Source organism: Chamaea fasciata, unplaced genomic scaffold (genome assembly GCF_029207755.1).
Source record: "Chamaea fasciata isolate MVZ Bird 193981 ecotype frontalis unplaced genomic scaffold, bChaFas1.0.hap1 SCAF_1, whole genome shotgun sequence".
Lineage (NCBI taxonomy): Eukaryota > Metazoa > Chordata > Aves > Passeriformes > Sylviidae > Chamaea > Chamaea fasciata.
The window spans coordinates 127,367,960-127,586,244 of NW_027094086.1; the positions used below are offsets into that span (position 1 = coordinate 127,367,960).

General features: G+C 38.4%; 1 protein-coding gene across 2 annotated transcripts; it reads right to left on the bottom strand.

Moving 5' to 3' along the window:
* Positions 1-27,298: 27,298 nt before the first annotated feature.
* Positions 27,299-165,792, bottom strand: NXPH1 (neurexophilin 1). 2 transcript variants are annotated; one of them, XM_066185212.1, is made up of 2 exons: positions 165,646-165,792; positions 27,299-29,335 (listed from the first exon to the last, which is right to left on the bottom strand). In XM_066185212.1, exons 1-2 carry the CDS (start codon positions 165,697-165,699, stop codon positions 28,574-28,576), a joined length of 816 nt encoding a protein of 271 aa, XP_066041309.1. In that variant the 5' UTR covers positions 165,700-165,792; the 3' UTR covers positions 27,299-28,573. The 2 variants fall into 2 exon arrangements, with proteins under 2 accessions (XP_066041309.1, XP_066041401.1); XM_066185304.1 differs by lacking the exon at positions 165,646-165,792 and adding an exon at positions 53,519-53,532.
* Positions 165,793-218,285: the final 52,493 nt, after the last annotated feature.

The following is a 218,285-nucleotide window of genomic DNA, read 5'->3' on the forward strand; positions in this document are numbered from 1 at the left end:
AGACATTATCAAAGTTCAGAAAAAGGGAACTACCCATGTCAAGCAGGAGACATAGGAGTCAATTTCTTCCTTTGCCACTAGCTCTGTTTATGTCCTTAGACATAACAATCAGCCTTTTTATTTTTCTGTGTTGGTCTTTCTTCAAGGGTTAATAATATGTCCTTATCTCAAAATATTTGGCAGATAATACACACAAAACTTTGAAGCATTTTGATACGAGGCTACCAGGACTGGTCTACAAAAGGGCATTCAATAGGGACTCAACACCAGACTCCTATTATGGGCTCCTCTTCAAAGCCTTCACTCACGGCTTTTCATTTCATTTCCATCAGCCCAATCCGCACCCTGCACAGCTGCACAAAGTGCAGCCACCCAAAGATCAAGATCAAGACCAGTTTCCACACTTCAGTTCATACAACCAGCTAGACCAGTGCTGAAGCCTTTTTAATTTTTTCTCTATTTTTTCTTATAGGTTTTCATTTCTTTTCTTTGCTGTTCCTCCTCCCACCTTTCTTTCCCATTTATGATCTTGAGTCACACTGAGTTACCTCTCGTAGCAAAAGTTTCTCAGTCCTTTCCTAATTGGCAAAACCCTCCCGAGAGGATGACTTTTTTAGCATTTCAACATCTCATATTATTGCTCTGATCTTTTGCATAAGAGCTGGCAGACAAAAATGATTCAGGTTCAGTTTTCCAAATGAGATGACTAATGGGAGTAGACAATGGATCTGCAGATGGACCTGTTTGTCTCATTCTACCCCATGAATGTGCAGATATATTGCCATTTAGATGACTGGCATTTGGGGAGTTTGCAGGAGTTATTTATAATATTTTTAAGCATTCAAACTAGAAAATAATCCTCCTATTTTCAAAACCATTATCTCTTAGAGATTACATAGCCTCAAAATCATATTAAATCCTAGTGTTGGATATAAAGACTTGTTCTAATTAATTCAATTTGGTTATGCAGATTTGGTTCTGTCTACATAATTTTTTCATATAGCATTTTAAATATTTCCTCTTTTACAAAGAGATTAGACTTCTGAAATTAAAATAAAAATCTATGTGAAAAATAGGATGACATTGGTCTGCCTTTAACCCTAGCATCTACTTCTTCTGTAAGATAATGGCTGCTGAGCCGACTAAAGTTCTTAAGTTGAAATGTGACTGCATAAATCATGCAAAACAATTCAAAGTTTCTAGACATCAAGAGGCTTGCAGACTTGAGGTGTGATTGAAGAGTAATAATGTGCGTTTGTCAGTGAGTTAGCCTGGATCTGAAAAATAGACTAGCTGATTGAAGGACTTGACCTAATGATCTCATTCTTCCATCTCTACTCTGTCCTTGTTTCCAGTCCACTCTAGATTTTTGTTCCCCATTTCTTAGTAGACGAAAATTTTCCCTCCATTCCACTTATGTAAATGAATTTCACTGTGTCTGTTAGTTTTGGTGAGATGACACTTTACAGTACCTTTACTCTTTTCAGCTGATCTTACAGACCTAGCAATAACAATAACTTTAGCACAGAAATTACAGACTTTTTTCACAGAAAATTCCACGTTACTTAGATACAAATCTATTTTACTAGAACAATAGCACTTTAGGAAAATAAAGGCAAGATTTTTAAAAAAAAAATGTTTGCAAAAATATCAAAAAGCATGAAAAAATATACCTACTTAAATATGACTATTTAGATTTACCTTGATTACATCTGTGCTTGTTTTGCATGGCCTGGTTTTTGGTAGCACAGTGGGCCACAGGGGTGGCTTGCGTGAGAAACTGCTGGAAGCTTTCACCATGTCTGGCAGAGTCAATCCCTGATGGCTCAGAAGATGGACATGCTGCTGGCCAAAACTGGGCCAATTAGAGATGTTGGTAATGCCTCTGTGATAACATGTCTAAGAAATAAAAACAAGGAATCCTTCATTATATTTTCTCCCCTGTTTGGTTACAATCGGGAGTGAGCGGGAGACTTTCATGGGTGCCTTGCATTTGGCCAGTCTCAAACCATGACAGCATCATTTGATATAAAGTCTTGTGTGCTTTATATTCTTAAATCATTCCCCATCTAGAAAAGATTATTATGGGTTTACCTGTACTTTTCCCAGACCACATCAATTATTTCACAAATAATGTCATTATGTAAAATCTGTGCTAAAGGACTACCTGAGATTTTTTTATGACCAACACCAGATTGTACTTACCTTGTTGCAGCACAGGAAAAAACCCACCAAGCTTGGTACCTGATATAAACTGTTGTCATGGGTTTTGTAAAGAGCATATTATTCTATTCCATCTGGGGGGGGCAGAATTGCTTATCTTTGCCCAAATGGGTCAGTGTCACATATCAGATGGCGGAGTGCTACTTATCTCTCTTCATTGTTTCACTACTTCCATGGGAATATCTTTTGCTAATGGACCATTAAGAGCTCATCAATGACATTACACATTACACTGCACTATTGTAAGCTGCTCCACACAGGGAGGAGAAGCCAAACCATTTTAACCTAGATAAAAAAGAGCCACAGTCCCCCTAGGTATCCAGTTTTCCCACCGGATCCCTGGAGGAAGACAGGACCCATCTCACCATTACTGGACCCTTTTTTCTTCAACGGGACCATCTCTACTCCAACACAACCACATCTGCCACTCCAGGAGGGCTTACTTTGGACTGCTTCCAACACCCTGACCAACAGGGTGTCAGGTTGAATTTCTGACTCTGTCAGGGTTTTCTAGGATTTCTTGTTTGTTTATTTGTTTGCTTATTCTTCTGTACTACAACATCTGTATTTTCATATCCCTACTAAAGAACTGCTATACCTATTCCCAAAATCTTTGCCTGACAGCCTTTTAATTGCAAATTTATGATAATTTGGAAATGGGGGGAGGGGCTTACATTTTAAGGGAGACTCCAACCCTCCCTGGCAGATACCTGTCTATCTAAACCAAGAAAACTGTTTTCTTAATTTCACAAAAAATTCTGTATATTTCCAATGCAGGAAAAAAATATTTAACATTCTAATAAACACGGGAAATAAAAGGTTGTTTAAGGCAGCAAAAATGCAAATTGCATTTCTTACACCTTTCATAAGTTACCTTATCCATAGCTGTCATCTTTGTCATCAGAGCAGAAGGATATTCAAATTTTAATAAAATTTATGTGGATGGCAGTTCAATAATTCACAGGTGATTTCAGATTTCAGTGTTCTTGAGGAAAAATGCAGGTTTAATTTTGAATGGTTAACAGGGAAATTAATGAAGATGTATGATTTAATTTAGATATAACTGAAAATGGCTGCTATTAGATTCTTTCCTTAAGAGCATTCCTTCTAAGCTGCCCTATCACAGAAAATAGAGATCACTTTAAGATATCTTTCTATTATCTTTATTATCAATCATTTACCACGTGCTTTGGCTGTTTAAAAATAAGAACAAAATCATTGAACTAGTCTTGCTAAAGATAATGCTGCTTGAAATTAACTGAATAATTTTCCTTTATGTTATCATTTTCAGAGTGCAATGAACAACTGATTTATTTCAATATGTAATCATAAAGTAGGGCTGCATATTTGTAAATGCTATTTCTCTGTCTTATGCCAATATTGCATCTATGCTACTTCCCACAGAAGAAGGCATCCATAAGGGAAAAAAAAAGGTTTTACTTTGCTTGTTTTTATAGCTGATTTATTGTTTCTACAGATTTAATCAAAGTTTCCCCTCAGAAGCCTAATTTTTGAAACCAATTTACATCTTACCAGCTATTCTAAAATGCAACTAATCATCAGAAGACCCATTTTTGTGTTTAATTCTTTAGCTGAGAGGGGGATTTATAAAGGGAAATTCATCCAGAACAAAAAGGTTTGCAAAAGTTTTTCACTCATTTATGCACTCCATTCAGGCTACATGTGAAACTCTCAGTGCTGTTCGCTCAGGAGACTTTAACCCAATTAAAAAGCCCTTGACAAAATAGGCTACTGCATTTCAGGCTCTGTTAGCCTCCGGAGAAAACATCAGGGATAGGGACATGACAACATGGTCAATTAACATGACTTCAGATATGTTAGCCCAGCTCTGCAATGCCATTAACTAAAATCAAGTGAACTAATACAATTAAACAGAAGAGCCTCTTTATCCTTTCAAATATACCCCAAAGACTAATAAAGATGACCCAATGCCTGCCACATCTTTTCAGGAAAGACACAGTTAAAGTTTCTTCTGGAGCATTGTTGCAACCTCAGGTACAACCATATATTCAAGTCAAACTAGAAATCAGTCACAAATTTTGCACTAATTCTCTGTTTCTCTTGCATGGACACCATTCAAATGCCTTTCAGGAGCAGTGAAGCATCATCCCTGTCCTTTTTTCCTTCTGTGATCCATCCACACTGCACATTCAACAGGCTAGCACTGGTACAGAACCCGCACAGCTTGGTTTGCCTTTCCTTTGCCTGTTATAATGACCCCTTCCAGGAAGGGCTTACTTGGAGTTTGTTCCAACATTTACTTCATCTATTTTCATTGTTTGGTGGTAGGACTATTCATCTCTTCTGATCAAATGCACGTTTTTAGCTTTCTGATAAAGGATGACATTGACATGCAAACCAAAAATACTATCACTCACTTTGGAAGTTTCTTTGACCATTACTGGTCATTCTACAAAAATTTCATTGAGATATAAAAGCAAAAGTGGAATATTATTTTTCAATGTATTGACTGAACAAAGATAAAAAACTAATTTATTGTATCTTGAGTGTAGAAGTCTCATAAATTGTATGGACCATAAAGAATAATTCCTAGCAAATTTTAAATACAAGAATAGAGACAAACCCAAGAACTGCATTGAGCTGTGACTTGATAGTGGGATACTGATTATGTTAAAAATAAAATTGTCCAATTTAACAGATGGCTAAAATAATGCAGATGGAAAGAGAGAAAAATGCAAATACTTTCATAGCACTACATAAATTCTCTAACTTATATTGGATGTTAACACTCAGAACCTTTGCAGGACTTCACTTAGAACTTTCATGGAAAAAAAAACCTGTAGTTGCACAGTGCATGGCAGGAAATACCTTTCTCACAGATGCAGTCCAGAGCCTCTGGATCAATATGTATCACTTTTACCTGCACCACTTTGTTTACATACTGACTTGAAATGAAGCTTCTAGTCAGGGACATAAAACAAGGCCAAACTTCCACATGATTTGTAACTACCAAGCTCTGTGCATATCAGTGTGGCAAGTCATGAAAGTATTACACATTTCTATCCCTAACCTTTCAATTTTTTCTTCTCTCTGCCTTGTTGTATATTGCATTCATTGTGACCCATTTTTGATTTGATCCTGACCTCTTCAAGGGAGAGGTTTTTTTCCTCTGGGTATTTTGTATGGTGATTTTTTTTCTTTTAATCAAGTAATTTGTTACAAATAATATTTGAAAGAACTATTAATTGGTTTGAATAATCAGTTTTATTTCTTTTGTTGTTGAATCAGAAAAAAAAACCATATTTGCTGAATAATCACTTTAAATTAGAATCTAAATATATTTGGAAAGTAATTTGATAAGCTTAAGTATTCTGAATTTTGTTTCAAAATTCTCCAGGTGTAGTGTCATAGACATAGTCTTTATAGACTGTGATAAATACTGTCTGTTGTATCTAAGATTTTTTTTTCCACCATGGAGACAGTAGGATTTTGCAGACCTGTAATGGCTTTCAACCGTTCAGGTATGGATTACACCTCTTTCCTTTAAAGATCCTTTTGTTGTTTCTGGATGGTAATCATTACTCTCAGTCATGATACTCTGTAATTTCATGGCTTTCATAACCACGAGAAACAATAAAACAATAGCTCTCCATTCTCACCATTCTAAATTTCTCCCTCAAGTCTCCTTGTAATTAAAAAAAAAAATAAGATAAATATTTATTTTAGCAGCATTTGACCTTCCAGTACATTGCATTGAATGAGAGTATGAACCACAAAGCAATCAGACAACACAGACTTAACAAAAACTGATTTTTCAGTCAAATAATATAAAATATATATTGGCTGTAGGGATTTGTACCAGATTGTCATGGCTATTCACAAAAATTTAGCTTACTGTCACAGAAGGAACTGGGTTTGCTCACCCTGGAGAAGAGATAACTTCACAGGGAACATGAATGCCAGAACCTACAGGGAGGGCATCAAGAATGATTCTTCACAGAGGTGCATGTTGGGAGGATAACATGGACATAAGTTGAAATAACAGAGGTTCAGACTAAATGTAAGGAAATTAATTTTTTACCATAAAAGGAGCTTGAATGAACCAGTGCACCCAGAGAGTTTAGGTAGTCTCTGTCCTTGGAGATTTTGAAGACTGGATAAAGCCATAAGCATCTTGTGCTGAACTCACAGTTAACCATCGACAGAGGACTCCTTCCATTCTGAATTTATCAATGATCCTTTAATCCTATCTCTAACAGAAATGCAGAGTATGATAATGAGTTATTTGTGTGGCTGCGTTGCACTTAGAATTGTAGGGAGGTACACTGAAAACAGCATCCTTCTTTTTATCCATGGAGAACCATTACTGTTGGTATACAGGCAGAAGAATCCAGCTGATGCAGTGGTTTGCACAATACTTACTTAATACAGTAGGGGACCAGACTGGGGGAGTTTAAGAGCTCAAGTAGCACAATTAGTGATATTAAGCATACAGTACCAGGTATTTAAGCATTATGACTTAATTGCAATAAGACATTTTAAATATACTAGTAATCAAAAGTGTTCCACTGTTTATTTACACATATTTCTGTATGTTCTTATATACCTACACATATATAGCATTATAACACATATATAACACACTGCATATTATAAAAAAATAAAATAATTGAAGTAACTACATACAACCCACAACATAGTCACAGGAATATCAACATACACATGGAAGCTAGAACTGCTTACAAATATAAATTTCAACCTTGACTTCACTGGAGAGAATTAGCATAAACAGCATTCACAGAAAGTGTCAGCACTGTTGAAAGCAATTTCATAAACCCAGTTATCATTTCTTTTCAGGCTGCAGAGGAAAACCTCTTCATCATCTTCCTCACATGCATTTATCCAGGTTTCCCTGTTCTGGTGAAAAAAAGGAATCACCCCTTCTCTTTGAGTGTGTGTGAATAATTTCTCTAGGTATCTGTGGGTACAGATACAGAAATAATAACTGGAAAAGAGCCGGCTGAAGAGATTAAAAGGACATGTTGAGACATAGCATGCGACAGTCTCCAAGGACCTGGTATGCTCCAGGGACTAGATATCCTACTGAATCTATAAGAAATTGTTCTGAGAAAGTCAAGAGTTGGACAAATCTGTGCAAGGGCAGTAGCACACAGGGGCACCAACAACAGATTTTGGATCTTGGACCACTTCCAGAAAGGTGATGACTGCAAAGACTAGAGAACTGTGTACATACCTCATAAAAGAAGGGACCTTGAGGGACTTTCCAAACACCTAACTACAAACCATTGGTCCAGCAGATTGCAAACATTTAAAATAGCTGGAATCTGGGATTCTAGCCTACTACCTTGCAGAAAATGCAGCAGGAAGCTAAAATTACTCAAGTTATCTCAAAAAAAGGCAGCAATGAGATTCAAGTATCTTGAATCCACTGTGATTGCTAATGCCTAAGAACATATTTTAAGGAATGTTACTTTTGTTCCAGATTCTCTTCATAGATTTATTAACTCTAATGGCACCCACAAAAAAAGGAAAGCGTTCTTTAATACCTTGATATTTAATGCACAGTTTTGTCTTGCCCTGGATGTCTTATTTTACTTATTGTTCCCATAAACAGGAGCTGACCTCTCCTGTCAGTTAGAGACAAGTTATAACTTTTAAGTGCCAAGATAGGCACAAATTGCTGTTTTGCTTTACTCTGATTTTATATTACTTCTGTGATTTGTAATGTACTGCAATTTCATTTGCAGTCTATACTGCCTTTCTAGGGAGATCAATTAAAGATAACAAGACAATTTCTTGATTATATTCAGGGAGTCAATTTTAATATTACTTGCAAGAGGGGATTGTAATCTTATCAAGGATGTAATCTCTCCAGTTTTGCTTTTGCTTACTGGGAGGTTTGAGTATAGTAATTCAAACCAATATGATATGGAATATAAGCAAGTCCAACTTAACAGTGTTCCATCATATAAGTTTAATAAATAACAGTGTAATGAAGAGAAATCAAAGCTAAAAAAAAGCTGCCCAGAAAGGTAGTGACATTTCTGATGGCATATTCTAAGAGCCAGTGAATCTCAAAGCCAGTGCAGAGTGTGAGGGAGGTATCAAATTGATACCAGTTTCAGAGAAATATACAACCTCTTACTGTATTCAGAATGACTTTAGAACATCTTTATATTTAAAAGATAGCAGAGTACCCTTGAAAGAGAACAATGAGGTAGTTTGACTTCACTAACTGCTGTCTTCAGTGAATATGGAAATGTCAGGTACTTCCTTTTCATACAGGATTTCATGAATTGTTAATAACAGAACACTGATTATGAGGTGGATGTAAGATCTTGTCTTATTGAAAATCAGAACTGATATCAGAATGTATCATTTTAGATATCTAACTTGGGACTTTTGTAAACAAACTTTTGAGATACATAGATTATATTGCTATCAAGCTTTCATTTTGCATGCATACCTGAGGCTCTGGAAGTACAAAGTGTTTGCTATTGAACAGATGGAGACTTTTTAGGTCTGCTGAAATGTAAAACACTTTTGCAAACTAATATATTGGTGTGAATAGGATTCAAATAATAATTCAAAAACTTTCAAAATACTTTGCTAATCATTTGCTCATAGGTCTAGGTAAAGAGGCCTGAGACAGGATGGAGTCATTTTGTGTGTTCTGGAGGCCTTATCCGTACATGGCTGATCCCACTTAAATTAACGGAACTACCCTGACACACAAAGGTGCACCAGAGTCTGTGCACCTTTTTACTGTCTCTGGTTCAACACAACTTTTGATTTCTGCTTGTTCTTCACTGTGCGAGACCTAGTTCAACTTATTTAGAATTCAAAAATAAATTTATGCACATCTATATTTAATTATTTGGGTTTGGAAGTTTAGGCAAGCAGTAAAAAACATAGCATTTTGTGTTGCGTTCATTACACTTTTGTAAGAATGTGACTGACATTAAACCAAAGAAGGCTAAGTGTCCTGAGCTTCATTAGGAGGTGTGTGGCCTCATGCAGGTCAAGAAATGTGATCCTTCCCCTCCTGATACAGGTTAGCACACAGCCAGAGTTTTATAAACTAGGTGCTAATGTATCAATCTCTGAGGGTCCAGCCTTTGCAGAGAAGTGGCTAAAATTAACAAGTGAGATTGATCTTTAGAGGTGTTTTTTAAAGCAAAAGATTTAATTAATAAAAGTATCAAAATAACAAACATTACAGAAAACAAATGATAAGACAAGAAATCTCTGTCACCTAGCTAAAAAACACCCCATAAAAGCCCTTTTTACTTCCTTAGTGCTCCTTCCTAAATACTGAATGTTCTAGGAGGGACAATTTGACTTGCAGCCAACAGAGAGAGATAGAGGGTTTGAAGAATGGTGACAAGGTCCGAGAGATGTTTATTTCTTGGCCCTGAGTCAATTACTGCCAGGAGGGTATGGAAGTTTCTGGCTTCTTTACCTTATAAGAAATACAAAGGGTGAGCCTTAAACTTCTGTCTGTATGGAAAAAACTTGCTGGGTGCGGGAAATGCATCCCTACACCCTCTGTTCAGCACTGGTGAGGCCATACCTGAACTACTGGGTCCAGTTCTGGTTTCCCCAGAACAAAAAGGCATGCTGGAGACAATCCACTGAAGGGCCACAGAGAAGATTTAGGGGCTGGAACATCCTTCATATGAATGGAGCTGTACTGAGCCTGAGTAGGGGGCAACCCCATCAAAGTGCATGAATATCTGAATGGAGGCAGTAGAGAAGACAAAGCCAGGCTATTTTTTGTGGTGATCTGTGACAGAACAGGAGTCAGTGGACACTGAATGTTTCATCTGAACTGTGAGGGCAATGGAGCACTGGCACAGGTTGCACACGTTACATCCTTGGAGATATTTAAAAGCCATCCAGGCCTGGTCCTGGAGTACCTGTTCTGGGTGACTCTGCTTGAACAGGGTTAGACAAGATGACTTTGTAGAGGTGTCTTTCAACCTCAATGATTTGGTGAATCTGATTCTGTGGTTCTTGTATCTCACATTCCTTTTGGAAAATATCAGAAATATTGTCTTTGGTTTGCTCCCACAGGAGTGGAGCCTAGAGCTTTGTGGATGTGGCTGAATTGCTGTTCTATACAACTCACTGCATTTTTCAGGGCATGGCTTTGAGGGAATTAAAAAACCGGACAGAAGTGCATTTTTTTGTTCCATTTCTTCCTTCCTGGAAGCTGCCGGGACTGCAGCACTGAGGACTCTGCACCTCTACTGCTGCTGTCCTTTCTGTCCCTTAGAGAATGCAGCTCCAGGCAGCCAACACATCTGATCCATGGCACAATTCCAAAAAGCAACAAACTCAGCCAAGACTTGGCTCCGAAGTGGCAGTGAGATGAGCCTGAGCTGAGCCCCAGTCCAGCAGAGCCAAGCAGACAGGTCCAAAGCAGCGGCACCACATAGACTTAAATCAGTGGAGTGGAGCAGTCTGGAGGCAGGCACTGCAGTGCTGTGTGGATGGTCCAGCTTTTGGGGGGTGTCCATCATCATTTTTCACTGTGTTGGGCATTGAGATGGGGAACACTGGCTATGGAGAGCCACAGCCAACTTGTCTTTGCCTTGGCAGCCACGTGGAATTGAGATGGTGAACATCATTTGGCTGTAAAGCACCTTTTCTTTTGTACACTTGTGCTATTAATATTGTTGCTGTTAATATATGTTTCTTGGAATCAGTGCTATTTGTTTTCAGTAAATTGTTATCTCAACCCATGGTTTCTGCCCTCTGTCTCTCTCTCGCACCAGAAGGGGACTGTGGGAAGTGGAGCAGCTTATTTTAATTCCCAGCTGGTTTTTTTTTAATCACCACAAGTTTATAAGGTCTTTCAAGACTAGTTTTGGCAAGTAGGGGTTTGTAAAACCAAGGGAGTGTGAGGTATAAAGAAACAGGAGACACAAGGAAATGAGCTCACAGTTCAGCACTACCATCCTTCCATGAGCCTGCAAACCCCAAATTCAGCTAAATCCCACCACAAAAGTGCAACCTGTCTTCTTAGGACTTCATGATTCTACAAAGTCTGCATTCACTGAGCACCACTTTTATGAGCTGGGCCAACCTGAAAGTCTAGGCCACAGGGAGCCTCACATATATCTGGAAAGACATCCACGGGGCCAGCTGGGGGCACGTGCATCTGCATCAGCACAATTTTTTATAAAAGTCTTTGGGCCCCATTTTTAGAAGTATTTAGGGGTCTTTTAGCTGATCAAACTCCCAGTGGTGCTTGCCAGATTTGAAGGAGCTGCTGTGTAGGCATCCAGGATCCACCACAGTGGAGAGTGAGAGAAGAACATGGAAGGACTAAGGAGCTGGATTTGATAGCACCAAGACTGATAACTTGTCCCACTGTGCATCTCACATGAAATTAGGCTTCTCAGTCTCTCTTCCCATTTACGGTTCCTCTTTCAGATACAGCTGGTGTCACTTGACTGTTTATGCAGATGTTCCAGCTGTTAAGGACTTTAATCTGGCCCTTCTGCTACAAGGTTTACAGGATAGAAAGCATTAGGCACTTTATCCGAATTATATATCATTCACAAACTAGATGATCCCAGCTTCTGTAATAGTCCATCTTCAAGGCCTCAAGGCTGGAGCTAGTGCTCCAAGCAGCTAATCAGTAGGGAAAGTTGCAGCAATGCTTTGGATGCTGTGAAGCTGCCAGTTGCAAGAGACTATACACGTAACTGAATTGGACACCTGGGAGGTTGTGCTGTAGTTATAGCTGTGAAAACAGCAGCCGTGCCAAAACCATGAATCTAAGCACCAATCTGTTGTTTTGGGAGCCTGAATTATTTTGAAAGACCTAGCAAATGACTGTCAAGGAGACTTAGAGCTACAGCTATAGCTTGTGATGGGATGTTTCACAGGTACTTTCTTAGGTCCTGAGGTAGCCACATCAGTCCAGGTCCACTCCAATATATGTATTTAATTTCTCAAAATGGGATGGTTGTTTGGACTAAGAACTCTGCAGAGACTGGTACAGTTGGTGACTGGGAGAAAATTCAACTAGGAAAGGGCTACCTTTTCTGCTCAGGGCAGTACAGAGTGGATATCCCAAACCTCCAGCACCTCTCTGGGACTTATGAAAACTGGACTTCAGGTTTCCAAGTTTTGTTATACTGGCATTTCACATCTCTTTCTGAATTTCTAGGGCAAAAATAATTGCTATTCCATCAGTGAGGAATAGAAAGTAATGGTGAATTTAAATATGGTACATTCAGGGTTTATGTTCCCATGAAACATCTGTCTCATGAATATGTCTCTCACTTTGCCAAGCAAAGACAGAAAGTCTTATTTAAAGCAATACTGTTGAAAAAACAGTTTTCTCGTAACATAGTGTTGACCATATACCTTCTAATACTTGCTTGTGTTCCTTCTAGTCTTACTAAACTAATTTTATAGTTGTAGCAGTATTTAATGAAAAAACAGTACAAAAATTTTCAAACACACAACAAAAAGAGTTCTGCCTACCTACTCACTCGTTCCATCTGATGTATTTTATACTAGCTTTGAGATAGCATTTAATGTTCTAAATACATTTGGCAATGTTAAATACAAATTACAAGTAAGCAGGGCTAGTTACAAAGCATAAGGCTTACTGACACTTTTTTTTCTTCATAAAATGAGACTTGTAATTCAATTATGTACTCATAGGGGGAGAAAATGGTGCATGTTCCAGCCAGCAGCTCTCATTGTCCACATGTGCATTCTCAGATCAAACAGATCTAATAATTCCATGTTAAAGTCATCATTTTCCATTAGATAAGCAACTGTGGCTGGTAAAAGGTAATGGTTACAGTGTGTTACACAATTAACACAGTGTGAAATGAACTGAAATATGTTTTCTAAAGAAGATTTTCAATGGAAATGGAGTATTTAGACTGCATATATCAAAAATGTGGATTGTACTGAATATCTTTACAAAACTGACAGTGTGTTCAGTCACAACAGCTCTCATACTATAAATAAAATTAGTATGCTGTCAAAAGCATAGGAAACATTTTTTAGGGCTATGAAAGAGAACTTGCACTAGAAGAAAATCACTTCAAGTTGTCTGGAAGTGCATAAATGATGGAAATATTTTCAGGCTTTGTAATAGTTTCTGCCACACAATGTTCTAAAAATTCAGATAATCAGAAGGACTGCAATAGATAATAGACAGCAAGCTCAGTGGAAGTAGAGTGAATTCAGAAAAGAAAATTATATAGGTCTGGTGATTAAAAAAAAAAGAAACCAGCAAACTCATAAGTGAGCAGTTTACTGTGTTGTCTACATGATATGTTTCTAACTACCTCAGAATAACTCATGTAGTCAGTGAATCACAATATCCAGCAGTTCTGAATTTCAGAAGGAGCTTATCAATTCATGCAGTTTCTGCCTATCAGTAAAGAGAGCAGGTTTTGTAGCAGATATCTCATCTGAATTTTAAAAAATAAAAATCCATACATCCTTTCATGTCATAGAGCATTTTTACTACCTGTAGGTTAAATGCAGTTCTGTGGAATTTAGCACAATGAAACCATTTTACATGTCACACTGCTGGAATTGGATAAAAGGTGCTCCAGAAGATAGTGATGTGAAATGTGTTCTACAAATGCATAAATCATTACCAAAACTAGCTGAGACTCTAGAGCCATTTAGACAGGTCTGTATGTGACTGTGTCCCTGCTAACAATTCTTGCTTCTCAAATGAATTTATTGGTATAAGGCAGTCTGACCAGGTTAGAGCACTGGGCAGGTTAATGCACAAGTGGCAGCCTCTGACCCTTTAGACAATTCCTGAGGTACTGTTGTGCTCAACAGAGAAAATATCTCTCAGGTAGCCCTTAGGAATCTTGGGTGTTAAGAATCTCCACAACAGAATTATAAAATCACAAAATGGGTTGGGCTAGAATAGAATCATAGAATCATAGAATCATAGAATCATAGAATCATAGAATCATAGAATCATAGAATCATAGAATCGTAGAATCATAGAATCATAGAATCATAGAATCGTAGAATCATAGAATCATAGAATCATAGAATCATAGAATCATAGAATCAATATGCTGAGATGGAAGAGATCTGTTGGGATCAACTCCTGGCCCTGTGCAGGACACTGCAAGGATCACACACAAGGATGTGCCTGAGAACTTTGTCCAAATCCTTCTTGGACTTAGACAGACTTGGTGCTTGTGACCATTTCCCTGAGGAGCCTGTTCAATCACTCTCTAGGTGAAAAACCTTTTCCTTATATTCAGCTATTTCCTGATTCAGCTTGATTACAAGAGTAGAACATCTCAAGACACACTCAGTAGTGCTGTTGTGGTGGAGACTCCTATCATAGAGTCATAGAATTATAAAATCATCATAGATCCATAGAATAGTTTGGGTTGGAAGTGACCCTAAAGAACAACTAGTTTCAAGCCCCCTGAAATGAGCAGGCACACCTTTCACCAGGCCAGTTTGCTAGGAGCCCCATCCAACTTGGCCTAGAACACTTCCAAGGATAGAGCATGCACAACTCTGGCCAATCTGTTCCAGTGGCCTTACCACCTTCACAGTGAAGAATTTCTTCCTAATATCTAATCTAAACGTACTCTTTTGACTTGAAGCCATTCCTCCTTGTTCTGTCACTCCATGCTCTTGTAAATAGTCTATTTCCATCTTTCTTGCAGGCTCCCTTCAGATGTTAGAAGACTGCAACTAGGTCACGTGAAGCCTTCTACTTCCAGGCTGAACAATCCTAATTCTCTCAGCCTTTCCTCTTAGAAGAGGTGCTCTACCACTCTAATTATCTTTGTGTTCCTCCTCTGAACTCTCTCCAACAGGTCTCTGTTCTCCCTGTGCTGGGACACCAGAGCTGGATGCAGCACTGAAGGTGGGGTCTCACCAGAGCAGAGCAGAGCAGAGCAGAGCAGAGCAGAGCAGAGCAAAGCAGAGCAGAGGGGCAGATTCTCTCCCTTGCCCTGCTGCCCATGCTGCTTTGGATGCAGCCCAGCATAAGGTTAACCAGGTGCAAAGATATGGCTAAGCATCTCAGAAAAGGATTTCAAAACCCTGATACATACTATATTAGACAAAATCTGGCTGAATCTCAGACACAGGCAATATTCTGCAGGTCCCTTATTGCAAAAATATGATGTTCAGCTTCCAGCCAGGATGAGATCAGGCCATTAGTAATTAAGCTACACACACACACACAGACACACACAGACACACACACACACACACACACAAAAAAAAAAAAAAATCAAAAAACCCAAAACAAAACAAAACAAAAACCCAGAAAAAAATAAACCACCTAATACAGTTATATGAATCTTTCTTTGGGTTTGGGTCAGGAGGGTCAGGAGTACCTCTCAGGTGAAGAGATATAGAAGCCAGATGTGGAAAATAAAAAGACTTAAAACCAAAGGTCTATCTATACTATATAATGGAGCGCAGTATAGTAATCCCACCTGTAACTATCGAAATAACATGGCAGTTTTTATTATCTATTTTTCCTGTGTTGCCCTCATACTAGATTTCTTTTACATAATTATTCTATTGCTCTTCTCACAAGTGTTGCTTTACTGTATACCACTATGCTTGTCCTTGAGGCTTTCATTTTACAAGCCTACCAGTTACCAGGTGTTTGATGAGACCTGTTCAGAGAATAATTAGGATATGCACATTTCATGCAATCAGTAGGATACAGTAGCACTGAGATAGTTTTGAAGCACCATGCAGTATCTCCTTTTCCTTGTCTTTATCCCTAACCTTCCTTTTTATCCTCCATAATGTACACCTTCAAACTCCCATCTCTGTTTAACTGGTTTTAGAGACAGGGACTGTCTGTTTCTCACTGCAAGTAGGATCATATATCCATTATGCAAATAGTAAGTAATAAATAATAAGCAATAAATAAATAACCACATGACAAACACAAAAAAACAGTAGTTCCATTCCTTAGCAATCCTTTGAAGGGAGACAACTTTTTTGTAGCATAGTTCCTTTTGCGGTATCAAGATCACACTCTGTTCCCTGAGAATGGGATGAAGAAGTGTTCAGTTTCAAAGATGAGGAAGAAAAGCCACCACTAAAACATTCACTGACTAGATCTTGTCTCTCAAATATAAGGAAAGGTTTATTCAGCTATCCTGTCTCATTGAGAATATCCAGTTATGTTAGTCTATGACACGATTACGACTTTTTATTTAGGCCTGATGCCTTTGGTTGTAGTAGTATTCATTAAAATTGTGGTAGAAAATCCAGAGGCTCCAAACTGACTCTTATCACAGATTTTGGTGGACTTGAAGTTGGATATCAGATAAACACTCTGATATGCATTTGAGACTGTTCCAAAGCTAAGTACTTCAAGTAATGTCAGTGTTTTTATATAAGCAAAGAACATCAGAAATTACAGACCAAAACTTGACCCAATATAAATATTCAGAAGACTTGATTCTGTCATAGTGTAAATTTGACCTTGTAACTATGCCCTCTGTGAAAATGGTGTCATGTTACTTGCCTGAACAATGAAATACTGGAGCATATCTTCTTCTATAGTTGAAAACACACACAAAAGAATATATCTGCTCTTAAATCAAACACACTGTACCCTTTTCCAGATGATGTCCAGATAGGTTACTTCAGATGAATGGCAGACAGTTTACAGCCAAATCTCTTAGAAACCAGCAATTTATTTTCACCCACAGATCTTTGAAACTACTCTTCATGACTCAAATCGTCCGAACACGATTTTTTCAATACAATAAGGACATTTGTTAGTCCAAACTTACAAAGAAAAAATTGGCAATAATGATGCTTTTCAATAGCTCTTTTCAGAAACTCCAAAACAATGACCTGTAATTGTAGATAAAAAAAATATTGTCATGTCTCAAGCAGAATAGCTTATCTTCAAGTGGAATATGTGCAATAAAAAGCACTTACATAATTGTCTAGAGTAGTGGTGAAGGAGATAGAGGGAAGTGCGAGGTCCTTCACACAGGTCATGCAGAAATTTTTTTGGGTAGGAAAAGGATGCAGATTTATCTTCTTACAGTGAACAGCAGGAAGCAGTATTAGTGAGGAGAGACCATATGGATACAAGAGCTGATGCAGTTCCACATGGGAATGCTGCTCCACAGTTGTTGCCTCCTCGTGGAAGCATAGTCCTTGGAAAGCACAGGTTCCACAGTCTCCTATTTAGCTTGATGTTATACAGAACTAATAACATCAGAAATATAACTAAGTGAAGAGTGGAAAGACCCTCTTCTGACAGAATTTCTGCAGGAAATGAGTTAATTTATGCCTATCAGGCTGTTAGGCAATTAACAACAACTGGTATTTTAGTTCCAATAGTGAACAACACTGCAAATAAATTCTGAGTATATTGATTAATCAGTGAACAAGTAAATAGAGAGAGACACTTTCCTCCACTAGAATGTAAATGGTCTTTCATTTGTTTTTTGATTAAGCTGTAGAGGTTAGATTCACAGAAGGACAAATGCACTTTGAAGCCCATCATGCTTGTCCTTGTGGTACTGAACCCAAAATTTCATGCTATTCTTTCCTAGATGACTGACTAAACAGTCCCCTTGAATAGCTAGATCTCCTTCCCCAAAAAATTCAGGCCACAATTGCCCTTGTTAAGTTGATGTCTATCAGGAAAGAAGGTAAAGCCTGCACTTCTTACAATTTCAAACAATAAAACTCCAGGATATTTGAAAGCTTCTATTTTACTTAACTGGTGAATGATGAATACCTAACATATGCCTAAGCCTTACATTTTTCTCTTCTTGAAACCTTAGAGGTGTTCAGAATGGTAGTTTTTTTCAGAGCACATAGAACAGAAAAGAAGATAAATCATACTCTTAGAGGATGCAGGTAGAGTGGATAATTTGGCAGAGTAGGGAACACTGAATTTTTAACTAGAATTCATGTCTTCCACTTTCTAGGCAAGTGATGTAGGCAGATGGTTTTCATAGAAATGGTGAGGATGAAACCTATATGTTTTAAAAGGGAAACCTATTTTCATTGCTTTGAAGGAAATATAGGACTAAGGACTGATTCAATCTGTACTGCAGGTGTCATGAGATCTGATTCAGAGAAAAAGACAAGTCTGGATATTTGGAGGCAACAGCCCAGGAGCAGAAGAAGCAGAAAATTTCTTTTACCAGCAAACTACAGAAATTAGACTGGTGTTAACTGAAGTCACTTCCTCAGTTCCAGTCCCGGATCCACAAATTTGTTCATGCACTTTTTTACAGCCAGGTGTGAGCTGACTTCACATATCCTACAAACTTACCTCCTTTCAGCCTGAAAGCTGGGCATATTTATTCCCTTAGTGATATTCTCACATTTAAACCAATCACAGAGGTCTATTAGCATAGGAGACTGTTAATACAGCTTCTTCATCACACCCATTTGATCAAAGCACTGGCAAAGTCTTTGCCTGCAAGTAATCAGAGACCTGAACCTTTGTTTTCACAATCTGTATGTTCTGATAACCACATTAGAACCAGAGGTAAACAGAGAGCTGATGGCTAATAGTAAAACAGTGTAAAGAGTAGACATAGGTGAGTTTTGTTTTACAAATATTTGTAGTTAATTTTTTATAAAGAAGGATCAAATTCAGATTAAAACTAAATGATGAAAATTTAATGATGAGAACACTGAAATAATATTTAGAGAGCTAAAGTCCTTGTTTTGATAAGAAGATAGCATTAACATTTCTTAGACATGTGATGTCCATTAAAATGTGGGAACTTGTCTTAGAGTTATATAAAAGTCATTTTCCCAAACTGCAACCTCTGATCTAGGCAGTTTTTTATTCGGAATACATAGTAACAGGCCATAGGTAACAGGTACTTCTAATATATTAAAAATGTCAGCATAAATCCCAAAGAAACTATGAACAGCATTCTCCAAGGAATTATTTCACTCATTAATATGAGAAGGAATTAGGCCCTTATTAATTGTCAGTAGTTCCAAGAGAAATACATTTCTGCCTTGACTTTACACGCAAGAATCTCCTTAAAGTTTCTGACCTTTCTTCCTTCCAAAAGCATATAAATTACAAAAGTAGCTCATTCTCTCAACACATTAAAAGTATCTCTCCTGGTGAATAATTTTTTCAGTCTCCTGTTTAGTCCTCAGTTAATCATTGCTTTAAACTTGTGTGATTGTAGTCTAAAAACTGTAATTGTAAAAATGCCATCTTGGTTACTCTCACAATGTTAAGACTCCACCTGTTCCATCTTGCAATGATTTACAATATCATTAAAGACTACAAAGACTATGAAGTGTTGATGTAACTTTGAAATGAAAAAAGGGGGAGGAGATAAGTGCTATATTGAATACCAACGTTATCTTGATAAATGGGGGGATTGGTCTGAAATCAATAAGAAATTCAATAGAAGTGCAGAGGAGGGTTCACTTGGGGCTACACTTGGGGCTTGTCTACACAAACAGATTAGTACAGCAAACTAAAGCATGAATTTACAGTATACTTGCTGCTGCATACCAACTTTTCATGCTGACACTTTGCTAAGCAGGAAGTATAGCTCTCTGTGATGTCTTCTACTTCACATTTTGCACAGAGACAGCATTAGTGTAGGCTACAAGAATCCACAGGGAAATCTGGCATGGAGAAGCTAGTGTTCTGTAAATTTACACCCTATCTTACTGAAATTTGGTAGTTTAAATTTTACCACAGGCAGAAAAGAACATAGAATGCAGAAATAGAAAATGTGGAATTACAGGTTAGACAACCTTACTGCATAAGCAGGTGGTATTCAATGATAAATGATGATAAATTACTATGATATTGGTATTACACAGTACACTGATACAAGTACATAGAAACTAAGAGAAAATAATTATTCACATTCTGCTTTTCTCACTGTTGGCAAGACATAAGCCAGAATAGTCTATTTTCTTTAGAGTTCCACTTGAAAGGGTAGGCAGGTTTTAGAGTAGTCAGAAAAAAGCAGTCAAACATGCTATAGAAACAAAAACTGCTAAATCCAGAAAAACTATGACTGATGGCTTAATATGGTAACAGTCTTCAAAGATATAAAAGAGTGCTACAAGAGAACTTCTTCCTTTTTTTCCAGTCCAAGAAGACTTGGAAGGAAATAATTGTTTCATTTGCAATTGTGATATTCCATACCAGCAGTTTGGAAGTGTTGATGCATACCATCCTGAGGGGTACAAGAGCAGGGTAACACTGGAAACAAGGGTAAATGGGTGCATTACTCTCATTTCTAACATCATGACATTCTAGGAGTGAGTGCAGAACAGCAGTAAGAAAGTGAAAGACTTCAAGATTAATGTTCTTTGAGGAAAGGGTACAAGAACATACAGTTTGAGAACTACTGAGTTTGGAGACAATTTACATAGAATGAACAAGTAATTAAGCACACTGGAGAGTCCTAAAAACTATTCATAGGCAAATACCTAAACTAATGTTCCAGAAATTTACAAATTCAAAAGTTCAAAGGGGAGATTACAGTTACAGAAAGTTAGTTGCCTTCTCTTGGCAACTAGCCATCAGATGGTCTAAGTCATATACGAGTAGCAAAAGGAATCAAGTGTAAAGCCTTTTTAAAATAATGTTAAGAATGTCTGGGGGAGAATAAGGCAAAGTGAAAGGAATTGAATAAGCCTACAGGCTGGCAATTCCAACTGGATATTAGCCTTCTACCTAAAAAGATAAAAGAAATAGTGGGAAACTAAATGGAAATGGTGTATATTTCCCAGGAATGATATGAAATTTTATTACTGATTTGTTCTACTACCAAGCTAATCACTTTGCCTTTAGTGATATTTAGACACAGGCAGCAACTTTTTTTACATTAGTTCCCAGTCCTATGAATAAAGTAACTACTTATTTTTTAATGGCATACCTAAATCTTTACCCGAGGATTAGTTGCAAGTACTTGTTACTTTGTATATCTAAATGAGTTTACATAATCACCTCATTAGATCAATTTTTAACAGAAAACGTAATTATATATTTCATCCCTTCCTATGTGTAAACACATCAGTAAGCACTACTCACATCTGATCTGAAGCAGACAAATGGACTTTGAAAAAGAAAAAAACACACCGAACAGGGAAGAAGGCAGACCAGAAATCAATCAGAAAAGAACAATAAAATATTTCCTATCTTTCTGACATCCCAGCAGTTAGCTGGAAGTCTAAGTAATGTGCTAATGAAGTTCATAGGCAATTCTTTAATCCATGAGGATAGAAATGTATTAAAAATGGGTCTAAGGAGGTAGACTTGCATAAAGTAATGGCAAAGGAAAGTAGCCGTGAATACATCTGAAGACTGCTACTTCAAAACTCAGATGAGAAGGAACACTGGAAAGCAGTATAGTTAAGACTCACTTCTAATAGAAATAATAGTGGAGATCTCATTAGCAGTAAAGTTTTTGCAGTTTGGGACCTGAGAGAAACCACTGTAACTATGAATATGAAGGAATTTCATTAGAGAAATGTGATGAGACCCTTTATCTTTGGAATTCCATGTAAAATATTGCATTCATTTTGCAGTCTTTAAGCGTATTAAAGACTGATGAAATGGGAGTAGTTCTGAAAAGACCAACACAGTTCTTTTGGAGTGGTTAATTAAAAGCAACTTTACAGGTAATACTTGTGCAATTAGCAAAAGGAAGTAAATTGGGCAAATTTGTGTGATTCCCATGAATAAATGAAAGGGATGCTTTTACCTCAGTAGGAGGAAAAGCCTTCTTTTGGGTGAGTAAATTCAGTAACAGCATAGTCTGCAGAGTAAAAAGTGGAAACTTCTGCAACATTTGTAAAATAATGGTACAAGAAGTTTTAGAAAAAAATACCTCACTGAAAAATGGGAGATTACTTGCTAAAACCTTTCTCAGAGTAATAGTTTTGATTAAAGAAATGATAAGTCTCTGATAGGCAGAGAAGATATTATAGTTTCATAAAATGGTATGGCACTGGAAAATCTTGGTGAGCTCTTGAGAAAAATACAGTTCAAGGTTTGCGAATATTACTCCTGTTTTCTGAAGCTAACTTACCAAAGTTCATCAGCTAAAGGTTTCAGTTATTTTTTTCTCAAGTCATGGAAGATTCATTTGGGAATTCATTTGCTTCACAAGCTGTGTTGTTAGTGTCTGTCCACCTTATTAGCTGGACATGACCTGCAGGTCATTAGCAAAATAAAGTCTAGTGCACCTAATGTCATACACTTATATATCAGTTTGTTTCATTGAGTTTATGAGTGAACTCCACACTTAGAGTGCTAAAGTGAATCATGGTTAAATAACTGCAGTTCTTATGCCTCTAGATTTACAAAAATGAAAACACAAAACCAGAAACACACAAACACAACAAAATTAACATACAATGAACCCAAGATCACCATGGTCCCTGCCATTCAAGTTCTATTATTTCTGGTTTGTTCACTATCAGCAATCACAGTTCTGGATTCCATAAGTAGCCAGTTGAAAGGAGTTCAGAGTATTTGCCTCTGGAAGGAGTATGTTGTAATTGTCGAAACTTCCTTGCAAAAAAAAAATCCATCCTTATTTCCACCCCATGACTAATCAAAATAATTTATTTTCACAAAAGAAATTTAAAAATACTTCAAAAATATGTCATAATAAATTTAGCAATTACAGCTATTGGATATTGGAAAAATTAATATGACTTTTTATTTACAATCCATAAGTGATCTCATTTTTCCTTAGGTTACCTGTTTCTAAGTAGGCTTTTGCATCTCATCCTAGATTTTTTGTGACCTAGACGAGGAACTAAACATTTCATGTTATTTATGCCTTTGCCAAATCTGGTTTCACTTATTTTCTGTGATGAACAGATCTGCAAGTGCATTGGGCTTTTCCCGGAAACTCAGTAGCCCTTCCATAAAGCCGTGATTTACTTTTTAAAATGGCTAATTGCCACATCCTCACTGATGTGTACAAACTGCTTTGAACTTATACATTTTCTTTTGGTGCCTCTAATTTCTTATTAACAACAGGCAGAAGTTAATTTCACACACCACTTAAGCCTTCCCTCATAGAAATATCCCTACTTGAGACGTGACTGAGGTACAATTTGAACTAGGAATGAATCCCAAACATGTTCTGTCTTCTCAAATTCCTTCTTTGACAACAGGACTATAACTCTTAGAATTAAAGTTCAACTGAGTCATTTGCTTGCTCCTGATCTAAAGCACCTACAAAACTACATTTCTTTCTTTATCCCAAAGGCCAACTAAGATAAAAGATTCAAAATTATCTTACACAAGACATCAGTCCAAGCTCAAGCAGAGATTTCACCACCTATATCCCTCAAACAGAATTAAAGAATTTTACAGATATTTTCTAATGAGAAATCTATATAAAAAAACAAGTAACCTGCTTGCTAATTTGGGTACATTAACTAATTAGCACAGAATACAGGAAACAATGAGAAAATTTAATTTTTAGCTGTAAGATGCATCAATGTTCTTGGAGAAATCATGCTACAAGTATTAGATCATACTGTCAGGTGTGTACTACTCAAGGAAATACAATATTCCCACAGTTCCACAATTTATTGCATCTCTACAAATGGCAGTTTATTTTTAATGAGTGTCTCTCCCAAGCAGCAAAAAGTGTTAACCATATCCATAGATACTTATTTTGTCAAATTGATCCAGAAAATTATTTAATCAGCCAATTTTATCATAATTTTAGTAAGACTTTGATCATTAAAAAAATTTTATTATAAAATACTCTGTTCTTCCACTGTCTAAATATTTTGAGAAATAGTATTTATAGTTATAAATTAAAGAGGTAACTGTAACTAATCAGAAGGGCCAAGAGTGCTTGTATTTCATTGTTGTATGTATGAGATTTTAAAAATAATTCTTTTTGTGGAACTGTGTATATTTAACAATAAAAATCATAACCAGTATGCTTCAAATTTTTAAGTACATGGTTCACAAGAACTCTACAGTACACTGTCTTTAAAATTAGGAGTTCTTGGCATCAAAACCATTCCCTATTTAGGTACTGGATGCATTATATATTATGCAGCTCTTAGCATAACAGATATTTGATGCAGCCATTTGAGGTCTCTGGCAGTCCTATGACATTCAGCTAAGTACAAATCACGAGAGAAAAGCCTTTCTTCCTTTACTAGATGCAGTCAGATACAATTTTACTAACTCTGCACAGAAGGACATAGAAGGACCCACAAGATGCCAAGACTGAGGTTGATTGTCTTCTGTTGAGGAATAATTCTTCAGAACAGTTGTCTACGCTTTAGGCTGGTTTTACTGTAAGCTTAGAAGATATTTTTTAATCCATTTTCTTCCACAATTCACTAACACATAATTTTCAGAGTGGCTTTTGATATTCTACTAGAATTGCAGTTTACAACACAGCATTCAGAACTCATGAGGATGTCATGATTTAATCATGGTAAAACCACCCTCTGACCAAATGACTTGAATAGTATTTAAATTTCTGTGCTAACATGTATCAGAACACTACAAGACTTTCATTCTGGTCTCCCATAAATGGAGTTTGAATATTTCTAAGTTACTATAAGTTACTATAGTAATTTTCAATGGTTTCTGACATCATTGCTTTTTAAGGGCAAACTTTGAAAAACAATGTCTGTGTTAAGCTGAATCTTTTAGTTCACTTCCTATCAGTGTAAGAGGGGAAAGGAAGAAAGGGATAAAAATTTACAAGAGATTTCAGAAGGAGAGAAGATAGTATATTTTCTGCCCCATGCTGAAATATTTTGATAAAATTAACAAGTAAAAGCCTTACAGGTTTCCTCCACTGTTTAGAACTTTGATCAGTGATTTCTGCAGGGTTTTTTTCAAACCGCCCATTTCCTTTATCTTGGATTCCTTTTTGCAAAAGCACAGGAACTGACACATAAATAATATCACTGATCCATGCAAGGCAAGTTTAATATTGATACTGATACTTTCTCAAGTGCATGATTCATGTATTTTTCCACCAAAAATAATTGGTTCCATTAAAATATCTCTATCTGTGTTTTCTCTATAGAGTGAAAATAAGAACCAAAGCATGATTTAAAAGTTAAAAAAAAAAAGTGAACAGAAACAGTCTCTTCACTTCTTAAGAATAAGTAACTTAATCTTCTTTAATCCTAAAAATATACCTTTAGAGATATACATCTTTATTACGTCTAGAATTAGTGAGTTTTAGTGTGGCAACATTTGCCTAGCCTAGCACTCCATTAAGGCATAGTTCATGTGCAAGACCCAGAGACTCATACATACATTGTTTAACTGACTTAACACATTCATGTTCATTAAAATCCTTTTTCAAATGACAGAACCAAAAACATTCTTTAACAAAGTTAGCAAACACAAAATATTTCCCAAATAGATTGAATGGAATGCAATGAACTAGCACCTAAGTAATACATTATCTATTCTGATATTAGATCACTGTTTCACAACTCAATCACCAAGAGAGCTCTTCCAAGTTCAAATTCAACAATGCTTATGAAGAATAGCAAATTCTTCAAAGGCTTAAGACTAATTAGTAGTATGAGTGACTGTGACAGAGGCAGATGAAATACCAACAACCACAATTAATAGGATCAAAACCATTGCATGATAAATAGTTACTTTTTGTATAGATGTTACCTGAAAAGTGGACAAATATTTATATATGAACAGAATGTATATATTTCATATATTTATGTGAAGTTTTAAAAAATATAGAAAATAAAGAAACTGTACCAGCAATAGTATTTTACATCCATTTTCCAGGAATATGAACAAACCATATAATGCTCAATTGTAATACAGATTTCTAAGATTGTTAACCATATTTAATACTGGAGTTCCACATACTATTAAATGGAAATTTATATTGAAATCAATAGCAAAGTTCCCATTGATTTAATAGACCCAAGATCTAACTATTGGCAACAACACAAATTACTTTATGGTCTATATTCATAACAATTACTTTTCATAGAGCACAAGGGATAAACATTACCAGTTTAATCATAATCCCTGTCAAAGGAAAAAAATTTGTGTGTCAGCATATTCCTGAATGAGATCAGAATAGGAACTACATGGCTTGGAAAATTTCTTTCTCCAAATCTACACACGGTCTGGGTTCACAAATTTGCCCTGGGAAATGTCATTCATAATGCAGAAATTTCCACAAGTATATCTATTCAAAGAAGCCAAAGCAATAATAATATGAATGTCTCCTCTCCTACTGGTACATCAGTGGGAAAACATTTACTTTCAATAATGTTATCCATTTGCTTTGTTCCATTCTTGATTAGGCTCTGCACATTTCAGCAAGACAGGTCCTCAACTGGTAGTTGTTTTGAACTTTTCAGTTCTTGAAACACTAGTGGAGTGTTTATTGAGATTTTGGAGAAGCTGTTCATAATGCTGCACATAGTTGAAAGCTGACCCATATTTGCATTTGCATCTGTGACCCAAGAGCACAGAACATGGGGGCAAGGGTTGAAAGGGAAAGAAAACATTTCCAGGAATGATAATTCTGAAAGACATGATATGAAATACTGAGTGCTTCTTTGGGCAGCCTTCTTTTAGGCATGGACTTCTTACAGTTGCTGGTCTTCTGGGTGTTGGGGATAAAGTATGCCACTTTCCACAAAATATAAATATATATAAAAGCTATGAGCTTTTTCTTACAGGAATAAAATTCCCTAGTACCATAAAAAGGGATCTCTTCATTCCATAGAGATCAGTACCTCACAGGAGGCTAGAATTAAGGCAAAGACAGGCCTTTGTACACAGAGAGTGGCTCTATGTTTTCCCACTTCTAAATTAAAATGACTCATTTTAAACAAAGCCCTGCCCCTGTAATTTCTTATCAGAGTGGGGGCTTCTGCTTGAACTAGCAAGACCTTTAGTAATAAGATCTGCTTGCTAGGAAAAGGGCTCAAGAAAGTTATATGTATTCAACATATTTATGTATTTGCACACACTCACACACACATGTACTGATACACGCACAAATATACACACGCACAAATTCATAAATAGATGTCTATATATGTACATATGCAAAGAGACAATATTGAAAATCATATTAGACTTGGAGTACTACCCACTTGTCAGAACTATTTAAACTACTATCTACACAGTACATATTGAAATTCAACTTTAAGATTTTTTTATTTTTATGTACAGTTCATTTTTTTCCTCTGGAAATAAAATATCTAAATACAGACAAACTGTAGTGTTGTATATGTATAGCTTTCAACAATACTTTAGCTGAATAAATGCTTTGTACATAGTTCTGTCTTTTAATGGAGTTTACAGCTACATTGATAAAATGAATTCCTCATTTCCTTGATTGTTTTAACCAATAACAAGCAGAGAGACAATTACAAGTTAATATTAATAAGCAGCTCAAATAACACTGGTTAAATTATGTACAATACAAACCATTCATACAAATGAAGACTAGGATATTGAATTTGTTACAATATTTTGTAATAAAGATAAGACAGCCACTTATAACTTACATGTTCTCCACCAGGCATTTTCCTTCTTAGAGATCAATTCCAGTTTTTAAGTAGTTTAGCTGGCCTAAACTCAAACAAGTTTAAAGAATCAGAGCTTAAAGAGTCAGAGAAAAATTAAACCAGAATGTCTGCTCACATGTAAATTCCAAATGTTTGCCCATCTTTACTAGAAACAGGCTTGCTCCATGGAAAAGAGCCACCAACACCACCTTGAATGTGCCTACTGTGTGCTGGGAAAAGTCATGACACTTTGCTGTGTTCATATAATATGGAATACTGAACTCTAAACACACTTTTTTCCCATTTTAACAAGTATTTATTCCTACAGTATTATTTACCAGTACAGCTACTCCAAGCAGTAGAATACATGAGTGGGGATTATTGATTGGCATGTACTCAAAGGACTTTCAAGGAGATCTCCATAACAGTCTGCGTTAGAAACCTTGTACTGTCTAGTTAATCCATTTTGCGTGATGATAGGTTATGCTGAATCGTTAGATATCAGACAATGAAAGATTTCTTAACAGGAATCTCAATAATGCGTGCTGAAAAGTGTGCATGTGTCTCTGTGTATGTGTATGGTTTTATTTCAAATCCATAGTGATTTACACCTAGATTGATACATGGAGCTGACTGGGCAAAAATTACATTAGATTGTTTTCCACTAACATATTTGCAGCCATTTGACATCAGCAGCAGCAGGTAGACACATTCCAGGCAATAAATGTGGCCTTCCTCCTTGAGGTTACAGCCCTGTCATTCGACCTCTTTTTTTCCCCAGGCTTCAGTCTCAGACACAAGTTGGTCCTCACCCTGAAGGGAAGTAGGGTGTGTCACTGTGGTAGTTGTAATCAGGACACACCTTCTGTACTAGTTTATAATCTGTACTATAAAAGGAAATGTAAATACAGATTACTTTAAAGGGCTTGGAGCAGAGCCATGACACGTGGCTCTGGGTTTGCTCCTGATAACATGTTTTTGAAGGGTCATAGTTGCAGAGTGTATTCTTGGTAGCCTTGTCAACCTTTTCATACTCGATTCGACAGTTAAAGGACTTGGAATCTTTGGCATCAATCACTGTCTGTTGTGCCAAGTCAAATTCCACTATTTTTGTAGGGGGCACTAGGCTCACAGATACATTCCCTTGACCAGTGGAGTTATGCCTGAAGTAAACACTAAACGTCCCATTGCCATGGTCAACGATTTTCCCTGTTATTAACAGATTTAGCTTCACAGTCTTGATGTTGGAATGAAAATCTCCCCAGCCAAACATCTTTTTAAATTTCCCAGTCTTGACGATGGGCCGTCTCTTTGCTCTGGGCCGAGGCTCTTGCAGATCTGTGGAGTTCCTCAGCCAGTCCCAGAGATCTTGCTCAGAATAAGTTTCTGGGGCATCGTATCGCAGGTCCAAATCTGTATCATTTTCCTTTCCACGAAAAGTCTGTGACAGCAGTCGGCTGATGGACAAGTCTTTGCTACTTTCTGTCCATATGTGCTTTAGTGTGGATTTGGAGCTTCCTGATTTTAGGAGTTCTGTTTTTCCTCCATTTGTTAAATTTGCACAGGTAACCTTAAAAAGAAGAGAAGAAAAACAATATATTGAGATATGTGATATAAAACCCATCATTTCCACCTGATAGCAAAATGATCAGATTTCCTAATCATAGAAAAATATTTATTTGAGACATTAATTTTTACCTCTACACTGTAAACCAAAAGAGAAATGTCTGTTTTCCTCCACTTTCTAAGTAGTTGTTACTTGATTCTCCTTTGCAGTTTTTTTAATTGGCCTTCAGATTTAATTACAGACACTCACATTATCCTTCTGTTATGATGTCTGTGAGTGATGAGTGTGTAATTAATTGCTGCAAAAACTGAGGTACACAGTTTTGTCATCCTTCAGGCTGTATGTGGCACCTCAGAGTGAAGCGTTCTTGCTTGAGTGTTTGCTCTGCAAAGTTGCTGTGTCTTCCACCATCAGATACACATTCATTTATTTTTGCTCCCCGGGCATCCACTGTCAGGGTGCTGCCTTGGTGGTGCCAGCCTGACCACGCTTGGAGTCCATGTCATTATGAATCTAATAATGATAATACAATTTCCCTGCTCCTTTTATGAATACTCAATGGTCTATGTTCTTGACTGGGACCTTCAGTCACAACTACGGTATAAGTAACAGAATAATGAAAATTTTAATGAGTTTTGAGTCGACAGCTGTACATACAGTGTACTCCACATCAGTTAATGCAGGAGAAGTCACAGCCTTTTCTAATAATTCCTTACAGACCAACTACAGATTTGCTTTGTCTGTATCTACTATGACAAGCATTTTTTCTTCCTCACTTCACTTCTTTTTTCACCATTTCCTCCCTAAATTAAATAGTGATCTGTGTAAGACAGAAAGCCTTTTGTATATTTATGAAAAAAGAGGCACCAATTTAAAAGCAGTAATAAAAAAATCCTGCAAAATCATATTTTAAAAGAAAAGAAAATCTTGCACCAAGTTCATGCAAAATCATATATTTCAGACAGTTTTTCACAACATTTACTGTCAGAGCAATTTGTCTTATTTATATTTTTTCTCTTTGCTTTAATTGAGCAGAAAACAGAGAACAGTTGCAGGCTCACAGCTGTCTAACATGCAGCACAGGCAGAGAGCTCTGACAGAGCATACCTGGGAGGGCTGGAATTCGTGCAGGGTGGATGGAAAGGGACTGACAATACATGTAGTCACACTCCCCCTAAAATTTGCACCACACACACACTGCCCAATTTTTTAACACTTGCACTGCTCTGAAGAGGCCATCAAGTTTCTTATTTCCCTTCTCATGGCTACATATGAGATTTCAAATATGCCTCTTTTATTCCCCTGTGTTCTGGCACTGATTTATGTGCTTCTATCATACTTGCAGTTATATCTTTCCTCTTCACTTAAAAATGAATTAAGTGCATTCCATACCCAGGAAACCCACTGCAAACCAGATAGTATTTAAATCATGTCCCCTCCCTACTGGTACAACTGGAGGTATATGTCACGGAGGATATCTATCACAGCATGGCCTTTTCATTTCTTAACAATCATGAAATTGAAACACACTTTCATTAACTTCAGTAGTTTTTCAAGGTCATTTGAAGGCACATACATAAAATCAGTCTAAATTGTCTTAATACACTGATCAGACAGGAGATATGCCCTTTAACAGCAAATAAATAGTTAAATAAATCTGTCACATCCCACACAATACCGCCCCAATCCATTTCATGTGGGGCCAGTAAGGATAATAGATAAAATGTGGATTTAATTCAGGATTTTACCAGAGACAACTTCCCCATCTTTTGAAGGGACAGAAGGATTAAAACACAGACTAGCACTTTGATAGCCAGTTCATAGCTGCATCTTAGCAATAACACAGTAGGCCAGGAGAGAAGCTGTAATAAAATGCACTGATGGTGCATTGGTTAATGAAGCAGCAATGAAGATGTCACAGGGAGAGTGAAAGAGACTCAGAATACATTTTTTTTTTTTTTTGCTATGGCGTACGGGGAAGGAGGGCAAAATAAGAAAAGAAATGTGGTTAAAAGGAAAAATGTGCCTGTCTAGAATGAATCTGTCAACCTACAATGAATCTAAGCAGTCAGCTAGCAGAGCTAGTAAACCAGCAATCTGTAGGTAGGATACAGACTGCTTACCACTCTCATTTTCTTTGTTTGGAGTTTGTTTCTCCTTTGTTTTCCTTTCTTCATCTAATGGTTTACATTTCATAGGATTAGACTACTAGTTCCAATGTAACAATATGTAAGAGTATAAAAAACCTTAAAATAGATCTCCTCTTTTTTTCAGATATATGAAACTGGAGACTCAGGAAAGGGAGGAGTTATTTTCTGAAACGATTGATGGCTGATCCAATACGTGGTTTTTTGAAAGCCAGTGTATTTCATGGAAATGGATGATTTAGGCTACATGCATTCTATACTGCTTCATACCCAATCTAACAGATACAACTGATTGTTACTGTCATCGATTTTGTAATACCTGAAATTTCTGGCTGTGCAGTTAGCCCTGAGACCCCTGTTTGTGATTTTCAGCGTGGGTAACTGGTTGCATTCATGAGTAAAGGCCTGAACCTGCCCTTCCAACTCAAGATTCTGTGTGAGCACTAAAAAAACAGCCCACAAGCATTAATAAAAAAGCTCTAGAATTCATTGTGCTTCCACTAACATTTTCCATCCAACTGCTTTTTCATACAGTGCTAGTATACTGTCTGCTATAGAAAGTATCCTCAGAGACTCACACACCCAATAACACAGAGCATTGCTGTGTAATAGAATTTCTGCAAATGCAGCAGTTCTTGCACATGAACTGAACTTCAGTTTTCTTCAATCTCACTTCTTCCCAAACACAAGATTGCAATAATACAAGAAAGAGCATGCAAAAGCATCAGGTTTTGCACTATTTTAGGGGTGCACGGAAAAAGAGCCAATTTCAAGTGGATAAGAAAACATGGAGCAGCCTAAATTCTATGGTGCTCTTTTGTCCTCTTCCTTAAGGACATCTACATACAATTCAGAAACTTACATATTCTACTTTATCGATTAGCTCACTAATTTTGCCTTCTTTTCCATAGCCAAGTGTCACTCCTGGATGAAACATTGAAACATTTGGCCCAGTTTTAATGGCTCTGTCTAGAATGGAGTCCATTTTCTTCATAGCAGCTCATCTGGTGCTGTGGTAAAACTCTTGACTGAAAAGTTGGTAACACACTAATGTTCTACTTGTGGCTGAACAGTGTACAGCACCAAGGCCTTCTCTGTTTCTCTCTCAGTCCCTCAAGTGAATAGACTGGGGAAGTGCACAATGTATTGGGAGTGGACACAACTGAGCAGAGAACCTGAATTCACCAGAGATATTCCATAAGATGTAGCATCATGCTTAGCAATTAAAAGGAAGAGTAGGAGGTTTAGAGGGGGTACCCATCTTTTGTTAAGGAACTGGTTGGTCATCATTCTACCCACTGGAGTTGGTTGTGTGTTGAGTGTTGCCTTTACATCACTTGTTCTGGTTTGTTTTCTTCTTTCTTCTTCTCTTTATCCTTCAGTTATTAAATTTTTCTTTTTCTTGACTCCCAAGTTTTCTTCCTTTTATTCTTCCTTTCCTCTTCCCCATCCCACTGGGGAAATGGGGAAAGTAAACAAAGAACTGTGAGGTGTTTAGCTGTTTACGAGTGCTAACCCAAAACATCACTACAGTGCAATAAATCCCCCTATTCAAAAGGGCTGAATAGGGGGATTTCCTTCATGACTGCATAGCCAGAGGTGGTTCTGAATGATGATGGCAGAAATTTTTGTATAGAAAAATAGAAAGGAGCAAAAAAATTTAGAAGTGCTTATCTAGTGCTACAAACGTCATTGGAAAAGCACATATTAGGCATGGCAGACTGATATTTGGTTCTGGTCTTGTACTTTTACTGGAAAGTATGGATTTGCACTACCTAGTAAAGTCTACTGATAATGAAAAGGAACCAAGAGCTTTTACTACTGCCTGGCAACTCTTTTCCAACAAATACTGACTAATTGTTCTTCCATTTCTTCTACTTCTTCTTTGAAGAAGGAAAGACAGTAGTGTCATTGGGCGCAATATCCAAAAGTATCATTAAAAAGACACAGGAATTGATCTGTAAGTAATTTTTTAGTCAATTAAAATAGAATACTTTCATTTTCTATCCTATATTTTGAGAATGATGGGGGTTTTAATGTTTATCTTCATTATACATATTTTAATTAATATATGTAATTCTTTTAGGACTTCCTAAAGGATAGGCAGCTTATTTGCCTCAGAAATTTTGGAGTTCTCTTTCAAGACACTGAAATTTCAATTCACTGAGCTGTGAATGCTTTGCCAAGTCAAACCTTAACATTTAGAGCAGAGAAAATGAAGATAAAAAGGAATTTAACATTTACAGCAGAGAAAATGAAGATAAAAAGGAATTTCAGGAAACCATGAAAGCCTCAAGTGGTGATCTAGGACCTCTTCTCAGTGTAAAATCAACCATAGGTATACTAACATTAATTTAAGACTGACCAATTTGAGATTTTAAAAAATAGTAATTCAAAAAGGTAAAGAATGCATCTTGATTTCTCACTCTTTTCCTTTTATTCTAGCTCTACTACAGTTCCTTACCTATAATTATTGTATTAGATTAGAAATTATGCATTTATTCCTCTGAATATATGACTACTTGAGAGCAAATGAAAACAGAAACAATCTAATAGTCAAGGTGGATAATCTCTCTCTTCAGGTAAATAACTAATCAAATATGAAGACTGTTTTTATTGGCATAGGACTGTAAGAATTTGGCAGCACTTTGTTTGCAAATGCTCTGTATAAAAGAATTCAGAATTTTCTTTCCTCGGTAAGGTATCTCAGATACAACATAGGTTGGAGAGTATTGATGGACATTACAATGAGCTGGACCATTATCAAGGCAGGGCAGCACACAGAAAATTGTCACTGAATCCATTGTCCTTATATTCATCCTGTTTATGCAATGAGTGGAGGGAAACAGGACTGAGTTTATTCTTCCATTTAGATCCATTTTTCTTCCTGCAGCTGTCTACACACTGTACAAAGTTACCAGTGGCATGGAAATATTTTATTCAGTGAATAATTTCCAGAAAAGCCGAAGTCAATATTCTACAGGCATTTGATAATAAGCAAAGAAACTGAGAATGGAAAATAATGGACATATGGTTTTAATAAGAGAGAGTAAAAAACACTGAAAGACTTGTACCTGTTAGAATGGACCCTTTGGAAAGGGAGGACAAACACAGAAAACCACATATATGAACATTTCACAGAAACGGGTCTCTGGTTTTAACGTCCAAAGATTTTTGCTGCATAACATGAAAAAAGAAAGAATGTGTGTTGGTCACTCAAAAAATCTGCAAACTCAGATGAGTATGAGTAAATCATGATTTACTATGTCAAATGAGAACTCAAAAGTGGCTATGGAGGGTCAAACCAAAGACTCATTTAGAAAAATCATCTTGTCTCCAATAGCAATTATAAGAGATGCCTGCAGAAGGGCAAGAACATGGCAAGCATATTATAGACCCCTAATTTCTTCCCAACTGTCCAATAATTCTAGTTTCCTCTGCTAGATGTTGTATATGTATATGTTTTCTGCTTCATCATTTCTCTTTCAATTTTAAGATATTATGCTATCACTTATAAAAGTCTGTGAACTGAAGGACCAAATGAGTTTTATGTTTCAGTAACTCGAAACAGACTGATCTGTGCATGAACCTTTGTAAACATTCACTAGATACTTCAGCAGTGAGTTCCACAGCTCTGTTTCCTCTTATGGTTTGTTTTGAACCCGGTTTCTGACATCTTCTTTGGAGAACCCTTCAGATGGAAAATTCTGTCTATCCAGATTTCCCATGCTCCTCCTTACTTTTCTTTGCTGCCATGCTTAAAGTATTTTTTCTAGAAATATCATTGAGTGGAAAATTTGATGATTCCTAGCTGCATGAGGAAGCCTCCTTCTAGCTTTCTAGTACATGCCTCAACTATATCCATTCATAATAGTAAACAGATATTGATCTCCTTTCCAGCCCTAACAGCCACCCGAATCATGCAAATAATCCTCGTACATAACTTATTCTATACCTATATCTTTGAATTTCCTTTTTGTCCTTCTCCACTCCCAGTTCTGTCTTTAAAATGGGGAGACCAGAATGGTACATGGTATTCAAGATACAGCAGAAGCTTTGTCCTGTGTCATGGCAAAAATGACCTTCCATTATTTGAAAAAAGTCTTTTTTCTCTTCTAATTCATAATATTTTATTTCGTTTTGGTCATTAAAGAGAACTGAATTGATTATTGACCATATAAAAAGAAGTATCTGAAGTTTTCAATAATATTTTCTAAAGTAATCACTTAGGATCATTCATTTAAGCATAAAAATGGTAATTTGTTGTCACACAGAAAACAGAGGGAATGTATTTTTTTTAAGCTATCTTTAGGTTAAGAAATTGAACTTAACATGCACTGATACCACAATTTTTGTATAGAACATCCTTAGGAGTCACAAAATTCAGACTACTTCTATTAACTGTGCTCAGCTCGGCTTTAAATTCTGCATTTTTCTGGTTTTAATCTATGAGCTATCATTCTTGCTTCAAATGGCCCTTGTTAAAACAAAAATGTGGCTACTTGAGCCTTTTTCATCATTCATACAACAGCAGTTATACAAGACAAGAAGCTGATATAAATTCAGCTGACAACAGCTGATATAAATTCAGGGAAATTTAACATCATTGAAATTACAGTGCCTGCATCAGTTGATATCTCTTTGAGATCTGACTAAGAATCAAAGTTTTATTAGGAAATTTGTACCCACAGAAAGATGAGGGTACTAATAAAAGACTAGCAACACAGCTTTGTTTAGGTGCATTATAATTCTTAACAGTTGTTACCATAAAGTATTAAGATATTGGAATGGCTGTTCTGCAAAAGAAACAAGCTAGCTCTCTACACAATGTACGTTGCCTGTTATAAATAAATCTAAAAACTAGCTACTCTCAAATAATTTTCAGGAAATGCAAAGATGGCAAAGCACCTTAAGTGCTTGGTCGCAATAAAAATCCTCAAGAATTAGAGTTTCACTTCCTCTCCCTTGCATTCCTGGACTGTGGGCTAAGCTGTGACACTGCCACAATCCCTGTGAATGGGTAACAGACTGATGAAAAAAAAGCTGGTGGTCTGCCAGCTGTTAGGTCCTGAATGATATTCTTTGCCAGTCCAGTCCATGATCTTGGGTGGGATTGACTCATCTATTCATTCACCTGGGATCCTAGGCCTATTCCATAACCAAGAGAGAAACAGAATGGTTTGTGTCCTCTATCGCCATGAGTTATTGATGAACTGTCCTAATTCCATAAATGCTCTTCACCTAGTCACCCAACAGTAACCAAGAATTATCTGACCTATGGTGCACAGCTTGCCCTGAAGACAATTCTATGGAGAGAGAACCCACAGGCTGTAGGCTGGAAGCAAGGCAATGAATGCTCTATATAAATGCCTTCTGAAACTCCCTTGTCCTGCTGTAGTGCATTTCTCCCTATACATCTGTAACCATGCTAAAGTTGATGAAGTGATGTGGTACTCATACAGCAAGGCATGCATGTTTGCTAGTATTGCTTCTCCTTTTAGATATAGGAAATTCCCTATCTGGAGGTTTCCTGTAAGAGACAGTGCAGATTTGTACTAATAGTTATCTTTTGAGTTTGATCTAATCACATGAAAAATTTTCACAAGTATTTAGAATCTGAAAAGTTAGTCTTCTTGATCCTGTTCTGTTCACTAGTGACTAAAAGAATTGTTCAGTAAGCAGGCTTTTAAAAAGTGTTTAGTCATCTAAGACATATTGGTACTTTAAATCAATCAGACTTAAGATTGTAATTACAGAGACATTTCTTCTAGTAGCAGTGCCCTAATGGTTATTTTTCTCTTTCTCCTTTTTTTTCCTCTGCTTCATTCTGTCAGTGCTGCCTTCTCCCCTGTGACAGTCAGACCCATAGAAAGTTTTCCTTTACTCTTTCACAGACTATCAGAGTGGAAATCAGACTCGGAATTAAAAATCCAGGCTCCTGTGTCTGCCTGGATAACACTGGGACCTTTGAACCAAGAACGAAAACCACAGAACCACAACAGGAAGTGATGAAAAGCCAGTCCTACAGTTTGTTCCACCCTTTTCCTGGAAAGCAGGAGAGAAGACAGGCACTGTTTTCACTGTTATTTTTCAAAGAAGAAAACTCATTGTTTTCTCTCCAAACATGTAGCTTTTAGAGGGGGAAAAAAAAAAAAAAAAAAAAAGAGAGAGAGAGATTATTATTGACATTGGAATAATTGCCAACAATTTAGGAGTTTCAAAGAATTACCAATATGGAAGTCCATCTGGTCCTGCACCATGCATTCAACAATGGCTAAATGTTGATTTTATCAAGAAATGCAAAATGAGTGGAAGAATATGCCATTTGTACCAGAAAATCTTTTTAATTTTCAAATCTTTGCAGATCAAAGACTTCTTAAGTTGGGGGTGTGAGTATGAATGTATTGATTTTCACTTAATACCGCTTACAAGCACTTGTCTGTTCCTGTGTGAATCTTCTACCATGTGGAACACCCTTCCACCTCCACTCTGCTTCAGACTCTCAGAACTCTCTCATCCTGTTGTTTTGAACAAGTCATCAGTCAGCTTTATCTGATGCCACCCAAAATCTGGTCCAGCATGACACAACAAAACCTAGCACGGAGGCAGAGTTTTTCCTCTGGGGTTCAGGCAGAAGTTAGGTGCCTGGCTACTGAGGGCAGGCAAAGCTATAAAAGTCTATGGCTGGTACTAGAGGAGCTTCCTGGTTAAAGAAAATAAAGTGTTGTCTGAGTTACAGCCACTTCCAGAACTAGGCAGCTCCGAAGATATAGTCAAGCAAGAGTCTAAAACTGTAGATTTCAAGTACATAGGAAGTGCATGAACTTTTCCCAATCAATTCGTGGGCCAAATTTTCACCCACAAATAAGGTCTACTGTAAAAATCCTAGAGGAGCAGAAGGATGAAGACAGTGTGGTATTATGTATCTTAATTTCATTTTCATGCCCAGTTACCAGTTTAGAAAACATTATGCCATCACATATAAAAGCCTGTGAACTGAAGGACCAAATGAGTTACAATACCCTGTGAAAACCTTCGCATTGGAACTTTACAGCTTTCTGGTTTTTGCCTTAAAAGAACAGAAATCAAGCCCAAGTATTTCTGATGGCAGAGATGCAAGTGAATGTATAAAGATTTGGAAAAGGATTGAAATATAACAGTATGAAATATCCTATTAACTCTTGCCCCAAGTTTTACATTTTTGGAAATATTTTAAGCTAAACTCTTGAAGCCTGCTGTCTATGTTGTCATTACAGATTTTTTACTTCAGTGGATTATGACTTTAGAAAATTCACCCCATCCCCGTTCGGCAGGGGATTAAACTACCATGGAATAAATTAAAGTGGGTTAAAAATGTCTAACAGAGTTTTAAGACCTCTGTATTATGCCAGTATCACAGAGTGCTGCTAACTTTGAAATGAAAGTCTAGCTAGGTAAATAAATTTTGACAAGGATCTATTGTTCTTGTTCCACATTCCTGTAAGCCTTCTTTTATTAATATTAGCTTGCCATTTTCTGCATACATGTAGAAAGCAATATTAAATAAAATTAGATTTTATATGAAAGGCCACAGAGCAATATTTTAATCAAAATTTGCACTATAGTTTGCTTTTTGTGTAACACACTGAAGAAAATATCCATTATCATATGAGTAGCCATATTTTCTGAAGAAAGTGAAAAAGACTGTAACTTAACATATCCTGGTACTATATAATAGACAAGGCCACTGTGCACTATTAACATACTCTATTAATGTCAATCATTTTCTTTCTGATGTTTTCAATCATATGCTGTCAATGCAAAATTTAAATAAAATTAAATCCGCCCAAATAGTTTATTTTTTCTGTGTCTGATGCTATATTTTTTCCAGAGAAAAGAATTACAATGTTGATACAGCTGAGTCACTTTCCATATAGGTATTCATGGGTGCATCCTAGAAATCTGAATTTGAACAAAGATGCCTTTTGAAGAGATTTAACTCCCACTGATGTTGGCAGAGTGCACACTGCCACACAAAGGAATTTTATATTTATATGAGATGCTTCTGGGAGAAAAAAAAGGACTCCCACAAGTACAAGAAATTCTATTGCAAAAATATAAATTTCTTCCACTAAAATTCCCAGTTCTTCACCATGAAGATCAATATTACAAACAGCTGAATACTTCAGGAGAGGCATTTTAAAAACATAGAGGAAGCTGTTCCAATGTTCAGAGTCTGGCATACCCCTGCTAACTTTTATGCCTTCATCTTCACCTTATGCCCTTGCTGGATACGCATACTAACTTCACAGAAGTCTTTTGTGATCTCAAAGAAGAAGGTTTTCTTCTCTTTGAATTTTAAGCAGATACAGCAATATACTGCCTTTCTAACTGTGTTTAATAGGCATTGACCATTCATTGTTTTGGTCAGTGGATATCAACATCTATTAAAATTCATTTCTGAGGAAAGAGGTGTATTTCTTTAAAGTCGTTCTGGTAAGGAAGGGAAGCATTGAGCAGCTATTCTATTGCAAGTGTATTCAATTAATTTTTATTGAGATTTTCTTGATGGTTTTGTCAAGGTCTGCTAATTCTTACAGGAGTATGCTCAGTGGTGAGCAGCATGTGGGCACCAGTTCTGCTAGGCAAGCCAAGTGCTGAACATTGTTTTCCTGGCTAGGACATACACAAATATGTCGCAACGTTCCCAAAGTGCAGAGATGTCAAAGAAATATGGATTGGCCTGCTGGAAATCAGGAGACACCACATGTTACCTTTACAAGATCCAGCAAAATTTAGTCTTGATCCAAATCTGAGCAGAACTCTACCATCAGTGTACATTTGCTCTGTCAGGATGCAGGGAAACCAAGTAGTCTCAGTAAAAGTCCTAGCCACACTTGCCTACAGAGCTGGTCTTTATCTGACTGGACACTGGATTACAAGAGACTTATGCCATTAAGAGGAATAGAGTTACTGAGTACCAGAAGAGGATACCATGAACCAATTTCTCTACATCCTATGAACTATTATTCTTCAATCTATATTGTGCTTCTTTGTTCTGACTACCACTGAGCTTGCACAGACCTGTTTAAAAGTCTATGGTACCTTTCTGAGCAGATCCAAACAGATGCTGTCAGGGAATTTACCACAGCAAACAAAACAGAATAGAATACTCAATAGGAAATCAACATTGTCACTCCCTGAGACTAGTCTTGTATTTCCTTCTGCAATAGTATCACACCTAATTAAAAGTGAAAATTGATAGCCAGCAGGATTAATCAAATTCCATATGCAAATAGTTGGCTCATGAGAGCCATGGTCCAATTGCTAATACTATCACTAAGGTCATTAATTTAAATTGAGATGAGTTAAGAGTCCTTTGGGCATTGACACATAAGTTGAAGAAGGTTATTCATTGCTAAGTTTTTCACACTGTAACAAAAAACTTGGGAAGAGAATATGTGAATATTGCTCCAGTGTGCCAGCTTCTAGGATGAGTAGCACCGTGAACTTGTCTATGGGGGCCATGAGTCTTCTCCTGAGTGGTTCTGTTACATTACTTTAAATTCTTATTAAGATGTACTGAAGCAAGTTAAATACAAGACAGTTCAAGGTCTAGCAAACTGACATCTTTGGGATTATTTTATGCCTGCCGACTTTTGCTAAACACCTTCAAATAACAGAAAGACTTCTATTTTTCAAACAAGACTTGAGTACCAGCTTCATAAACCCTTCAGACTTTCTCTGCCTTCAGCCTTTATAAACGGTCCAGACATTTCCAATTAGCAAGAAATATTAACTCAGCTCATAAAGATAAATACTGCAGCACTGGCTATTCTAATGCAAATACAGTGCATTCTCAGCTTACCAGCTCACCTCAAAACTAGTTCCAGCGATTTTATCTATCACTGCATTTCTAGAGAGTGGCTAGAAGAAATGTAGTCTTACAGGCAGATTATAATATACTGCTACACACCAATGAGCTTTCTCCAAATGCTGATGGTGAAAATACTTTAAATTGCATAGTAACATAATGACTGCAGAGTAATAAAGTAGTGATGTAATTATATAATTTATCCTACATAAAGAATAAAAATATAGCATTTATTACTCTTACCTTGTATCCCAAGAACTTCTCAGATATGTAAAAAAAAATTCAATTGGTCTTTCAAAACAGGCTTAGACTACAGTGAAACCTGCAAATCTTGGTTGCCAGAAGACTTTTTCTAAATTTAAAAAGAACACTGGAGTCTGGAAAATTAAGCTGGAATCCTTACAAGTTTGGGTTTCATTACTTACTCAAGATCCTATTTTCATATTCTTAGAGTACAAAAAATTCAGGTTTCAGGGACAATCCGACATTATTTGCCTAAATCTGCTCAAGTTAGGAAATGAAGTGGCATTAAAAAATGGATAGACAAACACAAACTTTTCACACCAAGTTTCAGAAAGCCTTCATTTTTCTGACTGATACGTGGAGTCGACTGTGCTTTGACCTCAGACAGTTCTGAACATCACCATCTTGACCACACTGAAATATTTGAGCCAATTCTATCTGCATTTCCACTCATGCACCCTTCTGCATGAACAAGATTTCAGTGGAGTGATTCAGACAGGAATTAAGTGCTTTGCCTTTCATAGAATAAACATTTCATCAAGGGCGGGTCAAGATCACTGTTACATTTATCTGTCTGCCCAGAAAAAGCAAATAACTTCTTTCCATTGTCTCATCCTTCTATATCTTTGTGGCTGAGCAGCAGTACAAAACAATTTAACATTAGCAAGCAAATTTCATTTGTTATGTGCCAAATGCTGATACAAAAGATAAATATAAAAAAGCAATAATATCCTCATTCTAAGGCAGAAGGTAACACATCTTTGCTATAACATACTTGCTAAATAACATTCAGTGAACTCATAAAAGCATTTAATTTAAATTTAAAGGCTTAGCAGTTGCATTTTTCAGGGAGTAAATGACAGTCCTGCTTGTATTTCTCTTAAATGTACTTTCAGAATAAACATCCTTTCATAACCTACAGTTAGTGTTATATATTATTACTATTACTGCAATGCTCACAGACCTTCGTGTGGTCAGGGTTAAGGTGTACTAGAAGCTAAACATATATAGTCACTGACCAAGAAAGATTTCTCACTGAAACAGATTTGACAAAGGCTAAGCTAAAAGAAGAAATATTAGTGATGTCCTAACTCAATTGCAGAGCTAAGACTTAGTACAAATCTCTGTACTTCTCTTTCCCATTTCACATCCAGTATGTACTGAATAAAAGGTCAATTCCAATAACTGCTTATACATAATGCCACTAGCTGTTTTAAAAAGGATGTGAACTCAAGGAAACAAAGTCAGCTTAGAAGTGAGTTGTGTCAACAAGAAGTCTGAAAACCACTTGTAGACAATTAGGTGGTCTCAGTTTTCTACAGGAGCAGGAAAAACTGCCCTTGTTTGTCACTAGTAGACACAAAAGAACTACACTCACTTGTCAGGTTGAGAAATAAGGAGAGAAAGAGGAAATTTATCATTATTTGGGGTTTTTATAGGGTTTGGAATTTGTTTAGGGATTGGGGACTGAGAGTAACACCTCTTTGACCCCAATGGTCAACTTAGAGGTTTATCAATTAGTCTTTCTTCCTGGAAGGAATGCGTATTTACAAAACATCAGTCTTTGTTTTTTGTTACAAGTGTGAGAAACTCTAAGAATGACAAACATTAGAAGGCTGAAAAATCAGGGCAACACTTGTTAATAGGAAATATTTGATGTGTTCCTCTGTCAAAGGATGATAGTGAAAAGAAACATACTCATGTCTAGTGTGAGTATTGTGTTGCAATGTCATTGTAAAAAACCACCATCCAAAAGAAATAAAATTGGATTCACAGTTTGGAAGACATTATAAATGTCTTTCAAAATGTGAATCTGTCTGGCCCCCCTTTATCTTTCAGCAGTCAGTCAACACCAATTCTGGGTAGTACATAAGCTACCTAGTGAATAACAAGAATATTTTTCCATTGTTTCAAATTTACTATATAGAAGTCTAATGATTTAATTTTTATAAACTTAGAGGAAATCAGAAGAATCTTACCTTGTTCAAGTTATTAGCTTTTTAGAGTGTTTCCTCTCTTAGTTTGCTCCACAGATAACTAAGACAAGAGACCATAAAACAGAAAGAAAAGTCCAGCTGGACTTTTTTATAAGAAGTCCATACTTCTTATGAGATACCTTGAGCATTTTATTCATCCATTGGAAATTTTTTCTGCTTATCTTATGTATTTTATTGCTAAAACATGGGAAAATTTTCATCTAGTGTAATCCAGCAGTATTCCAAGATGACTTAATAGGATAGATTTCCAAATAATTTCAGAACAGCTTTTCCATGGAGAACAGGATGTACACAGATTTGGTCTATAATATATCATATTTACAAGAAAGACATTCTATTACTCATGAGTTACTGGAGTATGAGAATACAAAGCTTTGGAATTTAAAGTTTTGCCATATCATGGACTACCATGATAACCTAGGCAAATGCCTGAATCCTAAGCCCCCATCCCCAAACCCTTACACATTCTAAGCCCTTAACATACAACCTCTCACCTAATTCTAAAATGGTTGATGACAAGAAAAAGAAGGGCAGGCCTTGTATGTATCATACACATAATTTTGCTATACTTTCTCCCAAACTATTTGTGCACTCTAAATACAATTGTGTACTTTGAGTAATGCAGAATCAGATCTTGTTCCAGGTTCACTGACAGCTACTTAACTAATTTTTCAGCAGATCCATGTCAGATTAATCCAGCTGAGGATAAACCACATATATTTAAAATTATCAAGAAAGCATTACAAAGTTAAAATGCAGCTGATTCTGCATTAAGAGACCTTCAAATAATTTTCAGCTTTATTTTAGGCCCAAAAGATGATTTGATATTACTTAGGGTGGAAGATTTCCTAACAGAATACAAAAATCTCAGACAGAAAGACTGAAACTTTCAGCTTGTCCTTGAGACTGAAAATTGAAGTAATTTTGGTTATGGGGAATTATTATTTGGAATTTGCTGCATGGCAATTCTCAGTGCCTGTTCAATTACTGTCCATTCTAATCAGATTGCTAACAAGGGATCATTAGGAGTTTGGTGTCTATGATGTAAAATATCTACTAGGAATTGGATTTTGATCATCACTTCATTTTACATCTGTTTCCCACTAACCAATGGAACAAAGATTGTTAATCACTCTTGACCTTTCCTGGACTCGAACTAGTAATTTAATTGCTAATCCTTACCAAGGGACTCTGAAGTACACTATAGACCCCCTGAGGCATGCGCCTTGACCCTCTCAGTTCAACACTGGTTTTAACCAACAACATCATCAAGAATATACTCAGATTTGACAATGTTAATTGCAGCTTTGGCCATAGTTTCCAGATGAAGTAAAAGAAACTGTCTAACTAGAAACATTAAAAATATCTGCTGAGCTCTAGGTGATTCTACATGAATCAAAAAAAGTCTCTTCAGCCAAGAAGACCTTGCAGCCAAGACAAATCTTGCAGACTCACACTACTGCACTGTCAATTTTCTCCACAGAAATGCCCAACTCCTGGCAATTAGAATTCTTAAGGGGCTGGAGAAAATCTGTTAGTTTTGGCTTGTTTCAAAATCTTCCCCCAGATGGTAATATAATTCCAAACCAGCTGAGATTCACTTTGTGTTTGAATTTCATTCTAAAAAAGGATCATACAGATAAAAAGAGGAACAAAAGCTTTTCCCCTCCTCAAATTTCAGTTGCAACATGGAGAATATTTTCTTTGATTCATTCTTCTGAGTAGGATTAGGTTATCCTAAATTCTGTATCTCCAAATCTAGACTTTCTCTTTGATTATTTTCAAATTTACATTCAATTATATTTCAGACTAACATTTGCTGAGAGAGAAGAAACATAGAGGCAGTATGGTCTATTGTTGCAAATCTTAAAATCAGAAGAACATAAGCTTCTACCTGCACATTTTCTCCCAGATTAATATCACATTAAACTGATAATTTTCCTGTAAATACCAGTGCCTAGTACTGTTACAGTTTCTCACACAGTTTCATGTTTCTTACATATGTTTGTCAATATATATTGGTTTTTTGCAGGATTTAGGGTCATATTTGTAACTAAGATTAGAAGCATATTTCTGGTTTAAACCTGACAGTTGAAGATTTCTGTACTGCATTATATTTACTTTTCTGTAATAATGGGAGCGCATTGCCATTGCAAACTGGAATGCAGTGTCTACTGCCCTGAGATTGTACTGATTAATATCTCAGACAGAAATACTAGCAAGGTCCCTCAAAGCAGACAGTCTGTGTGGACACGAAGTTGTGCAGCAGCTAATTATATCCACCTACTAGTAGACCTTAACTGGGGCACTGTACAGCTCTGTGCTTACTGGTTCAGAAAACAGCTTGCACAGAGGACTGCATTGAATTTTTTGTAATGTCAGAGCCCCATTCTCTTCATTTTTATCCATTGAAAAATGTAGATCTTCCAAAGTAAATAAAAATCACTGTAGCTGTTTACTGGAGGGAGCCATTTCCCATGTAAATTGAGCTCGGGCTTCACAGAGGAACACATTAAAGGTACCTCTCAGTTTGATGGGCTAACAGCCAGTTGGGTTGCACCTCAAGGGACAAAAAGAGAATGCTGGTTTTCTAGAATAAAAATAGAAGCATTGACTGCACTTTATGGGAGTTACTCCTGAACTGAGCTGTCATAAACAAAAATTCTAATCTGTTCCACAAGGTTACTGAATAGCCCAGTCTATAGCAACTTATTAAATGAGTCATTGATATTTGTCAGGATTGAGAACACTTCACATTTTCTACTGTCTTGATCATACTAAGACAGGCCTACACAGGTAACAAAAATTATTTTTAAATAAATATTTTGGGCAGTTTAAACCAAAAATTAGAAAACTCCCTCTGCCCTGAGATCTTGGCAAGTGAAACATGCAAGTCCTCGCAGAAAGCTGACTAAGAAAGTGTGTGGTGTCAAAAATATTTCTTTGACTAAGAATTTACAAACTTTCATTTAACAAATCACACACCAACTTTCTTAAGCATTTCTATGAACCAGCAAAACACAACAAGAGCCATGAAAAGACTCAGGACTTTTGAAGCCTTCCCAGCCCTCTTTCTGTTGCTGCAGCTCCTCCAGGAAGGCAGCTTGCCAGCTTCCACAAACAAATCCCCAGCACAAGGGTACTGAGGTATTGGATGGCTGCAGTCAACAGGAACTTGTGGCCAGTGTGCCAGGCCACCTGTTCTAGGGGGGAATCAAGCCATGGAGAAGGGTTGAATTCAATTTCCTTAGCAATTCTCTTTACACAGCTTCCCAGCATTTATCAAATCTCTGCGACCTGGAGAAACTCTCTTTATATCTGGCAGAGAGAGTGAACAATGAAACAGAATGTGCTTTCCCCATCCCCCTACCAGATTGACACTGGAAACCACTAAGTAACTAGTACAAATATTGCAATGGAAATACTCATTTTTCCTTTAAAGAATGAAGAAATTTCTGGCAAAGACAAAAAAAAATAGCAAAAAGTACTCATTAATTTCTGTGAAAATTAATTAAAACTTCAGGGGGCTGAATTAGTGAATCAGATGCAGCCCAGAGGAAAGTTTCTATCCATTGTTGTCTTATGTTATTTACCACACTAAAGCTCAAAAGTTTGCAGGAACTTAAAATTATTCACCACAAACTTAGTATTAATCTTCTTAGTACTATTTTAGTCCAAAGTCAATGATCTTGGCAACAAATCAACAGCAAATCATAAAACTGACAAATACATATGAAAATCACTTCTTTACTTCACAACATAGAGAACAATAAATATGTGTCTTGGTTTAGATTGTTATCCGTACTTGAGAAAAATATTTAAGTCATTCAATGCTAGTATTGACCATTTATAAAATGTTACAAAACTTATTATGTGAATCTTATTATCTGTGGGAACACAATATAAAAATAATATTCTTTTGAAATACTGACCTGTTGCTAAGGTTGTCTAAAAACTTTACAATAGAAGCAAAACTGTCAACTGCATCAGAATTATCAAAGTACTGCAAGTTACATAATTTTCTCATGGCAACCCAAAATTTTTCTGAATGTTGTTTTTACTGCAAAACTGTAGAATTGCCAAAAGAGTCCAAGAAGAATCAAGGACAGTTGTGCTGGATTTTCAGTGAGAGTAGTAATTCAAACATGGTCATGGCAGAAAAGAACAGGCAATAGAATTTTTTTTAAGTAGAATCAATTTGAAGTTAATAAGTTTCTGCTTCGATTAGAAATTCAGGAAGTAATTACAAGATTAAAAATAGAAAGTACATGTAAGTACTAGCATATTTTGAAAAGAAATGTGTACATTTAAATACAAATTGCTTTTTTGCCCCACTACTCTACTGAATTTGGCAAAATGAAAAACGAGACAAGACAGACAAGAATACAAAGCTTCCCAGTGCTAGTCCATCACTGGCAAAGTCACAGAGAGGAATGAAGGTTTATCCTTGGTGTGGACCCGTGTGACACTTTCTGGAGAAGCAAGCTTTTTATTCAGAAAAGGAACAGATGTTTTGGCAGATAGCATAGAAAGAATCCTGTCAGAGACTATAAACTAGGCTTGAAGGGGAAAAAAAGAGTCTGGAAAAAATGTGAAGTATAAAACAAAGAACCAAAATGACACGGATAAAATAGAAATGCAGGGAAAAAGACAAGCGCTTTGTTAAAATTGAAAAGAGAAAGTAAATGTGCTCAACTCTTTGTAACTTTGGAAGAAGTTTTAAAGCAAAAAAAATGAAACTTATCTCTCTTCCACTGACACAGCTCATTGCAGCATGACACTGGGAGATTAATTTTATAGCTCCAGACAGAAATCAAATAAAAGAAAGAGTCAATGCCCTTTTTAAGCATCAGTAGAGAAAGATCACAAGTACACAGCCAATATTAAAATGCAGCCAAGGTTTATGGCCAACATTTAAGTAGATTTGTACTGGAAGAACAAAAAATAACCAACTGTGTAAATGGAGATGGGCATACTACCACCTCACTTGCCCTGCACCCAGAAGTTTTCCTCTTTTATTTCTTGGCAGTAAAGGAGTTCCTTCTGAACCAAAAAAATATGTTTAAGAAGACTTGAAACTCAAATTCACCAAGCCATTTCCTGTCAATACCTTCAGTCTTCATAAAAAGTGCTTTGTCAGGAAATTCTCAGCCTACTCCATTCTGAAATCCGCAACTGCTGGACAGCATTTTTAAAAATCCTCTTTAACCTCCAAGAATAGGCTTTTCTGAAAAAATATACACTGTTATCAAGATATCCAAGCAAATTATGCACAGCTCTGTCCCACCATCTGCTGAGAATGAAATACCAGCCAAGGATACCACAGCATATCTTGGTACAGACATCCAAGTGGGAAAAAATGTGGTCATACATAAGTTGCGCTCCCAGTTAGCTGGGTATCTACTGTGATGACACTGATACCTGAACAAGTAATCACAAAAGATTTAGGTACTGTATGTCAGCTGTTTCATAGTTAGAGCTCACACACGTATCCTTACCATGATGGAAATTCAAGGCAGTTCAAGACCACTTGGGAATAAGCAACCAAAGAGTTATCATAGGAAGAAAAAACAAGAGCATAGATTTTTTAAATTAAACTCAAGTTTACATTTCAAATTCTATTCCAACAGGCTTCTAACATCCAAAAATTATACTACCTGGCCTTGAGGAATGCAGCTAAAAGTCCAGTCCCTGAAAATATCTTAAAGACTAAATTTAATGCTTAGATGTTGTCCCAAAACATCATAGATGTTTCTGTGTGGAAAGACCTGTAAAGTAACACAGACCAGAGTAAGAACTAGAAATTTAATATTGCAATAAAACTTACATACTTCTGTCTTTTGGATTGTGACCCCTATATTAAGTCATTAAAGTTTCTCACACAGCAAGACATAGAATATCTCTGTAAAAACAAGAAACCATGAAAAAAATTTACAGTTAGAAAGATATACAAGGAAAAACTGCAAGGAAATTTAATACAAAGTCCTAGTAAAACTGACAAGAAGAAATAAGAAGGTTCATCTGGATAGAAAATTGACCGTATAAACACTTCTTTGCATTCCATATATATTTCCATCAGAGGTTTCCATTTAAAGTGTTCTCAGTCTGCAGTCAAAACCAGATTTTCCTGTCTGATGGACATGAAAGCTCAAATTCACCTCTGCAAATTAACTATGTTCTTTCCGCTTCATACATCATCTATTATGTGCAACGTTATTTCTGGAATTGTATCTTAGCTTACAATTTGATGATTATGGTACATCAGGGAGAAGAGAATGCACCTTGCTCTGCCACAGATACATTTTTATTGACTCCAAAGTACTGAATTGGGAAATTTCTTTTTGTCAGCAAACTAAGCAGGTCTGACTTGGGAGATTTAAAGGCTGCAGATCTGGCATCTGTGATCAGTTGATACCTGCAATGACAATGGGATGGCAAAAAGAATCTGCTTAGTCTAGGAGACTACTGCAGCTATTTACAACTGAAACACTTAGGGATAACAGTGTACCAGACTTTTGCTATCATTTTCTCTAGGCAGAATGTGTTTCTTAGAAAAAGGGGAGACTTTCTGCACTCTCACCTCCAACCCACCTCATCATTTGCAACCTGATTTGGTTACTAACCAACAATACAAAGTATCTCCCCAATGGTTCCCAGTGAGTCCATGAGATTTTGGGTTTTGTGATATATGATCCATCCTCTTTGGTAGTCTCTAGCCTCCCTGTTTAGACCTCCAAACTGCAGAACCATGAAACATAATAAGATCTCTCAGCTTGCTTTCACTAATTCTCTGAGGCCTCTAGCAAGTTCTTTCCTCATTCACCCCTAGACTTCTCAAAATCTTCTTTGGCTCTGAAAACTGGGTTTTTCTCTCCTGAGAAACAAATTCTTTGCTGGTGAGGTCTGATTAAAAGTAAATCTCTTGTTCTGTAAAAAGGAAACAACAGAAAGCAGTTCTTACTGAAGGAAAAGCCACAAGTCCAAAATACCAGAGCACAGAGGGATTGATCAGAAGGACAATGAAGTCTTTCAATTAACTTTGATAGACTTTGGTCTTAGGTCATCAATCAGCACTGCTAAGAACTGTGGATCTCCTAAGAGGTATTGTACTGGAAAAACAGAGAGAAAAAATACAATCTTGACATTTCCACTAGACAAGAAAAACTCAGGGGATGTACTCACAGCCATACCACTGTTGCTAGATTATAATAACCAGCTTTATATTTAAATAGAGCAGGTCAATGACAAATTAAATATGGAACTAATGGCATTTTGTTCATCACTAAGTTTTATGACTGATTGTTGCTATAACTGGTGGCATACACATTTTTATTTTCATATTAGAAATAAGTGCCCTGGCTAAAATAAACACAGATTTCTATGTTTTCCTTTCCAGAATCATTAGCCCGTATATTTTTATATGGACATTCTCTGTATATCAAGATATAACTAAAAGATTTAAAATTACACAGATAATAGAAATTTTGGTATCACAGATATTGTGATTTTTATAGCTGGCTAAAATAATTTATATTCAATGCAGTATTTATTGAACTTTAAAGTTCCTTGGGGTTTTTGCTGTTATTACATAAATAAATAGTTATGTAAAATAAAGTTATATACTTGTAATTCCTTCATCTAGATCATCCTCCTGATTAATGCTAATTTGCATGTGACTTTGGGGTATTTTCTTTTTCTTGTTCCTCCTAAAATTCTCTTACATTTTTTCACCCAGTATGTACAAATGAGCTCACTGAACTTGCTTCCTGAGCCATCCCAAGTCAGTGTGAATTACTTTGCTTGCTTGTATCAAAATGCCAAATTCTACACAAAATCTACTTTTCACTGTTTTACCCGCTTATGGTCCCCATTAGCGTCACTCTAGTAAGTGAAAATTAGCATTATGCTGACCCTCAAAAAATGGCTGAAATAATTTGCTTTCATTTTTGTGGGATTTTTACCTGATAACTCCAGAACTCTTTCATCTCCCAAAGATTACCACCTTCCCTTATCCAAATAAGGTAGTTGCTGCAGCTGTGCCTGACCAATATTTAGCCCAAACCGGCACCAGCGCTGCTGTGGATCTCATGCATGCAGAGCCTTCTTGGTACCACTGAACCCTCAGAACATTGCAAGGAACCACCAGCTCTGAAAAGGAAGTCTCAGGAACATATACATGCAAAGAGATGCTGGCTGGCTAGAAAAGCTTTTGAAAATCTGGCCTTTTTGACTGTGCTATAGACAAAGGTTCTTAAAATCATCAGCACTTACATTCTTCTCTCCCTCTCCCTACTTAACTTTTAATGAGACCACTACTTAAAACAAATAAATGTCTTCCCTTTCTGAGTTCTGCCTGTAAACAAATACCTTTCTGAAAATGAATATTTATCTGACACTTTCCTCAAGAGCAGAAGTGATCCCTAAATATCATTAATTTCCTGTCTCTCAGTTTCCACTCACCACTTTTAAGTCTACCAATATTTTCTAATAAAACATGATGCTGCCTCTACTTGCATAGGTTCTTGGGTTTTTCATCTCTGGGACGGACTCCATCTGCCCTTGGGGTTTTGCTAATCTTTAGATATTCTAATATCCTGATCATCTGTTCAGGTATGGTCTTGATTTCCCTCAGCATTTCTTCTTCCTCTCACAGGAAATTTACAGCCATTTCCAGCATCTGTCACCCACTAACTTGTGAATGTTAAGGCAAATCATTAATTTAATGTTTAGAGGTTCTGTCCATTAATTTTAATGGCTTCTTACTCCAGCTACCTTTGTGAACTTCGCATGAAAAGTACTTAAAAATTCCTTCACAACACAGCTCAGCATGTCTTTTCTCATGTTGACTTTTCTATAGGGTTAGGCTTCCCACAAAGAATATGTATTTGCTTTCCTCTTCTATAAAAGCTAAAATATAAATCTATTGTGTGCACTAGGTTTTTTTTTCAAATCACCCATTAACTACCTGGTCTCAACTGTGGCATATACTAATTGCTTTGATCATCTGTATTAAACCCCTGATTTTCACAGAACCTAGCCTTTTTTTCTGCAAGCATTTTAATATAATCACTGCTGAAACTGAACTTTTAATTGTGATGATTATATTAAAAATCAAAGTAACCTTACATTTTGAAAAAATGTAAGGGGATGGTATAAGTATGTCTCCAAGAAAATCAAACAGAAGTTTCTGTTGCTATGACTGTTCATGCTGTATTTTTGTATGCATTTATTTTTTAACTATCTTTATTGCCCTCATTCAGACAAAAGATTTTTAGCTTTCCATACTAGAAAAGAGGAACAATCTACACACTGACACAACTTTCTTTCAACACCAGACAGGGCTTCCCTTTAAAATATATAACTTATCACATGTTCCTCTAGAAAGTTAGATCACATCATCTGCTTTGTAAACAAGTCAATGTCCAATGCAGTACTCTTGAGCCTAAATCTTTTTTGTTATTTCTGCATAGCACCTTTAATGAATGCCCACTGATGCTCACCCACAAAGGTTTTGTCCACACTGTTATAATCCACTTCAAAACTCTACTATCATAACATCTGTTCCTCTATTTAACTCTGATCCCCTCACACAGAATCTAATGGAATCAAATTGCCAGCCTTTTTGACCAATGCCTGCTTATGATTTTCTAAATAATCAGATATAAGCTATTCATCTTCAAGCCCTCATCTTCAAATTCTTCCTCATTTTCATCCTACCTATCATCTCCAATGAGCTCTGTCTCCAGTTAGACCATAATGTTGGCTTCCATTACCCATTTAGATATTTTTAAACAAGCTCCTCTGTGATTTTTTCCAAGCATCTGCCACACAATCTCATTATCTTCCTTCAAATCCCTCATTAAAACTCTCTTGCTGTGATGCCTACAAAAAAACATGAGAAAATGTTTTGCTAATAATGCACTGAGACGCTTCCTCTCATACTGACCAACATTGCCTCATTGTTTCCTTGTGCTCCTTCAGCTGTCTCAATACATGTGTTGTCTCTTACATTTGAATCATAACCTCCCCATGTGGTCCTGGTTTATGACTTAGAGCTCTTTGGTGTTGATAATATAAATAAGAATCAGAAGAAAAGGCTTTTCCCCTCATTATACTTTGCTAGCTCCTGCAAACATGTTCACGCTTCCCTTTTGTGTTAGTTTCTAGCAAGTAATTATGAAAAGCACCTCTAATATAGTCTCAAAGTCCTCTCTCCCTTTTCAGAGGGGGACACCCAACTGAAGGACTAATTCATTCTCTATTAAAAAAAAAATATTTGAAAAGGGGAACTATGGGTAAGAGGGAAAAGCTAGTATTTCAGCACACTTTTTTCCATAGAGAACAGAGAAGTACAACCCTGTTTTCTCTCCATCTTGTTCCTGCCCCTTAGAACAGTACAAAAAGGATTCACTTCAAGTGAAGGATGAGGACTTTCCTGGGGGTTAGCAATTTCCTTTCTTCCTTCCCTGACTGCCATTGTTTGCTGGGTATAGCCCAAGTTGTGCTGCTTTTGAAGGCACAGACTCCTGCTCTGGCACTTCTCATGGAAAGGTTTTTCCTTCAGGATGAGAAAGAATTATTTTTCCACAGATAATGGAGAACAGAATGAAAAGTGAGTGTTTTGCTCATTACAGATTTCACAATCTCTCAGTTCAGCAGTATTTCAATTCTCAGATCTTGAAGTTATTTGTAATCTTCCCTAATACATGTACCAAAGACAGCTCTGCATCTGCATTAGAAGGAGCTCTTCCCAAGAATTGAACCTCCTCTGTATGGACCTCAGAGTTACAGTGAGGGCTGATGTTTCCACTTTGGCTTTTAAGCCCTCTATGCATATCCTGTGTATCCTATGTCCTTAGCCACTGATTTTTTTTTTCCCTTTGCATCTTGTCTCTTTTTGTCCTTTTTACCAGATTAATATAAAACTCATAGGAATGACCCCTGTTCACAAGAAGGATAGTTATTTCCCTGGTCTGACACATTATCATTCCAAATGCTATGCAGAGGTGTAGAAATTTGTTTAGATAGATACAATTCATTAATGTGCTCACCAGATATCTATCAGCTGGAGAATTTTAGCACCTTTCTAACAAGAGATACACAGGCAAGAAAAATATATAAATTTATACACCTACCAAATTTCCCACAGACATCAGTAAATCATACAGCAATTGCTGATTTTGAGATGTAAGCAGTCAATTTTGACATCAGTATATTCTATAAACAAAACCATACAAAATCATGGTGTTTGTATTGCTCCAATGAATTAGGACTTTGGGAAAGCTTGATACTAAATTTTTCCTGTGTTTCCATTTTGTTTACAAAAACCACTAACAAGGCAAGCTATGAAATTATATCAGTTATGTTTGTGAATGACACAACTCTGCATCATATCCTTTTATTAAATCTGAGTTATGGGAAAATGATTTCATTATGAAAATTTAATCAGTCATAGAGTTCACTAATCCCATAGAATATCCACAGGAGATAAGCATGGAACTGCAGTGCAAGTACTGGGCAGAGCCAGAGGCTATTCTAGCACAGAAACAGTTTGGAGACAACGTGGAGCAGGTGTAATCTTCACCTCTTTGGAAAGCATTTCAGAATTGCAGCTGTGGAGTTTCTTTGTGCTCCTAGAGGACTGAGACAGCTCCATGCTGTTAGCATAATCTCACTCTACAAAGACAGCAAATGCAAATGTACTCTCCCCGCTTTGATTTCATGTTGACAACATTGTGTCATGGCTGATCAACCAGTCTCCATTTAATTGTAATTTCTTATCTCAAGAGAAATTCAACTCTTTATAACTTTCACATCAGAACCCTCTTGGAAAAATAATAATAAAAAATGCAGCTGAACAGGAAACTCTGTTTTGTATAGCTAGCACCTGCTAATGCCTTGCTAGCAGCTACACAACTCCAATGGACATTAAAGAATAGACTTTCTCTCCATGCAACAAATAGGTTTGCTCGTTATAAACACAGCAGAAGCTCAGCTTTGAGAACTCACAGTATAAGGACTTTTTCTTCCACATGAACATGACTAGAAAACTTCTTGTCTTAGCACAAGAGAAAGCTACTCAAAGCAAACAGTTTCATCTTAAAATGCTGAACCACTTTACGAAGAAACTCAAATACTTTCGGGGAAAAGAAATCTAAAAAACACCAAACCAGCAAAGAACAAAACAAAACCAAAACTAAACAAAACAAAACCAAAAACACACACAACAACAAAATAGCTAAGTACATAATCTTCCAGAACTTCTCTATTTTTTTCTGGTTTTCTTCAGTGGGTTTTGATCACTTTTCTACTATCACTTCCAACACATCTCATACCAATATCAACTTCAATCTGTCTACAACTTAAAGAAGACATCTTTACCTGAAATAGTGCTCTGATTTAGCAAGAAATGACCTTGAAAGACAGCACGATGGGCAATTGAAGTGAGCTGAGGAAATGTTAATTAATAAGAGATTAAGATATTAGAACCTGGTTTAGATTATTTGTGTAATGCTATGAATAATATAAAAAAAAACTTAATCAAAATGGAAAAGCAATAATGTGATCATGTAACAAATGAAATTAGGGAGGAGAATCAATTACCTGATCTACATTCTATGGATCCAATTTGAAGTTATGCACCATTTACAAAGATCTTCTGAATAATTCACCCAGGGGAAAAAAGTTCAAAAAGTGCTGTCCAATAAAGCACAGAGCTTTACAGTTCATTTAAGCTATGTTTCTTTATGCAGAAGTACCCATATCTCCATTATGCATCCAAGGGTGCACAATCACAAAACAAGGTGGACTGTGACAGAAAGGGACATGACCTGTTCCAGCACACAGTGCTCATTTAGTTGAGGAAAAGTAAAATAGGTAAAAAATGTCAAACTGCCTGATGTACCCTAACTTAAAATAAATGCTCATTACCTTTGATGATTTTATTGAGTTTTGCTGCAATAGAAATAAAGGATGAAAAGGATAAGAAAAAGTGTAACCACTTAGAGAAATTTCCCAAGAAAATATATTTATGCTGGAGCTGAGACATGCAATTTGCAGGTTTTGCAGCCCCACATATCTTACCAACATCTTTTACTGATCTGCAAGGTAACATAAATGATCACCAGTAAAGGCTTTTGATCACTTAGATTTCAAAGGAAGTATTAGCTAGCAAACCTATAGATAATTAGACAATACAAATCCAATAAGACAGTTTAGTAAGTTGGGAGAAGCATCAGAAGGTATTTTTTAAAGTCTCCCAAAATTTTATGAACAAGGAATTGTCAAAATCTTACATCACCCCATGATCTACACCACCTGAAAGCACTGGATAAAGAGGAGACTGAGTCAGCTGAAAGTTCCCATCAGCTTGGCATCTTTAGACATTTTTAGTAGAAGGAAAAATGCATGGAAAAATACAGTAAAATGTTATTTTGTATATTTGACAATGGCCTAAGGACTGCGAGAACATACTGTCTACAATTTCAAGAATAATGCTGATAAATTGTATTCAGTTGACAGAAGAACCTTCAGCATGCTTAGTGGATCAGAAGATCTGCTCATAGCTAAATAATCCAAGAGCTCAATACTTCTACAGAAGATTAAGGAATGATTTCATCTACAGCTTAAAAGAATGTATACGAGAAACAGTAATTTAATAATGGCTTCTTTGATCTACAGCAAAGAACAATTTTAAGGAGTCATCCCCAAAACTTAAAAAAAACCCCATGATTAACAATATGAATAAAAGCCATCAGCTTTGTTAAAAAATTAGGAATTAGAAATGCAGAGCATTAGATCTTACATAGGCCAAAAGTTCCCCAAACTCTTACAGCACAAGCAAAGCAGAATTCTGCACACATCACAGACTTCTTAGATATAAGATACATAGAAACAGAGAAGGATCTACATTCACGACGAAAGAAAGACTACAAGACATGAAATGGGAACAGTTATAATACATTATCAACAGAAATACCTCTGAAGCCATTAGTGGACATACATTCAATTAAGATTAAAAGAAGATAGCTCAGTATTGACTTCAGCAATATATCTACTTTCACTGAAGAAAAATAAAGATTATTAGATGATGAATGCACTGATTATCTTCAACAGCTGTAAGACAGCTTACAGTTTCTACAGTTTTAGTACCGGAAAGGAAGAAGTTAAAAACAAAATGGAAATAATATTAAGTGCTTTGTGATATTGAAACTAGATTACTTTGAGCAGATTTTTAGAGTGCCTTTACAGAGTACTGCATTTTTTGCTACAACTACTCACCAGCATTGGCGAAGAGCACAGATGGAGTTACTATTAGCTAGACTGATCTTGCACTTACTAAGTCAAGACAGAAATCTTTGCCTCTTGGCATCAAAAATCTAGAGGGAGGTAAGAGTAACTCATATGAATGTCTCGTAAGAGAGTCATAAGAAAAAAATTTACATAGTAGAGAAAATACAGAAGATATGAGCACATGTAGAAGACATTGTCTTTAGACAATCCAAATTATGCACACAAATGGGAAATATTGATTCAGGAAAATAATTCTGGAGTCTGCTATATTAAATTGCAGATCTGTTGATAGCAAAATGGAAGACCTTAGGAAAACAAAAAGTAGAGCTCCCAGAAATACATCCAAATGCAAATGAACAAGTTTGACCTAATATATAACATGGCCAGCATGCTAGTGTAATCAATATAATCAGAAACTACAGAATGTGAAAAGGCTGAAGAAGAAACTGCAAGTCTACAAAAACAATACAAAATTTCAATGAAAGAATGAATCAGAATAAATTTACTAAAAACATGAGTATCCTTCATGACTTCAGGACACATTTAACTGCAAAGAGAATACTATGTTCACTCTTGGATCCTTAGTACAGGGTCCAACCAATTAAGGGCAATCCTCTGGAGTGCCATGAAAAGGTCTAAGGTGCAGAGGCAGACGACATATGCAACCAAAGAAACTGGGTTCAGTCTAGAAAAGTGTGTAAGGGAGGACCTTATTGTCAGATTTCTACTACCTAAAAGGGAGACATAGAGAAGATAGAGACAGGCTTTTCTTGGAAATTTCGTATGAAAACAAGAAATAAAGAGAAATTCCTGTTGAATATGGTGAGAACATGAGTGTGATCAAACATGGTAACTGTTGCTTGAAAGACTGTAACACGTTTATTCACAACACTGGACTAAACACAGCCCTGATCAATCTGACTACCTTGAAACTTAGCTCTGCTACGAGAAACACATTGAGGTAAATTCTTTCCAGAAGCCAAAAACAAAATACAAAACTGGTTTATGTAAGCCCTCCCTCAGATCAAAATGAGTAACAAAATTCAAAGACAGACTGAAAACAATATTGAAAAATCAGTTCCAAAATCTGAGAAAGAAGAATTAATTGATAGTGAGAAGTAGGAGAATTTTAATAAGACTTTAGGTGAAAAATTGAGAGGCAAAGGTAATTATTAGCCAATCATTAGCAAAGAAATACAAGAAGGTTGGTGCTAGAAGACTGATCATTACTGTTCCCTGAAGTCTGTAGCTACAAGGCCTAGATTTTGGTATCCAGAAATTTTGCTTTCCAAGCTTTTCTTTTAAAGCTATTTCATACCTTTACTGCATAAGGCCTGAAGGTTCAGAGAAGGAAGGAATATTTTGTGAGAAGCATTCCCCCAATGGAAAATGAATTTTTAAAGCCATTGTTGCTTTTTAGTAGGGGTTCATTCTAGTGTGAATTTGTTGTTTAATTATACCAGCTCCTATCCCCAGTTTCCCTAATGGCTTTGGGTGTGTTAAGTGAAATACGTTATATTCTGGGAAATTCAAATACAAAATTCAGAGCTTTCAGTGGTTCCTTTGGAGGAGATACTTACTATGGTGTGATTGGGGGGGGGGGCTATTGGCAAGTTGTACATTTGTTCCTCAGGCAAGAGTGGACCTTTTCAAAGGATCATAGTTTGTAGAGAATTTGCTTCTGATTACTGAGTTTAAGGAGTCTGAGATGATTCAAAAATTTTACAGGGTATCAATGCATGAAGAAAAGAATATCAATAATAAGAAAGCCCGATAAAATATAAAAATAATCTAACTACAAGGAGAGGAAGTAGAGAAATATGGTAGGAGTGCTTAGGCAAGCCCGGTAAAGAAAATGAAAAGGCTAACAACAACTGGCCATCTTCTAGGCAGCTGAGCCAAATTTTAAAGAGATTCAAGAGGCAATCAGAACCCTTAGGAATAACAAGCACCAGGGGTCAACAGTGTTGCTGCTGAAACGTTAAAAAAAGAAGCTGTAATCTTAGAGACCTTATCTATTTTTTTTTAATATGGAGGTCTGTGTAAAAGCCAAGTGAACTGAAGAAAGCAGGCATATTTCTAATTTCAAAAGGGAAGACAAAATGTAAAGAGACAGTCTGCTTTCTCTACTTATTAAGATTAATAGAATTCTAGCTTTAACACTTTTATATATATTTTGCCCTTAGAGGCAAAAAACAATAGGAGAATACGAGTGTTTCCAGGCATATATAACATTTCATAAATCTCATCTCTGTGTATCAGACGTTTTCAATGCTTCAGTGGCAGAGAAAAATTGTAGTATGATCAGCATACATATTTAAATAGATTTTAAGGTCTGCATGATAGCATTCTCCAACATGGTCTTTGTACTGAAGTGAAAGAGACCTAATAAAATAATTAGGATACCCCAGTTGACTTTTCACGACTGAAATTTAGACTATGGCATAGGAAATTCCTATGAAATTTGTCAACAATATAGGATTATCAAAGGCAAAACAGTGTGGGAAAAATCTGGCATGAACCACTAGAAAGATTATCACACAGGGTAGAAAAAAAATGAGGTGTCAAGAAAATTCACTAGCAGATCATAAAGTCAGAATTCTGGGAAAATATTCCAGTTAAAAAGTTCAATATACTGTTCTTGTATCACTATTGGATAAACACATAAAATGCTGACCAAGGAGGAAGCATAAAAATATGACAAGCATTACTAAGAATCAGTAATGTCAAGGTGAAGAAAAAGAAGAAATGAGAATCTGAACTTAGTTCATCAAAGTGACATAACAGTTCACCTTCTTCACTGAAGTTGATAATTTCGTGAGTACAATTTCAAGAGACACTCAGGATGAGTATAAACTCAGCAGTGAGTTGTGATTATTTATTGAGCAAGAGCTTCCTTTGTCATAGTGGGTATTTATGGCCTGTCCTTGACCATAACTTGTTGAAGGTAAGTTTCTGAATTATTGTTAGACTTGACTTGATACTGTTACATTAAAATTTTCCTGATGCCCAATTTTAATATTCAAATGCAAGATACAACAGTTATTTTGTCCTTATTTTGTTTTAATTTAATAAAAGTTACCTACCTCAATCATTTCTGATCTTCCTTTTGCTTTCAATGACCATTTCATGCCCTTCTTTATCTAGTAATTATCACTCGAGGCAACTGCTAGATCCAGTTACAGTGAGTTCATTACTAGGTTTGATTTGAAGATTCACATTGTTTTTCAAAAGCATCAGCAGAAGAATGACCTCATATCTTATTGGAGATTAGCATGTCTTGCTACAGAATACATCTTATCCTTGTCCCCTTTTAACATGCAATTTCTAATGGGAATAAAGCTGCATATTGGCACCTCTGAGCCAAAAGAAGGATGAATAGGTCATTGACCTTGGAAAAGAATCACATGCAGAATTCAGGGCTATCATGTAGCATTTCATCATTATGAGATTTTATTCAAGAGGCAAAGTTTGTCCCTGCTCTCCTTTTATCGATCATTAATAGCTTTTTAATCAAGACAAATTAGCTGAAGTTAGTGCAATTTAGCTAGAACTATATAATGATATTTATAAATGTCTCCTGAATAGAGTGTCACAACCAAAAGATCTCCCCAATGGTTCTTTTATTTATTTGTTATTTCTGTCTACTTTTAATGTCTGGCTACTGTATTATGAAAATTAAAACTGACTATTACAGCTGAGGAAAGAATTGATATATCTTTTGAAATAACAGAATAGAACTCACCTTCTTCTAGTTCTTTCGTAAAACAAATACTGAATGTGTAGATCAACATATAGAATGCCATAAAATTCAACAAATCGTTTTTATTGGGCCAAAATGAAGAAATAAAATCAGAATCTAATTCTGTTGCCTATAACGTTTTTCTAATCCTTCAGCATTCAAATCAAAAATCATTCAATTAAATCTCTTCTTTTAAAACTATATACTTTCAGAAATTTTGTTTTAAATTCACGTCTAAAAGCATAAATTTTGTTACATTGACAAAACCAGACTGTAACTGCAAATGAAGAGGGCCATTTATGTACAAAGATTAAATGTATTTCTTGCAAAAAATCAACCCAGAGGCAACAGGATTTTCTATTTAAATTAGATATTTCTGAATAAAACTGTGATTTTGGGGGTATTTATTCAAATACCCAGCGTATCATAATGATGCTAGGACAGAAGGTGTTTAAAGCTTGAAACAAAATTCCTTTGTTCATCCAAACATTTGTTTGTTTTAATTTAGAGACTAAAATTTTCCCTCCACCCCAAATCTTGAAAATTCGAAGGTGTGATCCAAATTCATAAACAAACACAGTATAAATTATGCAGATGCACTGTTAGATCACCTAAATAAATAACATCATCACTGCACTATTAGTCTAATCTGAGTTTTAGGAAAGATTACCTAATTTTCACAGCATCTGCCACCGACTACTTGAATTTAAAAAAACAAACCATAGCTATACTATATTATATGTATAATTTTTACATATACATTTATGACAGGACCTTCTTTTGGTTGACGATGTAGCTTTGTAATTTCACTATATTGACAAATATTTGTGCTTTAGTAGTACCTCTAGTTGTACCTAGTAACAATTCTACCTGAACTGTGAAGAGTAACCACTTGTCTGTCAAAGTTTGATTTTTAAGAACCTCCAATATGCTTCACAGTAAGCTTCAGACTCTCTCTTAGTTGTTGCCTGTATTCTTTATTTATACCTATTATTTACTCATATCTCTACGTCTTAAGATCAGATCACCTGAAATTATGACTTCCCCAAAGACAGAGAAGATGTCATATTAATACACTTGCATAACAACATACACATACCTATTCATATGCCGACCAAATGAAATAAGTGTAATGAAGAGTATAATTTGGTAAGAAATATTGCGCCTAGCATCAAAAAAATACACCCAAGAAGAAATAATATCACTAGTTTGGTTACCACATGTAACAGGCTCTGCGTTTTAGGGAGATTGAGAAATTGGGAAAGGGTCACTTGCTGTGGAAAGTCTCCAAAGGCACTCTACTATGCAGTCGTTGATCAGGACACAACCATTCTCTACTTCTGAACCTGATATGGAAGTCCTGATACAGTGGTTAAATTTGTGGCATATCACACATGTGTGAAGTTATTCAGAGTTTATCTAGTACTGATTGCAACTAAACTCTACTATTCTAATGTGGGTGTCCCTCTGCACAGTGTAGAGAAACCAAAACCCTCTGTGCATTTATAGCCAGGAATGAAGGGACAAATTTTTGAGGCTATTGAGACATCTAAAGAGGTAGGTTCTAGCTAGGTAGTTCTAGAACTTTTCAAAAGGATCTGTTCACTAAGATATAACAAAGACGTGAATTTAGAAAGAAAGAAAATAGGCATCTACACATCTGATAATCCTGCTGTACTTAACCATATCACTAAGCACATGAAAGCCTATGTGCTTTTAATTCTAAGTCATTTGTTCAAGACTTCATGGAAAGAATTGACTACTAAGCAAAAGATACAATATGGGATATCTTGTATGACTAGTTGTTTTTCTTTTTCTGAGATAAGTTTGCCATTTGAAACTCTACATAAGCATCAAATCTACATTATGTGTTTAAACATAGCCATCTAGTGCAATTTTATATACACTAAGTTATCTCAGTTATCAGATAACCTAAGACAATCAGTATAAAACCAAATTTTAGAAAGAGGAATCTATCTCAGGGTGACTACCAATACAACAGTCTCCATTTATCCCCATGATGTGGTTCATCCGGTCATTTTGTAATCTCCTGGATTCTGCCTCAATTGTAAATCAATTGTAAATAGATTTCTATCAGTTTGTGGCACCAGACAGCAGCATACACTTCAACTTCCAGCTTGCAACTACACACTATACTTAGTAGAAATCATTTAGGGTAAAAAAAAAAAAAAAAAAAAAAAGAAAAAAAAAAAAAGAGTACTAGCAGACATCTGAATATATATCTACCAATAATGTATTTATGTTATGAACTCAAAAGGTTTCTCTAGATGATAGCAAGATCAAACTCCAGAGTGGAACATATAACAGCTAAAGGTAAATCACAGCAGTGTGTTGAACAAGAAGCAAACCCTAGAAAGTGCATGCTAGCCACTCTCCCCAAGAGGCCAGCTGTAGGGTTTCATCACATTCCTTGGGAATGTTTGGGTTTGCACAGAGACAGTGCACAAGTGTAGTATAAACAAAAGGCTCTAACCTTGGGATTAATGCTGTCATCACTTTGCTTTTTAACTCACCCTGAAGACACAGCGCAGAAAAGGCTTGAAGGTATCTTCTGCATGACTCAATTGGTGCACAGCTTTAAGTAACCCCCACAGACCTATTATAAAAGGTAAGCTGTTCTTTTCTGAAACAAGGAGAAGGCGTTTGAATTGCTGTCTAGATTAGAGAAGATCTTGGTCAATGGCAGCTCCCAGAAAGAATTCCCCACTAGCACAGCCTACCTTGGATCTCAGATGACATAAACAAAGATGGTACTTTAACTGAAGGGTCTCAGGTTTTAAAACTGGGGCCTATGTGAAAGGAAAGGCCTATTGTCATGGCAATAACTGGAGTAAAGATAGATTGAAATTTCACATCAATGTATAAACTAAGAGGAAATGACAGAGGAAATGCAGAAGATTCATGTTATGGCAGAGCCACTCTCCCCAGAATTCTCCCCCCACCACGTTTTACAGCTAAGTGACACTGGCCCAAGGAGAAGGGACCCCATGCAGAGCACTGCTCTCACTTGGGCAGACTCACTTGAATTCTCCATGCAGGCTTTCTGTGCCCACTTGCTTTTGCCCTAAAGCACTTCATTAGTTCAGATGCCTGTAGCAGTAATTTGTAAAATGCCTTTTGAGTTTGAAACATGCATAAGAAACAGATTGCTGAATACATTATCCAATACATGGATTTGTCTCCTTCTTAGGTGCATTAACTTGCTGGCTATTTCATGTCCCGTTCTGATCAGAAACTAAAGAAAATCAGCAACAACAATGACAAAAGAAAAAAAATAAATAATAAAAAAAAACACCCAGACAATGCAGCTTATTTTTCTATTCTTCTAATGGATTATCTACAGTGTATTTTCTGGAAAACATCAACAAATACCAAACTTACCTGACTCACTATTCCCCATGTACTTATACAGGATCAAGAATGGCTGGATAGATGGGCAATGATAAGAGTCTGCAGAAAACCAGGATGACAGCAAGATACAATGGCAAATTCAGTAGAAGAGGAAAGGTATAAAGAATGATCAAAATTAGTGAGAAATATCAGGAAATCTAAAGCAAACTTATTGTCTTATATAACAGTGCTTTCTGAGCGTCGCTAGAGGGACCGTCTCAAAGGAAATGAAGACTGCTGTCATATCTTTCACAGAGGAACAGTGTAAGGGCTTGATGGTGGGTGTCAGAGGTTGGTTGTTGTACTGAGAGGTGGATTGGAAGTCAAAAGGGTCAGATAAGAAGGGAGGATACTTGCTCCAGGTAAAGCTCCAGGGTGGCTTTGAAGAGACCTACCTGATCATAGACCTAACTCAGCTGCTAACTTTGTGCCCTCAGGCAATTAATTTCATTTCTTTGAGATTCTGGGCTTTTTCCTGTCTTCCCTGTCATCTATTTTGAACCGTATGTTGTTTAGGACAGCAGCTGTTCTTACACAGTTCCTTGAGTAATGGGGGTCTGATCTCACAGGAATCGTCTAGATGCTCCTAGAATACAAATAATAAGTAATCTTAATTTAGCAAATATTTATTGAGTTCTCTCAGGTATTTAAACTAATTACTGCCACTTTCCCTTAAAGAAATAATCCATCACTCTGCTGATGATAAAAGAGCTTTTTGAACAATGGATTTAAAATCTATTCAGATAAATAATTTGTCCTTATTTCTTTCCTATCACTTTATGCAAATTGTTTGCTTCCCTGTGGGACAACTCTAAACTCTCTAAATAGTGTGAACTAAACCAGTATTGAGCAGGTTCATATTCTGTACAATGTAAAGATGCAAAGAGATAATTTCTATTTCCAAAGAAATAAAGACTGTGTACATGCAAAATGTAAATTTTGTAAATAAGTAGCTACTTGTGAGTGCATAAGTAGTTAATAGAAGAGCTGAACTATGTGGGAGATGACTGCATAACCATCTGATTTGATAATTATATATTAAAAGTAGCATTTTTCTATTTATTAGATTTGTAATTACACTATAATAATTCTAAGTAATCCATTTCTACCCAGACAATCTTATAGTAGTAGACCATATGGCTTAACTACACCTGTGGTAGGCACATTTTCAGGAGTAGACATTTCTTTCAAAAGGATCAGTTTCAGAGCTTAAATTCAGGTATTCAAAGACTTCTTTTCATAATTAAATGAGACCTCACAGTCCACTCTCAAGAAAGAGACAGAAATTTCAAAAGTTTGACATCCTGCATGAAAGGTTTGCCTACCTGGAGATTGTTTACTCCTGCTATTTAGAAAGGGCTTGCTCTAGTTATTACTGGAAATATTTCCATGAATTTCAGCAGAACTCACCACAGGGAGATGGCTAAAAAGTTGAAAATCTCCTTACTAGTAGAACAAGCAAAAATTTTTTATATTTTGTCTATGTATGTCAAAAATGGAATGCATCAAAACAAAACCACAGAAATCCATCTTAAGTTTCAGCTCAACAAATGTAATGTGATGTGATATACCTGAAACAGAAATGCTGTAAATAATATTCTTTTATGTTTAATTAATAATTTTAATTTCTTTAATTAATTTTGTGGAGATTTGAAATCCCATTCTATCTATATGCAACAATTTGAATTGACATTAAGCTGCTGGTTTCCCTGTTGTAACTGGAATGAAAATTTTGGCTCATTTTCCTAAATTTTTTCCAGATAAAGGTTTAAGGAACAGCCTTACTATAAAAAAGGCTAATGACATTTCTAGCTGGTATTTTAGAATTTTATCTACCTTTGAAAGAGAACTCTATTATGATCCCAGATGGTAAACCAGATCAATCTAGAGAGGATGCTAAAAAGAGAAAGATATTGATAAGATAAATTAAGTAGTTATTCATGTACCCTATTCCATAGGTATCATAAGTCTCAGGGAGCAAAACTGGATACTAATCTAGTGACAGGAGATTTTAAAAACCCCATTACATGAGAGTGTGAGCCATGGGTCAGGTGATAAGATACATGGTTTCACTGAGTGTTTCAGTCCCTGGACTATCAAGCAACTGATGGTCCCTAAAGCTCTACCCATTCATCCCATCTAAGAGCATCCTGGTGTTCAAGGCACAGTCTAGGAGTGGACTGAATTTAGAGAATTAGAAGGCTAATTCAAATTTGGCTACTCTGAGGTGTATAACCTTCCTCATTTCATTGTGTGACTGACTTTTCCCTTTTGCCCCTATATTGTTTAAGCTTCAAGTTTTGTGTGACAGGTACTGTCTCTTACTATTTATGTACACAGCTCCTAGTACAAGATGGCCTCAACCTCATTCAAAATCCCTGGGTACTTCTAAAACTAAAAACAGAATCAGAAGCTCCATCAAAGCAGCTGACAATACCTCCAGAGGCGTAAACACACACAGACCTGGGGACCTCATTTGCTTCCCAAGTCCATAAGGAGGCAAAACCCCAAAAGAGTGTTTAAACTTCATCCAGTGCCTGGGAGAAGAATCTGGTTCAGTCACAACTTTTTCTCACCACTGATACAGACATGAAAAAGATTAAAGGAAGAAAAAAGAAACCAGAAAAAGAAAGACAATGGACACGGAGACTGGAGAGATCAGGCAATGGAGATCTTTCACTGTCCAGAACTATGAGCGCTGGAAGGATGGTACAAGATTTTTCTTGATAAATGAGTTTAAACATCACCACAAAACAGCAGGGCTACAATACTCCTCATGCAAGACTTTCTTTGGCTTCATGAAATATCTGACAGCCCAGACTTCTGCACTTTAATCATGCCTTAGGGAGATGATGTTCTTATGCACTGCCTCAGTATTAGTTTGCTTTCTGCTGATAAGTTTCTGAAATAAGCTCAAAATCAAATTGCATCAAATTAACCAGTTCCACAATGGTGCTCCAATCTCCTGAATGCCTGTTGATTATGGAGAGCCTGCAAGCATCAAACCAGGACTTGGACCTTTTAATCACCTCTGAGATTCCTCTCTATGAGTTTAACATGGCTCCCACATACTCACTGTGAAGATAAATTTAATTTTATCTTATTAAAAAGTACAAATTAAAAGAACAGAGACAGATTTTCACTTTCAGCCATTGGTTTCCAGTATCAGCACAATTACTTGTGCTTTTAATTTTGTGCCTGCTATTAGAGTAAGTAAACCTGCAATCATGTCAATCTATTAAAAATTAGAACCAAAGGTCAGCAAGTTTTCCATAATAATAGTAATACTAAACTTTGTATAGATTTAAAATTCATATGTATCTTTCCAAGTAGCACAAAAACATTCAGTTTTACAACAATAATAACTGATACCAATAGATAGATTCTTAGAAACCTAATGACAATTTTTAATTTATGTTAGACCTGTACAGTATAAAACTGTGTTTATAAATTCATGCAAGATTAGCAGAATATGAAATAAACAAACAAACAAAATAACTTCCACAAAAATAACCCCTGCCATTTGAGCAAGGAGTTTGCTTAAAACGTTCTTTTCTCTCATTTGTAAAAAAAGCTGTCACCAGATGGAATGCATTCTCGACTGCAATGCTCAAAGGTACTCATTAAGTCCAGAAAATAAATATATTTTAGATGAAATTCATACATAACCTTTGCCCACAACACTTTTGAGGTTCAGACCTATTCCAATATGTTGGGAGTAGTGGTTGTTTGAATGACTGGCTGGTGTTTTTGTGATTGCGCTGTGTCAGGTTGGTTGTCAGGATGGCTCTTAATTTAACACAAACCACAGTCCCTCAGTAGTCAAGCAGTTTGTAATCATTTGTTTGTCCTCAGAACATTTTAAAATTACAGGAGAGTCATTTAGGCTATTGCACAGCTAGAGGACAGAGGCAGACACAATTCAACTCTAACTTGTTTATGGTACAGACTTACAATTATTTGTTGCCACTGAGTGCAGGATCACAGAGCATCATCAATTGGCACCACCCAGACTGAGTAAATGTGGCAAAATTCCATCCAGATATTTAGATTAAAACTTGGAATGTAGATTTACACAGTATTTTAAGGGAAGAAAGAACCTTCCTCATAACCTTTAGTGAATGAACTGCTTCGAGTAAGCAGATGACAGCCACTCACTAAACCCCTTCAGACTTGGTCTAGTTGGGTCTTTGTACCTCTGTTCTGCAGCAGGTATACAAATTTTCCCATAAGCAAACTATTTCTCTGTTCACCCCTGAAGCAGACAGAGTGTTGGGCAGGGAAGCCAGTCTGTGCTTCCAGTGCACAGCATCTCATCTTGGATTGATGCAGGTAATTAAAATTATAATCTAGAACAAAATAAATTTTACCAGTGTACAAGGAACATCACAGAAACAAAACCTAAACCCCTGAGTCCCAATCCTGTACCTTTGGCTATGATATCATCTTTCCTAAGTGGCTGTAAATCAGTTTGAAAGGCTGGTATCAGATGTGTCCAGCTTAATTCTTCAGGCAGCTCAAAATCAAAGGAATCTGATCTAAGATGCACTGCAAACACTGGGAGTGATTTCCTAAAGATATCAGTGGCCTTGATATTGCAGATCAAGTATGCAAACACAGCCTACTTGCAAAAAATAGGGAATTCTTTCCAGGTCCATGTTCTCCATATGCCTTTCAAGGGTTCAGAGTTAAAAAAAAAAAAAAAAAAAAGCCAAAAAAAAAAAGCCAAAAAAAAAAAAAAAAAAAAAAAAAAAAAAAAAGCCAAAACACCAACCTCTCTCATTTTATTAGGACATTTGTAAAAGTCTTGTTATAATTTCAATTTCCCAGTCAGGTTGATTTACGAGTTTTCCCCCTTGTTTACGGCTTTTTCAATGCTCCATTTTATAGAAGCCATGAATACATCAGGATTTGCAACAAGGACCTCAAGTAAGTAGCTCAACATCAGCTGACAAAGCAGCAGACTGATTTAATAAGATTTTTTTCCTCCAGGTTCTCTCAATCTGCTTTGCACCAATTACAGGAGGTAGGGTCAGAAAGAAGGCTTAACCTAGAATTTTTTTCAGAGATTTTAGCAATGCCATGTTCAGAACTGTTTTCCTGATCCCTATTATGTTGTTAGCCCAGCAGAGGGAAGAAAGATGTCACAGTAGGAGCTGTCTTAATATTAAATATTAGATCACTGATGGTAGGTGTGAAATATTCTGGCTTTATTGTAGTGTGGGAAGGCTTGTACAGAATTGCTAAATAAAGAAACGTGATTTTACTTTCTTTTTCTTTTTTTAGAAAAATAACATGAAGAAATCACTGCATTACTCTGTTAATACAAATTGAGCCTGTGAATATATCATGACTATAGATGCTGTAATAAATAGCATTAAATAAAAATACGTAATAAAAAGACCTGCTTTGTTGGACTAGTTTAAAATTGGGTCAGAGTAGGTCACTCCTAAATCTCCTGGAAACCAAAAAGAACTATTTTTTGTCCCCCAAATGCAAAGTAGTTCTATGAACATTCAAATATGATCTAATTAATTTTCTAAAAGCCAGTGTTTTTTCTGCCAGAACATAGATTATCATAATTTTATCCTTCAAATTTGAGAAAGAAAAATCATAAAATTCTAAATAATTTTTAAAACCTTCAAATTATTATATGGAAGTTCCCTATGCACAGGATAATAACAAACAGTTCACGCCTTTCTTAAGCTGGAGGAAAAAAAATACCTCTAACCTTGTAAAATTTCAAGATATAATCATCTATTGCTTTTATTCACATAAATTGGTGTGATTTTTATCAGGACTAATCAGAAAAGCTTGTGATTTTTTAAATTCTTTAGGCTTCCATGGCAAACCATTTCTGGTTTTTCATGCTTTGATCTTCATGTTGAAAATTTTGAAAAATAATATATCACTATATATGTGATAATAATATACAGACATATCAGTAATATAGAATAATTTCCTTTCATACAAAAAATACCAATTTTTATGTTTTGTTCCTGGTTACTACAGAAGGGAAAATGCTAGCCTTACATATGACAGCAAGCAGGGTGACTTCCAGTCCTCAGCAATAAATATACCTGGAATATGGACAACAGTGGCATTCAGCCTGAACATCCATCACCATTTTAGGAGTTTGAAGTGCATCTGGTCCTTCGGAGTATATTTCCTGTGATTACCCAGTTCAAGTCTTTCCCCACTATTGTATGTGTCATCAAATGACAGTAATGAAAATAACTGCAGCCATTATTATAGGGTTTAGGACTTTGCCATCTGTTGAATATTAGCCTCTGGCTTCCCCCAACTGGCAGGCTGTTATGCCAAAATCAACACAAAATCAGCAGTGTCACCATAGTACATTTGTGTACATTTGTATACATAGCTCTTTTGTTTACACATATCCCACAGAATTCCACAAAGCACTGTTAATAGAGCCAGCAATCACCAATAAAAGAGGTCAGATAGAAGAAGGGTAGTTCAAGTACTAGCACCCAAATACCGTGGTGTGGAGAGGCAGGGTCTGCAGCTGAGACTCCCCATTGCAAGATATGCATGCTTAAGAAGCTAAGACAACTGTCTTAAGCATATATTAAGATCTAGTAGTGTCAAACCCTGACCTCAATAGATTTTTTTGCTTTGCAATCAGCACTTGTAAAGAGTCTTAGGTGGAAGGGAATATGAGGCACTAACATAATACCCTAGAGAACAATTTATATATTCACTGAGCTCTCCTGGCAGAGTTTGTTGTCATGTACAACAAAGCCTTGGAAGTGTCCTAGCAGATGAATGCCAGAAATGACTGTCCAGGCTTTAGGCCATAAAACTTTCTCTTGTTTTCTGAAGACTCAAGTCCTTCAAAAATAAAAATGGATATAAGTATTCTGATATCATAAACTCCCTGAGTTTAGAGAGTTCATCAGTCACGAGACTGCATCATCATTAACAGTATATACATTCATGCTGCACCTGCAAGAGATCATTCTAAACAAAATCCTCACAGTTGCATTCTCACTTGCTACATCATAGATGACTAATATGACTCATAAAATTCACATGCTACTTGCTGGCAAATGCTAGATTTTAATTGTGACTACTTCAAAGACAGTATGTCACCATCAGCCGGAGAAAAAAGGTAAAGATAAAGCAATGCACTGAATAATTTCAACAGGAAATACAGTCAGTGCAAAAGAACTATAGTAGATTTAGTAACACCTAAAACCCTGTGAGGATTCATTGTGTTGACTAGGGATGTAAATTAAGAAATAAAGACTGTTATATGAAGATGGAAAGTTCTTAGGGAACATTGATACTAATCATCCCCTTCATGTTTTTATGTCTGGAATGCACCATCTCCATTACATTTTTGTTCAGAGGTTATTATTTTGGAAAAGTTGTGACACTATGGTTTCATTCTCCAACCCATGGAAACAAGCTGAATAGAGGAAACTATCTCAACCTATTGTCTTCAGCCAAGGAAGACAAGGAAGTAAGAGTATGTCAATAGTGAATTTGACTGTAGAATGAACACAATCAACTGTGAAGGAGGTTCTCACAAAATTTTTAATAGCCAAATCTATTCTCACTTCTGAAAAGTCATGTGAGTCGTGTACATGTATATCAAAAAACTACTACCTACAACAACAACAAAAAAACCCACATAATTTTTTCATCTCCACAAAGACTGCAGGACAGAAAATGCTGCTGGTATTTCCTGACAAACTACCTCCAGTTCCATACTCATCTAATCAGAGTTGTTGGTATTAAAATAAAACTGTACTAGCTTAGAATTCACAGCTTTATCAAGAACCTACTAGCTTGGTACTTTGGCAACCAGTCTAATCATTAAACACTTAGTATTGCTCTTTCAGACACAAACCAAGGCTTACTATCAGTGCTGAATGAACTGTACAATGAACTGTAACTGCTGTCCCTGTTTCTGGGGATTGCTGATTTAGCAGCATGAGAGCAAAGAGATTTAGAGCAAGAAAAATCAGCTTCAGTAAATCTAATTAGGTTTGCTTAATTCAAGACACTAGATGACTCTCATATCATCTTTATAACCTTAAGTTCTTAAATTACGTAAACTGAGTAACAGAGGAAAGATGCATTAAAACATGTGGAACCATGGCCAGAATTTCCTTTTGATTTTCCTCCCACTTCCTTCTCAGCTTGCCAATATGTCTGTACAATTCACTAGTATTTTCCCTGCTATCAATTGCTAAATTTCTCATTTTTGAAATAGATTAAAAATGGAGAACATGGGAGAGAGTAACTTGCTTATTTCAGCCCCACCATTTTCGGAACACATGATTTTCGAAAATACTGAAGGTGATTCCTCTGTCAGAGAAGTTCTAAATGAAAATGAGTGAGTACAGAACATCCGGAAGAGTTGATATATTGAGGACTAAAGTGATCAGCCACCAATATGGAGAGGATTCATTTTTGGATCTTTTTCATACTCTCCCCACATTAATGCACTAAGAGATAGCAGCTCTCTTGGTTTTCAGCTCTCTCTCCACCTATCTCACTGTTTTAAATCAGAAGTTCAACTCTTAGAGGATAGAACCCTTTTAAATTAGGCTTACAGAAATGCTTACATTACTGTGAAAAAAATTTTGCTTAAGTAAATTGGTATATTTTTAAGACATACCATTTCATCAAAATATGCCTGAACAGTATAAGGCTTCAGAATCCACTGGATCAGAAAAAAAATGTAAGATAAAGTCAGACCCTGTAATAGAAACAGAGCTACATGCAAGTCACATTTCCCTATAGCTCTGTGGGAACTGTAATCAGGCTAAGTGCTGTAAAATGTAGCTGCAATTATTTGCAGATTAAAAATTCCAGCCATAGTTACTTCTTGATTCAAAACTGAGGATGAAGAATTAGAGGTCACTCTGTTAAAATAAGAACATTTTAGTGCAATGTTTGTCAAGGTTGTCTTGGTTAGGCTTTTGTAGTTGCTTTGAACCATAATGTAAAAATAAATCCTATAAATCTGCACACAAATTCTAAATATTCAAATGCAAAACCACGGACTATTCAAAATGCTGCCAAGCAAAATAATGCTACAGGCCATCTTCAGTAATAGAAGCACAGCTGTATTGAGAACCTTCACTGAGATCTCCACTAGAGCATGGGAGCAGAAAGATTGGAGAAATGGCCCTGTAAATGTGCAATGGGCAATCTGCTGTGATTTTTAAGGACACAAAATTGGACCAAATTAGAGAAAATTATAAATCCAGAATGTTTAGCCATCTCTGGAGTCAAAACGCAAAGTACTGGAGTAGACAAAAAGTCTAAGAGTTTCATTAGACTATGAAGCTGATTTACAGTTCACTATATCCCCAACCATCTGGGAATAACCTGGAGACAAAAGCCTTTGTATCATGTGGAAGGACACTAAGCTATATCATCCGCAACCCTAAGTACAGAGAGCATGTTAGGTGAAGAGGGAATGTGATACAAGCTATAAGGAAGATAAGAGAATCCAACTAGAGGGAAGTCTGTCTGGGGAATACTTGGGGGGGGGGGGGGGGGGGGGGAGGCTATTTATACTGCTGTGCTGAAAAGAAAAACATATTTCATGTTTTCAGGAGTACTGCATAAACATATACACAAAATTCAGCTTAGAGGTAGTTTCAACTCTCTGCTGGCTACTAGCTGAAAGACTAATCCCTTCTTACATATACAGACTTTCTGAAGAACGCAAAATAGCTCCTGTTAGCTGAGCCTGATTGACATCCAGCCTCTCATTCTGATGTGATACTGAAACATAAGTTTCTTATTTCATACCGAAACCAATTTTTAAAACAGAAAAAAGATTAAATTATTACTTAACTATTACTTTCTGAAACTGAAACTAAGCTTCTATCAAAAAGAATTTCTGTGATCCCCATGTGTTAAAGGTTAAGCAAAAGTCTGTAAAAGAAGTTACATCCAGCAAATATGCCATGCAGTAGGACTATGTGACACAAAAAAACCCTGAAAAGTATATAAACACAAATCCAGTGAAATTCATTCAAAACCAGGCATGCCTGCAGCAACAGTTGCAAAAATCAACTGGAATTTTTTAGTAAATGCTAAAAAATGTTTAAAATATTTTTAAAAAGAGGAGAATGTTGCTTTCTTAACTCTGTGAAAGATCCAGAGTCCCTAATAGACACACAGTGATTCAATCAATACCTCTATATAGTCAGGAGATATGGTAGTTATTACTCATTCATTATGTAGCATCCTCTAAAGCCACATTAAAAGGAGTGAGATATTAAGAAATGGCTTGCTAGTAGATTGACACATGCCATTGTGCTGTATTCGATCAATTAAACCATCCAGATAGTCCTTTGAGGATAAATGAGTATATGCTCAAAGAACATATCTGTGCAATCTGATGAAGACATTGAAACAGCAATTCATCATTGCTTCAACATGAATGGTAATAAAGACTAACCAAATGACAGATGTTCTATACAAAGTCAGACATTGCAGACAAATGCTACAGATAAGACACTTTAACTCTTTCCAGTAATGACTGAAAAAATGTCAAAAGCCAAAATTCCATGTTTATTGAAATATTCCACTAGAAAAAAATCTCTTGCTGTTGGAATAGACCATTTTGCTCTGCCAAACAGCTGTAAGCATGCACTCTTGACACAAATAGAGTGCAAATCAGGCTGCTTTGTACCAGCAACAGATCCTGTAGTAATTCATTAATACAAATCACCATTTGGTTGAAGAGTAATGTATTCAAGAACAAGAGATATAGCACCTCTAGAAAGTGGCTGGCAAGAGTGAGGAACACACGGAGCTGATCCACCAGCTTAGTTTAAAAGGTTGCTGGGAGTTAGTTTGCGGAAGTGAAAGTGGTCTCATGTTCACACTAAGTCTACATGTTAAAGAGACCTTAAACCACCAATGCATGCTGAACTACTCTTGCATTGTTTGTTTTTATCACATCACATTCATTCCTTTCTCTTCCCCAACTGCGCTCCAGAACTGTGCGTCTTTTGTCTGTTGAGAGCTTAGAAATTATTCATAAGGGATCAAAATGTCTGAAGGGCTCATTGGCTCATTTCATGATGGTTTAAGCCAATCCAAGGTTTCCCTGCTGTCAAAAAGAAGAATCCTCTTTCCCATGGCCTCAGATTGCAATTTCCTCCTTTTCATCAGCTCTAACAGTAAAAGGAGCCATGAAATGAGTCACATCAATTTACTGATATTTGATTTCTGGAGGGTTAGTTTCAGTGTAAGCCATCACACAATCAAAAATTGCCAGCATAACAAGCAGGCAAGACTGGGGGAAAGGGAACAACCAACCTTTTCTTCATGCTGGCCATGGGCTAGCATAACCTTAACATAGCACAACTGAGGAGGAGTGATATTTAGCAGCAGTTCCATTCTCTACAGGGCAGGAAAGTGAAAATCTGCTGCTAATTAGTAGCTGAAAGTGTCTACACTAGCCAGGGGACTACTAAATGCTCATAATTTCTGGCATAAGCTCAGATCCTCCAGGACCAAGAACATATTTACAGCATCAGCCAATAATTAGAATTGATTGCCATTCCCCAACCTCCAGGAACTGAGCTGCTGCCAAATGCCCAGATCAGACAGGTGCTGGGGACCCAAAAGGGTCTCAAAACTTCAGAAAGAGGTTCAAATATGGGTTCTTCCATCAGAAGAACAGCTCTTCTTTCCCCAGAAAAATGCAACTTCTCCACTAGGCTCTTGAATATTAGCAATATTCTGCTTGCAGATGGTTCTGGCAAAAGATGCTAACGGATTGCATGTAAAGGTTTGGTGATGTTTCAGCACTCAGTGCTACCTCAGAGAAAACTTAGACAGCCTTCAGTAACAACACTCAGAGCAATCAAAAGCATTCTGTAAGATAGGGACTATTTCACTTTCTGGCAGGGGAAAATGTGTCAACTCTGCAATGGGCAGATATTTACCTTGGCTCACCATAAGGCTTTCAACCTTTTCACACAGCTACAGACTGATTTTCCACATAATATTGGAGGGCTTAAAGGAATATGAATATCACAGGTGTGGCAAGCAATTAGATCTTTGCATGTTTCACTGAAGATGGCAAATTCCCAAGTCTCAACTATGGAAAAGATTGTTGGTACTAAGTAAGAGAAGAAATTGAACACAATATATAAAATCAGTGAACGGCTGTACACATTTGAACACCACCCAGCCATTGCCAAGGAAGCTTCCAGGGCATTGGTGTTGGGATTTTCTCATTTATGCAAAAAATTAGCATCTTCCAAACCCAACTTTCCTTTTACTCACAAAAGAACATGAAAATATTTTTCTCCCTTAATTAACCTAGTAATTAAAAGATAGAATAATGAAATAAACTAGAGAATATTTTGTGCTTTCTCTTTTTCCAAATATTTACTTGTTTCTCATTTGTTTAGCTCTTTTTTCTTTGACACGTAGGCTAATTCTTCAAAGGTACTCATCAGCAAAGACCATTTCAAGTGCCAAGGTTTTAGAAATTTTATTTCCCAGAAACTTGATAGGTTTGCATTATAACACTTGCCAGTATCATCTCATATGAGAATTTTTATAAAGATGGACCTTAATCAATATTTAAATGGAGTATTACACAGTAAAGGTGTTGATTTTAGTCTACAAAGCATTCTGCAACAGTTGGGTTTTCCCAGAGAGTAATTACATTTAATAGCCAAGTCAGCAGCTGACATTTCCATGTTCCAGATTTCTCCTAACTGTGAGCTGTGTTGGCAGGAGGACAGCCTAACTGTAGAAATATCATCAACATAGAATACAAAAGGACAGTCAGTTTGATATGCTAAAAAGACAACCAATGGAAAGAAATAAAAGCAATTAATTTTGGAGTGTTCTGTTGGTTAAATATAAAATTATTGTGCTTTTCTTCTTTTCAAAAACTGCTTAAGGAAGGTCTCTGTGACTGCTCTTAGTCTATTTATCTTTAGCATATATAACAGTGACAATGGGAATTTCAGAATTTTCATTAAATCTCATTGCACACGAAATTAATATCTTTGAAGTCATATTTTTGTTCAATTGGTCATCATTCCTATTATCCATCAGGAAGATTAAACCCCCTGGCCTGTCCTGCCTCTGTCCATGTATCATACCAGTATCATTCTGCATCCTCAGCCACAGGCAGTCCTTGAGCTGTAAATTGTTGGAGAGTGAAGACGCATGATGGAGCCCTGCTTTCCTGGACATTGCTGAATATCTGCCTGCCCAAAAAGTGATGAAGTGGTGAACTAATTCCCTGTATTACCCTGCTTGTGTGTGTAGCTTTTGCCTTACCTATTAAACTGTCTTTACCTCAACCCATGAGGTGTCTCAGTTAACCATTCCGATTCTCTGCCCATCCCGCCAGGGGAAGGGGTGTAAGGAAGTGGTTGTGTGGGGGTTGGTTAAACCAGGACAAAAAGGAAGGCTGTCCTGTGTCCCCAGTCTGAAGTGCTACATAGAATTCCTCCATAAAGCTTGCTTTCCTGTATTTTACATTGGGATAACTGACATTTATTTTTAATTCTGCTCACCATGAGTTGACTTCAAAGGTATTTCATAAATGAGAAGATTCTGACAGTCAAAACATCTATTCCTTTTATGATCTGTTTTTATTTGCTGGAAGATTTTCTTATGAAAACTCTATTTCAATATTTTCTTACATTCCCAGTTTTGTAAATGTGAAAAGGAAAGCATACACAGAATATTAATCAAGTCCTAATTCTGTCTTTACGGTCAAACAGAATTTTTGAAGTTGATATATCTGACAAAGGATTATGACTACAAGAGTCATATCTGCATCTTAAAAGTAGATTTGAGAAATGCCAAAAGATTCCAGTTCTAACTGCAAAGCCAAGAGAAAACACCTTTCCACAGAACATTTCAGCTGTTTTCACTAATTTACTCAAGTATTAGCTTTCCAGGGTAGATAGCAAATATACAATGGATATACCAGTTTCAACAATGTTGTCACAAATGTTGTTACCATAAATTAGGTCACCTACTAGTCAGCAACATCTGAGACCATACAGAAGATTACCAGGAAAGACTAACAAAGATTATTTTCTATCCTCCCTCAACACAATATATGAAATCAGCAACCTTTCTCACCTTCACGTGCCCTTCAGCAGCTTAGGAGTTATATCACAGTGCATTAGTATTTCACTATCTCTTTTTGGTTTCATGCAGGGTGATAGGAGTTAGGGGTGGAGGGTAGAGAGGCAGAAACATGCATGGGTTTACTATCCTGTATTTTATTACTACAGATGTACTTTGCATGACTGCACAGCATCAGGTTGCTCTCCTTCAGGGTAGGAGAGCCAGCTCATCAAAGCAGAATATCACTGAACAGCCTTTTAATCTTGCATGTTGAAGTCCCCTCATAAACAAGAGTGTCCAACAATAACTGGTATTTGGAACTATGAGTAAAGAATGTCTTTACACTATGTCTTCTCTAATGATCCCTAGAGAAACAGTTCAAAAAAATGTGGTGGCCAGCCCTCACTTGAGAAATTAAACAATTATGCCTTGCAGTGTATCGGTGTAGTAAACTTCTCTGTTCTTTATTTGAGACTATTGTCTTGGAGAGCAAAGAATAGACTTGTTTTCCTCTGAGTCCAGGTGATGGCATGGTACCATACTGTTTAGTCAAGAATGAAATCATGTTTGGTCCTGTTGTTGGCTTCTTTTAGGGAGAGGATGCATTAGTAATAATGCACTAATCTCCTCTGGAAAGGAAATTCGAGATAAGAACCTCCTCCCAAGGAGAAAATATTGAAAAGGTCATATTTTTATAGCAAATTGAAGAGCAAATATAAGCATAGAGGCAATTTTGTGCCAAATCCTATTTTGAGAGCTTCTTTTTTGTTTTTCAGAAGCAAAAATATCGTCTGAACTGATATTTTTCATTTTTGTGCTCAGTCTGCAGTTTACTACCTTTCATGATGAATAAAGTAAAATGTGGCTATTTTTCATTAAAAACTGCCTTTTGTACTTTAAAGAAAATGTCCTTGTCATTTTTTGCATACTGCTTAGTCCAGAAAAGAGTTATTTGGCAAGTTTCAAATGCTGTATGTATATAGTCAAAGGGGAAGATTTCATACTTGACTGAGTTTGGAAGTAGCAGATAAGAAACAAATGCATTAACACATAAAAAACCAACATATTCTAGAACATCTATTGGCCTTTGTAGAGCAGGGTATTTATAACAATCCTGACTCAATGCTCCAGTGCAAATGGATTACAAGTATGCTTAAGGTACTATAAGGTCAAGGCTTCAGGTACTGATCCAGCTCTGTAAAGTCAAAAAGGAGTCTCTGGGTATTGCACTGGATATTAAATGAACAGAAAATGCATCCTGGCATCCTGGGAAGTGTTGAAATGCATATAACATAATCAAAACAATTTCCTCATCTGTTCAGCACTTCTGACCATATGTTGCCATTATGCAAACACAGATATTGTTAGGCTGCTGATTACCTGGTCAACTAGTTGTCGAAAAACTTCGACACCATGCCATTTTCTTTACCATACTACATATCACAATTTACTATTTCTTCTTACATGTCTACACTTTTAAAGGATGGAAAGCACTCACTCTTAAAAAGGAAAAAATCCTTTAAAATAATATTTTTGAGACATTAGGTTAAGAATTTCACACTCATCAAAATGTCAAACAAATCAAAGTTATGATTTGTCCAGGACAAACATAAGATCCACATTGCACATAGACCTAGAAATAGCTGCCAAAGAAAGTGATAGAAAACTCTCTGCTAGGTAGAAAAGGACTAAGTTAAAATTCCTGTGAGAATCATCACTTCAAATTTCTTGACTCTTCTGTGCATGTGCATTCTCATCATGACATTGCACAGACATACTTTTTTGCGTTTCATACTACACTTCCACAACATTTGTAACACCAGAATATTTCACTGTGAATATTAAGCACTAGGATTCTAATACCTTGTTCTTATGGAAAAGGCTTACCAGAGCAGAAGCTGAGCTGTATTAATTTATTGTCATGATGAAAGGGATAGTGGGAATCAGAACTGACACTAACTTTTTCTATTTTCTCTGCCACTTTTTGATTGCAATCATTGTGGTCTCCATGGATGTCATATCCACAACAGGTACACCAGTATTTGAAGCAGTTTACTGAGGCTGGAAAACAATTCTGATAAAAATGTGCTGCTGCCAGAACTTGGCATATTAGAGTGTCTGAAAAGATTGCCAAGGTTGGCATTTTGCCTCTGTTGCCCAGGGCCATAGAAGATTGACACAAACTAAAAATAGTTGTAAAGATCAAATGTGTATGTTTTTATGAGGCGCTTTTCTTTTCTTTTAAAACACAACTTGCCTGACACACCACAAGCAACTCAAACGACAATGTCCTGGTGGTTTCAGGAATGGTGCTGGGGATCATATGAGCTTTGTTTCGTTTGAGAGCACTCTACAGAACCAGATCGACAGCACAAGTTAATGTGCAAAATATGTGCAAGGTCAAATTTTTAAAAAGCCAAAGGAGTCAGAAAAGCAAATGTCAGTAAAAATCATGCAAATCATGTAAAGTTGATGGACAAAACTAAAAACAAATAGGGGATTAGTATTTGATCAAGTTTTTGATCAAGCATTAAGTTCTGTGACCTTTCTATGCCCACAGAAAATTCAAACCTCAAGACACATACAATCTGAGTAATAGTGCATGGTACATGATTCTCCCTGGTTTTGCAACACCCTCCTGAGATTTTTGAAAACTTGAAATTTTGCCCCATTTCTTACAGAACCATTTGGAGGGATGCAGACACACATACACAAAATTATTTCCTTTTGATTTTTTACATAATTTTGCAACCTTTTTTGTGCTTTTCCTCTGTAAGTCATCATGAAGAGAAGTTATACAGGCAAAAATGTGTGCAGCATGCCAATTTCCAAATCAATTATAATTGACTAATAGGTCAGATGTAACAGTCTCACAGCCAATATCCAACTTCTACAGAGGATTTTCCAGAATGTAAAGATTACATTTTTAATTGATTATTCTAGGATATGAAGGAAAGATAAGCATGGGACAGCATTATATTGAACACTTTATAAATAGAAAAATATGTTCACCAAGTTCAAGTAATTACTAATTGTGAACTATTTACAAACTTTCAAACTTCTTGCAGACTTGGAGAAAAAAGAGTATAAGACCAGACTGGATATGGCTCTGACCAACCTGATCTAGAAGGTGGCATCCCAGTCCATGTTAGTGGGGCTCTAACTAGATGACCTTTAAGGTTCTTTCCAGTTCAAACCATTCTATGACTCTACTGTAGACTGTACACAGAAAGCAATAGGTTGGACAATTTTCCAACACTTACTGTCTCTGCTTGACCAGAATTTTACTAGAATTCCTTTGAAACGGGAGAAGTTTGTAATATATAAATTTGTATTGCATAACTGCAAAAACTCAGGGGAATTTTAGGTTTCTTCTACCAGATTTTCATAAAGCTGCTAGAAGCTCCTTTCAGGTTTTGTACATATAAATGATATAAATAATTCACACTAAAATCTCTGGCACCTGAAGGAACTAAAAGGATAGCAAACTGTTAAGGGTTAGGTTTGTTCCTTCTTTCTCTAAAGAATTTTTTCCCCATAAGTTACCAAGGAGACCAAGTGTTAAATACTTGAGAGTACTTAACCAAAACAAAGAGGTGGACAAAGTTAGAAGGGAGAGATAATGTAGGTAAAAGACAGAGCTTGAGGCACCTGCAAGCTCTTCTTTTTCTGGCGTTCGGGGAGAGAGAGAACAGCTGCTGCTGGCTAGAAGAGTTTCACTGTGGCCAAAGAAATCCAGTCCTGAGAAATCTACTATCACCGGTTCGGCCTGAATCCTGAGTTTTCTCTGCCACCCGCGGGCGCTGGGCTGGCCCTGCCTCGCCTTCAGCTTCTTTGGCGCTGCTCCTCTTGCTACAGTGTGACCCTGCACCCCCTGCACTGCCAGGACATCCTGCTCCTGCCTTCCCAGACACCCTGCCATCCCAGCTACCAGCCTGGGACTTTTCCACTGTTTCAGCTTGGTGCTCTGAGGATCCTGCAGGGACACCGAAACCAAACTGCCCTGGGTTTTGTGAAACAAAGCCCTCAAGGTTCTTAGTACTGTTTTCGTTTGTTATTAATGCTGTAGTTGTTTGGGGTTTTTTTTGTGTGTTTGCTTTTATAATACATACTAGTAAAGAACGGCTATTCCTATTTCCCAAATCTTTGCCTAAGAGCCTCTGATTGTAATTTATAATTAAAAAAGAAAAAAAAAAGGGGGTGGAGAGGGAAAATTTACACTCTGCATTCCTAAAGAAACTGCAGTTGGTTTTTTTTTAATTACCTAGCAGAAACCTGTCTTCCCAAACCAAGACACAAACCTTTCCACGGTTTTAGAGAGGTAGAACCAAGACCAAATTTCCAATCAATTCAACTAATTTTACATTAATTAAAAATGTGGTCTGTTTACTACTCAATCTGTCACTGTGGAATGATACTGTGTTTCTCTCAGTAGAAAGCTGTTTCTACCAACTAGTTACAACAGGAGCAGTACTGTATCTGAGGAACATTATGACTTTCAAAGCCACTGTCATTCAGCTATGGAAGACTGTGAGTTCAATTTCTTCTTGGATATTATAAAACATAATTAGTTTCTCAAGAAAAGTAAATAAGAAAAATATTGTGGCATGATGAATTTCTCTGAAGAGCTAATAAAACTTCTTTTCACAAACTTCTTTCAAATGCTGATCATTTCCAGTTACTGCCTGTAGGGTGGCTGCCAAGTCATCAAAATGACTGACACACTTTTGACATTAAAAAATGCTTATTTGGTGCATCAGTAGCTGTTTTCAATACACTGGTTGCTGTCCCCTGCAGACCTCTGAGTGGAATTAGACTGTCCTGGCCCACAGAGGCAGATTCTCCAATTTCTGCAATTTCTGCAATATCGTCTCTCCCTGCCACTTCAAGAATAACTACCGTGGTGAATGCTACAATGTACAGACTCCATTGGACTTTCACTCTTACAGCTCACTTCCATGCTACTTACAAGTTTTGTGGCACAGATTAATAATAAATACTGCCTCTTAGTACTGTAGCACAAATAGTTCACCAAAACTCCTCATTCGCTTAGCCTTCTTTGTTTTTCCTTTTCTCATAGGAAGGAATATGTGTTTCCCTGAGGAACAAATTTGATATGTTCATCAAGTTTGCTTCTTCATTATGCTACTAGTAGTAGAGCTTGTCTCTGGTGGTGGCTGTGATTGCTTCTGCATGTTATTGGCCTATTACCTATAGAGATTGAGGGCATGTGTGGATGCATTACACTACTAGAAGTTTCATACTGAAAGTTGGCCATATGGGAAATATCTCCACGATTACTGGGAAAAAGGTTAAAATATCAATGCAATTTTGTTGTTTCCATTGAGGGATTCATGGATTGTAAATTTCCTCTTTTGTATCTCAGTATCTACACAGCTAGAAATATACGTTAATGGAGCAGCTGTCGCCAGTCTCAAGCATTCAGAGACATCCTGATTCAATTAGATTGTCACTGATGAATTCATATTTGTAATACATTTTGGTCCACAATTTGTACTCTGGGAAAAAAAAAAAATCCTACTTTCTGTAGTCCCGCTCCTTGTTTCACCAAATCTTCATAAATAAAAGCATTAAAACACAATAAATGAATGCTATTAGTGAAAAAAAAGGATACAGTACTTTCAACTTCTTCCAAATTATTGGGCAGATACCACCAAAATAAGAGGCCATTTCAAGGGACCCTCATTTTTATTTTTCCTGTGCTTAAAAAAAAGGTATTAAAATGTTCTCTGTCATGAAAATTTGTAGTATATGTGATTTTATACCGTGTCTTAAAAGTATTGAAGAGTTTTCATACTAAACCAGGGGTTTTGATCAGTAGGAAACTTGAAAAAATATTTGTGTCATGTCACATTCATGAACAGCACTTAGCACAAGGACAGACCTTGACTAATTATAGAACAGCACAATCACCAACCATTATGAAGTTCAACAAGGGACAGTGTCAGATTCTGAACCTGGGATGGGGCAACCCTGGATGTAGAAACAGACTGGAGAATGAGATGCTGGAAAGCAGCATTATGGAAAGGAATGTGGGGGTCCTGGTTGACAGAAAGTTAAATATGAGTCAGCAATCCCCTGGAAGCCAGGAGGGCCAAGCATGTCCTGGGGCATCAGGCACAGCATGGCCAGCCGGGCAAGGGAGGGGATTGTCCCGCTCTGCTCTGCACTGGGGTGGCCTCACCCTGAATATTGTGTGCAGCTTTGGTAAAAAAGACTTTAAACTGTTAGAGAGTGTCCAAAGGAGGGCAACAAGGATGGAGGGGAAGCCATGTGAGAAGTGCCTGAAATCACTTGGTCTGTTCAGCCCGGAGGAGACTGCAGGAAGACCTCACTGCAGTTACAACTTCCTCATGAGGGGTACAGGAGCGGCAGAGGAAGGATCTCTTTTCTGTGGTGGACAGTGACACGACCTGAGAGAATGGCCTGCAGTTGTGTCAGAGGAGGTTTAGGTTGGATATTAGAAAATGTTCTTCACCCAGAGGGTGGTTGGGCTCTGGCACAAGCTCCCCAGGAAAGTGCTCACTGCACCAAGCCTGACAGAGTACAAGAAGTGTTTGGACAATGCTCTCAGGTACATGGTGTGACTCTTAGGGATGGTCCTCTGCAGGACCAGATGGACTTGATGATGCTTGTGGATCTCTTCCAACTCAGCATATTCTGTAATTCAAAGCTGAGGCCTCTGCTTTCAGTCAAAATACCAATAATAATGCACAGCAGATCTTCTTAGTAGTGACATATTTTCACAAGCAGAAAACTGATCTGCCTACTCTTACATGGGACTCTAGACAAGCACGATATCTACCTTTGAGTCAATTACAAAAACTCAGTGAAGCAAAGGGTTCTGATCCAAAATTCACAAAGACTTTATTTAACAACTATCACCCACATTATCATAACACTCAATGTGCACAGCCTAAGACTACCTCAAATCCAATATAATGACACTTATCTCAGGCTTTCCTTTGAGTTTTAATGCAAATCCCATTATCTTGCAACTGAACTAAATTAAAGACATATCCACTTGTTGTGCCTGTTGATCAGATGACTTTTATGATTTTTGATTAGTAAAGCATATAGCATCAGGACCAGGTCCCCAGGATCCAATACAGTTCCTGAATATAACTGTTGAAGCCTTGCCATTAAATTACGTAGGATTTAACTGAATAAGCATAATTAAGCTCAAAATTAACATGACTTAGTTTTTAAAATGAAAATATTTCTTCCGTTTGTTCTTTTGTTAAATTGAAAGCAATAGCAGCTGAATTTATTTACAGAAATGTAGTGGTTATTGTCTCTGAACCTTTCAGCCACTCAAATTCAACTTAAGACCCAAAAGAGTTACAGTGTGCATATAACTCCAAATCACATTGGGATCAGACCTTACATGCTGAGATTCCTGCATCCTCTTGTATTAACAATCTGTCTTTAACACACAGAGCGCAGGCCCAGGTACTCTTTCTTCTCCATTATACCATGCCTTCAAGCATGTTCTCTGAGCTATCACATTCATCCACTGGAAAAGGGATTTTCAAAGGCTTTTGAGAAGGTTTGAGACCTTCATAGAAATTTTTTTTGGTGTTGTTGGAAAACATAATGTGTACTTCCATAGCTGCAGGCACTGAAGGTAAAACTTGATCTACCCATGAAAGCAGTCAGGCATGTCTACTAGAACATATTTTTTGCTGAATTCAGCATGAAAAAAGTAGTTACTTGATCTCCTGAGAGCAGTTATTTGGTCTCTTGAGAAAGGCCCACTTTATAGAGATAATTTTCAAAGTGTTAAGCAATGCAACTCTTCTCCCTATAACTTGTTTTTCCTGTTGCAGCAAGTTCTTAGCTCTTTGCTCTTGTAAACAATTAATACAGTCATTCATTAATGCTCTTCTTCACCAGGTTCGTTGTTAATCTCTGTTATCTAATAGAAAAGAAGAAAATATGAGAGAACTTTCTTGTGGTTTTTTTATGGCCCTTTAACAGCACTGGAAATATTCCATCAAGAAACTTTAGTCACATTATTTGCAGTAGGATGGATTAATCAAAAAAAGAAAATTCCTTTCAAGGCATTAACCTTTGCTAAAAATTGCAGATGGCTGTAATGACAATTTTTATGCCTTAGGTATTAGATGATGTACAAAGTGCCTGATCCAGCAAAAAATATTCATATCCTTATGGACCATGCAAGCTCTGGATGCTGGTTCCGCAGCAGGTGAGTTGACATATTCAGATGAAAGGTCAAACTGCAACAGAAAGCAAATACCTCAAGTACAAGTAGTGAATGGACTCCCTGTGTCCATCTGTCACCACCCCTGGTCTCTAGACAGTCTTCCCACCGAGTCATGAATTACAAGGCTCCCATTTCCCTGCTCCACTTCTTTCCTCTCTCATTCCTTTCCTCTGCTCCTCAGTACTGTGAACAGCACACTGCTCCTTCACTACTTATCTTCACAAGTGCCTTCTGATTTCTTGCTCCTTAGACACAGACAATTACTACCAAATCCACTGGAACAGTAATGACATGGGTTTCAAAGCCAGACCACCAACACAGAATAGTTCATGCTGATCTCTGTTTCTCCCAGCCAACAATAACTGCAAATTTCTCCACACCAAATAAGTTTTTAATGTCTGGACTTTCTGTTATCATTATTCAAATAATCAGAAGAGATCAATTTTTTAAACTGCTCACTTAAATTAACACCTTTGTGGGACAACTGACAAAACCTCTATCCTCGTAGCACATATCCCATGCAGTACCAATACCAGCAGCTCATTCTTATTTAGGAGTAAAAGGCAGGAAAACTTTGAAAAGGTTTGAAAGTAGTTCATATTGTCTAACAGAAGTGCCCAATATACCCACATTCACCTGTGTCTGAATGAATAATCCAAACCTACTGCACCTATAAAAGTAGGCTGAACAATAATGTTCAGGGGACATCTTTAAGATGAATTAGACTTATTCTAAAAATTGTGTATTTCTAGTGATATTCCTGCTCTGTCCTGGGTGAAGGGGAAAAAATAAATAATTTTAAAAGGAGGCAGTAAAAAGTGAAGCAATACAAAGCACAGCTCTTGAGAAATATTAAATATTTGCCCCAGGCTCTGATGCAATTTTTGGTGGAGGTTCATATCTTGCTCTGTTTGTCAAAGCTTGATTCTTACAGGAAGGATTTCTAAAAATAGATGCAAATATATATTACTTCTCCTCTCTCGAAATGCTCACAGACATTTAAATTATGTGTTCTAACTACATGCTGTTCACGTACTTGCCTCATTATTGCAATCTATCATATCTGTACAGGTAAAATTAAAAATCTGGTCATGTACATGGGATACTTTAAATCAAACAATTAATTACTTTTAGAAGTAGGGTTCTTTTTCAAAGATGAAGGAAAATATTTTAGTTAGTCAAGATATCTTATTACTTCACCATAATACACAGAGCTTTAGGGAAAGATTAGGTTTATTAAGTCAGATTCACAATGCGGGCTTTCAACACTGCCATTTCCAATAAGTACACATTTGTTTAATATTAAAGTTCCCTTTCAAAACAAAGTAGTTAAGCCTACCCTCACATTTATACATCTGCAGTTTGTTTGATAACTTACAACATAATTACAGGCTGTCCTCCCACTAAATGCTGTATTCAGACTTTTGAAACAAGGTGGTAAAATATGCACTGGAGTCTGAGTACTAAGCCCGTAATTTACCACAAGCACTAGGAAGAAAAGAAACAGAGGGGAACCCTGCTATTTAAACTGCTCAGTTATCACATTTTCCTCCCCCACAAATGCAGTAGCACATAACCCATTCATATTTCAATTTTACATTTCCCAAACTGTCATCTTGTGTTTCAAGTTCATTTGAGATCCAATCTGCTTATCAGAGCAGCAGTCAATGCTGTTGCAGATCGAGGGAGAGCTGTCACTCCCCACTAACAGATAGGTCTGTGGCACACAGGTTGGTGAAATAAGCAGGCCTTGTGGGGTTAAGAAAAGTGCCCAGAGTGTTATGGCGGGAAGAGGCGTCCAGCCCCTTTCTTACCTCCCATGTACAAGCAATGAGAGAGTATCCTCCCTCTCTGTTGGAGCTGCAGCTAAAATAACTAAGTAAATTCCCAGGTAGAACCAGAGAATGTGGAAAAATGAGAGACTGACCTCATTTCAGCCCTTTCAGCCAAGTTTCTCACAGAGGGTGGGCCACCCCAGGGGAGGCACTGAAGAGGCCAGCTGCCCACTGTCCTGCAGTGCTCACTGCGGGACACCTCATCACCCCTATCCTTTTTCCAGAGCTGCTTGCTCACATAGAAAGCAAGGCTCACATGGTACTTGGGTTCTGTCCAGCCTTTCCTTCCAGCCTGGCTTCCCTTGGAGTAGGAAGCTCCCGTGTGCCCCTTTCCTCCGAGACTGCAAGCCACTAGCCAGAAACAATGCTTTCAGGTAGTCACATTCTCTTTCTTTTTTACTTTTTGTTGCTGTTCATTTTACTCTCCATATTTAAACAGCAATCACAGGTTCTGAATCATGATTTTCTGTGATATGTACGTAAAGTTGGCCTTGCAGCATGTTCTCAGAACAGCTCCACACTGTAAATACACCAGTTCACTTGGTGTGCTCCAGACAGAATTTGTCTCAGACACTACCTAAAACAGTAGCAAGCTACCCAGGTTTTATATTTTAAAAAATGAAAGCTGCATCTTCACATATACTATCCACTAAACACATCCTGTATTATAAAAAATAATGACTATTAAAGGCATACTTATTTTATACTATGTTTTTTCTACCTTTTTGCTGCCTCTCAAACCTGCACCACAACTATCAGTGAAAACACAGTCACTCTTAATTCCATTTTAAAATCTCTAAGCTATATTTGGCACATTGCAAGATGAAAGTAGAGTTCATTTGCTGTGAGATAGCAAGTAACACTAGAATAAGGTCTTAAATGTAGGTATGTGACTTTCATAACAGTGAAAGATTTATTAGGGAAAGGAAGGAGATAATATACTGAAAGCTGAGTGTTTTGGAGTCCTTTGCTTGCTAAAGCATCTCCATAATGTGATCCTGAGATCCTAGGTCCATCCCCACTCATTCTGAAGTATTTTGAAATGCCAAGAAAATTAGAAAATCACATTCCACATCATTTGCTCACTAAGCTTCCTCTTAGTTCTCATACCTGTTTATTCAAGGACACCCATCTCAGATTTTGTCTGAGATTACAAAAAAATAAAGGATGTTTTCCCTGTGCCAAAATCCATACTGTTTTTTTCAGTGTACTCAACAGATAAAATTGGTAAAGACACAAACCATCACGAGCTATTGAAATCTGTTGAAATTTTGTCTCCTCCAATTACATCCAAAGTTGAAGCCTTACTGGTGTTCTACCTTCTGTGTGAGCTAAACCAAAGTGGTATCTGACATCTGACTATGTCTGAAATAGTACAGGAATCTTTACAGCAGAATTTGAAAAGGTAAGAGCTTTTCTCACCCATATGGATGCAAGATATAAAACATGGCTAGGACATGAGGCTTCCAATAGGGGTCCCTACTTATCTACAGTCCTTTAAGTTGAGCCAGGGCTGGTTAGAACATTCAAGTACCATCAACTGCTCTAGAAAAAAATATTTAAAGGTGTTAGTGGAAGAGACAGACAGAAAAAGAGGAAAACCACTTGGGTCTCTTTCAGTACTTTAGCAAGCTCTTTTTCAAACTGTGTTGAAGAGCTAAGAAATTCAGTGCAACTGTTGCAATATCAGCAAAAAAATATGGCACTACTGTAAAAGAAAAGATGTGAGGCAGAGTGTCAAGGTGTTTGATTCTTAAATAATAAATCAGACCTATGTTTGAAATAAAGTTCCTATATAAAACAAATTACAATTTCTGTTCTTATCTGTCATAGCTGGCTACTTGCGTGTCTGAGTGCCTATATAATCTGAATCATAGCAGGTATAATTTATGGGTTTCTCCCTAAACCTTTCTCCAGGAAAGCATTTTCTTGGACACACTTTCCAAAATTCCAGTTTGTCATTCTCTTCTTTCCCCATCTATCAGTTAGCCAGAAGATATTCTTCAATGCACTGGTGAAACTTGAGCATAGTGTGATAAGTCTACCTAGAAGGACACATCCTCTATAATACAGGTTGTTATTTGGGCGTGTAAATCCTTTGGGTTTTGAATTGTTGCCTAATTAACATCCATCTATAGTTCAAATACAATCAATTAAAGCATGAATGTGATGATGTCCATAAAAGGAAAGAAAACAGATTATAAGTGACTTCTGAAAACACATTTCACATCTGTGAACTGACCCACCTGGCATGAAAACATGAACAGGAAGGCACACACGAGACTTTATTTTATGGTCTGCCTAATTATCCAACTATACCTTTTGTCCCACCTAATTATGCCAGCAGTGAGGGAAGGAATGGTGCTTATGGCTGGATTCACAAACAGGTCTACTGAAGAGTGTATTTTGATGATGGGCAGTGTTTTTATTTTTTCTTGATTCCTGCCAGTTATAGGAATCAATTCTTGACAGATGTACCTACAATTCAGAGTTAAATTGCTAGGTGGCTGGGCTCTGGATTGCCTGTTGCTTCTCTAAAGTTCAAGCAATGATGTTTGGCTGCAAAGCTCTCTTGTTCCCACAGCTAATGCACTGATCTGGGGTTTACTGACACTACTCTGTTTTGTGACAGCATCTTAGGAGCTCACCATGAAAAATTGTGATATAACAACTAAAGTGCAGCTAAATTCCTTTTGCAGCTCTTTGTTCTGGAAGTCTGAAGTGAAAGGTCTGCTCTTGCTCTAACTAGCACTCCTCACCACCTCCAGGCTAAAGCACAGGCTGCAGCATCCATTTGAGGCCTGGGCTTCAGTTACATCCCTTCTCTTGGCCAGAAAGAGTAACAGAGTGGCAATGTGGTTACCACCCTACACCCTGGGTCCAGCTCCTGAGCCAGAATAGGTTGGGAAGCCAAGCTCCTCTGTGGTCTCTGATGTAAGGGAAGGTTGCTGCAATGCTGGAGAGAGAAACAGATTGAAACTAAAGGCAGTCAAGGTTCAACTTTGTAATTTGCTGACACTTTTGATGCCTTAAGTTTTAGCTTTCATGTTTTTCAGAATCTTTGCTGCCTAGGTGTGTAGCTCTGAGCCTTGAATTAAGTGTTAGTAAACTCTCTACATAGAGTAGGTAGACAAAACAACCCTTTTCCAGCTTGAGACCAAGGACAACAGTCACAAATTTTCAGGCCAAAAGGCATAAACAACGGTGGACTGAAGAGAGAAAACAAAAAGATGGGACTTCATAACCTGAAGCTGTGGTTGGACAATTAACCCAAATATGCAAATGGACCAAAACTTATAAAAGTGTGAGACCTCGTGACTGGTCATCCATTTTGTGACCACTTTGGGTCCATCTTGGGTGTAGCCCTGGCCAATCTCTTGTGCTGCACAAGGTGTGCCCTTAAAGGCCTTTTAATAAATACCTACCATATTCTCATATCTCTGTCTAGTCTCTGTTCCAGGTCAGCCTTCCCAAAGCATCACTTTTGCAAATCTTGTTCAAGCCTAGGGAAACCCCAGTTCCAGGGAAATATGTATCACTTGTCCTATTTCAAGCTTTGTCTTTGGCCTTTAGGAAATATCTCCCTTTAATGTCATCATTAAAAAGAAATGTATAGCTCCTGCTGAGTGGGAACAAGTTTATAAAAGAAGTATTTTTGCATCGTCCCTTATCAGGACACAATTATACTAGACTAGTGACCTTATGGTTATGTATTCACACTAATAAAAACCAAAATTTTCCATGCCACCTACTGATTTTTCTGCTCCAGGATTGCAGCTCAATAAGAATTGACTTGGGTTAAGAAACATAAAACCAAAGAGTTTTCAATAATTTCAGGCTCTATCAGTTCCAGTAGAAGTCGAAACATGCTGTTAGACCTACAAATTATATTCACAGGCTACATCCAGTAGTACTGATGTTTTCCATTCATCATTATATAAGTTATGCATGAGGACAAAGTATGCTGAAGAGCTGTTGGGGAAGGTGACACTACCACGAAGTATTTGTATTCAAAACAGCCTTTAAAATGGATTGCAACAAGTATGAGATATAGTAGAACATAGCAGTCTACAAGCCAAGGATAAAGACAGTAATCTACACCCCAAATGGTCCTTCAAAACAAGGATAATCATTGCCAATATTTAACAACCGATCTATTTCAGACAGTGTTCCCAGACAGTCACTAATGCTGACTGACATGCGAAGTGAATGTGGAAATAACAAACAATAGTCCAATTCCTGAGGTTCTTACTCATACATTTAATGCAGTTGTTACTAGGGAAATTTTTTTTTTATTGAAGTCAATCCATTTTGACACCCTGCTCTGAAAGCTTGTTGGACTTGGCAATAATAATTCCTTCTGCTTCTTTTCATGTGTTATCCCTTCAGCCTTGATCCTTTCATCTGTGTCCCCTGTAGGAATGATGTGCAATCCCTACTCTATTTCCAATTATTGAGACATCTGGAGACGGGAGTAAGGAGGCATGACAACCGAAATATAACAAAGGACCCTAAATTTAAAAAGCAAATTGACCTTATAGTTGCAGAGAGAAAAGATTGCTATGATTATAAACATACATTATAAACATCTGATAATCTGCTCTCTATCTGAAGTATGTTTAATTCAACTGAATGCAATACCCTTTCTCTTGCAGATATTTTGGATTTGAGTAAAAATAATTAAATCATGACAAAAGATTAAAAAGATGAAAACTCAGACCTTTTTGTTGAAAATGACTCGACCAGTTAAGAAACAAGTAAATGAAAATCCCAAATCTTTCCCAAACTGCTTCTGCAAAAATTTGACATCAGTTTGAAATTTCAGCCAAGTAAAAATGGCGTATAAAACTACAAACTGTAGAATCCTTGTTTTTTTCTGCAAAGAAAGACTATTTGATTATTTTAAATATCTTCTATAAACAGTCAATGCCACATATTTAAAAGAAACAAAGCAGGGAGATACTAGATGATGTTTAAATTCAGGATGACAAAGAAATACTGGCAACAAATATTTTGATACTTTGCATCACGGGTCATGCTGAAGACATGTTATCAACTCAGCAGAACATCAATGTTATGTCTGCCAAACAGGCAGAATTGAGAACATTTTGTCATGCCTCCAAGGCAAACTCTCTCTAAATTAGTCTTCAAGCCAGATAGACTTCTATCAGCAGAATAGAATATCCTGAGTATTTATGCATTTTAGGCAGTCCCTTGTAACCTCCAGCCCACCAGGTCCCACTCTACCACATGTGCTATAACATCAGTGCTATAACAAGCTTTGCCACTTGTCAGCCACAAGCTCATAGGCATGCCAGGCACCCTGCCTAAATTCTCAGCAATCATCTCCTTTCAGGGTGACTGATTTGAAGGTTCCTGTATGGACAGAGGAAAGCCTGTTTTATAAGCCTGCATCATGCTGTGAGACCAGCTCCCAGCTTTGTGTCATGCAAACCTTAATCTCTTCACAACCTGTCTAGTTTCATCTCATTCTGGTGTGAATATCGTTTCTCTGCTGAGGGATCTGGATTGCTCATGAGCTAATCATATCTCCTGTCATCTCAATACATGTTATTTCTTCTATATGTTTATCACAGATGCATACTTCCAAATGTCAGCTGAAAACAATGTGACAATACCAGCAAAATGTTTTGTTTTACCAAGTGCAAACCAGCCTGTTGGGTATTTGAGCAAATGGCACTATCTTCTTTTCTATCTTTTAACCCTAATGCTTGCCTTTTCAATGTGACTAGTTGCTTCCTCGTTGCTTACCCTCTGAATCAGATAGGGACAGTACGTTTTCATATTGTACTGCATATTTGTAACTCGTGTAACTGAAAAGTTGTTTCTGTGTTAATTTTTTTCTATCATTGACTACTTTAAATGTAAGTCTTCATCCACTGATATTCACAAAGCATTTCTGTGAATATCTCTGAATATACCTTCAAAAGCAATCACTCCCTCTTGCACAGAAATGTAAGGGCCTTTTAAGTACATAACCAAAAGAGCACACATTTTACGTGTGGGTTCTTCTTTACTTTTACTATGTCTTTATTTCAGTGTTTATTGAACTTTTTACCCTCAGATCCAAACCCATAAAAACAGAGGAAAAAACATCCTCTTGCAAGTGACAGAAAAGGAAAAGGGCAGCAAAAGCCAAAATCTGAAAGTTGAAGGAAGGATCCCAGTGAGATGATTCAGCTCTGTGAATGCTGAATAAATAGGAGAGTGAGCCTTCCTTGTATTTAACCCTAGCTGTAGAAGAAAAAGAAAGGGCAGCAAACTCAGGTCTTCCCAGTAAATGAAGAACCAGAGGGAAGGAAGAACAGACAAAATCAGGCGCATCACCGGGAACAAACTGTCCCCTGAGAAATAAAATTTAAAAAAAAAATCATCATTTCCCCAAAAGGGAAGGAAGCAGGTGAGACACTGCCCCAGGTCTGTTTCAGGAGGGGTGCAGCCATACGGTGTTTTCCCAGACCTTTCAAACTGTGTAGTGGTGCCTTCAGTAAGACATTACTGTAAGCACATTATAGCACAGCTATCAACCTAACACAACCATTCACACGCAGGCAGGTTGAGCAGTTCATACATCACTCTATCTAGAGCTTTGCCTTTAAATCCTCTTATTTTGCTACCTCAAAGGCACCTCAGTGTGCCCTAGTCAAAGTGGCTGCACAATTTATCAATAACAGCAGCAGCTGCTGACACATCTTGCAGTTACTTGGAACAGTAGCAATCCACCTGTAAGGAAACAGTGAAAAAAAATCGGCATCTGAGATGTGCATGGGGAACAAAGGCAGGGCAGTGGTTTCGTGAGGCCTAGAGCAGGCTCCAGTATGGCAAATTTAAATGAATGTGACATTGATTTCTCCTGTAGCTCGATTCAGTAATTAAAGCTATAACCAAAGGCTCTTTTCATTTTTTACTCAGGCAAATTCTCACTGCAGTCAAAAGAATCTATCCAATCAAAGTCCAGGAAAACCTCAGTGGTAGTCCAAAGATTTAACACTACTTGCTTTATTTCTAATCACTCTCTTTTAGAAGGGTAATTAAAGCCACTTGACATGTGAGATGTTGTATACGTGCTCTGACCTAGTATGAGAAAGTAACAAGATAGCCTTCTTTGTTAGAAAATAAAAAGCATGAACCAGAAGCAATAATCTCCTCTGGGATTTCTGCAGCATGCCCTGATTAAAAAGGAAATCTTTCTCCTGTCTACAAATCGAGACAGATGAAGTCTACAAGGCAGCATCCAGACTCCAAAACTTACAGTGGTGAGGTGTGAGTCAGCTGAAGGCAACCCCAGAGCCAAGGCTTTCCCATCCTGTCTCTTGTACCCCACCCTCACCCTTTGCAACCTGTCCTGCCCATCGGTGCTGCCTCCCCTGCCTCTCTACACACAGGCAGACCTTTCCTCCACTGCTGAGAACTGAATTGTTGCCCTTATTTATTTGGTTCCCTTTTTTCTAATCCCTGGAGATAACCACATGAGGTTGTCTTTGTCACATCTTTTCTGCTGCCTTTTATAATTACAAGACACTGGCTTTCCTGTGTATTTTCAAATGCAGTTTAAGAATTAATGCTATTACATATCTTTTTCTTCTGACAGAGCTAGACTGATTTCTCCCTACTGTTACACATTTACAATAATCTCTTAAATTTTCTCTGTGGAAGGTACAGCACCATCAGAAGTGATCATCAATTAATAGTGTTAATATGCTTTGATATCAAAGTGTCTTCTAAATAATCCTAATGTTTAACGTTAATGTTTAAATTTTAGGGTTTTTTTAACATTCAGAGGTTACTTAACACAGTTTAAAAATTGTGGAATAGGTCACTTGGAGGCAAAACAGTTTCAGAAGCTATCCGCCTATACAGCAAAATGCTAATGCCCTTTGAAATACAAAGATGAGGGAGTTGTTCTGTTTATTGTTTAGTGTTTTGTACATTTACAGACCAGGTCCAGAAATATTTATCTTTCATCTCAAAACCTGATTGCTGTGCTAATGCTATTTAAAACTAAATGGAAGAAAATTACATTCTCCACAAGAATTCAATTGTTTCCTTTCTTTGGATAGAAAAGGAAATAGTAGTAATTTTTATTCACACAAATTCCTGTATAGAAACCTCTGTGCATAAATCACATTGGGCCTCCATAATTTGTTATTAGCTATTGGTTATAGCTGGGATAAATGCATGGGAATGCTATTTATGTAATTGTAAGGAATGTCACTTTTGGATTTGGGTCTCAGACCTCCTGTAGCTTTATACAAAGTTTTCTCTAGTTTTCTCCTTTCCTGCAAATCTTTGCATTTAAGCCAAACAGGAATACTGTTCCCAGTCACAGGAAGAGTCAAATTAGTTCTCAGAATGAGCAGAACACCCAAGGGAACTCACTATGCAGTTGTATCAACCATACACATAATGTTTAAAGGAGCATTTTAGGAATTAAATGGGCTGAACTATTCAAGAATTATTCAAGTTTTCAGTGACGCATATGATGCTTAGGTCAACAGCTTTACAGATTCTTTGCAGAGAGGTCCAGTGTGTTTTCCTGACTCCTGGCATGGTGCAGTCCAAAGGAAATGGCTTTACAGATACCATGATAATTCTCCATTATCTTTTCCCTTCATATTCCATCTTGTGATCTTCCCTATCATACTGATAGTATGGGACATAACACAGGACGAAAGAACCAACTTATTGATTCACAAGAGGGGAAGCCTTCAATTGAAAATGCTAACAGTTGGGTGGGATGCTTGGATATCACCTTCCCAGATGAGGAAGGAAAGCAATTCAGTATAAAGATCTCATCCTTTTGTGTCCTTTCAATGATTATCATCAGTGCCTCTAGAAACCCACAAAGTAATTTACAACGTGCCTTTTCAGAATACCATTCAAAGAAATCATTTAAGAATATTTTAAATTTTAGCACTTTACAGAAATACAAAGCTGTACTTGCTTTGCGTGAAATAGGGGTCTACAACAATAAGTTTTATATGCGTATGCAGGTACTACAAATATATGTTCAGATAGCTTATATGGAGACAGAAAGCTGAACACCCACTTATGAGTTAAGTTAACATGTCCTAGTTACAGATATTCTGCGTTTAAATTAGGTACTTAATTGCATACTCAAAGCCTTGATTTTTGTTCGTAAATCTGATTTTTATTGGATTTCTCCTCTATGAAGGATTCCCAAAACACTTCCACCACCCTGTTGCAAGTATTTTCTTTCTCTTCCCAATCTTTAACTTTTATCACAGATTCCTTAGGGCAAATACATTGTTTACTTTATCAAAGTATGTTGCGGCTCACCTGCTTGTATTTGCAAAAGCAAATTCTGTAGATCTGCCAACCGACAGTGCAGAAAACAGACTCTCACTGGAAAGAGGTTAGACCCTGCCCTCATGCTCACAGTCTGTAAAGCAGGGCCTGTATTTGGAGAAAGGCTCCTTGCTCCCTCACCTCCTGGATATATGTGCAAACATCAGGCATAATGCAAGCTGCAGCAAATATCTTTCAAAGCTACAGATGTCCAGTCTCAATCTGGATCACAACAGAGTTCCCAGTCTCCTCACACTAAGGAAGACAATGCCTCTCTAGGCTCGTTACTTTACATACTCATTCAGATTTGGGCCCCCAGAAGTAGGAATATCAAACTGTCTTACATATTTTTCCAGCTTATGATGTATGCTACAGTCCACTAGGAACAGATCTGAAATAATTATATTTCATTTCATCTCACATCAGACAACAAATTAGCTTAGCACATTTTAATGGAGTGATGCACAGTGTCTCTTTCACTTAATGAGACCACATTTTGATGAGGGACTCTAGTGGGTTAAGGAATCATAACCATAATGAAATACAAGGTTTGGGGTTTGGTTCATTAGGCAACAAGGAGAGCTCTTCAGAATACTTGCTTCCAAAAAGAAATACTTATGCCAGGATGTTATATCCCTCTGGAGAGTTTTTCTGTGAACTGTCATTACTGAAGAAATGTACTTGGAGAGAGAGTAATGGAAGAGGGATTAAAGAATTCAGCTGTGCCACAACACATTTATCCATCAAAAGAGGATAAAAAGTTGATTTCTCGGTCATGAAAAAAAAATAGTTCATTAATCTGGTTGGATAATCAATCTTACATTGGAAAAAGAGTCATTTCTCTTTTCAGCATACCAGTTATTTTGCATACATTCAAGGTATGATGACAACTGGCAGTTATATGTATCTCTTTCCACCACGTATACAAAAAATACAAGCAGAAGACATGGGCAACATGGGTGTCTCCAAACTCTGGCAGATATTTTCCTAGAAGAAATTAGTATGGTGAATTCAGTAGCAGTAGACAGCAAGAAAAAGGGGACAAATGAGCAATTTTACACTATTTAAACCTAGAGAAACTACATTTCCACTTCACAATAAAAATATGATCAAGCAAAAGTTGAAGGTTATTTTTGGGACATGTGATCTCTTTTCATACCATTTCTCTTTATGATTATAATTTTCATAAACTAGCAAACATATTGGTAATAGAGGAGGGAAAAGTTATGGATTACCTTTCCCAGAGATGGTTCCTCTGGAAAGGTAAGCCAAAAAGTTGTACAATTTTGAGGAAGGTTGAACAAAATCAGATAAAGGAGGGAGGAGTTTATCCTTTGGTGCACTTACATCCATGCTTTCCCAGAAGTGAAGCCACACACCTGCAACACCAAGTAACTGTGTCCATTTAAAAATTTGAACGGAAGAAGATAAGAGAGGATTCCAACTACTGGAAAATAATCAATATGCTTTTCATTAGTAGTAAGGGAACACTTTGAAATCTGAGCAGAGAGCTGAAAACCCTGAACATTTCTTTTCTATTAAAAGATGTTCAAAATCTGAATCTGGAGACTGGAAGAGGATTTCTGGGAACTCTGTTTCTCTTTACATGTCCATGTTCCTCTTGACATGTGCATGCCACAGACCACTCAAAATCTCACAGAAAACTATATGATAACATCCTCTATCTCTAAACTACTGAAAACAAAGCACAATGGATAGAGTAGAAGCATTCCTTTCAAAGGTTAACATGCAGACTGTATTAGTCCTCCCAGGCATAATCATCCAGCAAGAATTATAATTAAAAGTCATAATACATACTTTTTTCCCAAATCCCACACTTGACTTTGATCATAATATCAGATTACAAGGCACACATGATCAACAATATTGTAATTAAATCGCATCAAAGCTAGCTGACCTTTTGGTGCAATCTTTTGGGTAAAATTCACAGTACACAAACATGTTTTAATCTATGTGAAACATTTAACATGCATAAAGAAAGGTAACTTTTGACATCAACATAATTAGCCCTGGCATATTGACTCTAGATGTCAGCCCTTGGCTGTGAGCTAACTTGTGTGAGATCTTGACATAATCATGTTAAGTGCTGCCAGTTTGCGTAGCTGCCATAGATTAAACAAGAAAAATGGTATCAACGATGTAGGCGTGTGCTCTCTGCTGCATGTTAATGAAGCCATTTCCACTAAAATTGTTGATATTTAGAATTTCCTTTGTTTCAATTATGAAAACCATCAATAGTATAGAATCTCAGTACTTTTTGAAATAGGCAATTAATTAACCTATTGATTATTTGGGAGGTGAGATAAATAATCTTCCTGAAAATGCATTCCCTTTTTCAAGGTCTTCTCTGTGCCTTCTAGGATGCTGAGATCTACTGACAGAATAATGTTGCCTTTTTTACCGTATGAATAAATAGCCATAATAGCTACAGCATAATTTACAGATTATTTCAGTTCTCCTTGAAGCAAGGTCTGAAAGCTGCTAAAACCACTCAATAAGGGAAACCTGCCATCAGATGAAATTTGGATTTATATCCACAGAAAGCACTGGATTTAATTTCTCTCAACTTTATCTGTAAGTTGCATACTGAGAGCAGGGACCTCTGAAGACTTTTCAACTTGGCCTGTCTTTGCATACTTGATATCCCGCAATCACCTTCTGAGATCTTAGAGCAATGTCATTTCTCCTAGCAATGAGAGATAAGAGGATGTACTTTGCACATACCTTAAGCTTAATAACATTAAAATATTGTATCTTGACATCAGTAGAAACTTCATTGCAAATGTAACACTTTGGGGTTTAATACATGCAAGGTTAAAACTATCCAATTTTGATCTTTTTCTATTATTTTAGGTAACACAATGCTTATTTCAGCATATGCCTTGGTGCTTGGATGATCTGGGGCAAGATAGCAAATCTTACCACATGTACAAAATAATCATGAGACCAAATTTTAAGGCAGTGACAAAAACACAGTTTCAGACTTGTCTATTTATACCACACACAAAACAAAGTCTGACTTTTGAATATAATGATTTCATAATCACCATCTATAAGCTCAGTATCAGCGACATCCATCAGAAAAATTCAGCATTATCTTTTATTGTTAAAAATACACTTAACAAGTACTGTTTATAAAATGATATTAGGAGTTGGCCAGCTCCAGAATTTTAATTTGTCCACATTCCAGTACATTGCAGGGTAACTAGGTTTGAATGCCTAAATCTCAACCCACTCTAGGGTCCTAAGGCAGTCCTTCTGTTTAGGACTTCCTTGCAGTAAAATCATACTTTTCCACAATTTATGCACCAGAGAATAGAAAATCACATAAAAACAATTGTCTTCTCAGTGATTCCACCATTTAAAAAAACCTCTGATCCCAAATCCCTTGCAGTGGGTGGGTGCTGCTGATCCAAATCCAGCCGTAACCCTGATAGCGACTGAACCTGTGCCATTGTGGTTACAGACCTCACCTGGAGCTAAATCCTGTCAGAGTGATTGTTTTCAGAGTCCTTTTTTGCACGAACTTAAAAAGTGCATCTTTATAAAGTATTCATATTAGTACATTCATTTTCTTCCTTTAAAAATAGATCTGAAAGTTAGTTAAATCTTTTAACAAAACTGATTCTTTTTAAAAGGAGAATTGGAGCATCTAATAACCTGGCTCCATTCTGGAAATTTTTTATGTTGTTGCTAGCCTTTTATACTGATCTTTGCAGAAAAAAAAATATTTATTTGGCTAGAAACAGGTATTTACTGCCATTGGGACAGCCTAGGATTGCCTGCCTTGCATCCAGCTGCCACTCCAGAAGGGCATGGGTACACTGTAGGTCCTGTGCCACCTGTCAAAGCCACATCACTATCACAGGTACTTACAGTATCTCCAGTGAGAGGGGGCATCTTGGTGTGGGCAACTGAACTGAGTCCCTAAGCACTGCTCCAGCCACATGGGGTAGAATTCAGCACGGAATTAAAAGACATGTTTTAGGTGTCTCCATACAAAGTAGGTGTCCTATCTCCTACTATAGGCAATGGAGAGCTAGTAAAAAAAACCTGGTGGAGACAAGAGACTTCTTCCCAATCTGCTCAACGTATCTTAGGGTCCAGTAACTGTATTTACTGCAGATTCAATTCAGTTGCCTAAAACTGGTCCTTTCAGGTATTACGATACACAAATGTTGTAAACGTGACATAAGACATGGGAAATAAGAGCCTTTCTGGATTGACAGCTTGAAGCAGGAAACTCTGAGTTTCAAATGGCACCAGATAACTACGCTTAAGCAACTGAATCAAGCCCTGCTGTTTGATATGCAGACCCTTGTTTTTATGTGTCTGATCTGGAACTAAATCCAAAAATGGTGTCCAACAACAAATTCTCTTCTAGAGCCCAGTCTTTCCATAACCCTCACAAGTTTGAATCAGAAACAGCACAAAAATGTAAATTGAATTATTTTGATGTACAACAGAGAGCAGATCCACCTGTTTGGTTACTTTTTCTATTACAGTCCAGTAAGAATTAGATTTTACAATTCTGCAAATCATAGGCTTAGTCTTGCCACTCCAAGCATCAAATCAAAACCAATTCCGGATTAAGACATGAACATCAAAGAGATACTTTTACTACTCCTCCTCCTTCCCTCAAAGTATCTTGCTCAGCCATTTAGGGCATTAACTGCACAGTCCAGGTACACCAAATCAAGTATCTGCAAAGAAATTTTTCTATTCTGCTTATTCCTTAATAGAAATGAACCTTTCCAAAAGAGCTGTTGATGTGCCTTCCTATTCTGCATGGTGTTTACAAAAAGCACTTTAAAAGCAATCTTGACAGTACCAATATATAGTGAAATGGATTTCTTTTACTTTTTGCATTTCCACACAGGTTATTGGTTCTGGAAATTTAGCTAAATTTATTTCCAAGTATCTCAGCATTTCAGATGTCAGTATCCCTTTCTTTCATCATGAACACTAGACATATTAATACCTCCAGGGCTCTTGATACATCTTGGACATAAAGAACAAGTATTCTTTCTGCTGCACAGAGAGAATCTAATGCTCAAAAATATTCCACTGTGAAAATTTTTATTCATCTTCTCTGCACAGATGCTAATTTTACATGTATACACTCAGGTATAAATAAATGTTAATTGTCAGTTTTCTCTGGGGAACTGTGTTTGTTTCTGAGTGCTTAATACATCAACTGCTTTATATTCTCTGAGGGGACATGTATGTAATCCCTTGCTGTTCCAGGAGTCCTGGACAACACAAATAGTTGGAACCAACAACAGGTGGACGCAACAAAAAAAAAAGTCTAGAAAATCCACCAATTTTTTTCTGCCACTATATTCTGCAGCAACATAAAAGGCGTTACTGCTGAGCAGAAGCTTAAATTTTCTCTTAATTTGTCAGCTCCCAAAAGAATAATTTGAGAACTGGTGCCAAAATGCACCTTATGAGATTCCTAGAACTTTCAGAATTTCTCAAGCAGCAACACCTGAATCCTGTGAAATGAAATAACATGAGAAAGATTTCCAAATGGTGTCTTACCCAATCCTCTTTCCCCCCTGTTGCCCCCCATTTTCACTTAATTTTTTGATGTGCACTGAGAAACAGTCTCACCATTAGGAACAACATTCCAGAGCAGTACATGGTTCAGATCTAGTATTCCAGCTTAGTTTTTATTCCCTAACAGATTATTTTCATATGTGACTTGAAAATATTCTTCATCAATTGCTGACTCCTTTCTCCCCACCATTTCTTAAGCTCCTTGTTGTCTTCTTTTTACAAAGGTAACATGTCATGTCCAAATTACATTTTTACCTGTGTTTTGTTACCTTTCAACCACCTATAATTTATGCTACTTTTGATCAAAATCAGAGAAATCGACAATATAAAATTTCACTTCCTATAAATCTCATCTGCCCTCTGGACACCAGAGTGATCAAGGAGAGTTATGCCCATAGGGTTGTTCTTTAGAAACTTGGAAAATATTAAACGTTCTTTCCAAGTCAGTTTGCCTGTACAGGCAGATGGTCTTGGTTTGAGGCTAAACTTTAGAGCCATTGATATCATTAAGATCACAATTTTTTTCTACAACACAGTATTTGATGCTTAATCAAGGACATTGATCAAACTGGGATGTATGCACCCAAATGTATGCACTTCACATTTTTATTTATTACAAATATATGTATATATATATTTTTTTACACAATCCAATAATAACTGGCACCTTGCACATACTTATTCTGTCAAAATGATTATTCAGATATTTAAACCTTTTTTAAAAATTGGATTTTTCTCAGCTTGTTTATATATGCAGACTTTATGATGTTTATTATAATGTAGGTTTTACCACAACCTGGATCAGATTTGCCAAAATGTCTTGCCTCTTACACTTTCTCATCCTGACTTTGCCAAGAAAAATGTTTCATTTTGACTCAAGTTTGCAAAGGAATATGTTGTGATATTACAGATTATCTTACTTCTGATACATGACCAAAAGCTTATCAGGAATGCCATAAACAGCATGTATGGCCACATCATTATCTATAGATTCAGTAACTCACTGAACAAGACAGACATTTCAGGTATTTTCTTTTTCATAATTATTTCTAACCACCTTTTTCAGACTGTGAATCCTTCCAAACATTTCAGCCTGCTTTCAGCATACCTGCTACAGTCTTTTGGAAGCTTATGATTAAGCCCTGCATAGCAACTGCTCCCTATATACTCACTCACTGTCAGCAGGTTAACTGGCAGATCTTTATTTGCCACATTTTCCCTCAGGCTCTAAAGCCCTCATTCCCTCTGCCATGATAAACAGAGACCCTACCAGCCCCACTCCAAGTACACACGACCCTCACTTCCGACTCTGCAGGAGATTTCTGTTGACTATTCCCTAACCACTACATGCAGCAAAGCCACACACGTTTTGCTATTATCCAGGCACTGTATGCCTCCTGAGGGGATGGAAATGCCTGGGTCTTCTTTATAATAGTCATTTTCAGAGCAAAGCCCACTGGACAAAGCACAATAATTCCACCTTATAAAGAATAAACATTACTATTCGTGTAGCATAAGGAAATGCAGCTAAGCCCTGAACACCTTTGGCATTCAAAATTCATAACAATCCTTGTACCCAAAAATTGTATAAAGTCTGAGATTTCTTATAACTAACCCTGATTTTATGAGGATTTCCCTCATCCATCACAACCTCCAAAAAATTAGTTTACCTATTTTTATTTTTAGACATGGAGGAAAAGAGGATTTCATTTTTACAAGCTTTAAAGAATAACTTGTAAAGCCAAAAATAGTTTCTAGTAATAATATGCTGAAACTTCAAAATGCTTAATGCTAAATCCTAAAAGTACTAGACAGCAAGTTTTACTATTTTAGTTACCGGAAGGGTTTATATCTGGATGAAAGTGTCGTGGTCTTCATGAGCATATCATTGCAAAAGTCAGTTTCCAACTTACCATGAAATTTCACAACAGGAAATCACCTTGTTTTATATGTGAAATTAGTTTACTACTTTACCTATAAATCACTATTTCTAGAAAGAATATTATAAGATCTCCAGCACCTGATGTTCATTTGCTTCATTATTCTGGTGAGCAGAAAAGCTTCTCATGTGCAGAAGGAATTCTGGTCTCCATTTTTTTAATCAGTTTTTTATACATTTGAAATTATTTTCTCATCAATATTTTTAATGTTTAAAAAATATTTTCTTTTATTCAGATCAAATTTGACTCATCCATTACTGAAAATTGTATTTCTAAGTCTCAATGTGTCACGACAAGTGAAAAAACACATGTGTAAAGATAGTCACTTAGCCAAGAGTTTTAGTGAAATTGTTTAGGATTAGAGGGTTAGCAAACTTAGTTCCTCAACAGCAGTCTTCAAAACTGGCTTGTACTTTTCACTGAAGCTGAAAAAGCAAGTTTCCTCTTTCTACACTGAACAGTTCACTTTTTTTTTTTTACTGAAGTATAAAGGGAATGTATTAAAAAAAAAAAAGTGGTTAGAAATGAAACTTTTAAAATTGAGTATCATTAATTTTGACATGATCTCCAAACTCACAGACAGCTTTTGTAACCACCGAAATTACTCTGAAGGTCAATCCAGGATATTTTCATATGTGGTGAGTTTTAAAATTTGAATTATCATTTTTCTTTGAGCATGTCTCATTTTGCTATCTCAACAATGAAATTCCAAACTGAAGACCATTTACAATGTATCAACATATTCTACCACAATTTATTGAAACATATCACAAAGATCAAAGGTCTGTGGGAGCATATGCACAAGCTGGTGTTTCCTACCAGTCTGAAGGGTTGATTTTTCAACTTTAATAATCCTTGATAAACATAATTTCTCCAGAATGCATGAAAAGACATCCTTTTTATACCAATACCTAATATATTCCATATAAGGATTTATATGCATTCTTCTAAAGCAATATCTTGTTTCACACTCATAAACTAATGTTTCTCTTCCAAATAATATACGATTAGTAGATATTATGCCAAGAATAAATCTACTGCACAGTAATACAATGAATCTGTATGCTTCAATACTTGCACAGAACTCTACCAGAATACCTTGTAGCAATCAATAATACATTTCACACTATCAATGAATAGCATAACATAGTGAAAGATGCATGGAAGTCTTTGCTATATCAAATAAATTTTGCTTCTTAGCCAGATTTTGTTTGAGAATAAGCTGCATTACAAACAACTCCTGGGAACTATAAGTTCAGGATCATTTCTATAATATCTGCAGACTTATTTATGTCAAATCTGAAACATAAGGTTCCAAACTGATTTGATACCTAAGCAAATTGGAACAAATGCTATATCAAGGGCATTTTTTCATCATTAATAAACCTGACATACAGCACACCACAGACCTATGATAACGTATATTTTCATGCATGAGCCTAACTGCAGGTAATAAAATACATCTTGAATGTAGATGTTTTTATGCAGCGGCAACAGCAAACTTAAAGCCCACTCTATGACATTTATACTCTCTAGCCAAGGTAGATATAACTTTTGCCAAACTTTCTCTGACTACAAGTGACAAGGTTTCTTTACAGCCCAAGTTAACAGAACGCTTGTAGCCGTACAGGTACTTCAGATAAGAAACACCACTTCTCTAAGCTATTCATACCACATCTAAGTCACCATGCCTCCCTCTCCTGAGGAGTTGTAAAACACTTCATGTTATAAGATCCTGTTAAATTTTCTCAGCTGTTTCCCTCTGCTTCCAGAGGGCAACTGTATTTAAAACAGAGAAATAGGCTAGTGGCAATTTTAAAAAAAAAGGAAAAAAAAAAAAAAAAAAAAAAAAAAAAAAAACAGAAAGAAAGAAAACAAGGAAAACAAGGAAAACAAAAGCTGTTTCATGGGAGAAATGTTTCAAGACCTAACATTTCAAGAGAAAATAACCACCATGAGTCTGAACATCTGCCTACTTTTTGGCTGCTCTTCCACAGACCACAGGAACTTTGTGAATAGGTGAAGGATGCATGTTTGAGAAACAACAGTAAACAAAGTTGTGAACCCCAGATTTGCACAGTCTTGGTAAGTTTCATAGATAGTGAATGAATCTATGAAGACCTTGTTTCGAAGGATCTGACAGTCTTTCAGGTAAAATAGAAAAATTAATGTCAATTGTGGGTATGAGTTTTGTATTTAGGAAAAAACAAATTTAGCAAATTTTCATTTAGGGCTCAAACATTTAGATCTGAAAGCAGCTTTAATTGCCTTAGAGACTGAGGTGTCATCTCTCAGATTTAGTGAAAATTTGATGGAAGAGAAAGAGAAATGATGATTTAAGAGGAACAAGACAAGTGACCTTGTGAACTCTCTCAATACATAAGGATACCAATTTTCAAAATTACTGTAGTAATTCAAATAAATACCAAAAAAAACCCCAAACCTTTGATGAAATTTACTGAAATTTCCATTAGAAATGGACAATCCCTATGACAAAAAACTGGTCATTACCTATTTACTTTTTTGATAGCAAAGCCCTGGAAATGCAAACTGCTGCTGAAGGACAAGTGGGAATGCATCAGGCAATACTCGTGGTTGGTGGAAGAGGCTCCACCAACTCAGTAATTATTTGTGACAGCAAGACTGACAAACCAAGCTCTCTCTAGCTCTACAATCTCTGTGTAGTACAACCTCCCTCATGCTCTGGCCCTTCTCCCTGATTCACTGTTCCCCTCATTCTTGCACAACAGTGGGGCAGAGCCAGAGCACCAGGACAAAAATCTGCATAGATGCAAAAAAATCTGCCTAGGTCTCTCATAACTCTGTATTTGCACTCCCTTGTCACGTGTCTTTCCTGAGACACTATGTGATAGCTGGAACATGGAGCACGGGCAGATCTTCTTCAAGCTCAAAATAGAACACAGTTAAAATTTGAGTAACTCCAATCAGGAAAGCAATTGAAGAAAACCCCATCTAATCCACTTAGGTGACAGGAATATGTCTCCCTGATAATTACAGATGTACTACAGAGGAAATTCTCTGGCATCTTTCTCTTTACCAAGCTGGCTGCCTAGATAAATCACCTTTCATTAACAATTCAGAAAGATTCACTGATGTCTGAGACCTCAGAGGAGCCTAGATTTCTAGCCATTCTCTGACCAAACTTAACTCAGACTTCTTTGTGTGAAAAGCTGTGGCAGGTATGAATGATACCCACTTCTTACATCACCGCTGAGTGCTTGAAGCAGTTGCCTCAAAAGTATGAGCCCAGCTTCAACAGAAGGGTCATAGAGTACTTTGATACAAAAAGGTGGTGTTGAAGGATAAAAGGTGGTGTAGAATGCAAAACCCATTAGGATAACACAAGTGAGAGCTCTCATGACTCCATAACAGCATAGGAACACCGTACAATTTATAAGGTACCATCCTGAAAATGAGAGGTCAACATCTCGCCTCACAAAGACCGACAGCAATTCCAAGCTCTGATTTCTGGATTGATACAGGCGTATAGCTAGTAACTCTCCCCTTTTAGGTGCTAACCTACTGAGAAACTTTTGTACATGAGTTTTTGGGACTTCCAGACTGGGTACCAAATCTGCCTCACCCTGTGTGTGTGAAGAACTTTGGCATTATGAATTCAACTTGCTCAGCAAAAGTCAAGTACTAAGGGAATTTAGAGGCTAGGACTTGGATAACAAACTTGTTTACATGGATAGAAAACTTTCATAGTCTCAGAATTGCTTGAGGCATGTAACCTATATATTGGTCTCTTGCTAGACTGTTGAATGGAGAAAGAGCATTCCCTGACAAAAGAGAATAGCTGATAAAAGTGTTACACTGCATGTTTGCTTCTCTACTGAAAAGTAATATTTGTCTGAGCATATTTATTGTACAACTAATTCCATCTTTGTTTGCACTTTATAGATACTGCCTACCAGCACAGATGTCCTATGCTGAAAAATATGACAATTTTGAAAAGAGATTACTCAGCATATATAATGTCCACAGATGTTTTGGAAATATGGAAAAATGTCACATTTCCACACCACAGACTTCTGCTGCTTTTTCCCACAAAACATCCAAGGTGACAGAAACATCACATGACTAATGGTTCTGGAGCAGGCATCAGCCATCTTGGAGGATCACTGGTTGTGAATTGCTGTGGTAGGCTCAAACAAGTCCAGGGGAATCCCTTTGGCAGCCAGGCTTCCCATGCCAATATCAAACCAGGCAATCAATGCCAATATCATTTCATATTCCAGCCACTGTTTGAAACGATTCTACCATGATTGTTATAAGAATGTGTGTCCACTAAAATCCATTCAATCTCTTATCCAGGGAGGTTTGACTCACTTACATGAGGGCTCTTTATGTTAGCTTAGCAACATGGAGCAGTCATAAAATGGATGCAAATGCAAAATAAGCCCTTCTCCATGCTGTGCCCATATCATCTCCTGCATAATCTCCCTAGCCTTAGTGCCCTGATGGTCCCCATCCCACACTTTTGTTGTCCCTCTTAGAGTACCCTGTGTGAAAGTAAATCATTAGCTGTTTAGAGCAGGGACATGTAATTATAGGCATTGAAAGCAAGCAGAGAATGCACTGAAAAAAAATGTTTTCATAATAAAAGTGCTCTCTCTGCAAAGAAATAACTAGGAATTTCCTCTCATTGTTAATGGATGGGAAAATCTTGGCTTCTTTATTTACACTACAGTGGAAAGAATCACAGCTCCATTTCTAAGCCCTTTTCCATCTCAGGGATTACAGTTTTCAGCATATGCAGATTACTTTCTCCCCTTTCCTCCTTCCCCACATATATCCCCTGTCAGTTACTGTTTGTAAACTGGTTCTATTTGAAGAACAGCTAAGGCTTCCCCACATCCAGATAGTTCTCCCCCAGGTAGTAGACCCCAGTGCTTGCCACTCCACAATACCTGAGGTGGGCATGAGCTCCTCTACTTTCCTCATGCTCTGAGTACCCTCACAGAGCCAAATGATGACCTGCATTGATTTGATTTTAAAGTGCGTTATGTGAGATCTCTGAAATAAGTTTTCAGGGTGTGAACATAATCTGAAAGAACTGTTATATATATATATATATATATATATATATATATATATATATATATATATATATATCCATGAAAAAGGCAATCTGGTTTTGGATGTGGAAAATTAACATAGTATTCTAAAAATACTTATTAAAAATGCAATCTTAACCCTAAATGTCCTTAAGAGATACACGAATAAGCCACTGCCAGCAGGTAACCTGAAAAGAGATTACCAGGGAATTCATCATGGGGCCCAAAAGCAGAGTAGTTAGAGTGTCCTGGTGTTGCACTTGAAATGAGTCCACTTTCTGATGGACTTCTGCTGTAATCACACACTTTCCCAGCAAGTCTATATGAAAGCAGACAAGGTCACAAGCATGGGGGATTCAAGGACAGACAGATAAGATACTAATCACATCACCTTCCATACCTTATTGGTATGCTTCAACCACACCAGCCCAGCAAACCATCCTAATCAGGAGCTGCAACCTCAAAACCTCACACAATGCTCAGATTTAAAGAAGATGGTTCAGGGCCATCACATCCTTTCTTCGTCATGTTGGCTCATTTCCCAAATAAATAACAAAATACACTCAGGATTTTCTGCTTTCATTCCATCCTTCACCCACATGTACAAATGACAAAAACAGATACAAGCATACTACTACCTATTGTTACAGTCCCTTACTTTGGGACAGACAATTATTTCCTTTTTCTAAATAAAGAAAATTATCCAAAAATATATGTTAATTCTCCCATAATATTTTAGAAGGGTTTTAAAAATATTCCGTCCAGAAGGTTTGAAATCTGAGATTTCAGAGAGCAGTTGGGAAGTCAGAGTACCTACTGTCACTTTTGCAATGGGTATTTTTACATCTATCTTTTCACCTCTTTTCTAAAACAAATGACACACAGGTGCTCTGGTAACCTACACAGTATCCAGTGCATGAGAGAAAGTGAAAAACCAAATTCATAAGCGGCATTTTTTAAAATAATCTGGTCACAGACACTTTTTTTCCAGGTGGGCAAACATGCTGAGATCTGAAGGCTGAAGTTACTGATTATTTTTTGGTTTGTTGTTTCCCATTTAATGTCCTGAGGATATTTGCATTGTCTACATAAACACCACAGGTTTATTATGTATTATCTTTAAATATATTTCCTTTTATCAGTTTTAATTGCAGAGGCTTTCAATTTCAAACCGAAGTCCTTTTTTGATGAAATCTTCAGAAAGTAAATAGAAGCTTCAGATTCAGCTTCTTATTAATATCCACTATCTTGTATACCTTCATTGTGTCTTTTTTTCTTTTCTAAAATTCATTACTTCATCTCTTTCTTCAGATCAAAATTGCTTCATGCTTCTATGTTTTTTCCATGTACCTGTTGGCCTCTTCTCATTTATATGTATATGGCTTCAGCCAGAGTATAGAGTTAATAAAGTGATGGTGCTATATCATTCCATTTTTTCTGTATTACACTATTGGTCTTTGCAGATTACTGCAGAGATTTATAGTGAGCTGTCCAAAGTAGCCTCCAATACTGTACTTCCAACTCCACAGTCACTTAATAGAGAGGGCTTAATTATATCAGTGTCACATCTGGCATTTCAGCTGTTTCCAATTGGACTGTCTCGCATGTTACAAAAAGAGTATTATTTATTCATTGTAGCTTAGAGCCAGATACTCAAAGTCACCCCATTTGGAGTCTTTAACCAGTAAATATCTTATATCTTATTGATCTCCTTTGGGTTTTTTCATGGAAAATAATTTGGTCAGGATACTGGTAATGAAATAAATGTCATAATCTGTGAAATATATACAGTATTTCTGTAGGCATTTCCATGTATTAGGAAAGTGTGCCTCTTTGAAGAATATAAAATAATTTAGGTGTACCACTACTCAATCATTCAATGACTTAAATCTACTCATTATGAATAGTCAAATCCATTTTTTTAAACATTGTATTTCTATCTTTCATTCCTCCAAGTTACAGAAGGCTTCATGCCACATTACCAGGTAATCAAGTTCACCTTCCTAGCCTGTTTAACCTTTCACTAAGACATACATGTTTAATTTAATATTTGGCTTTTTTATTTAGCTTTGTGTTCTGATATGCCATTAAGGTTTCAGGATACTCTTTTGTGAGCAGCACCTTTTCCTACCGCAGTTCAATTGCAATTTTCCTTATCTTGTATGACTGATGTCTTTGGCAGATGTCTTTGTCTGACCTGAATACTCTTTAGCACCTGTCAGCCTCCCCCTGCACTTACTTTATATAATTTCCCTAAATGTTGTCAGTTCTCTGGGGTGGCAGTTTTGGCCTGTTAGAAAAAGGAAGAATCACTTTCTGTAGAGGACTTTTTTCTGCAAAACTTCCTACATTTCTAAGTATATTTAAATTCCTTTTCTTTACTTGTGTTTTCCCCCTACAATTCTGAGATTTTGAGTACTCATCCTGTGCTGCACATGTTGGTAAGTTGGGGTACATTTCATGAAACTTGCTTAGAGGGGCATCTTTTTCCTTAATTAATTCATTTTTTTCCTTAGTTAATTCAATTTTGATTTGTAAAAGACTCAATTCCCTTCCCACTGTCAAATTCATAGGTAAAAGTTCAGAATCTGGACAGAAAGATCTCTCAGGTCTTGCAAGAACTTTACTGATATCCCAGGAAACAATCCATCTTCACACCTGCACATACCTGCCCAACCATCGCCTACCCAGTAAAAGACTTATTCAGACTAATAACTGAATTTCCCACTAACAACTGCACATCCTGGTTTTAGAGGAGTAACAGAGAAAAGAAATTACAATGAATGAACAAACAAAATGTGTAAATTATTTTTCCAAAGTCTTTCTTTTAGGAAGTTGCAATATATTATCACTGGCAAGGTTTGCATTTTTTTTTCTTTTTTTTTAATATAGAAATATTTTTTTTTATTCTCAGAAAACATCACAGAAAAGGAACTGAGTTTTAAGTGGTAATGGCACAGTTCTCTATTGACATCCATTTTTCATATTATTTTCCCCTGTAGCAGTTTCCCTCAGGCTAGAGCACAGGCAACTAATCGTTCCAGGAACAAAACTTTGGATTAAAAGATTTCCATGTCCATTACAGAAGTCCTAATGAAATTGTTTACTTTCAAAGTCATATTTAACAATCAAACACTGTTCCCACTCAGGCTGTAGTCAGTCTTACAAGTAAGCCAAGGACTGACTTTAGAATATAAAGCAAGTACTCTGCAAAAGTGTTCTGCACATTGAAACTTCAGAGTAGTTTCTCCAGTTGCAAGCCCTAGTTAAAGGCTTGCCAGCATCTTATCACCTCTCGTGTATTCACAGTGACTGTTTGGGAATATCTTTAAACAAGCAGGAAAAATGGGCCAGGAAAGTTCTTCTGGACTCAAAGGCACCATGAAAGACAGAATGAACAGACTTACTATTGCCATAGGTTAGGCTGACATTTTAAATTTTAACTTGGAAAAATGACGGAAAGGATATTATTGACAGGAAAAAGGATGAAGAGAAATGAAAAAGAAAGAAAAGAGCAAAGTGCTGCTGAGACAAAAAGACTGTGAAAGGCAAAATGAAGAGATTTCCCATTTACCAGTAATCTTCTAAAATATAAATCACTGGACTGTTTCTCTCCTGTAGAGATAATCCTGAATTTTTCCTTCCTTGGTAAAGGCCACGTAAAGATTCAATAAAAACAGCTCTTATGTAAACTGAAAGTTGTTTTCTTTACAGGTCATCTTTTTAAATTTTCAGTTTCTGAATCTTTTCAATTTCTGTTCATTGTAAATAGAAAATGACCAGCTGTTACAAATATCATAGGCTAAAGAGACATCAGTTAAATATAGTTAAAAGAAACTACCCTTGGATATCCCATAGATGCCATTCATCTGCTCTTGCACTGGGTTTTGATACTGCAGCAGAGATAAACTTGCCCTATGCATGCTCTGAAAAGCTTACGCCATAACTTCAGAATTAGGTCGTGAGGTGGCAAAGAGCTGAGGACCCTCTGCAGTCCACAAGAACTGAGGGTTTTCAGCATCATAAGGGACTGGAATTTTTAATTATCAAAGCTAGAGTCCTTTGGCAACATCATTTCCTAACTCAGAGCTATTATTTCCAGCAGTTCTTCTGATGAAGTACAAGCAAACAGCTCTGGAGTCTTCTGCACAGTAGGAAATTTAGAAGTAGTTTCACTGCAAATGATTTCCTACAAATAAAAAAGACACCAATAAACACAAAACTGTGAATTTCGATTTTCAGAAATGACCTAATGAACTGAGACAGTGAATCTAATATGCTCCAATTATGTAAGGGAGGAGAGAGGGGAGGAAAAAGAAATGAAAAAACAAAGAATGAATTTGGATTATAAATGGTTCTGATTTCATCCTTCTGAACACCCCATTTTAATTCACAGTGAACCAGTCAGCAACTGAAAATAGAGTGCAATTTTCTGAAGTGGAGGGTTTTAAGGTGCACAGAAGGAGTATGCTTTGAACTCAGCATGGAAGAGCAACACAGCAAGTGTTCCTGAAGGCAGTGTCCTTGGAACAAGTGAAAAATACAGTTGTGTCATCATCTTCTTCTAGTCTACAGGATGCATTTCTTTTGTGAAGGGCCTGCTGTACAAATGACAGACATGTCATTCAATGTGGAACATAGCTTCAAAGGTGCCACCTCTTCTCTTAGCCCTTCCCTGAACTGTGCTCGAGACACACATCCTCGTATCCACGAAGAGAATCTTGACAAAACACTCTTTTCATTCCTCTGCATGCTCCTTTCCTGCTCTATGGCTTTAAAGACAAATTCTAGTGTTTGTTCAGCTAGAGACATGTCGCTTGACAGAGACAAAATGGGGACCTCGTGGTTATACAGTTTAGTTTGGAAATTCTTGTCTTGTCTTTGACTCTTTTCTACAACCTCCTCCCAGAATCTTCTCCTTTTAGCTTCATTCCCACTGTGTTGCCCTTAGCATGCTCAGTCCCCTTCATTTGGCCTCACTTCAGTGTACGCTTCCCCTACATTTTTGCATTCCATTTCTCTCATCAACACAACTAAAACCTTTCCTAGAAACTGCCAAAAATGAACATACAGTTTGCCACCTTTCCATTATCTGCTAAAGCCCTTGCCTCTGTTTCTAGTTTCTTGTGTTTAGGTTACAAATTTAGCAGAGCAGGAATCATTTACTGATTCACACGAGTACAGTACCTAAAACAAAGGTCCTTCTGCTGAGGAATAGGAGTATATTTTCCTCCCTCTCCTTTTTTAATACACATGATGGAATAAGGAACTTTATGTGAAGTATTGGAAAACACTTGCTAACAGTAGGATAAACTTTTCTTACCTTCACGCTCCACCGTAACAAAGGATGTTTACTTCTTCTTATCCCAAAGCATAGACTCATGTCAGCAGAGTTGTGGCCATTGTGCCTTGCCACCCCATAAGAATACAAGCAGAGGAAAATCTGTGACCCTTTCCTGTGTTACAGTACTGAACACAGAGAGACTCTGAGGTAGGAGACCTCATTTTTCACTATTAAAAATGAACTTGGTGATTTGAAGAAGTGGTTTGAAATCAATAGGCTGCAATTCTGTAAGGACAATTGAAAGTGCTACAGTTATGTAGAGTAATCAACTGTACAAATAGAAGGTGAAAAATGAGTCTGAAGGAAACAGTTTGTGGCCTGTGCGGGGCCACAAGCTGAACAGAAATAAACAGTCTCACCTCCTTGCAAAAACTATTGCAGAGTTTATCTGGGCAGTATCATGTGTAAGATTTGCCTGTAGTTACTCCAGAATCAGTAAGCAGCTAATGTACTCTATGCACCTTTATGGACTCCGCTTTAAAAGAGATGTGAACTTCTTGCATAAATCCAGGGAGAGAAACAAGGTGGATTAGAGGACTGGAAAAAAATGATCCGCAGGTAAAGTTTGAACAAAACCGGAGTTGTTCAGTTTGGTGAGTGAAACACTTAAGAGGAAATGTCATAACAGACTTGAACAGTACCCTGCTGAGGAATCGGAATCAATTGTTCTCCATGTCCACAGGGATTAAAACAAGAAATAATGGAATGTGGAAACTTTAGACTAGGCATTAGAAAACCTTTCTAACTTGATGAGAGCAAAGCATCGGAACAGATTGCCTGGAAAGACTGCAAAATCCATATCATTGGATTTTTTAAGAATAGGTTCCAGACATGTTTTATCAGATTCTGTGATAACATTTCTAATAACACCTTATGTCTGTCTTCTATGTTTTATAACAAAGAACCCCAGGGTGCAGCTACTCTCTAAGTAAAACATACAGACAAAAAATTTGCACTCCACTTTTTCAGACAATGAGAAAAATGTCTCGAAGTAGTTAAGTCTCCTGCTTACTGAGTTGTAGGCATGCCCTAAAAAAGGATTGTGCTGATAATTTGGGGTCTCAGCTCCAAGGTCCCATCAAGCTATAATGACTCCATTGAGACTGAGTCACCTGATCATCCAACAGATGCCTATAAGGTAAACAACTGTAACAACTCATCATAGTGCTTTCCCCTTGTAGTCAATGACAGGAAGCAGGTATGTTTAGGCAGTGAATCACCTGGCCTCCTAGGTTATACAACATAAGCTATATTTCATTGTTTCCCAGGCTGGAAGTGGATGCACCAGTTAGGAATCTGAGCTTTCCAACCCAGAATTTGAAATAAAGTACTTTCCCTTTGTAACCCAGGATCTGAAATAAAGTACTTTGAAGCTATAAATTTGCATATAAAAAAAAAGTTTGGGTGTGACTTGGCCATTCTCAGTACATGGCTGAGGTTACTACGGAGTAAATTCTGTATTTAGGAGCAGAAATAGGAAACATTCCCCTTCTACATTTTAGCATGTTAAGATGATAGCTCAGTTGTAAGAAGATGAACTGACTGACAAAGCTTGTATGACAGATGAAGATGGTCATAGGAATATAATCTCTTCAGGTCTCATGTGATTCTATAATTTACCACATGGTCCATCTTGCATCTATAAAGTGAAAAGAATCTCTCCAGATGTGCTAGAATAAAAGTCAATTCTAGTAACAGCTTTCATATTGCCTTTCCCCCAGAAATCAATCACCTTTCACACTAGATTTGTTTCACAAATATGAAACCTTTCTCCTGGTCTGCTTCCCAGAGGTTTTCTTCCTTACTTCAAAAACATGTCTTTAGCTTCAAATGTCTCTCTCTTTCCATCTATTTTTGCCCTCACTCCTAGCATGAGGTCATACCCTTAACTGTGTCACGAGCTTTTAGAGAGACTTGGCTAATCCTGAGAAAGGATGGCTTGTTTAGGTGGCAGAATCGATATTCTCCTTGGCACCACAACACAATTCAGGGGTGCTATTAGCTAGGCATTCTAGCAGAGGTGATCAGACTGAGGACCTCTGCCCTTGGCCTCCTATGTTACAGGTGAGGGAGTTCACTCTGCAGCTACAGAGTAGAAGGCTGCCAGGTCAGCTGTGGGCACTGGGCACAGCAGCAGACCAAAGGGAGCTTAGCATAAACTAGCAGTGCTTTATATGAACTCCATCACATTTGCTTCCGAACAACTCATACCTTAGGCTGTGCAATACCAAATGGGCCCCCTGTTCAAGGGAGTGACCCATCCAGTCAGTGCCCCACTGACCTACACACAAGGCTGAGTTACTAATTTGAAAAGCATTTTACTTCCATGGATCATGACATTTGGAGAAGGGGCTGCAGTGTCTATTTTTAATTTCACCATTGCCCTGGACTGGGATGGAGTCAGAAAAGTGGGAGGAAGCTTCCATTTCACTCATACATTTCATCTATTTAATTGCAGATCCTCCAGGACATTAATGCAACAAAAGAAAATGTCTGAATTGGGATTCTGCTGACTGTGCCTCTTATTCTAAAAACACCAGTACAATCACAGTACTCATTTGGCTTTGTTTTAGTCCTGTAGTTGGAGAACTGCCACTACAGGTCCCTTTGGCCACTTTCTGTCATCTCTTCCAAAAAAAGCCAACTAGCTTGTCTACTCTGAGGGCTAGCTTGACTGCTGTTAACTTCCAGATTATATTTCTTGAACACTGGCATCTGCAGCAGTGACCGGCCCTTCCTCTGGCCTCTGCCCTGGCTTTATTCCCAGCAGCACCACAGCCTCAGGTTGCTGTAGGACCAGTCTGCTGCTGGAATCCCTTCACATCCTGGTGGCTGCTCTCCTTTGAGCCCACTTGAAAATGGAAAATATGCTTCATAGTAGCTGCCACACTTGCTAACAAACTCAACAGGCTGCATCTTGTATTCAAGACAACCACAGGCCTAATACTATTCTAAACATCCTTGGACATTTGTTGTTGCCAGAACGTGGCTGAAAGCTTGAAAAACACTTGTGTTTGAGCCTTTTCTTCATAAACAAGTTAGAGATTTTATACCTGCCATATTTTCTGATACAGTTTTTACAGAAGATTTCTTGTATACAGTCACACAATTGAAAGCAATAAAATTTCATTATCGGCAGATGCATAACAACTAACAGACTATGTCAGTACCCCAAGCCTGGATGAATCAATGTAACATAAGAAGGCAGCCCACATTTTTGTAAAGCACTAGAAAACTCTCTAAACTGAGTCTGCACTTGAAATAGGAGATGGAAATGGATAAGACACAAATTAGTATGAATAAGGATTTGGTAGATAAAGATCATGAAAGCCCGAGACATCTTGAAAAGGACTAAATTCTACATCAAATGTGCAGTCTATGGAATTTTAAAAATAAATGCTCAAAGCAGGTTCCAGGTGCTTCTTAAATCACTAAACTAAGTCCTGTTTGAGACAAAGGTTTCAAATGAATTAGCCCTAGTATGTTTTTGTAGCAGAAATCTAACTCCCAGAAACATGTATGAGGAAACATGGTAGGACCTGCAACCAGTGAAGCAGGCAGCGTGTGCTTTATGTCCATGTCATCTTGATGTAACATTTCACATGCAAATATAGGGTTAATTTTTTTTTGAGGTAAGTTCAAGATGCAAAGTTCATCCAAAGCCTCCCAAGAACTCCCCATTTCCTACAGAGCTACTCTGCACAGGAAGGAATCACGTCAGACACAAGACTTGCAGAGGCTGCTACCCTGTCTCCTGGGACAGCTCCCAGCACCATCATTCAAATCCTTTGCCAAAATGCAACATAATAGTTGCATTTTGGGAATAGGGAACATAATAGGGAAAGGGAAAGTAGAGGGACAATGACACACCAAAACAACTGCGTGTCTATCCCCTGTTTCTGTGAAGATTTGATATGCTGTAGGTAAATTATTACTTCCCTTGAGATTTAATTTCCCAGTCAGGAATTGTATTTATCTGCTCAAGACCCCTCATCGACCAGGCACTGGTCAGTTGTGAAGGTTCATTCTCTCAGTGTCATGGCCCTGTAGATCACATTGAATTCCTGTAGCAACACATTGAACCTCAGTTGTAGACAAGACAATGTGCCAGTGACTAGGCAGAGTCTGATAAGATGTTGATCAAACTGAGGATACACAACATCTATATTGTGTGATCCATCCTGGGACATTCAAGCTAGACCAAACTTTGGTTTGGAATCACAGCAACATTTGCCACAGCTGATTTCTACTGAACAAATACAAATGAATGAAAATTCACAGAGTAAATTTATCAGGTATATAAAGTATGTTTAGCATTTACTGTGCAATATTAGAGTCTCTTGCTTAGCAAATGAGAATTTACATGGGCAAGTGCAGGAAATTTGGTTTCATTACAGAAGCTGAAAAGGTGGTAGAGGAACCAGGCACCTGATAATTCTTCCATTAAATAGGAAATTTCCAAACAGGATATCACTACATACCCTCCTCCATTCTGCCCTCTCTTACAGTCCTTGGGCAGTGTGTGTAGCAAGGAAAAAGTTGCAAAATGGCTGCATTTTGTCACACTCTGGTTCATCTAATGTTCTCAAGAGATTTCAGCTTCAAGTTATTCTAGCTGAATTTCTGGCTTCAGAAAAATCACAGATCCCTGACCCCTCTCTTAGGCCTTCACCCATGAGACTGAGTTCATATGAATCTACTACCTATGGTTGTAATTAGAATATTTTAAAATTTCCTATACTCTCTACAAAGCACCATTTACATTTTAAATGTAAAATATTGCTACGCTTAATACAGCTCTGCAATCAAACTGAAGTCAGCAGCATCACATCCTTTTTAGTGGGTGGACTTAGTTCATATGAGTTAAAAGGCACAGTTGCAAAAGAAGGATCCTGATAAGCTACCACAAGCATCACATCCCATCATGTCTTTCAGAACTGATCAAAATCTGTCTTAATACAAATTAAGGTCTTCATTTAGCTCTCCCAACTGGTCAGATGCTCCAGAATCCAGTTCTCTGATTGCTAGGTGATTTCTAGCCTGAATTTGGGTATGGGCAATCACAACACACTGATTCTTATGGTAACATTTGTGTTCAGCTGAAGGAAGTGTTTTTCTTCCTTTGCACTTACTCCAGAATGTAATAAACAGAGCAGACATAACCACTTTCTCCTAGGCCTAACAAGCCATCTTTCAGTCTCTTCTCAAAAAAAAAAAAAATAGCCTGGCATTTCTCAGAGTCGTTTATTTCTTCCTTGAATATTAGTTACTAGAATTGCACATAATTTTCCAGATAAAATACCAATAATATAATGTTCCATCTCACTAGAAGTACCTTGCCTGACTTGCCTATGGAACATTTGGTCTTTTTCACGGCTAAATCATACTGGGACATGTTGGTCAATCTGTGACCATTTGATTCAACCAAGTTTCCTTACTTTCTTAGTAATTTCCAAAATTTGATTTTTCCAGCTTACCAAATAAGTTTCTCTTACAAATTCCTAGATACAGTGACTGAGTTCAAAAAATGTTCACTTCACTATTCTTCCTCTCTATTTTTCAAACAACAAGCCAAGCTCACTCATGGTTTAAGAACTTTCCAGTTGGATTTGACTGTATGGATTGGACTTCCATTCCATATCTGGGCTGGAGTGCCATTCTGTGTTAGGCATTTTACTCATTATTCACATCATCTCAATATCAAAAGCACATTTTTTCTTACCAGAGTGGATAAAACTGGACAAAATAAATTGCAAGAAAAATAACCTAAGTCAGCAAAGAAATTAGAAGAGTTGAATTGCTTCCCACTGTAGTGGTGACTCTTTTATCTCTTATTAAATGCACAGTCAAGCTTCATAGTCAAAGCAATTTTCTTTTTTATCTTTAAGCAAAGACACAAAGCATCTCATAGATGGGAAAGCCAATGCAGAAAGCCATGATGAGATTTTGCTCAAGCAGGTAACACTGCTGGCTGCACAACTCACAGCTGTAATTCTTGCTTGGAGAAATGAAGAAAGACACCATCATTTGCTCCACAGAGACTAGGTTTTCATAATAATATGACTGGTAAAATAAAAAGCACTGCAAAATGAAATTCAGTTTCTGGTTTTGATTTCTTTGTCTGAGTTTTGGGGGGTTTTGGTGGTTTGGGGTTTTTTCTGTATGTTTAATGAGGCTATTTGTGGTTTCGTTTACTTTTCATTCTGTTGCTACTCAAGCACCACTTCAAATTTTCCAGAAGTAATGATATGAGCTTCTGCTTTGTTGAAAACCCCACCAATAAATAGATGAAAAGAAAAATGCCCCTTATCATGTGTATTTTTACTTTGATTTAGTTTAGGTCAATCTGGACCAGAAATATATTTTTATCTTTCCTTAACAGGCAATTTTTCTCATTTTCAATAAATATTATTTTGTCATGCCCCACTGTAATACTCAACAACTACAATGCAATCACAATAGACAATTAACTTCTGCCAAATCCCAAAACAGGACATATATGTCAGAACATGGTTGAACTATTTACTGTAATCATATAATAGAGAAGCTTACCTCCTATCCAGGTCTCTGCCCAAAGTGAATTAAACTCTCCTGAATTCTCGTTCTATGAATACACATTGTTTTTTACATATCATACAGCCAATTGCTAACATTCTTGTAGCATCTCAAGGCATGTGGGCTTTGAAATGGAAACTGTCATGTCAGAGACATCACTCAACAACTCTTTGAGGAATTTGCTGGAGACAAGGGGCTGAGACACTGAGTAACAGAGGTTTATTCTTGCAGAAGAAGTTTTTTCTCACTATTTTGCTTTGCAGATATTACCCAACACCAGAACACTGAAAGGTTTACATAAATTCCCCCCCACCTTCTGCTTTATATCATTCTTGAAGGGTTTTCCTAGTGTTTCATTACTTGGATGGGTGCACTGTTCACCATGTAATAAAGAGGCTCAATCCAAAGAGTGGTGGTGAATGGAGTTAAATCCAGATTGCAACCAGCCACTAGTGGTGTTACCCAGGGCTCAGTGTTGGGGCCAGTCCTGTTTAATATATTTATCAAAGAGCTGGGCAAGGGGATCGACTTTGCCTCTAGACAGTTTGCAGATGACATCAAGCTGGGCAGGAATGTTGATCTGCTGGAAGGCAGGAAGACTCTGCAAAGTGATCTGGACAGGCTGGATTGATGTGTCAAGGACTAACAGTATGACATGCAACAACGAAAAGTTTCGTGTCCTGCACTTGGGTCACAACAACAACCCCATGGAGCACTACAGGCTGCAGGAAGAGTGGCTTAAAAGTCTCCTGAGGACCTGGTCTACAGCCAGTTCAACATAAGCCAGCAGGATGCCCAGGTGGCCAAGGAGGCCAGAGGCATCCTGGCTTCACGGTGGCTTGTAGCAGAATTAGTCTGGCCAGCAGCACCAAGGCAGTGACCATCTCCCTGTACTTGGCACTGGTGAGGCTGCACCTTAAAACCCATGGGCAGTTCTGGGCCCTGCACTACAAGAAAGACATTGAGGTGCTGGAGCATGTCCAGAGAAGGGCAACAGAGTTGATGAAGGGTCTGGAACATAAGTATGATGAGAGGCAACTGAGGGAACTGGTGGTGTTTAGCCTGGAGAGAAGGTCCAGGGGAAACCTTATCACTGTCTACCTGAAAGGAGGGTGTAACCAGGTGGAGGCTGGTCTCCCAAGTAATGAGGGACAGAACAAGAGGAAATGGCCTTAGGTTGTGTTAGGGGAGGTTTATGTAGGATTTTAGGAAAAACTTCTCCACTGAAAGAGTCATTAAGCATGGGAATGGGCTGCCCAAGGAAGTGGCTATTTCACCACCCCTGAGGGTATTTAAAAGATGCAGATGTGGCATTTAACGTTTGTTTTAGTGGTGGACTTGGCAGTGTTAAGGTAATGGTTGGATGTGATGATCTTAAAGGTCTCTTCTAACCTAAATGATTCCAGAATTCTATAATCTATATGTCAGATTGCAGGTCTCAAACCATGAGTTAAATTAAATTATTGAGTTTTCACTGTCTTGGACAATCCCTGCTGCACTATTTGTTCAGAATTGCTTTTCCTTCCTGTACACAGCAGGAAACTAAGAACTGGATCCCATCATAGAATGGGTGAAGGCAGTGCTGGACAACGACCACTTTCCAGGTTAGAAAAGATTGCAAGCCATTTTAAAAAATAAAAACCAGTTCTGCCTGGTCACTTCAGCTTTCTCCTATGGCTCCTTTGGTGTGGATCACAGAGGGACTTCCGAGGGACAGCAGGAAAAGGTGGGACTCTGGAGAGGATCAGCAGGGACAATATTCAAGAATAAAAGTTTCAGTCACAGAAAACAGTGCAGTAAGGAACAGAGTTCAAGAATTAATCAAATTACAGATCAGTCCCAATAACCACATATTTCCTTGAGCTTGCATTCAACAGCCCTTTTGTAAGATATTCACAGAGTAGGATCAATACCTCTCTGGAGGTAAGTGGCATAAATTATGTCTCAACATATACACCACAGGAGCTTTACTGTGTGTTGTATACAGTAATTGCATTTTATAGATGACTGTGGAAGGTTTCAGCTTTCATTGATTTTTATCATAAACTAAAAGGCGGCAAGAAGAAAAGAACAGCAGTTTATATGAAGGAGTCAGTCAGCTGAAGCTGCAAAAGAAAATGAAAATTTGGCAATGTACGTGCAATCAATCCATGTTTCATGGAGAAATGAATGCAGATATTTGAGCCTTTCCACTCAGACCAGCAAAAATCTTGAGTGCCACAGAAATCTCAGTTCATCTAATAGCAGCCAATTGTGCTATCCATCAGCAGGGTTTAAGACTATAGGAAGTCTTTCTAATTACAGCACTTTTAACACTTCTTATACCATGAATGCCATCAGAATTGTTTATGAAACAAGGTAACAGGTCGTGTTTTCATTATCACACATAATGTGACCGCATTCACATTCTAATTGAGGTGAGGGACGTAAATTAAGATCATCATCCTATCCAACGTTTGTAACTTTCAAAAGTGTCTTTTTAAAACACTGCTTTTCTGATTTCCGTCTTTTTCATGTCCTTCACAGCAAGCAATTCAGAAGAGACGTTAATGCAGCATAACAACTCTTTACCCTTTTTCAAGGCCAATTTTGCAATATGGGCAAAGTGATTGGAAATGTAGTCCTGAAAAAGCTTAAACCATCTGTCAGGGACTCAGTTAAGAAGATCCACACTGTTTCACAGCCAAAGATGTGGATAAATTATGCCTGGCTAGAAATGTCCAAGGCATGTGGGTTACCATTCAAGCTTGTTAGGATGAATTGCAATTTTTTTTTGTTGTTCATTACCCTGGTAACATAATATTTTCAAATTATAATATGTAATAAACCATGCAGACTGGAAAGCAAGCAAGTGGTAAACACGAGTACTAATGATTATAAAAGCTCCGTGTCCTGTTATATCAAAAAGCCATGTATGTGTATGCACCCAAAAACCTATTTGCTTGTCTCTGTTGACATAGCTTTGTCTATATTTTTGTGCTCCATATATATTTATTTATGTTACTGATCATGTTTTATCACATGCCACTTATCTATTTTATTCCTGAAATGTATTTCATAAAAAAAGAAAAAAAAAATGTGGAGAATGAGAGGTTGGGATTGCTTTGGTTAAGTTTTATGACTTGGGCTGGAAGACATAAAAACAATATTAATGTTATGCTGTTGTTTTAATACTGTTATTGGTTTAATGGACAACTTTTATCCCAGCATTTCTAAACAAGGATTTCTCCAAAGTATTTCATAAAGAGTCTCCATCTAAAACCCTTTAAAAGACCATAAATACTGTATGAAGCTTTTATCAGAAATATGAAATTGATTATTACTTGAGGGAAGGCCTCTGGACAATATACAAAATAAAAATAAATCAAATTTTCCCATCTAAATTACTGTGCTATGATTTTTAAAACCCCCACAGACACTGTAAATGCTAAAAGGTGTGTGAAAATCTATGCTTATTATATATGTGAGAGTTATGAGAATTATTTGATAAGAAATAGTCATTTTGCGCACAAAGGCCGTAACTAGTGCTTAGCTATCTGAGATTTTCTCCTCCACAGCTATTAAAAAATTCTTCCAAGTCCTAAAACTCATCCCTTACCTGCTTCAGAAATTACCACTAATTTCACCTGGGAAAGTATACAATCTGAAAACCAAGCCTGTCCAACTAAATTTAACAAAACTCCTAATATCTTGGCTTTCACAATTATGAGTATTTTTTCTGATTAGTCTCTTAAGGGTCAAAATAATCTATTATTTGATCTTCTCACACTACTTTCACTGTCCAGGAATGAAAGATCTGAGAAAGCCCATGGAGGAAGTGAAAGCAAACAAAAAAAAATCTGAAATACTGATGCAAATAAAAATCTCATACTGTTCACTTTCTTTCATCTTACCACAAAAAAAAAAAAAATTTGTTTGTTTGAAACCAGTCCTTCTTGGGGAAAGGAAGATAGGATTAAGAGAGGCATAGAATGATCAGGGTGATGGCAGCAATTCATCACTGTAAAGTGATGCAATGTACAGTGTACAGGTACCCTTACAAAACCTAGAGTGGATCCCTCATGACCACTCAGAGCAGTTAACAGGCCACATATTTTGTACAGGTGTAATCAAGTGAAAATATACAATGATCACCAATTCCAAAAATAGATGCCGTGCAGCCAAATTTCCCCACAAAACCACCTTGGCATCCACACAACCTGAATGGTCTTTTTCATATTTTCTCTGGATAATAAAAGTGATGTAAAATGCATTAATACAGCAAGAAACAAACAAACAAACAAAACAAAACAAAGCAGCAGCTGGCACATTAGGTGCTGTTCAGGTGCCAGCACAGCAGTCTGCAACTAACAAGATTATTTCCTGTTTGTTTTGCTGATTATATTCAGTGGAAAATAGATTGCAAACAGGAATAGCAGCTTTATCAGTGAAGCTGACTGGAGACTCCAGCAGGCTTTCTGCAAAAAATCACCTGAACTGCTTTTTACTCACATCACTTAGGTTTTTGTCTCTATCTCCATTTTTACACTGGCAAAGCTTGTTTTTCCACTCACAGTTGCAGAGTATTTGAGAGTACTCCTAGTCAAGCACGTCTAATTTACAGAAGTTTGGGCCAAGTGACATCTTGGACTGAATTTTAACAGAGAACCTAGATAATGGAAAACCAAATGATTTTACAGTACTGTGGTAGCTAGAGCATGGGTTAGTTTCAGACATTGGAAAGAAAAAAAAAAAAAAAGGAGAAACATGGTGCTCTTTCTTGATGTTATTTATTTGAGCAAATTTGTGCATCCCTGAAAGGTTATCCTCTTATGCCTTTAAGCTCCCTCCTCCACTATAACAATGAGCCAGTTGAGCTATCATTTATCACAGCAGGCTAAAATTGTCACAGCCTTTTCTGACTGTTCAGGGAAAGAGAGGAAAGGAAACTCACAAAGAGACCATAAGTTCTTGCCTGGTTCTGCTCAGAATATGAATTTCTCTGCTGTGAGAAGAGCAAGAAGGCTCCATCCAAGTAATTGGAAAAGAGGAATTAGGAGATGTAAAACCCATGTCCAGACTTACAAGGATATGAGAAGTAATATAATCAATAAAACATGGAGAAGCAACTTATCCTCTACAAAGAAATTAAATAGGGAAGGAATAGAAGGATAAAGATGGAAATCTTACTGGCAACATTTTAACATCCATTCCAACGTACACTCCACCATCTTAAGGGCAAACTTAGATTGTCCTTTGGCTTATTCCTGGAATAAGGCAAGTACAGCTGTCCTGTCTATTCTTCACCATCTTGTGGCTGATTGCAAAGTCCCAAAATAGAAAAGAAAACCTTTCTTTTCCTTCTGCCCTCACAGAAGTCTGAATAGTACATGTCAAATTAGATATAAGCACTACTATGAAAGGCCTATAAAATATTTTCTAAAGCATGAGAAAACTGTATTTGAGGTCTGTTACCTTAGCTCTGTTTATCTGTTATGTAGAACAAGTTTCATTTGCCCAAAGTCAAGATCTAAACTGTACCAGCAGCAAAGCATTTTTTAAAGGAGAGCTTCTTTGAATAACCCAACACCTGCACTTCTAATATACTTACTGTTCTTCTACTCCCCACTAAATACTATTTACAGTAGGCTTCAGAATTTATTTATGGAGTTTGGTTTGTTGGTTTGTTTTTTAAAAAAAGAAATAAAGAATAGATGACAGAACTTCACATTCAGAGATCACCAAATGAAAGACAGAAAACATCCAGTGAGAGAGTAATTGTTAGAGGATAAAAAAACAAAGCCCATTTTTGATTTAGCCTTTCATATAGCTGGCAGTATTTAAATGTTGACTGGTTTATGATCTCGTGTTTTGAAGTTCAAAACAAATCCTGAATGCAATGCAAATGAGCTCATTATCTCACCTCTCATCTTTATGTATCTAATTTCTTGATGACCTGTTTTACTTTTCCTCTGCCATAAAAGCAAGAAATAATTCAGAGACAGAGGAATATTTTTACATTTTTTTTATGTCTGTTATCCAGATCTGGTTACTAATCACAATGAATAAATCGTTCTTAAATGAATACTGGGTAGACACAAATGACTGACTAGTCAGTGTTCTCAAAACAACAGGGTATTTTTATGTGGAATAGAAAAATAAAATTACCCTCTGGTAAGTTTTGCGATGTTAATAAAGATAAACATCTGTAGAATTAAAATTATGTTTTCTCATTTCACCTGACAAAATGACAAATGTTAATCAAAATAACCTTTTCATTTAACCTATATAGCAAGTTAGTTAGCAAAATGCTATTTTTAGGCACTGAATGATGAACTTCAGAAGTCTGTGCCAATGTGAATGGATCAGTCTGCTGCTTCTCATTAAACTCTGTTCACAGTACCCATGTTCATCTCCTCATTGTGTGGGGATTTACAAATGAAATGCTTCTACTCAAAGCACTTATGTGCTGGCTTTCTCACTAATTGAAGTATGCTAAAGATGAAAGAAGCTGACCATGAAACATCAAAAAAATTGAAGTAGCAACCATGTTGCCAACATCTAAATGTAAGGATCTTGAATTACACACACTTACAAACTGTCGGAAAAGAAGCTTGAATTCCAGAACAGACTGGGAAAAGTTTGCAAATGTAGGTCTACAGTCATGGCAAATCTTTTCTGGTCCTTCTTCTCTTGCCATACAGTGCACAGGCTGAAGTGAATACTCAAGTTCACACACTGAGTGGGTAGACTAAATAAAGATCTGCAATAGTTTCTGGGATCTGAAGTTTACATCAGGTATTAGTGGGTTTTCACAGTAATATAAGGAATTTATATGCCACAAAGGTCTGTGACTTAGCCCACTCAGATTCATTGCTGACCTGCCTGACATTCAACCGTTTGGATCTTTTCAGAGCCAAGTACACAAGCATGTCTACGTGCTGTACAAAGAGCCTTTGGGGAAAAGGAAATGTATACATACACATGGAAAAAATAATGCAGAGTATTCATATTCACAGATATTGTTTGTGGTCAGTTGGAGCAAGAAGTGCTCCTACACAAAATTGAATTCACTGGTATACTGAAACTCAGCTGCTGCATAGTAGAACACAAGCACCCAGGGAGAAAAGGGATCTCAAATATGGCATACAAATGCCATTCATGATGACCAAGAACTCACCTGCAGGTCAATGAGGCCAAATGCTGCTCTTGAATTATACAGAAACAGACTTGTGGAATCCTAAATTTCCCCAACCTACACCAGCTAGCAGAGTTCACTGGCAATGGAAGTATGCTGTACCTCTTCTGCATGTTCTTACTGAGGGTGTGGGGGACTCTCAGATTCATAAAATATTTCAACCAACAGAACTGATGATTACATTTGAAAGAGCCCTCTCCTGCCCACTCCTTTGTTCCAGCACTGAAATTTGCTTCATATAAATCAAGGACTCTTTATGGAGCTAAACCATTAGAAAAATTTCTCTTTAGATTGTTTTCTTGAAGAACAGGGGAGAGAGTAGATAGGAAACCAGACACAATTTCCTAATTCTTTGCTTTGGCTCTGACGTAATTCAGAGTAAAGCTATTTTTGTGGAAGCTTTGCATCACTTCAGTAGAGCTGTATAATCTTATCTAGTTTGAAGTACTAGCAAATACATTCTATAACCTCTACACGTAATGAATAACAGAATAAATGTAGAGACTTTGAGCATGGCTTTGATGGATAAATTAACATTCTGGCTTTTAAACAATAGACTAAAGCAGAAAATTAATTTCAGTAAAAAACACCGCTAAAACGTAGTCTAATACTGAAGACTAAATTGAATGCCTTTAGAAATGTATCATCTGACCTTTCAATATTCAATGTTAGATGTAGTTTGGGTCTCTGCATCTTAATTTACCTGTAAGTCTCATCTCTGAAAAGCCAGTAAAAGTGGTGTTTTATGACATAAGGGATATATTTCAGGGGTTTCTCAGTGGTTTTTCACATCCTAGCTACAACCACACCATCTGGCACAATAACCTCTGCACATGTAGTCAAAGTACACAACTTTGCAGCAGCTGAGCAGAACAGTATGGGAAAGACTGACAATTTCTCAGAGCTCAAAATAAGAGCATTAGTTTCTCACATGCTGGAGCACATCATTAACATGAGTAATTGGAAATGAAATAAAAGGAAAAACCCAAGCTACATGACAACACCGCTGCTACAATGTGTGAAAATACATTTACTTTTTAATTGGACTTTTACCATCAATTTGAATTGTGGATATGTGATCCAAAATAGTCACAGCATGCCTACGTGAATTGGCTAATGAGATGTCCACTGACTGCTGAGCCTTTCAATTAATCAAATAGCTGAATACATTGTAGGTAGCTAAATATTCTTCTCTCTGATACTCTATTAAAACTCAGCATTATGTCAGACATTTTCACAAGAGACTAAAATCTGAGTTCGTGTTGGGATAGCCTTCAAACAAAAAATGACACTCATTTAGTGATTCGAACATCTGCTTAATTATCTTTATTACCATGCTACTTCTTAGGAATAATATACCAAGAATTTGACTTACAAAGTAAATTACCTTTAAGACAAAGAATGGAAGATTAGTTCTGTGTTAAGACACCTGGGAGAGAAGTGGGTTTAAATCCCAATTCTATCATTCTTTTCTGTTTGACCTTGGCCACGACATTTAGTTTTCTAGCCTCATTATCTATATCTACTGATGTTACAAGTGATGGTTAGCTCCTCTATTCCTACAGCAAGTTAGAAGCCATGAAATCCCTGTAAAAATGGTGTTTTACAATGATAAGCTAAAATATATCCAACACTTCAGAAACACTTAATGAGAAGCAACTGTAGAGAAGCAACTGTAAAGAAGCAACTTCTCAATATTCCTACATAAAACTTGCATTCACACATGGAGGAACTGTTCAGGGAACTTCCCAGACTCTCTATCTTAAGGAAGCAGAATGCTATTGAGTATATTGACCTTTATTTGTCCCATCTTGTGTTTTTTAGAGACTTATGTTCATTTGCCTGTTGAATCCAAGCCTAGCCTCACTCCGTAAATTGTGAGCAAAAAGAGACTAAAGAGAAGGTCCTCACATACCTTCTCTTTTCACTTCTACTGAGATGCCAAACCAGCTTCCAGAAACAACTGCAAATTAATGGCTACTACCATTACCTTTATAACAGTGATCTCTGCAAATTCTAGTGATGAAAATAGTAAAGGGAAAGGCAGAAGTATGGGGTTTTTCATAAAAGATACCATTAGCTACACTCCATGTTCACTCACAGTTTGCTGCATACAACTTCAGCCTTTCTTCAGCATGCAGCTAGGCTTATGCTGTGGTCCATTTCCTGGACCATTCTACAATGGGGTCCTTCTGGACACCTCTCTTACACAAATGAAAATCTTACAGCTGAGAATCTTCTTTTTCCAGCAGTAGAGGTTCCTAGTCCCTCTTTTCAGCATTACACGTGGTTGAGGAAGTGATCTCTTGCAGAATACCCAAAAAGCAGAACTTAAAAATAAGAATATTCAGATATTATTGTTCACATCTCATTCTATATTTATCAGCAATCCTAACTTAATTAAAAATTGTCATGGGATAGCCCCATGCAGCAGCCAAGTTTCCACTCAGTGAGTCACTCACTCTCTCCCCAGAAGGACAAAGGACATAATCAGAAGAGATAAAGCAAGAAAAACCTTATGGGTCACAATAAAGACTTTGTTAATAGAGTTAAATAAATAAATAGATAAATCTAGTGATGCAAAGGCAATTGCTCACCACATCCCACAAACAGACCAATCTCCAGCTAGTTTGAGCAATGTTTACTTTGGAAAAACTGCCCTTCAGTTTTATTGCTGAACATGACACTGTGAAAGCGCCGTCCAGCAATAGCTAAAACACTGGTGTGTTATCAGCAATGTTTTCATGACAAATCCAAAATTCAGCACCATACAGGCTCCTTCAAAAAAAAAATTAATTCCACCCCAACCATACCCAGCAGAGAAATAAAACATCCCCATGGCTTTTGGGAATCCCCACAAAAGTCACATCCTGTTCTCAGTCATACATTGCAAACTCTCCACTATATTCCTCAGCATAATTTCCAAGTATGGAACATGACTGTCTGCCAAATATTTGAGCAATGCCGGAAACTTTTCAAAGTAACAGTTTCTCCTTAGGCACAGTCACAAAAAACTGTCTTGGTCTCAATGGCAAAGCAAATAAACAAGCCTCTGCTACTCCAGCACACTTCCAGCAAGGAAATTCAGGATTCCTAACAGAAAATTTATTCCAGCCTACAGGCTGAACATATTCCAGAATATATCCCAGTTCTTAAAAATTCTGGAACCACAATAACAATTAGACTTTCTGAAAATCTTGCTTTTCTTCTTTGCCTGTTCCTCAGCAAGCATGAAGCACTATAGCTTAGTTAGTTAGACCTAATTAAGTCATGCTACAGTAAGTGTACTTCAGCTGGAAAACTGAACCTTCTGATTTTTCTGGCTTCAATAGCAAGGTGGACATGAAATATTGCATCACTTGTTCTGGTGTGACATCACACCCAAGACAAAGTTCCCCAGTTGTTCACCTTGCCTTACAGTCTAGAGAAAATCACCAGATGGCAACAAAACAAGAAAAGCATTCTTTCCATACAAGCAATGACAAAATTAAGTGGCATGAAAAATGCTCACAAGAATCTTTCCTAATAAGGACAATACTGAGCTAAATATAAGTGTCTACACATAGGTCTTTGCACATGTACAAGGCATCTAAGGTTTCATTGTGGCTGACAGACATTTAGCACAGGATCATTGGAGCCTCAAGAAATTTTCCCCAATCTGAAATAAAATTATTTGGGTCAGCCTAGTTGCTTTAGCCAAAACTCTAGAAGACAGACATAAATTTCCTACTCCATGCTCCTATAATGTTCTGTTGTAAAAATATTTTAGGTTGCCAAAATGACAGAAGAGTGTAGGATTTTCCTACAGCATCCTACCCCTGACTCCAGATACCAGATACAAGGTAGAACCCCTGTATTGCATCAGCCACTCTGCAACAGTGTAGGAAAGACAAGGGCAATAAAGCTTGAAGAATGTTTGGGCAAGTGGCTAGTGAAAAGACAGAAGTATAAGTTTAGGAATACAATCTGTGGTTCAGCTTAGGTTTATGAGGCAGGCTGTTCTCATAGTTTGTCTAGCTCATCTATTTTCTATCAGTCCACTTCCTTTGATCTGTTGGTAATATTAAAGTCTTACTCTGCAGTGCTGCTTCTGAACTTGTCCATTTTTCCTTTTAAATTTCACTCTGGCAGGAAGGGCTATTGTCTTGATTTTCTTTGAAGATAGATTTGCTTGTTGTCACAGCTGATTTAGAGATTCCCATGACATTCAGTTCCCCTCTTCTTTCCCATATTGTAGATGAGGAAAGCTTTCCCCTTGGAGGCACTGACAGGTAGAGCTAATTTGCAGTTCCCAGTAATTGACCATTTCTTAAAGACTAATGATGCAGTTCACACCTAACCAGCCTTACAAAAAATGCAAGGGAGCAAAGCAAGTCTGAAGAATGTATATTTCTCATTAAAGAGCTTTCATCAGCAATACTTCCTCAATCTTGACAAACTTTCACTCTCTTATGTTGATGCTATTTGTAGACCTAAACAATTGCTTCAAACTAATGCTTAGATGCTTTAATACAAAATTACTACACTTTCTATGGATTAACAGATGTATATTGCAAAAACAATTTACATTGTTAAACAGTATAAAAATCCCAGACCATATCTATCTGTTTCCCTTTTCTCATCACTGTAATATAAGAAATCTATTACTTGTACTCTTAAAATATGTGGACTCTCATTAAAAAATGTGTTTAATTGTGTCTTCAATGATTACTACACATTGCTTTTCTGTAACTTCCTATACACCTTTAATGAAACCTGAGACAAAAGTCATAGCGAATACAATGGCATAAGTGAGAAGATGGGAGTAAAATAGATGGGAAAGGGTTAAATAGTGACAGAAACCAAGAAAAATACATAGATGTATGACAGGAATAATACAAAAAAAAAAAAAAGAGAGCAATAATAAACCTTGAACAGAGAAATAGTACCAAAAAAAATTAAATAAGAAAAAGTCTTGGAATAGAGTTCTAGAAGAATAAAATGAGATTGCAGAAGAAAGAAATGACATAAATTAGCCTAATATAATATAAAACACTGGTAAAATTCCCTGGAAATACTAGTCTAATTCCAAATGAAAATGGGTGAAACAAAGGAAGGAAAAAAAAACCCCAATAACAGTAAAATATTGTTGTTTTACTAATTTCTAATCTGTAAGAGGCTCATGCTATCCATCATATTTGATTTCATAGAAATTCATAAGCATACACATTCTATATACTATGTCATTAATTTTGATAGCACTTCTGCATGTGCAGGTAGTTGTAGACATTTGCAGGACCAGTATTTCGATCTCCTCCATATTTAATCGGCCATATTCATGTGGAAGAACCATTTCTGTTGATGTAAATTGTTCTAATAATTTCTTATTGAGCAGAAAAAAAAAAATCAGCACCTGTGATCCATCTTACATAGCCATGACACACACATTCCACCCCAGAATCTCATCATCTCCTCGAAGCCTTCTTGGTGACATGCACATTTAAATCACAGAAAACATTTTATCCAGCTGTATTTATCCAGTGTTAGGTAGGCAGTCACAACACACAGCTTCATCTGCATAAAGATGTTGAACTCATTTCAACTAACTTGCTGGCAGCCATTTCAAAATACAGGCACCAAGACTATCTTGCTTAGCAGCTGCATAGGAGTATTATTTACTCATGACTACCTACAGACTGTATATTTCTCTTTTCTTTACAGAGGAGAGAAAAGAACTTTCGTTAGTAGAGGAGGGTTCTCCCATAATTCCAGATTTGACATGAAGACTGGGTACATATTACTCACAAAATTATAATTTTAATCAAAATTGTTAGTGATGTTGACTTTGGGGTTATCACAATACATGTGTTAATGTTGAATATGACACCATGGTTTCCCTGATTAAAGAATTTACCTTCTATATCTGTCAGAAGAGAAACTTCTGAAGTGGAAACTTCCCAGTTATGAGATTCTTACAGTATTAGACACCATCTATCTTTGTGTCAACTGCACTTCAGGTAGCTAAAGTACAAGTTCTCCCCCTCTGATCTACTGATGAGTTACACCATGGTCTAAAAGAAGGTATTCATGAGTAAGCAACCTTCTCTACAGAAATTAATATTCCAAGAAAGTTGTTTCAGGCATCTCCTCATCTGAGGCACGCAACTAACAGCAATGCCACAGCTGTTGGACACTGAACACTTGATGTAATACCAGCACAGAGTCATCTAAAATAAGATTTAAAGCATTCTTAAATTAAAAGGCAAATACTTTTGAAAGCAAGTGCATACTGAGTCATTTAATGCTCCATGATTTATTTATGAGGATTTTCACCATAGTAAGGAAAAAACATCGTTGAAAAATAAATGAAAACCAGCATGACATTAATATGACCAGAGAGAACCTCTTGCTCTTGCCTTTGGGATATGATCAAAGGACTCAGTTCTGTGAGTATAGTTCTGAAAAATAATCATGTCTGACAGTCAGCATATGGCCCCGATCCTTAGTTGTACTGGAACAGCATTTGCCACACCATCAGTGCAAAGAAAGCCTAAAGACAACACAGCCTTCTCCTGCAGCAACTATGCAAAACAGGGAACTTCCAGAAACACAAAGGAAAGCACCTTGCCTATCCTCATAGCCTAGATAAAGGAAATGCATGGGGGAAAAGACCAGGATAGAAGGTCATCCCTTAACTAAATAACAAAACAATGACTTTTGTCCACGGACAGGGAAGTCAAAGGAACTTGCAATCTCCAAAACTACAGGAGATTAGTTCTTTGAAATCATTCCCTTTTCTCTCAAAGTTGTGCTGCTCATCCCAGTGACACAGCTGAAAAGCAAGGGCTTCCTCCCACAGCCTATACACAGACTGCAATGAATGCTCTTTGCGATGCAGAGTACAGTCCCTGTTCACAACTACTCCGTTGGAGATCTACCCAAAGCTGATTGAAGTTCCTCCAAAACTCATGTGACCCTTTCTTCTAGGAAAGTGAAAGCATAGGAATAGAGAGGAAGAATAAAACTGGTGAAAAAAAAAAATCAGGAAATGCACAGGTGACACACACAAATCCAGAAGCTGGGGAGCAATTCTTAGGTTTTGCAGATTTGATACAGAGTGTATGAGTAGGAAATCATGATATACATTTCCATGAACGTTTCAGGTCATTTGCCCTTGTTCACTGAATAGTTTAGTCCTTAGCCGATCCTTGTATCAATTCTCCCAGCAATCAGGTCAGCACAAAGATATGTAAAAGGAAGGTCCCAGATTCAATGCCCACCATAATACACTCTTCAAAACAGTCTATCACATTCACTGTAGGTGTCTAGTAGGTGCAGCTGAAGCTACACATTCAAGGAAAAATCTCTTGTTCTTCTTTTACGAGCTCTTCCTCACTATAAACAAGTTCATCCAAAAACCACTTGATCATCTGAAATTACACCTCACTCTGCCTGTCCCTTCCCATTGCTGCAACAAGAATTGGTCTCCTTCTCACCTTGAAAAAGAAATTGCTAGATTTGGCCCCAAAATTCACCTCTCTTTTAAGGACCCTGTGAAAATGCCAGAACTGTGATTTTTTTTTGACTGAGGATAAAGACATACACTATTGAACAATCTAAGAAATTTTGCATTTTACTACCCAAGATCTGTGATTCTCCCTAACAGAGTCAAATTAATGGAGTATAAATAAGTTTGTCACATCTTCAATAATTTTCATGACGTGTTTGTACTTTAATTTGTGAAAATATAATTTGCACACATTATTAAAATAATCAATATTTCACTTCCCATATCTTTTCATTTACATAGAAAGACAGAGAGAGAGAGAGAGAGAAGAAAGGTTTTCTGCTTCAGCTTCTTCACCTGGGAAAATGAATCCAGGGAATTACGAGAGCCAACACCAAAAATTTATAATTCTTCAACCTGAAGTGAATTTACTGCATCAGTTTCCCACACACATTAGCATAGTTCTGTTTTCACCTCTGTGCTCCCACACACATAAATATTGTGATCACTCAATGTGCCCTGATATCAACACATCCTGTTATCAAGTCTCGAGCATTTTTACACATACACTCTTCATGTTTTTAAAGTTCCCTTTAATAATTAGAAGTGAAGGTAGCAAAAATGGATCAAATAGCTGCAGCTGATACTTATGCTCACAAATGGTGCATGCTGCAAAAATCAGCACATCCAAAGATGTTATTCTGTTCATTTTTAGAGTGGTTGTAATCCTTTTCTGTATTATTTTCAACATCATTTCCAGTACTCTATAAATACAGAGAAATGCAAATATATCCTGCATTTAGAATTCCATACTGTGAAAAGTAAGCTTTTGTTTTTCTTTTTAAAATAAAACATTAGTGCTATTTTTTATTTGCAAGGAGTGCTAAAATACCAAAATAGACTATGAAGTTAGACACCCCTAGAGAGGCCCAGATATTAAAAGATACTTAGCGAAATGATTGTCATTTCAAAAGCACTAAACACTTTTAAGTATCTGTTTTACAAAACAGGAAATAGTGGATTTTCACTATCACTTACAACTTGAACTGTTTAAACACAGACTGAAGAATCTCATTTTAGGTTCAATCATGGAGGCCGGCTGCTCCTTCGTCTTCTATTTGCAAGATAAGCACTGAGCTTGATTTGTCATTCTGGGCTTCAGATAGTCATTTATGCTCACAGAAAGTAAGTGTAATAATCTAGTGTTTTTCTAATCATTGTTCTGGTCAACAAATGGATATGTCAGCGTTGGTGTGAACAGTTGAAAATGAGGTCCATCTATTTTAATGTAATTAAAACCACACTCCAAATAAACCTGTAACACACTGTGTGGAGAAAAATAATTTGAATTCTTTCATTTTGTGCGTTTATTTTCTATTTTGTACCATTTTCTCTAAGATATGTCATCCTCTGAACATGAAAATGTAAAGAGTCACAGGTACAGTTACACGCCAAAATTTCTACACAGACAAAACTGGCTGAAACCTCAATTTAAGCTTTGAAATACAGATACTATTCTATAAAAAATGAAAACTTTAAAAAATTGAAATGAACTTTGTACACTTGAGAATACACACAGTGATTTAGAAACCCACAGAGATTGTAAATACCACACAGATCTGGTAGATGAACAACATATCAGAACTAGAAATGGTATGAAAACAGAGTACATAACTTTATGTCAGGGAATATTCAACAATACATATTTTATAAATATTTTTAATGAAAAGAAGTTGCCTGAACAGCAAAAGGACAAAGTAAATTAAAATTAAGCCCCAATGAGCTTCTCATTTTTCAGGTGGCCAATCTCAAGTTTGTCATAGAAAAATGTTAAATTTTTTAGAGTTTGCCAATTCTATTTTTTATCAGCTGAACCAGAATATTTCATCTCAGGAGCAGAGGCAGATGTTTCTTAGATAACACACCTGTTCCCTTTAATTTGGAAAGTTTATTCAAATTGCATTAGATTACCCACTTGCATGAGAGTATTTTAGCTGCAGAAAAGAGAATTGTCTGCAAAGAGTTGATTACAGTTAGCTTGCAGCAGTTCAGATACATGTTTCTGCTTCAAGGGGTGGATTCAGCCAACAGAAGACTCGGACTCAGTTGCTGCACTCAGTCTCAGGGTGTGGCGCAGAAAAGCATTTTCCTTCCTCTGCCACTCAGAGGAAACTGTTACCATGTGAGGCAAGTTCCCCCCCACACACACACTCACAGAAGAACAAGCACACCGATGGGACCAAAGGTCTGTTTTTAACACCAGTTAACAAAAGGTTCTTAATGTAGAGTACAAGAACAATGTAAGTCTGTAATGATGTTTCCCCATAATATCCTTCCAGCATCTAACCATTTGTGTCTCAGAGAGTTCCCCAAGACACAACATATTTTTTTCTGGAAATCACCACCCACAACCTCACCTCAAGCAATTTAAGGTCCAGAAAACCAAAAGCTGTGTCTATTTAAAAAAAAAAAAAAAAAAAAAAAAAAAAAAAAAAAAAAACCACACCTCATTTTAGTCCTAAAATACTTCTTTCATTTCTACTAGTGTAAGAAGACATCAGTTAGTCTACACATGTTGTACCCTTCTAAAATTACTACTAAAGGCAAATGAGGCCTAGCTACAGACCTGTCTCAGTGATCATGGAGGGGAAACTGAGTCCACCCTCTCTTTTTTCCATTATAGAATTGCCAGCATCTATGGCTAGGTAAGCAGAGGGTTCCTACAAAGCCCTCTTTTGCAAACCTTGTACTCCAATCTCTGATTCCCCTTCACAGGACTAGGGACAGCTGAGCTATCCCTCTATGTGAAGAAAACCAAGAATGCTGGTTATTTTGTTCCACGCTCCACATAATAGTAGTATTAAAAACTATAATAGACATTGTACTCCCTGTGCACAGAGAACATGCACTCTTTGTGCTGTAACACAACATATGCACTCCAGAAATCTACAAAAGAAATAACTTGACATTTTAATAATAAAGATGCCAACTATTCTCCTCCAAGCCTCTATGCAGACAGAGGAAATAGTGACTATTGATAAGAGGTAGGTAATTTCCTCTGGATTCCTATTCATAAACTCCTTATGAATGTTAACACTGTAGGTCTTGCATGTGATTGAAATTAAGATTTCTGCATGGCAATACATGCATTCCTGTAATGCTTGGCCTACAAAGGCTTTGAAATTTTTAAAATTGTTTGCATAGAAGAAGATTCACTTTATAGTGAGCCATGACAGCTTGGCAGGCAGATAAAGCTTTACCCAAGACTGGTGTGTTAACTCCTTTAGAGTTCTGATCGCTCTGCTCATTTACTTTTTAAATAGCAGAGAGAAAAGTGGATCAGATGGAAAATGGACGAAACTACAAATTATGCATCTATCATGCTTACTGCCTAGCGGCAATCTCCCTTTGACTTTCGAAGGAGAGATGAGGCTCTTTCAACATTAAAAAACGTAAAAAGTAAAATACAAGTTCTGCTTAGTGATGGCATTGTGAAATGATGATTATTGAAAAAACAGTAAATAACAACAACCAAAAAATCCCTATCTAATGAATTGGACTTCCATGAGCCTAAGGTCGAATCCTGGGCAAAACCCACAGAAATATTTCACAGATAAGGGTTAGTGTATTCACGTGGGTTTTGTCTAAAGAATTATAATAGGATGCACTTTTCAATGGGTATTAAACATCTCCAGTCAATGGGACCACATGCAAGTGAATTACTTTAATGTAATTACTTCCCTGTTCTATAGTGGCACCCTGGCCGTTCAACAATTAAGCCTCAGAACCTCGCCATGCCATTTTCATCACTCACTTAGGTTTATCCCACCAAGGGATACCCACACTACAGCCCTGTGGCAATGATCCACATTCCTGACCACACTGTATGAGCTCAAACTCCACATCCTGACATGCCCTCAGGCCTTCAGCTGTCCTCCCAGGACTCTCCACATCTTCAACAATTGCATCCTGAGACCAACCACAACTTAGCAGGCCCTGCCTGAGTCTCAGTCTTTGATTATTTTTATAGCCAAAGGAAAAGGACACCAAAAACTGGACTTGTCTATCAGCCCTTCGCTGGGTATATGTGCACAATGGTGTCTGGCAGCCCAAAAGGGCCGTGTATCAAACAAGCACCTGCTTTGCCAAGGAGCCAGGCCAGAGCACTCCAGAGGTAATATGTCCTGCTTACATCACTTTTCTGGATATAACTCATGATGCCACGTACTGGAGAATTCTTCCCCCACTGAGAAGATTCCAAGTCATCAGAGGTCACCAAGATTTAGAAATACAGCCCACAGGACAGAACACACAACATTGGATGCAACATTCTTGGGTTCACATGAGGAGGTAGGGAGGTAGTGGGAGAACAGAACCAAGGCCAAAGTTCTCTTCCCAAGTCATACAGACAGCATATTAGTTACATGTCAAAAAGTCACACTATTTTTAATTCTCCCAAAACCTTTGTTGCTGTTCAAGACAAAAGACTTTCATTCACCTCACTCCACATTTTACTCATTTCACAAAGAATGAATTCTGAGAGCCCTGCTTCAAGGAACAGCACCCTGAGTGCTTTTCTGTGTTCTTGGTTCATCTGGAAGGCAAGTACATCCCTTTCCACAAAGGACCCTGTCTTTAGCACACCCTGTAATGTTTGAAACTCTTGAATTTGATGAGGAGCCACAACTCAGCTGTCCAAGCCCTAAACTGAAAGCTCCATCAAAGATAGGCCATGCTAAGAATCCTCTGCTAGTATGTAATTCCATGAAAGCAGGCCAAGTTCATTGTCACATACACATACATCTATCTACCTATCAATATGTGTTCATGTACGTCCTCTTTATACTTTTCCTTGATCCAAAGAAGTATTGATCTTTACTCACAAGAACCTATGCTCTGTTCTCCCTGGCAGATCTCTGAACCAAAACTTGTTACCACCTGTCCAAGAAATTCTGCACAGTAACCTGGATTAAAAAAACACAAGGTAGTCCACTTTCTAAGAAGAAAATCCTTGACAAAAAACAGCACATGAAAAAACATTCTTTAAACTGTACAGCCTTCCTTACCAGCCTTTGCACTCACCCACCATGTTCTTCCAACACTCAACACGTGAGCCACTTCAAGATTCACCCTGTGCTTAAGACACCTTAACAGACAATCCTTTACTCAGACACCTGTTCCCAGCACAGCATTCATCTGATTTGGTAAGATTCTCTTGGATGGCTGTTGTGGACAGGGTCTCTCCTCCCTCACACAACAGTGAAAGAGAAGATAAACCTAAGGTGTCACAAAGCACCTACGTATAGCTGCAAAGAACAGTAACAGATGGTTATCCAGGAAGAGCAAGCAAGAAAAAGGGTGAGAGAGCAGAACCTCAAGCAAGACATAATCAAGGCCAAACCAAATATGTGCATACTCAGTAATCTTTCACAGATTACTATCTTGATTTTTTAGTCCGTTCAGATGCCAGATGAATGGCCATAACCCATGATACTGATTCAGAGAATGTGAAGCAGTAACTGAGACTGGGCTAATCCCAGAAGCAGAGATATGGCAGCCATCATCACAATGAACTTTCTTAATAACACAGGAAAACTTAAGTGCTAGACCAAGTATGTCGTATTTTTCCAGATGTCACTCTCGTTTTGTCTTCTGCATGAGTATTTATGCTAAAGCAAACAGAATAACACGAATTTGTACAAATATGCATATATCGAATGCATTCAATCCCTACACATCTTCTACTATAACAAATAAAATCACTTTGTATATGTATTCCTGAAAACTCTTGGAAAGGAGCAGAGGAACCATGTGGAGGTAGCTAGGCAGGCTTCACAGCAGGAGGGTACAACTGAACTCCTGATTGAATTTTGCTTAAGCATGGGCAGAGACTGGAAATGGACAGCACTGGTACCTGCATATATAAAGCTAGAACTTGTTCCACGGGTTGACATGTGAGGTAAGAAGAGGCAGGACCAAGCTGAAACAGCCACAAAAGGGGGAAGTCAAAGTAATGCCATTCATGCTTATGCATGTTGCTGTAAATGTCAGGTGTCAAGGGTGTCCAAGAACTGATAGGCAAACCTGGGCTACATTTTTCTCAACACTTGGGATACTATTACCAGCAAAAGCATGTAAAGCAGAAAGATCTGCTTCCTGTCCTTACCAAGAACTCCAGCCACAACTTGTAAAACCGTGGGGGTAAGGTAGGCCTGGCTGCACCAGAGGAGTCTCAGATGAGACTCTGGATGGTGTAACCAAGATCACTTCTCATTATCTCCTTCCAAGTAGTGGACAATCGTCTTTTTTTCCAGAACTGAGCTGAATGATTTTGCAACATGTACCAGAGTTTACATTAGGAAATTAATAGCTGAACAAAATTCTGATCAAAAAGCAAGTTAAATAGACCTCTTACTTTCACCAATGTGTAATGGTAATGGGGTTACACAGGGCTTCATCCTCTGCTCTATGCTCTTCAACATCTTCATAAATGACTTAGGCACAGGACTGGAAGTGATATGAAGTTCACAGACAACACAAAACTGGGAGTAGCTGTTGACCCCTTGAAGGCAGGGAGGCCCTGCAGAGAGACCTCAACAAATTACAGAACACGGCAATCACCAACTGTATGAAATTCAACAAAGGAAAGTGTCAGATTCTGCACCTGGGATGGGGCAACCCTGGATGTACAGACAGACTGGGGAATGAGAAGCTGAAAAGCAGTGCCACAGAAAGGCACCTGGGGGTCCTGGTCAATTGCAAGCTGAACATGACTCACCAGTGCCCTAAAAAGGGCAGCCTGTGTCCTGGGGGCATCAGGCACAGCACTGACAGCCAGGCAAGGGAGGGGATTGTCCTGCTCTGCTCTGCACTGGGGTGGCCTCACCTTGAGTGCTGGGAGCAGTTTGGGGAGCCACAATATAAAAAAGACATTAAACTGTTAGAGAGTGTCCAAAAGGAGGGTAACAACGATGGTGAAGGGCCTTGAGGGGAAGCCATGTGACAAGTGCCTGAGGTCATTTGGTCTGCTCAGCCTGGAGGAGACAGAGGGGAGACCTCATCACAGTTACAACTTCCTCATGAGGGGTAGAGGAGGGGCAGCCACTGATCTCTTCTCTGTGATGACCAGTGACAGGACCTGTGAGGGAAAAGCCTGAAGTTGTGTCAGGAGAGGTTAAGGCTGGATATTAGAAAAAAAACACTTTCACCAGAAGGTGTCTGAGGACTGGCACAGGCTCCCCAGGGTCACAGCACGAAGCCTGACAGAGTTAAAGAGGCATTTGGACCACGGTTTTGGGCACTCTTGGGGGATGGTCCTGTGCAGGGACAGGAGTTGGACTCAATGATCTTTGTGGGTCCCTTCCAACTCATCATATTCTGTGATACCGTGATATGCCTGTATTCAGCAGAGGATGGAAGCAAATGTTTATATATGTGAAGAGTCTCACTGCAACTTGTGTTACATATTCAGAGTTTAGAATATGTTTTGTTGTTTCACTTGACTGGCACTAACAGAGTTTCCATATCAGGAAAAAAGTGACTTCAAGTAATTCCCCTTTCATCATAGCAGTGAAAAATTTACTAACACTAAAACTCTGCCTGGATTTATTTGCAACAATACAATGGACAAGTGCAAATATCCTTTGGTTTATCTGCTATTATCTTCAATATAATATAGAAAGCGCTTAAGTAATGTGTAAAAACTTGCAGGGAGCTCAGCCCAGATATTCACCTTAGGTCAAACACAGCAAAACATTTTGTCCTCTAAAGATTGTTGCACAGCTCTGCTAATACCAAGAAAAGAGACTATTTACCATTCTTCTGCAAGGCCTCTCTCATTGACAATGAGCTATGAATATACTTCTGAGGTATTGGATATGTTTGGTGCTTTTAAATCCTTTTCTGAGTCATATTTCTCTGCTCATGTCCTTTTATTACAGATCAGTTAGTTGCAAAAGCACATAATATCCCAAAACATCAATCTGAGATGGCATAATGAGAGCAGGATTCATGGGGTGTTTTTTGATTTTTTTTAATCAATTACTGACAAATCGATATATTTTATACTATTTCTGCCTCCCAGTTTTATTATTTCATAAGCTCTGCAACTTCAATTAAAGATTAAATGTGTTGAGTTATCATACCATTAATTGTTCTGAACTGGTGAATTTTTCCTGGTTATATATGAATGTCCTTGTTTATGACAGATAGGACAATTGCCTCCCACAGAGACACTGTAGCTGTAGCGTGATGTCCCACTGAGTATCCAGCATTACTGGTGCTGGTGAGTGTGTGTGGCTAGTCTGACTTGCAGGTTAATGTGTGTGGTTAGTCTGACTTGCTCTGCACCTCCAACCTCCCCACCCGTGTCCTCATGGCTGGTCAGCCAGACAAGTGATGTAGCTGTTTGGAGATGAACATCTAAAACCAGCCCAAGATAGGTAGCACCTTTCACTCCTCTGCACTTCTGATTTATCTTTGTTGTGAGGATTCTTGGGGGTTTTTTTGGGGGAGGTGGGGCAAGTTGAAGTGCTTGTTTGTAGGGAGCTTTTTATTTTTTACAAAGCTCTGAAATCTTTTTTGTGGAAAACTTTGTTAAACCTGTCTAGAGGTAGTGCAGAAAAAATGTCCAGTTATTTCATTGATGGGCTTTAGATCAGACTACACCTAGCAAATACTATAGGCAAATATTACACTTTTCTTCACACATTTGCCGCTTTTTATAATATATTGAGCCCCCTAGGGCTCTCTCCTGCTTGTATTTTTCCTCAAAAAAGATGGCATAAAAAGATAAAAGGAAAAATAAATCAACATAAAACCCTCAAGCTTTACTTCTCCAAAACATGTAGTAATCTTGGTTATAGTCAGAACATATTCTTAGATCTCACTGAGCTTAACAGGAGACTTCTTTTAAACACATCCGTTCTGAAAAATATTCCCTCTTGGTTAACAAACAAAACAACCATTTCCTTTAGACTCCCAGGCTTGCTTTCACTTCAAGCTGAGTTTTGCCAAATATTTCCAATAAACACTGACCTCATATCCCTTATTTAGCCTAGAAATACCTTTGTAAGCAAAGGTTAAGTAAAGTATAAGTAAAGTAGTCAACAGGAGGAAGAACGAGGAAATTTCTGGAAGATAGATCTTTACTCCTGTGCCTCAGTCAGTTGTAAATTCATCTTGTTCATTTATGTTGAGGCTCAGGACAGAATTCTACAATGTATCTGTATGGTCAAACACAGAGATTTCCTTTGCCAGTATGTGAGTAATTTTCAAGATGAAGACAATTAAGTTTGTGCACAGCTACACACCCATGCTGACAGTTCACCTAAGAGGAAGGTGATCTTTCTCTGTTCAAACACTTTGATTTCCTAACTGAGCTGCATATGTCCAGGATTAGGGATACTTCCTGCTCCTGTAGCTCAAAAGATGGCTTAGCCAAGCACCTAAGTTGTCTGCATCTGGTGCTGCAGTTATGTTTTAAGAAAGAACCCCAAGCATGTTCTCTACCATAACTCTTTACAGACTACATGGAAAGTACTGAGTTCCCCAGTACCAGCCATTTGGACAACTCCTTCTGTTCCTAACATAAGAACCTATATGAAACCCCATCACAGAAAACTAAGAATATATTTGTTAAAAATTTAACCCACAGTATCTTTGCTTAATACTGCAAGTCAGATCTTTTTAGAGACCAATAGATATATCTAGGGGGAGTCTGGGAAGTGGGTTCCATCAAATTCTGTTGCTGTATAGTGTTTGTAGAGTCTAATAGTGGTTAGTTTTTACCAGTTCCTCTCAAATAAATTGAGATAATCTCATGATCATGTATTCAGTGTGTTCCACAGGATACAGAAATAAAGTTACAGCCAAATCAGTTCAGTTAATTTAGTTTCCTGGTCCTATCTATGGCAAAGATCAGGTGTTTCTAATGAAGCTCTAAATAATGCAGCACATAAATATTTAAGAAAAATATATTGATCACATTCCACATTCTGGAGAAAAAAAAATCTATTGTTTCTACTTAGCAAATTAAGATTTAGCTGCATATAGTAAAGTCTCATGCCAGCATTAAGCATTTAAGGGTTTGTTTCTGTTTCAAAGCTTAACAGTTTACACACTTTCAGAACAATTGTCTGCTAGCCAAGAGAGGAAGCAATAACAGAAGGTATGCATAGTCACATATGGCCAGATCAGGGGAACCATCCAGACTTAACACCGGCTGAAGCTCTGGCCAAGAAATGTTCCAGATATCCAGAGGGAAGTCTGTGGGCACTTAGGTACTCTGCATTGTGGCAAAAAAAAAAAAAAAAATCACATTTATCCCAGATCTTTTATTGTCAAAATTAGAAAAATCCCATTTAATTAAAACTGTGGGTTTTGTCCATCTCCACCTCTAAACAGTATGCACAGTAGCTTTTATTTGTTTTCAGTTTTAGAAGAATGCAGTTTATGCCAAAGCTGCTGCAAAGATGATCTGAGAAAATTGTGTGAGATAAGTACATAAAAGTTTAAAGTAAATCTATCACAGAGCCCTTGAACTCCTTTGCTAGGCATTCCTACTATCTTTTATAATACTCAGTCTTGTTACAAGACTGCAATACAAGATGTCCTGGCACTCTAAAATCTTCTCATTTGATACACAGACATTCTGTAAATAAATCTGCAATGAAGTTCTTAAAGGTTTATTTCTTACTTTTTAGCAACTAGGCATAAAATGTTGGGCTATAAAGTGCTTACAAATTAGATTACTGGAAAGGAATAGAATGCATTGTTATCTACTGAGCCAATGATGGGTCAAATGGCCCTTTGAATTCCTGTGGTGAATATGACTTCGACCTTCACATAGCCCATTGACAGAAAGCAATTTTATTTACATTTTTAAATCCACATAAAGGTGAAAGATGTACCACTACAAAATGAAACATTAAATTTTTTGTCCCAAGGCATAACTGAGATCCCCCCCAAGGTCACACATAGTCTGAAATGAAGCAAAACTTGTTTAACCCTGCTACCAGTGCATTTCACCCAGACCTTGTTGTACTGGTGATCTATTTTTGTTTGCCAGTCGAAAAATCTCCTAATTTTAAGATGGAGAAATATGAAGTAATGAGAGGTTGTTTCTTTGTCTCTTAACTGTTCTGCACAAACAGATCATTAATTATGTTTGAGCTGCTATAACAAGCTAGTTTCATCTGTACAGATAAAAAGGTCTACCCATAAAGAGATGGCAGGTTGAAAAAGCCTTATTCAAAAAGAAATATATCACATCCTCCTGGGCCAACAGCACTATAATGTTTATACTTTCAGAACAGAGTCTTTAGGAAATAATTAAAGCTGTGTATAATTGGATACAATCTGTGCATTAAAACACTTAAAGAACAGCATATTTTTCTCTGTATACCAAATGGGCCTGTCACTTTCATTTTTTAAAAAAATATATATTTAAAAATCTATCCATTACATCACAGTATTCCCTCTGCACTTTCTAAGAACTTCATAATGAAAAAGGTATTATTAAAAGTCTTGGTTGTAAGCACCATACAGTGGGTAGTGTAATAAATAAACTATAAATATCAACAATAGCTGCACTTTTCTAACTATTCTGTTTAACCATGGAGCTACTCCAAGGTACAACATTTAAAAAAGGGCAACAGTTATTCACAGAACAGCACCATATTGCAAAGTACTGTCACACAGAGCACCTAGGAGGATACATATGTTAGTAAAATATAGATGGTTCTGGTAGCAATGGCTATGATTAGAGTCGTCTGAAAGTTCATGTAATAAGACCCTTTTTTCAGTTGCTTTTAAGTTTACTGAACTCCAACTACTTGGAGCAAAATTTTTCCCTGCAAAGTATCTACCTGAGTATTTTTTTGAGTCTTTGTGGTAAGATTAACACAAAATGGCTTAGAGAACAAGACTGCAGGAAAATATCCCTGGCTTTGGGGGAAAAAAAAAAAAAACACCAGTTTTTCTTTGAGAAGTCCTAATGTTGCATTTCTGGAGAAGGAAAAACCTTTTAAATATATTAGGGCATAGGTTTTTTTATCAGGCATATAATTTTTATGATTCCTGGAATGCCCATTCAAAGACAGGCTAGTTTGCTGAGTGTTTTCAATATCAAGCCTCAACTACTTCTGAGAATCACCTCAGTTTCTACAGCTAAAAATCATTATTATTCTTTACATGTTTTAACACTCAGGGCTGTTTTCACAGAATAACCTATACATGTTTCAGCTCTGGAAAACAGAGTTTGCTCTCTTCAGCCCATAGAGCTAGTTGCACCAAGCAAGAACACCCCTTCAATCCTTGCTCTATATAGCCTAGACAACAAAATAAGATGCTGGAGCCAAGTTCTCCTATCCTTTCCTGACAGTTCCCACAGGTGCACAGAGAATGAAAAAGCAGCTAGACATAAAGAGAGCTTGCAATCCAGTAATTTGTTATAGGTCTTTGTGCATGGATGATAGATACAAATCATCAAAAAAGGAAATAAAAAGCTTAAAAATAATGAATGCAGAGTGAGGGTAGTGGTCTTGAAATTGGCAACTTGTGGCAAGCTAACAATATGCATCCACAGCTAACCATGAGTATTGCTCTTCAGGAAAAAAAGCTTTCAGGAGCTTGGGCACATAAACAGCTTTCTAGGAGCAATTAGTTACTAATTAGTTACTCTGCTTTGACAGACTGACAGGGTTTCTTAAAATGTAAGACAAGAACTGCACTTGTATGTAGCTGTGAAGATAATGGAGGTTCAGCAAGCAGATTAAAATCAGGACTGCTTCTGCTCTACTGTTAGCAACCTTGGAAAATCCTTCAGGCTTGATCCAGAAGATGCCTATAATTACTACAGTGAAAGGCTTACTCTCTTTGTCCAAAGGACCTATTAAAGTTCATAACCTGGAATTAGCTGCCCACACATTTCTGTTAGGAAATGTTTCCTGAAAGCATAATTCTCAACTGTCCAAACTAAGAAACCAGAGAAAAAAAAGGAAGTAACTTAAACATTTTCTGACATTTCTGAAGCATAAATGCTCCTAAAATTTTGTACCTTATTTTGCTGTTGCTAGTATGTCCAACAAATAGAATTGGCAAGGCAACATATTTTCAACTTTCTGGTTCAAGAATTTCTTACACATGATAATAAAGTTTTTTTCTGATATAGGGCTCTCGAAATCTGAAGTGCTTCCATTATGAGTGAACTCAAATACATAAGGCCAAAGAGCAAGAGAAAGAGACTTAATTACACAGATGTCTCAGAATTTACCTACAATGAGATCCTGTTTCAGATTAAAGCAATCCCTGACTGTATTAAACCTAGCAGAATAAAATGAACAAGCAAAATCAAGAAAATTCCACAGATTATTCCACCAGGCAGTGGTTAAAGCAATTACCGCAGATTGTAAGGTTTGGATTCATATTCCCTGAAGAAGTAAAGAAACTGAATCTCTGAAATCCCTAACAGAAGCTTCATTCACTGGGTTGATGAGAAAAATATGAACAAAAAGCAGAGAAAAGGAGACTGGAAAAGTCCTGTGACCCTATCTAATCTTTCATAATCTTAGGGTGTTACACACCCAGCTAGGACTGCTTCCTGATGGTCAGCACTCCCTTATTTGGTTTTTAGTTTTGCAGGTTTTGGGGGGTTTTCTTGGGTTTTTGTTTGTTTTGTTTTCATATGTCTATGTGAGTCAACAGGATGAATACTAGAGAAGTTATGGAATTTTAGGCTGAAGTAGTGGCATATAACTCATCAGTTTAACCATCCCAGCTGACACTAATTCTGTTGTGATAGCTGAATGTGAGGTGCAGTCAATTCTTTGGAAGCAAAGCTTTGCTATATATTGTTAGTTTCTTACAACTAAGAGGATGCCTGAAAGTGTGAATGCAGCTGACAGCTGAGCCTGGGATGTTCAGGTCTGACTTATACCAACCATGGAAAAGGTACTCTTTAGTGAGGACATGCACACTGAAAAATGTCCAGAGAATATATTCAGACTGTCATGAGACAGAGCTTGAGTGCAAGGTTGAAGTGAATTAATTATGGAGTAATATAAAGTAGTTAAACAATCAAAGCTAGAAGTTGTGATACAAGAGATGAAGAATAATAATTATTGCATATAAGAGTAACTTTCTGCATAGTCATTTTGTTGGACATTTGAGACGGTTTTTTCCTGTGTTCAATGGCAGTAAAATTGTATGTGAAAAAAAAATCCTAGATGAGGAGTTTAGCCTTGAACCAAACCTGTGACTGAACTCAGAGCTTCAGGTTTGTGGGTAACATTGACTCAGACACTGACAAAGCAAGATGTAAACAATTCTTAAGTAGTCAAGAATGAAATAGAGATCCAGGCTCAGAGATGGAGACAGACTCTTGTAAAAAAACATCAAAGCTAAGCAATTGGGACAGGATGAATCTTTATGCAGATTCTGGGGGTTTTTGAGATTTTGTTTTGATATCTAAGAAGAAATTTGTGTTGGGATTGCTTTTTGATTACTGTAGTTATTTCTATGCAACTACAGTGACTCATTCATATTTTAGAACCAACAGCATTCCATTAAAGATTAACCTTCAGTTTCTTCAGGCATGAGAGGTAATAGCACACATTCCCTACCATTCCCAATGAGTCTTCTAGCAAAAGTAGAGGTCACTTTTATGCTGATATTTCTCCTAAAACTTCTCTGCCTAAGCAGTGATACATTTAACATCCTTAAGGAACTTGAAATTACTTCCACTGTCAAAGAGAAGTATGTTCATTAAAAAAAAAAAAAAAAAGCCCCAGAGTTGAGTCCATTTTCTGTCAGACTATGACAGATTTTGTTTCCTAAATACATACTCAGAAGGCATTGGAAACTAGGATAAATTCATCAATGCAATTTCAGTTGTGTAGATTTTCCATCCCCACTGGGCATATTTATTGGAATCTTACCGTAGCTGGTCACATTATTAATAGCAAACAATTTATTTGATTAATTTACTCTATACTTCTATTCATTTAAAAGCCTCTCCCATTTTGATTTCTGCTTATTTTACTTATAAGCATTCAGTGAATGTTTTCAGCATATTTTAGTCTGGACTTTGTTTGGAAGCTCTTTGCTTCATCTAATCACAATAAATACTTCTTTGCAGGAGATGCTGTGACTTGAAATCTTCAGTTAGTATTGTCTTTGTTCCCCTAATTGACTTTGCCACTGTAAGTGCAGTATCAGGAGCATTTCTGACATGAATAGCGAACATCTAGTATCACATTTGAAGCACAGACTTACCCAGGGATGCACAAATCCATAGGAAAACAACCTTTCTCTAAACATTCATCAGACAAAACAAGTTTACACAGGTATATGTAAAGATGAATAAAAAATCTGAGAATACAGAAAATTGAAATCTTTAGAGAAGCAAGAACTTTTATAGATGGATCCTTACACTATTATCCCAACTTATTTCAAGACACTCCCTTGTTTTCCTATGATATATTTTCCCAACACACAATGATCCTTCATTCATTCCAGCCACCAACTGATCAGCTCCAGCTAAATGAAGGCAACAAAGGGCCCATAGGAGTTGTAAGTAGTCTATGAAATGAGAATTTTAGCATATATGAGCAAAGTGTTTGCTGTTTTTATAAATGTTATTAGTATAACTCCAATGGAACTAGTTTCCTCCAAACACGCTGAAGAGAGAATTATTCCAAACACCTCTACAGTCTTTGAGAATCTAACAAAAAGATAGGTCACAAAAAATCAATCATGCAAGATGGACCTTGCTCAAAGAAGACTAAGTGGAAATACCATCTTAGACCCCATCTAATTCCTCCATTAATACACAAAGCTGAGGTTAAAAAAAACCTCCATAGAAGCTCCCTAGAACCACTACAATCCCACAAACTAACAACTGTTCTTGATGAATACATAAGCATATATGCTTCTCATTACCTGAAATGTTTTATAGGTTAAGAGGTTAAAAACTTTCCATCAGCAATGGAAATGTAGGCACAAATTTAGAGAGTGTAAAACACCTGAGCAAAATTGAGTCAGGGACCTGCTCAGGGAGATTAATTTTAGCTTGAATCAAGAGGCTAACGAAGTCACAGCTCCACCTGTTGAGCTAAAGCAAATCATCCACCTCTAGCAGCTGGCAGCACAGGTTTGTTTTTGTGCCAGACATAGATGACTAACACTGTGCTGCTGGATAAAGCAAAACATCAAAGTTTAGGGACAAACCATGCAGTCTTTACTCTAGGTGAAGGAGTACTGCAGCCATGGAGCCATTCTGCCAGAGAACAAAAGGACTCAGATCTACAGGAAAGATCTCATGGCAGGCCAAAGATAGGATGACATTCTTCTGGGTAAATTTACTAAAGAATAAAACAATGCTAGAAATAAAAGTGTATAGAGCCTGCTCAGCTCTTTCTGACTTCACAAAAGACCAAGTTGCTCAGACCACAGGCTATGAATACCACATAGCCTTACATTCATATTCTTTCATGTTCATTAGAAATGTTTGCTATTTCTTTCCTGTGTTAGCTATCCATAGCCAGTTCTCACAAAGAAAATCAAGCTAAAATGCAATGAAATATCATTCTCAACCACCTCATGAAAATGGAAATATTTATCAAGCTAAAGACCCCATTTTACAGCCAAAGAAATCAATGGCAAAGTTCTTGTGAGCCTGAATGGTCTTGAATCAACATATAAGTTTCTCATGGAAGAATAAATAAGGCTGTATTTTTTGCTTTAGATGGTCATTATTCCAGTACATTTTTATTCTGAAAAGAAAAAACAAAAAAAACCAAAAAAACAACAGAATCTGCAGTGGTCTGCAAAAAATGTACATCAATAGTGCAGTTAGACTTCAACTTTAGACCTCAAATATAGTTCTGCAAAATGGCCACATATGGCTTTCTGAGATATGCTACCATTTGCATCTCTTTGTAATTCTATACAGCAGTAAGGGTGCTGTCTGAATATTTCAAAACACATTTACAGGAGGAAAAAAAACCACATGAATTATCTATTTAAAAATTCTAACTTTAGCTTAATTTCATAGACAAAGGTATATTTTTAGACTATTTCTTCAGAAGCTGGAGCTTCTTAAGTCAGAATGAGTCACAAATCATGACTCAAAAAATTCAAAATCGATCCAAAAAACAATTATTATCCCATAATTTTAGGATTTTTGACCATTTAATTAATTATTATCCAATAATAATGACAATAGTTTTAGGATAAGGGATAATAAAAAGGTATAATGCTTGGTTATAGAAAAATGCTGTAATAGATTCTAACTAGTCTAGAGGTAAATTCAGCAGATTCCTGGCAAAAACATTACACTGTAATATTTTTGAAGACATGATAAATATGTTATCTTTTCCTCCATGGAAGAAATTTTATATCCCAAAAAAAGAAAAGCAAAAACCATACTGCATTCACTTTCTCCTAGCTCAGTAAAGCGCTGAAGCGTATGTGAGCAAGTGTCCTGACTTCAGCTGAGATTGTGTTTTGCTTCTAAAAAGTAGTTGCAAGCTATTGGCCTTCACTCTGAAGTGTCTGCTACAACATCACAATTTCAGAATAATCTATAAATTGTGGAGAATAAAAACAGCACCTCCTGTACTTAGTCATACATTTCCATATTCATTTGGGTTGCATTACACTGGAAGACTGAACCATATTATTACAATCTGCTAATCCACACAATAACTTTTCCAAGACTCACAGTCTGCTCTAGCTGGCAAATATTCAGCGCATTTAAGATGCAAACACAAGCTATATTCCAATACATTTATAATTCTGCGGTTTGGTACCTTACAGCAATTACTTGTGCTAGCAGAGAGAGCAGAGCTGTTCACAGACAAAGGAGACAAACAGCAAGAGGTCCCACTGAGTCAGCACAGACAGAAGCTAAAGATATAGATGATGATTCACACATACCAGAATCTTGTCAAGGACCAGATAATGCCATTTTTTACCCACTCCGAGTGACCGCTCACAGACATGATTCCACTGAAGGTATCATTGCACTACCCTCTGCTTGCAACACGTACTACACTGCCACCTGCTACAAGCAAGTCAGCTAAGCAAATGTCATAGTTTGTGGAGAAAGGGAGAAGAAACAAGTAGCAATATAAAACTTGGACATTGTCAAGTAATATCCATTGCAGATCAAGGCAGCAGGATGGAGCCCATCTTTTTAAATGGTGAAGGTTTTCGTGTCCTATTTATTATGCACATCTTTTATGTCACATCTCTGTAGCCTTTCTTATCTTCCTGATCCTTAAAGATCTGTTCACTCAGCAATTGTCCTCCACAGAGCTACAGTATTATTGCTATGTTTTACCTATCAATATTTTTTACAAAATCTTCTCAAGGTGCAAAGCATTCCCCACATAAACATTAAGAAAAATCTCTGTATGTAATACAGGATAGTTGCGATAAGTGACAGCAGAAATTACTCTAAATTAGAGTCAAATTACAAACTAACATTCTGATTTTAAGCACGCCAATATTTTACAATACTGTTATTGACAGTAATTGTCCTCAATAAGCATGAGGACACAGTCTTAACATTATTCTTATTTTACATCTATCTCTTATTTTGCAAGACCTCAAATGCTATGGATGAGATTGTAAATATAAAAAGCAGTCCATTAATTTTATACAAGCAGTTCTATATACCTGAAGGCCTATGAAAACATTTCTTTACAAAATAGCCTAGCAGAAGGACTATTTTTCTAAAGTTCAATCAAGAATAGCTTATAAAAATGACTGTGCAGATAAATGTTATGGTGCAGGTGGTCTGAGCTACCCATAACAGAAATTCCATTAGCTAAAATTTTTTTAGAGCTGCCAATTACACTTTCAATTTGAAGTGGGTTCTGAATAGTGACAAGCAATTCTCAGAAATAGAAATGGCCTACTTAATCTTCAATATAAACAGAATCTGTCCTCCTCACACAAGTAAACAAACCATTGATTTACATGGAATCCTGTCTTGTATTACAATGCAGGATCAGGGCATAGGATCTGCTGCAGAGGAGTCTGGTTTTCCACAGTGTCCTCAATACATGGCCAGAACGTTTCTCCTTTTCTATTTTTACTTTTACTCAGTAGCTCCCATGCACTTCTAAAACAAGTGCAGGAAATATTGTGCCAGCTGAAAGTTAACTCACACATAATACAAGGCTGACATAGGGCAGGGGAAGGGGAAAGAGCATCATAAAACACACTGGTCACTAATCATTGGTAATGTTACTTCTGTTATTTCAAAGCATGTTCCAACTAGGAAGGTAAGTAGCATCTTTTATTTTTCAGCTGAGGATACTGTACTGTTTAGATTTAAGTGACTCTCTACTTTTTTTTCTAAAGAAAAAATTATAATTATAATGTCTCATACATTACCATAAGATTATTAATTAATTAATACATTTACATATATATAGTATATAATTTCATTCCATGCCTTTCCAAGAACTAAGGTTATTAGATCACTTCTTTCCTAGTATTATTTTGGCTGTCAGCTCTGCTTCTAAAACAAGTCTACTGCACAGCTATCACCAAATTTTAAGTAAATATACAAAGAAATAACATAGATATATTTGAGTTATCAGTTTTCAAAAGCCCAGCAAAATAAAAGCATGCACAAGTGCTCTGTGCACACAATAACCAGGTCATGCGCACAAAGAAACAACCAGGCTCTTTGTTCTTTTGATTTTTGTGTCAAGTCTGGGTTAGAAGATGAAATTTGAGGAAAAGAGGGCACTAATATCAGAATCATTTGGTAGGCCAAATTTCTCCCCCTTCAATAATAACTGTAGATTTGGGAAAAGCAGATAATCTTTGCACGCTGTAGTCAACCTGTCATCAAAGTGATCAAACAGATTAGCAGGGGAGGTGATAACCCAGAGGACACTGGCAAAACCAACTTGTGAATGGACAGGTCAGAGACCAACTAGTGGACAAAACTGTCTTGAGCAGATGCAGGGGGGCAAGAAAGAAAGTATTACTTAATCTCTCCTCAGAGAGGAAAAGACAGGGCAGCGGGAGAGATGGCGCAGTGTGCAAGGCAGATGAACATCCCTGAGACATTTATCACTAGCTGGACTGTGAGACATTGACATTAATGAGGGTGGCATTTGGAAGATAAAAGCAGTATCTCTGCAGCAGACAATGCAATTTTGAGACACCACGCACAGGGATGTGGTGTAATCAAAAGGGTCTGGAGAACGTTCACATCCAGCAAAGGCATCACAATAACTACTGATATTCATGGGAGAATATAGATCAGGAATAAATGGCTTATGGTTTTGTCTGGAAGGCTGGTGGAGATTGTGGATTATTTTACCTCTCAGCCCAGTCAATTCCCATCACATTCCTTTATTGAAGGACTCTTCATCAGTCATTCACTTACACCTGCCTTGCCAAAAGTCACTGTTTCATTGACAAGTGCTTTCAGGCAGCAGAGCTCTAGAGGATAGCTCTGTCAATAGTAAGTGGGGATTTACAGGGGTGGAGGTGGTTACCTGTGATTATCTCTTCGTGAAAGCAAAGGGAGAGCTGGGAGATACCCTGAGCACTGTCTGCCAGGACATAGGCAATCATTGAAGGTAGCAAGATCTGGCTGCCCCTCACAGATGCCTCAGAGTGCCACCACCCCAAAAATTACATCAGTGGTGTCTGAGAAACACTCCTGCCCTGACCCATGGGATAAAAAGTGTCATTGTTAATTAATTACTCCCTGTTCTCATGTCTTGGTGTCAGCCATGTCTCAGACCTCATTTTTTACTCCAATGCTCTTGGATATCTCTGGTCTCTCTCCAATACCAGGTCCTGGGATAGAATGAGACAAACCTGAGCATCTCAGAATAGATTTCCTATCCCCAGATTCATTCCAGCACCCCTGTTCCACCCCATACTTATGTACTGTCCCTCTGACCAGCTTTACCTCAGAAAATAAAGCTATCATTTTGCCATTGAGAGAAAGCCAGTCAGCAGCAACAGTAAACAAATATACCGATCTGCTGGTCCACCCGTCTCCTTCTTCCTTCACGAAAACTGGCACAGAGCGCCAGGCCCGAAGTCCGGAGCGTGCTGAGGATGAGGCCTAAGCAGCAACAGCCGGAAACCTTGACTAGCCCGGGACGGGGCGCCTGTTAAGGAGCAGTCGGCGCTGCGGGCCGGGGCCGGGCGCTGTCCGCGGTCCTGCCCCTCCGCGGGCGCTCTCCAGGGTGCTGCTGCACGGTGCTGCCGGCCCGGCCGAGCGGGACACAGCGCCAGCCCCCGGCCCGGTGAGAGCGTGACACACAGCGCCAGCCCCGGCCCGGAGCGGGCGGGACACTCAGCGCCAGCCCTCTCTCGGCCCCACTGCCAGAGCTTGCCCGCTCTCCCTGCAGCGCTTGCACTCGCCGTCCGCGGCTCGAAACACTCAGCATCTCCGACAGAGGGGGGAAAAACACACTTTAAAAAACCAAAAAAGCAAACAAGCAAATAAAAAAATAACACTTAGACTTAATCATACTCTATAGAAAGTTTAAGACGCGGATCGAGCAACGAACGGGAAAATAGGAAGCCAGACTAACCCGACATGTGCTAAGGACAAGCTCTTTCTGCTTCCTCATTAATGCTTCACGGAAGGAGTGCGGTCCCACATGTGAAAGTAACCATATCCCCGTCCTGCTGCAGAGTTTCGAGAGCCTCCCTGTTGTCCTTCAATACCGTCTCTCTGCTTTGATACAAAAAATTGAAAGAGTATGGGGAAGCGATAGAAGAAAACTGACTGAATCAATCACCAACAAGCCCAGCAAGACGGATTATGGGGAAAGAAGCTGTATTCTTGAGCAACGACCGGCGTCACAGTAGTTAAAATAGAACAGAAAAGCCTCTCGAAGAGTCAATTCGTATGTAGATGAGGTGATATAAGAGTTTTTCTCTCCCTTCGAGGGCTTAGTGAATTCCTAATTTGCCCCTAGAAGCCCTAGAGGAATGAGGAAGAAAGGGCAGGAATATTGGGATTGCTAGTCATAACAAATACTACCGTGATCTGGATTGTTGCCTAGAAAGACACTGAAAATGAGAGGATCCAATGCCATTGTCTCAGCCGAGCTGTTTGTCTTGACCTTCGGCTTTGTCAATCCAGGCTGAACAAACTTCCTGCAATGAGCGTCGCCCTCGCAGTCTGCCAGTCACACAACTTTGATCTCTCTGGGTCACGGAAAGGGAAAGAGGGTGAGAGGCAGCTTCCCCTCCGAAAGAAGGGCACTCGCAGAAGTTTATACAACAGCCAGAAAAACGTAGGGTTAAATAATAAACTGGGAAATGTGCTGTCCTGCTGAACAGAGAGTAGTTTGCACAGCATTGAGAACCCGCCAATATATATCATATCAATAAAAAGGAGCTCTTCGAAAGCTTGCATAGTAATTGAGATTGGAGATCTTTTTTGATATGGGTTGGCATTTCCTCATATCAATCTGACAGAGCCAACTCAGGAAATTGCTGGTAATATTCATCTGGGGAGCACTTTCATTAAACGTAATTCATTCGACTTTCACAATAAATTGAGTGACATCCTTACAGCAGAACCTTTTTATCCTTGATGAAGTGCTTGCCAGCCTTTGGTTTTCCACTTTATTGTCACATTCCTTAAAGCAGAATCGTCAACATGTCAATCTGCTGCATGAAAAAAATGCTAAAGCTGTATTTACAAAGCACCCAGGAGGTGGTTTAATGCTGACTTACAAGAAGAGCTAGCTGGGTGTTAAACTATCTGCTAAATCACAGCAAAACTTCACCCAAACCCAGTCGGGAGAACAGAAGCCAATCCTAGAGAGGGTAGGTTGGCTTACATATTCATTTTCTCCAAGTGCTGGCTATTCCGAGCAATTGGTTTCCTAGCCTGCTTCACCGCACTTTCCAAGACGATTAGGAAATTGGCTTTTTGTTAATTAAAATGGCGGTTTAGAGATGCAGGGAAATATTAAAGAGGTTAAAATGGATACCTCTAGGTACCGTACCGACTTGGAAGATTTGGCTAGTCGAAGAGAGGCAGGGATATTGGATTATATTCAGGTGCCTCTCCAGAAGGGTAAATCTATTCCAGATTGCTTTCCCCAACTATATACTAAATTAAAATAGTGTGTACTAAGCATCAGGAAAAAGACATTTCAGTGCGGGGAAACCCCTTCTTAAACTAGCACAGGTCCCTGGAGGTTAGGAAGTAAGAAAGCCTGGAAAAGAATACACTATGCTCCACTTGGTAAAAAAATCAAGAGCATGGATAAGTTCGCTTTACCTACACGAGATCGGGGTCCCGTTGTTATTCCCGTGTCTTAACTTCCAAAAGGGTACTTTTTTCCCCCTTACACCACCGCTACAGCGTCTCTCAAACTCCTTTAGAAAGAGGCAGAAGGAGCATCTCAAGGCTACGTAAACTCCCCCGCACAAAAAGCCACTACTGTCCCTGCTCGCCAAGCACTCTCTCCCGCCCTCCATGCCTTCGACGTCAATTTGAAAATTGAAAGAAATCCCTGTTTGGGAGGAAAAAAGCAATACCCGAATGCATTCACCACCAAATGCCTCTGAGAAAATACTGTGAGTGGTGATTACGATAGGACAATGCCTCCTCTCTCTTTTGTTTTCAGCCTATAGAGGTGTGGGTTTGTTTGTTGGGTTGGTTTTTTTGTTTGTTTTTTTTTCCCATGACAAAGTAGGACACAATCAGCAACAATCTTTAAAAAGAAAGAAGAAAAAAAAATCAACTTCTCTTCTCCGGCACGTGATATTTTCTCACGTTCACCACAGCTTTCATTAACTGGGGTGAAATGACCGCAAACAGTGCGACACACAGCGAAATTAAATGTACACAAACTCTGGAGCCGCTAACCCCCTGTTTACCCCCTCAGCAAATACTGTACCAAGTGTGCCACCGCTGAGGACAATTTTAAACCTCTATTATTCACAACAATTTTGCAGGAAAGCTCCTCTCGGCTGTCAGAAGGCCTCCAAGCTACAGTGACGGTGTGAAACAGACCTTAAAATCCCAGCCCGGCACAGGGAGAAGGTTAGCAGGCTGTTTTCAGAGCCCCTCTGCCAAAGCCATCGCCCTGTTTAACACCGTGCCCCGTGAGCCCGGTGGTTCCACTCCTCTGGCAAAGCGCGGCGCAGGAAAGCTCCCGCCGTGAAACAGCCTTCACCGCGGGGTGAAAAAACACCCCTCCTTTTGGTCTTGCGCTGCTTAAGTTCTGTACAGAGTTGAAGCACTCTGCTACCCGGCTCCGGTTCGTATCCTAATTAAACCCACCGGTGAATAAACACTTTGCTGGGAGATGACAAGTCGGGTGGGGGATGAAGGGGGGGAGGGATCCTTACCCTAGCAGCATACCACGCAAAATTCCCACTGATTTTAGTTCCGTGGCCGCTACTCCGGTTAAGGAGCACCAAAATAATGAACCGAAGTCTCTTGGAACCGGGATGATCCCAGCAAAGACATGCATGTACCCACTCCCTGCTTGTTGGGTTGCGGGAAGGTCTCCCCGGAGCGAGCTGGGGCAAAGCCTTTGACCGTGACGAGGGTGAAACAAATCCCGCCGTGTGCGAGCCCTTTGCCGCCCGGCGCCCGCAGGGGCTGCGCAGGGCCCAGGTGGCGGCTGGGGCGCGGTGGGACGGGACGGGACAGGGCAAGCGCCCGCCGCCGCCGGGACCTGCCGGCCACAGCCCGCCGGGCCCCGCCGCACGGAGCGGCTCCGCAGCTGCCGGCACGGAAACGATCTGCTTCCTCCTTCGAGGGCCTGCTTGACTTGTCCCTCTAAGAAATAATACTTAAGATCCTTGCCGTCCTTCCTAACAGCCCGCGCGTTCTGTAGTCACTTCTACAGCTTGCTGCTTCCACGCAGGGGAAAAAAAAAAAAAGTAAGGAAGAAATGAAAAGAAACAGTCTGGCCTTTTATTATCCTGTGATGTCGGACTGGAAGTTCACCGGCAACTAGGCAGGAGGTACAACGAGAAGGTTAAAGGAATTAAAAGAAAGGTGTAAAATCCCGGCGTCCTTATAAACAGAACTCAATTCTATGAGTCTGCGATCTCCGGGTGTTGCTTTTTTCTTTACTCTTTACGTGCTTCCTCACTGACGATTTTGAGCTCAGCACAGCACTGTTAGTTAAGGAAACATCATCCATTAGAATCAGACTAAGATGCTTTTGAAAGAACAGCGGTGATGTGGAGTGTCGCGGTAAATAAGACCTAGTGTAGGTGTTTGAACACTTCCTGCAGCTTTCTAAAAGTAGAGAAAGAAAACAACTGCAAGACTTTAAAGGTTAACTCCCAATTCTGCCAAATAAGTACCAAGTTATCCACTTAGGCCAAAGGAAATGCACTACCGCTGCAAATCAAATAGAACATTTTCAATACACTGCACAGCTCGAAACAAGGAGAAAATGTACACCTCGCAATGCACAACTAATGTTCTTTTCAATAAACATAATATGGTGAACCATCTCTATCCCAGCAAAATTCCTACTCATTCAGATCGGCCGTGATCTCTATAAATTTCAGGCAATAAGGCTGATAGCATATGGCTCTAATAAAAAGGGAAGAAAAGCAGAAGCATTGTCTTTTTTTCCTTAAGATTTCATTACAAAGAGGTTTAACCCGGGAAGGGGGGGGGGGGGGGGGGGGCGGTGGAGAGAAGAACATAAAAAAAAAAAAAAAGAGCAGCGGTTTGCTGAGTGAAGTGAAATTACAAGGCAGTGTCTGTAAATGAGTGACTTCAAGGCAGCTCAGCCTTACTACAGCTGTTCACTCTCCATGAATACCTCCTAATTCAGGCGAAGGGAAAACAGGCTATTTTCCCTCTCACCTATATTATTAACCCCTCTCAAAAAGGGTTTTTTTAACAAACTCGATAGGAAGCTGTTTGTGCTGCCATTTCATTTACCCTTCTTAACAGTCTGAGCATTGAAAATTTAATTCCTAATTGAAACTGCTTTTGTCCACGCGGAGAGACATGCACATACGGATAGGCACAACAAAGTGCTGCACCTTGCTGCTTTGTGGCGCCGCATTAAAGCTTTAATCAAAACTTCATGCTTCGGTGCTAATAAACAGCTTGTTATCATGCGACGGCTTAATGCAAACTTTCAGAGTCATTCCTGAAATACAGAGAATGGGGAGAGATTGGCATAAACGTGGAAGTATCAAGTTAGAAAGAAGAATCGTGCTGGGAAATCCTTTGGATCCTCCCCGAGTGTTTTGGCAGAAGACACAGACCAGCTGAAGGGCGCATTCCCTCCCCCTAGCTTGTCTTTTATTCCCGACTTTTTTTTTTTTAATCATATTTTGCATTGTTTCGAGGGAAACTTGAAAATCGTCTCCTTCACTCTGCATTGCCAAGCCCTCGGGAAAAAAAAAAAAAAAAAAAAAAAAAAAAAAAAAAAAAAAAAGTATTCAGGTAATGAAGTCTGTAACTAAACGGTAATTGAATCAGCATAATTTGCACACTGAATGGTTTTCAAATGCTCCCAGTTTACAATTAAAGGAGAATTAATGCGCTTGTTGTTCAGACTGCAGCGCATTAGAATAAATCCAGCACTGTTGTTGTAATGAGTCGAGAGCAGTTTAACTGCCAGCAAACACATTTAAAATTTAACACGACGTATCGATCTCGCTCCAGTTTTTTGATGGATTATTTGCCACGCACTTTTCTCCCCATTTCCCCCCACCCCTCCACCCCCAACCCCGGCTATAAAATTCGCAGGGAGGAGAGACGCCCGTGGCAGACGTGGCACCGCCCGGCAAGGGCAGGACCCCCGATGAGGGAGCCACGTCGGGCGGGCACGGAAAGGGCCGGGAGATGCCGGGACGGGACGGCCGGGACGGGCCCGGCGGGGGCTGCGCGGGCACGAGAGGAGCGCGCGCGGTCCCGCCCCCCCCCCCCCTCCCCCCGCGCCGGCCCGCGCCCCATTGGCTGCCCCGCGCGGGGCCGCGCGCGCTGCACCGCAGCGCCCTCGGGCGGCGCGGCCGCCACAGCGCAGGGAGCGGCGACGCGGGCAGCGCCCGGAGCCCGAGGAGCCCGAGGAGCCCGAGGAGCCCGAGGAGCCCGAGGAGCCAGAGCCGGAGCCCGAGCCGGAGCCCGAGCCGGAGCCCGAGCCGGGCCGTCGCCGTTACCACGCCCAACACGGGCGCTGGCGTGCTTCTCTCGGCAACGCTCCTGGAAACACGTCTTTTCCCTCCCCTGTAGCCACGGGGATGAGCTGCCGCCAAGCGTTTGCCTGCTTAACGTATCACAAGAGAGAGAGGATGCGGACTGCAAAGGGGCAGTCTGCCTGGTTTTTGTTCCTTGCAATCGTAGCGGGAATAAAGTGTGTGTGTGTGTGAAAGGAGATAAGGCCGATGTTTACTCGTGTTCCCGCGGTAATCTTAAAGGAGATTTGCTACGAAAGTCAATGACACTTCTCGCGGAAAATACTAGCTGTTCTCGCAGCCAAGTGCCCGCCCGCCTCTGCCGCACCGCCCGTAGTGGCACACCGAGGGGGTTCCCTTCCGGAGGGGCTCCCACCCTCAGGAGGGAGCAGAGGGCAGGAAGTTGCCTCCATCCCACAGCCTGGCCGGCCCGCCCCCCCTCCCCGCGGCGGTGCTCCGGTGCCCACGCAGACACCCAGGGACCCAGTCCAGGAGGTAGCACCCGGAGATGCGGCCCGGGAGACCCCGACCCTGCTCCGGCCCAGCGGAGCACCCCTTGCCCGCGGAGAAGTTAGAGGTCTGCGCCCCGCCGAGATTTCCCGGCCGGGACCCGCACCTCCCCGGCCCGGCCCCAGGAGGAAAGGGCAGAGCTAGCTGCGGGGTGCAAGTAGTTGCCGTGAGTTTGTTCGTTCTCCGCCAGGCTGGCGCTCTCCTCCCCAACGAGCTTCCCAATGCCCGGCCCGTGAGGGGGGCCGGGGACACTCACCAGGTAGAGAGTGGGTTGCAGCAGAAGGACCGCGTACCAGTACACAGCCTGCATCCTCGCCGCTCAAACTTCCCCCGCGCTGCTTTCGCTGCCTCTTTGTTCCTTCCAGAACATAGATCCACCTGACATCCACTTTACAGAACAAGCAGAGCTCTCACCAGCCTAGGCAAAAACGAAATTATAGATCCCATGACCACAAGACAAGGTTAGGCTTAGCATAAGGGGGGAAGAGAGGTGTGTAGGGAAATCGGAGGGGGGGAGGGGGGGGCGCGGCGGGAGAGAATGAGGAGATGGGGTGTGTGAATGGGGGTGAGGGAAACAAAAAAAAACCCGATTAAAATCTAGTTAATCCAGCGTCAAAGCAAAGTGATCGCACGGTCCGAGGTGGCGGCAGACCGCCTACAGGCAGCGCTCCCCGGCGCTCAGTCCTTTTACTGGGCGGGAGAGCCCTGTGTTGTGAGCTGGGACGGCCCGGGGGTGCCACTGCCAGCCCTGCCTGTCTGTGTGCCCTCGGTGGGGACCGGGCGGCAGCCGCCCGCCAGTTGGCTGCGGAGCCCCGGCAGCGAGCTAGGTAGCGGAGTGGCGCCGGAGCAGGGAGAAGGCGACAGCAGAGGCTGGGATCGTGGCTCCGGATGCTTCTGGGCGCTAAAAGCCGAGGCAGAGAGCTTTGCCTTCGGGACGCCCGAGCGGGCTCTGCTTAGCCCTGCAAGCGCCCACCTCCCTCTGTCGCTCCTAAAGGCGCGCCGTGCCTTGCCCCGGGCCGGGACCGCGCCCCGGGGCGCCCCGACGGGCGAGGACCCCCATCCCCGGCCCCAGCCCTTCTCCGCCCCCGCGGCCCGCGGACAGCCCCGCCGCCGCGGGGGGGCCGCGGTGGGGATACGTACGGCGTGGGGGATCCGACGGCGGACGGGGCTCCGCGGGACGCTCCATGGGCGAGACTAGCAGGGCTGAGTGCCGCGGCGCAGCCCGCCACCCCTGCGCATCTCCTCGCCGCGCTCCGCGCCGAGGTGTCCCGCGGCCGCTGTGCATCCAGCGCAGGCACTGTCAGGGCGGCGGGGCGGCTGGCAGGCTCTCCCCCCCTTGCCTCCCCTTCTCCGCACACGGCCGCGCTCTGGATCCGCCGAGCAGGACACTTACGGGAGGAGGGAGCTGCCCCGGCTGCCCGCTCGCCTTCGGCGGGGGGCGCGGGCAGGAGCGGCGGCACCGGCGCTCCGGGGCGTCCAGAGCGATTTGTCTCTATTAAAAATGACTTATTGGCGAGTGAGCGGCGAGCGCCTGCTATTTAACTTCAGATAAAATCTATCTGCAAAGACCTTGGCCGATCATCTTAAAATAAAGCGCTGGAGCCGAGCACTGTCCGAGGCTCACTGCTTGGGGAAAGAGAAAGAGCAGCGGAGGGGGGGAAGGGGGGGGCTTGCTTGGCGAGGGGGGAAGGGAGGAGGGAGGAAGGGGAGTTTAGCGGCGTCCCATCCTCTCCGCTGAACGGGGTGATGAATTAGAGCCCTCCCCGGGCGGTGCGAGCTGCCTTGCGCTGCCCGCCCTGCCCACCCTGCCTGCGCTGCTGCCTGCCGTGTGTCCTGCCCTGTCCCTGCCGCCTGCCCTGTCCCTGGTGCCTGCCGTGTGTCCTGCCCTGTCCCTGCTGCCTGTCCTATCCGTCCTGCCTGCCCTCTCCGCCCTGCTGCCTGCCGTGTGTCCTGCCCTGTCCCTGCCGCCTGTCCTATCCGCCCTGCTGCCTGCCTCTGCCCGGGAGCGGGCGCTGCCCTCCCTGGCCTCCCTGCTGCCCGCGCTGCTGCCTGGGCACAGCCCTTTCCCTCTCTGCCTCCCCGAGGGAGCCGGTTGTCTGCCTTAAAGGAGCATGGGAGAGCACCTTCTTTCTCTTTCTTCCCTTTCATTTTAGTTTTTCCACCTCTCTCAGCGGTGTCCCGTGCACAGACAGTGCTGCTCCGCCTGGGAAGTCAGCGGGCTCCCGCCAGTCAGGCACGGAGGTGGCAGGATCGCGGAGCTCAGATGGGTGACGGCTGCGGGAGCCAGGCTCCGGGATGGAAGGGTTGCTTCTCCCTTGCTAGCAGGAACCTGTATCTGGACAGACCCTCGGAGTGAAGCTGGAAAGCTCACCCCTGTCGGGTGCTCTGGCTTATCCTCCCCGCTGTCATACAAATGGAAAGGTCTCACCGTGTTTTTCCTTCTACTTTACAAAGAATTCTATGTATGTTTTTCATACACTCTTCTTCCCCTAAACGGTATCATTACTAGTGTGACATGGGGACAGGGTGAGGGGAGGATACCAGCAGCACAGGGCAGCCTTACCAAACTCAATAGCAAACCTCAGATTTATCACTTCCCAAAGCCAAAGCAAGAAGCATGCCAGTAAGCTGTACAGAGAGAGAAATGAGAAAGAAAAGGAAGACTTCAGTTGTCCTGTCAAATCCTTGCTTCTCTCAGAGCACATAGGGTTAACTAATATCTCTGATCTGAGGCTTCCACATCAAGCTGTAAAATACTGTTTTAATTTGGGGGTCTAAGTTTGGAACACTAGAATAAAAGGGGAGCAGGGAAAGAATGGAGGAATGGGGAAGGTAATGAGTACTCTTTGAAAGAGCTGCACCAGAGCCCTCCCCCATAGCCATTTCTGCTCAAACACCTGGAAGATGGACACCTCCATATGCTTCCAGCACCATCACTCTGCTAGACATGCAGAATGCTCATGTCACAGCTTTGAACAGAAGTGTGCAGCCTGCGAGGAATCACTGTCATCCTGCCCCTCCAGACAGCCTCTGCGTTGCAGTGCAGGCTAAAGCTGCCTAGGGACTTCTTGTTTCAAAAGGATAACAAAAAATTGCAGCTGACTTTTCCCTTGCAACTCTTACCTTCCTATCTCTCCCGCTCTCACTTCTCCATAAGTCTGGGGCTAGAACCACACTTAATAAACAATCTAGAGAGACACGGGGGGGGGGGGGGGGGGGGGGGGAGGTAGGGGGAGAGAGAGAGAGAGAGAGAGAGAGAGAGAAGGAGATTGCTAGATAGATATTGCTCTCTTTGCATAGAACAAACTTGCCATAGACTGTGTAGAGCATATTGCTGATCATTGCAATAACTTGCTGTTTAGACTCAGCACGGTTACTCTTATCTTAGACATGAAATTGCCAGGTTAGTATGGAGCAGAAAAAGCAAAATCTGCCAGGTTTCAGTAGGCCATGCTCCTGGAGAGGACGTAGTTTCTTCAGGAAGGAGCAGTTCAACTCTATGTATAACTTGATTCAATTTATCCAAGTTCCGATCACTGCCTTCACACTAGGGTGACTAAGAATTAGTCCTAGGAAAATAACTATTCCTTCAGCTGGTCAAATAGAGGAAGGTACTCCCAGTCTTTCTCATCCAGATCCTTATACCTTGTCTAAGGGAGCATTGTGGAGGAGCTCCTGGCTCCACTGGAATCACAAGCATGGGTCCTCTTTACTTCATCCCATTGAAATGTCTTCCTGTGAATCCAGCAAGGTCTCCTATAAACTGCCTGATCTGTGTGGCATCTATTTGAATTGTTAGGCAGGCTCTCTAGGCAAAGTTCTTAAGGATGGATGATTCTGTTTACTGAAGGTTCAGACTGATCCAAGGTCTCAATGGCTTAACTGAGGGCTTCTTTCTTTGCCCTTCAGCTGACCTCCTCAGCCATAGGCCAGTGGGACAAACTTTCTAACTACAATGGAACTGAGATTTCCTTCTGAAATGCTGTTTGGATTTCTCCTTGTCTCCACTGCCATCCAGAAGAAAGGAGTAAGGAATATATTGGAGTGTGGATTAAGCAATTTTATAATTAAAGGGGGAAAAAAAAAAAAGCAAACTCCAAAGTATTCCACCTGTAAACATATGATACTTTTTCAAAGGGAATAAAATGATAAAATGCATATAAAAACCTGACATTTAAGATTTTTGGATACAGTCATTTGACTTTCATCTGATTCTGTAATATTGGTGCAGCAGCTTAAGTGAAATATTAGATTTTTTACAGTGAACAAGTAGATTTTAATTTCAACATTTGGATGCTGTTTGCAATTTGAACAATAAGGTCCTCATCAAAGCAGTATCAGCTAGTGAGGTTTTAAAGAATCACAAGTCCTGGGCTTAGTAATGGACTTTGAAAAAAGACCAATTAGACTTTAGAATGTAATTGGACTACTTTTAAAGTGTGGAAATGCATTCTAACCTTTAGATATCTTCCCTGTTTCTGCAAAGATAGCGTCCTGGCATGCAGAACTGAAAGGGTCACAAGCAGACAATCCAAAGACAATGGCAAGTGATTAATAACTGCTACAGGTTCCAATGGAAGATGGGCACATGGTTTAATTGCTTGCGGCACTAGAAGAAAATACAATGCTGTAATGATAAATATCAAATGATTGTGCTAAACTTACTGCACAATACAGCTAACCTGTCTAAACATGGACAGTTATTTATGAAATAGTAAACTGAGCTGAATCCCATGGAATCCTATTCATAGAAGCCACATTTCTTATTTTGGAAATAAACTGCTTGGGCGGGGGGGGGGGGGGAAGAAGGCAAAGGTTGGCCAGAGAACAATGAAATCTACTTAAAATGTGAAGAAGTGAAGGAAGAAGAAGAGAAAGTCTGATGAATCAGTGTTTGGCAATACAAAGAATATTTCAGTAAGATTATTTACATGAGTGATTTGAAGTGTCCAGCCTGTAAACTGTATGGCACATATGTAGTGCATGTGCAACTCCGCTATCTTATCTATATGCAAGTTGAAGTACTACTGAATTCAGCTGGAGTTGCATATGCACTACAATGACAGTTTATGGCCTCCACAGCTTTTCTATATTTGTATTTTCTGTCTTTCAGTGTGTGGGCCAGATGCCTCATATCACTCATGTAAACAATCTTATTGAAATGTTCTTCATATTGCCAACCATTAACTCATCAGACCTTCTCTTCTTATCCCTTCCCCTCTTCATCTTTTAAATAGATTTCTTTTGTTTCAAGGAAATCTTCATGTTTGAACAGGGTATTTTTATGGCTGGTATAAATACTACAAACAGAGTCCCTTGTCACATTTTATTTCCATTTCTTCAAGGTCAGAATATGACTATATGTACCATTCCTATTTCTAAATATAAAAATATCTCTGTGAAACTTTTATTTTTATTACACTGATTTCTGCCTACTTACAGTCAAACGCCTATCACAAAATGGTGTTTCTCTGTATCCCATATGGAAAAATACAGGAATACTCCAACCACTTCAAGAGAAGTGCCTTGTATTCATGATGCTTTTAACTATTTCTTCTGACACTATATCATGAGCATTCACACCACGCTAGAGCAAGATGTGACGTTCAGAACCAAAGAAGACTAAAAGGTAATGTATAAACAGCTGTGTCTGGACCACTCAGTGCTTCTGTGATATAAACATGAGCAAGCCTACAGGCTTCATGAGACTTATTGCAGGTGACATTTAGTGTGCACATATATACTCAAGATTTTACCAAAAAATACTTGAGATTAGGTAAAACATAAATTATAATCTATATGAACAAAACTTACAGCCAAGTTTATCCACAGGATTTCCTCATTAACAATGCCTTTAAATTCAAGGAGGGGGGGAAATCATCAATATAATCAGCAAGAAATCTTTCTAACTTCCATTGCATAGGAATCTTCTTTTCTAACATAATATTTATCATTTTTATTTGATTTTTATTTGCATTCCACTTTTATTTCATCCATTACATCTAGTAAAGTTTCTACAGTGGCAACACAGGAAATAGAAGAGTTTTAATAATAGCCATAAGAAGTAGGGAAAAAGAATTTAAAGCAAGAAAGGGATCTATACTTTGTCTGTATATTGTCCAGAAAATACCACAATTTGGGTGAGTTTCCTGAAGACATAATTAGATTTCAAAAATAGTGTAGGACTAAGTGAATTGCTTAATTAAAATCTAATTATTAGAATATTTCATGATGACCGCTCTAGGGATTATTAACTGACAGCAACACTTGTTGGAATAATAGAACTTGATAACAAAACTTTTATTAAAATTTCTATGTCTCTGAGTATGGGTTTTAATTGCAAAATAACACAATGTATATCATGTCAGCTGGGAAAGCTTTATACAAGAGAGCTAAAATAGGAGAGTTAAATTGTCTTGAAGAAGAAACTGATATAAGGGAGAGTCTGCAAAGCCAGTTTTCTTTCTTTCAGTGTGATGGCAAGCAAGAGAGCAGGGATGTCCCTGAAGGCTTCTTGGGCTGCCTGCTGAGCTGAAGGAAGGAGGGATGCTTGCAGCCCAGGGCACGGTCAAAGCAGCTGCCCTTGGCTCCTGGGAGCAGTTTGCTTTTCAAGGCTTGAGTCAGAAAGCTGCATAAACCTTGAGCATTCAGGGCAGAAGGACACTCCACAGAGAATGAGGAAGAATGGCAAAACTTCACCCTCAAAGCCTGCCAGGATAGAACATCCTGGCTCTACACCATATGTGCCAAAACAACACTGAAGCCACACCTTGAGAAGTAGCAATCTACTATTTTCCACACTGTATTATAAAGAGGAATAAACTCTCTGATGCAGTGTTAAGGTCACTGAAGGTAGATCTCCTTAGCATCTTTCCCTCTGCCTTTTTTTTTTTTTTCCCCTTCATCCTGTATTGAGTGGATACACCCAACAGCAGTGCTGTTCTGAAGCCAGAATTTACTTGTCACTCTTATGGAGCGGCTGCAGCAGCAGCCAGGCAGGGCATGATATCAGGCCTCGTGCCCAGTCAGGCTCTTCTTAATGCTGGAGCCATCACACTGAAGGCTCTGGGGGCAGCTCCTTCCATCCACTCTTCCACTCCTTGGGGTCTGTGGCAAGCACATTGGTGCCAGGCTGACAGGCAGTGAGTGCTGCTCTACACTCGTCTGCTCACAGGGAGCCAGGCTGGGGCTACAGCTTTTACAGGCTGTAGTAAAAAGCTCTGTTGACCTCAGGAAGGGAAGTACAGGTGGTAAATGACTGGAATGTCTGTGTGCAAAAGGAACCTCATTCTCTTTTAAGAATGCATCTGATAAAAGGATAAATTATCTCAGATAGATGAGCCTGAGCTCAGACACTGGACCCTGCATGTAAAATTCAGCTGCCACTGGCTGTAGCTAGAAAGAAGACAGTTTCTGAGTGAGTGTTCAGTGTGTTTTGTGGAGCTCTGCACCCTTTCACATTGCTTTTGCTTCATGGTGGGTTTGTAAATTACCGATGACATTGTTTTTCCTCGAACTCAGTGAGTAGCAGAACCTGAGGGGGATATTTTACTTTTCATAATGAATAACTTAATATTGTTTTATCTACAAGGCAAAATGAGCTATCAGGAAACTATTCACAAAAACTTTGTCTTTCATGTTTTAGACCTGCAAATTTGAGTGACCATTCTGTTCACCATCAGATAGATCAAATCATTCCTTTGAACAAGGTAGAGTTGAGCTTTCGTGAGAAATCTCCCTTGGATATGTCTTGCAGCAACAAGAACTTTTAAAGACATTTTTTTCCAAGTCTCTGATCAAGTAAATTATTTCATGTGGTCAGGTTTTAAGACCAGCAAGGAATATTTTTTGAACTATTCAAGGCTGTTTACACTTCATGATCAAGATTTTACATGTCAGCTATAGTGCTTAGCACTAAAAAGACACTAACGTGTTTTATTTTCTTTGTTAGCTAGAGGGCATTCTCTTAGTCATAGGTGTAAAAGACAGTCTTTAGTTAGACAATAGTCCACCCAAGTGAACAGCATCTTGTTACTTTACTAAACTAATAACCAGCTGAACTAACTTCGATAATTTCAGTATTTAGAGGATCAGAAAGAAATGTGGCAATACGGGAAGGAGCTATATACTTTGAAAAGCCATGCAAAAATGTGTCACATTTCACCTGTAATAGCAACACAGTTAATTAACTGCTTTTGTTTGCCCAAGCCTACGTCCGGTATTAAAATCAAGTGAGATATGCTGGACTAGAATATTGTGAAGTCCATTCGAAGTAGACAAACCTTGGGAGAACTTTCACCTTTGAGGAAAACCTAAAATAGATTTTCAACTTTATAAGGGAAGAGAAAGCTTCAGACAACTTACTAAAGAAATTAGAGAGGATATGAAATTCCCACTTTTGCATTGCAGTTGCTGCTGAGGTATGAACATTTCACTACAAAAACAGAGACAGCTGTTAGGAATGCCAATATTAACTAATACATGTTGGGGAAAACAAAGGGATGTCGATTTGTCTAGTTAGTCATGCTTTTGCAATAGCTACACTGCACACAGAGCATTTTCCTTTCACTCTTGAGAAAACTTCACTAAAATTTTTTAGTGGATCCAAAAACCAGAAGAAAAACAACCACTTCCCATGGTTTACATCATTTAATACAAAAATTCGTGCTTTCTCAGAGACTGAAGGGTAATGGTGTTAATTACGCTGGATTAGCGCAATCTTCCAGTGCCACCTTGTGGTGCAGTATAATACTGCAAAAGGCGTCTAACGCTACTCCCGCCAAGCAAAAGCAGCCAGTTATCCATGCAGCAGTCCATAAACATAACAAACTGAGAGGTGGAAGAGAGTTTTCATCTTAGATAATAAACTAAATTCTTCCCCCGCCACAAGAAAATGTCAGCTTTTTCTGGTAGTGTAGCACCCATCACACCTAATGCTGATATTTGGGGGTTACTCAAAGGATATTCCCCAAAGCAGTGTGCAGAAAGATCCCCAGGGAGGTTTTGCAATAGGCCATGTTGTAGTACATAAGCATTGCTCTATGTTACACCATGTAATTTAACACCAAGGAATTTTGTTGTTGTTTAAACCACCATTCTTATTTTACATTGTAATGGAATGCACCAACATGGGCAAGTATGTGGACATCTATTCCAGTCTTGACTACTCTCCCTGTGGAGATTGTTCTCTAAGCAAGCCCACCAGGATTTGTTTTGCTGCAGCCTGAGGCTGTGTTATCACACCACACTCACAGCATTAGAGTCACAGGTCCTGAGCAGAGCCCTTCCATGTTGCTACAAGAACTCCTTGCGCACACACAGAGTTCACAGAGCGCTTTCCACCAACAGATAAGTGGACTTCTTAAATCTGGAATTTAAGAGATATAAATCACCTGAAATAAAACTGGTTGATTTCATCGACATATATCCCAGAGGATATAACAATTTTAAACAGGGAAGGAATATTTTTGAAAAGGAAAATTGTACAAGGCACAAGGATGTCAGCAGCAGTGGCGGTACACTGGCAAGAGCTGCAGATCAGCTCATACTCAGACTGGCCCTGTGAGCTGTGATTTGGGGGTGGGCAGTCCAGTTCCTCAGGCTGGTTAATCTCACATCCTACTGTGAAACTGCCCTTCTGAGCTATACAAGATTTGCAGACACCAAGGATATTTAGAGGATATTAAAAAAAAAAAAAAAAAAAAAAAAAAAAAAAAAAAAAAAAAAAAAAAAACAAAAAAACAAACACTATGGGGAACCAAGTGGCTCCATTTCCATGAGTGTGAAATTCCATGAAACCCACAAATGACACAAGAATTAAAATAATCTGCAGGATGCTAAGGCAGAATTTACTAATAAGATCAAAATCAGTCCTGGATAATTATGTCTCAGATGATCATGCAGTGCCAGGCAAACATCATACAGGAAGCAGGCTTTAAAATGGGATTCCTGTTTTGGAGAGTCAACCAATTACCCTACTGATAGATCCCTCTTTTACTTTTCATCCTATACTTCTTACAGATCTGTTCTGACAAATCTTTTGTTTCTTGTCATCTGTCGACAGTATATATTATGTTATTTTCAAAGATGCTGAGCTTATGTAGTGTACCACTCATAAGGTAATAGGATCATAAAATATAATTGTAAGAAGCACATTTTCAGAAGATTCATCTTCCTCTTCAGGACATAAGATGTGTCCATGGTTTTATTTCTACACATATATTTAAGGAGACTATCAGATGCTGACAGAAGCCTGATTTAAACAGCAATGGTGTTTAAATCTAGCAAGGTGGCCATGATCACCCCAGGTCCCCAGGTAGATTGAAGCTTGCAGATCTCATTTTTTGTCTTTACAGAGGAGGACAGTTTTAAGATGAAGGACAGCACTCTTCTAAGCCAAGCACATACTAACTACATAGTAATCTATGTACAAATCAGAACATGGATGTACTCTTTTCTTTCAAATTGAAGATTTAGATATATAGTCTAAAATATATATTCAGCAATAAGAACAGATTGTTTAGGATAAAATCTGATTTTCTGGCCTGACAAGCTTCAAACACTGCAGTAAAATAAATGCAGTTAATTTGGATTCTACAGATCAGCTAGTCTTAAGGGGGAATTACATTTAAATTTGAGACAGGTTGGGAATTGTGTAACTCAATTAGATTTTAAGTTCAGCTAATTTAAAACTTTGCCAGCATGGTACAGTGTACTTAGACAAAATAGACATACAGTTTTAGAATTTGTCCAATTTCAGCACCACTGATTAAAATTTAGCAAATCCTTGAGCATGGTAGTTCAAATTCCTAGTTTGAATTAAATCCACAGCTTTAACAATATTAACTGGATTCAGTATAAAACTGTTCTGAAAGAGTGATAAATAGGTTGCTGTTTGGTTTCCATTTGAGTGCTGGGCACCAGAACAGTAGATTAATTACCCTTAATTAACTATCTCCTTTGTAGGAGCTTGGAGCAAACTATCTAATGAGACCAGAAGGAGAGCGGAAGCTACTTGATTCACTTAATGCCCAGGTATCATCTGTACAATTATCTGCCTTCTGAGCAGATGGGGTGTGCTCGCAGCAACCGAGCTCCTGGCCCTGGCAAACGTGACAAATGGAAAGAACTTGGGGAGGCAGAAGAGCACCACCAACACACGTGGAGACAGCACAATCCCAGCTGGGGGCTACACCACCTGTGCTAATAAACCTACATCAGGGCACCACTCATGTGAAAAGGAGCAAATTTCTCCAGTACATGGGTTCTCTTAACCTAGGATGTCCACATATTCTTTTTCACCAAGGCTATCACTCAGTGGACAAGGAATTTAGCTTTCACTGCAAAAAACATACACTACAGAAAGATTCAATTGTCAAGTACAAAGATAATCCAGTTTCCAAAGCCATGGAAACTTGGCCAGTGTTTTGTAAGCCACATGTAATAGCATTGGACATCTGAAGGCTTCTAGAAAGTTTCTTTTACAACATCAAAGAGGATGTGTTAGTTCTGAACCATGATATTATCAATATCAAAGAGAGAAAACATAGTCTTTTTGGCTAGGAAGTGTACTCTGAAAATGCCACAGAGACAGAGAAAATACACATTTGAAAAGCAAGGTTAAGAAAGCAGTAAAGGCAGAAAGGCTAATTTTGGAACACTTTGGAATAGCTGAAATCTATGTAAGAAGGAAGAAAGGAAAAAGCAAACTAGAATCAATGCACTGATTAACGGAAGCAGAAGTTTTAAAATTTTTTTAAAAAATAAACAAAAGTGAAGGAAAGCCAATACCTATAAAGAAGGTACATACTCTTTCCAACTCTGTAGTGTTATACCTCTCTCTCTTTCTATCCAAACAAATGGCATACCTCTTCACCAAGTCCACAGCACTGTCAAGGCTCCAGAGCTTATCCCTGTGCGTGGTATCTGACTTCCACACTGTTTGAAGGGAGGATGTCTCCCCTCTGTCCCTCAGAGGTCTCACAAATTCTCATTAAGAAAGGACTATATGCATGACAGCCCCTGGAAACAGAGCTGCCTGACCTCCATGATGATAATCCAAGGTGATTCAAACACCCAGACCACGTGTAATTTCCCAGTCCTTTTACAGGCAGTAGATACCCCTGTTCATTACATGAGACCCAGCTCCAGAACTGACAGCTGAGAACAGTGTCTGGTTTCCTGAGAAAGTATCCTGAGATGGGTTGGACACTGGAGAATTCAAAGCTCTGGGACACTCTTGACAAACACAGCCTGAAAGCACCGTGATCTTGAGGACTAACAGAGAGAGTCTGTTCTTTGTTCACAGCAGTAGCTGGGGAAGTGAAAAACAAGGATTCTTTCTTAGCAAAGAGCCACAAGGAGTAAGTGTTTGGCATTAGATAACAACTTCCTTCTTTTGGACTAAATATCCCAGGGAAAGACTTCTGCTTCTGAATCTTCATTTACTTCAGACATTCCCTCCTTCTGCTGCACGATACTGGTGGATAAATCAAGCGGGACCCTTTCATCACATTGGCAGGATGGAATCATGTAATCTGTGACAAAGTAGACCAGTGAGATCAGTGAGCTATTAACAATCTGAAGAAACCATCCTAGAGGTTCAAGAGTCCCAGGAACTGCTGTTGTGCAGAAGGGTGTCAGAAATACCTGCTGTGTCCCCTTCTCAGGGCTGAGAACTGGAGCCATTGCATGACATAACAGCTTGGAGAGTCTTCCACCAGAGAAAGCTATTATTGACTCAGGTCCAAGCAGTGGCCTACTCCAAACTGGCTGCAAAGGAGATGTAATATAACCTTCTATTACAGGTACAGTGACTATGCTGATAGGAGCAAAAGAGTTGAAAGAGTTAAGGTGAAAAGTGTTTGACTTAAAAAAAGAGAACTCCCTAAAAAAGAGAAAGCTAGGAAAGAGGCAAAAGGGCAAGAAATTTTTGCATGGTATGGAAATTGTTTTAAGATGTCCTGTTAGAGGTTGGTTCTAAGTAAACCAGTAAGTACTATCACAAAACTTTAAAAGGCACAAAATCACACATCAGTTAGAGTTAACAACAGGGTGAAGAAAGATTTCAAAAGTAAAAAAAAAAAAAAAAAAAAAAAAATTTCATCCAAGTGAGGAAAAGGGATCATAAAAACTAGAAAGTTTACAGAAAATTTACAAGGAAGTCCAAAATATTTTTAGGAGCAATCTGCTGAAGGCATAAAAATGTTTCATTAAAAAAAAAACCTTCCTTTTAAACATATCAGAAGTAGGAAAGCTGCCAGCTAGTTAGTCAGGCAGATATATGATGAAGATGTAAAAGGAATGCTTGTGGAAGATAAGGTTGAAAATGTTTAATGAATTTTTCCACTACTGTTCATGGTGGATGATCTGAGGGAGGCTCAGGCAGCAGAGCACTTTATATGGGATAAGAATATGATGATCTGTCTCAAACTGAAATGCTAGGAGAAAATAGTACAGAAAAAGATGACAAAATAAGTTGTAACAAATCAGGTCCCAGAGCTGATTTGTTAGGACACCTAAAGGAATTCATGTGTGAAATTGCTGAAGAGGCAACTCCATTTCATATCTTAAAACACACCCCAGTAGTGGTAGCAGAAATATTAATGTTTGGTACTAATATTTTAAATATTTGTTGACATGGACCTAGTAAATCTGTTTTCCATCTTGGATAAATTTATAGAAACTACATTAAAGAACAGAATATATACACTCAGAAATAAACATGATAGGTTGGAGAAGGGTCAGTATGACTTTCATGGTGAAAAGTCATGCTTCATAAATCTACTACATTTCTTCGAAATGTCAATTAATATGTAAACAAGGATACAGCAGTGCAATAGCAGTATCAGAATTTCGTAAAATGTTTGGTTAAATTTTCTCCATATGGGCTTTGGAGACACTCTGCTCCCCTGGAGGAAGGTGGAGGTCTTGTTACAAATTCAAAATTTTCATGACAAAGAGATTGAGCCAGGGGGCTCATAAGGATCCATGTAGGCATTTTTGGTGTTCAATAGATTTTCAAATGGTCTAGAAGGAACATTATACTGATGTGCCAAGATCGGCACATCATGATGATACAAAATTATTCAGGACTGGAAAAATTTAAGATGGCAGTGAAAAGTTGCAAAGAGACCTCATTTACTAGTAGCTGTCATGTAGAGTGGCAACAAAATGCAAAATGAAATCCAATGTCAATAAATTAAAAGGTAGACCCTTTAAACATGCGCTCTAAATAATTTATTTCCGCTCCTGAGGGAGATGTGTGGGAAGTTCAGCTTAACGGTCTGTGGGACTCTTGAAGAAAAATAGATCTTAAGTTTTTAATTCAACAAAAGAAAAAAAAAACCCAAAGAAATCAGAAAACAGGAGTACAAGAAGTACATAGCTCACAAATGGTTACTACATCCCCATCATTGCACAGGTCTACCCCTCTATCAGCAAATGGCTTTACCAGAAGTAGAAAAGCTGCAGAGAAAGATAAGATCAATCCTGTGTTACAGCTTCCACATAAGGAAAGCCTCTATAGACCACTTTTCTGCTAGTAAAACCAATGGCAAAAGAATAAAATTATATGAAGAAGGAAAAAAATCCCCTTCAAATGCATCAACTTCTTTGTTCTTATATTCCAAAAAACACTGATGTCTGAGAGTCACTGTTAAAAAGTCTGATGCTACTTTTTCCTTTCTCTGCTGCAATTTTTGTTAAGCTGCATTTGAGTGACTAGGGCAAGAGAGATGCCAATTTTTGTAAAAGGAAATAGAAGTGCTGTTATTCAACTCTGCTATAAGATCACTAAATCTTAAAGCTTGTCTCATAGTGGAGGAGCAGTGAAGCAGGAAATTGCTAATGCAAAGTGTATAAGAGAAGATCCACTACAACAGGATTCAAGCTTCACCCCAAAAGACACTCTTGCAAAGAAAAAAAGAAGAAATATGTGAGCAGAAGCAAGCACTATGAAAATTAAACAGCTTTCCAAAACAGAAAAAAAAAAGGAACACAAACTAATCCTTTTACTACTACATTCAAAGTTTAATTGTATTATTAATTTGTGTGCAGTGTTTAGTCCTCAGTAATGCACAGAGCTGAAAACCAGCTTAGCTCCACAGAACTAAGACTGTATCAGTCCATTTTATGGAGAGCTGGAAAAGTTATATGATTTATTATAAATTTAGTGATAATTTATTTGAGGAGACAGATTGATAGTAGTACTTTGATTCTAATGATTTCTAGCTAAAAGCAGCTTGCTGTCCCTGTGGTGTTTTTTGTGACCCTTCATGCAATGCTGGTGGGCACTTCTGGTGTGTTTTTGCAGGCTCACTCAGGACATGTAATTCTCCAGTGCAACTCTGTGTGAAGAGCTAAGTTTTTTATATCCTGTGTAAACTGTGGCCTTTAGGCACCTACTTTAGTTTTGCCCACTTGGGCAGTAACTTCCATCAATGGTACTATTAACACTATTTACATCAGGCACACATTTAAATGTTTTCAGAGTTATAGCTTGTATACCTGCAGATATGTAACCAGCTGTGTCTGGCAGGTATAGTCATGCACAAATATGTAATGATGCCATTTGGGTTTTGCCTTTTTTCTTTTATATGTTTTCTATATTCTTTGCACATATATTTGTACCTCTGTCACCTACTGTATTAGTTTCTAGTTTTCCCAGTACTTTTCCATGGCCTTTCCCTAAGCAGAAAGACCAAAGAAATTCCAGAGCCCCAAGCCCCGGGAGGTAAAACCCCTCCCATACTATTTTGGTTCTTCTTGGGAACCAAGGCTGAGAAAAACCCTTCAAGACATATTCTCATTAACAAAATACAGCTAGTGTCCAGGGGTGGCTCCAGAGAAGGGGCTTGACCTGGGGGGGAATTACATCACCCCTTGTCCTCCTAATTGGTGCTTTTTAGCAATTATGCTAATTTCCTAAAACCTATAAAAATGTACTCACCCCTGGGAGCAGTGGGCTTTTTTGGACATCTTTCCCTAACTGCCCCTGAAGGCCTTCAAATAAAGATCCTCTTTTGTATTACTTCCTTACTAAAATTATCTCAAATTTCATTTCCAGGTTGGGAAAAAGGCAACAGTTAGATACTGGGAAATGAAATTATGTGTTTGCAAAAGACTTCACTACAAAAAGTCCATGTGCTGATAATTACATCTTCATTTCTTGAAGTGCTGTAAAACATAAGATTCCAAATCAAAATTGATTTCACAGTGTTTTTTCTATGCAGCTGATATAGTGTCTGTGGTGAATGTTTTCATCCCTTCATGACACTGCACAGACCATTCTGTAAGTCCAGGTGGGAATCTTTCACATCTCAGATTGTTTCTGGTGTCTTCTCACCAAAAGAGGCTGGGCATCCTAGAATCCTGCTGACTGGAGAAATGTGCTATGAACAAAATTTATTTACCTATTTATGGAAAACACGAAATCCTCTGCAGAAATAATTTGCTAGAAAACAGCCTTCAGAATGTAGCTGCAGACACAACAGACAGTTTTCAGTGTATTTGTTATAAATTATATCTATAATTTGTTATTATCAATTTCAATGTATTTGTACTGTTAGAAGACAGTACTTTAACAGATCTGAAATAGACACCTATATATGCACAAAGCTTCATTCTGACTGTGTGATGTGTTCATGTGTTTCAATACTTAACACACAAAGAGATGAAAAAATATTAAACAATTCATTCTCACAACAATAACTGAAGAAGAGAAGTTCGGCTGTGCAAGGGAACTACAAGTTGGAAAATTTAAGGGCTTAAATGCATTCTAATCTCAGTAGAAATACAAACTGTGGTTTATTCAACATAAAGCTATACTAGGTTCCAGCCTTAAGGTTAAACTGTGGTCTATATTTGTTGAAAACAACTAATTTGGTGCACCATTATGCCTACAGATGCTGCTAGGGGTGAAATTTCCAATTTGTTGATCTTGTGGTACAAAGCAAAATGCTTCATATTCTTTACATCTTTCTGAGCAGAAACCATGAGCATTTCCTCCCAGAAGGACTGTTCAGTTGATCCCTCATTCTTAAACGGTGTTAGCTGTACAGAGAGCCAAACATACCAAACAGATGTGGTTTGGGCAGCATTTCATAGTAATCATTTCTGGTAGGGATTCAACACGTTCAGTGCAGCCATCAGCACACTTAGCTTAGATAGCTTGGTCAAAACACCAAGGCAGGAAACTCCAGAGGGCAATTCGTCTTGCATAACACAAACATGAAGCTTTAGAGCACTCTGACATTTGATTCATCATTTTGACACCAATTAGACACCTGCTTTAGTCAGAGTATATTTTGTTTTCAAGAGGCCATATTCCTTCATTGCCTGAAGAAGGGGGGACAAAATAGATTAGACCCTGGCTTTCAGACAACTAAAACTAGAGAGAATTAAACCCACTTCCTGTGTCTTCTAACTTGCTGGAATCATTAATTATGGATTTTAAACTACGGTATGTAGGCAACCCCTTGCCTAACTGCTTCCAGACACATCATCCAGACTAAAACACTAACCCTAAAGGCCAAATTATTTAATGGTCAAAAGCAGAAGTTGTCATATATATATATTTAAAAAAAAAAAAAAAAGGTCTGATACCAATTTGAAATTACTTCAAAGGTCACACTACAAAGCCTTTTCTTTTTCTCCAATACGAATGTTAAGCAGTCATCAATTAAAGAATAATGTAAAGCTCTTGCTCAGACACAGGCATCTATGTTATATCACCACATACAGATAGAAACTAGCCAGGAACCTTGACTGTCTGGGACAAGCAGCTATTTTCAAACACAGCCAATGTGCTTTCAGCAGGGAAATTACTCACATGCTACTTTATGCAAACAAACAGCTTTTCTATAAACTCTCTAGTTATCTTTTCTGCTGAGAAGTCTACCTCAGCCATCCAGTCAAAAATGAATAATATAATGCACAAAGACTTCAGGGCACCTTTGCCATCCTAATTACAGGCAAAACAATTTCCCACTCAGTGTTTTCACAATAAACTTGAGCGGATGAATAGCCTAGTTTTACATATACTCTAGATGTCACTTTGGACTGTGCCGCAAACCAGCACTTTGAAGTCCCCAACTTTGGGATTTCTGTCTTGGGCCCTTCATCTCTCTCTTAGAATGAGATGCCCTAATAGACATGAAAATAAATAGATGTCACGACAAGCAGTCTGAATATGGCAAAAATCAGTGTAGTGGAGCAGCAACTCAAATTTATGTCGCATTTGGTCTCTTCCAGTAGAGGAATAGATCAAAATATTAATAGATTAATATTCCCTACGTAGCTCTCCTCGTAATCTTTCTTACAAGTCAACATCCTTACCTGAGAAAGAGGAGGGACAGGTAGTGATTTCTTCACTCTCATAAATCATGACAAGACACAAGAAAATGGGATGAGACTGAGTCAGAGGAAGTTTAGACTGGATATCAGAAAAAGGTTTTTCATCCAGCAAGAGGTTGGGCAGTGGAACAGGCTCCCCAGAGAAGTGGTCACAGCACTGACAGAGTTCAAGAAGTGTTTGGACAATGCTCTCAGGCACTTGGTGTTACTCTTGGAGATGGTCCTGTGCAGGGCTAAGAACTGGACTCAGTGATCCTTGTAGGTCCTTTCTAACTCAGGATATTCTGTGATTCTATTACTTTACTGCTGCCAATGAGCAAGCTGTGTGACCTGTGACCTGTGCACCATTTGGCTGAGTTATATCGCTCCTGCTTCACTTTACATTGTACTCATTAGCAAAAGCCTGAAGAAAAATGACTTCATTTGTATCTATTTCTTATCCAGAATTCCCACTGGATGCTCAGCTGTCAGAACATCTCTGTGTTTGAAGGTATTCGAGCATTTCTGAACTAAGATTTGAGTTTTCTCCTGTATTAATTACAGGAACATGCTGAGCTGCTCTTCAATCAGAAATCTCGTTTTTGCCACACAAGAATGTGTGACATACAGCTTACAACAAAGGTGAAGAGGTCACAGCTGTATTTAACACTTAAATTAAATTGAACTTGATGTTTCAGAGACCATTGCAAAATAATTTGAAAGAATCTCACAGGATCATATAGCATAATTATAATCTGTAGCAGTAGCATGATGTTGGCTGAGGTTTGCTTGTCCAAACTTTGTGCTTTCTTCCACAGGGAGAAATGTCAAAATTCTGAATTTCCCAGTTAGCAAATCTGCCAACAACACAAAGCTGTGTGGGGTGGTTGATGTGCTGGAGGGAAGGGATCACAGGCTGGGGAGGTGGGTCTGTGAAAACCTCACAAAATTCAACAAGGTCAAGTGCAAGGTCCTGAAATTGGGTTGGGGCAATCCCAAGCATGAATATAAACTGAGCAGAGAATGGAGTGAGAGCAGCCCTGCTGAGAAGGACTTGAGGGTGCTGTTGGATGAGAGGCTGGACATGACCCAGCAATATGCACTTGCAACCCAGAAAGCCAAACGTGTCCTGGGCTGCATCTACAGCAGCATGGCCACCAGGGTGAGGGAGAGGATTCTGCCTCTCTGCTCTGCTCTGCTCTGCTTAGACCCCAGCTGCAGTGCTGCATCCAGCTCTGGGGTTCCTAACATGAGAAGGACGTGGGTTTGTTGGAGTGAGTCCAGGGAAGGGCTACAGTGATGATCACAGGACTGGAGTACCTCTCTAGGGTGACAAAGCCAGTGTTGTTCAGCCTGGAGAAGAGAAAGATCTGGGAAGACACTAGAGCACCTTCCAGAATCTGGAGGGGGCTACAAGAAAGACAGAGAGGGACTTTTAACAAGGACACAAGGGGTACTGACAGCACAAGGGGTCATGGCTGCAAACCGAAAGAGGGCAGGTTTAGATTAGATATATGGAAGAAATTCTTTACTGTGAGGTAAAGCCTCATTGATGATGAGGCACTGGAACAGGTTGCCCAGAGAAGATGTGGATGCCCCAACCATGGAAGTGTTCAAGGCCAGGCTGGATAGAGCTCTGAGAAACCTGGTCTAGAGGAAAGCATCTTGCTTATGGCAGGAGAGTTGGAACTAGATGAACTTCAAGGTTCCTTCTAACCCAAACCATTCTAGGATTCTGTATTTCTATGATCCTACTGTAGGTACCTCTGTGAAGAGGTGAAAGGAAAAGAAAAAAGAGACGTAAGCCCAGGTCTAAATAAAGAGATAACAACACAGCAGTGAGATGTGATGCGACACTGTCCTTGCAAGGGAAGAGAACGGAGATGGACAAGGCAAGTGAGATGAAAGCAAGAAATGGTTCATGTTTGTTTGTAAACAGGCTCATTGTAAAGGGAAGTGAAAAGGTCACTGGACTGGAATCAGTGACTGACAAAGATGAAAGAGAATGTTGTGTGATGAAAGGATTCCTATTATTTATAGAAAGAGGTTCTTGAAAATGGAAATAGTGTGTAACTGTATATCCGCTGATGCTAGATGAGCTGCTAGTGACTGTAAAAAAGTGACACTACTCAAGGAGAAACAGGAAAAAAGAGTGAATGAAAAGATTAGTGAATGTATGGAATTTCTGCTAAACTGCTTAAAGAGCTAGTGAGTAGTAGGAAAGTGTTTGTGACTGTATGTCACATCATAAAAGTGTTACATCTGTTTATCAGAGCCCACTGCAAAAGCAGCCATCAAGAAAGTGCTGCAGGAAATCAAGAATTGTCAGAAAACAAATGGCAAATATTTGCACAATGTTCTCACCATTACTAATAGGCCAGCCTGTGAGGAGGTGTTTGTGGCTTAACAAAAGATGTGGCTGAATGTGCAGTATGTCCCCAGAGATGCAGGTAGTGAGAAGAGAGGTTGGTTTGGGGTCAGTCATTCTGCAAAACCAGAAAGAAAGTACTGAAGGCTACTGAAGAAAGACTCATGGCACTTGCAGATAATTTCATGGGTGTAGATGTGATCCAAAATCGTTTTACATGGGTTTCTACTCAAGTGTCTACCCGAATTTCACTTCAATTCTAAACAAACAGAATCGAAAGAGTTGTGAGCAGTAGGAGAGTAAGAGTAAGAAAGTAAGAAATAATAGAAAAGAATAGTGCCTAGTAAAAGATTTTAAATATCTTCAGAATAAGCAGAGCTGTGCAAATGGCCTCCTGAATAGCTCAGTGGTAAAAACATAAAGCACTGGTACGTAAGCTCAATCAAGCAGCAGTGTGAGTAGATGAGTGAGGAAGGAACACAGGGGAGGAACTGCCAGCCAGCAAAATGCTGAGTGGGAGAGAGATTACCCAGACTGTCTAGTGAAGTCTGCAGATTGCCCTTTTGCCTCCCCCTACTCATACAACAGACCTGCAAAGTCTGAATGAAACAAGTCCCTCTCCTCTTTCATTCCACTGGAGGGGCTGCTAGAACGGCAAGTGTTTCAACATGCACACAATCCTGTTGGTCCTGTCACTTAGTCTTGTAGCTCTTCCTGATCCTAAGTTTGCTTGCTCACATAAAACAGGGGAGTCAGACTTCAGTGACAGTCTTCTGTCCTAGCTAAGCTACAGGAACAAGGGATATGTGCTAAAACAATGCCTGAAGGTACAGTGAGATTAGTTCACAATGCTGAGCCTCAGCTGGGCTCTCTGGAAGCTGCAGCTGCTGGGTAGTGTGGCTCTGAATAATAATAGAAAGAAAACACAGAAGTGTCACTAGTATTTTCACCTTATAGAAAATGTATTAATTGTGTCATCCAGGTACATCTGTGCTGTACTGAAAGGGTGGTGAGATGATCTCCTAGCTTGTCATGGTGCTTCCAATACAGAAATTATCTGAAATACCCTTGGTTATATTTGCACAGGGGTAAGCTGTTCTGTCCTGAAAACACTGACTGTGCCTCTTCTCAGTCTTTTCCCTTTGGGCCCAGGCTACCACATCACAGCATCTCTCCATGTTAAACCTTCTGATAATGGCATCTGTTTGGCTTCCCTGAGCTGGTGTGTGATTGCCTGAGAACAACTAAGTAGCAACAAGTGACCTATAAAACTCCTAAATAAGCTAACATTTGGTCAATATGCATCCAAAGACCTGTTTTAGAAGAGAGTCCTAGTTATCTCAAGTAGATGACACTCTTTTGAAATGACATCTCAGACAAACTATAGTTCTATTTAAACTTTATTAATTTTTTATTGATCTTAAACAGAAATTTCTTTTGCCTTTGCAGCACTCCTTTCTTCATTCTTCATTGAGCATATAACAAAATATGCATGGCTATAAACTCTTCATTTGTTAAGCACCATAATGATTTCGGGATGATTGGTTGTGACAAATTCACGATTCTCTTTGCTAAAACTACCTTGAGAGGGCTGTGAGCATTAGCTAGCATTCCCTGAGTGTATTTCTCATTACACCTCATCATTTTACTGTCTTTCAGCAATGATGTCCCTTGTCTTCATTCCAATGCTGCCTTGGGGAAATAGTAATGAGTCCTCAGACCATTTTCATCTGTCTCTAAAGGGAAAGCAAACAAAGTGCCAGACAGAGGAAAAGATAAAAAAGCTCACATAGTAGGAAAGCAGGGAAGGAGATGTGACCATACATCAAAGAAAACATCAGTAGATTTGATTCACACTGGGTCCAGGCATCACTTGACCAATCTTTAAGAGACACCAGCTTGGTCTCTTCTGCAAAATTCCATTGAAATAATTTTAGCTTTTTCATGTTATCTGATCCCTTTCTGTCTGTCTCAGCTGCTGTTTTCAAGTGTTCCTCCTGAGTGTTTGAACATGGACGTAAAACAAGTATTAGAGAATTGTATGATAGACCTTGACATTTATGAAATAAAAGGAAAGACAGTCAAGTTTTGTTGGGTTGTTTTGTTGGGTTTTTTTACACTGCCAGTTGCTAGAGACCTTTCCATGGCTGTGGTATTATCACTAATTTCCAGTATATAATACTGAAATTGAATTTTGGGTAATACATTATCTTCCATATCTCTGACTTCCAGCTATTGGCAGTCCTGAGAAAACTGTATGTCTTGGATGGTCTACTAATGTCTCTGCTTCAAGGACACATCTCTGTTCCTTCCCTCCAGAGAATCATAAAATATGCTGAGTAGGAAGGGACCCATCCGGATCATCAAGTCTAGGTCCTGGTCCTGCACAGGACATCCCCAAGAGTCACACCATGTGCTGAGTGCTGTCTAAATGCTTTGTGAATTCTGTCAGGCTTGGTGCTGAGACCACTTCCCTGGGAAGCCTGATCCCGTGCCCCACCCACCATCCTCTGCATGAGCAACATTCTCTTGATTTTTAACCTAAACACACCCACACCCCCACCACCACCCTAGGTCAGCCTCAGGCCATTTCCTGGAGTCCTGTCCCTGGCCACCACAAAGAAGAGATCAGTGTCTGCCTCTCCTCTTCCCCTCATGAGGAAGTTGTAACTGCAGTGAGGTCTCCCCTCAGTCTGCTCTTCTCCAGACTGAACAGACCAATTGACCTCAGGCACACCTCATACAGCTTCCCCTCAGGACCCTTCACCATCTTTGTAGCCCTCCTTTGGACACTCTCTAACAGTCTTATATATATATTTTGTATTGTGGGCCCCAAAACTGCCCCCAGCACTGGAGGTGAGGCTGGGCCAGCACAGAGCAGAGCAGGACAGTCCCCTCCCTTGCCTGGCTGTCAATGCCGGGCCTGATGCCCCCCAGGACACACTTGGCCCACCTAGCTGCCAGGGCACTGCTGGCACAAATTCAATCTGACATCAACCAGGACCCCCAGGTCCCTTTCTGCAGCTCCAGCCTCTCATTCCCTAGTTTATATACACAAACAGGGTCGCCCTGACCCAGGTGCAGAATCTTTGCAGTGATTACCAGAAGCATTCTTCTTCTTCCCCGCCTGGCACATCTCTATCTGCTTCTCCCTTGGTAGTTAAGGAGAAGGCCTTCACTGCTGACCACTGAAAGGCAAGTTGGCCAATGCTTCTCCCAGATCTACTGCTTTGCTGAAATGGGGTTGGATCTCCCCACTTTCTGTTGCTGCAGGACGGACCATGGGTTAGGGCGTGGACAGCTCAGCTCTGACTGCTACTGCCATAGCTTCCAGCTGAATGAATGTTTCTCCACAGCACAGAGACTGACTTGGTAAACACCTTTGTGCCTGGATCCCAAGGTTTTTCACCAGCCAATGGATATCTCAGTTCCCACTCTTTTTGACTAGGAAATTAATAATACTGGCTCTTCTCTACGTAACTGAGAAACTTATTTGAAATCCCTGCAGTTATCAGTGTTGTTGTCTTCATTAAACTGAAGAATGTTAGACAGCTTTATGCCCTAGTAACACAAAGCAAGGCAGACTATGCTGTTCAAAAGAATTTCCTCTTGTTGGGAATGTGTAGAAACCACTTGTGATATAACACACGCTTTCTCACCATAGCCCTCTGCAGCCCCACAGACTTCCTAACCTATGACAAACATCCTAGGGAGGTTTGGAAATAGCTTGGGAGCTGTAACTTGGCATGGGAGGCATGAGTCACCTGTAAAAAGCACAGCACATTGCTCGGGCTTACCAGGAAAGCCATAAATAAATGCATGAGTTATGGAAGAAGTGGGCAGAGGAGGTTGTTCAAGCTCTGAACATGGGTGCTGTGGTTCCTGATGAATTGTTTACAGAAAAAAGACACTCGATTTCCTTTCAAATGCAAAGAAAAGGTACACGATAGGGTTTCCACAAGTGGTTTTCATCCTTCTTTTTATGCATTCAAAACATTGCTTTAACCACTTACTGAAGGACTATGATAGTCAAAGTTAAAAAAGCCATTCACAAATCCAGCGGAAGAAAATGAGACAACTACATAAATCAGACTAAAATACACTAGCCCCTCTTTTCCCCTTCACAAAAATACATCTGATTTGCAAACATCTACATTGCAAACCTGATTTTTTTGCAATCAAACAGATATGGCAGTTAGAGTGGCAGGATTTCTTTGGGTCACATCCCATTGCCACCAGTCTGGCCCTCCTCATCAGAAAGGCTCTGCTTATGATTGCAGCTATTTCTTCCTATAACCACACCAAGTATTTGCTCAGTGGCCTCAGCTTCACAGGGGGTCTCAAAAAGAAAAGCACAGCACAAATACAGCAAGTGTTACTCTTTATCCTCTCCTTCCTTCCTTCCTTCCTTCCTTCCTTCCTTCCTTCCTTCCTTCCTTCCTTCCTTCCTTCCTTCCTTCCTTCCTTCCTTCCTTCCTTCCTTCCTTCCTTCCTTCCTTCCTTCCTTCCTTCCTTCCTTCCTTCCTTCTCCCCTCCCCTCCCCTCCCCTCCCCTCCCCTCCCCTCCCCTCCCCTCCCCTCCCCTCCCCTCCCCTCCCCTCCCCTCCTTCCCTTCCTGTTTCTTCCATGTCAGTCACAAACTATGCATTTTTGTCCCCATTGCTGGTGCTCTTCTTGTTGCTTACACCCTCAAGTCACTTCAGAGCTGTAAAGTGCAATCTTCATTTCTTCACTCTCAACTGGTATCTCGAGTACAAAAAGCTCATTCCCGGAGAAAGAAAATTGCCCAAATGATCCTAAGACATCTAAAGGTTTCCAGTCACAACAGAACTATGGATAAGCAAGCAGATATGGGTTGAGATACTCGAGGGAACAGGAATAAACATTTTCAGAAGATAACCTTTCCTCTGATGTTTTTCTGCACTGGCACTTTCAAACATCTGCTGCATCCTTCCACCTTTTACTGCAATACTGTCATAACTTATCAGTGATGGCCAGGTGGTGTTTTCATTGCAAAAATCTAAGGAATATCTAGATTCCTCAGGAAGGGAAAATGTTAATTTGATAGCTTGTATTTTACCCTCTAACATGAATTCTCAGATTGTTATTGCAGGATGATGTAAAGAGCACTGACCTGCAGAGGATTTTGTCTTCCAGATAAGACGTAAAAGTGAGAGCCTGATACTTGCAGTCACTAAAGACACTGTGACACTTTTGTTTAAGGTGTATTATTTCCTCTACTCTGGTGAAATCCCAGCTGTGAACTTTACATTCCTCCTATCTCCTTTCTCCTTAAAATTAAATTGGATAGGATGGTTTTCATTTCCTGTCCCCTCACTTCTTCTGTTGTGTGGCTACAGGCAGTTAAAAAACCACAGTGTTTCACCCTGGAGGTGCCTGTATCTCAGTAAAAGGTGAAATAATCTTTTATGAAAAGATTTACCTGCCTCACAGGAATGTTTTGAAGTTTAAGCCTTCTCTTTTCTTTCTTTTTCTTTTTTTGGAAGAGAATCGACATAAAAAACACTGAGTATACAGATGACCTGCATATTTATAAGGAATTGACAAATATTGAATGCAATTAGGATCATCATTTTCTGAGATTTCAGTTTCCTTAATCATTTTTTGAGATGAGAAACAAAAATAAAAGCAATTGAAAGGTAATCCAGACAGGAAAGAAAAACCAACCACAGTGCTCTTCTTTAAAGGAAATAGCTCTCTCTGCCAGGCATGATCTCTACAGGATGTGTAAAAACTATTGTGAAGGATGGCTGTCATATTAATGCATTTTCAGGTCTTTTCCTGCAGCCACTTTGAAGGCATGTGACTCAGCTGTATTTCTTTCTATTTGGCAAAACTAGTGCTTGCTTTGAATACCAAAGGATTAGGAAAAAATCGACACAGAGAAATCTCTGTCAGCAGTCACACAGTCAGTGCAATTCCTGATGAAAATGATGGCAGATGCCTAGGTTACATTGGTACCTTGCACTTTCATCCCTTTTTCACTGAGTGTTGCAGATCCGGAGACTTGACATGCAAGAAACATTAACCCCTTGAACTGAAATAGAGGGATGTGATTAAAATTGGGTATTAAATTTTTTTAAAACAAATTTGGCAAAGACAGGGCATGGTTAGATGCTCTTCCATGCAGTCCTGGCAGAGGGAGACATCAGAAACATCTGTAGTTATTACACTGGAGAATCATCCACCTTGGAAGAATAACAGCTATTATTAATCCTTGTTTTCAGCAGCATGACTGAGAGACTTTCAAGTACCAACAAAGATCAGTCCTTAACCTCATAGTCTGAAACTAAATTCAGTGTCAGAGGTAAAGGGGAAGTAGTAAAAATGTACAGAGTGCTCCTTTGGATGGTCTGAACTGTAAATCAACCAGGCAGTCTTATAAGTAGGGATGACCTTGAGAATCCTCCAGTCTATTTTAGTCATACAGTGCTTGTAGAAACTGACTGTTTCATTTTTGATGAGTTTTATCAAGTACCTTCTGTGATAGTAGGCATACACACTGTAGGAAGAAAATTAAGTGCAGTCTATTCTCATTTATTTTCAGGAGAATTTTCCAACTTGAGAGTTTACAGAACAACCTCAAATTCTTCCTGTTTAAACCCTCCTTTTAAAGTCTTAACTCATTTTCCTTTTTTTTTTTTTCCCCGACAGCAAATACACTAACAACGTGTTGGCTTCAAACTCTACAAGTGTTTTATCTTAACCAGGTGTTTATTTTGTTTGCATTGTCTCATCTCCTTCTTCCATGGATATTTGAGGATTAGCATATGTTGTGGACAAGATCAAAGCAACCAACTTATAGTTTGTGAGCTTTATAAGGGAATTATTTGATTTTTACAAACACAACACAGCTGTTGTGCATGAAAATAATCTACTTAATGTTATGTAAAGAAAAGATTTCCACAAATGGTTGTTTGACAGAATTCACTTTTCCATCTCATACAAAAATCAATTAAGATGAAAATGCAACTGGACTGTGTATGTATAATTTCTTTTTTTAATCAAGAGAGCTCCATGTCTCCAGATTCTATTGAAGTAGGTTTTCAAAGCTCTTTTGTTCTCACCTGCCTATGAAAAATCATTCACAGCATCCTGGATCTCGGCTCACAGTGACTGCCTGAATCCAAAAGGTAAAGTAGTCCATCCCCATGGAGGACGCCAGCTGTCTCATTGATTCTGCACAGCTCTTGGCTGACGCTGAAGCAGAACTGGCATAATTTCCAGAGAGAGGTGTATAATGAGGTAGCACCATGTTAACTATTAGCAGGGAGAAGTCAAACATCTGGTCTGGAGGAAAAGAGAAGTCCAGAGCTGAACTATCACCATCAAAGCATGCATTCGTTGCGAAGTGCATGCCAGGATTCAACACCTAGAAGCAAAAGCTTTAGGAATGAACAGGGACGCAAAAACAATAGTAAAAATAATAGGAAGAAAATTCCTTGTTCAATGTATTTGTTTTCTAGGAACTATAGTCTTGATGATTTAAAATCAGAACTATTAAAATTCTTCCACTGTTATGAAAAAAAAAGATACTCAGAATAATTTCCATTTTGTACAAATGCACAGTTATTTCCCCAACATTTTTTTAATCTATCTGTCTCTGTGTCTTTCACAGACCAAGCTGCCAGTTTTATGCAATTCCACTAAAACCCCCACCCAGTGCAGCATTTTCTATCCTTTCCGGGTTGCAAATATACAACAGGAGTTTACAAATGCCAAGAAGCCTTATCTGTGAGTTGGGAGAAATTGTCTTGTGGACTTCTCCTACAGTCTGGAGGGTTGAGGATGTAAAGAGTGAAAAATATTTAGAAGCACATGGTGGAGATGAAGGGGAGTGCTTTAAAAACAGAGGCCGAGGGTGAGAAAAGGATGGAAGTCATCCTAGGCAGCCCTTGCTGGCAGGTGCATTCACACCATGTGCTGGCTCTGTTCTCCACTGATTGTAGCAGCAGGACACTGGCAGTTTTTGCATTGGTCCAGAAATGTCTGGGTATATTTCAGCTTCATTTTTGTTGGGTTGACACTTTTAAGAAATCTTGGTTTCTATCAACAAAACAAAAGGAGAGATGAAAATCCACAAAACAGGATTACTTCCTGTAATCTGTAAGGGATAAAGCAGTCTCTGCATCAGCTTCCAGAGTGCAGCTTTCTCTTTGGCTGCAGTGTCACATACCCAAGCGAGTGTATGGTACATTCACAGTTCTCTCATCATCATTCTGGACATGCTTTTTGCTGAACAAAGTTGCCTCCTAGAGAATTGATCCTAAGGAATCTGGTCAAGTACTTGTGATGCCAAGTCCTGGTGGCAGGCATTTCACAATGAAATTCACCATTCTTTCTTACAGTCATGGGGGAAGGTGACTCTGATCTGCAATTTGCTATTTGCTTTGGCAGGGTTAGGATTCCCAGTATTGCTCGATTTCATGACTGGTTTAGAATTAACTGTCTGATAAACACATCTTGTTAGTGGTGTACTAACAAGAGTTTTTTTGTTCTTTTTGTCTGTTCATGCCTGAGCTGTGATTTTTGCAAAGTGTTATGAAATTGATTGCTATTTTCTTACAATGCTAAATATGGAATAGTTAAATCTGCCAAGGACCTTTTAAACAGTATCTTTACCAACTTTCCTGCAGTCCCATCTGGTTGTTGATAGTATGGATTTGCTATGACATGCTTTAGCTGATACAACAAAGAAAAACGGTTTTGGAACATAATACTCCCACAGCCTCTCTCAATCCCAATTAGGACTCCCCAAAGTCCCTATTCCACATTGCAAGGAGTCAGATGCACAACAGTAAGTTATCAGCTCCTAAACCAGAATACTAATCTGTCATCCTCACCCATTTCCCCCTCTTCTACTCACAAACTGTTCCACATAGTTTTCTACTCTGAACTGCCCATTATTCTTTCTCTACTCCCCCATCTGCCTGCTCAGAGCAATACATCATCTCCTTTCCTAATCATCTTTCCTTACCCTAGTTTTTAATGTCAAAATATTCTGTGCCTTTGGGGATTTGCCAGTCCATCTCCTTGTTTTTCCTGTTCACTGTCTCTTTCTGGTCCTCCCTTCTTTGTGAATACCAGAAACACTGAGGGTTGTAGCATGCATGGTATATACGTATACCCTTATATAGTGCTATGAGTCTATATTTGCATTATTGGGGATGTGAAACCTGTGAAACATCTTCTCGTTCCCTGCCTGTTCAAACTGGTGGACCTCTTGGTGTAAACTGTGTCCCCTCTTTCAGTCAGCACATGTGAATATAATTTTTGGCATTAAAAAAATGGAGGTCTTGCTCCTCAGCAAGAAGGTGAGACACTACTGGTGTGTGCCTCCATAGCCAGAAGCTGCAAAATCTCAAATCTTAAGGTACAGATGGAGCCAAGGCAAAAAAAAAAAAAAAAAAAAAACCACAAAAAAAAAAAAAAAAAAAAAAAAAAAAAAAAAAAAAAAAACCACCCCACTGCATTTAGAACAGGCCATATAAAAAGGTTCTTTACAGATCCTTCTGTATAAATGTAAGTGGTTGATCCATTTAGCTTTAACAATTCCGGTGCCAGTCACATGACAAGTTACAGGGGGGTCAGAAATAACATGGCATCAAAATAAGCTCCTTGAGTATTTCCATTTTGGTGCACAGAACATTTGATAAAAAGAGGCACTTGTCATCACTTCCTTAAACATAGTCTTCTGCCTCTTTTGTTCAAACCACTAAAAGCTAGATAGCATATGCACGGGGACTAAATTCTTCACAGGCAGGCATCTGGATCAGTATATTGAAATTGAGTCTATTTTTAGGCCACTGATGCTAGCTTCCCCATGAAACTGCATATTCGTAGGTTTCAGGCTTTCTGAAGTGGATTCTTGCCATAAATTGATTGTAAATCATTTTGAGTGCATGGGAGGAAGGGACTGCTCCAAAGTCTATTGAAAATACATTAGAGTCTTTCTATTGATTTGAAAAGCTGAAGATCCAGCCAGCAAGAATTCATTCTGTCCATGTAAAATATGTGCAATTTGCATTAGAAATGCAACATAAATGTATTTCTTATGCAAAACTCAGCTGAACAACACACTCCACTGCATATCTAGCAAATTCCACAGCTGGAAATATTGTTCTCTCTTTTATATCCTTATTCTTCTTATCCAAGGAGCTAAGCAGATATTTGGGGTTTTCTCAGTTGTTTCATTAGGGAGATAAATTAATGAGAGAGCCTGTGATTGCTCTGGTACAACCCATTTTCTTTACAAGGAACAAGCATAAATCCTTGATACAGCAGGAAGAGCAATAGAATGTCTTTTTTTTTTTTTTTTTTTTTTTTGTCTTTAAGCATTCTAAATCTGTCTTTTTAACAATCATTCTGCCCCAAAAGTCGTTTTTATCCCCTTTGGCTTTCGTTCCATCATGCCACACATATTTCTCTGTTACCTGTTTTTCTGGTCATTTCTGTGTTGCTTTTTTGGTAGTTTTTTTTTTTTTTTGGGGGGGGGGAGCTTTTTTGGTTTTGTTTTTTTTGGGGGGGGGGGGTTTTTTTTGGGGGGGGGGGGGTGTTGTTTCGTTTAGTTTTTTTCCATGGCTGCTGATTCTCTGCTCTATTTATTAGATCCTTAGGCTCTGCGACTGCTTTGCAGAAATTTGGGACTGCTGGGATCTGCTGTCAATGTTCATAGTAGCAATTCCACTGTGCCAGTGACTTCTTTACACCTACTATCACTTTACTGTTCTCATTTATCTTCAAAGAGAGCTATTGTCATGTCCAGGAATTTCAGTGAGATCTCTGATTGTTTCCAAATCAAAAAGCTCAGGTCTACAATCAAGTTACAACACATAAACAGTTACCTAACTCTAGATGATCCACAATAAGTGTCTAAATATCCATCCTTTCAGGCCATAACAAATACATAGGAAATTCATTCAGCTAAGTCCCCAAAGAGCATCATCCAAATCAAAATACATTTCGTATTAGCTGCCTTGATGTTCTCACACCACTGAGGCTCAGAGAAGGATTTATATAAATCAATAGGTTCATATGGGGTCAAACGAGACGAGCATGTGGTTTTCAATCTCTTCAGGAAAAATTTGAGCTACCAATCAAGCTATTCCTCATTCTGTGAACTTGTATTACCTTGACTGATCACAAATTGTGAAGCAGTGGATATTTATTAAGTAATTACCTTTTGAGGACAGTGTAGCTTGTCTAAGCCACACACTGCTAGAAGAAGAGAAATTCAGTGTTAAATGTAATTCTGTTACGTTATTTTTTATCTAGAGCTCAAATATTTTTATTTAAAGTTGAATTTAAAAGTATTGAAAAATAAAATTTTAAAGTTTTGAAACACGTGGAAAGTCAAGATGTATCCATAGAACATATTTTCTATGAATAAAAGTGTGTGTCGTATTTGGCCATGAAGGGAATAGAGTTTCCTGGTGTTCAAGGGTCAATCACCAAAATACACAGAGTTTTGAAACGTCTTCATATTTTAATATTTGATCTTGTGTGATGGCCTGGAGAATATTTTTAAGTAGACTTAGGAATTCTCATTAATTTATGAACTCTATTTTTGACTTATTTTCAACATGGAATAAAATTATGGAAAAAGAAATATTGCTTGTGAGACAGAAATGAGTTTTGGGGCCATGTATGTCTTCTCCCCAGGAAAACAATGGAAGTCACTGCCAGAGACATTAACTCTTAACAATTTTTAAGCCTCAAAATAAAGAAGCAATGGAGAAAGGAAAAAACACAGAGGAAAGGCAGAAGGAGGAGATATTTTAAAATGGACTTTACAAGCAGCATTCTAATAAAAGTGGCAAAAAACACACCCAAATCCTAAAATAAGAAGGAAAATATGGCTGAAAAAAACCCAAAATTCTTAAGAAACCTTAACCACGGTATTAATGATCCTTTAGAAAATCCTAAAGGGTGTGGTTTTTTATTGTTTTTACATCTACAATTCTTTGTTTTCCATTTCTTCCATTATTGGTGTGCTTAAAGTCTTTTACAAAGGCTGAATGTGTTTAGCTTCAGATGTCACAGAGCTCTGCAGAGTTAAATAGCCTGTCAGAGCTACCTCAGGAGGGCCTTGATGAAACCAAAACTATTTCAGCTGAGTGTACGTGAGCACAGTAACATTCTAATGTTTCTGGAGTCATATTAGTATAAAAGTATTGCTTTTGTGTCTAGGTTTTGTATGCCACCTCCCTCTTGCTGCTGAATAAAAAAGCCTATTTACACCAAAAGTAATAAATTGTGACATTGCATTCATTGAATAAAACTACTGAGATTAATGACAAAAAGCTACAGCATGTTCAGTCTCCTATATGAATTTTATTTTCTGACTTGTGTCTTTGCTCTGCTTTATCAAGACAAAAATGTATAAACACCCATATAATCTGTTTACCCAGGTCTTCTGCTCTCTGATGGAACACTTTCATCTCCCAGACACTATGTAAAAGACGGGCACTATTGTCCTCCCCAGCCTTTCTCTGTACTTTCAAAGAAACAAATGATGTAATCATCTGTTCTAATGAGTTGACATAGAGGCATAAAGAAAAAGGAGTCCCTTTCTCAGAGTCTTAAATTTCCCCATACATTAGGCATCTAAGTCGAATTTGTCAACTCCATTCCCAGAGCCAATTCAGTTTCAGAACTGAACCCAAGCGTATGTGCAAAGCTAGGTATATTTGACCAAGGTCATGTTGAAGCCTGGGATGGCATGAGGGATTGAAATTCTTTCCTTCAAATGGCTTGCTCTCTTCTAGTGCACCTGGAACAGCACTGAAGACAAAAGCACTAGCTATTCATATAATGAATAACCCTTCCATTAAAAATTGCTCCAGGCACAGTTGGCAGCAGGAAAAAAGATAAGTGGGAGGACCAAGGTAGATGATAACACTTGGTAAACTATTAACCAGCCCACACATGGACTTGAAAGGTTTGTACATGTATATATTAATCTTTTGTGTAAACACACAGAGGACAATTTTGGACACGGTGGCTTAAACTGCTAGTGTTAAGAGACTGCTGACCCAGCACAATTACTGCTGCACAACTCCCTCAGATATCTGTCCTTTATGTTGGGAAGGACGTCCTAGTTGGGAGTGCTTCTCTCTCTATATATATATATGTATAAAATGGCGCTTGGTTCACACTGGGAGATAGAAAAAATACCACAGAAAAGCTCTTCATGACACCTAATAGAGAAGATCACTTGGCAAGTGTGCAACTTGCTGTTACTTGAATCCAGTAACTCCAGCAAGGAGAATGCAGAGAGGCTGCAGTTTGTTGGCAATGGCTGCAATAGGAGCTTCACAGCCCTGCTCAGCTGCCCTAGGTTAAAAAGCAGGTTTGTCTTCTGCACACCATTCATATTCCATCCTCCTAAAGCCCAAATACTGAGATTACAAAAGCAGAGCAGCTCTCAGTGAGGGAAGTATGAAAACCCCCTGAAATTAGGCAAGTATTTGAGTACATGTCCTGTCTGCTCTGGAAGCCCCAAGATCCAGGAAAGCTATTACACCCTGATCCAGTTTCTCTGTGCGTTCTGTTTTAATTGTTGTGTGATATTGCTGGTTGCTTTGAGAAAGGTCTCTGTTTCATCCCAGAAGTGCATGCATACCAACTCTGAAAAGATTCATTCCTCTTTACATCATAGTGTCTGGCTTCCTTTTGCAATAAAAGGTGTCATATAAGGCAAGATATGACAATCTGAGCAATAAAATTAGAAATTCTAATATCTCCATGCTGGGCACAGAAAAAAGTTCATTGAGGCATTGGTTTACTGTAGTATGTTATCAAATTGTGATAATGCAGATAAAAAGGGAATGGAAATGGCAAAGTTATTAAACTAACTGTATCTGCAAGGGTATTAATTTGATTTATCTCACTTATTATTATTGCCATCAAGCTCAAATGCAAATTCTAAAGTTTGAGTTAAATCGATGACTGAATTTAGTTACGGGGAAGGAAAATAAAGCATTAACAGTTGTAAGTGCTACTCCCTTACATGAATTTGGAAAAGATAATCCTTCTTCTAAGTTATTTTTTTACATCCTTCTTGTTTTCTAATCTTCTTGTTAGTAATTGTTAAAGCTCCCCTTGTAAAGGAACTGATAAAGACTTCTAGTGTGTAAAATTTTGCTTTACTGGATATTAATGTGTTTGCCTGCTACTAAGTTAATTCTCTGACGATTCAGTAGATGCTCAGAGGATGCTCAGAAGCACATGGAAATCAGACGACCTAGTGCCCTCAAAGAGAAACATGAGCTGTTATTCTCTGCCTACAAATAAACAATATGCTCTAATAAGTTTTAAAGTTTGTATTAAGTTGTTGCGGTGGTAGCACATCCAAAAAAATTATTAAAATGTGAAATATGTGGTTTCTAGTTTATGCTTCCATTTCAGTGTATGGTAGTCTTTATTTACATACCACCTTGCTTTAAGGAAGGAGATAGGGTTCTGTTAGGTTTCTTATATTGTGGATATTTAAAAGCCCACATCCAGGGCCTAGCACAATCAACCAGTGTATTCTGATACATTAAAAGTGAAATTTGGCCTTTTAAAGAAACGGAAAAAGTCCAGAGTGACACCTAAAGTATATATTAAGGTATATAGCAAAGATATAAATACTGGAGTCAGACTGATAATCTTTATCCTGACTGAGAATTTATCTATAATATTGACAACAGCTTCAACTCACTTGCTGAAGGTAATTTAATCTTAGAAAGACCATTTTACTAGGATGATTGTGATGCTTTTGGTATCCAAGTAGGCTTCCTCAGAGTAGTGTTCTCCAAAGACATGGGGGTTTTTTAACAATACACAATGCTTTGGTATAGTCTATATACCAAATCATTGTGTCAGGATTAAATCATTTATTCTTAAGGTAATGTATTTGAGAAGGAATACATGCTTTAAAGACTTGTGAAATTGTAGTCATACTCTGTGATGAATGTGAGGATTCAGATCTTATGAATTTAAAATAAAAGCTAAGCCAAGGGTAGCCAAGGTTTATTATTATACCTGTGTGCAGCATGGTAATCAAACCCGTGGAAATCTCTGCAGCTGTACCCACAGCATCCCTTCTGAAACGGTTCCATCACTGAGCTGAGATCTTCAACTAAGTGGATTGTTGCCTACCATGCAAGGTACACAGAAAAAAAACCCAAACCAAGGAAAGAAAGCAAAATATTATTTTGGCTACCATATCCCTAAGTTAATAATCCTCATAGAAGCACGTGTTGAGTTTTCGAATTAAAACAAAGAGTTTCATATTACAGACTATGGGGAGACTCATGTGAACAAAGTGACAGATATAGACAATCAAAGTGTCTGTTGAGGCATGGAGCTGCAATACAAAAGCAATCAGTGCAGAAAGCAAGGAAAAGACAATACAATTCTAAATCCATTTGACAGCCAAACTATATCTGTTGAAGCTTCTTAGTCTGAATGAACATAAAACTCATTGTCAGTATTGCAGCATGCCCCATGACACCACTTCATTTATTTGGATGAAGATTGGAGAGTGTGAGTAAATACAGCAACCTTGCTCTCTACAGTTTCTTTGCAGGTAAATCCTTTGCTTATATTTGCTCTTTGTGCACTTCCCACGAGTCTCTCATGCAATTTCCCTGTCCACTGTAGAAAAACAACCTTTAGAGAAAGTACAGGGCACGTGAAGGAAATGTATTTACCATTTAGAATGGTCAGTGCACACATAAAAGTCTTAATGATACTGAAAGTACTCAATCCTTAATCTTGACTTTTATCATTTAATGATCTTGGTTGACTATCTCAGATGTCTGGGAAGCATTACAGACTACTCAGTCACATCTTTAAATGGTGAGAGGTGTTTGGCTGGCAGAGTCCATTCAGTCAAACTGTGTGGTAACATATTTTGCTTCTGGACACAAATATTTGGGTTTTTATAAGTACTTTCCACACACCAATTTTCCCACACAGACTATGGACCCCAAGCAGTGTGTAGACCATTTCAATCCATATCACCAGCCAGCACCTTGAATCCTAATGTGGGGGATCTATTCTTTTCCTCTCCTTTGAATACAAAGAAGTCTTATAAATAAACATTCCCAAAATATTTCAAATGCACATGACCAACCACATTTATACTTTTTTCAAGATGACAAACTTTTAAAGAGCACATTTTAAGTAATTACCAATGGTTTAGACAGTGATTTTTTTATCCCAAATCTAGAAATAACCCAAATTTGATAGTGCCTGAAACCTGGATAATCTTGTATGTAGGAATCCTTATTTTTCAGGGAATTTTGAATCAGAGTCACATAAAATAATTATTATTTTCCCTGCTTTGTGGTGGAAAACCGGTGCAGTTTCAGACTTCTTTTCCTTTTTTTTTTCCTCATCCTTTTTATAATATCTGTAATTGTGTCAATAACTATCTAAACTACCTTGCCCCTTTCTTTGGTGAGTAATTTGTTTTGAAAGAACTCCCATTCTCAACTTCAGCAACCTTGGGGAAGAGGTGAAAGAGAGGTCATTCAAAACACAAGATTATCAAAAAGGTTTAAATAACAGAATCATTAAGATTCTGTAACTGTCTTTGCATGAAAAAGATGGTAATGAAAAGAGGAAATAGCATACTATGCAATGTATTCATTGGGAAAATAACTGTAATGAAACTTAAGCCCAAGAAATAATACAAATGTAGCCTGTTCTCATTAAATTCTAAAGACAGACAACAGTGTATCCCTTTCTTCCTATTACTGTTACTCTTTTAAGAATCAAACCATGCTTTCATCTTAAAAGTCACATTTTGCTCAACATACGATACAAATGTGTCACAGAAAATTGTAAGACCAGACATGCAGTCAAGCGGTCAGAGTATATCTTTGCAGCTTATACAAATTGGGAAACAAATCTTATGCTTGAATATATATGCAATATCTTTCAATCATTACAAATATATTAAGATTTATGGGGTATAGAACAGACCTTGGAAATATTAAAAGGAAGTCTCTACCTGCAATCAGGGACCAGTCATCATTTGGTGAGACATGAAGTGAAATCACAAGTTTTCCTTAGAAGACTACTGCACAGACGCTTACTCCAGATATCATCAATATTCATGGACTTACTTGTCAACTGCAATGTGAAATGACTAAGATGTTGTGGGTACTTCCACTCTCCTTGATGGCCTTGATCTCAAGTCTTTCAATCTCCTATGGTCCCAAGTACAGAAGTAAGATTGGTGTAGTGGGGTCCGGCGTTCCTTACCTCATAAAATCTGGTATTAACTCAGTGCAGTGAGGCACACTGTATGCAACTTTTTCATAATCTTTATTTAAAAATCATATAAATCAACAACAGGCATGTGTTTTCAAAGGATTTCTTGTGCAGAAGTACTAACATACTGGAAGAGGATTCTACTTTTATTCCTTAGACTCACCTGCGATGATGTGACACTTGACAGGTGCAGATTTTTTTTCCTCTTCTCATCTGAATGCTTCCTTTGAGCAGAATTCCAGCACTCAGTGCCTGGTGTCCCCTGCATCAATAAACACCCCTAGGTTTCTAGTGTTACATCTTCACCTGACATAAAAACAAATGAAAGTGTTCTTCTGTATATCCAGTTCTGTTTCACATAGCTTTGGCAACTGCCAGCTGGAATAGGAAGAGACACTCTGATTTCTGTAGTTGACAGAAATGATACGCACAGAAAGCCAGCCAGTGACAAGAGAAAAGGAACAGGACGTTACAGAAAACCTGTATGTTAACACCAGAGTCCAAGGCCAAAGAAAGCACATTCAAACCTCACCCCTTTCTTGCCCCAGCTGTCACCAGGCAACAGACCTAAACATTTCTCAGGTTCATGGTTTTTAGAGTGACTCATACTAAGTGCCCCTACACATAGGTAGTGCAGCTGCTGTCAAGCACAGACCACATTGAATACATTGTAGAAAGAGAGGGGCAAAATGACTACAACTCAGAACCCATGTAGTTTCTGGAGACAAAACTATAACTTGGGAACAACTCCACAGGCAATCTGGGGTATCTAATGAACTACACAATGGTGGGATCCTGTATATAGTCAAAGCTCCCAGCCAACCTACACACATCAGCTTTCTCAAGCACTGCCCTCCTCCAAACAAGAAAACAGGAGTGTGAATCAAGTGAAAAGACACAGATATTCTTCATGGCTTCAGCTGATTTTCTTTTCTTCTGTCCCAGTGATGACACCTGCTCCCAGTGAAGAAGGAGAATAAAAGAGAAAGGCATAAAAGAAAAAAGTCTTGAGAGCTGCTAATAGAGTATACAGTGGGCACACTATATAATATTTTCCTGAAGTCAAGCCCGCTCTTATATTGGAATAGTCCTTTTTCCTCATGCCCACCGTTGCGTGCGTGCATCTGTCCTAAAAATGTACAGACGTCCCCTTGTGGGTACATCTAAAGATTTGGAGAGCCAAGGAAAGGGCAGAGAATTTGTCATGAATATTTTTCCTACCAAAGTCAAATATTTTGATAAATATAGCCATAAAAAGGCTCTTTGACTATGGTTAAACATGGAGATTTTGCTGTAGATCTCACTTATATTAATTCCTCATTCCCTAAAATTTCAATATAGCAAATTCCAAGGCAAGCTTGTCTCAAGACTTCTAATACGTTCAGAAACTTCATATGATATTTCCAGGCACATGACAAACTCTGGATGGAGCATTTATGACACCTGACATCTAGAGCATTCACATGCCTTTTCAATGACAGCTGCCGAGAAGAAATAGCATCCTCCAGCTGCACAACTTTTTTTTTCCTTCCCTTACTTGTGAATTGAAATGTTTGGCTTTAAAGTGGCTCTCTGTACTGTACACTTAAGACTGCAATTGTCGCTTGATGAAAGGAAGCCAAATGCACCGTCAATGACATCTGACAGCAAATAAAAATCTCTTTCCTAAGGGCATAATGGGCAAGATGCACCAATATCATTCTTTCCTCTTACTAAATCACAATATCCTTGGGATTAGCTATCAGGCACTAGACACGTGGACTCCACAAAAATATACAAAGCAGAAGCAGGGTACAAAAGGCAAGCACATGCTCCTCCTCAAAACTGAGCACTATGACATTCCATTATTAAATTAATGTGATTACACCTCCAAATAAACACCAAGGAAAACATCTGGCACCAACAAAAGGCCAGGTACTCCATCACCTTAAGCCTGGCCTTCACAGTGGGATAAAACCATGGTGGAGGAAAGAAATGTTTTTCACTATCTGCAATTTCTCACTTGCAGGATAAATTTTAAAGAATAACACAAGCATATGCACAATAACTGCCAGATGGTTAAACAAGGGTGAAAAACATGATCAGGTGAAACAAACACTGAGTTTGTTCATTCTTTCCTCTCACAGCTGCTTCCCAGCCGCAGTCTCCTTCTCAAGTCTAATTAGCAGACCAAATTAAGCCTTCACGTAGTTCTGTTCAATAGAGTTTGCAACATTTGCTCTGCTGTAGTAGAGATTTTCTTACTTGACACTCTGCTACTATTTAGATGTTGAGGAACCTGATTGCAGAAAGGGCTAAGTGTCTTGACACACAGGTAGATTCTCTGTATAAGGACTAAAATGTCAAAGACAATGCAGAGTGAATCAACTAGCTGTAGTTCTGGGGGCAGTGGATCTACTGTGGTCCCCACATCAGACCTATCAAGCACACACACCCTACAGCATCTTCAATGATACAAGACTTCAGTAGTTAAGAACCTTAAATGTGCACCACAAGCCAAACAAGGAGATTTTTGGCTATTATGTGTGCTGTATCCAGACACAATGACTCTAAATTACTTATCACATTTCTTCAGCCTAATATACAGAAAATAACACTGCTAATAAAAATCATATTAAATATTGGTAATAGCTTTTTGCTACTTTTCAGTATTTTCTTTATTTATTCCTATGATTTTATTTGCAAATTACAGTTCTGTTCCAAAGGGTCCATATAGGACTAGCAAAAAGATGCCCTCTTGACCATAAACAACTGCAAGGCCAAGGACAGACCTACCTTCTATTACTGGTGGGTCAAAGAGGAGCAGCTTAATAGGGAGGTCCCTACTGTACAAAGAATCTTAATCACATACTCTCCACATCCCTGTTACATCCTCCCCAGAGAAAAGCTTACCATATCTCCTCTTCACCACAAGCAAGAAAACACAGGGGTCAGCAGAATCCTTTTGCTTTTATCTATCCTCATTTAGAAGTATAGGAGGAAGGGGTTCTCACTGTGAAACCTCCTTCCTTTTATTTCATGATACAGGCTTGAATCCCTAAGACACATTTCTGTTTCCCTCTTGCACTAGGGAAGGCCAAATTCCGTCTAGCATGGGATACATGAAGAGTTGATTTGCGCTTTCCCAAGCAGATATCTAGTGCAGACCTCAACTGAGAAGTGTCTGGTATAAGAAGGACTTGCATGCAGAGCAAGAAATGAGAGGATGCTCATCAGTGCACTTATCTCTGACTGCACAGCAAGCCCAGACCCTGGTGGTCCAGTCAAAAGCACCATGCAAATTACCTTAACTGACCCCAGTTTATTCACAGAGCATTTTATTCTAGAACATGCATCCTGTGAATCCCCTTGGCAACTAGCTAACAGCCAGCAAAATATTCCCTGCCAAATTAAGCCCATTAAACTTCACATAACGTTCCTACACCAAAGAGTCTTTATCTCTAGTTTCTGGTCTCATTTTTTTAAACATCCTGCAGTACCAGATAAGCTTTTAAAAAAGGTATTCATTATTTGATGTTTCTTTTGTTCAGATAAAAATGACAACAAATAACTTCAGAAAAAAAACAGACACCACTTTCATATTTTCGGTGGTGATATTCACATGACAAAGATACATTTTTAACTATCCTGCCCAGAATTAAAGTCCTGCATTTTGGCAGAGAGAGATTTTGGGTATAGAGAGCTTCATTGCCAAAGGTCTCAGCACTTCTTCTTGTCTGTGTCTTCCCCAACAGCATCTTGTCACAATCATTTTCTGGGAAAGCAATTTTGATGTTCCACAGAAAGCTATTAAAAGTAACCTAGATCTTACAGATACAGCACTTTAACCTGAGAATTTTAAATAAGCAATAGCCCTTCTAAATTATTTAATAGAGATTTAGCATCCGGTATTAGCTCCTGGACAGAGCTGTATGTCAAGTATATGTCGTATAATTTGTTACTGAAGGATGAACATTAATTTCTGTTGCCACTTTAGAAGACAGGCTCGACCTGGGCAACACTTTACTAATAGTTCGCAGGGTGGGAGGATTTTGAATTTCCATCATTTTTGATGATTCATTTGTGTTTTAATGGGGAGCCAGGTTCACTTCACATCCTTGGGCCATTAAAGACATTTCACCCCCCTGAGTTAATTCTGTGTTCGTTCCCCAAAATGAATATTCATACCATTCAAATGCAATTTTTAATTAACGGCACCGGCAGCATTATCATTATTACACCTGAAAGATTCAAAGCCAGATCAGAGAAATGTTGCCACAATAGAATTCACTAAATTCTGCTCACATTCCCTTCTAAGGCTGATCACCTTTAAAGTAACGAGAATAAACTGTGGGATAATATAAGACAGATCTAATTAAGATAATGAACTGGAGATTGTGAACATTGCTACTCCATGTCTGAAGAATTTTAATATACTAGTATAACAGAAGGTTAAGGATTTACAAAAGTAAAGATAGTGAAATATACAATGTGGGCTTTTTGGACAAAGCTCTAGATTCAGCACCTAAAATGTATAAATAAGTGGGATAAAAGGAAATCAAGGAGGATATTTCAGGAAACACACATCATAATTTTTTTTAATAATTTACCTAATAGTTCCATAGAACACATGATGAGAGAATTCTCCCTACAAAGCGAAAGCAGGCAGGGAAACATTGTGGGAAGGTGAGAGGCACTTCTAAGGCTATACTGCAGAGAGTTTTATCCTAGTTTCCATCTGATATGGCTATTATGGCCTTGGATGAATTTTTCTTGAGGGAGCAGGCTAATTAGCTTGCCAGCAGCAGCATGGAAAGGGAGGAAGGCAGGCAGAGAGGAAAGAGGTAAATGAGCTGTTAGGTAAAATAGAGTTGATATCAATAAGACCTATTGTTCAGTTTCTGAGAAGCTTCATCTTCCTAAACAAGGGAGGAGAGAGACAAATGTTTGAGGGTGAAACTAGAACTAAACAATTTTCTGTAATCAATAGCAGATTGTCAGAAATCGTCCTTCTCACGTTTGCAGAGGTACATTCTTCAAAGCAAGTGCCTGGGAACTGCTGCCTTGGAACCGTAACCCCAGATAATTCACTGTAATTATTCTGCTACAGGTAAAGTTTCACTCCAGAAAGAATCATTATTACTCGTCTAGAATAGAAACATCAGGTTACTAGAATATTCACTGAGAAGTAAGTAAAATTAGGCCAGGCTGTGTTGGCTCAGTGCTGCACAACAGGCCTCCTCTGGAAAGAGGGGACAATGGAAAAACAGAAGTCATGAGGGGTAAGTCAACACAGAGGCACGACTGCAGCTCAGGTAGGCATAACCTGCCCATCACTGGCAACGACAGCACCATGTCTGCAGCAGCACAGCTTCCATCAGAGTGCACTGCCTTGCCTAGAGCTAGGTAAGTGCTGAGCTGTGAAGCCTCAGCTGTCGCAGGGGGATTGTTGCTCATACTCAAACTGGCCAGTGTAACACTCAGCCCCTGAGAGCCAGGAGCCCTCATGTATGAGGGGTGACACCTCTCCTGGAGATGATTTGCTCTGTGTTGCATGCTGCTACTGTAGACTAACAGGTCCTTGATGTGCCCCAGTACCTTTGGAAGTATAAACATGTCAAAATGTCCACAGTGTTATTCTGACTCATCACAGACTCCACAGAACTAAGCTAGCATCGCTCGAGGGAACAAGAGGCACCAGACCCTGCACTCAGGGGAGTGCACAGTCCTTAATGGAGGCTGCTCACTGGACACAATGGGGGAAGCAGTTTTATTATAGCCAGCTCAGAATGCCATTTCATGTTGTGTTGCCATAGCAATACAATATAAGGAAAAGAGAATAAATATTTCCCTGATTAAAGACAAGGTTTAGTTTAGAAAATATCCTTTGACAGAAAGAAGTACTTGAGAATAAAACAAAAAGTAATGTCATTCTGGTTCACTTCTATTGCTCCAAACAGGATGCCATAGACAATTCATAATGGCATCATTTCCAAAAGGATAATTCTCACTGGTGCAAATTTTTCGTCTTGTTCCAGAGACAGAGGTTGTACTACAGATAAGCCTAATTGTCATTGGCTTCACTGAAATAGCAGTGCTATTTCTCTGTATTTAGGAGCATCCACTTTCCTCGGAAAAACAGACATCTATGGATCTGGAGACAGAGAAATTCAATTTTTTGAGCTTTCCTTCATATTATTCTAGTAAAACAAACCCCAAACAAACAACAGCCTTTCTTCCAAAAGCAGCAGAAAGAGAATATCCATAACACAATCTTTACAAAGAGTAAAGCCTGTCTATGAAACAGACAGGTTCTGGAAGCTTGCTCAGTGCTTGGGCTAGGCAAGGAAATAGGGACATAACAAGACTCACTATTTATACACTGAACAACAAGCACATTTCTTTTACCTTCCATTCTCTCTTATTAGCACAATACTTAAAGTAATTCCAAAGGAAAATATTCAGCCGTCCCCCTGAGGAGAGGGTGAGAGCATAAACATACACCAGCTGTTCCTAATGCTGCTCTGTGCTCTTCTGCATGTCACTCTGGTGCTTTGGTCATGAGCTCAATACAAAACCCCAAAAGAATAAACTGGAAATGAAGACTGTCCTAGTATCTCTGAAAAAAAGCCTGAAAAAATCAGAACAAGAGCACTGAAGCAATTCCTTACAGGTCTGCCAGCTGTCTACTATACACCAGCTCACTGGGAGAGGACAAATTAAATGAGGAGTCATCTTCACTCCTTGAATTTTAAAACAGATTTTTAGGGTATGACTTGGAGGAAAAAAAAAATCAGTAGACTGCAGAGGTGACAAAGCCTCATCTTTTAGAAAAATCTGGTTTATCTGAATGACTTTTGTTGATCAAATTGACAATGCACTGCAATAAACTGTTAAAACTGCCCTGATCTGTATACATTTATTTTGGCATTTGACACAAGACACTTTCACTGTGATGGGGAGAAGTATTGCAACAGTATGCAACAATGAGCAAGGCAGACAGTCAGTGAGAGGACAAGGCAGCTCTTTGTAAACACATGGATGACAGGAGGAGGTTCTCTAGCCATAGGCAGACTCTCTCAGCCTGCCAGTCAGCCCACACATTTTCCTCCATGAACGTAGGAGATAAAGCAAGGAAAGGAAAAGGCAGCTAGAAATATGGAAGTATGTTTAAGCAGATATTGGCAAGTGGGATTAAAGAAGGTTGGCCTGCCTACTTTTAGAAAACAAAGCTTTATTTCAGGGATACTAAGTGACTTGTTTTAAAACCTTTTCCTCTAACTGCTATATTACCTTGGATTAGAAGTGATCTAGCCACTACATTCCTGCTAGTCCACTGTCCAGTGGAGACAAGGACTTTGTCAAGGTACAGAAGGCTCACTTGATTTCACACCAAGAGTTAAAGGTACAAAAGCTAGAACATAGGATTTGATAAAGGAGAAATAACATGAATAAAGCTCACCATCCAAATCCTTAGAGTCTAGTGAAAACTTTTAGTGAGGAAAGATGCAAAATAATTTTATTTTCCTGTATGATAATTCTGGTAATTTTTCAGACAGGTAACATAATTGCAGTTTGATAATTGTTAGTGTAGCTGATAACCAACATGGAGAAATGAGACAGCAATTGTCATCTCTGATTTGCAGAGCTAAAATATTTCTCCCTGTATTTACAGCTTCTCCCATTCTGACCAGGATTTTTTAGGCTTAAAAAGAAAAATGAAATCCAAAATGGTGGTAGTTCACACAGATACTAAATAACTCTTGATTTTTCTCTCTTCTGATGGAAAAACAGAGAATTCATTCAAGGATGGAGAACCAACATGTGTCTGCAATGTCACTTAAGAAAGTTGTTTCTTCTGATTTAACTGGAAACTAATGAATTTTTTTGTTGCAAGATCACAATCTGAATTCCCAAACTGATGTACCACCAATTATTTCTCTTTTGCTATCAATGTTTATTGGGTTTTTGACAACATTGGATTTCCCTAATACTTTTGTTAATAAATATTTTCCTTCCACAATATTCAAATCAATACTTTCAAAATTTCTCTTTACTCTCCGTTATCTTTCCAATTTTTGTCAGCCACAAGAAGATATTTTTATCCCATGCATATGCATAGAGATGAAAAGATCAAGAGACACAAGCTCACTTAAATCTCGTCATCTGTCTTATATCCAATGTACCGCACATTAGTGGAGCATAAAATTTTTGAATTAAATAAAGGTACAAAATTAAGTTATGATGATCAAGGCTGCTATAATCCAGCAATCACCATTTTAACTTCTGCAGGAATACATGAGTAGGACATACGATTTGAAAAACAATGAGAATATTGTCAAATATTGAGTAGCTGTGTGAAAGCGTAACATTTAGTGTGGTAGATGTATCACTGTCAAAAAGTGAAGACATGTCACCAGGTCAAGGACAAAGCTCAATTTTCACACCAGCTGTATACTGATCTTTAATCAGTTCTCTTAAACTCCAGGTACTAAAGTGTATCACTTTATAAAAGTTTTAAAGGCCTTTGATATTGGGCTGCTCTGTTTAAAATAAGTCAACTTAAGGAATAGTCAGTTGGTACAAAGACCAAAAAGTGTCCCAACAAGAGGAAGTTATTTCTTACTACTCTTTAACTCAGCAGCTGCCAAGATGACCTGCATCAAAATTACCAGGTCAATGAGATGCATCTCCAGCTTGATAGGAGGAGTGTGAGGAGGGAAGTATTACCCTGTCAAGAACTCCTAAAGAGAATTTTCCAGAAGTCTGGACTTACACTGTCATTGTGGTAACCTTTCTGGAAGGTGCTCTCACAACTAAAAGTCACCCTAGAAAATAGGAGTCATCTGCTGCCCACTGACCTTTCCACTCCCAAGAAGTAAAATGACCTATTGCAGAGTCAGGTATTGGGGTTTTGAATTACTTGTCCTAATTATTTACTCTCCAGCACTGCAGGAAACCACAGGAAAAAAATGGCTGGGCCTTTCTGCTAGGCCAAAAGCATGGAATAAAGTCCAAACCCAACTCAAACTTCAACCCTGATACAAAGAGATAACAATTTAGGGACAAATCTCAGGCATCTTAAACCTAAGACCAAGAAAGATTAAACAGAAAATCCTCACCATCACTCTTTTCCATGCAAAAGCAATGAGGAGGCCTAAAGGGACCCTAAAAACCCTTCACACCAAGTAAGGTTTCTTTAGAAGAGGCACTATGAAAGAACCCAATAAGCTTTGTTCCTAACATCCTTTCTCAAGGTCTGGTGAAAGAAGCATGTTACAGCTTGGAGTGGGGACAAAAGAAACAGTATTATGGATATTCCAGCCATGACATTTCTATTTCATGCAATTCTATTTCACATTCCCGTAAGACACTGAAGAGGAAGCACAGTTTGAACTGAACAGATTACACTAGAGCTTTCAGCAGACCCCAGGGCAATTCAAGGGTAAATGAGCTCAGAAGTATCTTGAAGCTACTTTCGCCTCTCTTCCTACTGGGTCATGATTTCTGTGCTTCTACTCTAGGGACAGGACACAGAATTTTACTGTGATTTGCTCAAAGTTGTCAGTTCTGGAACTATTTCAGATGCCATGAATTCTCAGACTGCCTTCTTTGTGCTGTTCTTTAGCATAGGGGCTGCCTAGCCTGGAGAAGAGACAGCTCACAGGGATGTTATCACTGTACCTGATAAAAATGAGTAAAGAAGACTCTTCTCTGTAGTACCCAGAAACAGGGTAAGAGCAAATTGAAATATAAGAGATTGCACTTTTAACACAAGCAAAACATTTTTTTTTTTTTAATGGTAAGAATGCTTGAACATTGGAATAGAGAGGTTGTGAAGTTTCCATCCTTGAAGATACTCAAAACTCAACTGGACACAACCTTAGCAACCTGCTCCAGCTGACCCTGCTCTGGGCAGTGACTTGGACAAGACAGAGGTTCCTCACAAACTCAGCCACTCTGAGGAACCCTTTTAGACAACAACTTGATGGATATTTCACTGTGAGTAACTGAAAGTTATCAGCATCTGTGACGCTTGCCTCAAAGTATTTTCCTTCTCTGAAGGGAGGCAGAATGTGCTAACACGGATGTGCAAATGCAGAACACAGTGCTGGAATAATCTAAGTTAGTATTTCTGCCTCTTCTAGCATGATTCTTAAGGGTCCCTGAGTGGAAGAAATGCCGAAGAAATTTGGAACTAGAGAACTTCCATATGGTCCTCTGTCTCTAGTGATGCCCCAGTTTTAAGCTTAGTTACATACAGACTTTCTCAGGAAATTGGCCTCAAGAGACGCTTTTCACTGAGTGTGGGTGGGGTGGGCATGACTTGGGGGTGAGGTTTTCAAGGGCATTTCAGAGATTTAGGAAACTTGCTTTCACTAGAAAGTGAGAACTGGGCATCCTTTTCTCTGGCTGGTGATGGACATGCTTCCCACCATATTTATTCCTTGCTGAGTATGATTCTTTGGAATGAGAACTACAACTTCAGTCATGTGACACCGCATTAGCCTCACAGGCTATACAATTCTGTAAAAACAATAATCTGCTGTGGTTCTTGTCACTCCAGATGCTTTAGAGATCTATTTCAGGAGACACAGACATAAAACCTCACAGCATGTATCAGGTAGCAAACAGAAATTCTTTGCCAGGAAATAATAATCAACATGGTCAGGTTTTTGGGTTTCCTAAAATGATACCATTCTGTAATGTCATATAATTAACCTATTGGCATTTTGCACAGCACCAAAAGAGCTGACCTTTTCCTTAGCTTTTTTCACAGTATCTATAGAATCAATCAGTACCACTTCCATTCCCTCAACTTTGCAAACTGTCACAGAAAAGTACACAAATTAGGAACTATATGAAGGGCCACATATTTTGCATCTAGAAATATTCACACTGACTTGCCTGAATCCTAACAAAAAAAAAAAAAAAAAAAAAAAAAAAAAAAAAAAAAAAAAAAACAACCCTCACCTTTCACTTTCATCTCAGAGTCCCTAACAGGAAAATATGAATTACCTGTAGTAGCTGCATCATGGACTTCTGAGCCCTAGAAAAGCAGGACTTGTGAGACCACTTACTAAGTACCACACTATCCTGACAGTGGGATCTAAGAATGCCAAATAGAAGATAAGGCAGAAAGAACAATGTCTGTCAGGTCCGCCTGTCACAGATAGGAGCTTCTTTGACTCTGCTTTAGAGCTAAAAAACAGAAGGGACATTCATGGCATGCACACCCTCAGCCTCCCCCCTCCCTCCTTTCCTCTCTTTGAAAAGCCAGAGCTCTTTGCATCTCTACTGCATCTCTAGTTTCAATGATGCTCAGTTTCTTTGCTTCCACATTGATATTTCAGATTCTTAATGGCTCCTTATTAAACCAAAAAGTACGTTTTCATACATGCTAATGAGAAGAGCATAATGTCAGCTCAAGGAGTGGGAAGTACAGCTCCACAATGAAGCACTTTGCCGAAATACCTCAGTATTCACATGGGCAGGTGAAAAATATACTTGAGGACAGCGTAATAACAAAGTCATATTCACATGCAAGGACATCAGAGCATACATGGCATATAATGAATTTGTGTTTAAACATGTGAATGTAGTGCCTCTGCATAAAATGCTGTGAAGGGATTAAGCCAAAAGAGTCATGTGGCAGTGACTCAATAAGAAAGATAAAGCACAGTCATTTAGGCCCCAGTTTCCCCCAAACCTTAGCGTCAGCTGCTCAGGCTTCATTAACATTACCACATCTTGTGCTTCAGCTATTAACAGCATACTACATTGTGACTGGCCTTTTGTGGGGACACAAAAAGAATGAGTGGTCACAAGGAAACCTTTGTGCCTCTTCCACAGTTGCATAGGAGAGCCAGTCCTTGCAGTCCACAGCTGTATAGGGAGTTTCAGAGTTAATAATGCCAGCAGCAGAACACTTTTCAAAGGAAAGTGGAGCAGAAGGGAGGGCAGTTAAAGCTCTGCTCTCTTTCTCTCACATTAGCTACCAAACTAAACAGAGGGAGTTTATGCTATACCCCCACAAAGGAGACGTACAAACTACTTGTCATTGAAGAAATCCTTCCCATGACACTGAGACTTTCTGCCTGCCCTTGAGAGCTGACAGGCGCAACGCTTTCAGGAATTACCAGTGCTGCAGTGCACCTGCAGTTCCCTCATGATTTTGCTGTGCCCTTGGTAGTGTCAGGAGAATAGACATCATACAGTATTTATGCATGTCCTATTTCCAGATTTATTCATGGATTTTTAAGCACTGGCCATATGCATGGTGCTTATTAAGACACTAGCTCTGCCTGGAAGAGATAATTTGTTACATATTTCTTCATTCTCTGCCTCAAAAAAAATCACATGGAGTATTTTAGAAATTATATTAAAAAGCTTATTCACTCTCAAAACACTAAGTCCATCAGTATGCCCAACTAGCCAATTAGCACCACTGAATTTGTACTAAATGTAAAACTTTATGAATAAGCAATCCGGGTAGTAAGACTTGGAAGCTTGTTTTTACTAAGGGCATGCTTACAGTCTGTAATATAAGCTGCAAGCTCTATATAAAAATCGTTCACAACCTTTAGAAAGAAAAGGATAAAATAAGAAATAGATGATGATACTAGAAAATCAAAACTCTCCTGATGGAGAAGGAATTAAGCTATTTTAAGGCCATTTTAAATAAAGCTGGACGTGTCTCGAATGCAGAAAATCCATTTGTGTCTGAGCGAAAGAAGCCAGCAGGTGTCAGCCTTGCTTTATCCAACCAGCCTCTCCCTGGCTCAGTCGCAAATTCTTGCAAATTTGTTTGCTCTGATTTTTGACCGTAATTTTCTTCTCAGGAGTAATAGTTACACAAGTTAACTGTGTTATCACAGAATTCTATATTGAGCAGTATTTATGTAGGTTAAAATGTTGAAACAGCTGTTACCATAGCAACTGCTGCATCAGATGGATTATAACCAGGTGAACGAGAAGACTGGAACAACTTCCTGATGAGAAATTCAATTAATATGTCAGTGTTTGTACGCAGAAGCCAAACAGCAATTTGTCTGAGTTGGCAGTCACATTTCACATGTGATGTTTTTTCTCTCAAGGGAAATGATGACCATAATTCTTTTATTCTTCCCTCACATTTATATGTATGCCTGTTTTCAAGGCCTGAAACACACTTACTTCCTTTATACAAAATTCGAAATGATGTGGAGCTTTCAATCAATACACACACCACACAGGGAATGTTTTGTAATGCTGGTGATCACTCTGCTGTGTGACAACATGCAAACAAAATAGTGTTTCCTTTATTAAAAATGCATATAATATTGCTTTTAATCTAAAATTTTATACATAAAAAGTGCTGTAGGCTAAGGGCAAAAAAGTCCGATCCTTGTGCAATTCAGATTCTGACAGGCTTCTTATCTCCCACTACACTGCAATTTCCATAGCACTCTGAATTCCCAAGGATGCTGTCAGTCACTCTGATGGGCGCAGCACCCAATGCTGTTTTTTTCTGATGATCTTATAAACTCACTCCCCCCGACCCAGTACAGTGTAACCTGCAGGAAGCACCTCTAATGAAGAGTGCAAAAATCTGTCTGTGGAACACTCCTGATTCTTCAATTTCCTATCTGCTTAAAATTGTGCCATAATTTGATGTAGGGACCTGTAGTCTTTTCTTCTGAGATCCACACATCATTTCTTTGGTGTATACTCCTGTGAAAGTGCCCTTTGGGTCTCATACTTTAAAACACTTTAACCTGCTTCAACCACAAAAACTTCCAAATGTTAGTTGATACCAAAGCCATCTTGTTTCCATTTGAAAAAGAAATGTATCACATTACTTCTATTTTTTTCTGAAGTCTCATACTTTTTGATAAAAATCCCATACAAAGAACACGCACAAATTTCTCAGAAGCCCACATGAAGATTTTCCCACTCAGAAATTTCAAGTCTGGATTTCCACCTGATCATTTGCTCAAAATAGGCTTCCCCCTCTCTCACAGGACTTTTACCCAGGACTACATTCACAATTCCCTTTGTTCTCTAGTTATTTTTACTTTCAAATTTTTATTTATCTTTAGGCAGACACCAAATTGATGCATCAGCCCCTGAATTTGTGGTCAATTTTGAGGCAAATCCTTTCAGCTGCCCAGATAAAAAATATACTTGGGGCTTGTCCAGCCTAACACTAGCTTCTGCTGCTATGTTTATTATTAGAACGAGGGAAATTCCATGGCTTCCCCATTTAGAATAAAGCAGAGATAATGTAGTAATACACACCAAACAATACTTCTGAAGTCAGCCAAACAGCACCACCATCAAACAGAGCAAAACCCTGTGTCACACAGGATATGGTCGAAGTGGAAGTTCATAGTAAGCTTATAATCAACATGAAGTATGATACTTTCACGAGCAAATCAGTGTCAGCATATGACTTCTGAAAAATGTGTCTTTCTTTGAGGCTTTGTATCAGTGCCTCCTTATTACCTTAGTTTTGTGAATATGGAAGGCTTTCTGTGCAACCACAAGTATTACAAATAGCCTTTAAAACTGATCTGTGAAATTTCAGTTAGTGGCTATTGCAGTTAGGTGAGATCCAAAGGTATGTGAGAGACAGATTAGACTAATAAGTGAGCCACTGGATGGAGACTTAGATGTCTAAGGCTCAGAAGACTTGCCTTCTGTTTTTATCATTTTCACTTATGTATGATGGGACCACAGATAAGGCACTTCCTCTCACTATAACTTTTTTTTCTGCTGTCCTTTTTTGTATTCCCCATTAGGATTATTTAGAGACAAAGATTGCTTTCCATTTTATTTACATAGCAGAGATTACAGTGATTGCAGTGATTACATAGCAGAGACTACATACTGTCAGGATGTCTGAGTGCTCCAGGAATGTAGTTATCCTGAATTAAACAACGTTAT

What these genes read in the sequence shown, in the direction of transcription:
- NXPH1 (XM_066185212.1), bottom strand. Translation starts at nt 165,699, where the DNA reads ATGCAGGCTGTGTACTGGTACGCGGTCCTTCTGCTGCAACCCACTCTC. An exon ending in TGCAACCCACTCTCTACCTG is followed by an intron (nt 29,336 to 165,645) that starts GTGAGTGTCCCC and finishes CTTCTTTTTAAG; the next exon opens with GTTACCTGTGCAAATTTAAC.